The sequence below is a fragment of the Macaca fascicularis genome, chromosome 2, assembly GCF_037993035.2.
Source record: "Macaca fascicularis isolate 582-1 chromosome 2, T2T-MFA8v1.1".
NCBI lineage: Eukaryota > Metazoa > Chordata > Mammalia > Primates > Cercopithecidae > Macaca > Macaca fascicularis.
Window position 1 is genome coordinate 64,025,243 of NC_088376.1, and position 258,094 is coordinate 64,283,336.

General features: G+C 38.9%; 2 protein-coding genes and 1 long non-coding RNA gene across 23 annotated transcripts; 1 reads left to right on the forward strand and 2 right to left on the reverse strand.

Moving 5' to 3' along the window:
• Positions 1 to 3,685: 3,685 nt before the first annotated feature.
• On the reverse strand, positions 3,686 to 26,494 carry B3GALNT1 (beta-1,3-N-acetylgalactosaminyltransferase 1 (Globoside blood group)). 11 transcript variants are annotated; one of them, XM_005546267.4, is made up of 4 exons: positions 26,378 to 26,494; positions 25,504 to 25,588; positions 25,158 to 25,243; positions 3,686 to 6,590 (listed from the first exon to the last, which is right to left on the reverse strand). In XM_005546267.4, the coding sequence occupies exon 4, from the start codon at positions 6,554 to 6,556 to the stop codon at positions 5,561 to 5,563; it is 996 nt and encodes a 331-aa protein (XP_005546324.3). In that variant the 5' UTR covers positions 6,557 to 6,590; positions 25,158 to 25,243; positions 25,504 to 25,588; positions 26,378 to 26,494; the 3' UTR covers positions 3,686 to 5,560. The 11 variants fall into 11 exon arrangements, with proteins under 11 accessions (XP_005546324.3, XP_073887442.1, XP_073887440.1 ...); XM_074031341.1 differs by having other exon boundaries at positions 26,141 to 26,494; XM_074031339.1 differs by having other exon boundaries at positions 25,958 to 26,494.
• On the forward strand, positions 25,843 to 192,327 carry NMD3 (NMD3 ribosome export adaptor). 11 transcript variants are annotated; one of them, XM_015445265.4, is made up of 18 exons: positions 25,843 to 26,054; positions 85,004 to 85,155; positions 86,243 to 86,475; positions 163,139 to 163,194; positions 166,045 to 166,179; positions 168,333 to 168,429; positions 172,707 to 172,787; positions 174,052 to 174,180; positions 174,472 to 174,562; positions 177,417 to 177,495; positions 178,016 to 178,112; positions 180,294 to 180,411; positions 181,737 to 181,882; positions 185,554 to 185,666; positions 186,471 to 186,543; positions 188,670 to 188,776; positions 189,451 to 189,521; positions 189,980 to 192,327. In XM_015445265.4, the coding sequence occupies exons 4-18, from the start codon at positions 163,151 to 163,153 to the stop codon at positions 190,108 to 190,110; spliced, it is 1,512 nt and encodes a 503-aa protein (XP_015300751.1). In that variant the 5' UTR covers positions 25,843 to 26,054; positions 85,004 to 85,155; positions 86,243 to 86,475; positions 163,139 to 163,150; the 3' UTR covers positions 190,111 to 192,327. The 11 variants fall into 11 exon arrangements, 9 of the variants coding, with proteins under 9 accessions (XP_015300751.1, XP_015300752.1, XP_015300754.1 ...); XM_045386685.3 differs by lacking the exons at positions 25,843 to 26,054; positions 85,004 to 85,155; positions 86,243 to 86,475 and adding an exon at positions 162,137 to 162,237 and having other exon boundaries at positions 189,980 to 190,090; positions 191,958 to 192,327; XM_015445266.4 differs by lacking the exons at positions 85,004 to 85,155; positions 86,243 to 86,475.
• A 41,039-nt stretch (positions 192,328 to 233,366) lies between these two features.
• Positions 233,367 to 234,006, reverse strand: LOC135969502 (uncharacterized). The gene is made up of 2 exons (XR_010584764.2): positions 233,878 to 234,006; positions 233,367 to 233,517 (listed from the first exon to the last, which is right to left on the reverse strand). It is a non-coding gene; the product is annotated as an uncharacterized lncRNA (long non-coding RNA).
• Positions 234,007 to 258,094: the final 24,088 nt, after the last annotated feature.

A 258,094-nucleotide genomic window follows, 5' to 3' on the forward strand; every position in this document is an offset into this window, starting at 1 on the left:
TCCATCAGTGTGGGCTGCTCACTCAGGCTGGGCTCCATTCTCCACCAAGACGCATCCCAGAGCATAGAGCTCCCGCGTCACGGACAAGCTGCTTTCTGTCTGCCTCATAGGAAATTGGGTTTACCTCTTCACATCAGCCCCACTCATCACTGGCCCAGATCCTCAGGAAGGGGAAAACTGTTTCTTATGTTCCTACAGTTTGGATGTCCTCAGCTGTAACAGACCACGGCACCCACCATGGTGGTTAACTCACATATGCAAGGGCAAAAAGTCTGTGGTCACAGGGTTGGTTCAGTGGCCCAATGATGTCATGAAGAGCCAGGCTCTCCATCTCAGCCACTGCCCTGGCCTTTAGGCTGTTCTCATGGGATCCACATGGTTGCTTCAGATACCATCATTGCAGACATAACACCTGGCCAAAGAAAAGGACACTTTGTCTTTATTAGAAAGCCCAGAAGCCCACCAGCAGACATCGCCTAGAGTCCCACTGGCTGGGATTGGTTCAGATGTCAAAACATGAGGAGCAAGAAAGGCTGGTAAAGAGCGGTGGCAGCCTGAGCAACATAGTAAGCCCCATCTTTAGAGTTTTTGAAAAATTAGCCACGTGTGGTGGCACACGCCTGTAGTCCCACCTACTTGGGGGGTGCTGAGGTGGGAGGATCACTTGGACCCAGAAGCCTGAGGCTGTAGTAAGCTATGATCATGCCACTGTATTCCAGCCTGAGTGACAGAGCGAGACCCTGTCTTAAACAACACAAGTGACTGAGATGGGAGGCAGCCCCTCCCTGCATAGAAGCGGGACGGTGGGCATGCGAGGCTGAGGGCTCAGCGGCAAACACAGCATTTGGCTTGCACCCCAGCAGTCTTTGCTCGTGACATTTTGATGCCACTTTTTATCTTTACCTAAATTTGTTAATATATTTAAAACATCTGTTATAAAAATGATTTATCCTCATTGAGAATGAAATAATAAAAGGTACTTTTAAAGTAGGAAGAAATCTTTGAGAGGCATTTTCTGTTCAAATTTTGTTATATTTTCATCCTGTTTCTGTACAGTTTGTACATATGTTGCAATAGAGGGAAGAGTGGCATTTAGAATTGTCACTGCAGCTGCTGCAACCTTTTAAGAGAATGGCAAAATTTATTTTTAGAGAAGTTGACTTCCTTTTATCTGGGAAATGCCTTGATTTTTTTGGGGGGGGGTTGGGGGCTTGAAATATAAGTAGCATTCACTTCTGTCTTGCTTCCCACATGGTCTGAAAGGAGAAAGTGGAAACAAAGAGGGCTAAGTGGAAAGGAGTTTTGGAAATTACTCGTTGATAACCTCAAGCAGGGGTAAGGACCGGCATGTATGGAGGAGGGGCCAGATGTGAGGAAAGAAGGCTTGGCCCCGGGGCCACAGACAATGGGAAATTTCCCTGGTGAGAACTGTTTTAATTATCATCATTAGAAACCACCTTCAAAGTTGGTAGCATTAGGCAAAAATTTTTATGTCTTATGTTTCTGCAGGTTTACAGGGCCTAAATTGGGGTCTGTTGCAGAGTTCTCTAGCATTGTCTGAAGGCTCCGTCTCCCTTTCAGACACTGAGTGTGGCAGCTCACAGTACAATTGCACTGTTTTTCGTACCTCATTCTGCGGAAGAACACATTCCTGCATGCTGCAACACCACTTGCAGTTACTTCCTGCAAGAGAAATGTACTTCCCCACCTCAGTGACACTGGGCTTGGCAAGGGATTCGTCTCAGCCAGTGGATGTATTAATATATGCCACTGTGCTTCCACCAGCTTTTTAATTTCCTTCTGTAAGAACAGCATGTTCCAAACGGGCTGCCCCTCAGCCTGGATCCCGGAATGAAAGACACACGGAGCAGGGTTGCAGCCAACCACTGCCATGCAATGTGAGTGAAAACATTTGGTTGTCATCAAGTCTGAGATTTGGGTGTTACTGTAGCATTTGTGACCCTTAGCAAAGCTAACTAATGTGCTAAGTCACAAATTCAACACTTGCAGACAGGGAAAGCAAGTGAGGCAGAGGGTGTGTGAAACTATGGGGATGGCAGGGCTAAGGCAGATGGGGCTGAATCACCGCAAGGAAAAGCCCCAGTATTAAACGTTGTTATATGAGTTAAAATTTTTAAAGCTGCTGATTTGATTAAACACCAGGTCATGATTTTAATAACATAGCTAATATTTACTTCCTGAAAGCTTATTAAGAAATATAGTTAAAAACAAAAAAAATAATGACCCAATCTCTTAATGTTTTCCTAATCATTTAACTTTGTAGGTTCTTTTAGACACCAACCTTCAGTTCAGAAGAAACAATCTTCTGAAACTTGGCAATTATTCACATTTTACTTGTTTGGTGTTTTTTGTTTTTTGTTTTTGTCTTTTCTAAAAGTGAAAGGGAATTTTTTTGTGTGTTAAAAGTTCTCTCTAGAAATGTTTTGAGTTAGCTTCCCAAACATCGATGTACAGAAATGTGGCACTTAACAATGGAGATATGTTGTAGAGAAATACGTCAGGTGATTTTGTTGTTGTGCAAACATTACAGAGTGTACTTACACAAACCTAGATGGTATAGCCTACTCTATACCTAGGCTACATGGTAGAGCCTATTGCTTCTAGGCTGCCAACCTGTACAGCATGTTACTGTACTGAATACTTACTGTTGGAAACCGTCACACAATGGTATTGGTGTATCTAAAATAGAAAAAGCACAGTAAAAACACCAAACAGTATAAAAGATAAAAAATAGTACATCTGCGTAGGGAGGGCACTTACCACGAACAGAGCTTGCAGGAGTGGAACTTGCTCTGTTTGAGTCACTGAGTGAGTGGTGGGTGAATGTGAAGGCCTCGAACATTACTGTGCACTACTGTAGACTTTACAAACACGGCACACTTAAAGTAGGCCACACTAAATTCATTTAAAAATTTTCTTTCTTCAGTAATTAAACTTAAATCACTGTAACTTTACAAACTTTTAAACTCTCTTTTGTAATAACACTTAAATTTAAAACACAAATATCTTGTAAAACTGCACAAAAATATTCTTTATATCCTTAGTCTATAAACTTTTTCCTATTTTAAACTTTATTTTTTTACTTTTTAAACTTTGTTAAAAACTAAGACACGGCCGGGCGTGGTGGCTCAAGCCTGTAATCCCAGCACTTTGGGAGGCCGAGACGGGCGGATCACGAGGTCAGGAGATCGAGACCATCCTGGCTAACACAGTGAAACCCCGTCTCTACTAAAAATACAAAAACTTAGCCGGGCGAGGTGGCGGGCGCCTGTAGTCCCAGCTACTCGGGAGGCTGAGGCAGGAGAATGGCGTAAGCCCGGGAGGCGGCGCTTGCAGTGAGCTGAGATCCGGCCACTGCACTCCAGCCTGGGTGACAGAGCGAGACTCCGTCTCAAAAAAAAAAAAAAAAACTAAGACACAAGCACACACATTAGCCTAGGCCCACAGGGTCAGGATCATCAGTATCACTGTCTTCCATCACCACATCTTGTCTCACTGGAAGGTCTTCAGGGGAAATAGCATGAAAGGAGCTGTCATCTCCTATGATAACAATGCTTTCTTCTGGAATACCTCCTGAAGGACCTGCCCAAGGCTGTATCAGAGTTAACATTTTTTTTTTTAATAAGCAGGAAGAGAACACTCTAAAATAATGATGAAAAGTAAATACACAAACCGGTGTCATTTATTGTCATTATCAGTATTACGTACTGTACATAACTGAATGTGCTGTACTTTTATACAACTGGCAGTGAAGAGGTTTGTTTACACCAGCATCACCACAGACACGTGAGTAATGCACTAGGCTATGACATTACAACGGCTATAACATTATGAGGCAATAGATTTTCTGCTCCATTATAATTTTATGGGATCACTACTGTATATGTCATTATGCAGTACATGACTATAATCTTCTGCAAAACCAGTCAAATCTAACCATGCCACAAAAATAACTACCACCATCTGTCTTAAAGAAAGTGACTCCTATATGGATGGAGATTAACAAGGGCATAGATCGATTCCATAGAATATTTCATTTAACTGATTTTAATATAACTGGATTAGGTCTGAGCCTTGGGAAACAGAAATCGCCTTGTTATAGAGAACCACACATTACAGTTTTAACTGAAGTTGTCTTTCATACAGGACAATCATAAATATGAATATTACAAGAGCTGACTACATACTTTCAAGTTTATATTTCCTGACAAAGGATATGATCTTTTTCCATCCTATAATTCAGAAAAAAATAACCACTTGCCCTATATAAACTCTAAAAAGAAAACTGCATAATCCCAGGAATAGGGGACAAGGAGTACTCCTCTTTGACCTACTATTAGCAGGTCCAACAAAAGATATATCACCACATGAAGAAATGTCTTAATACAAAAGCACAAAATTTAAATCAGATTTGACTTTACACATTAGGGCTTTCATCTTGATGAGAAACTCGTAACAGCGGCAGCTTCTTTCCTATTTATTCACAAACTGATTGTTAAAAGGAAAAAAATAGGGCAGACTAATAATGCAACTTCGATCTTCAATCTTCTCTTTCCAACTCAAATGCTGGAATATGACACTCTTTTTATAATATTCTGCCCATGAGGTTCTCTCCCTTTTTTTCTGCCTTCAGAGTCCTTTCCAAAAGGAAATTACTGCCTGGCATTCTACATTATTCCTAATTTCCAGGTGGAAAAATGAGACAGATTAAGTGACTTCTAAAAATACTAGGGACTATATTTTTAAAAACAAGACAATAATTCAGATTTTCTTGCTTTAATTCTTCTCTATATTATCACAGTAAAATATTTAACAAAGTCCAAGAGATTACTGATACGCAATAATGACCTATGACTTTACATTAATGGAGTGATATATCAGTAATAAACTGATCAGTTGAGTAACTGGAAAATGTTTGAATGTAAAGAATGATTCACTATCCTGTTTATATTGTATTGAAATCGTCAAAACATTTAAAAACACAGAAAGTTTGGAGTAATATTAAATAATAATTAATAACTGTGAAATACTGCAACATCTTAAAGTACCTATTAAAATGACCAAAAACAGGTAAAATTTTGTTCACTAAAACTTCAGTGAAGTTTTTTGACACAGAACTACATATATTTTTAAATTGGTAATCCACATAAGATACACACAAAACCTTCAAGTGACTAGATTGTTCAATAAATAAAACTCCACACTGTTTTGTTTTTATAGCCTAGTAAGCTTATAATTCAGTAACGCCCTTTTAAGAAATTCTAGTCTATAGAATGACATGTCCAAATTGTTTGGTCCTATTAATTTCTTTAGCAAAAACCTCTAATTCCTTTATACTTAATTCCTCCAAATATCATCTTTGAAGGGCCTAATAAATCACAAGTGTAACCCTCCAGTCTCCAGTCTGTGGGTTCTTCATGAGTTTCAGTTCAGTGTAAGCCAGCACACTGACCTCCCCATGAATTTTCCACAGTACCTACTTTATTTAACACTTTGCACAAAGTATCCTGCCCTTCTAGGCTTTCTGTAGAATGTGAAGTTAATAATGGCATGTGGTGTTCCTTAGCATGACCTGCCAAAAAGTGATGATCTCCTTGGAAGAAAAGCCATGGGCTGCAATCACACGTCTGAGTTGACAGACATCCAAATGGATTCTATATAGAAAGAAAAGATTTGTGTCTTCTGGAATATGAATGTTCACTTTTAATAAATTCAAACAGATCCCGACATAAACATCTTCAAACTTGATGGGTTTTACGTGACCCATCATTTCATAGATCCTTGGCACCAAATCTCTGGACATTATATAACCCAACCCACTGCAGTATGGAGGGAACACCTTGAAAGGATACTCCTGGTATGAAATATGGGTTTTTTGGTAAAATCCTCTATAGGAATAATTATCAATTAGAGGATAACCTGTGAAAAACTTCTCTGAGTGGTTTACGTTTAAAAGATACTTCACTAAATTGCCAGTATTGATGAAAACATCAGTGTCTGTCTTCATGATGTACTTGGCATTGGGGCAAAACTCAGTTACCCACCTGAATGCCATAATGGTTTTCAAGGTCAGGTTATTATATGTGTCTAAAAAATCTTGTCGGATTATGTCACCATAAAGAAGGTGTTCATCCTCTAAGGACAATGCCAACATTTTGTCTTCCTTTTCAGCCTCTTGGCCTAATAAGAAAAATGTAAGAACCTCATATCCCCACCAAGACTTTTTTTCACCCCAAGTAACTCTAATGGCCTGCCTGGCTTTCACATCTGAAGGGTGGGAGGTCACCAGGATGACCAGAAATGGATTTTGATGAGAGCAGTTTGAATGCTCTCGAAGTGTGAAGTGAAAGTCTTGTCTGTAAATCGGCTCATACTCATAGAAGTACATCCAGTTCACGCGTTCTATCACATTGTAGTGGGGAAGGCTGAGGTACCACATCACCAGGAAACTCAGGAGTGACAGCAGCAGGAGGCTCCATTTGAGGGATCTCAGTGACATCCTACTCGGAAGGACAGTCCAGAGAGCCGGGGCCATCCACAGCAGCTCAGAAGCACGCGAGTTGAAAATTCTGGAAGAGTTATCGAAAATTGCGTTAATATTCCATACCCAAAACACATTTTCAAAAGACATCTGACTATCTACTCAAGGAGAAAGGGTAGAACAAAATCTCCAGAGTAAAACAAAAAGTCCTGACTTGAATCTACTTCATTTAACTATAAGCAAATAAATACCAGTAACCAAAACTCTATTTTAGCTTCTTACATCAAGACCAATGTTAGACATCCTTTGATTATTTTTGGAGTAGAGTTATCCTACTCTATCTAAATTAACAGGTTACTGTTAAATGTAATTCTATCCTAGGTGCAGATAGGATAGGGACAGAAAGAGATGGGTAATGGTGGGTTAAAAAATAAATCTACCATAAAAACAAATAAATAAAATGTATCTCCTAACTATAAAAAAAGGATTTAGTTCAAGGGGATATTACTAGCCACATGCCCAAATAAACGAAGGGTCTTTCTCAGCTGTGTGTTCTGATATGGATTCTGGCAAATTCGGATAAGAAAAACCCTATAGTGATCATTATTCTATTATTAGTGACTGCTGATGTGGGATAAGGTAGAGATTCTTCACCTGAAAGGCAAGTCCTCCAGACACAAATAGGATCATCTCTCTTGAGTTTTCAAACACTGACTACGAAACAGCTTTGACTTGCCCCAAACACCACCTATCCCTTCTTTTACCTCATTGGTTAAACTCAAATGCTAGTCTGGACAGCAACTGTTTAAATCAAAGGCCCGTCCTTAGTACTAAGTTTCCACATTTCCCATTCCAACCTCTTCAGAAATCACACACCCAATCAGAATCATGGGACGGAAACTCCTAGAACACTTGCTTTTACACAGAAGCTCTAGCTGAGACAAGAAGAGGCATAGAACATTCAGACTGTAAAGTGACAGCAAGGCCTCAGCTCTGTTCCTGATCTCAAGGCAGAGGGTGGTTTATAATCTGGGATTCCATAGAGCTTTCCTTGCACCATGGGCACAGACTTCAGTCTGCAGGCATTCATGTATGTGTGTTTACTGGACATCTTCTACTTCCAAAGACCAGGCACTAAGGAGACCAAAGGAAGTAGGAGACAGGAGAAAGAAGAAATCCCAAGACAACATGTAAACATGGCACCACAGTGCAGTACACACTGTTTACACCAAATGCTAAGGAATTTTAGCATAAGGGACAGATGAACAACATGAGGAAGGGTGGGCTGAGGAGGCTGCTGGCAGGTGCCCTTTTACCCACAATTATATGGGGGAGAGTTCTTGGAAAGTTGGAATTCACTATGGAGAATGGACATTAATGTCCTTATGGGAAGGCTGGTCTACCAAGGGTTCTACCTTGGGTCAACTTTAGGGTCTCTGGACATACAGCCCCTCTATCTCTTAATACATATGAAAATAACAGGATTTCAAGGCTCCTTGTTCTCTTCATCTGGTCATCTCTTACCTGCCCTGATAACGTCTCGCCACAATTATCTTTTCTGTATGTAATGCTTTCCATATTTTAACCCACACAACGGAATGTAATGTTTTAGCAAACTCTCTCCAGTTCGGTTCCATGTATATGTGTCTTGCTTCTCCACTTACATTCTATGACCTTGTTGGCAAAAACAATTTTTCTCTCAGGAGTCAAAGTGCAAGACAAAGTGAGGCCTACGGCAGGAGTGCAATGGACACTGAAGCTTGATATGCTATCTCCATTTGTTAAAGGATAAAATATAGATCTGTCCATCCACCTCCTATCCTCCCCTATCCCCTTTACTAGCCATACACTGACAATCCCAGAAAAAAACCTGAAGTGGAATAGTTTGAGAACAAGAATTATGAAATTAACACTGCCTTTATATGTTTTCTCCTCACCTGGCTGAGCATTTACATAACCCTTGAGGGCACCATTTACAACTCAGCCACTAACGACTTGTACATTTATTACAACAAGTATCTCATTCTAACAAATCAGCAGATTTTAACAGATTTTGGAAAAACAAAGGAAAGTGTTGTAAGGGGTGTCATTTATAAATTGCATATGGATGATGAAGGCCTTACTACTCTTCAACAATGGGAAGAACTTAAAATGGCAAACCTTATTATAAAAGTTACTTTTTACACATTCTATAAGCCATCGTTTCTAAATGTGAGAATGTTGACTACGGTTATTTTGTCTATCATTTATGGACCCATGAATAAAATAAAGCAGCAGCAAAGAGAGGTGAAACTATCTAGTCCAAAGCGAGGAACGGACTCTAAAGAACTGGCCGGAACAGACTAGGTCACCTACAACACACGTGGCTCCAAAGCCAGCTACTAAAGTCCACTCTCCAGCTCCATCCTTTACCAGCCAGGATGAATGGGTATGTATCTCTTGAAGTCTCAGTTTCCTGTCTCTATATTGAAGATATTAATATAGTGCAAATTAGTGATAATATATGCAAAGCTTCTGGCCTGTGTTAGGTATTCAACAAACAGAAGCTGTTATTATCAGCTGTGGTTCTACCCTTGGCATCATTTCCATCCTATTTGTGTTCTCTAAAATGATTCTTACTATCAAAATAGATTATCCTGAAAAGGAGGGAGGGGCAAAAATTTTTTTCATGTGGTTAAAAAATGTAATTAAAATACTAGGTAAAAATGACATGATGGCTACAAAAAGATGTTTCACAGGAAAATTAAAATATGCTAACATTCTTAGCATATTTTAAGGAACAAAGAGATATGGATAAACCTTCACATTTTGCTAAAAAGTTCATTTAAGAATGTACATTAATCTTTACATTGATCACTGAAAGAACAAATATAGAATACATATCTTCCAAATTGATTGAGAAATAGAAGAAAGTCAGTTATCTGTCTATTCAATGTAAGGTAGGAAAATGGGAAAGAAAAAGAAAAAATGCATGCAAACAGAAAATGCAAAAGATGATGGCAGGAATAAATCTAAATGTGCTGTTAATTAAGGAAACGTAAACTTATCTACTAAAAAAAGACTCTCAGGCTGGGCATGGTGGCTCATGCCTGTAATTCCAGCACTTTGGGAGGCCAAGGCAGGCGGATCACCTGATGTCAGGAGTTCAGGACCAACCTGGCCAACATGGCAAAACCCCATCTCTACTAAAAACACAAAAATTAGCCAGGCACAGTGGTGCACACTTGTAGTCCCAGCTACTTGGGAGGCCGAGGCAGGAGAACTGCTTAAACCTGAGAGGCAGAGGTTGCAGTGAGCTGAGATCCTGCCACTACACTCCAGCCTGGACAACAGAGCAGCAAGACTCTGTCTCAAAATAAATAAACAAACAAACATCATTAATAACGGGCAAAGGAGATGTTATTACTAATAGAAGAAACCATCCAAAAAGATAATTTAACAATCATGAAACTCTATAACCATAAAAACATATCATCAAAATACATAAAGCAAAACCTGAAGAGTATGGGTATAAATGGGAAAATTTATAATGGGAGATTTTTAATAAATCTAAGTAACTGATACATCAAGCAGATAAAAAAGGATACGAATGTTTCAAATAATATTAATCTTGATCAAATGAAACATTTAGTACCTTTCATCTAATAAAAAGAATAGAAACATTCATTCTTAAGACAACATAACACATTTAAAAAGAAAACTAGTAATATTAGGTAACATAAACCTTCTCAACAATTTTAAAAACAATAATATAGGCTACATTCTCTAACCACAGCACAATTATAAATCAATTGCAAAAAATATGGAAAACACTTAAAAAAGTTAAAAACCATAAAATTTCCTAAAAATTTGTTTAGAAGCCCGAGGCGGGTGGATCATGAGGTCAGGAGATCAAGACCATCCTGGCTAACACAGTGAAACCCCGTCTCTACTAAAAATAAAAAAAAAAAACAACAAAAACAGTTTAGAAGCTCAAAATCCTCATATACACAATTTGTTTCATCCATAAATTTAAAGAGAACACCATATCTGCACTGCACACGAGCAATGTAAAACGTTTCAATGCAGGAGCTACTATACCAATCTCTTACTTGAAAATTACTGGGGTGATGGAGGAAAGATAGCATTTTTTATTTCCTGCTTTAAAGAATCATCTATAGTTCAGGGGAAGCAAATAGCTCTAATTGAAGAGAAAAAGCTCTTTATAGAAAAATGCCACTTATAGGCTAGGTATCATGGCTCACACCTATAATCCTAATGCTTTGGGCGGCTAAGGTGGGAGGATCACTTGAGACTAGGAGTTCAAGATCAGCCTGAGCAACAATAGTGAGACCCTGTCTCTACAAAAAATAATAAAATTAGCCAGGCATGGTGGCATGAGCCTGTGGTCTGGCTACTTGGGAAGCTGAGGCAGAAGGATGGTTTGGGTGTGGGAGGTCCGGGTCGCAGTGATCTGTGATTGTGCCACCGCACTGTAGCCTGGGTGACAAAGTGTGATCCTGCTTCAAAAATAAATAATTTAAAAATGTTTTAAAGAAAAATGCCAATTAGAAATGTATAGCAATCACCCCTGCAGTTTCCTGGACCATAGTTTCAGTTATCCACAGTCAACTAGAGTCTGAAAATATTAAATGAAAAATTCCAGAAATAAACAATTCATAAGCTTTAAATTGCACACTGTTCCGAGTAACATGACAAAATCTCACACCATCCTTCTCTGTCCCAGGTGGAACATGAATCCTCCCTCTTCCCAGCCTATCCACACTATATATGCTACCCACCTGTTAGTCACATAGGAGCCCTCAGTTATCAGATTCACTGTCATGGTATCTCAGTACTTGCGTGCAAGTGACCCTTATTTTACCTAACAATGGCCCCAAGGCAGAAAAGTAGGGATGCTGACAATTCAGATAGGTCAAAGAGAAGCTCAAAGTGCTTCCTTTAAGTGAAAAGGTGACCTTGGCATTCCTTGGGTAGGGTGTGGTACTACAGTGGTTTCAGGCATGGTTGGGGGACAGGGTGTTGAACATAGCCCCCATGGATAAGCAGGGACTACTATAGATGGAATGACAGAATAAGAAAATTGTAATTTTGCAATCTTTCATGAAATTACTGATGATTATTCATCAGGGTTTTGATAATAAATAAAAGGTTGATGGAGAATTGGCTATCTGTATGACGCCAAAGTAACACCATGAAGATTACTTTTTAATTGCAAGAACTGAAAAAATATAAACTTTACATTAGAAGATCAGGGTGTCACCACTCTTAACCCAATAATTAATCTTAACATCATAAATGATGGAACAAACACATATTAGATATTTCCTAATGAGATACAATGTAATTTTTAACTGGAATCTAATCAAATTTTACAATAAATACAGAGGATAGAAAGAAAAGCTAAGGAACATCACAAGAAAGCAATCAAATCCATAAATGTATGTGCATAAGATAATAAATAAAAGTTGGTATGTCTTCCAATGGAATCCCATATGATAGCTAAATGAACTGGATTTGTACACAGTACATCAATTTAACTCTCAAAAATAAAACATTGAGTATAAACAAGTTATATAATGATACATGTATAAATTACCATTTATAAAAATTCTAAAACACAAGAAATGATTAGCCTTTAGAAGCAACTATGAATATGATTTTAATGGGACTACAGGAAATAATGATTTTAATGGGACTATAGGAAAACATACCACACCCATCAGCAGGAAGAATGAAAGGAACATGTGGTTAAAGGGGAAAAAAAACACTGGTCACAAATACTATACTATAATTAACAGCTGCTAATTCAGGGCGATGGAAATATAGGTGTTCTCTAATGTTTAGTTTTCTTTGTATTTTAAGTTTATGAAAACAAACAGGAAAAAAGCATAATAAAAATGCTTTGGATATCAGAGCCAATCCACCCTAAATCTTGACGGCAACAATGACTAGTTGTATGACCTTAGGCATGTTAGTTACCTTCTCAAAAGTTTCATTTTTCAGCTATGAATCAGGCATCACAAAACCAATTCAATTATTGTGAGGTTTAATGGAAAGAACTTGGGTTAACCAGTCAGCACAGAGCCTGGCCCAGGACCAAGAGCACTTAATGGTTTCTGAATATTCCCAACATAAAGCAATGCTAAATTTTTGAGGTTATAGATATCCTAAATTTCTGATTTGATCATTACACATTGTATGTATGTATCAAAATATCACATATACCTTATAAATATGTACAACCATCAATCGATAAACATATTTTTAAAATGATACTCAGCCATATACACAAAGGCTCAACTGAAATGGCCCCTGTGTTCACAGCATGTGTGTGTCACAGAAATCAAACTGGCCAGAGACCTCGGATTGGCTCATTTCCTGATAGTGAGAGCACACGGCAGCTGGCCTGCCTCCTTAGGACAGCTGAGTAGTGGGCTACAAGGACCCTGACACTGTTCTAACTCCCACGTCCCAAAGGAGGGACGGAAAGAAGAATCAACAATAGCGATGAATAGAAAACAATATGAAAAGGCCCAACAGGGAAGTATGCTATTGTTTTATTACTGACTTCTTAAATAATGCCACACATCACTGTCAAGAAAGAAATTACAACTTAAAAATAATTTCCATTTTCTAAAAGATAAACTTGACACTGTGGTTCACACCTATAATCCTAGCACTTTAGGAGGCTAAGGCGGGAGGATCGCTGGAGGCCAGGAGTTCAAGACCAACCTGGGGGAACACAGTGATACCCCATACCTACAAAAAATTTTTTAAGATAAATTTGTGCTTATATTAACTACACATGAATTTGCCAACTATACTATAAGCAATTTCCATTAAGCAAACAGTTCTTATCTATCCCACCAACTTAGTGCAATGCTGGGTGAACAGCAGGCCACCAGTAATTACTTGTTGATTTAGGGGTTGATCTGCAGCAGTTGAAAAAACATCTCACATACTAGAAAAGCTCAGAAAACCTCCAAAAATAAAAAGGTTATCAGCTTCCAGTGTATTAAGTGTACCAATGCTTCAACCATCAATGAAAGCACCACTCTCAGAGGGGGTAATCAGCACCTCCGTTATTAAATGCTGTAGCTTTACAGCAGCCAAAGATGGCCGTCTCCTTCCCAATGCCTCAACAATCACAGGCTGTATCTCTGTTTTATCTACAGGTGTTACAGACGCAAAAAGGCTCCGTGGGCCAAAACAACCAGAAATCATTCAAACAAACTATTATTATTATTATATATTTTTTGAGATGGAGTATTGCTCTGTCACCCAGGCTGGAGTGCAGTGGCGCAATCTTGGCTCACTGCAACCTCTGCCTCCTGGGTTCAAGCTATTCTCCTGCCTCAGCCTCCCAAGTAGCTGGGATTACAGGCACATGCTACCACGCCTGGCTAATTTTTGTATTTTCAGTACAGAGAGGGTTTCACCATATTGGTCAGACTGTTCTTGAACTCCTGACCTCATGATCAACCCACCCTGGCCTCCCAAAGTGCTGGGGTTACAGGCGTGAGTAACCACACCCAGCCTAAACTATTCTTTTTTTTTTTTTTAAGTGGAGGGCTTCTCAGAGTTTTTAGTATGTTAAGGTACATTCTCTGAGAAAAGGATATAATATGCAATGTTTCTCAAATTTCTGTGAACAACGAGCCAATTTTAATAGGTTTAATTTTCAGAGCCTCTGTCAAGACTTGTATTCCACACCTTTGGAAACCCCATCTTAGGAGGTCTCTGTATTTATTGATTTAAGAGGTCAGTTTCTGTGAATTATTAAAACCATAAAAATTGTAGTTGTAGTCTGGAGTAAATACAGATTGGTTCATTTACTTCAGACAACTTTTAGGAATTATTAAAGCTGAACATATATGTGCCCCACAATACAACAATCCCACTTGAGGCAGGACACTCACCATTAATGTGTATGTATGTCAAGGACATCAAGAAATATACAAGTGGGGGCTCAAGTCCTTCTAATGGCAGCCCCCCCTCAAAAAATGTACAAGAAAAGTCATTACAGCACACTAGTCATGATAGCCCCAACATGGAAACAACCCAAATATCCACCCACAATAGCAGGCAGAAATCCATATAACAGCACATTATCCAAAATGGACAAACTACCACACCACATCACAGCATGGACAATCTGCCAACCATAATGTTGTGTGAAAAAAGCCAAGCACATAAAGAATAGACACTATGATTCATTTACGCCAAGTTGAAAAGTAGGCAAACTAAGCTATGGTGTTAGAATTCAGGACACTGCAACCTCTGGGGAGACAGAGGAAATATAACTGGGATGGAATGAGGGGACTTTCTAGGTGGTAGCCATGTTTACTCTGACAATTCACCTTACAACTTTTTGCATGTCATACTTCATTACAAACATTTTTTAAAAGCCTAGCAGTCTGGTCAGTCATTCTGTGTATCACTGTGGGCACTCAGTGTTAACAAGTATTAACAATGGTACCAGGAGATGGCAACAGTAACTGCTTCCAGGCACCAGATCATGTAATCTTCATGAGAGTCCCATGAATTAAGGTGCTTTAAAAACCCCTATTATCCTCTTTTAATAGGTGAGAAAACTAAGACTTAGGGAGAATATGCTCAAAATCACAGGCTTGTAAGTGGTGGAGACAAACTCAAACAAGACTCCAGATCTCACGTTCTTGGCTGCTAGATCCCAGGGAGTGTGCTGCCTGCTCGCTATGCTTCCTATGCTAAGGAGCTCTTCTGACCAGAGCTGCTTTGAGTTTTAATTTCTTGCAACCATTGAACCTTGATATAAACAGTATAGCAGCATCACAGCCTTATCATTTTCACAAGGAAGACTCAAAATTCCTACCCTTAAAACCTAAAATACAAATTTTTAACAAGAATAGTAACTAATCGTTCATGCAGATACACACTTTTTTATTTTACTACAAAAACATACTGGAGGTCACTAGAAAATAAATGGGGGTATTGGTGTTCAAATGCAAAGACTCCAGGAAAACAGACAAACAGAGATACTACAACAGCACAACTATTTAAGCCAAAATAACCCGAAACTCTTTCCTGGAGTGCAAAAACGTTGGTTATTTCCTGCAAAAAGAAATCAAATGTAATCATTAAAAAATATATTTATTCTAATTGCAAATGTAATATTATGTTCATTACAGAAAATTTAGGGAATGCCAAAAAAGCAGAGACAATAAAAGCTTAAAAATAACAATATTAACATCAAAAAAAAAAAATTTAGAGATGTGTCTTGCTATGTTTCCCAGGCTGGAGAGCAGTGGCTATTCACAGGCACAATCATCCTCGAACTCCTGGCCTCAAGTGATCCACCCCAGTAGCTAGGACCACAGGCATGTGTCACAATGCCAGCAACAATGTTTCACATTTTTTATGAAGATCTGTTAAGTCTCTGGCTGCAAGGGTTTATATAAGCCTCTTTCTCATCTGCTACTACTACTCCCTCCCAATCCTATTTCAACCACATGGCTTCCATTATTTTTGATTTTTTAAATTTTTTCTTAATTAAAAACATATATAAATATATAGAGATGGGGTCTTGCTATGTTACCCAAGCTGGTCTCGAACTCCTGGACTCAAGCAATCCTCCCACCGCAGCCTCTTAAAGTGCTAGGATTATAGATGTGGGCCACCAAACCCGGCCTGGCTCCCATTCTTATCCCTGAATATGTCAACTATTTTGCTCCCTTGCGGAGCCTGCACTTACTCTGCCCCTCCAACCAAAAAGCTGGTTCTTGGAAAGGCTGGCTCCTCATGCCTCAGATCTCAGCACAGTGTCACTTAGGAGAGTCCGTCCCTGACCCCTTATCTCAAGTAGTTCTCCCAGCACTTATTTTCTATCACATCCCTCATTATTCCCTTCCGTAAAGTACATGAATGTGCTTTGGTTAAGGAATAGGCCAAGGCGAACATTCGGGTCAAAGTGACTTAGCAAGTTTAGGGCACAGGCGCATACTTAACTTGTTAGATAACCTGTCTGTGTAAGTTTATACTTGGCTTTGAGTCGCTATTGTTTGTAAAAGGTATAACTGCCCTGCTGATGCTGTGCACAGGGCTTGAGTTGGCTTGACATGGCTTGGGGGTGCACTAATGCCCAGAGAGAGTGATGCTACTGACCCCTGTAAGGGAGAGTGGGTCGCCTCGGGAAAGAGGACTTATGTCCAGAGGGAAAATATAGGCTGCTAACCCTGATGCCGGCATTGTAGGCCAGGGAGTGCAGCTGCAAGGGTGGGGGCAGCAGGAGCAGGCTCATAAGAGGAGCCACAAAGCTGAAGTAAACAGCCAAGATAAAGAAACTGTGAGAAAGAGTTAGTGTAAGTAAGCTGCTGATTAAAAAGCTGCTGAATAAAACTACATTTCACCTGCCTACAGCCCCCCGAGTGTTCATTCAGCTATTCGCCCATCCACCCACTCCCCTCGGACCTCAGCTGGGACTCAAACCTAACATCTTGTCGGACATCAGCTGGGACTTAAACCTAACACCTTCTCAGCATTTAACCCTATCTAGACTTTAAAAAATCTATTTCTATTTGTTTATTGTCTGTTCCCTTCAAAAGAATGTAAGATTGAAGAGGGGGAAAACCTGACCTATCTTATTCACTGCCATATTTCCAGTGTCTAACACATAGTAGGCGCTCTGTAATATTCGCATACTTTGTAAATGGTTTGGTAACGTACTTTTATCCACTTAGTAAATATTGCCAAGAATAAATTGAATCCAAAAGTAAACTGAATTTGTTAGATTATGCTTTTCTTTTTTTTTTTTTTTTTTTTTGAGGCGGAGTCTCGCTCTGTCGCCCAGGCTGGAGTGCAGTGGCGCGATCTCGGCTCACTGCAAGCTCCGCCTCCCGGGTTCACGCCATTCTCCTGCCTCAGCCTCCCGAGTAGCTGGGACTACAGGCGCCGCCACCACGCCCGGCTAATTTTTTTGTATTTTTAGTGGAGACGGGGTTTCATTGTGTTAGCCAGGATGGTCTCGATCTCCTGACCTCGTGATCCGCCCGCCTCGGCCTCCCAAAGTGCTGGGATTACAGGCTTGAGCCACCGCGCCCGGCCTAGATTATGCTTTTCAACAGCTCTCTTCTAATAACAAAACCTTATTGTAATAGGCTATGCTAACTCTGATCATGTGCATTTTAAAAGGTCCAAAAAAAACAAACGAATTTTAGCTACATTTTAGGTCCAAGCATGCTAGATTCAGGATCATCCATATGCTAACTATTATAGATAATTACCAAACTACTGTCAGTTTTGCAACATTCTAACTTTTCTTCTACATAAAATACTGCAAAGGGAGTGGAAATCTTAATTGCCTAAAAAAAGGTCCTGTGCATATTAATTCAAATCATCATTACATCAATAATGTATATTCCTTATTATATAACTCACGTTATCAATTCACATATTTGAGGGAAATTTCACCAGTACCCTTTCAAACTAAACACATTAACTCATAAAGCAATATAAAACTCTACCATTCAATTAGACTCATCAATTACACATCTATTTATTTTCACAACTCACTGCTGCTTTGTGTTTGAGGATCTCCCCTGATTATACAGAAATAAACACAGCCAGTGCCATCTGACCACTACTTTTTTCCTCTCTTCTTTAACCCAGTGGTTCTCACTTTGCACACATTACAATCTCCTGAAGAACTTGAAAAACACTGGAAGCAAAGCTGGATGCCAGACCAACTAAATGAGAGTTTCAGAGCATGGCAGGGCTCAGGTGGCAGTAATTTTAGTTTATGTGCTGCCAAAGCGAGCACCAGGTGGCAGTATTTTTAAAGCTCCCAGGTGATTTGAATGCGATGCCTAGACCCCTCCCCCAAAGTGTATGGGCACCACCTGGGAGTGTATTAGGAATGCAAAGCCCCAAGCCCCACCCCAGACCTAGTGAATCAGAAACATTTTTAACAGGTGCCTTGTGGACATACTGAAGTTTGAGAAGCAATGAAATTCACTTCAGCAAATTACTCAACCTTTTTAAGGTTCAGTTACCTTATCTGTAAAATGGGAGCAATAATACCTTCTCGTGGGGTTTACTGGGAGAGCTACATGAAATAAAACGTCCTAAACATCTAGGATGGGGCTGGCACACAGTAAGGGCTAAGTAGATGGTATTGCTGCTATTATTAGAGTCCACACTATATGCTTCCTCTACAAATATTATTTGTCTACATCTCCTTTACAAACCTTGCTCCTAACTCCCAAATGTGTCTTACATGGCATGACGTTCTCTATAATACAATTAAACATGCAAATAAATCTTAGTGGATCCACCTTCTCCTTCCAAATCAGTAATTCTCCTCCTAGAGTCCAAGGATTCTGTTTCCCCTAGATCTCCCGCTGCCTGATGTTCTGCTATCCCACAAATACGAGCCCCCAAGAACTACTGGTAGAGATCCACAAGGCCAAATGCGCACTTCTTGGTTCCTCCTCTGCACATGTGCTCCCCTCTCCCGGGATCTTTCTTTCTGCCCCATAGTCTTCCTACAAGTGAACATCATTTTTTTCTGGGCACCACTCACACTGTCAAAAGTCTCGCCATAGGCACTTGTAGGAACTGGAGGAGAGCTGCAAAATACAAGAACCTTTTCCAGCTGTAGTGCATGTGATATTCAAGTGGCGTCAGGCTACTTTATTTGAGGATTGTGCATATTTGATATGATTTACATTTTTCTCCATACTTTGGAGCATACAGCTGGACATATAATAGGAAATTTTATTTACTGAATGAATAGCAATTGGTATATTTGCTTAATTTGATAACACGTAAAAATGAAATATACTTTCCTCTGTCAGGGCAAACAAAGGCTTACATCAAAAAGAACCTGCTTTCTACTCTATCCAACTTCTTCATACTCCCCTCTCTCCAAAATTTTAGCAATAGTCCTTGCCTGGTCCTGGCACTGTAGTAAGCATGTTTTGTATTTCCATTTGTTTGATGATTACAGCAATCTTACGAAGTAGGAACCATTATTATAACATTTATCTTTTGGCTAACCAGCCTGAGATTTGGACACCTGTTCACTAGTCAGGGTGTCAGAGCCTGCAGAGCCAAGCACTGAAAACTCGGCTATCTTCACCACCCTAAGTGGAGTCTGTAGCCACTGCACTACAAAAGCTTCCTTCCTGCCTTGTTTTATCCTACTGGCCTGGTGTCTTCATACTTTCATAATGCAACACCTCTGTTCTTCCTCAGAGGTGAAGAGTTGTCAAAGTTAAACCACAAACTTTTGCGCAGGCATGGTGGCTCATGTCTGTAATCCCAGCACTTTGGGAGGTCAAGGCGGGCAGACTGCTTGAGGCCAGGAGTTCAAGACCAGCCTGGCAACATGGTGAAACCTCGTCTCTACTAAAAATACAACAATTAGCCAGGCAAACTGGTGCATGCCTGTAATGCCAGCTATTCGAGTGGCTAAACCAGAAACTTTCAAGAAAGGGAAGTCTAGTCCAATTCCCATGCAAATCATACTGAGCTCTTCCAAATCCTCACCCAGTTTTCAACAAGTCTTCCCCAACAAGTTCACTTTTTGTCAATGGAGAAATCCCTGAAGGGACTAATGGTAATCTGTATTCCAAATAACCCTGAATATGTTGCTGAGACTCTGTAAACATTAGTGAACACTTATGACACAAACACAATGACCATCAGGAGCTAGAAGAGATTCCCTGAAAATGCTCTGTTTGACTAACCTAAGCCCCATTTTCAATAGGGTTCTTCAAAACTCCTAGACAACACCTAAGAATCAAGCTTCTCTGTAAAGAGAGCTGGGCACTTAAAGTCCTTCTGAACAAAATTGGAAAATGTGAGTAATGACAGTGGTTAGATGGCTTAAAAATCGGCTGATCCATCATAGCCAGTGTATTTTTCATGCAGTCATTTGTTCAAGAAACATTTCTTGGCCTTGTGCTGGACTCTGGGAATAGTGTTACACAAAAGTGCCAGAGACCTGCCCTCCTGCTGATGTTCTAAGGTTGACTGGAGCATCTTTGTCAAACTGGGGGAAAAAAATCACAGGCCTATCTTTAGCCTTTTCTCATTTCATACTTCTAATTAAAGACAAAGGAATATGGGCTTATTCAATTTTGTAGGCAAGAAAAACACAGGAAAAAAATGACAAATTCATTAAAATATGTAATTACAATCCAAAAGGTTTTAACAGGTGAGAAAAAGCTAAAGACAGCAAGATGAAATTTGATGGGAACACATTTATTGTCCTATGTCAGAGTTCGAAAAACCAGCTGCACAAGAGCAGGATGGGGGGCCATTTTAACAGCAGCCTACACAGACCTTATGGTTTAGCTGAGTATGAGTCCAATACGATAAAAGGTGGTGATGTAAAGGAATAACTGGGCAGTTAGGAAACAAGGATTCTAGTTCTGGCAGGGAGGCAAGTCATTGAATTTGAGGAATTATTCCTCAACAGAATTTTAGGGCATTGGGCTAGGTTACTTATCAGGCTCCATCTGGCCCTACCAGCACAGAGATGATGTTCATTCTTGCACACCACTGTGTCCCCAGCACCTAGCATAGTGCCTGGCACATAGGAAGCACTCCCAAGTACTTGTGAATGAATGGCAGTGCTAACAGAAACCCTACAAGTGAATACTAGATTGTGTCCCCCTTCTCTAACACACACAGACACACACACACCCCCCAATACACTCCTAGGTTCAAGAAAGCATCTGGGCAAAAGGGGTCATAATTCCATAGCCCCATATGAGTTCCATTTCGAAAGGGTCACTGACAAGTTAGAAGAGGGTAACTCGTTCGGTGAAGGGTTTATCATCTGCATAAGGATTGCATGACATGTGGCTGAAGGTACTGGGATGTTCTGTTCTGGAGGCAAGAAAAACTTAGAAGGGCCATGGTAGAGATTTTCAAATTATTTTGAATAATATGTAAGTATCACTAGGCAAATGAGAAACCAAAAATAGTGTTATTCTAAGAAATGTCAAAGGTCCCTTCTAACTACAAGGTTCTACAACTTTGTTATTGACATTTAAAATGTAGTTCATAGAAAAGGTTTCATTTTGGCATATTTTAAATTGTTCATTTTTTTTAAAATTATTATACTTTGAGTTCTAGGGTACATGTGCATAACGTGCAGGTTTGTTACATATGTATACTTGTGCCATGTTGGTGTGCTGCAACCATCAACTCGTCAGCACCCATCAACTCGTCATTTACATCAGGTATAACTCCCAATGCAATCCCTCCCCCCTCCCCGCTCCCCATGATAGGCCCCGGTGTGTGATGTTCCCCTTCCTGAGTCCAAGTGATCTCATTGTTCAGTTCCCACCTACGAGTGAGAACATGTGGTGTTTGGTTTTGTGTTCTTGTGATAGTTTGCTAAGAATGATGGTTTCCAGCTGCATCCATGTCCCTACAAAGGACACAAACTCATCCTTTTTTATGGCTGCATAGTATTCCATGGTGTATATAATTGTTCAATTTTTAAGAATGAATTTGAAGTAGTTACTGAGTTTAAGAAAAAGCCCACCTCGAGCACCACTCTGTAGCTGTCACACAGTTTTAGGTAGACAGTGAGTATAAATACCTATACTCCATTACCATTTCTCAATTCTGCCCTTGAAACCCTGCTGGTTGCAGCACTACCACCCTCAGGTATCTTCTAAGATATATGGGAGAATGTCTTTCATTAAAGCCTCGTTAAAATGGAAGCCTGCTGCTTCCGTGTGCTGAGGTAGAAGACACCTGACTTTTTAAAGACACATGTAAGTAAGACATATTATATATACTGTTTGCAAACAAACTACTTTCTTGTAGGTAAAACAATCCCTGTATATGAGAATCTCTGATAGATTTCTGGGTTGTGGCATGCAGAATCTTTTACGGATTTCTGGGTTTGGGCTGAGAAAAATGAGGAGCAAACAAAAGCAGCAGGACTTCAGAAGGAAAATTTAGCTGCAATTTTCTTTTTGCTTCTGCCCTACTGCATATTCCAATAAAAACATAAAAAATCACTCTTAATAATTTGCAATACACATCAGGATTTTTAGCAGGGCTTTTTTTTTTTTTAAAAGGCATAGTGAACTTCTGGACACTAGAGTTTATAGTGCTTCTAACTACAATTTACAAAGCACATTTCATGACACTGTTAAATTTGTGTTAACATCAATCCCATTTTTCAGGGAACAGTGCAGCCCAGGTAGAGGAAGACATGGAATCCAAACTCAAGCCCTTCAGCTCCAAATGCCAAGTTCCTTCTGCCAGGGCACAGTGCCCTGGGAGAGACCACCCTCACACCTAATCTCACAGCCTCCTGAGATTCCTGGGTGGGAAGCAAAGAATGCAGCAGAAGCAGACACACCTTTACACTCGGGGTGAGTAGTTGGAGAGCACCACGTGATACAGCAGTCAGTGGGAAGAGCCAACAGGTCAACCCGGTCCAGGGAGCTAGGAAAACTGGAGCAAAGATCACACAAGTCAGGCAGAACAGCAGCAAGACTGCCCTGAAAGCTGGGCTTTCTGTGTCTGTTTTGTTACAAACAGCTTTATCCACCGGAGGAAGGGCATCAGGGAGCTGCTCTAGTTAACATTTCTTCCCATTACTACCCTAAATTGAGAATATTACAGATCTTTACCATTCTTGTTAGTTAAGCCATCAATTACCTTTGCCTTAGTCATCTGAGGGTATTTCATTCATTCACTCAGTGTTCTGGACCTGTGTTAGAGGTTGGTGTAGCAGCTGGGAAGCAGACAGACAAGCCCTGTTCTCAAGCTGCAGACACTCAATGCAGAGCACGGTGGAAGACTCACAACTACACATTTCATACCGAACATCATCAGTGAAGCCCACCTAGAGAACATGGGGGAGGCTTTCCAGCTCAAATGTTTCTAAATTAGTGACCAAAATCCACAGCAGGGAACTGAGCTTGCACTCTCAGAATGTGTTAGTGCCCAATAGAGGCATAAATTTACAGCCTGTATCAGTATAGAGAAAGGAACTATTTAATACTAAGAGATAAAACTTGATGGTAACTTTTTATCTTAGAAAGTGCGTAACTCCATTCTCAACAACAAAGTCTGTAACCAAAATAGTAGTCAAATGTAATTCCAGATATGAGATATAGTTTGAGCCCTCATGTCATGCTGCAGGAATAGGTGGCTGCAGACTTGTGAAATGCTTTAAGAGGAGGACTTTGTTATTCTAACATTTATGAGACTGTTCAAAACGCACAGCTTGAGAGTTTAGCAGAAATCCATGTTCTATCCCAGAAGTGGGCAAACTTTTTTCCCCCATAAAAGGCAGATAGTAAATATTTTCTTTGTGGGCCCTAGGGTCTGTCTCAGCTACTCCATTCTGCTTTTGCATAGAAAGTGGTAACTCCATTCTTGAAAACAAACTCTGGAAACAAAACAGCTAAATATAGTTCTAGGTAAGACACACAGAAAGAGAAGCCACAGACAATGGGATCCTAGTTACCTACCTGTATTCAGAGTCAAAATTACATGGGGTGGGAAACTGATAACCTACTCTAGCTTTTAGTTCCTTAATATCTCAGAGATTCAAGGAGTGCACGTTATCTCCCCAGCCAAATCTCCCAACCTTCAGGCACTTGGGGCTCTACCCTACAGATGTTCTGTAGCTTCATCTTCCTTCCCCATGCTGATGTGGCCCTACAAATTGCCGTATTTCTAGCTCATCCTCTCATCTTCCCCTAGCCTCTAATTCACAATATGCCAAAAGGCCTGGTAACAAAAGCAAATCAATATTTATAATATACAACTTTTTTATTAGTATAAAAGCATTGTCCATAGTCCCAAGAGAGATGTTTGCCTAACAGTTTGCTGTTAAATGAACTGTAACTTTTGAATGCATCTGTTGTGCAAGGTCATTAAGAGTATCCTGTTTGATCCCACATGCTTGACCCCATTCATGTGGCTATCTACCACACAGTGGGAGTTTACCCCACAGTGAGCAACAATGATCCATCCCTCTAAAAGGTTATTTGGTCTGGACACAATGTAGTTGTGAAAGGGACAAAGGCATTTCCGAAAAGGGAGTTCTACCTGCATCATCCAATGGTGGATGGAACAAAGCTGGAGGCTGGGCACAAAAAGAGACATCATCCATCCAAAGGCGAAAGAGAAAAAGTACTCAATGGAGCATTTTCTTAGGGATAAAGGGAGTTGAGTCAGAACTTGAAGTTAAATATAACCAACTGAATTAACTTTTTATAGTTATCGGGTTTTCCTGAAAAACCATGGTATTTTAGTACTTCAATATTTTAGAAAAAATATATATTACTAGAGCCAGGTGAGGTGGCACACACCTGAAGTCGTGGCTACTCTGCAGGCTAAGGTGGGAGGATTATTTGAGCCCAGGGGTTCTAGTCTAGCCTGGGCAACATAAAGAGGCCTTGTCTCTGTTTTTTAAGCAAGAAAAAAGACAGAAAATATGTATTATCCAAAATGGCTTAGTAGAGTTTCACTGTTGAAGTTCTTCAAATCCTCTGATGAAAGAATCATACTAGAATATACAACAAACTTCGTGGCTACATAAATGATCCTTAAACGTTGTAAAGGGCATTATTACGGACATTATTAACCAATTAGGATAATTTATAAGTTATAAGTAAGATGAACTCACCTGTGGAATTCCAGATGAAATTTAAGTTTTTTGTTGTTTTCTGTATTCCATAATTTAATTAAAACACTCAGATCTGCTGTGAATTACTGAACAGAAGAACAGAAAAAAAAAAAGGCCATTCATTTGAATGAACATTTTAGTCTATGAGGGCAAAAAATGTCAGTCTCTTATCTCTTAAAAAACAGTTCTCTTCTACAGACTGATACATGTTCGATAATTTGTGCTTTTATCAAGCATCGACACATACTAAGAGCACAAATTCAGCGCCCTCCTTTTGCTTAAGCCTCCTGGGAGAAGCTAAAAAACTTGTTCCCAGTCAAACACTGCAAACCCAAATTTTCCTTACCTCTGAAAACAGAAAAAAAAGACATGGTTTGGCAATTTCTTCCTTGACAGCTTTTCCGACAACACAGCCACCTTCTAAACGCAAACTGCAGAGGAAACAAAATCATGAAAGACCGGCAAATCTTCCTCCTAAATCCAGCAGTAAGAAGGTGAACGGATACTGAATTCAACGACTACCCGTGCTTGAGGATGGCATCATTCCTTCCTGCTTGGAAAAGTGACACTCCGTTGCACCCCTAGGAATCCTTTTAAAACGCCTTGTATGCTCCTTAACACCGCCTGTAGGAATCCTGTAGCCTTAGCCCCGTGGGATTTCCTTCTCTCCCCGCCCCTTCTCCTCATTCCCCATTGACTTTCACATTCCTTTCCAATCCCTCCGACAGCCCTGCGCCGGGGCCCTTCCCCATAGCTCCAAGAAAGCGTTCGCCGCAGGCCTGTTAGGAGCCCACCAATACCGTAACACCGTTCCCGTCCTCTTCCTCCGCACCGCTGCAAACGCCCCGGGTCACTACCCGGATCTGACGGTGGCTGGACCCGCACAGGCGACGCAAGGTAAGGTGGACAACCAGCGGCTGCGGCCGCGGCCTGGGCCCTCCGCGTAGCCCACTGCCCCACTGGGCCCCTTCTCCCGCGCTCACCGGACGCGGGGAGCTGCTGGTCGCCGAGGCCCGAGCCCGAGCGCCAAGGCCGGGCGACTCTACCTGGGCCACGCTCCGCTCCAAAGGAGTGGGCGGTGCCTCCGGCCTAGCTGCCGGGGTCTAGGCGTTTACAAGGATGGCGCGTTCCAGGAAAGGCAGGTCCAGTGGACACGCCCGCCACCCAGTCGCAGGTCTCAACCGCCTCGGAGACTCTGCAGGGCCGCCCTTCTTACTCACCTCCTGTGCTCGGCGCGCACCCAGCTCGGAAGCGGGAAGGTGGACTGCGCTCCCGCTCTGCGCACACACGCAGCCTCCCCGCAGCCGCACGCACGGCCGGGCGCGCGCAGACCACGCGCCGGGGCCGCGGCCGGAAGCCCCTGGCTGCACGCGCGGGCCCAGGTGGCCCCCAGCCCTGTGAGCTTGCATGGCGCGCCCTCTGGATCCTCGCGGTCATCTTGCATTCCGAGCACGGCCGTGTTATGTGTGCCTTTAGCTGATGCTGGCCAAGATTACACAACTTAGTGGCAGACATCAAGCTAGCATTTCTGTTTAAGATCCTTGGCCTGGAGGCGGCCCTGGAGGGATTTTCTTGTTAAACTTCATACATAACTAATTAGGAAAGCAGAAACCTTAGGAGGAGTTCTGTCTCAGAAGAAATGCCCGTACTTCTTCTGGAATCGATGGGAAATGGAGTTGGGGGTAAGAGAGACACGTCAGGTTTCAATGGCCTGTGTATGGATGGGAGTCCCAGGGAGTTGCTTTTGTACACCTAAGCATAGCTGACCTAAACTCTCAGATCCATCTCCTCAAACTCCTTTTACCAAGATGTGCAGTATTGATTGTACTGGTCCTTTCCTCAAAATCAGGTGGGTCTGAATCATGTATTTAACCACTACCACGCCCAGCCGTGAGCACCATCCCTGATTGTAACCCACACATTTGCATCAAGACTGTAAACGTGGCCCACCATTTCTTTTTGTTTATTCTTTGGCCTGACTGCTTCTTCCTTATAGCCTTTTTCTGCAAAATTACTTATGATAGTTTGAAGGTTCTCTGAAAATAATAAGGGTGAATATAGAGATCAAAATGGGTGTGCAACAAAAGTAAGTATAGATAGTAGCAGTGTAAGTCAAGGACTTAGTTGGCACTGCATAAATAATCAGATCTAAATTATAATAATCAGATCTAAATTATGGTTGAGATTGTTTTCCTGGTTCCAGCCTTGGCCGGTAGCTGTGTCCTTTGCAGAGGGTAAAGTGATTGCTGCCCTGCTGCACGCCTTTATCACAACCATTCTTCACCCCACCTGGGCTGACAGTTCACCTCACTAAGTCAAGGAGGTCCATTAATAACAAAACCAGACAGGTTTCACTGCAGATAGATTAATATACTGAAAAAATAGACCTCTTATTTGGAAGAATGCTTTAGGGCATTAATATTATATTTTACAAATTCTGTTTCTTAAAATTTTAGAAAAGTTGTATTTCAATACTGATTTTAAAAATGTTTTGAATGTCCTTTGAGTAACCAGCAGGTATATGTGCTCATAGCTGCCAAAACCTCCCTGGAATGCAAAGCAGAGCCATAGACAACAGATTGGGGTAAGAAATTCTCCTAAATGAAGTGAGACAAAAAGGTCCAAAACCTTACGAGATTATTTCCTTTGAAGCAGTCTCCTTTTTCTTTGTGTAGCATTTATCAGCTTGTGCTTGAGTCATCTATTGCTGCAGAGCAAACTCTTCCAAAATATAGTTGCTTGCAAAAATGTCAATTTAGTATTTCTCATAATTCTGAAGGTTGGTTATGTGGTTCCTCTCTGGTTTTGATTGGACTCATTCATACAGATACATTCAGCTGTAGCAGGGGTTGGCCAAATTTTCTGTAAAACAGGATCAGATAGTAAATATTTTAGAGTTTGTCTCTGTCACTATTCTTCTTATTTATTTCTTATTTATTTTTTATAAGCTATTAAAAACCCAAAGCTCAAAAGCAGGCTATGGCCTACAGGCTGTAGTTTGCCGCTTCCTGAACTGGAGAATCAGCTGAGCTGAAACTCCAAGGTGGCCTCACTCATGCGTCTGCTGTCGGCTCCATGTGGCCTCTCATCCTGCAGTAGGCTATGTTTTTGGTCTGTGGGCAACATCCAGAAAACAGCAGGCAGAAGCTGTAAAATTTCTTAAGGCCTAGCCTTGGGAGTCACACAAGGTCATATACGCCAAATTCTACAGATCAAAGCAAATTGCGAGGGCCTCTCCAAATCCAAGGGACGGGCAAATAGACTCTGCCTCTTGATGGAAGGAGCTGCAGATAACGTGGCCAGAACTAGCTAAACTAAGTGTCAGGAACTTTATTCTTGAAAGAAAGTCATCAAACTTCAAATATATGATATCTAATGGCAGCTATTGTTCTTCCTCACTTCTCTCCCCGAACTACCCAAACCTGTTTATAATTCTGTGAGCACTCACTTGCCTAAGGACTTGTTTACAGGTGTCTCTGCCATGAAATTATCAGCAACCTGAGGGAAGAGACAGGCCCTACCGCACTGCCTTGCTGTAATATATCTTCAATAGATATATATATGGAATTTAGTTGAATAGCCTTACAGAGGTTTAAAGTCAGGTTATTTGCTTACTTCACAAAAGCAAAATAAATGTAAGTATCCTGCACTATCTACAAATTCCAGAAGAAAAGCATGCATCAAAGAGTTACATTTCACACTCAGATACCATCTGATCAATCAGATGGAAAACTTCTTAGCAATTTTCCAAACACATAATCAAGAGTTAGGAAGCCATATGCCTAATGATAAGTTTGAACTAGCAATCACCTTTAAGAGTATATTACATTTTAACCTTAAATTTGTCTGCAGATGAAAATCGAAATGTAACAGTTCTTTTGTAATATGTGCCATATATGTTTCAAGGCAGATGTGATTCTGGACAGGGTTTCTAATATACAGGAAATGCTTCTACTAATTGTTCAGTTGAATTTTTCAATATGTGTTTTCTCCAAAGTCTTACTGTGACTGTCTTCTTCAACTTGATGGAAAGCTTTGACAATTTACTATGCTTAGAAGCAGCTGGGGTGTATTTCCAATTGATGATTTGTTGTATTTCTTACTTGACTATCCACATCTTTCATTCTCTTCTGCATTTTCCTTCAGCACTTCCTGTCTTAATGAATTTGATATATGACACTGCCTTTATGCAAATGCAGACAATATCTTCAGCCTCTCTTCTGCCTCCCTCCTTCAGATTACAAATACATGGAAGAGTCATGCTAGTAACACATATGTGACACTTAAACATTAATACAGTATATTCACATACACTATATCAGTTGATTATTAATACACCAATACCGTGGAGGTGGATACTGTCATTACTGTCATTTGGCAGGTAGGGAAACTGGCGAACAAATGTCTCAGAGATATTTCAAACTTAACATGTCTAGGCCAACCTCAGTACCTTCCCATAAAATCTGCTTATTCTCCTGGATTCCTGATTTGGATAAAGCAGCTCCATTTATCACTCATCCAAGTTCAGCTCTCACTTCGTCCTTCTCTCTATTCCACATGTCCAGTCAGTCACCAAGTCCCCGTGGAGTCTCTCTCTCTCTCTCTCTCCCTCTCCTCTCTGAGATGCCTGCAGCCAAGAAAGCCTCATTCTTTATCTAGGTTTGTATCAGAGCTTTCTGTCTGCTCCCCTGACTTCCAAGTTACCCTTCAGGTCCTTCATATTACCACTAGGCTGTCTTCCTCAAACCCAGATCTTGTCAGGCATTCCTATGTTAAATTGACCAGGGGCTTCCCACAAGGCACAATCCAAAGGGCTACAGAACCTTTTGTAATCTGCCTCGGCCTACCAGCTCTGGCCATGCATGCATTTTCATGCGCTGTCATTGTACCCACTGTTACCTCAGAGTACCGTTTTATTCTCTGAGTCCCTCCATCCAAGAACCACACCCATCTGACTTATCCAAGTCCCACAACCACTACAGCAATGCTTCTCAAACCTAAATGTGCATAGGAATCACTAGAGAATCTTATTAAAAGCAGATTCTGATTCATTAGGTCCTGGATAAGGCTGGAGACTCTGGCAATTTTTTTTTTTTATTTTTTATTGATTTATTTTTGTGAGACAGTGTCTCACTCTATCGCCCAGGCTGGAGTGCAGTGGTGCAATCACAGCTCACTGCAAACTCTGCCTCCCGGGTTCATGCCATTCTCCTGCGTCAGCCTCCCGAGTAGCTGGTACTACAGGCGCCCGCCACAACGCCCGGCTAATTTTTTTGTATTTTTAGTAGAGACGGGGTTTCACCGTGTTAGCCAGGATGGTCTTGATCTCCTGACCTCATGATCTGCCAGCTTCGGCCTCCCAAAGTACTGGGATTACAGGCGTGAGCCACTATGCCTGGCCCTACTCTGCCTATTAACAAACCAACTGTACAGGGCACGGTGACTCATGCTTGTAATCTCAGCATTTTGGGAGGCTGAGGTGGGCAGATAGCTTGAGCTCCTGAGTTTAAGACCAGCCTGGGCAACATAGAGAAACCCCACCTCTACTAAAAATACAAAATTAGCCTGGCATGGTAGCATGACCTGTAGTCCCAGCTATTCAGGAGGCTGAGCTGGGAAGATTGCTTGAGCTTGGGAGGTTGAGGATTCAGTGAGCTGTGATTGCACCACTGCACTCCAGCCTGGCTGACAGAGCACCACCTTGTCTCAAGACAAAAACAAAAACAGACAACCCACCAACTGGTGATAGGATACTGCTGGTTGTTAGACTGCAATTTGAGTAGCAAGAGTATAGAGCTGCACTGTTCAGTAGAACTTTCTCCAATGATAAAAATGCTCTTAGGTGTTTTCTGATATTGTAGACACTAATGACATGTAGCTATTGAATACTCGAAATGTAGCTAATGAGACTGAAGAACTGAGTTTTAAATTTTACTTAGTTTAAATTTCAGTAGGTACATGTGACTAAGTGGCCACCATGTTGAACAGTGCAAATGTATAGGAATCCCTTTTCATCCTCCAAAACTCATTCAGACTTCTGGTTTTCGATCCAGCATGTAAGACTTAAAATTCACCATTCCATCCTAATAACGAGTAAAAAGCTAAACAAACTTGAAAATACTTAACTCTTCATATATTTTTTGGAAAAGTGAGGTTATGGGGCAAATCGCATCTCCCGAACTGGAGAGACAGACAGGTAGATACAAAGAATTACAGAATTAAAAGAAAAGAAAAAAATTGACATTTTGAGCTGGACAAATAAAACTAAACAACAAAACAAACAGAAAACACAGAGAATTATAACTTACCAGAGCAGAAAACCATGAGCTGAGACCTCTACAGGAACCAGTGCTGGGGTAGGAAAACCTAAACTATTAAATGATGAATTGCTAGAAGTTCTGTGTGGGCAAATCTGAGAGTTAAAAACTTCAGGGGGACCTAGTCATGGTGGGTGGAACCCATATTTTTTGTGTGTTTTAACTCCTGGAGTTCTATCAGGTTCACATGGTGAATATCAGAGAAAAATCACCCAGTGCTTCCAGCATGGGGAGGGGAAAAGAAACCATTTTGAAATGTGCCAGAACATTCTGCTCTTCTTAACAATAGCTATCCTCAGAAGAAAGTAGCTGAGTGTAACCTAGCCTGCTGGGGTTTTATCAGAGCATAACTGACCTGGGGGAAGGGAAATACCCAACTCCATTCCCTCTAGACTTCCACATATGAGAAGGGAAATACCCAAATCCAGCCCACACTAGCTATCCTATCCTACCTAACATGTTGGGGGTGAGTATAGGGGTAAAGAACTGAGAAGCACTTGTGAAGTTCATGATCCAGAGGCACAGGCTCACTAAAAGACTGAGACCTAATCATAGGACTGCAGAAAGCTCCCCCACCTATACATACACCTTATCATCACATTACTAAAGGAACATCATGGCAGTTTCTTTAACCGAGTACATTATGTCCAGTTATCAAAAAAAAAAAAAATTTCAAGGTGCACTAAAAGGAAAAACACAGTTTGAAGCGATAGTGTACACATCAGAGCCAAATTCAAGATATGGTAGAGCTGTTGGTATTAGACCATGAATTTAAAATAACTATGATTAATTTACTAAGAGCTTTAACACATAAAGTAGATAGCATGAAAAGACCAATAGGTAATGTTAGCAGAGAAATAGATAATTTAATAAGGAACCAAAAAAGATGGTAGAGATCAAAAGCACCGTAGCAGAAATGAAGAATGCCTTTGATGGTCTTATTAGTAGATGGGACACAACTGAAGAAAAAAGTCTCTGAACATGAAACTATCTCAATAGAAACTACCCAAACTGAAAAACAGAAAAGACTGAAAAAAACCCACCCAGAACAGAATATACAAGAGCTGTGGCTCAACTACAAAAGGTGCAACATGTGTAATGGGAATAACCAAGAGAAGAAAAAGAGAAAGAAACAAAAGAAATATTTGAAACAATAAAGACAAAATTACCCCTAAATTAATGTCAGACAGCAAACCACAAGTCCAGAAAGCTGAGAGAACACCAAGCAGAATAAATGTAAAAAACACCCACACCTAAGCACAATGTATTCAAACTACAAAAAAATCAAAGATAGAGAAAAAAATTGGAAAGAAGTCAGTGAAATAAAACCCGCCTTATCTATAGAGGAGCAAAGATAAGAATTACACCTGGTTTTTCCTCAGAAACCATGCAAGCAAAAAAAGTAGAGTGAAATATTTAAAGTGTTGAGAGAAAAACCAAACAAGCTAGAATTCTACAACATGTAAAATTATCCTTCAAAAGGAAAAAAAAAAAAGTTGAGGGAGTTTGTTTCTAGTAGACTGCTTTGGAAGAAATGTTTAAAAAAATTTGTTTAGAGAGAAGGAAAATAATATCGTTCAGAAATTTGGATCTATGTAAAGAAAAGAATAGCAATGGAGAAGGAATAAATGAAGATAAAAATAAAAACATTCTGACATGGTTTGAATCTGTGTTCCCACCAAAATCTCATGTTGAAATGTTATCCCCAATGCTGGAGGCAGTTGGATCATGAGTGGTTTCTCATAGCTTAACATCTTTGCCCCCTTGGTGCTGTCATTGCAATAGTGAGCTCTCATGAAATCTGGTCATTTAATAGTGTGTGACACCTCACTCCCCAATGCTCCCACACCTGCCAACACTTCCTCCTGCTCTGGCCATGTGAAGAATTGGCTTCCCATTCACCTTCCACCATGATTGTAAGATTCCTGAGGCCTCCCCAGAAACTGAGCAGATACTGCCATGCTTCTTGTACAGCCTGTGGAACCGTGAGCCAATTAAACCTCTTTGCTTTATATATTGCCCAGTTTTAGGTATTTCTTTATGGTAGTGTGATAACCAACTAATATATATTCTTTTTTTAGTTCCTAATGGATCTGACAGATAACAGTTTGTTCAAGATAGTAATAATATATTTGATTATGTATGTGTATGGCTATATATAACTGAAATGAATGAAAGCAATGACACAAGGATAGGATGGAGAAATGAGTATTATTTTGTTATTATAATGTATTCACACTACCCATGAAGTGGTATAGTGTTATTTGAAAGATAACTTGAACTTGTTTTAAATGTATATTGCAAACTCTAGGACACCCACTAAAACAAGTTTAAAAAAAATATAACTCTTGGGCACGGTTGCTCACACCTATAATCCCAGCACTTTGGGAGGCTGAGGTGGTCAGATCACGAGGTCAGGAGTTTGAGACCACTCTGACCAACATGGTAATACCCTGTCTCTACTAAAAATATGAAAATTAGCCAGGCATGGTGGCACATGCCTGTAATCCCAGCTACTCGGGAGGCTGAGGCAGGAGAATCACTTGAACCCAGGAGGCGGAGGTTGCAGTGAGCTGAGTTAGTGCCACCACACTCCAGCCTGGGTGACAGAATGAGACTCCATCTCAAAAATAAATAAATAAAATAAATATAACTGATATGCTAAGAAAGGAAAGAAGATGGAGTCTTTTAAAATGCTCCATGAAAATCACAAAGGGCAGAAAATGTGGAGGACAAAAAATAGGAACAAAGAACAAGGGTGATGATATAGTTTGGATATTCATTTCCTTCAAATGTCATGTTGAAATTTGATTCCCAATGTTGGAGGTGGGGCGTTGTGGGAGGTATTTGGGTCATGGAGGCAGATCGCTTATAAATGGCTTGGTTCTATTCCTGTAGTAATAAGTGAATTCTCAGATCTCTAACTCATGTGAGAGCTGGTTGTTTAAGACAACATGACATCCCTCTCTCACTTGCTCCCTTTCTTGCCATATGATGCCAGCTCCACTTCCTCTTCCACCATGATTGGAAGTTTCCTGAAGCCCTAGTCAGAAGCAGATGTTGGCATGATGCTTCTTGTACAACCTGCAAACTTGTGAGCCAAATAAACCTCTTTTCTTTATAAATTACCCAGCCTCAGGTATTGTTTTAAAGTAATACCAATAGATTAAGAGGGGACAAGTAGAAAACAGTAACAAATATGAACTGGGAGCAGTGGCTCATACCTGTTATCCCAGCACTTTGGAAGGCTGGAGCCAGAGGATCACGTGAGGACAGGAGTTTGAGACCAGCCTGGCCAACATGGTAAAACCCCATCTCTACTAAAAATATAAAAGTTAGGTTTGGTGGTACACTTCTGTAATCCCAGCTACTCAGGTGAGGCAGGAGAATCACTTGAACCTGGAAGGCAAAGGCTGCAGTGAGCCGAGACCACGCTACTGTGCTCCAGCCTGGATAACAGAGCAAAACTCCATCTGAAAAAAGTGAAAAAGCAGTAACGAATATGGAAGATATTAATCCAACTATATCAGTAATCACTTTGAAAGCCCATGGTCTAAATGCACCAATTAAAAGACAGACATTGTCCAAGTGAATCAAAAGATAAGACCCAATTATTTTTTACAAAAAAAAAAAAATTTTAAATATAAATATATAGATTAAAAGTAGATGCATAGGGAAAGATATACCATGGTAACACTAATTTTACCAAAGGTAGGGTAGCTACAATAAGTTCAGACAGAGCAGACTAGAGCAAGAAAAGTCACCAAGGATAAACAATGACATTACATAATGATACAGGGATAAATTCTCCAACAAGACATAATTCTTTTTTTTTTTTTTTTTTTTTTTTTTTAAGGAATCTTACAATCATGGTGGAAGGCACTGTTGCCCAGACTGGAGTGCAGTGGCGCAGTCTCGGCTCACTGCAAGCTCCACCTCCTGGGTTCGTGCCATTCTCCTGCCTCAGCCTCCTGAGTAGCTGGGACTACAGATGCCCTCCACCACGCCTGCCTAATTTTCATATTTTTAGTAGAGGTGGGGTTTCACCATGTTAGCCAGGCTGGTCTCGAACTCCTGACCTCGTGATCCATCCACCTCAGCCTCCCAAAGTGCTGGGATTACAGGTGTGAGCCACAATGCCCGGCCAAGACATAACAATTCTTAATGTGAATACACTTAAAAACGGCATCAAAATACGGGAGACAAAAACTGATAGGATGACAAGAAGAAATAGATGAATCCACCATGATAGTTGGAGACTTCATCATTCTTTAACAGATGTGGACACATTCCACAGGCAGAAAGTCAGACTATAGCGGAATTCAACAACACCATCAGTCAACTGGATATAGTGGACATCTATAGACTGTCTCATCCAGTAACAGCAGAATACACATTTTTCTTAATCTCACATAGAACATTCTGCAAGATAGGTCACATTCTTGGCCATAAAACACACCATAACACATTTAAAAGAATAAAAAACATACAATGTCTGCCCTCAGACCACAGTGGAATTAAACTAGAAATCAATACCAGAAAGATAGCTGGAGAATCCCCAAATATTTGGAGATTAAAGAACATTCTTCGAAATAAAACATGGGTCGAAAAGTAACTCTCAAGATAAATTTTAAAATATTTTCAACTAAATGAAAACAAAAACACAAGTTATCAAACTTAATGGGATGCAACGAATGTGCTTAAAGGGAAATTTATAGCATTGAATGCATATATTAGTAAAGAAAAAAGATCCAAAAATTAATCATATAAGACTTCATCTTAGGAAACGAGAAAAAGAAGACCAAATTAAAATCAGAGAAAGATAAAAATTATAGCAAAAATTAATTGAAAATATGAAATCAGTAGAAAAAATGAAGCTAAAAGCTGGTTCTTTGAAAAGATCAGTAATATTGGTAATTATCTAGCCATGCTAACTGTATTAGGCCATTCTTGCATTACTACAAATAATTACCTGCGACTAGGTAATTTATAAAGAAAAGAAGTTTAATTGGCTCACGGTTCTGCAGGCTGTACAACGTCACTGGCATCTGCTTGGCTTCTGCCAAGGCCTTAGTGAGCTCTTAGTCATGGCAGAGGGGAAGGGATAGCTGGCACATCACAAGGCAAAAGCAGAAGCAAGAGAAGTGGAGGAGGTGCCACACACTTTTAAATAACCGGATATCATGAGAACTCACTCACTGTCTTGTGGACAGCTCCAAGCCATGAGGAATCCACCCTCATGACCCACACACCTCCAATCAGGCCCCACCTCCAACGCTGGGGATTACATCTCAACATGAAATTTGGATGAGGACAAATATTCAAACTATATCACTAAGAAAAAAGAGAGAGGAAACAAAATGCTAATATCAAAAATGAAAAAGGGGACACCAGAGAGCCCAGAGACGTCAAAAGGGTAATCAAGAAATATTCTGAACAATTCTGGGTCCACAAATTTGATAACCTAGATGAATTGGAAGAACACTTTGAAAGACAATATTTGCCAAAACTCAAACAAGGAGAGATAGACAATCTGAACCAGCCTATACCTATCAAAAACATTGAGTCAATAATTAATGACCTTGCAAAATAGAAAGCAGCAGGCTCAGATGTGTTCACTGGTGAATTCTACCAAAAAATAAAGGAAACTTGAGAAGATAGAAGCAAGAGCTTCTGGCTAGGTGACCACATGAGGGTTCCTGGAGAGGGGGAGCACCCAGGGAAGACATAGAAATGTCACTCACCCCTTACCCTATGCATCACTTCATCTGTATCCTTTGTAATAAACTTGCAAATTTAAAAAAGAAGATAAAAGCAGAATACTTCTTAACTTATTCTATGAGGCCAGCATTACTCTAATACCAAAACCAGACAAAGGCATTACAGGAAAAGAAGACTACAGACAGATATCTTACATAAACATAAATGCAAATATCCTCAACAAAATATTATCAAATCAAATCCAACAATGTTAAAAAGTATTATGCAGCACAAGTAAGTGAGATTTATTGTAAGTCTGGTTCAGCATTCAAAAAACGCAGTGGATATAATCTGTCACATCAAAAGACTAAAGAGGAAAAATCACATGATCATATCAGTAGATGCAGAAAAAGCGTTTCACAAAATCTAGCATCCGTTAACAGATAAAATAACAATAAAGACTCAGTAAACTGAAACAGTGAAACTTCCTCAACTTGATTTTTAATAACGTATTTATGAAATCCTGTGAAAATACCCATGAAATTCTTCACGGAAATAGAGAAAACAATTCTAAAATGTATGTGAAACATAACCTAGGATAGCCAAAACTATCCTAAGTAAAAAGAACAAAACTGGAGGAATCACATTACCTGATGTCAAATTATGCCACAGTAAAACAGTATGGTACTAGCATAAAAACAGACACATAGGCCAGTGGAATAAACCTGAGAACCCAGAAACAAATCCACACACCTACCATGAACTCATTTTTAACAAAGTTGCCAAGAACATACGTTGGGGAAAAGACAATGTCTTCAATAAATGGTACTGGGAAAACTGGATATCCATGTGCAGAAGAATGAAACTAGACCCCTATCTCTTGCTATATATTAAAATCAAATAAAAATGGATTAAAAACTTAAATATAAAACCTCAAACTATGAAACTACTACAAGAAAACATTGGGGAAACTCTCCAGGACATTGGTCTGGGCAAAAATTTCTTGAGCAATATTCCACAAGCACAAGCAACCAAAGCAAAAATGGACAAATGGGATCACATCAAGTTAAAAACCTTCTGCACAGCAAAGAATACAGTCAACAAAGTGAAGACACAGCCCACAGGATGGGAAAAAATATTTGCAAACTACTCGTTAGGCAAGGGATTAATAACTGGAATATATAAGGAGCTCACACAACTCTATAGGAAAATAATAATCCAGAAAAATATGGGCAGTAGATTTGAATAGACATTTTTCAAAAGAAGGCATACAAATGGAAAACAGGCATATGAAAAGGTACTCAACATGATTGATCATCAGAGAAATGCAAATCAAAACTACAATGAGATAATCTCACCCCAGTTAAAATAGCTTATATCCAAAAGACAGGCAATAACATATGCTGACGGGGATGTGGAGAAAAGGAAACCCCCATACACTGTTGTTAGAAATGTAAATTAGTACAACCACTATGGAGAACAGTTGGAGATTCCTTAAAAAAAAAAAAAAATTCAGTTACCATATGATCCAGTAATCTCACTGCTGGATATATACTCAAAAGAAAGGAAAGAGATATCTGCACTCCTATGTTTGTTGCAGCACCGTTTAAAATAGCTAAGATTTGGAAGCAACCTAAGTGTCCATCAACATATGAATGGATAAAGAAAATGTGGTACATATACACAATGGAGTACTATTCAGTCCATGAGGGCCGGGCACGGTGGCTCACGCCTGTAATCCCAGCACTTTGGGAGGCTGAGGCGGGCGGATCACGAGGTCCAGAGATTTGAGACCATCCTGCCTTACATGGTTAAACCCCATCTCTACTAAAAATACAAAATTAGCTGGGCCTGGTGCCATGTGCCTGTAGTCCCAGCTACTTGGGAGGCTGAGGCAAGAGAATCACTTGAACCTAGGAGGTGGAAGTTGCAGTGAGCCAAGATCCTGCCATTGCACTCCAACCTGGGTGACAGAGCAGGACTCTGTAAAAAAAAAATAAAATAAAATAAAATAAAAATAAAATGAGGTCCTTTCATTTTGTAACAATGTGAATGGAACTGGAGGTCATTATGTTAAGTGAAATAAGCCAGCCACAGAAAGACAAACGTTGGGTGTTCTCACTTGCGGTATTTAAAAATGAAAACAATTGAACACATGGACATAGAGGGTAGAAGGATGGTTACCAGAAGCTGGGAAGGGTAGTGAGGGTCTTGCAGATAGGTGGGGATAGTTAATGTGCACAAAAGAAAATAGAATAAATAAGACCTACTATTTGATAACACAATGCTGTGACTATCATCAATAATACCTTAATTGTATACTTTAGAATAACTTAGAGAATAATTGGATTGTTTGTAACTTGGAAGATAAATGCTTGAGGGAATGGAAACAAACAAACAAACAAACAAAAACCCTCCTTATTAAAATGCCAATAAAATTCTTCAACGAAATGGAAAAAACAATCCCTAAATTTATATGGAACGATGAAAGACCCTGAGTAGGGCAAAGCAACCCTGACCAAAATGGACAAAGCTGGAAGAATCACACTACCAACTTCAAAATATACTACAAAGCTATAGTAACCAAGTCAGCTTGGGACTGGCATAAAAATAGACACATAGACCAATGTAATAGAGTAGAGAATCCAGATATAAATCCATGGATGTACAGCTATTAATAACATTTTTGACAGTTACCAAGAACATACAATGGGGAAAGGGCAGTCTCTTCAATAAGTGGTGCTGGGAAAACTGGGTAACCATACGCAAAAGAATAAAACTAGACCCCTATCTCTCACCATATAAAAAACAAAATCAAAATATGTTAAAGAGTTTAAGACCTGAAACTATGAAGCTACCATAAGCAGACATTGAGGAAATGTTCCAAGACATTGGCCTCAGCAAGGATTTCTTGGGTAAGACTTCAAAATCACAGGCAACCAAAGCAAAAAACAGGTAAATGGGACATCAACCTAAAATGCTTCTGCACAACAAAGGAAACAACAGAGTGAGGAGACAACCCACAGAATGGGAGAAAATATTTGCAACTATTCATCTGACAAGGGATTACTAACTAAAATATATAAAGAGCTCAAACAACTTAATAGCAAAAAAAAAAAAAAAAAAAAGAAAAAAAAATCCATCTTAAAAATAAGCAGAGTGGGTGCAGTGGCTCACGCCTGTAAACCCAACACTTTGAGAGGCCAAGGAAGGAGAATTGCTTGAGAACAAGAGTTCAAGACCAGCCTGGGCAACAGAGATGGTCTCATGTCTCCCTACCCCCTGCAAAAATAGGCAAAATAGGATTCCCAGGCAATATAGCCAAATAGGAACAGCTCCAGTCTGCAGCTCACAGCAGCACCAACACAGAAGGTGGGTGATTTTTGCATTTCCAACCTAGGTACCCAGTTCATCTCACTGGGACTGGTTAGACAGTGGGTGCAGCCCACAGAGGGTGGGTAGAAGCAGAGTGGGATGTTGCCCCACCTAGGAGGTGCAAGGGGTTAGGGAACTGCCTCTCCTAGCCAGTGGAAGCCATGAGGGACTATACTGTGAGTGAGGATGCTATCTGGCCCAGATACTATGCTTTTCCCACAGTCTTTGCAACCCATAGACCAGGAGATTCCCTTGGGTGCCTACACTACCAGGGCCCCGGGATTCAAGCACAAAACAGGTGTCTATTTGGGCAGACACCGAGCTAACTGCAGTTTATTTTCCTACACCAGTGGCACCTGGAACTCCTGCAAGACAGAACTGTTTACTACCCTGCAAAGGGGGCTGAAGCCAGGGAGCCGAGTGGTCTTGCTCAGCAGATGCCACCCCCATGGAGCCCAACAAGCTAAGATTCACTGGCTTGAAATTCTCACTGCCATAACAGCAGTCTGGAGTTGACCTGGGACACTCGAGCTTGGTGTGGGGAGGGGCATCTGCCATTACTGAGGCTTGAGTAGGCAGTTTTCCCCTCACAGTGTAGACAGAGCAGCTGGGAGTTCAAACTGGGTGCGGAACCCACTGCAGTGTGGCAAAGCTACTGTAGCCAGACTGCCTCTCTAGACCTCCTCTCTGGGCAGAGCATCCCTGAAAGAAAGGCAGCAGCCCCAGTCAGGGGCTTATAGATAAAACTCCCATCTCCCTCGGACAGAGCACCTGGGGAAAGGGGCAGCTGTGGGCGCAGCTTTAGCAGACTTAAATGTTCCCGCCTGCCACTTCTGAAGAGAGCAGCAGATCTCCCAGCACAGTACTTAAGCTCTGCTAAGGGACAGACTGCCTCCACAAGTGGGTTCCTGACCCCATGCTTTCTGACTGGGAGACACCACCCAGCACAGGTTGATAGATACCTCATACAGGAGAGCTCCAGCTGGCATCTACAGGGTACCCCTCTGGTACAAAGCTTCCAGAGGAAGAAGCAGGCAGCAATCTTTCCTGTTCTGCAGTCTCTGCTGGTGAACAGCTTCAGGAGCGGACAAACTCCAACAGACCTGCAGAACAGGGGCCTGTTAGAAGGAAAACTAACAAACAGAAAACAATAGCATCAACATCAACAAAAAGGACGCCCATACAAGAACCCCATCTGAAGGTCACCAGCATCAAAGACCAAAGGTAAATAAATCCACGAAGATGAAGAAAAATCAGCGCATAAAGGCTGAAAATTCCAAAAACCAGAATGCCTCTTCTCCAAAAGATCACAACTCCTCACCAGCAAGAAACAAAACTGGATGGAGAATGCGTTTGATGAATTGACAGAAGTACACTTCAGAAAGTCGGTAACAACAAGCTCCTCCAAGCTAAAGGAGCATGTTCTAACCCAGTGCAAGGAAGCTAAGAACCTTGATAAAAGGTTACAGGAACTGCTAATTAGAATAACTAGTTTACAGAAGATCGTAAATGACCTGATGGAGCAGAAAAGCACAGCATGAGAAGCATACACAAATATCAGTAGTCGAATTGATCAAGTGGAAGAAAGGATATCAGAGATTGTTCAACTTAATGATGTAAAGCATGAAGACAAGATTATAGAAAAAAGTCTGAAAAGCAACAAACAAAGCCTCCAAGAAATATGGGACTATGTGAAAAGACCAAACCTACATTTGATTGTTGTATCTGAAAGTGATAGGGAGAATTGAACCAAGCTGGAGAACATACTTCAGGATATTATACAGGAGAACTTCCCCAACCTAGCAAGACAGGCCAACATTCAAATTTAGGAAATACAGAGAACACCACAAAGATACTTTTCAGCCCCAAGACACATAATTGTCAGGTTCACCAAGGTTGAAATGAAGGAAAAAATGTTAAGGGCAGCCAGAGAGAAAGGTCGGGTTACCCACAAAGGGAGCCTGTCAGACTAACAGCGGTTCTCTCTGCAGAAACCTTACAAGCCAGAAGAGAGTGGGGGCCAATATTCAACATACTTAAATAAAAGAATTTTCAATCCAGAATTTCATATCCAGCAAAACTAAGTTTCGTAAGTGAAGGAGAAATAAAGTCCTTCACAGATAAGCAAATGCTGATGGATTTTGTCATCACCAGGCCTACCTTACAAGAGCGCCTGAAGGAAGCACTAAATTTGGAAAGGAGAAATTGGTACCAGCCACTGCAAAAACATACCAAAATGTAAAGACCATTGACACTATGAAGAAACTGCATAACTAATGGGCAAAATAACCAGCTAGCATCAAAATGACAGGATCAAATTCACACATAACAATATTAACTTTAAATGTAAATGGGCTAAATGCGCCAATATAAAGACACCGACTGGCAAGTTGGATAAAGAGTCAAGACCCATCCATGTGCTGTATTCAGGAGACCCATCTCGTGCAAAGACACACATAGGCTCAAAACAAAGGGATGGAGGAATATTTACCAAGCAAATGCAGAGTAAAAAAAAAAAAAAAAAAAAAAAAAAAAAAGGAAGCAGGGGTTGCAATCTTAGTCTCTGATAAAACAGACTTTAAACCAACACAGATAGAAAAAGACAAGGACAATACATAATGGTAAAGAGATCAATGCAACAAGAAGAGCTAACTCTCCTAAATATATATACTACCAATAATACAGTGGCAACCAAATTCATAAAGCAAGTTCTTAGAGACCTACAAAGAGACTTAGACTCCCACATCATAGTGGGAGACTTTAACACCCCACTGTCAATATAAGATGGATCAATGAGACAGAAAATTAATGAGGATATTCAGAACTTGAACTCAGCTCTGGACCAAGTGGACCTAATAGACATTTACAGAGCTCTCCACCCCAAATCAACAGAATATACATTCTTCTCAGCACCACATAGCACTTATTCTAAAATTGACCACATAATTGGAAGTAAAACACTCCTCAGCAAATGCAAAAGAACAGAAATCCTAACAAAGAGTCTCAGACCACAGTGCAATCAAATTAGAACTCAGGATTAAGAAACTCAAAACCACACAATGACATGGAAACTGAACAACCTGCTTCTGAATGACTGCTGGGTAAATAACAAACGTAAGGCAGAAACAAATAAGTTATTTGAAACTCATGAGAACAAAGATGCAATATACCAGAATATCTGGGACACAGCTAAAGCAGTGCTTAGAGGGAAATTTATAGCAGTAAATGCCCAAATGAGAAAGCAGGAAAGATCTAAAGTCGACATCCTAACACCATAATTAAAAGAACTAAGAAGCAAGAGCAAACAAATTCAAAAGCTAGCAGAAAACAACAACTAAGATCAGAGCAGAACTGAAGGAGGTAGAGATATGAAAGACCCTTCAAATAACCCATGAATCTAGGAGCTGTTTCTTTGAAAAGATTAACAAAATAGATAGACTGCTAGCCAGACTAATAAGAAAATAAAGAGAAGGCCGGGCGAGGTGGCTCAAGCCTGTAATCCCAGCACTTTGGGAGGCCGAGACGGGCGGATCACGAGGTCAGGAGATCGAGACCATCCTGGCTAACACAGTGAAACCCCGTCTCTACTAAAAATACAAAAACTTAGCCGGGCGAGGTGGCAGGCGCCTGTAGTCCCAGCTACTCGGGAGGCTGAGGCAGGAGAATGGCGTGAACCCAGGAGGCGGAGCTTGCAGTGAGCTGAGATCCGGCCACTGCACTCCAGCCTGGGTGACAGAGCGAGACTCCGTCTCAAAAAAAAAAAAAAGATAAAGAGAAAAGAATCAAATACACACAATAAAAAATGATAAAGGCGATATCACTACTGATCCCACAGAAATACAAACTACCATCATAGAATACTATAAACACCTCTATGCAAATAAACTAGAAAATCTAGAAGAAATGGATAAATTCCTGGACACATACACACTCCCAGGACTAAACCAGGAAGAAACTGAATCCCTGAATAGACCAATTAATAAGTTCTGAAATTGAGGCAATAATTAATAGCCTACCAACTAAAAAAAAGGCCCAGGACCAGATGGATTCACAGCCAAATTCTACCAGAGGTACAAGGAGGAGCTGGTACCATTCCTTCTGAAACTATTCCAAACAATAGAAGAAGAGGGACTCCTCCCTAACTCATTTTATGAGCCAGCATCATCCAGATACCACAACCTGGCAGAGACACAACAAAAGAACAGGATTTCAGGTCAATATCCCTGCCAAACATCGATGTGAAAATTCTCACTAAAACACTGACAAACAGAATCCAGCAGCACATCAAAAAGTTTAACCATCACGATCAAGTCAGCTTCATCCCTGGGATGCTAGGCTGGTTCAACATATGCAAATCAATAAATACAATCCATCACATAAACAAAACCAATGACCAAAACCACATGATTATCTCAATAGATGCAGAAAAGGCCTTTGATAAAACTCAATACCCTTTCATACTAAAACCCTCAATAAACTAGGTATTGATGGAACATGTCTCAAAAAGAGCTATTTATGACAAACCCACAGCCAATATCATACTGAATGGGTAAAAGCTGGAAGCATTCCCTTTGAAAACTGGCACAAGACAAGGATGCCCTCTTTCACCACTCCTATTCAACATAGTATTGAAAGTTCTGGGCAGGGCAATAAGGCAAGAGAAAGAAATAAAGGATATTCAAATAGGAAGAGAGGAAGTCAAATTGTCTCTGTTTGCAGATGACATGATTGTCAACTCAAGCCATTGCTTCAGAGGGTGCAAGCCCCAAGCCTTGTTGGCTTCTATTTGGCTTGGGCCTGTGGGGGCGCAAAAGACAACAGTTGAGGTTTGGGAACCTCCACCTAGATGTCACAGGATGTATGGAAATTCCTGGATGTCCACACAGAAGTCTATTGCAGGGGTGGAGCCCTCATGGAGAACTTCTACTAGGGCAGTGCTGAGGGGAAATGTGGGATTGGAGCCTCCACACAGAGTCCCCACCAGGGCAGTGCATAGTGGACCTGTGAGAAGAGGTCCATTATCCTCCAGACCCAAGAATGGTAGATCCACCAACAGCTTGAATTATGAACTTGGAAAAGCTATAGGCACTCAAGGCTGGCCCATGAAAGCAGATGGCAGGACTGTACCCTGCAGAGCCAGAGGGGTGGAGCTGCCTAAGGCCTTGGGGGCCCAACTCTTGCATCAGCATGCCCTGTATATGACACATGAAATCAAAGGAAATCATTTCAGAGCTTTAAGATTTAATGACTGCCCTGCTGGGTTTTAGACTTGTATGGGGCTTGTAGCCCCTTTGTTTTGGCCAGTTTCTCCCATTTGGATTGGAAACATTTACTCAATGTCTGTACCACCATTATATCTTGGAAGTAACTAACTTGTTTTTGATTTTACAGGCTTATAGCCAGAACAAACTTGCCTTGTCTCAGATGAGACTTTGGATTTGGACTTTTGGGTTCATGTTGGAATGAGTTAAGACTTTGGGGAACTGTTGGAAAGGCATGATTGTTTCTGAAATGTAAAAAGGACATGAGATTTGGGAGGAGCCAGGGGCAAAATGATACGGTTTGGCTTTGTGTCCCCACCCAAATCTCATCCTGAATGGTAATCCCCATGTGTTGAGGGACAGACCTGGTGGGAGGTGATTGGATTATGGGGGTGGTTTCCCCTATGCTGTTCTCATGATAGTAAGTTCTCAAGAGATCTGATGGTTTAAAAGTGTGGCACTTCTCCTCTGTTCTCTCTTCTGCCACCGTGTAAGATGTGCCTTGCTTTCTTTCCCTTTGCCTTCTGCTGCAACTGTAACTTTCCTGAGGCTTCCCAAGCCATGTGTAACTGTGAGTCAATTAAACTTCTTTTCTTAGCAAATTACACACTCTCAGGTAGTTCTTTATAGCAGTGTGAAAACAGACTAATACATTCACTATGGGACATACATCCAGAAAAAAGGAAATATATTGAAGAGATATTTCAACTCCCTGTTTATTGCAGCATTATTCACAAAAGCCAAAATATGGAATCATCCTAAATGTCCATCAATGGATGAATGGAAAAAGAAAATGGTATATATACAATGAAGTGGAAAGAATGAAATTCTGTTACTTGCAGCAACATGGGTGAAACTCAAGGTCATTATGTTAAGTAAAATGAGCCAAGCTCAGAAAGAGAAATATTATGTGTTCTTACATACATGGGAGCTAAAAAAGTGGATTTCATGAAGATGGAGAGAAGATTGGTGATTACTAGAGACCAGGAAAGGTAGAAGGGAGGAAAATGAAGACAGGTTGATTAATGGGTACAGTTAGATAGAACAAATAAGACTTAGCACTCAGTAGATCAGAAGGGAATTATAGTTAATATTAATCTATGGTACATTTCAAAATAGCTAGAAGAGAATAATTTAGATGTTCTTAGCATAGAAGTAATGGATGTCTCAATAACCTTGATTTTTATACTTTATATGAGTGTATCAAATAATCACATTTACCATACAAATATGTACATCTGTTATTTATCAATGAAAACCAAATCCTATACTATGTTGAATAGGAGTGGTGATAGAGGGCATCCTTGTCTTGTGCCAGTTTTCAAAGGGAATGCTTCCAACTTTTGCCCATTCAGTATGATATTGGCTGTGGGATTCTCATAAATAGATTTTACTATTTTGAGATATGTTCCATCAACACCTAGTTTATTGAATGGTTAGCATAAAGGGGTATTTTATCAAAGACCTTTTCTGCATCTATTGAGATAATCGTGTGTTTTTTGTCATTGGTTCTGTTTATGTGATGGATTACATTTATTGATTTGCGTATGTTGAACCAGCCTTGCATCCCAGGGATGAAGCTGACTTGATCATGATGGGTAAGCATTTTAATATGCTGCTGAATTCAGTTTTCCAGTATTTTATTAAGGATTTTCACATAAATGTTAATCAGGAATATTGACCTTAAATTTTGTTCTTTTGTTGTGTGTCTGCCAGGTTTTGGTATCAGGGTAACTCATAAAATGAGTTAGGGAGGAGTCCTTCTTTTCCTATTGTTTGGAATAGTTTCAGAAGGAATGGTACCAGCTCCTCTTTGTACTTCCGGTGGAATTCGGCTGTGAATCTGTCTGGTCCTGGGCTTTTTTGATTGGTAGGCTATTAATTACTGCCTCTGAGGCGGGGATTAACCTTCGTCCTGGTTTAGTCTTGGAAGTGTGTATATGTCCAAGAATGTATCCATTTCTTCTTAGATTTTTCTAGTTTATTTTCAGAGAGGTGTTTATAGTATCCTCTAATGATAATTTATATTTCTGTGGGACTAGTGTTGATATCCCCTTTATCATTTTTTATTGTGTCTATTTCATTCTTCTCTCTTTTCTTTTCTATTAGTCTGACTAGCAGTCTATTTTGTTAATCTTTTGAAAAAACTAGCTCCTGGAAGTTCAGGCCAGGGTAATCAGACAAGAGAAAGAAATAAAGGGTATTCGAATAGGAAGAGAGGAAGTCAAATTATCCCTGTTTGCAGAGACATGATTGTATATTTAGAAAACCCCATCATCTCAGCCCCAAAACTCCTTAATCTGATAAGCAACTTCAGCAAAGTCTTAGGATACTTAATCAATGTGCATAAAGCACAAGCATTCCTATACACCAATAATAGAGAGCCAAATCATGAGTGAACTCCCATTCACAAGTGCTACAAAGAGAATCAAGTACCTAGGAATACAACTTACAAGGGATGTGAAGGACCTCTTCAAGGAGAACTATAAATCACTGCTCAACAAAATAAGAGAGAACATAAACAAATGGAAAAACGTTCCATGCTCATGGGTAGGAAGAATCAATATCATGAAAATGGCCATACTGCCCAAAGCAATTTATAGATTCAATGCTATTCCCATCAAGCTACCATTGACTTTCTTCACACAATTAGAAAAAACTACTTTAGATTTCATGCGGAACCAAAAAGGAGCCTGTATAGCCAAGACAACCCTAAGCAAAAAGAACAAAGCTGGAGGCATCATGCTAGCTGACTTCAACCTATACTACAAGGCTACAGTAACCAAAACTGCATGGTACTGGTACCAAAACGGATATATAGATTAATGGAACAGAACAGAGGCCTCAAAAAAAAAAAAAAAAAAAAACCATACATCTATAACCATCTGAGCTTTGACAAACCTAACGAAAAAAACGACGAGGAAAAGATTCCCTGTTTAGTAAATGGGGTTGGGAAAACTGACTAGCCAGATGCAGAAAACTGAAAGTGGACCCGTTCTTTAAGCCTTATAAAAAATTGCTCAAGATGGATTAAAGACTAAAACATAAGACCTAAAAGCATAAAAACCCTAGAAGAAAACCTAGGCAATACCATTCAGGACATAGGCATGGGCAAACACTTCATGACTAAAACACCAAAAGCAATGGCAACAAAAGCCAAAATTGAGAAATGGGGTATAATTCAACTAAAGAGCTTCTCCACAGCTAAAGAAACTATCATCAGAGTGAACAGGCAACCTACAGAATGGGAGAAAATTTTTGCAATCTATCCATCTGACAAAGGGCTAATATCCAGATTCTACAAGGAACTTAAAGAAATTTACAAGAAAAAACAACCCCATCAAAAAGTGAGCAAAGGATATGAACAGACAAAAGAAGACATTTATATGGCCAACAAACTTATGAAAAAAAGCTCATCATCACTGGTCATTAGAAAAATGCAAATCAAAACCACAATGAGACACTGTCTCAAGCCAGTTAGAATGGTGATCGTTAAAAAGTCAGGAAACAATAGATGCTGGAGAGGATGTGGAGAAATAGGAATGCTTTTACACTGTTGGTGGGAATGTAAATTAGTTCAATCATTGTGGAAGACAGTGTAGTGATTCCTCAAGGAACTAGAACTAGAAATACCATTTGACCCAGCAATCCCATTACTGGGTATATACTGAAAGGATTATAAATCATGCTATTATAAAAACACATTCTACTATAAAGACACATGCACATATATGTTTATTGCAGAACTCTTTACAATAGCAAAGACTTGGAACCAACCCAAATGTCCATCAGTGATAGACTGGATAAAGAAAAAGTGGCATATATACACCATGGAATACTATGCAGCCATAAAAATGAATGAGTTCATTTCCTTTACAGGGATGTGGATGAAGCTGGAAACCATCATTCTCAGCAAACTAACACAGGAATGGAAAACCAAACACTGCATGTTCTCACTCATAAGTGGGAGTTGAACAATGAGAACATATGGGCACAGGGAGGCAAACAGCACACACCAGGGCCTGTCAGGAGGTGGGAGGCAAGGAGAGGGATAGCATTAGGAGAAATACCTAATGTAGATGACAGGTTTATGGATGCTGCAAACCACCATGGCACATGTATACCTATGCAACAAACCTGCACATTCTGCACATGTATCTTAGAACTTAAAGTATAATTAAAAAAAAAAAAAAAACTAACAAAAAGCAACACAAAAACACAAATCCTAGGGCACAAAATTTTAGAATGATTATCCTAATGGCCCAGGTGCAGTGGCTCACACCTGTAATCCCAGCACTTTGGGAGGCCAAGGCAGGTAGATTACCTGAGGTCAGGAGTTCAAGACCAGCTGGCCAACATGGTGAAGCCCTGTCCCTACTAAAATTGTAAAAATTAGCTGGTTGTCATGGTGGATGCCTGTAATCCTAGCTACTTAGGAGACTGAGACAGGGGAATCAGTTAAACCTAGGAGTTGGAGTTTACAGTAAGCCAATATCACATCACTGCACTCCAGCCTGGGAAACTCTGTCTAAAAAAAAAAAAAATTGACTTGATGTTGGGAAACTAGAAGCTCTCCTGTAAGGTCAAGGAGCAAGACAAGGATGTGCCCTCTCACCACTGCTTTTTAACATACTGGAAGTGCCAGATAATACAATAAGACAAGAAAATAAAGGCATACAGGTTGAAAAGAAAGAACTAGGACTGACTTTATTCACAGATAACATGATTGTCTACATAGAAAACCCAGAAGAATTAGCAAAAAGAGGGAAAAACCCTCTAGGAACTAATAATTGATTACAAGAAGGTTGCAGGATTCAAAGTTAATACATGAAAGACAATTGTTTTTCTATATAACAGCAAAGAGCAGATGAAATTTAAAATTAAAAGACAATATTATTTACATTAGCACTCCCAAATGGGCACATTAGCAGGATCTATATAAGGAAGACCACAAAAATCTGATAAGAGAAATAAAAGGCTTAAATAGAGAAATAATCCATGTTTATGGATAGAAAACAATATTGTCAAGATGCCAGTTCTTCTCAAGTTTATAGATTCAATGCAGTGCCAGCCAAAATTACAGCAAGTGATTTTATGTATATTAACAAAATAATTCCAAAAGAGTGTCAAAAGACTTAGGGTAGTCAATACAATATTAAAGGGGTTATTATAAAGTTGAAGGACTGACACTACATGACTTCAAGATTTATTATAAGACTACAGTAATCAAATTGTGTGGGATTAGTGAAAGAATAGACAAATAGATTAGTGTAATGAAATAGAAAACCTAGAAATAGACCCACAAAAATACAATCAACTGACCTTTAACATAGTGCAAAGACAATACAAAAAAGAAAATCTTTTAAACAAATGGTGGTGCTGAAATGACTGGATATCCTCATGCAAATGAAAAAAATGAATCTAGACACAGACCTACTCAAAGTGGATCACAGATCTAAATGTAAAATGCTATAAATCTCCTAGAAGATAATGTAGATAAATATTTATATAAGTTTAGTTTGGTGATGACTCCTTAGAGGCAACACTAAAGGCACAAGACATGGGAGAAAGAACTGATAAGCTGGACTTCATGAAAATTTATTTTCTGTGAAAGACACTGTCTAGTGAATAAAAAGACAAGCCAAACACTGGGAGAAAACATTTGCAAAAGATATATCTAATAAAGATCTGTTATTCAAAATATACACAGAACCCTTAAAACTCAAAAATAAGAAAACAACCTGACTAAACACTGGGCCAAAGACCTTAATAATGCAAGTACTAGAAGGCATGAATGACTTTTTTTTATAATAGAGGAGAGGGAAAACTTTACAAGCTATCACTCAAAATTAAGAAGCTCCCAGCACTTTGGGAGGTCAGGGAGAGAGGATTGCTTGAGACCAGGAGTTCAAAACTAGCCAGGGCAACATAGCAAGACCCCTCTCTACAAGGTTTTTTAAAAAAATTATCTGGGCATGATGGCATGCGCCTATAGTCCTAGCTACTTGGGAGGCTGAAGTGAGAGGATTGCTTGAATGCAGGGGTTCAAGGCTGCAGTGAGCCATGGTCACACCACTGCACTCCAGCCTGGGCAACTGAGTGAGACTCTTTAAAAAAGAAAAAAGAATCCATAAAAAACACAAGTGATGTCTCTGTATATAAAATTTAAAACATTTTTATGAGGAAAAAACACAGTAAAGAATGACAACTTGGAAGAAATATTTATAACGTATATTATTAGATGACTACTATTTTTCCTAATATTTCATTATGAACATTTTGAAACATAAAAAGTTTTATAGGCAATACCCAAAATCCATCACGTAGATTCTCCCATTAATATTTTACTCTACTTAATTATATAGAATTTATCCATTTATGAATCCATTTTTTATGCATTTCAAAGTAAATTACACACATCAATGTACTTCCCTCTAAGTATTTCTGTATGTATATCATTAACCAGAGCTCAATATTTGTTTACAGGTTTTTCTTCTGTGTAAAATATAAATACAATGAAATGCAAAAATCTTAAGTGTGCATTACTGATTTTTGACAAATGCATACATCTATCAAACCCCTATCCAGAGGGACGATTTTTTTCAGTGGTTTATACAATATCCAAGTTTATTTCTTTTTCACATAAATTGGGTCATCCAGGTGTATTTGATGATGTTAGGGGCTTAAGGGCCTTTCTATTTTATTGTTCCTCCATTTTCAGCAACACAGCTAAAACCTTAAACCATCACCTCTGCATTCCAGCTACCAGGAAGAAAAAAAAGTGCAGAGAAGGACCTACATCCTCCTTTCTTTTTTTTTTTTTTTTTTTTGAGACGGAGTCTCACGCTGTTGCCCAGGCTGGAGTGCAGTGGCGCGATCTCGGCTCACTGCAAGCTCCGCCTCCTGGGTTCACGCCATTCTCCTGCCTCAGCCTCCTGAGTAGCTAGGACTACAGGCGCCCGCCACCGCGCCCGGCTAATTTTTTGTATTTTTAGTAGAGACGGGGTTTCACTGTGGTCTCGATCTCCTGACCTTGTGATCCGCCCGCCTCGGCCTCCCAAAGTGCTGGGATTACAGGCTTGAGCCACCGCGCCCGGCCTGCCTCCTCCTTTCAAGATCATTTCTAGAAGTTGCATGTGCTGCTCTGGTTATAATCCTAGAACATAATCATATAGTCAACCAATTTGCAAAGGAAGCTGGAAAATGTTGACTTTATTCTGGTCAGCCAAATTTCCAGCTAAAAATAGGTGATTCTATTAATAAGGAAGTGTGGGTGACTGGCTATATAGTCTCTATCATAAACATTTTTATTTAGTTTTTTTTCCCCTTCATGTTCCCTATATCCAAAGGGCTGATATTAATAAAATATAGAGAGCTCTAAAAATGTTGAGAAGAAAAAATACCAACAATACAATAGAAAAATGGGTAAAACAGCTACTTGGGAGGCTGAGGCAGGAGAATTGCTTGAACCTGGGAGGCTGAGGTTGTGGTGAGCCAAGATCACGCCACTGCACTCCAGCCTGGGAGACAGAGCAAGACTCCATCTCAAAAAATAATAATAATAATTAAAAAAATAAAGAAAAGTGGGTAAAAGATATGAATGGATAGTTCTGCAGAAAACGAAATGGACCCGAAACATATACAAAGATGTCAGACCACACACAGTGGCTCATGCCTGTAATCCCAGCTCTTTGGGAGGCTGAGCTGAGAGGATTACTTGAACCCAGGAGTCTGAGACCAGTCTGGGCAACATAGAGAGATCTCATTTCTACAAAGAAATTTAAAACTTAACTGGGTGTGGTGGTTCATGCCTGTAGTCTCAGCTAGTTGGGAGGCAGAGGTGGGAGGATCACTTGGGCCCAGAAGGTCAAGGCTACAGCGAGCTATGATTATACCACTGCATTCCAGCCTGGGCCACAAAGGGAGACCCTGTCAAAAAAAAAAAAAAAGAAGGAAGGAGGGAGGGAAGGAGGGAAGGAAGGAAAGAAAGGAGGAAGGAAGGAAGGAAGGAAGGAAGGAAGGAAGGAAGGAAGGAAGGGAGCCCAGCCTGCTCATAATAAAAAAATAATGCTTAATAGTGACCAACCCAAAGGGAGGTTAAGAAAAATACCATTTACAACAGCATCAAGTAGAATAAAATACTTTGCCTCCATGGAGGCGAAAGACTTGTGCACTAAAAATGGCAAAACATTACTGAAAAAAAATGAAAGCAACATAAATAAATGGAAAGATATCCCATGTTCATGAATTAAAGACTTAATATTGGTAGGATAAGTTAACTACTGATTAAATGCAATCCCTCGCAGAATCAAACTATAGTTTTTGCATAAATAGAAATATCCATTCTAAAATTTACATAGAATCTCAAGGGGCCCTGAAGAGAGCCAAAGCAATATTGAAAAAGAATAACGAATTTGGAGGTCTCACACTTATTACAATTCTAAAAGTAATCAAAACAGTGTGGTACTGTCATAAAGACAGACATATGGACCAACTAAACAGCATAGGGAGCCCAGTAATAATCCCTAGCATATATGGTCAAAAAATTTCCAAAAAAGTACCAAGATTATTTGAGGGGAGATTAGCTTTTCAACAAATTATACTGGGAAAACTGGATATCCACATGCAAAAGAATGAAGTTGGACACTTAACACCATATACAAAAATTAGGTCAAAATGGATCAAAGGCCTATATGTAACCACTAAAACTGTAAAACCCAGAAAAAAAAAAATTTGGGAGGAAACCATAATATTGGTTTGACAATGACTTCTTGGGTATGACCAAAGGTACAGGCAACAACAACAAAAAAAAAAATAGACAAACTGGACTTCATCAATATTAAAAATCTTTTCGGCATCAAAGGACACTATGAATGGAGTAAAAAGATAGCCCACAGAAAAGGAGAAGATATTTGCAAATCATATATCAGATAAGGAATTAATATCCAGAATATATACACAACTCCTAAAACTAACAACAGCAACAACACAACCCAATTTGAAAAGTAGACAAAGTCTCTGGTTGTCTAGTGTCTAGGAAACAAACAAATGGACAAAGGACTTTAATTGATATTTCGTCAAAAAAAGATATACAGATGGCCAAACAGGACATGAAAAGATATTCAACATCACAAATTCTTAGAGAAATGCAGATCAAAACCACAATAAAATATCACTTCAGATCCACTGAAATGGTTACGATAAAAATAAAAACTCTTGGTGTAAATGTGTACAAACTGAAAGCCTTGTGCAATGCTAGTGGGAAAGTAAAATTATGCAGCCACTAAGGAAAAGAGTATGGTGGTTCCTCAAAAAATTAAACAATTACCATATGATCCAGCAATTTTACTTCTGGGTATACACACAAAGTAATTGAAAGCAGGAATGTGAACAGATATTTGCTCATTAATGCTCATAACAGCATTATTCACAATAGCCAAAAGGTGGAAACAACTCAAATGTCCATCAACAGATAAATGGATAAATAAAATGTGATATTTACATACAATGAAATATTAGCCTTAAAAGAAATTACAGTCTAATATATGATACAATATGGATGAACCTTCAAGACGTAATGGCAAGTGACATAAACCAAACACAAAAGGATACATATTTTATGATTTCACTTATATGAGCTACCTAGAATACTCAAATACATGGAAACAGAGTAAAACAGTGGTTACCCAAAACTGAGGGGAGAAGAAATGTGAGTTATTGTTTAATGGGTTTGGAGTTTCAGTTTGGAATGATGAAAAAGTTCTGGATGTGGGCTATAGTGATGGTTACACAACAATGTGAATGTACTTCATGCTGCTGAACCGTACACTTAAAAGTGGTTAAAATGTTAGGTCTCAGGTATATTTTACCACACTAATGTTTTTAAAAATAAATTTTAAAAAGAAGGCCAGGTGTAGTGGCTTGTGCTTGTAATCCCAATACTTAGGGAGGCCAAGTCAGGAAAACAAGTTGAATCTAGAAATTTGAGACCAGCCTGGGCAACAAAGTGACACCCTATCTCTAAAAAAAAAAAAAAAAGAAAACAAAACAAAACAAATTAGCTGCGTGCAGTGGCTCGTACCTATAGTCCCCTGATGCAGTGACAACTCTTGCACCTGTAGTCCCAGCTACTCAGGAGGCTGAGGCCGGAGGATTTAATGAGCCCAGGAGTTTGCGGCTTCGGTAAGCTATGATTATGCCACTGCAGTGCAGCCTGGGTGACAAAACAAGACACCATCTGTAAAAAAAAAGTTTGTTTTCAGACTGGACTCAGTGGCTCATTCTTGTAATCCTAGTGCTTTGGAAGGCCAAGGCAGGAGGATTACTTGACGCCAGGAATTCAAGACCAGCCTGGGCAACATAATGAGACCTTCATCTCTACAGAAAAAGAGAGATAAATACTAATTAAAAGTGTATTGTGGCCGGGCACAGTGGCTCATGCCTGTAATCCTAGCATTTTGGGAGGCTGAGGCAGGTGGATCGCCTGAGGTTAGGAGTTCGAGACCAGACTGGCCAACATAGTGAAACCCTGTCTCTACTAAAAATATAAAAATTAGCTGAGCATGGTAGCAGACTTCTGTAATCCCAGCTACTCGGGAGACTGAGGCAGGAGAATTGCTTGAACCCGGGAGGCAGTGGTCACAGTGAGCCGAGATTACACCACTGCGTTCTAGCCTGGGTGACAAAGCGAGACTCTGTCTCAAAAAAAAAAAAAAAGTATATCGAGATGTTATTTTTCAGCCATCAGATTGGCAAGAATCCAAAAGCTTGGCAATGCAAGGCTGTGGGGAAACAGGCCTCTCTCTTTGCTGTGGGAAGGTAAAAATGTATACTCACTATGATGGAGAATTTGGCAATGTCAAGGAATATTAGGTGAGAATTTATCCTTTGATCCAACAATCCCATTTCTAAGATGTCTCCCAAAGATACACTTGCAAAAAAATATATAAAATTATAGGCACACAGTTATTTATGGTGACCTAATTTGCTATAGTAGAAAACCAGAAACAACCGGAATGTCCAGTTGTAGGGACTGGTTTAATAAACAGTGGTGCATTTAAACAATAGAGAATTATACTACTGTAAAAGCAAATGAGAAACACTTCTATATGCTAGTGTGGAACAATTGCCAGGATATATTATTATTAAGTGAAATAAAGCAAGATGCAGAACAATGTTTATGGTGTGCTACCTTTTGTGTGAAGGAAACAAATACATAAACAAATATATAAACATATTTGTTTATGTTTTTCAAAAAAGCAACAATGAAATGACATATTAACAAATGGACAAAAATGGTCTCTTCCACTTGGAGAGAGGGTGCAGGATGAGGAAGCAAGTACAGAAGGAAAAATTCTGTGGGTCCATCTTTTTATGTAGTTTTGGCTTTGGAACCATATAAACGAATCATGTAATTATACAGTGGGAAAGACCCCTGAAATTGAAAACAAAACAGAAACAAATGATTCTAACTATACATACTTTTGGCACCAAAACTGTGTAGAGAAAGTAATTATTTCATTTTGAATTTCAGTACACCTCTAGTAGGATATATTCTAAAGGAAAAAGAACCACAAAAAAACTTACACTGCATTCAGTTGTCTTATTATAGTACTAATAATAACATGCTACAGAAAAAGAAAAACAAATATTTGTTTTAATCTCATTAGGAACTGAGATTTTCACTATAAGAAAAAAGAGATCCAAGTATAAAATCAAAGAAGTTACATAAAAATTTTAAAGAATAATGACTGCAATGGATTAAAACATCAACTGTATGCAAATTTGTGAGCTCATTGTGATACTTTAAAAAATGCGTTGGTGTCCATGGGAGGTTGCTGGATCACTAAGTGACTACTCTACGTATTGATAAATAAAGTCGGAGAGGGATAAATAATTCTACCTTTTCTGTATAAATAAAGTAATTAATGAGAGAAAGTTTGATTTTTGTTTTATTTTATTTATTTATTTATTTTGGAGACAGGGTCTTGCTTTGTCTGCTCTGTCACCCAGGCTGGAGTAACTGGATCATGGCTCACTGCAGCCTTGAACTCCTGGGCTCAAGTGATCTTCCCACCTCAACCTTCATTTCCTGAATAGCTGGGACTTTAGGCTCGTGCCACAACCCCTACATTGACCAGCCTGGCCTCAAGTGATCCTCCCACCTTGGCCTCCTAAAGTGCTTGAATTTCAGGTGTGAGCCACTGTGCCAGCTCCATCCTCTTTTTTGTAGATGAATTACAGTTAATAAAAAAAAGAAGCAGTAATAAAATAGCCCACCACCATTTGCATATTAAAGTTACCCACCAACATTTTACCCATGTCATTAGAAGTTGCAAATGACAACTTCTAATGACATGGGTAAAATGTTGGTGGGTAACTTTAAAATGGAGGAAACTAGTTGACATCACCAGAACCCAGTGATCGACTTTGCAACAATAAAACTAGGCAACTAATAACTTGTATATCCTGGTGTGATAATTTGAGGTATACAACACCATCAGTGAAATCTTCTTGAATGAAAATCTGACCCTGCATCTAATCAAACTTGTAAATCTCACTTCCATTTTACAGGAAATATAGATGATAGAGGAACAACTAAAGCAGGGATAAGAGGAAAATCAATAGCCTTAAATAGTTTCAGAAGGAATGGTACCAGCTCCTCCTTGTATCTCTGGTAGAATTCAGCTGTGAATCCGTCTGATCCTGGACTTTTTTTGGTTGGCAGGCTATTAATTATTGCCTCAATTTCAGAGCCTGCTATTGGTCTATTCAGGGATTCAACTTCTTCCTGATTTAGTCTTGGGAGTGTATGTGTCCAGGAAATTATCCATTTCTTCTAGGTTTTCTAGTTTATTTGTGTAGAGGTGTTTATAGTATTCTCTGATGGTAGTTTGTATTTCTGTGGGGTCGATGGTCATATCCCCTTTATCATTTTTTATTGCATCTATTTGATTCTTCTCTCTTCTTTATTAGTCTTGCTAGCGGTCTATCAATTTTGTTGATCTTTTCAAAAAACCAACTCCTGGATTCAACCTAATAAAACTAGTTAAATAAACAATGGTGCATGCAAACTGTAAAGTATGTACTATGTAGCAAAAATCTTTATGAACTGATAAGGAATCTTTTCAAGCATTTTTTTTTTTTTTTTTTTTTTTGAGACAGAGTCTTGCTCTGTTCCCCAGACTGGAGTGTGGTGGCACCATCTTGGCTCACTGAAACCTTTGCCTCCGATGTTCAAGCAGTCCTCCCACCTCAACCTCCCAAGTAGCTGGGACTACAGGCATGTGCTGCTATGCCTGGCTAATTTTTGTATTTTGTGTGTGTGTAGAGACGGGGTTTCACCATATTGCCCAGGCTGGTCTCGAATTTCTGGGCTCAAGTGATCCTCCTACCTTAGCCTCCCAAAGTGCTGGGATTACAGGTGTGAGCCACCACACTCAGCCTCAAGGAAATTTTATTAAAAGAAATATGTAAAAGAGTATATATAACACGAACATTTTATAAGAAAAAGGAGAAAATACAAGTCCATGTATAGTTGCTTATTCTTAAAAAAGAAATATAGGAAGAATAAACCAGAAACAAATGAAAAAGCATAAAATGAAGGTGTGCAACTTCTCTGAATTTACCTCTTTAGTGTAGTTTTTTCTTTTGAATTACATAAACATTTTGCATATTAGATCAACAAAAATTAAAAGCAAAACCTAATGTAGAACACAAACAGCCACAATTTAAGCTAACTAAAGACACTCTCAAGTTGATACCATAACAATTCAGAAATAGAATTAATTCAAGTAACTTTTGAACACAGCACTCCCTTAACAGAATGTATTTTCAGTGCAAAAAGAATTGCAAAAAAATATTGAACTTTCCCTAGTAGGTTTTTAAAAAATTATTGTTGTTTTTAATTGATACATAATTGTACATATTTATGAAGTATAGTGTGGTATTTCAATACATGTATACAACGTGTAATGCTCAAATCAGGGTAATTAGCATATCTATCACTTCAAACATTTATCATTTCTTTGTGTTGGGAGCAATTCAAAATCTGCTCTTCTAGCTATTTGAAAATGTAAAATAAATTGTTGTTTATTATAGTAACTCTGTAGGGCTGTAGAACACTGGAACTTATTTCTCCTAACAAGCTATACTCTTGCATGCGTTAACCAACAGCTGGCTATCCCCTTGATCTCTCCCAAACCCTTTCCCAGCCTCTAGTAACCACTATTCTATTATCTACTTATTTTGTTTGTTTGTTTTGAGATGGAGTTTTGTTCTTGTTGCCCAGGCTAGAGTGCAATGGCATCACCTCAGCTCATTGCAGCCTCTGCCTTCTGGGTTCAAGTGATTCTCCTCCCTCAGCCTCCCGAGTAGCTGGGATTACAGGCGCCTGCCACCATACCTAGCTAATTTTTGTGTTTTTAGTAGAGATAGGGTTTCACCATGTTGACCAGACTGGTCTTGAACTCCTGACTTCATGTGATCCACCCACCTCGGCCTCCCAAAGTGCTGGGATAACAGGCATGAATCACCACCCCTGGCCACGGTATTTATCTTCCTATGCCTAGCTTACTTCACTTATCAGAATGTCCTTCAAGGTCATCCATATTGCCATGAATGACAGAATTTTATTATTGTAAATTGCTAACTAGTATTCCATAATGTATATATACCACATTTTCTTTTATCATTCATCTGTTGATGGACATGTAGGTTGATTCCATATCTTGGCTATTGTGAAAAATGCTTCAATAAACATGAGAACAGATGTCTGTTTGAAATACTGATTTCCTTTCCTTTGGCTCAATACCCAATAGCGGGATTGCTGGATCATAGGGTAGTTCTATTTGTAGTTTTTTGAGGAACCTCCATACTTTTCTCTATAATGGTTAAATTTGCCTTCCCACCAACAGTTTATAAAAGCTCCCATTTCTCTCCATCCCTGCCAGCATTTGTTATATTTTGCCTTTTTGATAGTAGTCATTTTAACTGGAGTGAGATGGTATCTCATTGTGGTTTTGATTTGTGTTTCTCTGATGTTTAGTGATTTTTTAATAATAATGTCAGTGAAGAAATTCTAAAGTTATTTTGAATGTATTATAGGTAGAGAAAATTGTGGGAAACCAGGGTTCTTTCCTCAATATGGGAGAAGGGAGTAAGAAAAAAAATATATAGCTCAGAGCAGTCTGAGTTATGTGAGGAATACAAAATTTATCAGGCCCAGAGAAACATAAGTATGGCATTTCAACCATGCTGGAGCCCCACTTCCCTCCTACATTCACACCTGGGGCAGTTCTTTAAAGGTATTTTGTTTCTAATTTGCTGTTTCACCCACCTATTATGTTCATATTCCTGGGAGGTGTGATGCAAGGAACAAAGATAGTTAATAGCTTATGTTATTTTAATGCAAATTTTTGGTTAAAAAAAATTAGAAACTGACTCTTCTTTTTTCCTTTAAAAACTCATTTGTTACTGCTGCTAATCGGAGTATATATCCAGGGCAACTTAAATCTATGCTCCTGAGTTGCAGTCCTCAAACTTGGCCCAGATAAACTCTCTACTTTGCCTCAGCTTCTTCTTGTAGGTTGACATTGGAATTAGAGGTATCAGTATTAACTCATGATTCTTTAAAGTTTTGGATTTCTAACTTTGTCTCCCAAAGCAGCATAGAAGCAATAACATTCCAATAGCTAATTTCAAGTCTGGGAAAGGGGAGGCTCACAGTAAGCTGGAAATATCTTATGCACCAAAGTAAGAAAGTGCGCAAAATTAATGGGAACATGTCAAAAGGACACGAGAGTTGACTTGAAGCTGTTCCCACTGGCTAAATTTGTGACAAGCTGAACATCAAAAAGAATAATAAAGGTAATGGATTGTATTATCTCAAAATAAGAAAAGAACCCATGAATCCATAGTGACACTCAAAATAAAGATGGAAGTGGAAGTGAACTTTCTTCTTTCAAAGACTGCAGCCTACAAAATATAGAAGAAATTATAGAATTAGAAAAATCGCCATTTTACATCCACCATTGGAATAATTCGGGCAAGAACACCTGTAGATGCTAAAACTATTGAATGAAAGGTTTTTGAGGATTATTGGGCAATATGATATTTACAGTATTGTATCTTACCCACAGATTACCTATTTTTATTTATTTATTTTTTGAGACAGAGTCTTACACTGTCACCCAGGCTGGAGTGCAGTGGCACAATCATGGCTCACCACAGCCTCAACCTCCCAGGGTCAGGTGATCTTTCCACCTCAGCCTCCTGAGTAGCTATGACTATAGATGCCTGCCATCATGCCTGGCTAATTTTTGTATTTTTTGTAGAGATGGGGTTTTGCCATATTACTCAGGCTTGTCTTGAACTCCTGGGCTCAAGCAATCCACCCTCCTGGACCTCCCAAAGTGCTGGGATTATAGGCGTGAGCCACCACACCTGGCCCATGGATTACTTATTAATTCCATGAACCCAATAGTATTATTTGAGGCAGGTCTCAATCAATGTAGAGATTTTGCCAAGGTTAAGGACATGACAAGTGACACAGCCTAAGGAGCTTCTGAGAACATGTGCCCAAGGTGGTTGGGTTATAGTTTGGCTTTACATATTTTAGGGAGACAGAAGTTAACAGGCAAAGACATAAATCAATACATGGAAGGTATATATTTGTTCAACCTGGAAAGGCAGGACATCTTGAAGCTGAGGGAGGAGTCTTCCAAGTCATAGGTGGATTCAAATATTTTGTCATTGGCAATTGGCTGAAAGAGTTAAGCTCTCCCTGTTGAGTTGAAGTCAGAATAAAGAAATGCTTGAGTTAGATAGGGGAGTTGTGGAAGCCAAGGTTCTTGTTATGAAGATGAAGCCTCTAGGCTTCAGAGAGAATACATTATAAACATCTCTTCTCTGGAGACCTTACTCTCCAGGAAAAACCTAGTAGCAAAGGAAGGAGATTCTCTACAGAATACATATTTCCTTTCTAATGATTTGTGATGTAGAAAAAAGAAAAATGCAAATTTCCCCTACCAGGACCTCTTTGCAGGGCCATACCACAATATGTAAAGAAATATATTTAGGGCCAGTTATGGTGACTCATACCTGTAATCCTTGCACTTTGGGAGGCTGAGGCAGGAAGATGGCTTGAGGCCAGGAGTTTGAGACCAACCTGAGCAACATAATGAGGCACCCATTTCTACAAAAAAATTTTTAAAATTAATTGAGCATGGTGGCATATGCCTGTCCACCTACTTAGGAGGCTGAGGTGGAAGGATCTCTTAAGCCCAGGACTTTGAGGGTTCAGTGTGCTATGATCATGCTACTGCATTTCAGCCTGGGTAACAAGAGCAAGATACTGTCTCAAAAAAATAAATAAATAAATGAAAAATAAAATAACAAAGGAAGAAAGAAATTAAAAAATATATTTAGGGCCCATTATCTGTCATGTGATGCTGTACCAGGGTCAGGCAGGTTGGAGTTCAGTATCTTATTGCTACAAAGAGTTTGTCTTGTTCGTCTTAGATCTCTATTTTTATGTTAATGCTGGTCAGTTGTACCTAAGCTCCAAGGGGAGCCATGTACTACCCCCCATTCCCATCATAGCCTGAAATGGTTTTTCAGCTTTCTCTTGGATCCCCTTGGCCAAGAGGGGATCCATTCAGTCAACTGTCAGGCTTAGAATTTTATTTTTGGTTTACACTTACAATATAGTACACACTCACATGCATGTGCATATGCACACATGTGCAAAATATGTTGAGATTGTATGCTGATCTTGATGAACATGTAATAGCCCAGAAATGGGAGAAACTCTTTTTAATGAGATTTTTCAACCATAAATCTTCATTGAAAGAAGAGACTTCTGTCTATCTTGGGTATATTTCTTTTGGGATACTCCTACCTCTAGACACCAAAAACAATTATTCCTGAGAAAAAGTGAAGTCACCAGAGTAGAGGTGCTTAGGTTGAGAAGCTAAGCCACGTGCTTTATTTTGTAATGTAAATCCATGTCTGGCAGCAGCAAAGCCAAATCCCTGCAGCTTTGTATCTTCCACAGGAGAAAGAATTATTTTCTACATTTGGATTTTTATTGCTTTGGGGTTGGTTTTTTATTGCCGGAGATGTGTATATGTTCTTTGTGTAGTAAATCATAGAGAATCAGGAGCAGAAGCCCTAAAGCTACTATAGAGATAGGCATGCCTGATCATACTATGGGGCTTTAAAAAAGTGACCTGGACTTAGCCCGGTTTAGCACAGCATGGATTGTGGTTATGCCCACTAAGATTGGATAACTCAGAATGTTGTTATTGATTTGGCTGTTGTTATTTGTAATTGTCCTGAGAGGTGGAGCTCAGGATAACCACAGCACTGAGGGTTAGGGTGGGGCATCTTTTAAAAGGAGACATCATTCCACAATCATCCACCTGAATGGTAGTTATAAATTACTGGTGTGCAAAAATTGAGGATGGAGGAAGAGCAGAAACCAGAGGGAAAGGAGACCCTTTTTCTTGTTTAGGTCCTTATTGAGAGTCTGCAAGAACCTTGAGGCATGAAGATATATGAGAGTCAAACAGGGGGGCAATCGAGATTGGTCTCAACTACAGAACTGGGAGTGGAGCATCTGAGCGCAGTCATTTTTTTGTTTGTTTGTTTGTTTTTTGTTTTTTTTGAGACAGAGTTTCGCTCTCATTGCCCAGGCTGGAGTGCAATGGTGCGATCTTGGTTCACTGCAACCTCCGCCTCCCATGTTCAAGTGATTCTTCTGCCTCAGCCTTCCTGAGTAGCTGGGATGACAGGCATGCGCTACCATGCCCAGCTAATTTTGTATTTTTAGTAGAGAGGGGGTTTCTCCATGTTGGTCAGGCTGGTCTCGAACTCCCAACCTCAGATGATCCGCCTGCCTCAGCCTCCCAAAGTGCTGGGGATTACAGGCGTGAGCCACCGTGCCTGGCCCTGAGCAAACTCATTTTTAACAGCAATTGGAAGTGACTCATTGTGCTGAGCTTCCTGCCAACCAGTTTCAGATATGCCTGGGAAATTAAGAAATGGACCTGCCCATGCTTGGGGGACAACGGTAAAGGGCAAAACACTGCCTCCCCTGAGGCCAAAGGGGAGAAAGCAGGTATGTCCCCAGTTATCAAAGATATAAAAATAGTTTCCAAAGGGTAGAGGTCATCAGGCATAAATTCTCTATAAGTCGATTCATTAACAAAGTATGTAGTCAGTCCTCACTTGTCTGTCTCCTTATAATTGGTTCACATTATTACTTATCAATAATTCTGAAATCCCAATGCTTTTGGAAACTTATTTTTTTCATAAGTTTGTAACTATCTCATTTGGTGGCAAAACTTGACTAGAACTTGCTTGAGATTTTTTATACTTTTTTAAAATTATACTTTAAGTTCTGGGGTACATGTGTACAATGTGCAGGTTTGTTACATAGGTATACATGTGCCATGTTGGTTTGCTGCACCCATCAACTCATCATTTACATTAGGTATCTCACCTAATGCTATCCCTCCCCCAGCCCACCACCCACTGACAGGCCCTGGTGAGTGATGTTCCCTTCCCTGTGTCCATGTGTTCTCATTGTTGAACTCCCACTTATGAGTAAGAACATGCAGTGTTTGGTTTTCTCTTCTTGTGTTACTTTGCTGAAAATAATGCTTTCCAGTTTCATCCATGTCCCTGCAAAGACATAAACTCATCCTTTTTTATGGCTGCATAGTATTCCATGTTGTGTATTTTTTTAATGCTCTTATGTCACTTGAATTCTGAATACTTATATATTTTGCTTCAGAAATATCAATGTGTTTATTAATAAGGTGCTGCCTCAGAGTTCTCTTAGCATGCTACATGGCATGGGCCCCAATAGATCTAAAAAGTTAAAAAAATCTGCAACTTCTGAATCCCAAAAGGGGTCCCAAGGGATTTGGACCTGTATTAACCTTTATCCTAGCTGGAGGCCTGCCTAAGGCTCCTTAAGCAAGCCAGGGTCTGTTTTCTTGGATCCTTGGATATAAATGACCCACCCTCGTGTTCTAAGATAGAGCTTGCAGACTGGTGTGTATTACTTGGTCACATACCTTGTCTGGTCCACACTGGTTTAAAAATATATGAATATGTTAAAAGTCAGGAGTTTACATATAAAAGCATGAATTTCTAATGTCTCTTGGAAAATTGGAAAAGCTAGCAATATTGAATCTACATTCTTGCAGAACATAAATTTGCTACAACTGAGCAGCAGCTGCTTTTTTAAGATGGGAACATGTCTATAAAATTGTCAGAGGCGTTTGAACCAGAGTGACTCCATTTTGAACAGGGACTCGGTAAAATGAGGCTGAGACCTGCTGGGCTGCATTTCCAGGTTAGGCGTTCTTAGTCACAGGATGTTTACTGTTAAGGGAACAGGTTAATAATGTTTGCTGAACAGACCCAGGGCTTAACAGATCAGGAAATAACAGGCCCAGGAAATGTCTTGATGTCCTGGTATCTTAAGAACAAAAGCATTTATAGTTCTAAGAATAAGTTTTGTGTTAAAGATAATAATACAGATTTTTACAGAAGACAGTAGTTACACAAAGATTAACAATTCTTTGTCACAAGCCCTTGTAGTAGAGCATATTTCTCCCAAGACTTTTTGCTTTATTATCTTATATATAAGCAGGCATTGTACCTAAGGTGGACGTGGTTCTTCCTTTCACTTTCAGGAATGCCCTCCTCTGTCTGTGGAGTGGCCACACTTTTATTCCTTTACATTCTTAATAAACTTTCTTTCACTTTACTCTGTGGACTCACCCTGAATTCTTTCTTGCAAGATCCAGGAACTCTCTCTTGGGGTCAGGATCAGGACCTTTTTCTGGTAACATCTTCCATGGTGAACTGCAAAGGGACCATACTGAAAAGATCCCCCACCCAAGGGAAATAGACTGCAGCACCAATTGGCCAACTTTGGGGAATTTGTGGGGTACATTTTATCTTGGGACAAAGTTGGGTTAAAGGTCCAACTTAGGAGGGTTAAAGCCCCTCATAAAACATAGAGGGTTAAAAGGCCCCTCTTGGTAAAGCACAAGGATGCTGGTCTGAACTTGGGTTAGAGGCCTAACTTAGGAAGGTTAGAGTCCCTCCTAAGACATGAGGGGTTAGAGGTCCTCCTTGGTGAGACCCCTCTTGGTTAAGAATGGATTGGCTCTATGGTATGTTAACTGCCATTCTCTTTGAATTAATCCACATTGTGTTCTTTGCCGCATGAATCAATTTCCTGGTTGCTGTTTGTCTTTACTCCCATTTTCAAGAAAGCTCACTTAACTGATCCTGGGACGTTTTAACTTTCTCTTCCCCCATGCCTCTACCCATTTTTGTATGTTTGCTTGTCTGACAGGATTGGGCATGTGCAGGATTACAGGACATGAGGAACATTTTTTACCTCCCCTAAAAGGGGAAACTTGAGAGCTGATGGAACTGCTGGAAAAGATCCCATCCATGACTCACCGGCGGCCACCTGAACTTCCAATTCAGTGTCGCTACAATGAGTGGGTCTTTTTCCGGCCTCTCTGAGCTCCTTGCTTCCCCCTCCTCACCGCAGGCAATGCTTTTCTCCCCTTTCCTCTGTCTCTTCTTCTTTCCTTTCCTTTTCCTATCTTCTGTCACTCAGGGCAACTGTCTGATCTTCTGTCTTGCTCAGAGACCACATGTTGAAACTCCTGGTCAGAGGTCATTCCACCTCACTTGAAGTGAATCAAAGCGGACAACAACAGGGGAAAATGGGTGCAAGTTTGAGCCTTATCAGTTTGATATTGGGCACTGAACAGGGTGGCTAACGTTTATGTGTTGTCACATGGATTTTGCTCTGGCTGAAATGGAAAATGTTAATTCTGTTCCCCCATGCAGCCTGTTGGCATCTTGCAAAATTGAGAGGCTTTTGCACATGATTCCATAAAAAAGATAATTTTTTTTGTAATACGGTTGGTCTTACAGCTATGACACAGGAAGTAGGGTCATCAAAGCCACTCAGAGAGAGAGAATCCAGAAACCTGGTATACTGGCAAAAGGGTAAGAATTTCTTACTAGTCAGACTTTTTCTTTTCTTTTCTTTCTTTCCTTTTTTTTTTTTTTTTTTTTTTTGAGACAGAGTCTCTCTGTGTCACCCAGGCTGGAGTGCAATGGTGCCATCTTGGCTCACTGCAACCTCCTCCTCCCAGGTTCAAGCAATTCCCTGCCTCAGCCTCCCGAGTAGCTGAGATTACAAGTGCCCACCACCACACTTGGCTAATTTTTGTATTTTTAGTACAGATGGGGGTTTCACCATCTTGGCCAGGATGGTCTTGAACTCCTGACTTTGTAATCCACCCTCCTCGGCCTCCCAAAGTGCTGGGATTACAAGCGTGAGTCACTGCACCTGGCAGTCAGGCTTCTGACCTCTCTCTCTCTGTGCAAACTGGTTGAATGATAAAAATCACTGTTTGCCTCTCCTGCAAGGTTTTGATTAATGGAAAAGAGAATTTGTGAGGCCAGTCTTAGGCTGTAGTAAATCTGGTCTACTTTATATTATGAATTTGTTTCTGTGTTGTTCTGTCATAAAAGGGGGTACCATAGTATAGAATGCAGGCCTAGAACCCGTATAAGCCCACCATTCAAACCAGCCTAGCAAACTGGTCCATTGCAAACTTGGCTGAAGGTCCCTGAAACAAAAACTAGATGAGGTTTTCCTCTTGTCTTGCTTTATGTCCTTCGGAGCTTGACCTTGTGATGATGTGGGAGTTACTTTCTCTTGGTTTCTGCCATTCAGAGAGTGGAAATTTGGGGGTTCATGTCATAGTCCTAAAAATTGTCTTGGGCAGTTACAAGTCTTTGCAAGCTTGAAATTGGATGCTTTAGACCCTTAAGAAGAACAGCAGATACCCTGATACTGTAGCTCAGCAGCTAAGGATTTTGTCTTTTCACAATGGTGGTCCAGGTTTAATTCCCACTATAGGGAATGAGTCCTTTCTGGTTTGATATTTGTGTTACCTGTGTCATTTATTGATTCTTTTCCCCATCATGAGCAATTTCTGACTTCCTATCTTGAATTTTCCTTTCTCTGAGCTACCTTTGGACATTCTGGATCTTATAAAAACTACTCACCACCTCTTAGAAAATCCCTCATAACCCATAATTAAGTCATAACCTTAGTTAAGACTTATTGGCTTCATCTGGGAACTTACCTTCAGTAAAGTTCAGAAGCCAGAAATATTGGCTGGCTGTCTTGGCTGGAGTCTGGTACTAAGATATTTAGTTAAAAGTCAGCTTAATTAAAAGCAGATATACAAGCTGCATGCATATTTAAATGGCTTTTATGTTTTTTTTTTTTTTTCTCGGATCTTGTTTTTCTGAAAAAAAGTTTTTTTCTTCTCAGTCAACTGAATTATTTTTCTCCACTTTGTCTTCTTTTCATTCTTGATGCCCACATGAGAGGACCTAAAATAATTCTTATAATTCCTTTTTTTTTTTTTTTTTTTTTGAGATGGAGTGCAGTGCTGTGATCTCAGCTTACTGCAACTCCATTTCCCACATTCAAGTGATTCTCCTGCCTCAGACTTCCAAGTAGCTGGGATTACAGGTGCATGCCACCATGCCCAGCTAATTTTTGTATTTTTAATAGAGACAGGGTTTTGCCATGTTGGCCAGGCTGGTCTTGAGCTCCTAACCTCAGGTGATCCTCCTGTCTCAGCCTCCCAAAGTGCTGGGATTACAGGCATGAGCCACCGCACCTGTCCTAAAATAATTATTAATACCCTGAGACTCTTTGGGTAAAACAGAAGAGTCTCTACAGACCGCATTTTGGGAAAAACCTCTGTTTTCCTCTTGGAATCCCAGACAATTGAAAGCATATAGGTCCCTCTCAAAATCTAAAGCTCTCCTCCGTTTTGCCTTGCATTACCTGACATTTTTTACTTTTGGGGGCATCAGAAATTACTTTGCATTATGAGAGAGTTTTTAGCCTTGGTGTGTAATACTTAGGTAGACAATCATATTAGTCTGTTTTCACACTGCTATAAAGAACTGTCCAAGACTGAGAATTTGTAAACAAAAGAGGTTTAATTGACTCACAGTTCCACATGGCTGGGGAGGCCACAGGAAACTTACAATCATGGCAGAAGGGGAAGCAGGCACGACTTACATTGTGGCAGATAAGAGCAAGATAAGGGGAAACTGCCATTTATAAAACCATCAGATCTCATGAGAATTAACTCACTATCATGAAAACAGCATGGGGGAAATCACCCCCATGATTCAATCATCTCCCACCAGGTCCCTCCCTTGACACCTGAGGATTACAATTTGGATTACAATTAAAGATGAGATTTGGGTGGGGACATAGAGCCAAACCATATCAGAAATACACTTTTAGTGACGACTAATGGCTGTGATGAGGCAATACTCAGATCCTTACACATGTGGGTCAGAGAAGCATACTTTTAGCCATCTGGAAAGAATGAAAACATCCTCTCCCCTACCCACAGAGGTAAAACTCCCATGGAGGATGGGCTGATTGGCTTTGGGTTGCCCACAAGTCTCAAGCCTTGGGGGAATGTCCTTGCAATGAAATGCATGGTAAAAGTATTGCACTGTCTTGTGCCATAGAGTTTCCCTCTTTTAAAGAATACAGGATCTGGTATACAAATGGGATGCTTAATTTTGGGGGATCAGTTTTGCTCTCCAGCTCTGCCTGTTTGTTAGGCCCTGGAAACTGCATGCTTGCCTGGCCCTATATTTCAAAGGGCTCCACCCTGATGCCAGTAATCCAATTAAGAAACTTTAAAACTGGCTAAAATGAAAAAACCTTACAACTACTGGATCTTCTTCTGTCTATGTATTTATATGTGTTATGTATGTGGGGTTTATATAAAACAGCTCTGATTAATTTGATTAAAAAGAATAAATGCTTAAATCAAATGTTTTTGTTAGAAAAATAGAAACTGTAACACTTTTTGGTTCATGTGACTGTAGTAATCTTTGGGAAATAAAGATGGTTTTAAAGATTATTGATAAAATAAAAATGTGAAAATTTAGACCTCTGGTCTAAATTAAGCAGGTCAGATACTGTGTTTACTAAACTATTTAAACTGCTTTTTTGACTTTTGATAGTTATTCGACTTACCTGCTTTGGAGTCATTTGGTTCTAGGTAAGGCCTGGAGACATGTGGAGTTAACGATGCCCCCTGGCTATACTGGAAATAGTTAGACCTTACCTGCACTTCTGTCTGGCATCCTGGACTCCACATCTGGTACATAATTAAAATCACATACTTACCAGGTTTTTCATCAAAAATAAAAGTTGCTAAGAGTTAACACTATAACACATGTAATTGAGAGTACTGGAGAAACAGTTTTACGTACAAGGTGTGTAAAGAAAGTAGAAAGTGTTTTTGGTTAAAAAAAAAAATTATAAGAAAGCATAAGAATGTGGGTTTTTTCCTGCTTAGTTTATAGGGTTAATGATTGTTTTGGGTTAGATAGAATAAAGCTGAAATTCTGAGCAAGTTCTAGAACGTTTGTGAAAGATTAATCTTATAAAAGAAATCCCTGGTTGGGCACAGTGGTTCACACCTGTAATCCCAACATTTTGGGAGGCTGAAGTGAGAATGATTGCTTGAGCCCTGGAGTTTGAAACCAGCCTGGTAACATAGCAAGACTCTCATCTCTATTAAAAAAAAAAAGAAAAAAAAGAAAAAAGGGAGAAGTAGAAGAAATTCTATGGTGAGCATATTGCCTAGAGTTTAAGGGATATTCAGTTTTTCTGTAAATTGAATATTGGAATAAAAGCACAGCAGGGTTTTCTTTGGAGCATTAATCTGCTCATTAACAAAAAAATTGTGAAGGATTATAAAAGGTTTGTGAGAATGTTACCTAATGGTCAAACTATTTAAGATTGAATAGATTTGCCTATAAGGTTTTATTAAGAATTGGGTTTGACATTAATGCAAAGGTGAAATTTGGCTTTCTCTCTTGAACAATATTTTCATGTAATGATGAGAGATAATAAAAGATTTGGGTTTGCCTTTTGAATAAACTTCAGGAAAATGAAGGGAGAGAAAAGAGACAACTTGTTTGGAAAGCTAAGGCTTCCTTCTATCAATGAGTAAAGGGTTTTGCCTTTAAAAAATCTTTGAGTTATTATTTTGTCTAAATAAATGACTTGAGATTCTATTTTTAATGTCAAGTGTTTTAAAACTTTGATATTTGACAAACATCCCAAAATCAAATTCTAAATATAGTCATTTTGTGACCTGATTAATCCTTTTAGATGTTAGGTCCTGAAAGTCCAAAAATGATATATTTTGCTTATTTGATATATTAAGGTCATACAGAAAGCACAGTCAAATATAAAATAATGTTTGTCTTTCTTTGGGCTGTATTTGTATAAATGTATTATTGGTATGTGTTCCAAAATTATGCAAAACTCCTATAATTCTAATATGATTTAGTGTACATTATCAGTAATAAAATTATAATTGTTATGCTGAATTATTGTGTGCCACAGAGGTAATCAAATTTTCTCATTGATTGTATCTGACTGTGGCTGCCCTAAGACTCCTTGTCATCCATAGACAATTGTCTTGTTTTAATCCTTTTCAAAAGGCAGTTTATAATCAGCTATAGGACTCTGATGAGTAGTCTTAAATGCAGGTCTCTGATACTATGAAAAATGTGCCATTAAAATATAGAGAAAAAAACCTTCCAAGACTCTCTTGGAAAATTAATGTGTTCATAAATATCAAGCAAAACAGGAATTAATTGCATAGACTGAACAAATAAAAGACAAAATTATGTTTTTATGACATTTTGTTTAAAACATTGCTGATTCTGTTTTGTTTTTCAGAGTCAAGAAAAATTTTCTTTTGATCGATTTATAGCTTTTGACAGTTGGGTAAAGTATAATCCAATTAGGAACATATTTCTTTCTCTCTACCCAATTCCTCCAAAATTTATGAGTATTCATTTGTAAACCAAAAAGTATCTGAGGCAAGTCTCAATCAACTTAGAAGTTCATTTTGCTGAGGTTAAGGACATGCCCATGATACAGCCTTAGGTGCTCAAGGTGGTCAGGCTACAACTTGGTTTTATACATTTTAGAGAATCATAAGACATCAATCAATACAAGTAAGATGCACATTGGTTTGCTCCAGAAAGGCAGGACAACTGCAAGCAGGAGTTTCCAGGTAATAGGCAGATTTAAATATTTCCTGATTGGTAGTTGGTTGAGTTACTATCTAAAGACCTGGAATCAATAGAAAGGAATGTCTGAGTTACAGTAAGAGGTTGTGGAGACAAAGGTTTTATCATGTAGATGAAACCTCCAGGTAGCATGCTTCAAAGAGAATAGATTGTAAATGTTTCCTGTTAGACTTAATGAGTCTGTTCTACAAGTCTTAAGGTCTATGTTGATGTTAATGATAATGAGGCATGTCTGACTCCCACTTCTTCATGGCCGGAACTAGTTTTTCAGGTTAACGTTGGAATGCCCTTGGCTAAGAGGAGGGGTCAATTCAGATGGTTGAGGGACTTATCATTTTATTTTTGGTTTACACTTAACTTATGGCAATATAGTTATTTGCATAAGTGCAATACAAATCTTTTTTTCTTGTATAAGAAGACACAATTAGAGACACTGGTTAGTTTACCGAGGCTTTGACTGGAAGGCCATGCTTTCAAATATAAACAGACTGCTATAAGGAATCAAAATTGACTTACAGGGCCAATGAAAGACCCTGGGGAAAACCTGGCCTCATATCTTGTCTATACAGTCCCTGTATAGGATTCCTGACCTGTGGTAAGTAAAGAATGTCACTTTCTTACTGGCCCAGGAGCCCCAAGTTATATTGCGACCTCAAGAAGAGAGAAATTGACCCAACTCATACAGGTATTTTCAAGCACAAACCCATGGCTGGGCCCAAGGTTTTAAAAGGTCTATATGGGATTTCGTATAAAACAAAGTTTCATCAAAGGCAGTTTAAAAAGGAGCCTATATGGCAAATAATTATTCTTGTTGCACTTTATGAAAGTAATCACATCAAGTATAATATGACTAAAGGTTGTTTTGCAAACAAACCAGTCCTACCATGATTTGTTTTTAATAAAAATGAGGACTGGAAAGAGAGAAATTATGTTTCAAAAACTGTGGTACACCTGTTGTTGAATTCTAGTTTTGTCCATTGTTTTTGTGTATTTTTCTGAACCATAGACTGACCCTGCTTATTCCTGTGATCTCTGCCAGCTGCATAGAAGAAACAAGAGGGATGGGTAATGGTAATCTGTATCATTATGCTAATTCTGAGCATATATTGAAATTGGCTAGCAACCCCATATCAGCTTGGTGCCCAATTCATGGAAAGCCTTCTTATTTAGTTTACTTGGGATACTTAGTTTGTTTACTGTTGTTGAGTATATTGCTGTTATACTCTTTAAGTAAGAATGCAAGATAAGCTTACTCAACATTTTCTATAATTGAACACTTATTAATCTTCCAGATATTACCTTTTGTCAGGACCCAGAATTATGAATGGCCCTCACTATACTGATGCTTCCTGACTGAGCTCCTTTCTACCCTAAATACAAGAGATCCTAAGAGTTAGGCAGGAATATCATCGCCCCTACGCAGCCCAAAGAAGCTGTAGAAAAATGAATCTTTGTCCTTCTGCAACCCTTAGGATTAAGTATCCCCTTGTAAAAGGGAGTGGAGAATATGTCAGTGGTGTTTAATCCAGAGCGACCCCTTCTTGAATAGGGGATGGGTAAAATAAGGTTGAGACCTGCTGGACTGCATTTGTATGAGGTTAGGCATTCTTAGTCAAAGGATATTTGTGGTTAAGGGAACAGGTTAATAATGTTTACTGAACAGACTCAGGACTTAACAGACCCAGGAAATGTCCTGATGTTACAATATCTTAAGAATAAAAGCATCCTTAGTTTAAGAATAAGTTTTGTTTTAAAATAATAATATATGTTCTAATGGAAGACAGTAGTTACACAAAGATTAACCATTCTTTGTCACAAGCCCTTGTAGTAGAGTATATCTCATTATTTTTTGCTTTGTTATCTTGTAAACAAGCATTGTACCTAAAGAGTGCATGTTCTTCCTCTTGCTTTCAGGAGTGCCCTGCTCTATCTATGGAGTGGCTATACTTTTATCCCTTTACTTTCTTAATAAACTTGCTTCTACTTTATTCTATGGACTCACCCTAAATTCTTTCTTGTGTGAGAGCCAAGAACTTTCTTTTGGGGTCCGGATCGGGACCCCTTTATTGTAACAAAATCAGTAGTACTTTTTTTATAGCTTTATTGAAGTATAATTGATATAAAATAAAAAACTGCATGTTTAGTATATACAATTTGGTGAGTTTAACATTTTCATATGCATATGGTTTTGGAGAGGGATGAAAATGGGTGGTGGGGCAAAGGTTTGTATTCTCCCAGCTCACTTTATTTATTTTTCTTACCCTCCTAGACACTGTAGATATTTCAGTTTGTAGTCTCTGCTATTGAGCAGTCTGGCTCTGTGAGCCATGCAGATAATGTCTCCAGAGAGCCATTAGCATGGGACTTTAGCCATACCTCCCCAGCCATGCCATGAGGGAATTGCTTAAAGTCATTTTGTTTCTGATTAGATGCCTCACTCATTATCTTCCTGTTCCTGAAATTTGTGACACAAAGAACAATGTATAGCCAATCAGTAGCTAATATTATTTTAATGTAAATTCTTAGTAAACAACTTAGGAACTGCCTCTTCTTTTTCTTTAAAACCTACATATAACTCTTACTACTCTGAGGGTATATTCAGGGCAAGTTGAATCTATGTTGCTAGTTGCAATCCTCAGGCTTGTCCAAAAAGAGTTCATTTTGGACAAGCTTGAGGATTGCAACTAGTAACTTATATTAATTTGGTCTCAGCTTATCTCTTAGGTTGACACTATACACCCAAGTCAAATCCATTTTCCTCAAAGTCCCTTGGCATCCTACTTGGGTTACCATCCTAGCTGTAGCTCTGACCCAGCAGTTCCCTCAAATTAACCTTGGCACTGGCACAGCGCTCAGGACCTTTTCTCTAAGGGGCTTGCTCCTCTGACTCACCCCTCCTCATCAATTCTTTTCTCCAGGGAAATCTTCCTGAGAACTGGCTGCATTATAGAACCAGACTGGGATCCACTCATCTGGTACAGTAAAACCAGATATCTACACCAAGTTTTTTGCACAGTAGAAAGAAAGGCATTTATTTGCAGGGTGCCAAGCAGGAGGACCAGGAAGCTAAATGCTCAAATCCTGACCTCCTTGATGACTTGCAAGGAAGAGTTTTTAAAGGTAGGAGTAAATCTCAGGGTATCAGATGCTACATGCAAAATCGTATATCAGTACATGAAGGTTTTAGTAAAGGTAGAACATCTTGGAGTTGGGGCCTGGAGGGTGACTTATAGGTCATAGGTAGATTCAAAGATTTTCTGATTTGCAATTGGTTAAGTATGCAAAGCTTCATTTAAAAATTTGGAGTCAGGGCCGGGCATGGTGGCTCACGCCTGTAATCCCAGCACTTTGGGAGGCGAGGCAGGCAGATCACGAAGTCAGAAGATCAAGACCATCCTGGCCAACATGGTGAAACCCCGTCTCTACTAAAATACATAAAAAAAATTTAGCTGCGCGTGGTGGTGCACACTTGTAGTCCCAGCTACTTGGGAGGCTGAGGCAGGGGAATCGCTTGAACCTGGGAGTCTGAGGTTGCAGTGAATGAGATCGTGCCACTGCACTACAGCCTGGCAACAGAGTGAGACTCCACCTCAAAAAAAAGAAAAATGGAATCAGTAGAAAAAAAGTGTTAACTTGCTGGGAGAGGGGAGCGACTTTCCCAAAGCCCCTTGAGAGGAAATTTAGAACAAAAAATTATGGTCAAAGTTCAGTCTTCAATTCTCACCTATCTGAAGTCTGCATGCCAGAGGATCCATTCAGTGGGGGTCCTCAATGGGTATCTGACTTTCTAGAAGACAACTCAGACACAAATGTTAAGATGTTATCCTTAGTTTCCATAAGGAAAGGGGAATCTCAGGAACTCTAGCTTTCTTGGCTATTGTTTTAAGCTACTATTACCTTCTTGTTTAATAAGTTCCGTATTTACTTCTGAGGCTAGCTCGGTGCTTGGAATTTCCCTTGAAGGAACTCAGAATTTTCCTTTATTTCCATGCTTGGAAGTCTGCAGGCTCCTAAAAGGGGGCCCCTGCTCCACCTCAGCTTCTTTTTGCAATAAGTCCCTTTCTTTTTATCTGCCCCGTAGCTTTTCAGCCTATGCCAGCTGGTGCTGTTCATTCTGTTGCTCCATGCCCCTGAATGATGTCTTCTTCTTTGCATTTCCAACATCTGCCTGGTCACCTGTAGTTTATTTTACTCAAGAACTGGTACTTGTTGGTCTTGGCTGGAGGCCCTTACTAGAAGAAAACATTCAACTACTTATTTGGTGCCTGAGGAATCTTTCTGACTATGTAACAATATAAAATACGTACTCTAGAGCCAGCCTCTCCTGGGTATTGGCATAGTAGGAGTGCCAGACTCTACACCTTGAGATCAAACTCTGGGGAGGCAAGTGCTCTGGGGAGCAACAGATGGAAATAGAAAAAATTTATTTCATTAATGCTTTCTACCTTCTCTGCCTGGCAGTCTATTCCTGTTCTTGGGGTTAGAGAGTGACATCCCATGGGACAGGCCTCATTTCTTGTGGCTAAAAGCAAGAACATGGGCCTGGATTAGAACTCTCATTGAATGGAGAATTAACCATGTACTGATGTGTGACCTCGAGCCATCATACTTTTCTTTGTCTCTATATCCTCATCTGAATAATGAGGCAATTCACCTGAAAAATGGAGTAATCATAGTGCCTGTACTAGTCTATTCTTGCACTGCTATAAAGACTAGGTAATTTGAAAGAAAAGAGGTTTAATCAGCCCACAATTCTGCAGCCTATACAGGCTTCTGCTTCTGGGAAGGCCTCAGGAAAGTTATAATCATGGCAGAGGGTGAAGGGGAGGCAGGCATAGTCTTCACACGGACAGAGCAGGGGGAAGAGAGATAAAATGTGGAGATGCTACACACTTTCAAACAACCAGAACTCGTGAGAACTCAATCATGAGAACAGCATGGGAGAAGTCCACCCCCTTGATTCAATCACTTCACACTAGGATCCTCCTCCAACACTGGGAATTACAATTTGACATCAGATTTGGGTGGGGACACACAGCCAAGCCATATCAGTACCCTTTTCATAAATATGTCAGGATTAAATTATAAAGCTCTTAGCACAGAGGCTAACACATATTAAGTATCAAAAAGTGTGAAAAATAGCACTTCTTTTTTCCCACGAGCCTCTAAGCCTATCACTGAAAAATTATATTCTATCTCAGGAGTCTGTGAAAAACAAAATATCATTCTAAAAAAATTGCTTGTGAAGAAGACTCTCCATTTAAAACTCTGGCCCTTTGCTATCCTGCTTTCCACTAACAACCTGAGTACATACTTCCAGCTATATCTAGCCAAAAATCAATTAGAACCAGTGCTAGAACTCCATTAAACCTACAAGATGCAATTCCAATTTAAAGGCTACTGCTTTGTTTTACTTCCACGTGTAAGGTACAGATTTATTATTATTATTATTATTATTATTATTTAAGTTCTAGGGTACATGTGCACAACGTGCAGGTTTGTTACATATCTATACTTGTGCCATGTTGGTGTGCTGCACCCATCAACCCGTAGCACCCATCAACTCATCATATACATCAGGTATAACTCCCAATGCCATCTCTCCCTTCTCCCCTCTCCCCATAATAGGCTGCAGTGTGTGATGTTCCCCTTCCAGAGTCCAAGTAATCTCATTGATCAATTCCCACCTATGAGTGAGAACATGCGGTGTTTGGTTTTCTGTTCTTGCGATAGTTTGCCGAGAATGATGGTTTCCAGCTGCATCCATGTCCCTACAAAGGACACGAACTCATCCATTTTTATGGCTGCATAGTATTCCATGGTGTATATGTGCCACATTTTCTTAATCCAGTCTGTCACTGATGGATATTTCGGTTGATTCCAAGTCTTTGCTATTGTGAATAGTGCCGCTGTAAACATACGTGTGCATGTGTCTTTATAGCAGCATGATTTATAATTCTTTGGGTGTATACCCAGTAATGGGATGGCTGGGTCATATGGTATTTCTAGTTCTAGATCCTTGAGGAATCGCCACACTGTTTTCCACAATGGTTGAACCAGTTTACAATCCCACCAACAGTGTAAAAGTGTTCCTATTTCTCCACAGCCTCTCCAGCATCTGTTGTTTCCTGACTTTTTAAAGAATGCCATTCTAACTGGTGTGAGATGGTATGTCATTGTGGTTTGGATTTGCATTTCTCTGATGGCCAGTGATGATGAGCATTTTTTCATGTATCTGTTGGCTGTATGAATGTCTTCTTTTGAGAAATGTCTGTTCATATCCTTTGCCCACTTTTTGATGGGGTTGTTTATTTTTTTCTCATAAATTTGTTTGAGTTCTTTGTAGATTCTGGATATTAGCCCTTTGTCAGATGAGTAGATTGCAAAAATTTTCTCCCATTCTGTAGGTTGCCTGTTCACTCTGATGGTAGTTTCTTTTGCTGTGCAGAAGCTCTTTAGCTTAATTAGATCCCATTCGTCAATTTTGGCTTTTGTTGCCGTTGCTTTTGGTGTTTTAGACATGAAGTCCTTGCCGATGCCTATGTCCTGAATGGTACTACCTAGGTTTTCTTCTAGGGTTTTTACGGTTTTAGGTCTAACATTTAAGTCTCTAATCCATCTTGAATTAATTTTCGTATAAGGAGTAAGGAAAGGATGCAGTTTCAGCTTTCTACTTATGGCTAGCCAATTTTCCCAGCACCATTTATTAAATAGGGAATCCTTTCCCCATTTCTTGTTTTTCTCAGGTTTGTCAAAGATTAGAAGGCTGTAGATGTGTGGTATTATTTCTGAGGGCTCTGTTCTTTTCCATTGGTCTATATGTCTGTCTTGGTAACAGTACCATGCTGTTTCGTTACTGTAGCCTTGTAGTATAGTTTGAAGTCAGGTAGCATGATGTCTCCAGCTTTGTTCTTTTGAGTTAGGATTGTCTTGGCAATGTGGGCCCTTTTTAAGTTCCATATGAACTTTAAAGCGGTTTTTTCCAATTCTGTGAAGAAACTCATTGGTAGCTTGATGGGAATGACATTGAATCTATAAATTACCTTGGGCAGTATGGCCATTTTCATCATATTGATTCTTCCTATCCATGAGCATGGTATGTTCTTCCATTTGTTTGTGTCCTCTTTGATTTCACTGAGCAGTGGTTTGTAGCTCTCCTTGAAGAGGTCCTTTACATCCCTTGTAAGTTGGATTCCTAGGTATTTTATTCTCTTTGAAGCAATTGTGAATGGAAGTTCATTCATGATTTGTCTCTGTGTTTGTCTGTTACTGGTGTATAACAATGCTTGTGATGTTTGCACATTAATTTTGTATCCTGAGAATTTGCTGAAATTGCTTATCAGCTTAAGGAGATTTTGGGCTGAGATTATGAGGTTTTCTAAATATACAATCATGTCATCTGCAAACAGGGACAATTTGTCCTCTTCTTTTCCTAACTGAATACCCTTGATTTCTTTCTCTTGCCTGATTGCCCTAGCCAGAACTTCCAACACTATGTTGAATAGGAGTGGTGAGAGAGGGCATCCCTGTCTTGTGCCAGTTTTTGAAGGGAATGCTTCCAGTTTTTGCCATTCAATATGATATTGGCTGTGGGTTTGTCATAAATAGCTCTTATTATTTTGAGATACGTTCCATCAGTACCAAATTTATTGAGAGTTTTTAGCATGAAGGGCTGTTGAATTTTGTCAAAAGCCTTTTCTGCATCTATTGAGATAATCATGTGGTTTTTGTCTTTGGTTCTGTTTATATACTGGCTTACGTTTATTGATTTGCATATGTTGAACCAGCCTTGCATCCCAGGGATGAAGCCCATTTGATCATGGTGGATAAGCTTTTTGATGTGCTGCTGGATTCGGTTTGCCAGCATTTTATTGAGGATTTTTGCATCGATGTTCATCAGGGATATTGGTTTAAAATTCTGGGTTTTTTTTTTGTTGTTGTTGTGTCTCTGCCAGGCTTTGGTATCAGGATGATGTTGGCCTCATAAAATGAGTTAGGGAGGATTCCCTCTTTTTCTGTTGATTGGAATAGTTTCAGAAGGAATGGTACCAGCTCCTCCTTGTACCTCTAGTAGAATTCAGCTGTGAATCCTTCTGGTCCTGGACTTTTTTTGGTTGGTAGGCTATTAATTATTGCCTTAATTTCAGAGCCTGCTATTGGTCTATTCAGGGATTCAACTTCTTCCTGGTCTAGTCTTGGGAGAGTAGAAGTGTCCAGGAAATTATCCATTTCTTCTAGATTTTCTAGCTTATTTGCATAGAGGTGTTTATAGTATTCTCTGATGGTAGTTTGTATTTCTGTGGGGTCGGTGGTGATATCCCCTTAATCATTTTTAATTGCGTCTATTTGATTCTTCTCTCTTTTCTTCTTTATTAGTCTTGCTAGTGGTCTATCAATTTTGTTGATCTTTTCAAAAAACCAACTCTTGGATTCATTGATTTTTTGGAGGGTTTTTGTGTCTCTCTCTCCTTCAGTTCTGCTCTGATCTTAGTTATTTCTTGCCTTCTGCTAGCTTTTGAATGTGTTTGCTCTTGCTTCTCTAATTCTTTTAATTGTGATGTTAGAGTGTCAATTTTAGCTCTTTCCTGCTTTCTCTTGTGGGCATTTAGTGCTATAAATTTCCCTCTACACACTGCTTTAAATGTGTCCCAGAGATTCTGGTATGTTGTATCTTTGTTCTCATTGGTTTCAAAGAACATCTTTATTTCTGCCTTCATTTCGTTATGTACCCAAAGTCATTGAGGAGTAGGTTGTTCAATTTCCATGTAGTTGAGTTGTAGTTGTTTGATTTTCTTAGTCCTGAGTTCTAGTTTAATTGCACTGTGGTCTGAGAGACAGTTTGTTATAATTTCTGTTCTTGTACATTTGCTGAGGAGTGCTTTACTTCCAACATATTCTGTTGATTTGGGGTGGAGAGTTCTGTAGATGTCTATTAGGTCCCCTTGGTGCAGAGTTGAGTTCAATTCCTGGATATCCTTGTTAACTTTCTGTCTCGTTGATCTGTCTAATGTTGACATGGGGTGTTGAAGTTTCCCATTATTGTATGGGAGTCTAACTCTCTTTGTAAGTCTCTAAGGACTTGCTTTATGAATCTGGGTGCTCCTGTATTGGGTGCATATATATTTAGGATGGTTAGCTTTTCCTGTTGAATTGATCCCGTTACCATTATGTAGTGGCCTTCTTTGTCTCCTTTGATCTTTGATGGTTTAAAGTCTGTTTTATCAGAGACTAGGATTGCAACCCCTGCTTTTTCTTGTTCTCCATTTGCTTGGTAGATCTTCCTCCACCCCTTTATTTTGAGCCTATGTGTGTCTCTGCATGTGAGATGGGTCTCCTGAATACAGCAAACAAATCCAATTTGCCAGTCTATGTCTCTGATTGGACCATTTAGTCCATTTACATGTGAGGTTAATATTGTTATGTGTGAACTTGATCCTGTCATTGTGATATTAGCTGGTTATTTTGCTCATTAGTTGATGCAGTTTCTTCCTAGCATCGATGGTCTTTACATTTTGGCATGTTTTTGCAGTGGCTGGTACTGGTTGTTCCTTTCCATGTTTAGTGCTTCCTTCAGGATCTCTTGTAGGGCAGGCCTGGTGGTGACAAAATCTCTAAGCATTTGCTTGTCTGTAAAGGATTTTATTTTTCCTTCACTGATGAAACTTAGTTTGGCTGAATATGAAATTCTGGGTTGAAAATTCTTTAAGAATGTTGAATATTGGCCCCCACTCTCTTCTGGCTTGTAGAGTTTCTGCCGAGAGATCTGCTGTTAGTCTGATGGGCTTCCATTTGTGGGTAACCCGACCTTTCTCTCTGGCTGCCCTTAACATCTTTCCTTTCATTTCAACTTTGGTGAATCTGACAATTATGTGTCTTGGAGTTGCTCTTCTTTGTGGCATTCTCTGTATTTGCTGAATTTGAATGTTGGCCTGCCTTACTAGGTTGGGGAAGTTCTCCTGGATGATATCCTGAAGAGTGTTTTCCACCTTGGTTCCATTTTCCCCATCACTTTCAGGCACACTAATGAGACGTAGATTTGGTCTTTTCACATAAACCCATATTTCTTGGAGGCTTTGTTCATTTCTTTTTCTTTTTCTTTCTCTAGACTTCTCGTCTCCCTTCATTTCGTTCATTTGATCTTCAGTCGTTGATACTCTTTCTTCCAGTTGATCAAGTCGGTTACTGAAGCTTGTGCATTTGTCACGTATTTCTCGTGTCATGGTTTTTATCTCTGTCAGTTCGTTTATGGCCTTCTCTGCATTGATTATTCTAGTTATCCATTCTTCCATTCTTTTTTCAAGATTTTTAGTTTCTTTTCGCTGGGTACGTAGTTCCTCCTTTAGCTCTGAGAAGTTTGATCAACTGAAGCCTTCTTCTCTCATCTCATCAAAGTCATTCTCCATCCAGCTTTGATCCATTGCTGGCGATGAGCTGCGTTCCTTTGCAGGGGGCATAGGTGGGCAGATCACTTGAGGTCAGGAGTTCAAGACCAGCCTGGCCAACATGGTGAAACCCCATCTCTACTGAAAATCCAAAAAAAAAAAAAAAATTAGCTGGGCATGGTGGTGCATGCCTATAACCCCAACTACTCGGGAGGCTGAGGCAGGAGAATCGCTTGAACCTGGGAGGCAGAGGTTGCAGTAAGCCAAGATCGTACCACTGCACTCCAGTCTGGGTGACAGAGTGAGACTCCATCTCAAATTAAAAAAAAAAAAGAAATTTAATACAACTTGGTTTCAGGGCTGGTTTATAGGGGGAATGTGTATCCTGAAAGACTTAGGGGCTCACAGGGAATTTTTTTGTGTGCAATTTGTGAGGAGGCCATCTGAGGAGGTATATGACCTTCTATTACTGTGGAAACCTGGTTTATGTGTAAGGCTGTGTCACAGGGTTGTGAAATTACAGCTATCTGTTTGGGGAAAAAAAGGAAAGTACTATTGTATGACTCAGTTCCCAAGCTTAACTTTCCCCTTAGCATAGTGAGTTTGAGGTCTTGAGGTATTATTTTCTTTCACAATAGCAAAGTCTCTTTGAAAGCTGAAGCCAGCTGGACTTCCTGGGTCGAGTGGGGACTTGGAGAACTTTTCTGTCTAGCTAGAGGATTGCAAACGCACCAATCAGCGTTCTGTGTCTAGCTAAAGGATTGTAAATGCACTAATCAGCACTTTGTAAAAATGCACCAATCGGCACTCTGTGTCTAGCTGAAGGATTGTAAATGCACCAATCAGCACTCTGTAAAATGGACCAATCAGCAGGACGTGGGCAGGGCCAAATAAGGGAATAAAAGCTGGCCACCCGAGTCAGCAGCAGCAACCCACTTGGGTCCCCTTCCATGCTGTGGAAGATTTGTTCATTCACTCTTCACAATAAATCTTGCTGCTGCTCACTCTTTGGGTCCGCACCACCTTTAAGAGCTGTAACACTCACCACGAAGGTCCGCAGCTTCATTCTTGAAGTCAGTGAGACCACCAACCCACCGGAAGGAAGAAACTCCGAACATATCTGAACATCTGAAGGAACAAACTCCGGACACACCATTTTTAAGAGCTGTAACACTCACCACAAAGGTCCGCGGCTTCATTCTTGAAGTCAGTGAGACCAAGAACCCACCAGAAGGAATGAATTCCAGTCTCACCTTTAATAACACTCCTTTCTGAATTTCCCTCACCCACACCTTTCCATGTTTCCCCCACTCACCTGGCCTTCCTTTCACACCCAAATTCACTGCCTCCCAGGGAAAACCACTACTGTCAGCTTGCTGTGTAGTTTTCCAGGTTCTGTTCCCCACAAGACACTAAGAGATGAATTTCTAAATGTGTGTAAATAAGTGTGGGTTGGACTCAATGATTCACTTTTAACCAATAGATTAGGGCAAAAGTAGTGGCAACTCGCTTTTAAAAATTACATTAGAAGAGACTCCGGATCTCTCTCTCTCTCCCCCCCCCCCACCCATCTCCCTTTGAACCTTTGTTCTAAGGGATGCAAGCTGCCATGTTGTGAACAGCTCTAAGGAGAATCCATGTGGCAAGCAATGGATATCTCTGGACAACAGCCAGTTTGAATCTCAGGCCTGAAAACAGCCACAAGAGAGATGGAAGCTGTCCATGCCCCTTGAGCCTTAAGAGGGTGGTAAGTACAGCCAACACCTTGATTATGGCCTCCTACTTTAAACCAGGGCCAGGCATAGTAGCTCACTCCTGTAATCCCAGCACTTTGGGAGGCCATGGCAAGAGGATCACTTGAGGTTGGAAGTTTGAGACCAGCCTGTGTAACAGAGCGACACTCTGTATCTATAAAAATTTAAAAAATTAGCTGAGCATGGTGGCACATGCCTGTAATCCTGTAAATTAATAGCAGATTAGTTGTTTGCCACATGCAAAGTCCAGTTAATGAGTTCTGGTACCAAAAAAAAAGGTGAACTTATTCTGAAGCTAGCTTGGAGAAGGGACACAAAGTATCCTGCCTTTGAATGTGCTGCTTCACCATTGAAACAGAAAGCGGATACTTTTAGGTAAGGAGGGATGTGAGTAAGGGCAAGGGGTCCCCCTGCTCACTTGGTGCCTTATCTCCTAGCCAAGGGGGCATGCTTTTGATATGTCCTCCTGGTGGATAGAAGTCCAGAGGCCATCTCTTAGAGGTGAGAGTTCCATAAATTAATTGTCAACTCTCAAGGAGAGATCTGTCTTGGAGGACATAGTTAGAAGAACTGGACCTGCGGGGAATGTCTGTTAAGGGGGAGGTGGAAGGTTATATTTGCATTTCTCAAAGGCTAAGTAGGAAATAGGCAACAGCGGGAAAGGGGAGAGGAGAAAAGAAGAGTGGATAATAAAAAGTAATAGTCATCCCCCTCCCCCCACTGTTTTTTTTTGTTTTTTGTTTTTTGTTTTTTGTTTTTTTAAGAAAAAATGGGGCCGGGCGCGGTGGCTCAAGCCTGTAATCCCAGCACTTTGGGAGGCCGAGGCGGGCGGATCACAAGGTCAGGAGATCGAGACCACAGTGAAACCCCGTCTCTACTAAAAATACAAAAAATTAGCCGGGCGCGGTGGCAGGCGCCTGTAGTCCCAGCTACTCAGGAGGCTGAGGCAGGAGAATGGCGTGAACCCAGGAGGCGGAGCTTGCAGTGAGCCGAGATCGCGCCACTGCACTCCAGCCTGGGCAACAGCGTGAGACTCCGTCTCAAAAAAAAAAAAAAAAAAAAAAAAAAAAAAAAAAAAAGAAAAAATGGGAGCACTGTTATAGTCCTAGCTACTTGGGAGGCTGAGGCAGGAAGACTGCTTGAGTCTATGATGTTGAGACTGCTGAGAGCTGTAATCATGCCACTGCACTCCAGACTGGGCAATAGAGTGAGATCCAGTATCAAAAAAAGAAAAGACAGGAAAAGAGACTCTAAGCTGTGCCTGATTCTTAGACCCAAGCTGGGAGACAATGAATGTATGTTTCCTTAAACTGGTAAGTTTTGACATAATTTGTTATGCATTTCTATGTTATTGTCAGTGAATCTGTACAGTTCTGAAGCAACCTCAATTCTTGCCTCCTCAGAAGACAAAATTTGATGAGGGCCATAAGAAAGAGTGAGAGACAGAGGCAAGTTTTAGAGCAGGAGTGAAAGTTTATTAAAAAACTTTAGAGCAGGAATGAAAGAAAATAAAATAGACTTGGAAGAGGGCCAAGTGAGTGACTTGAGAGATCAAGTGTGTGGTTTGACCTTTGATTTGGGGTCTTATACATTGGCATTCCACTTGTTCAGTGACCTGCCAGCATTTGGGAGGGACTGCATGCACAATGTGTATACTGGAGTGGTAAGCGTGCTCACTGGAGGCATTCTTACCTTACCAGTCCAATGCTCCTAGGTCATATGTTAGTTCAAATTCACCATTTTGTCTCTTATTGTGCATGCTTGAGCCCACTTGTACAAATCCAGAGATCTTATCAGGAAACTGCTGATGACCAGTTTTCAGGTTGGGAGAGTACCTCTTCCTGGTGCTGGCTGTGACCAATTTTTATTTTAGAGAGATAATTAACAATTGCCTGACCATCACTTGATGGTCACCTGATACTCCTGTTTGGGGGTGAGGGCCTCTCGTGCCCTGCTCATGTCTTCCTGACTACCTCCTGTAACATTTTCCCCCTCAAGGGTTCAAGACCCCAATTCTTTGGGTAAAATGGACAAAGATCAGTCTTCTGTAACTATTTCCTGCTGACAGAGGGGCAGTGGTGGTTGTTTCGTGGGTCTTGGCCTCTTGCTAGCTGACAGGGCAGGGTGGCACCATGTGTTGGTGAAAGCAGTATCCAGCCAGGTCCAAGGGAGACAAGGGCAGGATTTCACCTCTGTCATGTCTCACTGATGGTGTCCCCCTGTAGGAGGATAAGTCACAAATATTGACAGGACAGTATCCCTCACTGAGTATCATCTGGAGCTTGGTGGCTTGAAGGTGAGAGGAGATAGAAATATGCTACAAATTTTATTTATGGGAGTATATTTACTCATTGTTAAAAGCTGTAAATAGCTTAAGAAAAGTTTTCTTGATTCCGAAAAACAAAGGATCTGTAATGTTCTAAGCAAAAATCCTTAAAAGGATTGTTTTAGTTTTATACTAGTTCAGTCTGTGCAGTTATTCTGTTCTGCTTGATATTCATGAACATTTCATTCTCCATGAGAGTCTTGGAAGGTTTTTTCTCTATTCTAGTGTCACAATCTCCAGGGTTATCAGAAAACTGCATTTAACAGCATCTGTTAGAGGTCTATAGCTGATTATAAAACCACCTTTTAATGAGTATAAAAACAAGACAACAATTGTCTATGGATGACAAAAAGTCTAGGGCAGCCACAGTTAAAGACACAATGGCCAAAAAATTTTTTACCTTTGTGACACACAATAATTTAACATAATTACAATTATTACTGATAATGTATACTAAGTCATATCAGAGCTATAGGAATTTCACCCAATTTTAGAACACATACCAATTACACATTTATACAAATACTCAAAAAAGGCAAAGTTTGCCTTTGTATTAGTGTACTACTGATGTCAAGCCTAGTTCTTAATGAAACCTTATAGACAAATCTATTCAATCTTAATTAGTTTGACCATAAAGTAAGATTCTCAGAAACCTTTTATAATTTATTACATTTTTTAAAGAGCATATTAATTATTTAATAAAACTCTATTATGCTTCTATTCAATTGTTCAATGTATGGATAAACTAAATAATATCCCCTTAAATTTAGCCATTGTGTTTACATATAGAATTTCATTCGCAAGAATAATCTTTCACAAAACCTCCACAACTTGCTTAAACATTCAGCTTTATGCTATTTAACTTAAAACAATCCTTTAACGCTCTAGACAAAAATAACCCACATTCCCTTCTCTTCATAAACTCTTTTACCAAAAGTACCTTCTACTTTCCTTACACTCCTTGCATGTAAATCTGTCTTTTCAATAGTCTCAAATACATATTACCTGTTAATTCTTAAAACTTTTACATTTGGTGAAAAACCTGGTAAGTAAGTAATTCTAATTATGAACTAGTTGGGGAGCCTAGGACATCAGATAGAAGTGCAGCTAAGGTCTGAATCTTTTCAGCGTAGCTAGGGGGCATGGCTAACTCTGTGTATACCCAGCTTTAAAGTAAATAAGTTGTACAATTAGAAGTCATAGTAGCACTTTATGACCCTAAAGTATTTAATAGACCTAATACCCTTTAAAACTGTACATTTTTATAAATTCCCTTTCATGAATCTTTTCCTGACTTACACAAACCATCTATGACATGCTTGGACTTTCTGACCTGTTCTAAACATCCCTCTTTTTAAACAACCAGTCATTTTACTTTAGGAGAAGAATTTACTATACAAGATCCTTTCTTATATAAAATCTCTTTTCTTTTTTTTTTTTTTTTTTTTTGAGACGGAGTCTTGCTCTGTGCCCCAGGCTGGAGTGCAGTGGCGCGATCTCGGCTCACTGCAAGCTCCGCCCCCCCGGGTTCACGCCATTCTCCTGCCTCAGCCTCAGCTGAGTCCTAGTGCCTCAGCTGGGACTACAGGCGCCTGCCACCTCGCCCGGCTAATTTTCTTGTATTTTTAGTAGAGACGGGGTTTCACCGTGTTAGCCAGGATGGTCTCGATCTCCTGACCTCGTGATCCGCCCGTCTCGGCCTCCCAAAGTGCTAGGATTACAGGCTTGAGCCACCACGCCCGGCCATAAAATCTCTTTTCTTTATAATGTTCCTTGACAAAAATACCTCTTTACCTTTATAACCTTCAAGTTAAGACAAAAGTCATTTTTCTTCTGTTAGGAAGCTATGGTTTATACTGCACGTTGCTGTGTGAGTCCTGTAAAGGAGGAGAAGATAAGGGGTTTATCTACATACTGTAGAAGTTATGATCCCCTCGAGAAGAGAATGCTTGGTTAAATTTTTTTCTAAAGCTTGTCTGAATAAGTGTGGGTTATTTCTAAACTCCTGAGTTAAGACCATCAGGTTAAAGTTATTGCTTAAAGACTTAAGTAGCTTTCCCAGGAGAAACAGGTGTATTTGAGGAAAAGATGAATTTAGATTTTGGGTAAATATTAAGCAGGCACCCATCTCAGAAAGCATATTTTTGTCCAAAAGGGGTATGAGTTATTTATTTTGGAGGTAAAGGGTGCCATTTGCCCCCATTAACTGGCAGGATTTAGAGAGTTGCTTAGAGAAGGAGATTCACACAGAGTAGGTAGCTCTTGAACCCAAAAGGAAAATTTATAATTTTGTTTGCCCCCTCCAGAGTTGCCCTTGGCCCTTTCCTGTTGATGGCCATGTCCAGGTTGGATGCCAGCCAGAACAGAGAGACCCCTCAGCTCAAGCTCATCAGGTGTTGGGACTCTGTCCATGGGAGCCCTCAGCTGTCATGTTAGTCCCATTTCCAGCTTGTGGTAAAGGGGGCAAGCTGTGCAGGGCATTTTCCCATTTATCCCATTGGGGTAGTTTGCCTTCCACTGGCCTGGCTTCCTGCACCAATGGCTGTTACTTGAAGGAGTGTCCTTACAGCAGCCTGGAGGGAGCTGGAGAGCTTGTAAAGTAGCCAATAGTTGAGCCTTCCTCTTGTTCCTTCTTTTCCTTAGCCCTATTCTCCTTATTCTGCTCTCAGTTATAAAAATGGAGGAGGCTAATTTGAGGATTTTCTGCATAAGGGCACTGGGTTCTAAGACTGACTTTTATAATTTTCTCCCAGTTTATTTTTAGACCAAAGAGTATTACAACAAAAAAAAGTAGTTTTTTATTGTTGCTGTTTTAAGGTTTGGGAGAATCAAACTTTTCTTAGTTTTTTTTTGGAATGCATCAAAGAGGTGTGTCCTGTGGTATGGAGACACCATCACCCATCCATGAAGATAGAACAAAGGAGAAAAACAAGGAAAAGGAAAAAGAAGGTGTTTCTTCTTACTTTCCTGTTATCCTGATAAGGTATCCCCCATTCATCTTTAGGGTTTCAAAATAAACCTGTCTTACCATGTACACTTAACCTTGGTCTCATCTTGTCACAATTACCCACTTGAGAACTGAGGAGATACCAGAGTGAACCGTGGGCCTCCTGTTCATCTGTGGGGTTCCAGAATGAACTGGTTTTTCTGTATAGCTTCAATCCTGCCATCATCTCTGTTCTAACGGTAATCTGTTAGCCTGTGACCAACCTCCATCTCTGTCCTATGGGTCTCTTGCAGCTACAGCCTTGGGCTGGCCTATATCCTTGTCTCCATGACTTAGAGTGACTCTCACTCAGAGCATTCTATCAACAAAATGATTATCTCTTTTCTCAGATTTCCATTTCCCATGTTTTTTAAGTAGAGGAGAAGCTAATTTTTTTAGCTAACTGCCGCAAGGAGGCTGAACTTCCCTCCCTTCAAATATAACCTTCAGGGTCTTGATGCATGTTGATAAGGATGTGGAAGTGATTAGAGAAATGGAGCCTAGAGGAGGAAGTGAGAGGAATACCATGGAAAGCCTACATATGCTTGGAAATACAACAGCCCTTGGATTTAAGAGGGCAACATTTATTTGCCCTTTGACATAAAGGCATAACCTCTGGAGAACGTGGGGCTTGGAGTAAGAATTCACAAATAGCAAAGGAAGAATTATCCTATCTCTCAAAAAGGTGCTAACTCCAAAAAAGTAAGTAGGTGGGGTCCTTGGAGGACCACACAGTGAGGCCCTATGCAGGTGGACAAACTCAATTCAAAGCCACAGGAAAAACTGGGCCTGGGGCATAACAGGGATGAAAAGTGTATGGTAAGACATACAGAGCTGGGAGAGCTAGGATTCCAATTATTGTCTGTCCTGGCAATGTGCCAGCAGACAGGGGCAAGGAGCCCATTTCTTTACTGCTATGCAAATGCAGCAAGAGCTGTGGGTGCATGAAAAAAGCAGAGAAAAGGCAGACTTGCTTATGAGGTGGATGGTCTAGTGAGTGCACAAGGCCATTTCAGAATATACACAGAGAAAACAGGACAGTAGGTGGTGCAGTTTCTTGGGAAAGAGAAAATTTTACTTGAAAAAGCAGAAGAAACCCCAGATGTTGCATGATTTTAGCCTTTAGCCCTACCACTCTTGCAAGCCTCTTGTCGAGGAGGGGCACTAGTGTCTCGGGTCTATTTGGTACAGGCTCCAAGGTCCTTACCACCCCCATAAGCCACCCATCAGAGTGAATTGAGAGATTGATCAAGGGTAGCAGAGTCACTCTGGCTGGAAGGAATTGTTCTGGAGGTTGGTTAGTAAGCAGGAGAGTGAAAGGGAGAAGAGTATCACATATGGGGGTTGAGTGCCTCCAGTTGAAGAAGGCAAGGTGTTGAGCTGTCTTACCACTGGGGAATGGGAATGTATCTGAGTCATGCAGCACTAAAGTATGTTAGCAGTGGAAGATATTTGTGTCACATGATGCCAAAGTATGTTAGTGGCAATGAATCTGTATGAGTCTGCAGCAACCTCAATTCTTGCATCCTTAGGAGAAAGAATTCAACCAAGACACATAAGGCAGAGTGAGAGACTGAGGCAAGTTTTACATACATCTGGAGTGAAAGTTATCAAAAAGTTTTAGATTAGGAATGAAAGGAACTAAAGTACACTTGGAAGAGGGCCAAGTGGGCAACTTGAGAGATCAAGTGCAGGGTTTGACCTTTGACTTGGGGTTTTATACATCAGCATGCTTCTTGGGGGGTTACATCCCTTTTCCCCTGATTCTTCCCATGGCCTGAGCTGTCTGTAAGCACAGTGGTCTGCCAGCACTTGGGTGGGAACACATGCTCTGTGTTTACTGGAGTTGTATGCATGCTTACCTAGGCATTCTTTCCTTACCAGTCCGATGTTCTTCATACATATACCAGTTAAACTCCACCATTTTGTCACTTAGTGTGCATGCTTGAGCCCACCTGCCCACCTCCAGAGATCTTATTGGGAGGCTGCTGATCACCAATTTTCAGGTGTTTTTATTTATTGGGAGACTGCCTTTCCCTGGTGCTGGCTGTGACCAATGATTATTTTAGAGAGACAATTAACAACTGCCTGACCATCACCTGATGATTGCTTAACATTCCTGGTTCGGGGAGAGAGAGCTGTTTACTGGTAAGGGCCCTCTGAAGAGTCCTGAGGCAGCACAGGGTATCACATAGTGAGGGAACTAAGTATACCAATGTACTAGCTCAGGTCTCTCTTCCTGTTCTTATTAATCCACCAGTTCCCCTTCCCTTATATAATCCATTAATCCATCAATGGATGAAGCTATTCATGAGGGCTCTGCCCGAATCACTTCTGAAAGGCCCCACCTTACAATGCTGCCATATTAGAGATTATATTTCAATATGAGTTTTGGAGGCTACAAATATTCAAACCATAACGCTACATCAGGAAGATTCCTTGTCCCTGAGAATGGTAAAGAAAATGCCAACTTCCCTCATCAAAAATGAGAAAACACAATTTATTCTCTGGAGTGATTCTGCTATGATAGAAAGTCCATCTCAGGTATAACTGTATAGCTGCAATTTTTACCATGTAAATTCATGCATTTATTTATTTTAAGCTTTAAATTTGTTTAAAAATTGTAATGTATGATATTTACATATATAAATAATATGCATAGTCCCCTGAAGACTTTATTAAGAATATAATGGAAGAATTAAGATTTTGGCTGGGTACAGTGGCTCATGCCTGTAATCCCAGCACTTTGGAAGGCCAACATGGGATTATCACTTGAGGCCAGGAGTTCAAGACAAGCCTGAACAACATAGAAAAACCTTGTCTTCACAATTTCCTTTTTTAATTAGCTGGGCATGGTGGCACATGCTTATAGTTCCAGCTACTCAGAAGGCTGAGGTGGAAGGATTGCTTGAGTCCAGGAGTTAGAAGCTACAGTGAGTTATGATCACACCACTGCACTCCAGCCTGGTGACAGAATGAGACCCTGTTTCTAAAAAAAAAGAAAAGAAAAGAAAAAAGAAAATAAAAATAAAAATCTTCAAATTTTTTGATTTCCAAAGCCTAAGATAATTTATTGCTCTGTTCATCTTAAAAATGAAAAAGTAGTAGAACAATAAATTAGAAAATCTTAGTGACAACTGACAGTGAATTGATGGTGGGATCTGAAAGTTGTATTTCTCTAAAAATAAATATGTTGGGGATTCAAACATTCTCATTACTGCTGCCAGTTATGCTGTTACTGACCAAAGTTACTTCAAGTGGCTACTGTTTCTCAAGTGGAGCTAATAGTTACTTCAAATGGCTAATCTTTCTCAAGTGAAGCAAAGTATTTGCTTCCAAATTACATACTTCACCTGGTCTGTTTTGCTTACATTAAATTCAGTAGCTAACCTCTGTGTGTTCATTCACAAAATACTTCGAAAGTTTACATGACATATGACTATCACATCTTCAGTCTACCAGAGAGTCTAAATTTCCATCTGAAAAAGTAGCAAAATAGCTCTAAGCAAACATTTCTTCCTTAAAACTCAACATTCCATTTTATTTTGTTTTTGTTACATCTCACCTTCTAGACAGCAATTTTATGCCTCACAGTCTTGATTTCATCAAGAAATATTGTTGGAGATGGAGTGGAAAGTATTTCCTATTTGTTACTCATTCTTCTAGTCTTAAATTAGTTTTTCTTCTGACTTTTTATAGACAGATATCATGTGTACAATATATTAACGAAAATAGAAATCTGGATTTCAACCTCCTTTGTCTCTTTGGCTCCCTCTTTTCTAGGAACTGATCCTTGTCTCCACTTGTCCTCTTTCCTCTGTCTTACTCTACAATGGACTGAGTGTTTATGTCCCCCAACCCTTTAAATTCATATGTTGAAATCCTAACCCCTAATGTGATGGTATTAGGAGGTGGGCCCTTTAACAGGTAATAAGGTCGTGAGAGTTGAGTCCTCATAAGTGAGATTAGTGCCCTTATAAAAAAGGAACCCAGAGAGCCCTCTTACCCTCTTTCCACCATGAAGTAACCAGTCTACAAACTGGAAGAGGGCCCTCAGCAGAATCTGACCATGGTGGCACCCTGGTATCAAACTTCCAGCCTCCACAACTGTGAAAAATAAATTTTTGCTGTTTATAATCCACTCAATCTGTGGTGCTTTGTTATGGTAACCCAAACTAAGGTACTCCCTTATGCTTGACCTCATGACATGACTTTATCACAGTGGAAATACCCCTGATTTAACCAGTTTACCCTACTTCTTGGCCACAGTGATATACTCAGGGAATCTGAATCAAAGGTGGGACAACCGGCATCCCTCTGCAGGCATTTGGAATTTAGAGCAAGAAATTCTGGGCTTATTCTTTCTGGTTTTGAAACAGAGGAGATAGAAACTCAGAAGATACAGTAAATATTTTCCAGCTTGTGAAAAGTAGGCCAACCCAGAGAGGAGAAAAAAAGCCAGTTCAGAAAGAGAAGCAGAATTGAAAGCTGGGGCAGAAAGACTTCCTTGCCTAGCTGTACCCTGCTCTTGGACCATTTGAATCACCACTGCTTCCTTATGATACTTACCTTTTTTGTTTGTTTGCTTGTTTTAGCTAGTTAGAGATAGTTTCTATTACTCATAACACAATAAAAATGTTAACGAATATAATATTTTCAGCAATAAATTTTGGGGTGAATTTATCCTACTTTAATTGTTTTGTTAGGCATTTGTTATAATGGTCAAGAAAGGAATTTCCTCAGGGAATTTTTCTTCTGTTTTTCCACCCCAGATATAAATTTTAAGTACATGTCTCTTTATTTCTCACTAGAGTCAGTATTACATATCTTTTTGTAAATGAAATACGAGGGATTTGCAGCAAAATATGAAAAGCCTGGAATGATCTAGTATAGTATCTAAATAAAACTTCCTTTCAAGACAAAACTCCTCAAAGAGGACAAACTTGTGGGGATAGAATTCAAATTTAAGAGGGCACAGATCATAAAACCAAAGAACAAGAATACCTAGATTAAATGTGGGTGGAGGTAGGAAGGGACAGTCAGAATATTTCAGAATGTAAGCTGCCATAATCTTGATAGCTTTGAAAAACATCCAAAAAAGAGAGCTCTAAAATGGTAAGGTTTGAACAGAAAGTTATCTAAGTGTGGGTAGAAAGTTAAATGATAAAATATTATCCAAAACTACATCTCCTTTATAAAAAAGCTCAGGAAAACTTTGACATAAACATTGAGCTACAGAAAAGATAGAGATCAAATTCCATTAAAGTATAAGGAAAGAGAGAATACTATTCCTACAGATAATAAAACATGCCAAAAACATTCTCATACAGCAGATGAAAATTATAGTCTAATATTTCAAAACTAGCTAGGAGACACAAAAAATGATATAAGAAATGAAAGAACAAATCAGAATTTGAGGTGATAGAACTAAGAAGATAATTTTAAAAATTATTAAGAAACAGAACAAATAAAAGTATAACTAGAAAAAATAAAAGATAATATCTCAAGAGAAATACAAGTAAAAAGAAAAATTTTAAGGATTTAAAAGAAAAAAGAGAGAGATAAAAAGGATTAAAAAAAGACACACAAGGAAGATCCCACATACATATAAAAGGCATATCTAAGGAAAATTTTAGCAATAAAATACTGAAATCTATCATTTGAGAAGCCAAAATAAAATGAGAATTGAAACTAAACATTGAGAGGACACTCAGTTTATCTGATAAAATTGGCTTGGAATGATCATCACTGAGATGTAGTCTAGTGAAATTATTGTACTTTAAAGGAAATAAAAATTATTTAGAAAATCCAGAATAAAAATACCAAATCATTCATACAGGAAACAAAGTCATATTATCTTCAAACTTTTCTATCTCAAAATTTTACGCTTGAAGAAAATTGAGTAACAATGCAAAGAAGAAATATGAAGCAATGATTTTATATCTAAACAAGCTGTTATCAGCAGGCAAGAACTCAGGGAATATTACTCTTTATGAATCTACAGGAGAAGGGGATTCAGACAAAATACATGGGGAGGCATTGACAAAATGAGTCATGATGAGCATTGATTATAATTTCTAGCAAAACTAAGACACTAAATGAGAGATATAAGGAAGATAATGTGGTACATAATGGCGGAATGCTCTGACAGTGTGGATATGGTACAATTGTAAAAATGTGGTGTAAGAATGGGAAGAGCATATGCAGAAGAATTTTTAACTCTTTTCAGTAATTGTATTGATGGTAATGTTGATATTGCTATTGGCTCCTACTGACTAAAGATGGAGCAACTTGAGCATCACTAAATATAAAAGCAATGGGTCAAAGCATAGCAAATGTACTTAAACCCATGATTTCATCCTGATTAAAAAAAAAACCTAATTGTTCATTATGATGGTTAATTTTATGTGTGTTAACTTGACTGGGTAAGTTGATAGCTTTTCTTTCAAGGTGTGTCTTTGAGGAGAGTTTTGTAAGAGAGTAGTATTTGAATCAGTAGACTGAGTAAAACAGATCTGCCCTCACTAGTGTGGGCTAGCATTATCCAATTAGGCACAGGAAGAGTGAATTTGCTATCTATTCTTGAGCTGAGATATTTACCTTCTCTTGCCCTCAGACATTGGAGCTCCTGGCTCTGGGGTCTTTGGACTCCAGGATTTGCATCAGCATCTCCTGACCCCCAAGTCTTTGGACCTTTGGCCTTGGACTGAGAGTTATGCCATTGACTCCCCTGCTTCTTAGGTCTTCAGATGCAGACTGAATTACACCACTGGCTTTCCTTGTTCTCCAACTTGCAGGCAGCATACTGTGGGACTTCTTGGCCTCCATAATTGTGTGAGTCAATTCCCTTAATAAATCTTCCTTATCTATCTATACATATTCTTTTGGCTATTTTCCTAGAGAACCCTAATATAGTCATCACGGAAGAGGCCAGAAATCAACTTTTTATTTGAGAACTGGCAAATAAAAGAAAACAATCAAGCATTTATCCTGCCTTTCCTATGTAAACTGTGCCACCAAGATACCAAATAGTAGGTGAGGTGAAGTTTCTCTTGATGAAAGTAGTCCATCAAATTACTGAAAAAAAATTTGAATATCAACATCTTTTGCAATTCTAGTGAATTACTGGATCTAAACATTGAGAATCAATGGCTGATAGCATTACAAAAAGGCAGAAAAACCAGGCTGGGCATGGTGGCTCACAACTGTAATCCCAGCACTTTGGGAGGCAGAAGTGGGAGGAGAGAATGACTTGAGCCCAGGAGTTCGAGATCAGCCTAGGCAACTAAGCAAGACACTATCTCTTTAAAAAATTTTTTTTCCTAGAAAAACATAAACCCACCTATGAAGTAGTATTGGCAAAACTCATCATCATCATCATCATTATCATCCCTAAATGTGATTCAGCCTGGAGATCCAGGAGAGTGCTTTATGTTGTAGCATGCAATCCAAATTACTGAGCACTCTCTTTTGGTGTTTGAAAAAGCCAACTGCTTCTGTATCTCAGAGTGGAGCAATTTTAATTATTTGGTGACTGTGAAGCAGTAGCCTTATTGAAGAATGTGCCCCATCTCTTTTTTTTTTTAGTATATTCTCCTAAGAGTATTTAACTAGAAAATGGGAACAAACTCACCAGCAAAGATTAGATTAAGGGTGTTATCTTCTAAATGGTCTGAAGGTAACTCTAGGCAGGAGGGATATAGAATAGAGAGACCAGTATGTAAATGATAAGCATATATGTTAAAAATTGTGTCCTCTGGCCGGGCTCGGTGGCTCATGCCTTTAACCCTAGCACTTTGGGAGGATCACTAGAGGCCAGGAGTGCACAACCAGCCTGGTCAACATAGTGAGACCCCATCTCTATTTTTTAAAAAATGAAAAAGAATCTCTCTATACATAAAATTGTGTCCTCTACTCTTCAGCCCCCGAATGTTAACAAAAAATTACGTCTGGATTAAGTGAGCTCTGTGTTCAGAGGTGCTAGAGGATGCAGCACCTCCCCCAACTTCTAGGCATCTCCCCCTACCTGCCCTGCATGCTTCTGCCCTAGTGATTCATTCTGGAAACTCCATCCTCTCCAAAGCCATGGAAAGTGTGTCTTCCTCACGTTGTGTCCCTAAATCTTTTTTTTTTTTTTTTTTTTTTTAAAGAGACATTTCTTTAAAGTGTCTAGATAAAGACTTCGGTTATGGTTTTGACAGTAGACTAGAAGTTTTTGGACAGATACCATACCAAACATTCCTACATTCTGTAAAGCAGCAGTTCATGAACTTCAACCCTTAAAATAATCCCAGGCCCCAAATCTGCACCAGCAAGAAGTCAGTTGCTAGAGTTGTGTACCCTAAGGAAGGGCATTCTCCCAAATTATACCTCAAATGTAATATTGGAAGACAACAGACCCGGCAAATCCTTCTAGCCTGATTTATGAATTTTTAAAATTTGGATATTTGATCTATCTTAAATTTGTTTTGGCAAAAGGAATGAGGTAGTTTCAACTCCATCTATTGATTATTTTCTCCCTAATTTTTGAAATACAAGCTTTATAATAAAATCTCATATGATTTGGGTCTATTTTTGGACTTCATTCTGTTTCATTGATCTATTTATTAATATAAAACTACTACATTTTAAAAAATGGTACTATGAGGCCACTGTATTATTGCATGATATAGAAGGAACTACTGAAAACCTTTGTCTCTGGAATTTCAAAAATCAGGGAGCTTCAAGGAATAGGAGACCTTCCTTCTGGAATTCAGCCATTAAGGTGACTAAGCTTTACCAACTCACGTTCTGGGAGATGTTTATTCCAAGATTTCAAATTCCTTGGAATATGGTTGGCTCAGCTTAGGCCAGGTATCAATTTCAGAATCATTTATCTATTTTGTGGGGGGGAGGGACAAGTGAATATGATTTCCAGGTGCCCAACACTATATTTTAAAGAAACATAGTGTTGTGACCTGAATGGTGCTCCAAAAACTGTCTGCTTCACTATGCTCACCCACCCTTCTCATACACCTGAGCCTTCCCTCTCTCTGCATAGTGTACCTTTCCCATACACAATTGCAGCTACCCTTTCCAATAGGAGAGGGTGCAAACTCCTGCTTCTGTATTGATCTAGAAGCAATGTCGTAAGACTATACAGCTCTAAGCCAAAGATTTCCTACAGCATGCTTACTCTTCTAGTTCCGTCAAAATTTCTTTATATATTCTTCAATCCATGAACTAACTGGAAAATTTATTCATCATTAACATATCCTAAATAACAGTGGTTTTTCAAACTGGGATATGAGTGCATTTATGGATGCATAAAAATGTTCCAGGGGCTACTCTAGCCTGAGAACTTTTAAAGGAATCAATGTCCAGATCTCCAGCTTCAATATGGAGCCTTTCTTTCTTATAATTGATCTTCCTGCTATGGGTTTGAGTTAGAGGACTCTTGCCTTTCTCTGTGTTCCTATCTCCTCTTTCAAAACAGGCTTTCCAAGTATACCTCTCCCCCATCCTGGATCTTACTGTGGTGCTTGACCAAAGTGTAAAACCTCAAGAGAACCAAACAACAAGCTATCTTAGGTTATTGGTGTTGGGGAAGATTTCTTTAATCAAGGTACCACAAACAGATGGGAAAGCTTGGTGTCTTTCATTGTCTTATATGTATTTTAGTTGAGGGTAAAGTATAGTATTAAAAATAATCTATTCTGAATTCAGATGTATTAGGAACTGGAGCAGCAGAATAAATAACAACTTTCCTTCAACAATTTAGTCTCTTCCATTCCCTGACTCTTGTCAAAGAAGTATTTCTTCTGTGGGAAACTCTTGAATGCACAGCAAAGATTATTGTCAGAATATGGAGACTCTGGTACCTTATCTTACCTAGGTGACAAACCCGTAATAAAACTCTGGGCCTAGTCTAACTTGAATATTCAAGATTTGAAGAGACCAAGTTGGGAAATAACCATTTGCTAAGAAGAAGTCTTTCTCTAAATGTACACCACTCTTGGTTAGCTTGTTGGCTACTTCCACTCATTTGTGTCTTGGTATGTTTCTTTTGCACATTTTTCAAAATTTCAAGAAAAAGGAAGCAAAAAAGTTTCATGTTTACTTTTAAGCGATCCATGTTATATCATCAAAAGGAACATATATTGAGGGTGAGTTAGTGTTTTTTCTTGACCATTTATTTAGACTAGTAGTAGAACCCTTTTTTGAGGTCTTTTAACAAAAGTTTATTGCTTATTCCAAATCCATATTTATTTTGACTTGGACCTAAGTCTACTGCTGACTGTGACTCATTAACCACTTCTCTGCTTATTTATTTATCATAAAATGTACTAATTAGATATATATTAACTAACTGGGCTATGTTTTTAATTTTATAGCAGTAATGCACTTAGCAATCACTGAAACACTCTTTATTTATTTATTTATTTATTTATTTATTTATTTTTGAGACGGAGTCTCACTCTGTCGCCCAGGCTGGAGTGCAGTGGCTGGATCTCAGCTCACTGCAAGCTCCGCCTCCCGGGTTCACGCCATTCTCCTGCCTCAGCCTCCCGAGTAGCTGGGACTACAGGCGCCCGCCGCCTCGCCCGGCTAGTTTTTTGTATTTTTTAGTAGAGACGGGGTTTCACCGGGTTAGCCAGGATGGTCTCGATCTCCTGACCTCGTGATCCGCCCGTCTCGGCCTCCCAAAGTGCTGGGATTACAGGCTTGAGCCACCGCGCCCGGCCTGAAACACTCTTTAGATCTGCTTTACTGGGGCCCAACACCTTTTATTTTGTTGTTAATTTGCACAAAATAGAATGTTAATTTGTATAAAATTAAACTGTAGTCTTAGAAGCCATAGTTACGACAAATATTCCCCAAATGCAATCAGGATGTAATGACCCAGATTAAATGTTTTATTTGATTAAGATTAGCTCTTCTTTTGCAGATAATGACTTGGCTTTCTAATTCTGTCAAATGCATAATTACAATCTTGTTTTCAGCTATGAAATGAAATTGCATATAGATAAATAGAATGGATATATACCTATACAAATATATTTTTTCAGTATCCGTCTTCTTGTCCATCTGTTATCTTTTTAAGACACTGAATCTATCAAATATTGAAATTTAGTGTATTTCTGCAGTCAATAGTTTAAAAATTGTAATGTGAAATTTCCAATTTTATGGGGTTATTTTAAAATCATTTATGTACAATTTTAGCTTGAAATATAAGATACTTCTAAATAAAATAAGTGTAATTGGTAGTTATTTGATAAATATTGGTTAAGCTTTTTAGGTGTATCTTCCAGAAATTATCTATCTAATAATTGGGTTTAAGATTTCTTTGCAAGTCAGAAAAATATCGCAAGTAAAATATTTATTGCAAAAATATCTTACTTGCAATAAAATTGAAGGAGGACCTAATTGTGTTGTCAACGATCAGATCTTAAAAATATTTTTGGTGAAGGATTACCACTGTAGTTTTTCCGAACTCCGACCAACTTGGTCCCAGCTCCCAGGCCGCCTCCCAGCGGTGGCAACATGAAGCCAGGCCACTAGGGCGGCCCTGCTGGCGGCCAAAGGCTAACACGCTCCCCAAGGTCGCTGGCGGCGGCGCCTGCTCCAGGACTAGGCTCCAGACTGTCTTTTGGAGAGCCACCAAAAGTACTCACAGGCCATGTTAAAAGTTTTGAATGCCTGTTGATGTTGCCACAAAGTTAGAGCATTGGCTTGCCAGTTCTTCTGGCAAAGGCGGATAACCAGCCATCTTGGTAGAAGCAACACCCCGCCAGGGGTGCCCTTGAGTGGCTTTAGAGCACAGTTAAGCAGGACTGTTTACAGGCATTTGTTTGCTGCCTGTGCCATCTGGGTCCGAGAAGGTAGATGTGAAGAAGGCTCTATAAAGGAGTGATACCTGTGCAGAATCACCAGTGTGTAGTTCAGCAGGTGAACAGGGAAGAAAAACAATACAGAGAATGGATATACAAAGGACATGTGAAACAATGACTTGTTTGACGAACTCCCAGTAATTGAGCCTGGTAATACATGGAGAAGTGAGAAGATGAGACCAAGAAAGTGGACAAAGCGGGGCATAGTGGTGCACACCTGTAGTCCCAGCTACTCAGGAGGCTAATCTGAGCTAGGAGTTCGAGGTCACAGTGAGCTATGATTGCACCATTGCATTCCAGCCTGGGTAACAGACCAAGACTCAGTCTCAGGAAAAAAAAAAAAAAAAAAAAAAAAAGAATACATGCTTGATTCTTTCCGTTAATTTTCACGGTAATGAGATGATGCCCTAATAATCTCTAATGGCTAACCATTGAGGTGTTCTTTTTGCTTTAGTTCAAACAAATGAATTTTTATATATTTGGTGCATTTCAATCTTCACAAATTCCTTCTAATTATTTCCTTTGTACTTTTAAAAAATCACTTCTTCTTCAAGTTATTCTTTGAGTGTTTCCTGGTTTTCTGGCTTCATAAGCTATCACAGGCATTTTCTGCCGCAGACCTGGAATCTACTATTTCCCTAACGATCTCTACCACCTTTTGTAAGTGGGAAAAGGCAATAGAGACTACTATCTGGGCAGACCTCTTTAATTAGAGTGTAATTATTCAAGGTAACCATGGTCCCTGACACCCCTGCTGTGCTTTATAAAATAAATAAAGTACACCCCTGATGTGCTTTATTTATTTATGTTGCCTATTTGAGTCTTGCAGGCATTTCAGTTTGCAAACCCTGGGAAGAGGCCTGTGGTGTGATCCATAATAATTTAAGTTTTGTCCTGCCACAAATTGTAACTGAAACCACTAAATTTCTCTATGCCATGTTTTCCCCGTTTACAAATTTGGAACAATAGTAACTGTATCAAAAACAGTAAGAAACAGTAAGACTCAATTGTTTCATAGAACTGATGTTTATGGGTTTTTTTAATGAAAACTCGAAATCTTTAAGTCTTGGTATTTCTATCACTACTCCCACCACCACCCCAAATTCATAGTGACATAAATATTAATTTTGCTTAGTTTTTAAAGTTTTATAAAATGTTAAAGTATCACCTGAAATAAATGTAAAATTCAATAAATAAATTTGAGAACTAAACTTTAAATTTTCAATTCAAAAAATAAATTGAGAAATAGAGTAAATCTGTATGACGTTTCAGTAGGCTCAGAATGATCTCAAAGCTTATAAATATTCATTTCTTGACCAGAGAAAGACTACTTGTTGCTCATAAATATCAATTTTTCTTCTTTCTTTAATAATAAAACTCTCAAATCTTAGTTGGATACCTGGTCATGGGAATGAGATTTAGACTTTCCAGCTTCTATTGCAGCTATTAGAGCTGTGAACAAAGGTTTGTGGATAGGAAGTAAGAGGAAGTGATGAGTCATGCCAGGTCAATGTCTGGGTTGTGCTTCTAAACAGAAAGGAATTAGCTTTCACTCTCCCTTCTTCAGACTTCAGATTTCTGCCTGGCATGTTACTGTAGCAGTGAGTCTTTTCTACCACAAGCATGCAGGCAATATTCTAGGAATGACAGAGCAATAAGATAGAATGAACTTGGATCCCCAATACCATATCAACCCCAGACAGCTTATGATTAGGCTATTATGTGATAGCTAAACTTCTGTTTTACTTAGGCCACTATTTGTTTGGATCTTACTACAAAGCAAACAGATTCACTAACTAAAAAATATCCTTTATATTCCATTTAACTCATTATACAGGCCTGTGTGGGGGGAGAAAGGATCTTCATAACCAAACATATAAGAGAACTGTTTCTGTGGAAGCTCGTTGCACTTTTTCCTCAACTGGCTGAGTGTGACTTCAATTGTCTAAAAGAGTGCCAATAATTGCTTGCAGGGATGGCATATGTATGAGCTGAACAAGAAATTTTCCCTTACAAAGGCCAACCCTGCTGTTGTCAAGCACCTAATTTTTCAGCAGGGTAGCAAACCCTAGCACCAGGATGATACCACACTGCTAGGTATCTGTTGCCAGGCTGACTTTATTAGGCTCCTTTCCTCATGTAGGAAACCATAAGAAGAATAGGCAATTCTGCATTTGGATAGGCTTCCCCTACCCATCCTGCTTCTGCCTACACCAACATCTGTGTCCTTATTGAAAATCCTGTACAACATGCTTTCTTAGTCAATATGGCCTCCAAACAAGAACTTATTTAATGGCAAAAAATGTGAAGCAGTGGTATAACGTCCTGCCACTTTTGTTTTTTGAGACAGGGTGTTGCTTTATCACCCAGGCTGGAACACAGTGGCTAGATTATAGTTCACTGTAATCTCAAACTCCTGGGCTCCAGTGATCCTCCTGCCTCAGCCACCCAGGTAGCTGGGACTACAGAGACGTGACACCACGCCTGGCTAATTTTTAATTTTTTGTAGAGTTAGGGTCTCATTTTGTTGCCCAGGCTGGCCTTGACCTACTGGCCTCAATCAATCCTGCTGCCTCGGCCTCCTGAAATGCTGGGATTATAGGTATAAACCACCATACCCAGCTTGATCTGCCTTTAGTAACAGAGCAGTTGCCTGGAAAAAAGGAAAGGAAAATCATTAATGCCAAACTAAAGTTGTGCAAGCAGTTGTAGAAATGAGAATGAGGTCTCCACTCTATTTTCTTAGTTGGGCACCTGGCCATCAGAATAAGATTTATATTTTCCACCTTCCCTGACAGCCATCTCTGGCTATGAGCTACGTTTAGCAGATGGAGTAGAAGGAAGTGATGGATTCCACTCCTAGATTGTGTCTTTAAAGAGAAGTTACTTAGCCTCACCTTATCTTCTTTGGACGGCAGACTTCTGCCTGGTATGTACGCCGAGTGTCAGAAGATTGAGTAATTAATTTCCGCTTCACTTCATTCTTTTTAATAATTCAATGATATAAGCAAAAATCTTTATACTCTTTCCTCTTCCTTTTTCCCTGTTGTTGTTTATTGCAGTAGTCTTCAAACTTCTTTCCCCTGCAAAAAAACTTTTGAAAAATCCTATTGAGGGCAGTGGTGGCTGCGGATTCAGTTGCTCTTGGCGCATGGGGTGGGAGTGTCTTTTGGAGACTTTTGAGTAATCTGGTATTAATCAATGCCAGTATTTTGGTTCTTTATGAAAGATGTGAGGGGAATCTGTTGTCTCTTTTGGGACTAGGAGGAGAGAAGAAAAAAGTGTTTGGAAGCAAGATCTCATTATTTGATGCCTTTTTGGTTTCCTGCATAATTATTTCCTTTTTGTTCTATTAAAAGAAATTGCAAAACATTTTTAGACATGCTGTCTTGTTGCAGCAATGCTAAGTGAACAAAACATAGCTCCTGAAATCAAGTCTGAGTCTGTTTCAAGACATGTAAACCCAAACTCAGTTAAACAATAAAGGGAAGTTAATGGTTTCTTACCTGAAAAATCTAGAGGCAGGGCTAGCTTTAGGTGAGGCTTAACCTGACTGTTTGGCTATGTCACTAAAAGCTGACTCTGTGAGGGAGATCCCTGCCTTGGCTGAGCCGTGGAGAACATACCACAGTACCACCAGGCGCAGACTTTGGTGGCCCACAGTAGCAGCACGCCCCATTGTGCCTCACTGGGAGTTGGTTCAGGGAGCAGCAGTGGCTATCCACTTTCTGTTAGATCATGAGAATACAGAGGATGCCATGTGCTTCCCAGGACCTTGGCTTCACCTCCTGGCTATGACGTCATGGCGGCATCACATCTCACTGGTGGACCCACAGCCCATCTGGGAATAGCTGTGGAGCCCTGAAAAATACCATTTATGTGGGCCATTCAGGCAGAGACAGTTAAATTTTGAAAGGCAGTCTAATTAGTTGGGTTCAGACTATGTTTACAAGATTAAAATAAAATTTGGCTTTTTCTTCTTACCCATTGGGTTGGGAGCTTATTAATAAGATCAAATCAATCACAAAGAAATTTTAAAGCCTTATTTTCATTGCACACCTGACCATAAAATGAGTAAACTTGTGACTACACTGTTTAAGCTTATTTTACCGTTAATAAATAATATGTGTTCATTAAGGAGAATGTGCAAAGTTTAAAAATAAAAGAAAAATATCACTTGTTAATGACACCTAAACACAATTGCTGTATTTTTATATATTTCCTTCCAGTGTTTTTTCTGTGAGTACGTTTTCATTACATAATCAAAATCATTATAAATGTGGGATTTTATTTCTTTTTTATTTAATATTATATCAAAGCACTTTTTGATCTCTAGACATACAATGTAAACAAGTGTATATTATTCTTTTAATATTTCATTGCATAATGTCTCAGAATTTACTTAACTGATCTTTTGTGTTTTTGTTTTTGTTTTTGAGACACAGTCTCACTCTGTTGCTCAGGCAGTGAGCAACAGTGAGTACAGTGGCCCAGTCTCAGCTCACTGCAAACTCCTCCTCCCAGGTTCAAGTGATTCTCATGCCTCAGCCTCCAGAGGAGCTGAGACTACAAGCGTGTGCCACCACACCAGGCTAATTTTTTTTTTTTTTTTTTTTTTGGTAGAGTCAGGGTTTTACCATGTTGGCCAGGCTGGTCTCCAACGCATGACCTCAAGTGATCCACCTGCCTCGGCTTCCCAAAGTGGTAGAATTACAGGCATGAGCCACTGCACCCACTACTTAACTGATCTTTTAATACTGTATCATATTCATTAAAGAAGAGGAAAAAGTGAAAAATATGTTTATGGTGAAATACATACTGTATCTAAAAAGGACAGAATAATTTTGGTTATTTCTTATCCCATACAGATCCTTTCCCCAAATTATACCAAATTTATAATGAATCAAGTCGGAGTATTGGCCCAAAGCACCTAATGAACTCTGAAAGTGAAAAGTATTACATGCTTCAGCAACCCAGACCTTATCCATCTGACCAATTTTGACAAAGTCAGATCAAACAGGTAAGGGGAGAGGTAGCTAAATGAGTTAGCTAAATATCATTACCCAGCTCACACAACCATGGATGTTCCACTAATTCTTAAACCCAGCATCCTGGGAATCAGTGGACTGAAGTGTCTGTTCTGCTTTGGTTGTGTAAAACTGGCCAGGTCTGTACTATAACCTTTCAGACCAACAAACTCAGTAAGGGTTTGGAAAGACTGAAGAATGCTGGAACATTATCTGTTTATTTTTTATTTTTCATCTTACATACGATCTGCCCAGATTGCTTCCATAAGGGAATTCCATAAGGACATTACACACACACACACACACACACACACACACACACACACTCAGTTACAAAATGAATAACATTTCTTAATTTCTTACATAACATCAACTCTTTCAATCCGTACTAGCATCAAATTTCTTGGCTGACTAATTTTTCCCACCAGACATGAAACTAAGTGGAGAAAAGACTTAAAATTTTCTTTTTTTTTTTTTTTTTTGGTCTTAAATGACCTAGATTCTGCATCTCACTCTGCTCTGCATAACTACCCACACAAATGGGCATATAAAATATAAAATTGCAAGAGCAAAGAATAGGAATATATTATTTAATTTCTGGTCACATGTGTACATTTAAGTGTGCATATAAAAAGGTAATAATTATAAAGTACGACTTGTACAATATGTCCTGAAAATTTTTTTCTAGTAACACAGCCTATATGTTGTATACAAGCTAAATTAAAATATTTCTTGTTTCAGTACTGACTACTATAAAATTTATTTATTCCAGTTCAGGAAAGGATTTCAAAATGGAAATGTCCAAATAATGCCCAAATTTTCCTGTAGGTCAATTCTGATCCAGTATGCTGTGTCCAATTATAACTGGAGCTGTACTTTGGTCCTCTTAATAAAGTCAGCAAAGACAGAATTCTATACATCTTAATCAAATCTCCTGTGAATAATGGATTCAGTACATAGGACTGTGCTTCTAAATATTTTATATGTAGCTTTCCAGTAATAGTGTTCATTCTGTCAATCAATATCAAGTTAACCTCAAAATTACTGAAAATCTGGAATAAGATATAAAATATTGAATTATTCATTTTTAATAGCATAGGTAATAAATGTATGTTGCTCTGGAGAAACAACTCTTGATTTTTTTCATGTAAAATTTATGAGACATTTTGAAATAGGGGGAAAGTTCAGTCCTCTCTCCTCTGTACTGGACGATAAGCTCAGTGGGAACAACCAGCAGCCCTCACGCATGGGACATTGGTATGTTGTATTCTGGAGGCATGGTCCACCCATGTCTTGTATTGCAGAGGCGGCTCAGTCGCAATTCAACTTGAGGAAATTCTATTCAATGTAATGTTGTTTAACACTTCAATTTAATAAACATTTAATGAGCAAAGCACAATGCTAGGTATGTTAAGAAGGGATTCCTTAGTTGCAAGAAATGACAGTTCTAATGTTAGTTTGCTTATGTGAAGGGCAATGGTACAGAGAAGTCTCATAGAACCTATGGCAGGAAGACAAGCAGGCCTCATAGGAACTGGAGAGCTGTCAAACATTCTCTTCCTTCCTGTCCCCTGACCTACACAGCCTCTTCTTCTGCTTCTGTTATTCTCTTTGACTACATGGCATGTGATCTGCCCTATTTCTGCTTCATTCTGCTTTCTGTAAGCCTCCTCCTTTGCTCTTTTACCAATTCTGGCTCCTAGGTTTCAGTCTTATAGAAGGAACCTGTGTGTGTGTGTGTGTGTGTGCGCGCGTGCGCACGCATGCATGTATGTATATACACACACATATAATTTTTTACTTGCTGATGTTTTCTTGTGAAAAACATAATTTTAGCACAAGACAGATTGTGACAACAGGTACAAAAAAATAAGTGCTACTGGAGTATGGAGGAGAGATAGATTGAGGTAAGGGTCTAGGAAAACTTCCATGGTTGGAAGACACTCAAAATATCAGAAATACTTTGAATGGTGGCCTACAGATAAGGAGTGTGGAATGAAGTCCAACGTTTATGGTGACTAGGGATCATATGTGTTACAGAGATAGGTGTGACTTGAGAGGCAGCTTCTTCTACATTGGAAAATCATCAGAGGTTTTCGATGAAGTGAGTCACATAATCAAATCTGTGCTTCATGAAGATGCTTAGGGCATTGTAGTTGGATGAATTGGATGTGGTGAAGGGGCTGGAGCTCCTATCCCCCTTCAGAAGCAAGGCAGATCAGTGAATCTGCATAAGGGTATTAATGGTCTGAATTAGGAGAAAAGCCATGAAAACGAGTGGACACAAATAACCATTATATTTAACACAGATAGTGTAGCTTTGGTGTGGAATGTGTGAATAATAATCAGAGTTTAAAATGTTGGCAAAATGTTAAATACTTCTAGTAAACTGCAGCATCGTTTTTAAATAGTTAATTTTAAATAATTAATTTTTAAGTGGAAGAAGGAGGAAGATATGAAGATGGGGAAGTGTTAAGTTTGTTATTTTTAAAAAAATTTATTTGCCTTTAAGTTCCGGGATACATGTGGCAGAACATGCAGGTTTGTTACATAGGTGAGCATGTACTACAGTGGTTTGCTGCACCTGTCAACCTGTCACCTAGGTATTAAGCCCTGCATGCATTCTGATGCTCTCCCCTCACCCCCCCCAACAAGCCCTGATGTGTGTTGTTCCCTTCCCTGTGTCCATGTGATCTCATTGTTTAGCTCCCACTTATAAGTGAGAACATGCAGTGTTTGGTTTTCTGTTCCTGTGTTAGTTTGCTGAGGATGATGGCTTCCAGCTTCATTCATGTCCCTGCAAAGGATATGATCCCATTCCTTTTTATGCCTGCATAGTACTCCATGGTATGTATGTACCACATTTTCTTTATCCAGTCTATCATTGATAGGCATTTGGGTTGGTTCCATGTCTTTGCCTTTGTTATTGTGAATAGTGCTGCAATAAACATACATGTACATGTATCTTTATAATAGAATGATTTATATTCCTTTGGGTGTATACCCAGTAATGGGATTGCTGGGTCAAGTTAGTTATTTTTAGTTTTTTAAAAAATGCTTTCTGTCAGCTCTGGAGGGCTGCTAGCCCACAGGCCAATAGTTAGGATGGATTCCTCTGCTAGGTCCAAGCTGTGTGTGATGGGGTGACATGGCTGATCCCTCAGAGCAGGGTGTGGAACAGTGCACTTAGGGATAGAGTTGGTGTGCAAAAAGAGGTGCTGTGTGGGTCCAGTGTGAGAGAAACAAATCTGAAATCCAGCATTGAAATGCTATTAAAAGAAGAGGCCCCAAAGACTACTGTTTGGAAAATTCCATAAAACAGTAGGGTCCCAGTTCTCTAGAAGATGGTGAAGACAGAAATTGGACTCATGGGATGCTGGAAGGGGATTATGATATAGGGAAAGATAGGCCTATAAATCTGAAAAGTGTCTTGTACAAATCTCATCTCCTGGGATGATCTGGCCATGACTCTCAGCCCCATTCTCAGTCATGGAATATGTTCTTAGTGAGCACTTACCAATTGCAAAGCACTGTTAGAAACACCAAGGGGCCTACCATGCCACTGAAGGAGAAGGGGCTAACATATTTTGAGGATCTACTATATTCAAGGTACATTACCAGAGACCATGCAAATGTTCTTTGATTTAATTTTTTTTTTTTTTTTTAACATCGACAACTTTTTAAGCTTGGTCACAATTAGTAGGACTTTTTCTCTGTCCAAGCACAGTATTGGCCACTTCCTTACTTTGTGACTCTTGAATAAATGGTTTTTCCCCAGACACACAAAGGGGGCAACTATTTTCCGCTAGAGGTCAATAGTTGAGATGAGGGACTTGCTCTGTCTGCAAATCTGAAATCTCACCCAGCCGAGCTTCTGACTCATCTTTCATGTCCTCAGTGCCTCCTGATCTGTGAGCTCTTGGTTCTGGCCCATCCCCAGGCCAGTGAGCTCACTCTAAACTGTTGCTGCTGCTTCTCCTCAGATAGCTACGTCCTTCTAACCAGAGCCTACAATCTATCTGGGGAACTTTGGCTTCTAAAACTTACCCTTCCAATGCATGGGAAGCACTTTTCCTCACAAAAGACAATCATTTTGAAAAAACTAAAAACAAAAACAAAAACTCTGAAACACAGAATTTAAAAATGAAAAAAATTGTCTACTCTGGATAAATGTTCTTTACCATTAAGAGAGATTGTGTCTTAGATCTCCTAAGGTTAACACAAAAGATTATAAAAACTATTAAGGATTTGGAGTCATTATGTTCGTTAATGTTTTTTAAAATTACATTTTAATTTTAGCATTGAATGTTTTGCTGCTATGTAAGATAATAGGATCAATACTGGGAGGTAGGGTGACCAACAATCCCAGTTTGCCTAGGAGTGAGTTGTTCCCTGGGATTTGGGAATTTTAGTGCTAAAACCAGTACAGTTGGTCCCCCTAGTGGAAAACATATTGGTATAGTTGCTAAGACTGTAGATTCTAACACCTTTATTTAAGGCTTTGCTCTTCAGTGTACTACCTATTTGTCATAAGCAATGTACTACCTTTTTATTATAAGCAAATTACCCAATTTTATGTCTCCATTTTCTCTTCTGTAAAATGAGGATAAAATAGTAACTACCCCCAAAGAGTTGTTGTGAAATTAAATGAGTTACTATATGGGAATGCAATGTGGCAGATCCCCCACTAGGTTAGTTAAGGGTTTATGTCTGCTGCTTGAACCCTGAAGGCTAGGCAATGAGCCAAGGTCTTGGTGCTCAGCAGAAGGGCAGGTGTCCTTGAGAACCCAAACATCCTGGAGCATAGCTGGAAACATAATAGTGGACAAAGAGCCAGAAAATTAACTTAAAAGCAGTTTAGAGAATAGCAGTGGGGTGGATCTTGTAGTTGTCCTGCTGCTGCCCAGGAATGCCCTGTGTGTAAGTCCTGATTAACCCATCTGCTCACCAAGCCGGACTTGTCCGAGTCATTCTTTGGTCTCTCAACTACTTCCCAGTTTGGAGGAACATTAAAGTCCCAGGTTTTTCTTGTAACACTTACAACATTACCTACAATGTAATAAACACCAAATAAATGCCAGCTGTCATTGCTAGGTGCCACCCCTTTTCCCTGATTGTATTTGCTTATTTTTTTTTACTACCCCATTTTTTGATCCTTCATTTTATATTTACATAGATTCATTGTTTACTACTTGCCCTTCAACTATGTATTTTCCAATACTGAGTTTTCTAATCTTTTTAAGAAAATTTAAAGTTGCTACATAATATTTTGCATATTTATGGGGTAATAAAAATAATATGTGATATTTTGTTATATGTATAGAATGTGTAATGATCAAGTCAGGGTATTTATTTGACATGTCTATCACTTTGAGTATTTAGCATTTCTATGTGTTGGGAACAATTCAATCCTCTCTTCCAGCTACTTTGAAATACATAATATATTGTTAACTGTAGTCACTCTACTCTACTGTTGAACAATAGAACTTAAACTTTTTATCAGTGTGTTTGTGACCATTAACCTACTTCTCTTCATTCCCCTTCCCACCCACCCACTTTTCCCGGCCTCTAGCATCTATCATATGAGATCAACTTTTTTCATGAGATCCAAACTTTTTTTTATGAGATAAACTTTTTTTAGCTCCCATATATGAGAACATGCAATATTTGTCTTTCTGTGTCTGGCTTATTTCACTTATAATAATCTCCAGTTCCATCCATGTTGCTGCAAGTGAGTTTTAAAATCTTGATTCATTTCTTGGCTGGTAGAGTTTTATAATCAATTAAACGTTTCACAGAGAGCTCATAGGTGCTTCTATTAGTGTGCAGTAGCTGCTATTTTTAAAATACCATCAGGCGCAGTGGCTCACACCAGTAATCCCAGCACTTTGGGAAGCCATAGGTGGGCGGATCAACTGAGGTTAGGAGTTCAAGACCAGCCTGACCAACATGGTGAAACCCTGTCTGTACAAAAAATACAAAAATTGCCTGGGCTTGATGGCGAGTGCCTCTAATCCCAGCTATTCGGGAGGCTGAGGCGGGAGAGTCGCTTGAATGTGGGAAAATCGCAGGAGGCAGAGGTTGCAGTGAGCCCAGATCGTGCCATCACAGCGACAGTGCAAGACTCCATCTGAAAACAAAACAACAAAACAATACAAAAACAAAAAACAAAAAAAATTGGGTGGTTTAACAAAGTTACTTTTCTCACAGTTCTGGAAGCCAGAATTCAAGACCAGCATGCCATAGAGTTGGGTTTCTGGAGAGGGCTCTTTTTCTGGCTTGAAGATGGCCACCTTCTTGTTATGTCCTCATATGGCCTTTCCTCTATGTCTCTGTGGAGAGAACACGTTCTGGTGTCTCTTCCTCTTCTTGTAAGAACACTTATTCTATTGTATTAATCTCTCCTTTTGACCTCATTTAACCTTAATTACCTCCATAAAGGCCCTACCTCCAAATACAGTCACATTTCAGGTTAGGAGTTCAACCTACAAATTTTGGGGAGACATAATCCAATTAATAATATTGCAATATTTTATGAGTTCTCTGGTTTTTGAAAATGCCTGCTACTTGACTTTATGACTGAATAATATCTTGTGGGCATATAATATTCTTGGATCCCTCTTTTTTTCAGCATTTGATAGATGATAGTGCTCCATTCATTTCTGTCATTGATGTTTTTCATGTCAAAGTCTGACATCATCCTGACTTTTTCTCTTATAAATGACTTGTTTTGCCTGAATTCCTGAATTCTTTTTAATTTTTTTTTTTTTTTAGAATTTTTCTTTTTAGAGACAAGGTCTCACCTGGTTACTCAGGTGCAGTGGCATGACCATAGCTCACTGCAGCCTCAACCTCCTGGTCCCAAGTGATCCTCCTGCCTCAGCCTCCTGAGTAGCTAGGACTACAGGCTAGCAACACCACACCTGGCAATTTTTTTAAATTTTGAAGTTCAATAACTTAACCACATTTTATCTTGACCCATGTCTTTGTTTTCTTATATAGAATGTGTCCTATCAAACTACAGATTTGGGTTTTATATTTTAGTAACATTTTACTTTCTTTTATTTTAAAATACTTTTCCTGTTCTGTTTGTTGAATTTTACCTCAGGGACATCAATTATTCTTATGTTGGGTCACCTTTGGTCTTCATTTTATCGTGTTCTCTAAAATTGCTTTCATCTCTTTTGTTATGTTTTCTTTTCTTTTCTGCATCCAGCATTATATCTTTAAGTCTTTCTTTCTCTTCATCTCGCAGACAGTAGAAGTTGCCTACCTGATAATAATTTCTCTCTTCTTCCTTACTAATAGAACCCCATTTTTTTAGAGAGACAGGCTCTCTCTCTGTTATCCAGGCTGGGGTACAGTGGCACAATCATAGCTCGCTGTAGCTTCAAACCCCTAGTTAGTCTCAAGCAATCCTCCCACATCAGCCTCCCAAGTAGCTAGAACTACAAGGTGCACACCATCATAGCCAGCTAATTAAAAAATTTATTTTGTAGAGACAGGGTCTTGCTATGTTGCTTGGGCTGGTCTTGAACTCGTGGCCACAAGCAGTCCTACTGCTTCAACCTCCCAAAGTGGTGTGATCACAAGCATGGGCCACCATGCCCAGCCTCATTTTATTTTTATGGCAATGTATATCTTAAAAACTTGATTTCTTGGTCTCTCTTGCAGCTGAAGTTGGGCATATGACCCAACTCTGGACAATGAGATTAAGTCTAATATGTGAGATATTTAGGAAAGCTTTCTAAAAGAGATTCAACTCAGTTGGCAGGTGCCTTTTACATTTCTTCCTTCTCATTATGCCTTCTTGGAATATAGACACAAAGTGAAAGAAGGAGCAGCCCTCTTGGTATCATGAAGTGTTCATAAGGATAAAGACTGCACACTGAGATGTGAGATCAGAAAGCTAGGCCGGGCGCGGTGGCTCAAGCCTGTAATCCCAGTACTTTGGGAGGCCGAGGCGGGTGGATCACGAAGTCAGGAGATCGAGACCATCCTGGCTAACATGGTGAAACCCCGTCTCTACTAAAAATACAAAAAACTAGCCGGGCGTGGTGGCGGGCGCCTGTAGTCCCAGCTACTCGGAGGCTGAGGCAGGAGAATGGCGTAAACCCGGGAGGCGGAGCTTGCAGTGAGCCGAGATAGCGCCACTGCACTCCAGCCTGGGTGACACAGTGAGACTCCGTCTCAAAAAAAAAAAAAAAAAAAAAAAAGATCAGAAAGCTAACTGGATCTTTGATAGCTCCATTAAAGAATTGAGAAAAATAACTCACAATTTGTTTAAATAATTTAGTTTGGTTTCCTGTTACAATTGAAAATAATTCCTAGTAATACAGATTATTCACTTGATTTTTAGCAATTTAAAAGTATGATGTACTTTAGTAATTTTTTGTCATATTTGGGTTGGGGTCATGGTAATTCAGCTTTTGAGATTTGCTCCAATTTTGCTATATGTGCTACTGAAGGGAGCAGGATATTGTTTTTACTTTAATGGTGAAAAAAAAAGGGAGGAAGCCAGGTCACCAAGAGCAAGCAAATATTGTCATTCCGAGTGATAATTAAATGAGTCAATGGGGGGAACCACAGAAAGCAGAGGGAGGCTGGTAGTGGGCTGTACTCCTTAGAATTAACAAGAAATGGACATTATATTTTGTCTTTTTCTGCCAGGCTTTCAAATCTTTGATGGTGAGATGATTTTTAAAATTATTTTCTGTTTTCCACTGTTTTATAGGGAGTAATCCAGAGTTCAGAATCCAGAATTCAAAAAATGTGTTTGAAATTATGTTGATAATGTGCTTATTGAGATGGTAAATTTGATAATAAGGTAATTAAAGCAAGCAAGAATAAAATGGTGCAACTAAGAAAAAGGAACAATATTGGCTTGGGATTTAAAGTAAATCTATACCTTTTGTTACTACTAAATTAGAGATGCCTGATGACTCTGCCCAGCTGTTAATTAAGCAGTGAGGAGGCCAGTGATTAACTCCATCAGGTCCCCAAGATACTGTTTAGTTATTACTTCAATTTACTGTACTAAGCTCACTAATTGGCAATGCCTTAAAAACACTGAGAATATCTAGTTCATAATATGTTTAGTGTTCTATATGATTAGATAGAAAAAGCAATTCTAATTTAGTTCCTCATTCATTTTAATTTAGATTAGCAGATGTTCTATGTGTACTGCAGTAACTATTTTATTTGCATTATGGAAGAGCCTATAATAGCAATTTATCAATTTTTTGTTATACTGCGGTTTTAATTTCCCCCAAAATGCTACTATAAAAATAGGATACATTTTATTTTCTAATTCATGTAGAATATCCCAAGAGCAATATTTGGCTCATAAAATTCAAGCCATATTTTAAAATGAGTTTTGTTTGAAGAGGGGATGAGGGAAACTGAAAAAAAAGTAAAACAAGAGAAAGAAGGGAAGTAAACTGAACAATGAAGCTCTCAGCTTTCCGAAGATATAAATTCACTGTGAGAACAGTGATGGTGGATAGCGGAAGTAGTTCACATAGAAAAGATTCTTATTTTCTGTATAATGTTGCCATTTGAAACTGATCTAACATGTATCACATACCTTTCATGGATACGTATATAATGAGTAGGAATTTTCCACAAGGCACCATTTGGATAAACGGTAGGGAATTTAAATTTTGTAATCTCATAGGTTTCCTAAGTCTTACTTGCAGTTAATCAGACAACAAATGTTTGATATTTTAAGCTGCTAAGTCTAGGGGTTAGTTTTTTAATGCAGCAATAGATGACTAAAATACAGTATACATTATAGGATTTTTTGCTGATTAAATGAGAGCAAGTGATACATAAATGTTATCACTATTAATTTGACCTACCAGAACTTTGGTTAGAAAGTTACTTCTTTTATATAGATTATACTTATTCTGTTGTTGAATTCAATTTTTGATGTTTGATTTAGTTTCTCTAAACTTTCCCATCACTTTTAAGTTCAGGGTTACAGACATTTACATTTTTACCTCATGTTGGAAATGTGTGATTGGCAAAAATAGTCAATTCCTAGATGTTATAATAAAAATAAACTATGTTGAAAAAGTATACCACTACTTTCTACAGGCATGTGTATTTGGTGAATACAGAAAAGTTTTCAGCTGGTATGCTAAAGAGTTATTTTAGCAAAGCATACATATTATTTGTAAGGGTTTGATTAAAGAGAGGTTATTCTTATAATCTCCTATATTTTAGCCTGATTTTCAAGGAATATTGGGCCACACCAATAACAACTTTATCTTTACTTGTATAGTATTGGTGAATAAAGCTCACAAGATGGTGTTTTCATCATATAAGACCTGGATCTCAAACTCAATGCCTTTAGTGCTGAGCAGGTTAGGGAAAAGGAATGAAGTGAGCTGTGTGGGTGGGAGCACAAGTCCTGTAGAAGCTGCAGATACTCAACTCAACCCGACATTCTCATTCAGGAATTTGAGTCCTTGGTTGCAAGTCTCCAAATTTCCAAGACAAGATGAAAACCTGGGCTTTTGTTTGTGATCTTTAAAATTTATTTGAGGGAAAACTCCCCATATTTAAAAATATTGTTTCAGTTTTTAAAAAACATTTGCGGATCAAATAAAACACATGTATGAACTAGAGACATATCCTAAAAAGATGGGAGAGAAGATAAGTGTATGACCTGAAGTTATTTATTTCGTGGACAAATCCTGTAGCTATTGGAAGAAAGTTTTAGAAGCTTATGTTTTGTACATTTCCAGGTGTTGGATAATCAATACAGTTTCTATAAAGAGGCCAGCACTAACACTGCATCCATCAACAGACAAATGTAGTGTCAAAAATCTTCTCCTCAAGGGTTCTCATTCATACAGACAAAACCAGTTAAAATTTCTAAAAAAGACATTTCTCTGTGTCTGTAATCACTTTCCTGTGGATGTACAGTGGCCTACTTTATGACTTACTGTTTAACCAGCTGCAAAAACAATAAATGGAACCCCAGGTAGAAAGGACCATCTGCCAGTGGGCTTCACTGATTCATTATAATAAGGGTCAGCAAAGCTGGGGGTCTGTCCCATCACCTCAACTAGGGCCGCAATTGAAGGGTCTAAAATAAATGTGCTCTACTTCTAACCTTTACTCCTTTTGCTTTTACAATGTTTATTACTTTATTCAGCATGACTGCTCATGTGAAATGTGTCTTTTGTCTTTTAACCACAATCTCAGGAATATTATAAATACAGAATTACATAGCAGGAGATATCTTTTGAATGTTGGAAAATGAGAGAAAACAACATTTTTAGTCTCTTCCAGGTCAATTCACTTTCTGTTATTCTACCGTATATATTGTTCTTAAAGCTACTATTTTGGATTCCATTAATTTCTGGCTATTGAAAAGCCTGAAATAGGGTACCTTGTTTTTCTGATAAAGTCTGTCGGGTAAAATTTATTTCATCCTAAATTTTGACTTATAAAATATACTTTTGCAATTAAAATAGCAAAGAGGATGATTTCATTAATTGTATACGTTACTCATTGTATAAGATTTCTTTTAAAAACTTATTAAGTGACCATATTTTCTGAGACTGCTGTTGGTGATAAATGTTGAGCAAGACCCTAAATTAGTTAAGTTAATCAAAGTGGAAGACAATTGAACATTAACATTTGATTTTTACTGTATAATAAAAATTAATGTTTTTATCTCTTTTAGGTATATTAAAACAATGAATATGTTTCATTAGCCTATTAATAAAAATGAACACATTAATATTAGCCATTCTTCAAAGAAAATAATTGGGATATTTTATTTAAAAAAGCAATATTCAGTAATTTCTGTATAGATTTTGATCGTCTGCATATTATGTATTCAGTAAGGTTGAATACCTGAAAATGATGAGTCCATTGTTCATATTCCTTTTGTCTTACGAGAGTTATGAGGTAATTGTGAAGTAGCTTCTATTAATCCAATCCTTCTGCATATGTCAACTATAAACTCTGGGCAAAGGTGAACAACTACCTGAAAGAGCACTGGAGACTAGAAGCAAGAAAAATCTGGGTCTGCAACTGGAAGAAGAACATTTCACTGAAGAAGTTTCTCATTTTTAAAGCCTTGTGGCTTGAGGACAAGCCCCAGGAAGGGTAGCCAAGACCCCTGTGCACAGAAGCTCACACTTTTACTGACTTTAAGAACCAGAGAATGGGCCAGGCGTGGTGGCTCATGCCTGTAATCCTAGCACTTTGGGCAGCCAAGGCGGGCGGATCACCTGAGGTCAGGAGTTCAAGACCAGCCTGGCCAACATGGTGAAACCCCGTCTCTACTAAAAATACAAAAAAAAAAAAAAAGATAGCTGGACATAGTGGCATGTGTCTGTAATCCAAGTTACCCAGGAGGCTGAGGCAGGAGAATTGCTGGAACCTGGGAGGCAGAGGCTGCAGTGAGCCAAGATTGTGTCACTGTGCTCCAGCCTGGGTGACAGAGCAAGACTCCATCTCAAAAGAAAAAACAAAAAATCAAACAAAAAAACCAGAGGATGGAGTTGAGAGTGACTAAAACAGCTGGAAAGTAAAGATGGAAATTCTGGAAATGAGAGAGCTAGAGAAGGGGAGGTCCAAATCCTCTATATAAACTCTGCCCAAATTGCTGGATGAATCCTAAGCCTTACATATATAAGGAAAGGCTCTAAGCAGCCAAGGTAAGGCTAAAATCACTAAGTAATGATTTCAATTGTCCACCTGCTGCAGAGGAGACAAAATTTGAAGTTTACTTCCACCCAAGTAAACTGCCTGCTAAAACAACAAGAAAAATCAACACTTTTCAGAGAAATAGGACCAGAACTGGGTTATATGGCCATGTTCTAAGTGCAATTGAGCTAGGAAGGTGATAATTTGCCATTTTCAATCTCTGTAATGGGGAAGAGCCTCTGCCAGAAAGAAAGCAGAGAGTCAGAAAGCAGGTAGATTATCTAAAGAGTTTGCAACATTAGGCAAATTGATACAGTCTGGTTGGGGCAAGAGGTACTTGTCCATTGAGTTGGACTAGGAATCAAAATTTTAACTTGCAATCTGGTATTTATCCCTGCTGTATATTTTAATAAATTTTATTGTAAATATGTCAGACAAAAATTGATATTATAAGTCCCCATTACTTGCCTTTGTGAACCCTGAAAATCTGAGACAGGTCTCAGTTAATTTAGAAAATTTATTTGAGGACGCACACGCCCATGACACAGCCTCAGGAGGTCCTGATGACATGTGCCCAAGGGGGTCAGAACACAGTTTGGTTTTATACTTCTAGGGAGATATGAGAAATCAATGAACATATGCAAGATGAACATTGGTTTGGTCTAGAAAGGTAGGACAACTTCAAGCAAAGGTGGGAAGACTCAAAGTGGGGAGGAGGCTTCCAGGTAATAGGTAGATAAGAGACAAATGGTTGCATTCATTTGAGTTCCTAGTCTCTCCAAAGAAGGCAATTAGATATGCATTTATCTCAGTGAGCAGAGGGGTGATTTTGAATAGAATGGCAGGCAGGTTTTCCCGAAGCAGTTCCCAGCTTGACTTTTCCCTTTAGCTAAGTGATTTTGGGGGTCCAAGGTATTTTCCTTTCACAATTTCCCCATTTTATTTTTAAAAATCTCTTGGAGAAAGCATTTTAGAAGAAAATGAGCCTCTCTGGTCTCAGGTTTTGTCTGATCTCTTATGGCTAGGATGGTTTATTCCTAGATGCATAGGTCCCAAGTTACTAGAAAAGCTCATTTTTAGAAGGTTGTGAAGTCTCATGTCCTATGAAGAGAAAGTAGGGGGAGGAAGGGAGAAAAACAACAACAAACAAAAGAAGAATCCTGGAAAACTGATATAGGCAACATTACTCTGAAGTTCATACATCAGTAGGCAGGTATGAAAGTGCCTTATGTATGTATACAGTTGCTGTTATTTTTTTCTGAAGTTTAAGTTGTCTAGCTTTAGTTTGCAGGGCTTTACGAAAGCACAGCTTAGTTTCCAGTGACTCCAAATAGGAAAAATAGGGAAACAAGAAGAAAAAAAATTGAAAACATTATTTTGAAGACTTGTAGCCAAGAAAAGTTAGAATTCCATCCAAACTATAGAAAATAATAAAAATGGAAAAACATTAGGTAAGACTAGAATTTAACAACAGGTGTACTATAGTTTTTGAGACATAATTTTTCTCTCTCCAGTTTCCCATTTTTACTAAAGACAAATCATGATAGCACTGATTGGCTTTATTATACTTGGCCTGATTATTTGTATACAATGCAGGAAGAATAATATTTTTTAACATAGGCTTTTAAATGGACTTTGATGGAACTTTGTTCCATAGAAGAAATCTCAGTTAAGACTTTTTTAATGCTGCGCCCAGCCATGGATTTGTGCCATCAAAGACCTATGAGTTGGGCAAATTCCTCTCTTCTTGAGGTTCCAAGATAAACTTGGGCCTCTCAGAAAGTGACATTCTTTATTTACCACAGGTCAGGAACCCTGTAGACAAAGGTATGAGGCCAGTTTTTCAAGGGGCTTTTTTTGACTTCATAAGTCAAGTTTGATTCCTTAAAGGAAAGCACACCATTCCAGTCAAAGCCTTGGTAAAATAACCAGTTTCTACTATTGGGTCCCGTTACAAATGAAAACAGATTCTTATTGCACTTATGCTAATAACTGTATTGTCATAAATTAAAAATACTCACAAATAGTTTCCAAATTCTGTAGAAATTAGATAGAGAGAAACAAATATGATCCAAATGTTGTTCACAGGAGTATGAACATTCATTAAAAGCTGTAAATAGATTAAAATAAAAGTTTCCTTGGCTCTGAAAAACAAAACAAAGTATCAGCAACATTTTAAGTAAAAAGTTAAAAAGATTACTTCAGACTTCTGTTACTTTAGTCCATGCAGTGAATTCCTGTTCTACTTGACATTCATGAACATTTCAGCTCTCCATGAGTCCTGAAAGTTTTCCTTTATCCTGATGTCACAGTCTCCAAAGTTATCAGAAACCCGCATTAAAAAGCACCTGTTAGAGTTTTATAGCTGATTATAAAACCACCTTCTAAAGAGGATCAAAACAAGATTACAAAACTGTCTGTGGATGACAAAAAGTTTTAGGGCAGCCATAGTCAAAGGCACTTTGACAAGGAAATGTGTTACCCCTGTGGCACACAATGATGTAACATAACAATTATAATTATTACTGATAACACGTATTAAGTCATATCAGAATTATAGGAGTTTCCCATAATTTTGGAACACATACCAATAACATACAAATACAGCCCAAAGAAAACCAAACAGTATTTCATATTTGACAATGTTTCCTGTATAATTTTTATACCAAATAAGGCAAATATGTCATTTTTGGACTTTAGGGAACCTATTAGTAATATCTTAAAGGATTAATTAGGTCAGAAAAATACATAATTTATAATTTGATTTTGGAAGGTTGGTCAAATATCAAAGGTTTAAAACATGTGATATTACAAAATCAGATCACAGTTCATTGTAAAATAAGTCATTCATTTAAGCACAGTGATCTCAGCTATAGACTAGCTGAGATTCAAGGAATGAACCTGTTTTTGCTACAGAATACCTGAAGGGCTCAAGTATGAATGACACCATGGATTAAAGCATGGCACTGAAAGCAGAGGGATCTACTAGTATACAAAGAGATTAGACCCCTGTTTCCCCTCCTGTGCATTGGTGACTATCCCTAGGCAGGCAATTATGGGCTTATTTCTGGAGAGATTGAACCAGAGGAGTAGGTCTTAAACACAATCTAAGTGATAGAGAGTGAAGGTGAAATAAAGGGTTGCACACAGGGGGATTAATGAAACTCTAAATACTGGACTTTGGGACCCCCAGCTTCCTTTCTGTGTCCCTTCCAGAGCACCAGTAGTTTGGTATGTTCTTCCTAGGTAAAAAGTTAAAAAACAAAAAATAAAACAATGCTGAAAGGTTTTAGAGAAAATACCTCCATAGACTGACTTAAAAGGCTGATACATTACCAGATCATCCACCATTTGGCAAGTCCTGTCCACAGGCCAGAGCTTATAAAATTTTAGGGCCTTTAACATGAAAAGATCGCCAAAGATCAATATATTCTTCAGGAATCATTCAACATAGGAGAGATCAAAATAAACAGAAAATAGGAACCCAGAGGAAGCAAAGACAACTTTAAAAAAATACTATAATAAATATCCTCAGAGAATTAAAACATATAAGTATATTGTAGCCATTAAGTAAAAACAGGGTAACTATGGGAAAGAAAAAAAATTCTTGATCCAGCAATTCCATTTCTGGATATTTATCCAAAATATTTGAAATCAGTATGTGGAAGAGAAGTCTGCACTCCCATGCTTATTGCTGCACTTTTCACAGTAGTCAAAATATGAAATCAATTTAGGTGTCATCAATGGATGAATGGATTTTTAAAAATGTGATATATATATGTGTATATATATAAGTGTATATATATATGTGTGTGTGTATATATATATATATATATATGCCATGGAATACTATTCAGCCATAAAAAAAAATGAAATCTTGTCATTTGCAACAACACGAATAAACCTAGAGACACTATGTTAAGTGAAATAAGCCAAGCACAGGACAAATACTACATTATCTCATTCATATGAGGAATCTAAAAAAATTGATGTCATAGAAGTAGGGAGTAGAATACTGGTTGCCAGAGGCCAGAGAAAGTAGAGGGGCAGGGGAGATAGAGAGAAACGGTTGGTCAACAGGTACAAAGTAAGCTACAGTTAGATGGAACAAGTTCTGTTGTTCTATTGTACAGTAGGATGACTATAGTTAGTGATAATGTATATTTCAAAATAGCTAGAAGAGAGGATTTTTAATGTTTTCACCACAATGAAATGATAATGTTTGAGGTAAGAAATATGCTAATTACCCTGATTTGATCATTGCACAATGTATACATGCAATGAAACATTATAGTATACTCCTTAAGTACGTATGATTGTTGTGTCAATTAAAAACAAAATAAAACTAAAGAAGAAATTGCGAAGAGAGTAAATTCCAAATGTTCTCACCACAAAAATAAGTATTTGAGGTGATGGATATGATAATTACCTGGATTTTGTTATTCCACATTGTATTCATAAATCATAACATCCTGTACCCCATAAATATATACAATTATAATTTGTCAATTTACAATTAAAAGTAAAAATTAAAAAATAATTGATGTTTCTGTAAATAAACAAATTAGTTAACTCAAAACATTTAAAAAATTTTTTCTAGGCATTTAAATATGTTAAATGTTACTGAAATTAAAAATTTAAATAGAGTTGGAAGTTGGGGAAGTTTAGAAACTAAAACAAAAAGATAAAGAGATAAAAAACAGGAGAAACTATTAACAAAAAGAAGAGGAGATTAAGTCTAAGAGGCTCACTTTGTAACTAATAGAAGATTTAGAGAAGGCCACAGAGAGAACTCAGGGGAGGAAACTACCAAAAATTAATTCAAGAAAATCTCCCAGAATGGAAGAATATTAGTCTTCAGATTGAAAGTACCAACAGAGTCCACGCGAAAAGCTGAGAAAATGCCCACACCAAGTTACCTTGTTGTGAAATTTTGGAACGCCAGAGATAAATAAAATCTTTTTTTAAGTTTGTGGAGAAAAAGAGAATGAGAGAGTCATGGAAGTGGGTGAAGGGAGATGGAGAAAACAGGGCACATTGAAAAAAGAGGAAAAAAAGAAGAGGATCACAGTAACATCAGGCTTTTTAACATTATCATTGCAAGCTAGAAGAAATGAGAAAATGCCTTCAAAATTCTGGAAAGTAATATTCAATCCAAACCAACATGCAGTGAATGGCATGCCCTAGAGCTTTTTGGTATTGGTTCGCATTTTTAAAACACTTTGAATAAAAATGTCCCCCTAGAGTTTTGCAGGGCATAATCTTCACAACTATATGCAGCAACTCTACTCAACTCAGTCAAATTTGCAGTCACATTTGAAGACAGAATACAGACATAGAAGGACTCAAAATTTACTGATTCATTCTTTTCTCAGGAAGCATATGCTCTAGAAAAGTGAACGGATAAGCCAAAAAAAAAAAAAAAAAAAGGGAAAAACATGGAATATAAGAAATGGGTAATTCTGCCACCAAATATATGTGGGTTTCCTATAACAATTCTCTATTCAATTCTTCAATACCAATTAAGTGCCCCCAAATTTAATTCAATAATTTAATTAAATTCCGACACTAAGTCCTAGAGTTAGTATCAGAGCCCACAGGTTAAGGGCCCAGTCCCACAAGACTGCCACTCAGAAACAGCCAAATAGAAGAGGTGTACAGGGCTAGGTATAGGGGTAGTATAAAGCCTCCATGCCCTCTCCAGGTGCCCACTCTCCCGGCACATCAGTATGTTCACCAATCTGGAAACTCATGGCATCTTGTTGTTCAAGAGTTTTTATAAAGCTCAATCTGCACCCCACCCCCACACCCCAGAGGTCAGTGAGTGGGGCTGAAAATTCCAACCTTCTAATCACTTGGTCTTTCTGTTGATCAGTCCCATCCTGAGGCTATCTAGGGGTCCTACCCTTCGTCATCTGATTAGCGTAAATACAGGTGTGATCAAAAGGGTCTTTCATGCCTGTAATATCAGCTCTTTGGGAGGATTGATTGAGGCCAGGAGTTTGAGACCAACCTGGGCAACAGCAAAACCCTGTCTCCAGGAAAAAAAATTTTTTTAATTAGCTGACATGATGGCATGTGCTTGCAGTTTCATCTACTCAGGAGGCTGAGGTAGTAGGATGGCTTGAACCCAGCAGTTCAAGACTGTAGTGAGCTATGCACTCTCCAGCCTGGGCGACACAGTGAAATCCCATCTCTTTAAAACAATAAAATAAAAAAGCCGAGCATGGGGGCTCAGGCCTGTAATCCCAGCACTTTGGGAGGCCTAGGTGGGCGGATCGTGGATCATGAGATCAGGAGATCGAGACCATTGTGGCTAACATGGTGAAACCCCATCTCTACTAAAAATACAAAAAAATTAGCCAAGTGTCGTGGCAGGCGCCTGTAATCCCAGCTACTTGGGAGGCTGAGGCAGGAGAATCGCTTGAACCCTAGAGGCGGAGGTGCAGTGAACTGAGATCACGCCATTGCACTCCAGCCTGGGTGACAGAGTGAGACTCCATCTCAAAACAAACAATAATAAATAATAAAAATAAATAAAAATAAAAAAGTGGAAAGCTTGCTATGAATAATAAGAAAAGACATGCCCATTGATTTTTGTATCCTGAGACTTGGCTGAAACTGCTTATTGGCTTAAAAAATTTTTAGGCTGAGATGATGAGGTTTTCTAAATATAGAGTTATGTCCTCTGCAAACAGAGACAATTTGACTTCCTCTCTTCCTTTTCGAATATGCTTCATTTCTTTCTCTTGTCTGATTGTGCTGGCCAGAACTTCCAATACTATGTTGAATAGGAGTAGTGAGAGTGGTGAGCATCCTTTTCTCGTACTGGTTTTCAAAGAGAATGTTTCCAGCTATAAAGACATATGCACACATATGTTTATTGCAGCACTATTTACAATAGCAAAGGCATGGAACCAACCCAAATGTCCACCAATGATAGACTGGATAAAGAAAATGTAGTACATGTACACCATGGAATACTATTTGGCCATGAAAAGGAAAAACCAAACACCACATGTTCTCACTCATAAGTGGGAGTTGAACAATGAGAATACATGGACACAGGGAGGGGAACAACACATACCAGGGCCTGTTGGGGGGTGGGGGGCAAGGAGAAGGAACTTAGAGGACGGGTCAATAGGTGCAGCAAACCATCATGGCACACACATACCTATGTAACAAACCTGCATGTTCTGCACATGTATCCTGGAACTTAAAGTAAAAAAAAAAAAAAAAAGACATGCCTATCACTCAGGAAATTACAAGGGGTTTAGAAGTTCTGTGCCAGGAATGAGGGACAAAGACCAACTATTTATTTTTTATTATATTGCTGTAATCTAACACAGAACATGGTTTTAGAAAGACTGAGGATGATGACAAAGGGATCCCAGAGTGACAGTTATGCAGCAGGCTGGAAAGCAGCCAGCCCAGATCAGAATAAGGATATGTAGGCCTCTGGGATGAGAAGTGGGGTAAAGGGAGATGGAATTGGTAAATTATCTGCTTTGTAGGACTATTTAGAAAATAACAGCAGTAGGTATCTGACACATATGATGGAGCATTTAGAAAACATTAACAATAGATTCATAGAAAACAAAAAAAAAGGAAAACAAAAGAAACAATTATTCACTACAGGAGAAAAAAGGCTATTCAAAAAAAGAAACATAATCATAGAAACGTACTTGGCCCTGTAGTGAACAATATTTACACTATATAGTAACAACTGAATGTTGATTTAATTAAAAATTGTGCTATCATAACTATATTAAAGGAAGGGGTGAGAAAAAGTGTGCAGAAGGGAGATGTAAGAGAGTGATAATCTTATCCTCCACTGACAGATAATGGCTAATTAAAAATAGTATTTGGCAATACAACTTATTAGCAGCATGGCATATTATTTGATTTTTTTAAATGGTATCCACATCTTACACTGATTAAACTAATTTTTTTTATTTTTTTGAATTTTATTTTTATTTATTTTTTTCCCACTGTGAGAAATAAATTTTGATTTTAGAGACAGGGTCTGGCTGTATGGTCCAGGCTGGAGTGCAGTGGTGCAGTAACTGCTCACTCCAGCCTCCAAACTCCTGGGCTCGAGCAATCCTCCCACCTAGGACTAGGATTAGGACTACAGGTGTGAACTACCATGCCCAGCTAATTTAAATTTTTATTTTAGAGGTGGCCTCTCATTATGTTGCCCAGGTTGGTTTTGAACTCCTGGCCTCAAGTGATCCTCCTTCCTAGGCCTCCTAGAGCATTGGGATTACAGGTATGAGCCACTACACCTGGTCCCTAAAATAAAATTTTTTTACAAAAATAAAAAATAATCCAACAAAAGATGATGAAGCTCAGGTATAAGCCACTATTAAGTATGGATAGAAAGAAAGTTGAAATGTGCTGGAGACTTTCCAGGTAGAATGGGTACAAATTAATATTTCTAAATTATCAAATGATGTACATCATAAGATCATGAGCTCTGCAGATCTGCATAATTTGACTGGAATTTCTATTATCCCTGCTAATCTTTGGTCAATGGTTTTCCCATGTAAGAACAAAATGGAAACAATAATATATACCATCATCCAAGTAATGTATCTGCTTGGTATTTTCCAAACATTTCCAAATACCATGCAGACACATCTTTCCTCTATATATTGATTACTTAATAATGTCTTATTAAGACAGCCTTTTTTTTTTTTTTTTACTTCTTCTGCCTCCTTGAACTTACTAGAATTTTAAGTAGTTTTCATTCATAACAAGAACCTCAAAAAGATTTTTAACCTTATTTTCAAATGGATTATTGACAAAAACTTTTGACAAATGTGTCTAATTTCTATATCAAAGAGATAATCAGCAATGCTATGTTTCTCCTTGTTAATGTGTCAGAAATTTGTTTTTTTGTAATTAGTAGGCTTGGGGGAGATATTTATCTTATTTTTCTTCTCTTTCTTCACACTCTAGTTTTATTGATTTTTTTGAATTAATGTCAGTGAAAATATATTTTCACTAATTCAAACTGAGTTTAGAAAGAGTGTAACAAAAAATTCAGAAATTCACTGAAAATAACCTTAAAGCTCTGAAAGTAAAGTTAAACATATTTTGTAAAACTCATTTGTTATCTAAATGTTTCTTTTCAGATTCCAAAGATTTGTTTTTATTTTGGAATTTCCAAACATTGTACACAGAGAATATATGAATCATAAACCAAAAAAAATCACAATTTTTTACAAACAGGGAGTAAATAAGAAATAAAACATAGAAAAAGAAAATACATTGAAAGATGAACATAAAATTGTTAATCATGATTTTCTTAGTTTCTTGGTAGGAGGGACACTCAAACCTGAAATGTACCATCCATCCTTTCACTCACTCAAATGATAGTTATTATCACCATATTATTACCTTCTGTGAAACACCTGGACTACTCCAAAGATGTCACTGCCTAAAGAACAATGTCTTGGGAGACAGTGAAATCCCAGGCCCTTGAATTATCCAGGTAGAAACCAGAATATCACTTGCTAGGGTAATGTATGAGGGACTCAAGCATCTGACTGAAAATAGAAGTGGGCAACTTCTTGGGACTCTTCTAAATGTTGAGTGCTGCCTTCTGGAAAATACAACCAAAATAACCTGTTGATAAAACAAAATTGAGTTTATTGCTTTAAATGATAAAGGGTAATACTGCATTAAAAAGTCTTAAGCAGTGTTTCAGAGTGGGGAGGGCAAAGGCAAGATATTTTATGAGCTCTTTTTTAGGGTATTGTGGGCCTTTCACTGCAGGGTGTGGTGACTGAAGGAGAAAGTTGGGGACTTTTGGGGATAGGGTGAAGGCTTGATTATGTTTGGCAAGGTCAGGACATAATAATTTGCAATTGGTAGATACAGAGAGATTAGGGTTAATTATAACTTTTGGGGGGTAAAGAAGATAGTTTATTACATATATACAGTTCTTTCACATTTACTTCCAATTCATGCAGGTTATGGGCAGAACTGTTTCCCTTCACCCCCAAGTTCAGATATTGAAGCCCTAATTTCTAGTACCTCAGAATGTGACTGTATTTAGAGACAGAACCTTTAGAGAGGCTACTAAGTTAACATGAAGTCATCAGGGCAGGTCCCAATCCAATATGACTGATGTCCTTAGAAGAAGGAAAGAACATGTGAAGAACAGCAAGAAGGTGGTCATCTGAAAGTGACAGAAGAGTGGTGTTAGGAAAACTACATTTGCTGAAACCTTGATCTTGGACCTCTAGACTCCAGAATTCTGAAAAAAATACATTTTAGTTGCTTAAGACATCCAGTCTTTGATCTCATGTTATAGCAGCCCTAGCAAACTAGTACAGTGCAAGCTACATAATTAACTCTTCTCTTCAGTATTGCAATTGAAATCTAAGTCCAGAACTTTCTCACATTCTGAATATGAAGTTTGCCCTTGAAGATCATCATGGAGACATGGTGATGTCCAGAACATGGCTCCTGATCATGACATCTTTAACAACCTTCAGGCAGACAGTTGCAGACAGTTTTATTTTGAAGCTCATCAAGGGAATTCGGGATTTCGACTGTATTTCTTATTTATTTATTTATTTATTTATTTATTTTTTTTTTTTTTTGAGATGGTAAAAAACCTCTGTCACTCAGGCTGGCATGCAATGGTGTCTTCTTGGCTCACTGCAACCTCCGCCTTCTGGGTTCAAGCGATTCTCCTGCTTCAGCCTCCTAAGTAGCTGAGATTACAGGCTCCCACCACCAGGCTTGGATAATTTTTGTATTTTTAGTAAACACGGGGCTTCACCACATTGGTCAGGCTGTTCTCAAACTCCTGACCTCGTGATCCACCTGCCCCAGCCTCCCATACTGCTGGGATTACAGGCATGAGCCACTGCACCCGGCAACTATATTTCTTATTTGGTTAAACTTACAGATTTTGCTGTGTTACTGAACTGTATTCCATTTTGAAGGAAGATCAATAGTTTCTCCTAAAAGTCAGAAAAAGTCTTTGATAGACTGATGGTCAGCATCTGGTGATAGTCCTTCATGAAGTGTGAATGAGTCATACCTCTCCTGGCCTTGAAAGTTTTATGACCTATTGCAAAAAATCCAATAATTCCTTCAGCCGTTTGATAGCATTTTCTGGTATGTGACAGGCAGTTATTTTGTGCTAGTATTAGGGACAATAAGAAAGACAGCTTTATCCATATGTGGTCATCCATTTAGTGGCTAATATTTACCCTATGTAGTATATACTTGTTTTCTGCAGCTCTAGCTGTATTCTTTGGGTGCACAATTTTTGAAGATAATTTAAGAAAATTAGGATTGTCATTAGGTTAAAATTTAACCTTAAATGTGTTTATCAATGCCAACTTGCTACTCAGCTAGCTACTATTAATAACAACATATTTTTCACTCGTCTGGTCATTCAAAACCAAAAGCCTTTGCTAATTTATTCTGTAAAAGTGGTATTTCTTCATTTGATGGTAAATGTAAGATGCAATTCAATTTTTACTATGCTTGATCTTAGCCAAAAGGCCGAGCAATGATTGCATTTCAATTTTTAGATAAAATGTGAATAAAAATAGATATCTTAGGAAAAAGAAATTTTAAAACATCAGGAAAACATAATAAGCCCCAAGCTGAGTGTAGTCATTTGTTTTCTAACGAGGGTGTGGAGGGGAAGGATGTCATAATTCACATCAGCAATATGTCTCCACTTCTGTCTTCCTTCCCCTCAAAGACTGATGGGGAAAGAAGAAGGGAAAAAACTGAAATTTCAAAGCCCGTGCTCATTTTTCTCTGCAGATAGTCAGGACTCTGGAGCCAAAGCCTGTAATTGTACAAGGCCAGCATTTAAGCTTCTGGAGAGTGGAAATGTCTTTGATGCACCAGAGCCTGGTAGTGGATGGAAAACTTACTTGTTCTGCATCATAAAATAAGGAAAATTTAGTTTGTTGGGGGTCTAGGGGAGAAAAGTGTCCAAAGGGGAGAAGCACGGAGTGTGAAGTCGAAGGGAGTAAGAAACTATGGCAGGAGGCCAGAGCCTGCTGGGAGAGAGGTGCCCAGTGGGAAATTCCAGTCATTAGGGTGGCCAAAGGACTTTAATGACAAGGATATTTGAAGTTCAACTTTCAGTTGTTTGCCATGTGATGCTCCCATGTATCCTGGCCTTCATACACATCATCCCAAAAGTCAGAAAAACTGCTGCTGTGCCTGATGTTTGTAAAGGGTAAGAGGTCCATCACCTCCCCCTTCTCTTCTCAAAGGGTCTCCTGGAAATAGAATGGACCCAAGTTTTTATTGTAACTCTTTGAACATGGATAAATCTCCCCACTGGCTAGAGAACCCACATTTCTTGTTTTACTAAGCAGAGAGAAGTCTCCAAAGTCTAGGCCTCACCAGCCCTTGAAATGTCAACACACACCCCTGGACTTAACCTAAAAGCCTATCTTGAGATATAACTAGTTGTCTCCCAAGAAGGTAAGAGACATTTTATTATTTTTTCTTCTGCTTTACAGAATTAATTGTGTGAAATTTCATCATGAGAGCTTTGGGAGGCCGAGCATGATTTTTGAGGTCAGGAGTTCAAGAGTTGGGCAACATAGACCTCGTCTCTAAAAAAAATAAAAAAATAAAAAATAAAAATATTAGGCACGGTGGAGTGCACCTGTAGTCCTAGATACTCAGGTGGCTGAGGCAGGAGTATCACTTGAATCCAGGAGTTTGAGGTTACAATGAGCTATGATCATGCCACTGCACTCCTGCCTGGAAAATAGAGCAAGATCCTCTCTCTAAAAAAAAAAAAAAAAATCATCCTGACTTCATAGTGACTCACAGGCAGCCAGTACACATGTACTCTGTTGTGCTTATTCAGTGATAAATCTGTTTCCTTCTTCCTACATTAATGTGAAGAAGTCTTTCTTTGTTAGTAGGAATTTTATTTTCCCAAAACGTGCAAATTATTTATTTTATACTTTAGAAGGAAGTCAAGAAGGAGATTCGACCTATGTGAGAAAGTGCTCTGGAGAACAGAGACAGCATCAACAGGAGGACATCTTTACATGTAAATGGTTCATCAGAAGCAAAAATTTGGAGTCAGAGAAGACAAGGAGAAATGTAGTCATCTCCCCACCCCAACACACTTACAGCTTAACTTGGAATGGTTGGGGGCGTGCGAATCAACTGACAGGATAAAAGACAAGGTTTGTTCACAAGGATGGAAGCACACAGTAGGGAGCACCTTGGTGAACAGCTAGGAGTAACAGCCTTTATATCAGTTTACTTAAGAAAAAGTGGGGGTGTTTAGGGCTTCAGTGGGAAAGTATCGAAAGTTCTATCAGGTTTTTTTCATCCTGATACGAATGGACAGTCTCCTTCCTGGTTGGAAACTCCCCTAGAGGGAGATTTATGGTAGCTGAATTTGTACCTCCCCAAAGAGTCAGTCTTCTTCCAAACAGGAAGCCCTCATAGGAAGTTAAATGGAAGTTGTATTTTCGGGAGGCTCTGCTTTAGTGAGCTAAGAGAAGTTCAGGGAAGCTTTTTTTCTGCATCTACAGCAACTCAAAAGTTTTCCATTTAAAGTAATTTTTATACTAGTGAGTTTTAATCCCTTCATCTCTTCATAGATATAGTTAAATATACAAAGAAAGAATATACATATTTTTCTGAACCATTTTTTTCCTACGACATTTAACCTAAAACTTCAGTCCATTTTCTAAGAAGAAGGGTATATCACTTGTGTGCCCATAGTTCAGTTATCAACTTTAGTAGACTTAACATTAGTATAATACTTTTTCTTAATCTACCATCCATATTCCAATTTTGTCAGTTGACCCCATAATGTATTTTATAGCACTTTTTCCTGTGTCTAGCACAGGCTCCAGTCTAGGATTAGGTATTATATTTTGTTGCCATGTCTCTTTAGTCTCCTTTAATATGGAACATTTCCTTGTCTTTTTTTGTATTAAAAAATTTTTTTTTCTATATAGGATGAACGGATGGATGTATGAAAGGAAAATAGCCGGGCGTGGTGGCTCACGCCTGTAATCCCAGCACTTTGGGAGGCCAAGGCGGGCGAATCACAAGGTCAGGAGATCGAGACCACGGTGAAACCCCGTCTCTACTAAAAATACAAAAAATTAGCCGGGCGTAGTGGCGGGCGCCTGTAGTCCCAGCTACTCGGGAGGCCGAGGCAGGAGAATGGCATGAACCCGGGAGGCGGAGATTGCAGTGAGCCGAGATCGCGCCACTGCACTCCAGCCTGGGTGACAGAGCAAGACTCCGTCTCAAAAAAAAAAAAAAAAAAAAGAAAGGAAAATAAATCTTGGAGTCCCCAAATCACTAAGCTAAAGGGAAAAGTCAAGCTGGGAACTGCTTAGGGCCAACCTGCCTCCCATTCTATTCAAACTCACCCCTCTGCTCGCTGATACAGAGGCATATCTGATTGCCTCCTTTGGAAAGGCGAATCAGAAACTCAAAAGAATGCAACCATTTGTGCCGCACCTATCTGTAACGTGGAAACTTCCTCTCTGCTTCAAGTCTTCCTGGCGTTGCTTCAAGTTGTCCCACCTTTCCAGACCGAACCAGTGTACTTCTTACATATGTTGATTGATGTCTCATGTCTCCCTAAAATGTATAAAACTAAGCTGTGGCCAAGCACCTTGGGTACATGTGGTCAGGACTTCCTGAGGCTGTGTCACGGGCGTATCCTCAACCTTGGCAAAATAAACCTTCTAAATTAACTGAGATCTGTCCCAGATTTTCTGGGTTCATAGATTGACAGGTATTTTTTTTTTTTTTTTTTTTTTGAGACAGGGTCTGGCTTTGTCACCCGGGCCAGAGTGCAGTGGTGCAATCTCAGTTCACTGCAACCCCCGCCTCCTTGGCTCAAGCCATCCTCAGACCTCAGCCTCCTGAGTGGGACTACAGACATGTGCCACCACTCCCGGCTAATTTTTTTTGTATTTTTTGTAGAGATAGGGTTTCACCATGTTGCCCAGGCTGGTCTCCAACTCCTGCGCTCAAGCGATCCGCCTGCCTCCAGCTCTCAAAGTGCTGGGATTACAGGTGTGAGTCACTGTGCCCAGCCAGCATTTCATTGTCTTTTATGACATTGCCATTTTTGAAAAAACAGTCCCTTTTAAAAAAACTAGAATATTCCTTATTTTGAATTTGTCTGATACTTCCTCATGATTAGTTTCAGAGTATGCATTCTGGCCAGAATAGCACATTAGTGATGTTGTCCTCAGGGAGTCACACCCAGAAGAATACAATCTGTGTGTCATCTGCTCCTTATTTGTGATGTTAATTTTGATCTGCTGGTCAAGGTATTGTCTGAGTTGTTCAAATGATAGTAGTTTTTTTCTCTTATTCCTAATAAGCAATCTATGGGAAGATATTATAAGATCATCCAAATATCCTGCTCCTCATCAAAAATTTATCTCTAGATTTAGCATCTGTTGATAATTTTTGCCCAAATGAATCAATATTTACTGTGTTGGCAGAAAAAAATGAAGATTTTCCAGTTCAGTTACTCTTCACATTTACAATTCAGCACTTAGCATTCTTGCATAAGCAAGAGTTCTTCTTTCTTTACGTATTTATCTACGTGTTATTAGCATGGACTAATGAAATTACTAGGTTTTGTTTTTGTTTTTGTTTTCCCAATGGTTGGCTCTCAAATTGTCCCATATTTGATAAATGGGAGCCCCTTCAAGCTGGCTCCTGTGTTCTTGTGTCATGCCCTATCATTTTGAGCAGTTCCTTACTCCTTGACATAATAAGTTGCTTCAGACTCACCTTGTACCTTTTCTGGCCCACCTGTTTTGTCCAAGAGCCTTTGAAGAAAGGCTCTTTACTAGGGAATGGTGTCAGAATCCAACATCTGAGTTCTACGTCCTAATAACGTTTTAAGGATAGATTCTTAGGATTATAATTTTTTTTTTTTTTTTTTGGTCAGCGTATAGTTTTGGAGATTCTTTACATATATCACCAAACTGCTTCCTGGAAATGTACTGATTTATTCTCCTACCTGCAGCGCATAAGAATGCACTTCTCTCTGTACATTACCTTTTTCCTAACTTTTCAGGTAGAAAAGTGTATCGTAATTTTTGTTTCCTAGATGATGATGATGATGATGATGATGATGATGATTATGATGATTTGAGACACAGTCTCACTCTGTCGCCCAGGCTGGAGTGCAGTAGCTTAATCTCGGCTCACTGCAACTTCCACCTCCCAGGCTCAAGTGACTCCCCTAACTGAGGCTCCCAAGCTGGAAACATAGGTGCCACAATGCCTTGGCTAAGTTTTGTATTTTTTTGCAGAGACAAAATGTCACCATGTTGCCCAGGCCAGTCTTGAACTCCTGGACTCAACCATCTGCCTGCCTTGGCCTCCCGAATCTTTCCTAGATTACTAATAAGGTTTGTTCATTTATTACCTGTTTTCATTAAATTATCTGTTCAGGCCAGGCACACTGGCTCACACCTGTAATCCCAGCACTTTGGGAGGCCAAGGCGGGTGGATCACCTGAGGTCAGGAGTTTGAGACCAGCCCGGCCAACATGGTGAAACCCCGTCTCTAATAAAAATACAAAAATTAGCCAGGCATGGTAGCCCACACCTGTAATCCCAGCTACTCTGGAGGCTGAGACAGGAAAGTCACTTGAACCCAGGATGTGGAGGTTGCAGTGAGCTGAGATTACGCCACTGCAACTCCAGCCTGGGCACCACAGATCAAGACTCAGTCTCAAACAAACAAAAATAAATAAGTAAGTTTTCTGTTCATATCGTGCCTACTTTTATCAGAGCTTAGAGTTTTATATCTGTATGAAGGGTTCTTATATTTGGGACAATGATGTTTCTAGCTTATTTACATTTAAATTTTCTTTGTACTTTTACTTTACATTCAAGTATTTGATGTTTATATTGAGTCAAATCTATCCATCCTTTGTGATTTTTTTTTCCATTGCTGTAATGCTTAGGGTATATTTTTATAGAGCAATAATAAATATTTTAGTGTTAATTATCTTCTTGTTGCCCAAATTTAAAAAGACTTTTTTTTTGTGGAAAAGATGGAGAAGGAAGAGTGTTGATTCGTTCCAAAGAGAATTTCATAGTAACAGTATTACTACTGTAACTGTTAATGAAAAAGATGTGTGTGTGTGTGTGTGTGTGTTTCTTAAGAGCTCTGTTAGCATCAAGGCCATTCCTTGACTTTCTCCTTAAGGTCAGGTATAGTTAAAAGGTAAAATAATATTAAGCAAAACAGTGTTATTTTTACAAAAGACTAAATGGGGTAAAGATGCCCTCTAGTGGAAGGTTAGGTCCTCTCTACAATCAAACTGACAGCACAGAAAATCTAGTATCCCTCAATTTATAAAATATTCAATTGTTATGTGGGGCTTTTGCTTTTTTATGAATAATAGCATCAATAACAGAGTTAAGAAATTAATTTCCTCATAGTTCATATGTTCTTTTTGAAGGAATTTTGCTTACTTTGATTGCTTCCAAGATGCATTATCCTATAAACAGGAACAACCAAATTATCATGGTCACCAAATTCTATTTTCTCTGTTCAAAAAAGATATTAGTTATTCAATCTACTCTTTCTGGTAAGCTCACACAAGTAAATATTGACTTGTTCAATATATAATCTGAATGTGTTATCAGAATCTGCTTTAATGTTATGAAAAATTGCTTTAATATTACGAAAGAAAATATTTTACAAAGTCATCAAGATAACTAATGTCAAAATAATATCTAAAAAAGGATGAGAGAAATGCTTATTTTATGACTTTCAGAGTTAATGTTCTTGAAAAAGAGATTGCTCTGTAGCCTTAGAGGCTACCCCAGCATCTTGTTCATAGTGGAAATCAATAAACATTACTGGTAGGAGGGGAGACAAGTTATTTCCTAATCATCTGATGTAAAATCTCTTTTGGATAAATTATTAAGATGATTGGAGTGGCAAGATATCTATAAAATGCTACAGTTCACTGCTTCATTTATTAAAAATATCCTATAAGATTCACACATAGACAGCCCCTTGGTTATGACAAAAGTACAAATAGCACTAAAGTACAATAGTAAAAGCATGGCCTTTTCAATAAATTGTTCTGGGTCAATTGGATACCTATATGGACAAGAAAGGAATCTTAGCTTCTGCATCACACATATACAAAAATCAGCTCCAGGTGGATGGCAGATCTAACTGTGGAAGGTAAAACAGCAAAGCCTCTGGAAGAAAACGTGAACAGCTAGGGGATGGCAATTATTTCTCAAACAGGGCACAAAAAGCACTAACCATAAAGCAAAAGATTGCCGCATTGGACTAAATGAAAATTGAGAGCTGTTTTACATAGAAAACACTGTTAAGACAGTGAAAAGGCAACTCATTCACTGGGGGAAGATATTAGTGATACATATATTCAATTAAGGACTCTTACCATGAGTATGTAAAGAATTCCTACAAATCAGTAAGAATAAAACAGTAGAAAAATGGGCAAAAGGACTTCACAAAAGAAGACATTCTGGTGACCAATAAACTCATGAAAATGTGTTCAACTATGACTAAGAAAAGTAAATTCATATCACAATGTGACCACTACAAATAGAGGTGTGCTGGTAAATGTTTAACAATGGGGTTTTCCAGAGGGGATAGAAAGGTGTGTATGCATGTAGCACAAATTTACAAATAATAATAAAACATATAATATCCTTTATGGTAAATTCCATATAGCCAGTAGCCAGTTAATTCTTCTTCTTTTTTTGTTTTGTTTTGTTTTGAGACAAAGTCTTGCTCTGTCACATAGGCTGGAGTGCAGTGGCACCACCATAGCTCAATGCAGCCTCAACCTCCTGGGCTCAAGCAATCCTCCCACCTCAGCCTTCCCAGAAACTGGGACCACAGGTATGAAGTACCATGCCCAGCACGGGGGGTCTTACCATGTTGCCCAGGCTGATATTGAACTCCTGGACTCAAGTGATCTTCCTGCCTTGACCTCCCAAACTGTTGGGATTATAGGCATGAGCCACAGTACCCGGCCTGCCAGTTGATTCTTATACATGTTTTTGTTGATTTTTGCTGAACCCTTGTATCTGTATCTAAGGTTGCAATTCAACCATGCTTTTACAAATTTTTTATTTATGCTAGCCACAACATATCAGCTACAAACATGGCACTTGAAAGTTTAATCTGCATTATTAACATTTTCTATATCACTTTCTTAAGTCTGCATAAATCAACAAAATAATAAATTAAGCCTTGAAATTAGTAGCATTTCACAGTTTCCATGGTGTAAATACTCCATTGTGGCCATTGTCAAGTTAGCCACATGCCATTGCTGTAGGGATGCAGAACAGCACACCATGATACAGCATTTGCACCACACAGATACGGTTGATGTAAGTAACCTTAAGAGCATAGATAATAGACAAATGTAGCGTGAAGGCAATGAATTTCAAATACTTATTACTTTTGTAATATATAATATAAATAAGTTGTATTATGTATTATTTAACAAATATATTTTTGTGTATATCTATATTATATATAGTAATATATATAACATTTAAATTTATATAATTTAATTTTTAATAATGTGTTTAGCAACCAGCTCACAGAATTCCTGAAAATGTAAGCATTGGTTCCTGAGGGACAGTATGAGCCAACTCTCACACACCATTAAACCTACCAAAATGAAAAGATAGCCAATACTAAGTGAGGCCATATGACCTGACAATTCAATTCCTAGATATATGTCCAGCAGAAACATACAAATATATTCACCAAAAATGTGTACAAGAATGTTCATAGCAGCGCTATTTGTAATAGCCTTGAAATGCAAGCAATCCAGAAGTTCATCAATAATAGAATAGATAAATTATGATCTACTCAAAAACACGAATGAACAAACTATTGTCACATGTACCAATATGGATGAGTATCATAAACATAATGTTGAATGAAATAAGTCAGACCCAAAGATATACATGATGTATGTTTGTATTTATATAAAGTTCAAAATAGGCAAAAGTAATCTACAGTATGAAAGGATAGTGGCTCCTTTTGGAGTCAGAGTCCAAGGGGGCATCCAGTGTCCTGGTTATGTTAATATTCTTATTTTGGTAGTTATAGGTATTTCTAGTTTGTGAAAATTTATTAAACTGTAAAATTTAAGATCCATGCATTTTTCTGTGGTTGTTACATTTCAACAGTTCACTTTAAAACACTTAGAGCACCACTGGTTAAATTTTAAAAAATAAAACTCGGCCGGGCGCGGTGGCTCAAGCCTGTAATCCCAGCGCTTTGGGAGGCCGAGACGGGAGGATCACGAGGTCAGGAGATCGAGACCATCCTGGCTAACACGGTGAAACCCCGTCTCTACTAAAAAATACAAAAAAAAACTAGCTGGGCGAGGTGGCGGGCGCCTGTAGTCCCAGCTACTCGGGAGGCTGAGGCAGGAGAATGGTCTAAACCCGGGAGGCGGAGCTTGCAGTGAGCTGAGATGTGGCCACTGCACCCCAGCCTGGGCGACAGAGCAAGACTCTGTCTCAAAAAAAAAAATAAAATAAAAAAATAAAAAATAAAAATAAATAAAACTGACCTAAATGACAATTCCAAGCTTTAGTTAGCTAATTTAATTATATCTTAAGGAGTAGAAGAGTAGAAACCAGTAGGTTAAGTAACGGGGTACCATTATTTCACTGTGAGACCCAGTACAAAAAATTTTATGCCTTTCATGACTCAATCTTTTCTAACGCAAAACAGCAGTATTGGTGGGCTATACAAACCAGAAAATGGTTGAAAGAAAAATCTTACCAAATATCTTTATTAATCTTAAAATTTTCAGTACAGAATCAATGACAGATAAAAAGAAAATAAAAGAAAAAATGAATCCAAAAAATAGTTAAAACTTTCATGCATCTAAATTGCATCAGAAAGTAATGTATCTAATAAAATTCTACATTTTCCCCATATGAAAGTAATGATAAGAATGAAATAGCCTTTTAAAAAATTTTCAAAGACATAATGTCTTCATTTTTTTTTTCTTTCCGCCTGAAGCCACAGAGAGAAAACAGCTGCAAGCTAATAAAATGGTGAGGAAAGGAGTGCTTCTTAGTAAAAGTTATGGGTAAATGGTTAAATGAACGGTGGAAATGGAGTGAGGAACCCATCAACCATAAACTCAGTAGAAGGCAAAGAGTAGCTTTCTGCTGAGTAGGAGTTAATTTAACATTATATATTGCAGATAAAAATATTTTCCCGAGATTATTAATTCCCCTAGATCTAGACGTAGGTTTTCAAGTTAGTATCAATTTACTTCTGAAGGGTTTTTCCCTTCATACAGAGCACACCAAAATAATACATACAAAAGGACATTAGCCACTGTTACCACACAATGATCTCCTCTTCTAGAAGCTTTACTGCTACAGCACATTTCACATTTCATAAAGTTTATGCCTGTTTTGCCCTCGACGTTCCATCCTATGTGAGTTACTTAGCAGAACTTAGTTAAAGGATATGTGGAAATGTCTAAAAGAGTAATCATGTTAGATGGATGTGAAAGAAAGAAAGCCTTTCTTCAGGGTTAGCTTTACATTTTGGTTAAGGATGAGAACCATTGCTGGACATCAGCTTGGCAATAAATCTACCTATCTCCTTTGAAAGGAGTCTTTAATCAGCAATCAAAGGTCATAGAATGATGGTAGATATTTCACTCAGCACATATACCATTTTGACAAATATAAAAAATTGGTTCAAATTGACTGAACAGACAAAGACATTACTTGGGTAAATCAAACAAGGTTTACATATCTAAATGTGCAGCATGAAGTCAGATCAGTTAGGATATGTAGCAGAGAGATCATCTCTCAATCTTTATTAACAGACATAAGTGCTTACACTCGAGAATCCCTCCGATGGGCCACATCAGCAGATACACAATTTTTTTTTTTTTTTTTTTTTTTTTTTTATTATTATTTTTTTTGAGACGGAGTCTCACGCTATTGCCCAGGCTGGAGTGCAGTGGCGCGATCTCGGCTCACTGCAAGCTCCGCCTCCCGGGTTCCCGCCATTCTCCTGCCTCAGCCTCCTGAGTAGCTGGGACTACAGGCGCCCGCCACCGCGCCCGGCTAATTTTTTGTATTTTTAGTAGAGACGGGGTTTCACTGTGGTCTCGATCTCCTGACCTTGTGATCCGCCCGCCTCGGCCTCCCAAAGTGCTGGGATTACAGGCTTGAGCCACCGCGCCCGGCCCAGATACACAATTATGGATGCTAAGTTTGAGCAAGTGAAGCTCACATTAGACCTTTTGAAGGTCAACTGCCCCTTCAGACCTAGTCTTACATACATGATGCTAAAGCAGTCCTGGTACATGCTGGCAACAACTGCACCCTAGTCAGATGTATCTCATTCATTGCAGAGTATACATGATACACAATACACTTGCAGGAACAGGTAACAGAGTACTTGTATGCCTAAATAAACTTCTTAGTCTTTACTCTCAACCTCTTCAAGCTAAAGCAGCTTGGGCCAGATATCTTCAATACCATGCTGTGAAGTTAGAGCAAGCACCTATTCCCCAGATGGCCCTGGGAGTCATGGTAATGCACCCCTTGGACCAGCTCTAAGACCTAATCTGCAGGCCTAGATTTACTCATTTTGGCAACAAATATGTATGAGATTCATTAGTTAAAAGAAGAACAAAAAAAAAAGCCGTGCATTCCCAGTCATTGACTGTCCAATTACGTAGTCACTTAGCATAAAAAGACAATTCTATATCATTATTTTGTGTGCTGTTTTGTTGTGTTTGTTTTTACCTTCTAAATCTATGCATTGAGATATGAAGAGATTTATATCTAGCCATCTTTCATCACTTTAAGGCATCCTTTCTTCAGGTGAAATGCTTAGTTGCTTGGACATGTCCTTCCTTTCAACCCAATTTTGAATGATTGGATGCCAAGTTGTAGTGTCTCAGTGGAATCTCAACACTTTGGGCCTAACAATGGCTTAATTCATAATATCTGAACCTGCATAATAATGCTAGAAGTTACACATTTCTGCCTAAAGCTTAGCCTACCTTAACTACTCTTTCATGATGAAACTCTTCTGCATCCCGGGTCACTCCGCGGAGGCAGAGAGCTGATTTGGGTCAGGAGACAGGCTCAAACCCTGGCTTAACCACCTGCTAGCTTTGTAATCTCTGTTAAGTCCCACAGACTTTGAGCTTTGCTTCTTTCATCAGTAAAATAGGATTGAGTCTACCTCATAGATTTATAGGACAGTTGAGATAATGTTTGTAAACTTGTAAAGAACAGTGCCTGACACATAGTCTATGTTCAATAAATATCAATTGAGTCTAAATCTGACAGATGTAGTCTGTTGGAATTTAGCATATGTAAACATTTATTGTCTATAATCTTTACTGCCAATGGGTTTCATTTTAAAAATCTCTAAATTTCGGCAGTAAATTAATTGCTAAAATTTTAGAGGATGGGTTTGTTGTATCCTAAATAGAAATAAAAATTCTTGCAGCTAAAAGCATTTCCTTGTATGTGAAATTAAGGCTTGTGGCTACATGCCAAGCAATTCGCAAATAAGTATCTTATTCTGGGATGCCACTTACCCTCTTGGAAGCTTTCTGAGACAATTAATGAGCTTATCCAAAAATTTGTGGAATTCAAGTAAATTTTCACTGGGCTGTTTGATTGCTCACTCTGTTGGGTGGATTATAGTTTACTGGAGGGAGGCCATAGTTGACAGTGTGACAGTGCAGCTGATGTACCAAGAAACAGGGAAAGAAAATCACCCCAAATAGGTATTAAGATTTTAATTGGTTTCACAAGGCATTTGGCAGACTCTATTCAGGAGCTAATGATGAATTTTAAAGAAATACCAGACAAGTGCCATCATAACCATTTAGGGATTTCTATTTTACATTCATAAATATTAATTGGATACATTACCACTGTCTAAAAATGGTCTGATACATATTTACCACAACAGCTGGCTATTAGACTTCTTAACCTAGCGCTTCCTACTGTTAATTTTGGCAATGAATGTGCAAATTACTAAGATTGCTTGGGGATTCTAAACTTCAAAAAGCAACGGTGGGGGAGTAGGAGGACATTATTTGAAAATTAGCAAGAAAGGGAGAAGCCAGCAGGAATCAGTGACTTAACTCTCTCTTCATCTCTACTTACTGCCCATTATCCTTCATCTGCTCATATGATCTAGGCCCTGCTGACTAGATCTGCATGCCTTGAACTTCTGAGCTAATGATGCAAAGAAGCAAGGACAGGGGAGCCTTACAGTGGTCATATAGGGGCCTCAGTGGAGCAGGGGATGTTGTGCTAGCAGCAGTAGATGGTGCCCGTGGTTCAGGCTGTAGCATGTATCCTGCAAGAGTGATGTCTGCGTGGCCTTGACTGGATGACTTGCCTCTGCTGTGTGATTTTGGGTGCTATTCCTGGTTACATGCCCTGAGTCTTGTTGTCCAACCCTTCTTGGGATTGTGGGGGCTACCAAAAGTGTACTCATGAATTCCTTCTGCTAAATAAGCCAGAATCAGTTTCTCTTGCTTTAACTAAGAACATTATGTGATAGAATGATTAACTAAAGTTTTAAGAAGCGAAATATTAGGCTTAAAAATTTCCCATGGATTGGATTTGATGCATGGTGCACCAAATTTGAAACCTCCCTGATAAATTATAAATTCCTTCATGTATAAAGTGGGAGAGGAGAAAATATAAACAGAGCCCATACTAATTAGGTTTCTTCATTTTTTTCTCCTACTTATCAAAGTACTACATCATTTTATCTTTTAAAAATGGTAATTTTAACAGACGAATTTTAATAAAATAATTCTTTGACAGAGTGTTATAGGTTCAGGGAAAAGGTAGGGATCAAGGGTGGAGTGGCTAGTGCATAGGGCACATCTAGTTTGCCTTAGATCTTGACGCACCATAACAAGCTGGCTGGAAAATGCATATTTCATAGACCTAAGACAATAGCTTTCCTGGGGAGAAAGAGCAATGTCTTTCCTTCAGACACAAAGGAACCTTTTTCCTTGCCTTCTTTTAATACTAATACCAATCAGTAAGTTTCTACTTTGGACAAAACATTGTGCCAGAAGTCTGGAAAAAATTACAGAAATGTGAGTCACCTGACTGACCTTAAAGAAAATACATTTGTTCATTCATTCATTCATTTTTCAAATGTTTATTAGATTCCACTAGAGCCTACAGATTGAAAGACGTACAAGGTATGTCCTTGTCCTCTGGGGCTTATGGTTAATAGGTATTATTACAATTTACCTGACTAAAGACCTATGTGGCCTCATGATACACAGAAGCCTACAAGATATGTTTATTAGATTATTTATTTACTGTTAGTTAACATTTTAAGCATGTATAAACAATCACCATAACCTATTGGATTTTTTTTGTTAAAAAAATTAGTATTCACTTCTGTATCTTGAGTCCACAGATATAAGCAGTATATAATCAGAAAGTTATAAACAAACTCAGATTATATAGGCAAAGGTGTGTTCCTAAAAATGACACATATGCATACATTAATTAAAAGGATGCATCTAAAATTATGACCAAACTATTTTTAGAATGCGGAAATGTAAAATTATACCTTTAAAAATGAAGACATCATTTATATACTTCAAAAAAAATGTGATACAGCAGAGATGAATGATCTTTATAGGATTGTATTGGTTTAAGAGAACATGATTTCTAAGAAAAAAAAAATTATCATTGAAAATATATTACCTGTAAGAATGTGAAAGAAATCTAGTAAGAATTTAGGGGAAAATTTACGAAGTTGAAAGCCAATTACCTTAATATTTTTCTTATTCCTAAACAATAAGAACAACATTAAAGGAAAACTAGCTTGCATTTTAATTGTCTATCTGGCATGAAGGAGGTTCTGCAAAAATGTAATACAACTGGAAGGATTCAACTCCAAATTAAAAATCTTCTAGGCTCAGATTAAAATATGGACTCTTCCATATGAAAAATAATAAAGATGCAATTGGCTTATTGGATAGAATAAAAACTTTCTTTGAAGTTTGGAACAACTAAATTCCGTTTCTCTGAATATTTCTTTGTATTGTTTTCTCCCAGTGGTGCAAATTATATTAAATATAATAGCTTACAAAGTTATTGTCTATAAAACACTTGTGTCTTTTGTTATTCAGATACAAGGAAAACCACCTTGTGTTAATGATATATGTATTTTCACCAACATTTAACATGACAGATATCTCATCATTTTTCCACTAAAACCGGTATAGTATTTTTGTTCTATCAGTACCACATTTAAAAAATCTTGGCCAGATGCAGTGGCTCATGCCTGTAATCCCAGCGCTTTGGGAGGCTGAGGCAGGCAGATCACGAGGGCAGGAGTTTGAGACCAGCCTGGCCAATATGGTGAAACCCTGTCTCTACTAAAAATACAAAAATTAGCTGGACGTGATGGCGTGCACCTGTAGTCCCAGCTACTCAGGAGGCCGAACAGAAGAATCGCTTGAACCCGGGAGGTTTACTCAGTTGTAGTGAACTGAGATCGGGCCACTGTACTCCAGACTGGGCAACAGAGTGAGACTCCTTCTCAAAAAAAAAAAAAGTGTATATATATATATATATATATATATACACATACACACACACACACACACACACACACACACACAACATATATATATATAATAAAAATAATGATGTTAGAGACAAAGAACCATGATTTTATTTAGCAATTGAATATATTTTAAACCTCTTATGAAAGAGAAGGCCTATGAACAGAATGCAGAATTTCTTGAAGTTTAAATGTTGAAGAACTCCAAAAAGGAAATCCAAGCAACTAGTTTAGCAGCCTGGGAGGAGGTTAAAGACGCTTAACTATGTTAAAACCTGAGTCAGAATCTGGGCTTCCCTTTTTTTTTTATGTACCTTACCTTTACTAAGTAACAACTTCTCCAAGCTTTTTTCTTTTTTGAGATGGAGTCTCACTGTGTCACCCTGGCTGGAGTGCAGTGGAATGATCTCAGCTCACAGCAACCTCCACCTCCCAGGCTCAAGTGATCATCCCATCTCAGCTTTCCCACTGAGTAGCTGGGACTGCAGGTGTGCCCACCACACCTGGCTAATTTTTTGTATTTTTGGTAGAGACAGAGTTTCACCATGTTGCCACGGCTGGTCTCAAACTCCTGAGCTCAAGCCATCTGACCACCTAGGCCTCCCAAAATGCTGGAATTGCAGGCATGAGCCACCGTGCCCAGCCTTCTCTGAGCTTTAGTTATTTCACCTGTCAAGTGGGGACTAATACCCACTTCTAAGATTGTTGTGAAAATTTACTCATGTGTGTAAGGTGTCTGGCATGTAGTAAGTAACTCAACAAAACTTATTTCTTATCTCTTTTTTCACTTTTTGAGCTCTAGTTGGGAAGATACGCTATAAACCTATGAAGAGGTAACAAAAAATCCAAGAGTTAAGTCACAATTCACATGCACTGAGGTGGCTGGAGAAGATGATCTCTAAAGCCCCTTGCAGCTCTAAACATTGATTATTCTATGACAGCTGTGTGAGAAGCATCAGGGGGCAGTGGATGATGAATTGGCAATTGGAAGGTGTGGACAGTAAGCGCTCTTAGGTTGAAGAGGGGAGCCACTGCCTTGGGCTGGAATGGTTTAGGAAAACCATTAAAAAAAATTCTGAGCTGTCTGAACTACAACAAAAACTCAATTCAATTAGGAGAGTGACTGGCAAGAGTCTGATTATAATACAAATTCGGGCCAAGCTGAGGAGAATAAGAAACAAAATACTGGTGAGAAAGGAGAAAGGAAAAGGCAGTATCAGCAATTTGGTTTCTGAAACAGACAACATCTGTTAGAAATGTGTTTGCCAACATAATAGAAAACCTGGTCATCAGTGGCTTAAAGTCTTTTTTTTTTTTTTTCTCTTAACTAGAGAAAACCTAAAGGTAAACAATCCAGAGTTGGTGCTTCTGCATAGTGACACTATCAAGGCTCTTTCTTGCTCTTTCTAGCTAGGCACTTTCTGGGTCTCTGTCTCACCATTGTTAGAATGATGGCATTTGCGCTTATACTTTTGTTGCCTTATGCTCATTTGATGGCTGATATACATCTGGGTATCACGTTTGTACCCCATACTGAAAAGAGACAGAAGGGCAAAGGAGCAGAGAGTGTGGGCAGATGGCATACCCATGAATCTGAGCCTTTTTATTAAGAGAGTTAAAGCTTTCCTGGAAGGTTGCTCAGGAATTGCAAGACTTTCTCTTGAAATTTTCCTCTGACCAAAATTGTGTCTCATGGCTTCCCACAGTGGGAGAAAGGGGATGTGGATAGGGTTAATCAGCCAACCCACACTGGAGACAAAATTGCTGAGGCCTTGTAAAATACTGAGTACAAAAGATAAAACCAGCGAATTGTTTTCCTTAATCAGGAATTTTCAACTCATTAAAAAAATTAAACTTTTAAAAATTTTGAGATAATTTTAGATTCAAATGCAATTGTAGAAAATAATATGGAGCGATCCTTTTCCTCTGATAATAACATCTTACAAACTATAGTACAACGTAAGTACTGAGATATTGACGTGGACAGAGCTAAAATACAGAACATTTCCATCACCATAAAGATTCCTCATATTACCCATTGATAGATATAGCTCTCACACCCCCTGTCCCTTCTTAATTTCTGGCAACCACTAATCCATCCCCCTTTTCTATGAATTTGTCTATTCAATAACTTTATATAGGCCAGGCAGGGTGGCTCACCCCTGTAATCCCAACACTTTGGGAGGCCGAGGAGGGTGGATCTCTTGAGTTCAAGAGCTTGAGACCAGCCTGGACAACATGGCAAAACCCATATCTACAAAAAAATACAAAAATTAGCTGGGCATGGTGATGCATGCCTGCAGTTTCAGCTACTTGGGAGGCCTAGGAGGGAGAGTCACTTGAGTCAAGGAGGTGAGGTTGTAGTGAGCTGAGATTGCATCCCTGCACTCCAGTATGGGTGACAAAGTGAGGACTTGACTAAACAAACAAACAAACAAAAGAATTCATGGTAGGGATGTACTGCAGTTTGTTTAACCATTCATCCACTGAAAGATATCTGAGTTGTTTCCAAGTTGTTTCCAGCTTTTGACTATAATGAATAAAGCTGCTACCCTCTTCATGTACAGTTTTTTATGTGCAAGTTTTTATTTCCCTGGGATAAATACCTAGGGGAGCAATTGCTAGGTCATAAGGTAGTTGCATGTTTAATTTTATAAGAAACTGTTAAACTTTTTTCTAGAGTGACTCTACCATTTTACATCTTTGCCAGCAATGAATGAGTGATCCAGTTCTCTGCGTTCTTGCCATTTGGTGATATCAGTATTTTTTATTTTAGCCATTCCAATAAACAGGCAGTGATATTTTATTGTGTTTTTAATTTATATACCTCTCATGACTAATATTGTTGAACATCTTCAATTATGCTTGACTTCTGTATACATTCTTCAATGGAATGTCATCATATCTTTTGCTAATTTTCTAATTGGGCTGCTTGATTTTCTACTGTTAAATTTTGAGAGTTCTTTATATATACTCTATTAATAAATACTAGTTCTTTGTTGAATACAGTTTGCACATATTTCTGCTACTCTTTGGCTTGTCTTTTTATCTTTGTAACAGGGCCTTTAACAGAGCAAAAGTTTTTAATTTTGATGAACTCCAACTTGTCAGTTTTTCTTTTGTGGATCTTGTTTCTGAAGTCAAGGCTAAGAACTCTTTGCCTAGTCCTAGATGGTAAAACTGTTCTATTTTTTTTTCTAGTTTTACATTTTGCTTTAAATTCATGGTCTAAGAACTCTTTGCCTAGTCCTAGATGGTAAAACTGTTCTATTTTTTTTTCTAGTTTTACATTTTGCTTTAAATTCATGGTCCATTTTGAGTTAATTTTTATGTAAGATGTGAGACTTAGGTTGAAGTTTATTATTTTGCCTATGTATGTCCACTGGCTATAGCTGAAAAGGCTCTCTTTACTGACTTGCTTGGCACTTTTGTCAAAATCAGTTGGACATGTTTTTGGAGGGTCTCTTTCTGGGTTCCCTGTTCTCTTCCACTGATGTGTGTCTATCCTTTCACCAATTCCGCACAATCTTGATTACTATAGTCCCGTAGTAAGTCTTTAAAACTAAGTTGACTAATTTTTCTCACTTTTTTTTTTTCGAGACGGAGTCTTGCTCTGTCCCCCAGGCTAGAGTGCAGGGGCTGGATCTCAGTTCACTGCAAGCTCCGTTTCCTGGGTTCACACCATTCTCCTGCCTCGGTCTCCCAAGTAGCTGGGACTACAGGTGCCCGCCACCACGCCCGGCTAATTTTTTGTATTTTTAGTAGAGACGGGATTTCACTGTGTTAGCCAGGATGGTCTGGATCTCCTGATCTTGTGATCTACCCACCTCAGCCTCCCAAAGTGCTGGGATTATAGGCATGAGCTATTGCACCTGGCCCTTACTTTCTTCTTTTTTAAAAAAATGTTTTAGCTGTTGTAGTTCCTTTACTTTCCCATGTAAATTTTAGAATAATCTTCTCTACATTAAAAAAAATTGCTAGAATTTTGATAGGAATTGCATTAAAATGACATCAAATTTAGGAGAATTGACATCTATGATGGTTAATATTAGGTATGAACTTGATTGAATCAAAGGATGCCTAGATGGCTGGTGAAGTATTGCTTTTGGGTGTGTCTGTGAGGGTGTTGCCAGAGGAGACTGACAATTGAGTCAGTGGCCTGGGAGAGGGGAAGACCCACCTTCAGAGTGGGTGGGAACCATGTAATCTGCTGCCAGTGGCTGGAACAAAGACAGAAGAAGCGGGATGAGTAGCTCGCTTGCTGAGTCTGCTTGTGCTCTCTCTCTCCCGCTGTTCGGTGTTAGATGCTTTACTTCCTCTCCTCCTGCCCTTGGACATCAGACTCAACCTTTGGACTATGAGACTTGCACCAGCAAGTGCCTCATTACAACCCTCCAGCATGAACATCAACACAGACCTTAACTTTCATAAGAAACATGTACAATCTATTCTCTCTAAAGCCCGCTACTGGGACGCATCATCTCCCTGGTAAAACCTAGGTCTCCACAACCGCTTATTGTAATCCAGATATTCCATTCTATTGACAAAAACTTTTTCAACCAATTGCTAATCAGAATATGTTTAAATCTACCTATGACCTGGAACACCCAGCCACTGCCACCACCCTGCTCCCCACGACCTCTCTTCAAGTTGTCCCGCCTTACCAAATTGAACCAATGCAAATCTTACATTTGTTAATTGATGTATTATGTTTTTCTAAAATGTATAAAAGCAAACTGTTCCCCAGCCACCTTGGGGACATGTCATCAGGACCTCCTGAGGCTGGGTCATAGGTGCATCCTTAACCTTGGCAAAATAAACTTTCTAAATTGAGACTTGTCTCAGATATTTTTTGGTTTAAAACTTACTCATTGAGAATCCTAAATCTGAAAACCCCCAGTCTGAAATGCTTCAATGGCCATTTCCTTCGAGTTCATGCTGGTGCTCAAAAAATTTCAGATTTTGAAGCATATTGGATTTTGGATTTTTGGATTATGGATTAGAGATAGTCAACCTATATACAGTATTATTCTCCCCCATCACTAACATGTAAAGGTTAGAGGTTGTTCAGTGATTACATCTTTTAAAAATTATAATAAAATATTATAAATTCAGTTTCATATTTTGGAATTTGTAATAATGGAGAAATTGCACAAGTATTATTGTAATTTTATTTCATCTTTTCTATTGTATTTACGGGATTCTATGTTAAGATATTATTTGTACTTTTTAAACTTTTTGTTGAAGGAAATACACAGGCAGAAATAGGCACAGATTGTAATGTATAGCTGAATGAATCTGTTACAGTGGTAATTAGGCATGAGCTGGACAGGAGATGGCTTCCCTTACCCACCAGGAATGTCAGGCAACCATCAGGCTGTCTGGCAGTTGTCACATCACCTCTCTAAAAATAATAATTGGTTGCAGGCACCAGGGAGAGGCAATTTCCTGATGGATAAAAACATTTGAAATTGGTAATCAGCAACTTCCAATAGAATCTCACGAATTGGGTGAGTGGGCTTGAGTAAGTGCATTGAAAGGTAAAATGGCAGACTTTAACTGGTTATATAACCTTCCGGGGGCATTCCGCCAGAAAAGGGAAAAAAGCATCAGGTGGCCATGCATACAACTTCTTAAACACACTGCGCCTGCTCATCTCTCAAGTGCAAGGACAGCACCATGCATGTGGGCTGCCCACTCTAAGGGAAGAATCATGAAAAAAGGAACGCAAGACACCCAAAATATGCCAACATATAAAACCCCAAGTCAAAAGGCCAAACACCACATTGGACCTCCACAATACTTGCTTGGGTCTCTTCCAAGTGTACCTTCCTTTCTTTCCTGCTCTAAAGCTTTCAAATAAACTTCTACTCCTGCTCTGAAACTTGCTTCAGTCTCTTTTTCTGCCTTATGCCCCTCAGTCGAATTCTTTCTGCCGAGGAGGCAAGAATTGAAGTTGCTGCAGACTCGTATCTATTTGCCACCAGTAACTCAGGTATTCACCACCCCTAACAAATTTTACAAAGTGAACACTAAATTTTTATTTCATTTACTAAATGATTTCTTTATATTGTAAATTAAGGATGAAGCAGAATCGCAGGTGTAATGTTTCAAATTTGATACATTGGCTGTGTCAGATACAAACCATTTCTTATTGCCTCACTCAATTCCTACTAAGGATCTTCACCAGAGAATAACAGGGCCTACATTCATTATAGTATTTTGCAGTTTACTAAACACTTCTATGTACCTTATCTCAGTTAATTCTCATAACAATTTTCTGAGGTAGGGATTATTACATAATTTCAGAAAGGAGGAAAGGAGCCTTTAGAAAGGCCCAGAGTGGTAAAGCAAATCCTTAGGGTCACAGAGCCTATCAGTCACAAATCTCAGACTTGAAACAAGGACTTTAGAGTCCGTGTCTTCTACCGACTCTCCTAGGCACACTGCTTTCTACATGGCGTGTGCTGTGGCTGTGAGATACTGCCCAGATCCCCCTCAAGGAATGAAGTACTTATCCCACAATAGCAGGGAGTGCTGCTGGCAGAAAGCCCTCAGTTTCATCTACTTCTGGGACTGCCTTGGCTGTGTCCTTTTCCTGGGACAGTCACATCCAATGACTCATCGATGAGCAAAGTCCCCCCCGGGAAAACTCAGAATGGTCATTTCAACTTCAGAACTTCCCACAGGGCTAGCTGAGGCTTCCACTAGACTGCATGGCAGCATAGCTCCCCTCTGCCCAATGGTGCTTCCTCTCTTCCTTTCCACAGGTGTTGATTCTAAGATGATACCCTAATACATCTCCCTTGCACTAATCTCCAATATTATTTTGACACCCCCAAATGTGCTATTACATTTGACAGCGTGAAAAATATCACACTATGCATTTGAAAGTTCTGTGTAGAATTTCATTATTTCATTGATTAGCAGAATTTTTTTTTTTTTTTTTTTTGAGACTAGGTGTCTCTTTGTCACTCAGGCTGGAGTGCAGTAGTGCAATCTTGGCTCACTGTAGCCTTGACCTCCTAGGCTCAAGTGATCCTTCTGCCTCAGTGTCCTGAGTAGCTAGGACTACAGGTGCATACCACCATGCCCGGCTAATTTGATTGTTTTGTATTTATTTCTTATTTTTTAGAGGTGGAGGTCTCACTATGTTGTCCAGGCTAGCTGGGCCTCAGGTGATCATACCACCTTGGCCATCCAAAGTGTTGGGATTACAGGGATGAGCCATCATGTTCAGCCAGGAATTCCATTTTAATACCATGGTCAAACACATAGAAATGAAGTTTGTAAACATATACTAAGGCTTAGATTTGAATACAGATAGATATCCTCAGTGTAAGGACTATGGGAGTTGAAAATAATCTCGCCTATTATTTTCAGGTGAGATTTGGGGATTAAATAAAAAGTGCAAAGTGAGTTTCTCTCTGGTATTGTTTGCCAATATTATCCCACTCGGTCCATTCTTAGCAAGCTCATTCAGGCTCATGACAGAGGTAGCTGAAATTAAGAACTTAATTCTGACATCTGGAAATCTTAGCAGAGAGGGCTGGGAGATGAAGAGAAAAATATAGCTGCCCTCTACTGCAGGAGTATTTCATTTATCAAAAGGCTGTGGATAGGAATAGATGGCCTCAGCCTCAGAAGGGGAGGTAGGCTGCTATGGTGAGGGTCTGGGTTCAGAAACAAATTGTATTTCACGTCCCAGTTCTATCAATTATTTGCTATAGGACTTTCAACAAATTGGCTAATCTAATCCAGCCTCATCTGTAATATGTAAGGTCCATGAGGGCAGGGACCATGTCTGTGCTGTTTATTATCATATCAAGTGCTTAACAAGCCTGGCATTGCCAAATCAAATAATTGTTGAAGGAATGTGTTAAAAAATGAACAGCCTTTGACATTTAGAAGCTGGTCTGGTACTCACAGCTATGCCATGATATTTTCCTATTAGATATAAATAATTTCACAGAATACTAAACTCAGACAAGATTACTCTGAAACCATGATAAAATGAGGCAAAGTAAGGTCACTTCATAATTTTGTTTAAGCACAGACCAAAACAAGTTCACTACCACCCACAAAATACCAAACATTTTCTTTCTTCACCAAAATGAGTGACTGCTACTTCTTTGCTAATTGCAGCTTTATTCTACTGCTTCCCTTTGTGTAAATAAGATTTACTGAGACATCCAATCACAGAATTGCTCCTGCTTTCTGAAATGAGTGACTGCTACTTCTTTGCTAATTGCAGCTTTATTCTACTGCTTCCCTTTGTGTAAATAAGATTTACTGAGACATCCAATCACAGAATTGCTCCTGCTTTCTGATAGCATCCAATTCATAGAAAAACCCCTATTTTCTTAGGGCCTCCCCAAAAACACCCCCCTAAGGCCCCAATCCTATGATAGGTTTGTTCTAAACACCCTCTTACTGAGATATCCAAATGGTCTCCATGGTGTGTGTCTGAGATCACTTCAAAAGATAATAAATAGACACAAGCTGCTTAACTACAGCTGTGTTCCTAGTGGTGTTTGGTTGAGAGCATAGGCAATGTGAACAGAAACAATGGGGAGAAAAACACTGTCTCTTCAGAGTTGTCAGGGGTATTAAATGGATAATTAATTTGCCAACATATATTGAGGGTCTGTTTTGTGTCAGCTACTGTGCTAGGTGCAAGGAATACCAAGAACAAGACCCGAATTGCTCTACAGGGTTTTGAAACTGCAGGGCATGCAGAGTAGAAAATTTATGATCCAATTCAAAGCACTATTATAGAGGCATATACCTTCTATAAAGGTTTTATCACAGAACCATATATAGAGAAGGAGTATGTAACTCCTCTGGCCCTTAGGGACAGAGGGAATCAGAAGAGAGGATATATGCTGGACAGGATAATGGCTCTGCAAAGATATCCTATTCCCTGAAATCTGTGAATACATTACCTAACATGGCAAATAAACTTTATAGATGTGATTAAATTTCTTAAGATGGGGAGATTATTCTGGATTATCTGGTTGGGCCCAATGAAATCACAAGTGTCCTTGCAAGAGGGAGGCAAGGGGGTGAGAAAAGGAGACCTGACTGCAAAATGATGTGGGACCACAAGCCAAGGAATGTGGGCAGCATGCAGAAGTTGGAAAGGGCCATGGAATGGATTTTCTTTCACTCACGTCCGTGTGAAGGGACCACCAAACAGGCTTTGTGTGAGCAACAAGGCTGCACCTGGGTACAGGCGGGCTGAGTTCAAAAAGAGAGTCAGCAAAGGAAGATGGGGTGGGGCCATTTTATAGGATTTGGGTAGGTAAAGGAAAATTACAGTCAAAGGGGGTTATTCTCTGGCGGGCAGGGGCGGGGGTCACAAGGTGCTCAGTTGGGGAGCCTTTGAGCCAGGATGAGCCAGGAAAGGAATTTCACAAGGTAATGTCATCAGTTAAGGCAGGAACAGGCCATTTTCATTTGTTTTGTGATTCTTCAGTTACTTCAGGTCATCTGGATGTATATGTGCAGGTCACAGGGGATATGATGGCTTAGCTTGGGCTCATAGGCCTGACATTCCTGTCTTCTTATATTAATAAGAAAAATAAAACAAAATAGTGTCGAAGTGTTGGGGTGGCAAAAATTTTGGGGGGTGGTATGGAAAGATAATGGGCGATGTTTCTCAGGGCTGCTTCAAGCGGGAATAGGGGCAACGTGGGAACCTAGAGTTTGAGAGATTAAGCTGAAGGAAGATTTCGTGGAAAGGGGCGATATTGTGGGGTTGTTAAAAGGAGCATTTGTCATATAGAATGATTGTTGATGACCTGGATGCAGTTTTGTATGAATTGGGAAACTAAATGGAAGACACAAGGTCCAAATTAAGAGAAGGAGAAAAACAGGTATTAAATGACTAAGAATTGGGAGGATCCAGGACATCCAATTAGAGAGTGCTCAAGGGGGTTCTGCATAGCCCTGCCAGCAAAGATTATTTATTTACTTTAAGAGGGAGTTAAGAGTGGCAGTTTGGGAATAGCACCAGGAGATATCAGCTGTGATGGCTTGGAGAAACAGTGTAAACCGGCAGTGTAAACAAGAGCAGGGCATTTATGAGTAGTTGAGAAACGGTGAATAAGAGTATGACTAGACAGAAGATAGTAGGGATGACAAGTTTTTTGGGGTGCAGTCCAAGTTGGTCTGGTGTCTGGAATGAGACTGGGGCCTAATAAAAAGAAGCATCTATACAGGAGCTCAAATGGGCTGTACCCTGTAGCATTCTGAGGACAGACCCGAATTCTGAGAAGGGCAAGTGGTAAAAATATTGTCGAGTCCTTTTTAAGTTGGTGGCTGAGCTTGGTGAGGTGTGTTTTTAAAAGGCCATTAGTCCGTTCTACCTTTCCTGAAGATTGAGGATGGTAAGGGATATAAAGGTTTCACTGAATACCAAGAGCCTGAAAAACTGCTCGGGTGATTTGACTAATAAAGGTTGGTCGGTTATTGGAGTATATAGAGGTGGAAAGGCCAAACTGAGGAATTATGTCTGACAGAAGGGAAGAAATGACTGCAGTGGCCTTCTCAGACCCTGTGGGAAAGGCTTCTACCCATCCAGTGAAAGTGTCTACCCAGACCAAGAGGTATTTTAGTTTTTTGACTCAGGGCATGTGAGTAAAGTCAATTTGCCAGTCCTGGACAGGGGCAAATCCCCGAGCTTGATGTGTAGGAAAGGGAGGGGGCCTGAACAATCCCTGAGGGGTAGTAGAATAGCAGATAGAACACAGAAGTGATTTCCTTGAGGATAGATTTCCACAATGGAAAGGAAATGAGAGGTGTTAAGAGATGGGCCAGTGGCTTGTAACCTACATGAAGGAGGTTATGAAATGATGACAGAATAGAATGGGCCTGTGAGGCTGGAAGGAGGTATTTTCCTTGGTCTAAGAACCATTTGCCTTGTGTGGGAAGAGATTGATAGCTGGACGTTTCAGCGGGGGAGTAGGTGGGAGTGACCAATGTGAAAGAGAAAAACCAGCTGTAAGGGACCGAAGTTGGAACACTAGCTGCTTTTTTTTTTTTTTGCTACCTTATCAGCATAAGCATTGTCCTGAGTGATGGGATCCGATGCCTTTTGATGGCTGCTTGCAGTGAATGACTCCAGCTTCCTTTGGAAGTAAAGAAGCTTTGAGAAGAGTTTTCATTAAACAGGCATTAATGATGGAGGACCCTTGCATAGTAAGGACATTTCTTTCTGCCCATATAATAGCATGGTGGTGCAGGATATGGAAGGCATATTTAGAGTCAGTATAAATATTGACACGTAGTCCTTTTGCAAAAGCAAGGGCTCGAGTTAAGGCAATGAGTTCGGTTTGCTGAGAGGTAGTGGAGGGGTGGGCAGAAACTATATGCATCAGATGTGAGGAAGAAAATAGATTTTGGAAGTTATGAGAACGGTACAGAGTGAGTTGAGCGTAGTTTGTGATTTTGAGGGCCTCTAAAAGTATTAAAGCCGTGGCAGCCACCACACACAGACATGAGGGCTAGGCTAAAACAGTAAGGTCAAGTTGTTTGGACAAAAAGGCTACAGGACACAGTCCCAGTCCTTGTGTAAGAATTCCAACTGCACAGCCCTGCACTTCGGCTATGTGTAATGAAAAGGTTTGGGATGAGTCAGGGAGAACTAGTGTGGGAGGAGTCTCTAAATCTGTCTTCAAGGAATGGAAAGAGAAATGGGGAAAAGATTTAGGATCTATGGGGTCAGCTAGGTTTCCCTTTGTGAGTTTATATAATGGTTTTGTTAGGATGGCAAAACCAGGTATCCAAAGGCAAAAGTATCCAACCATGCCTAGGAAGGAAAGGAGTTGTTGTTTTGTAGAAGGTGTTGGGGTTTGAGATATCAGTTGGACATGATCGGCAGGGTGACCACGTGTTTTTTATAAAGAATTATGCTGAGGTAGGTAACAATGGAGAAGAAATTTGAGCTTTGGAAGGGGATACCTGATATCCTTTGGAGAATAAATGTTGAAGGAGCAGGAGGGTGTCTCGTTGGGAAGATTCAAAGGAGGGGCTACAAAGTAGAAGGTCATCCATATATTGAATAAGGTGAGAAGTGGAGGGGTGGAAAGAAAGTAAATCATGAAAAAGAGCTTGGCTGAAGTAAAGAGGGCTGTCCCTGAAGCCTTGCGGCAGCACAGCCCAGGTAAGTTGCTGGGATGATGGGTGTCAGGGTCAGTCCAGGTAAAAGCAAAGGGAGGCTGGGATGAGGGGCGCAGGGGAATAGTGAAAAAAGCATCTTTAAGATCAAGAACGGAATAGTGAGTTGTGGAGGAAGGTATTGAGGACAGGAGAGTATATGGGTTTGGCACTACAGGGTGGATAGGCAAAACAATTTGATAAGGCGGAGATCCTGAACCTGTAAGACTTGTCCGGTTTTTGGACAGGTAAAATGGGGGAATTGTAAGGAGAGTTTATAGGTCTTAGAAGCCCATGCTATAACAGGCGAGTGATAACAAGCTTTAATCCTTTTAAAGCGTGCTGTGGGATGGGATACTGGTGTTGAGCGGGGTAAGGGTGATTAGGTTTCAATGGGATGGTAATGGGCATGTGATTAGTTGCCAGGGAGGGAGTAGAGATGTCCCATACTTGTGGGTTAAGGTGGGGCTATACAAGAGGAAGATACAAAGGAGGTTTTGGGTTGGGAAGAAGGGCGGCAATGAGATGTGGCTATAGTCCGGGAATAGTCAGGGAAGCACATAATTTGGTTAAAATGTCTCTGCCTAATAAGGGAGCTGGGCAGGTGGGGAAAACTAAAAAAGAGTGCATAAAAGAATGTTGTCCAAGTTGGCACCAGAGTTGGGGAGTTTTAAGAGGTTTTGAAGCTTGGCTGTCAATACCCACAACAGTTATGGGGGTGAGGGAAACAGGCCCTTGAAAAGAAGGTAATGTGGAGTGGGTAGCCCCCATATCAATTAAACAGGGGATGGATTTACCCTCCACTGTAAGAATGACCTGAAGCTCGGCGTCCATGATGGTCCAGGGGGCTTCTGAGGCGAGTGGGCAGCGTCAGTCTTCAGCCGCCAAGCTGAGGAGATCTGGGAACGAGTCAGCCAAGGAATGCTGAATTTGGGCTCCAGGGACTTTAGGAGCAGCGGCGATGTGAGTCGGACAGTCTGACCTCCAGTGGGGGCCCATACAGACAGGGCACAACTTAGGAGGAATCCTGGGCTGCGGGCATTCCAAGGCCCAGTGGCCAGGCTTTTGGCATTTGAAGCAAGGTCCATGATGAGGTTTTGAAGGAGCCCCTGGGAGCTGTGGCTTGGAGGTTCTGAAGTTTTTGTATGCTGGAGACGTGGTTGTGGGTTGTCTTACGGCAGAAGCAAGTAGCTGTAACTCAGAGATGCATTGTCATTTGGCTGCTGCTTCTCTGTTATTGTACACCTTGAAGGCAAGGTTAATTAAGTCCTGTTGTGGGGTTTGAGGGCCGGAATCTAACTTTTGGAGTTTTTTCCTAACGTCAGGAGCAGATTGGGTGATAAAATGCATATTAAGAATAAGGCGGCCTTCTGGCCCCTCTGAGTCTGGGGTGGTAAAGCGTGTAAGGGTTGCTGCTAAGCGGCCATGAACTGGGCTGGGTTTTCATCTTTACCTTGGGTAGTTTCTTTAAGCTTGTCATAATTAACAGCTTTGTAAACTGCCTTTTTAAGCCCTTCAACTAGGCAGGAAATCATGTAATCTCGCCTAGCTATACCTGGGGAATCTGCCTGATAGTTCCATGGGGGATCGTCTCAGGGAACTGCTCTAATGCCTTCCTGGAGGTGTGGCTCGTGGAGCTGGCGGTTGTCAGCGTGAGATTGGGCTAGAGAAAAAACTCTTTGTCGTTCATCTGGGGAGAGGGTAGAAGTCAGGATGACATTTAAGTCACTCCAGGTTAAATTGTAAGACAGAGTTAGATATTGGAATTCCTGTATATATTTAGTGGGGTCTGATGAGAAAGAGCCTAAACGCTGACTGATCTGAGACAGGGCTGATAGAGAAAAAGGCACATGTACCCTGACTATGCCTTGGGCTCCAGCCACCTCTCTAAGAGGAAATTGTTGGGCAGGTGCGGGAGAGCTAGTCACGGAACTAAACTGTAAGCCTAAACTGTAAGCCGGACCGGATGTGAGGAGGGGAGGTGACAGAAGGATTATAGGGTGGAGGACTGGAGGCTGAGGACGAATTGAGACCTGACTCGGCCTGGCGAGGAGCAGCCTGGGGAAGAGGGGAAAGGTCACACGGGTCTGTAGAAAAGGAAGATTGAAAAGACTCAGCGACGCTTGGGGTTGGGACTGAGGGGACAGGCGGGAGGGAGAGAAGGAGGATTTGGGAGGAATCGCATTGGGAACAGAGACTAGGGAGGGAAGTGTGAAAAATGCCTGGATGTAAGGCACCTCAGACCATTTGCCCATTTTTCAGCAGCACTAGGAAACTAATTCAGGCTTAATCTTTACCGAGTCCTGGATAGAAGCAAAGGAAGACTATTTCCTGTGAGACCTGCCAGTTGGTTTGCATGGTTTGGGAGTACGTGTGGTTGGGAGGAAGACAGGATATGTGGAGATCAGATCCTGAAAGGTCTTCTTTCCACGCAAAGAAACTGGAAATAATGCTGAAGGTATGCAGAGGCCACTGAAGGATTAAAAGCAGGGGAGTGTGACAGAATCAGAATTGCATTTCAGAAGGATGGATTGGAGTCTACAAGTAGGGAGAGCAGATGAGAGGCTACTTAAGTATTCTGGGCAAGAAATGATGAGAGGCTTCCTCTGATCACCCTCTACAAAACGCCCTTGCTTATTCCTTGACATTTGGGATGAGGGGATTTAGAAAAAAAAATGGTTGTACTCTTCAAATATTTGAAAGGCTGTCATGAGACCGATTAGACATGGTCTGTGCTGCTCCAAGTTTGAGGGATAAATCAGTCATACGAAGATATTAAGTGTACTATCCGGAATCATATAATTAATAATTTATCTAAAAATCGCATAGACTTCTTCACAGATAATTATGCTTTACATTTCATTCTTTCAACAAATAATCATTTCAGCAGTTAGGGTGTGGCAGACATCAGGCCTGTATAGGATGGTGAACCAGACAAAAGCGCCGGCCTGGATGGAGTTTCTCTGCCTGAGGTACTGTTTACAGATAACTTTTATATAACATAATCGTTTAATCGAGAAGCAAGCTCACAGTCGGGATAGCTGAAAAGAGACTAATATACGGGCGAGGTTGGTTTGGAGTGAACTCCGGCCTGGGAAAATCGAGACGATAACTTAAAAGCAGTCGCTGAAGGCGAAGGAGCCCCCCGGACTGCTCTCCGCGCGCTTTCCCAGCCTCCCGGCAGCTCCCCTCACCCTTCCGCCCGTGGGTGCCGCCCCTTTCCCCGCCCCACCCGCCCCTTTCCACACGTCACTCAGGCCGCGGGATTTCGAGCATTTCTCTCGCGAGATCCTCTCTGTGGCGGAGACACACGGGTTGGCAGCTGACAGGACTGCCGGGTTCTGTTTTGTTGCGGGTTTTCAGCAAATCCGGTGCTGGTCCGGAGAGGCGAAGTAGGTTCCAGGGTCCGAGACCCGTGCTGTCGGCACGGGCCCCTGAGTAGCGGGCGGGGCGGGCTCCCTGGGCTCGGGTCGTGCTCAGTCCGCGTGAGCGCCGCGTGCCCAGAACCCGTATGCGGTCGCTCCCCGGGGTTGGGGGTCGGCGTGGGTGACCCGCGGGCGCGGGGACTTCATCCGGGTACTCCTGCGGCGTAGGTCTGAGGCGCGGCGGGCCGGTGCGGTCCGTGGGCTGGTGGAGAGCGGGAGGGCCCGGGCTTCCGCAGTCCCGAGCGGTCTGACCTCGCCCTAGGTCTTCCAGGGTTTGGAGGCCAGGTGAGATGGAGGTCAGCGGCAGAGCTGGGTGGACCGAGGGTCTTGCAGCTGGGAAACTCAGTAAATCCCGTGGTCTTCATCTTTTTTTTTTTTTTTTTTTTTTTTTTTGAGACGGAGTCTCGCTCTGTCGCCCAGGCTGGAGTGCAGTGGCACGATCTCGGCTCACTGCAAGCTCCGCCTCCCGGGTTCACGCCATTCTCCTGCCTCAGCCTCCGGAGTAGCTGGGACTACAGGCGCCCGCCACCACGCCCGGCTAATTTCTTTTTGTATTTTTAGTAGAGACGGGGTTTCACCGTCTTAGCCAGGATGGTCTCGATCTCCTGACCTCGTGATCCGCCCGCCTCTGCCTCCCAAAGTGCTGGGATTACAGGCTTGAGCCACCGCGCCCGGCCTGGTCTTCATCTTGAAGTTCTTTTTTCCGAACTTACCCAGTGGAGTTGGCTTTCCTTCTTTCCTGCTTTTTCGAAGTTCCGTGAATATGTTAATTATTCGGAGAGACAAGAGGAAGACGTAAAAAGAGGAGACCAGACAAAGTGATTTAAATCCCAACATTCTCATTTTATTTTATTTTTTTAAACTTAAGGCGTAGAGAACGATGGAATATATGACAGAATCCACCGACCGCAGCCCTGGACACATGTGAGTGCCACACTTCTTCCTTCCCCCTTGCATGTGAAAATCTTCAATGAGCCCTGGAAACTCACTATGGGGAACGCTTGAGGGTGGGTGGGAAGGAGCTTCTATTGTCATAAATGGGAAAAAATAAAAGTCTTATTTCTGTAGAAAATCGAATTAGTTTCTGGTTATAAAGCTTGTTCTAGTAAATACACGCTCTAAGAAGGTTAAAATATTTTTCATACATTCTTTTATATCGGCCCTGTCCAATATGTAGCCATTAGCTACGTGTGGCTATTTAAATTTACCTTTTACTTACATTTCCTTACTTTTTTTTTTCTGAGACGGAATCTCGCTCTGTTGTAGTAGTGTGATCTCGGCTCATTGCAACCTCCGCCTCCCGAGTTCAAGCAATTCCCTGCCTCAGCCTCCCGAGTAGCTGGGAATAACTTACTGTTTTTTATTGGAGATTATAGTGTCGTAATTTTTAAATTTTGAACATCTTAAAACTTAATTATCAATTTTTAATTTCTTGCATTTAAGTTCAAATTAACTTTTTTTTTTTTTTTTTTGCTGATAAATAGGTTTAATGATACAGTGCTCTTGAAAGAGATGACTACAGAGACTTTTAAACGATAATCTTGGAATCGTTCAGCACAGACCAATCAGCTAAATCTAAAATAAATTGGCATCTTACCACAACTACCCTGTAAACATTGCAGTGCTTCTGTCTAAAATGACCCTAATCTCACAGGAAAACAGTAACTGGAGAAACTAGCTTTGTGGCCAAAAGTAAATACCAAAGGAAAAATAGGAATTCAGTGATTAGCGAAAGCAGAAACTTTGGCCTCCTTCCCTGTGATGCTTTACTCTTCCCTTGTCCCTCAGTTAGCTCTGGGTTTGAATAAGCCATCTGAAAATGTCTTTGGAGCGCAGCATAGTGCTGATCTTCCTTGTTCTGTCAGTAGCTTTTAACAGACACTTGTCGAAGGGCTCAGAGCCCTTCACAGAACCCTTTGTTGGAATGGGTTGTTTGACCATTATACTTCTGTGCGGGACAACTAGCACTTCTGAAAGAGCCTGGTAAGCTCTGTCAGGAACTGCTTGCTTTCCAAGTGGTACCGCTGGCTCCACTGTTAACATAAGCCCCAAGCAGTTTAAGTTGGAAGTTTCCTAAATTAATTTAAATGGAATAAAATTAAATACTTGGTTGCTCATTTGTACTAGCCATGTTGCCACATGTGGCTCCTGGTGGCTACCATTGGACATGGAAAATTATAGAAATTTTATTTTGGACAATGTTATACATTAGGGGTTCTCAGACTTTTTGTGCCCCCAGTACATCTCGAATTATGATAGTTCGTCATTTATACTGAGTCTCTAGATGTTGATAGACTTCCCATCCTGTTAAAAAAAAAATTCTGCTTTGCGTAAATGTTTATATTTTAGGAGTCCTTATACTTTTTTTTTAAATTGCCTTTGGAGTATGTTGGTGTCTAATTCTGTTAGAAATGATTTAGATATTAGTTTCTACTGGTGTAATCCAGAGATATACTTGAAGAAATGTTCATTAGCGATAAGTAGACAGCTGTAATCTTTTAATGTAGTGACACCATACATTTCACCTGTATACCCTGAATAAATACATTTTTAAAGGCTTAGTATTTAGAGATGAGGTGGTTGAATTAAAAAGAGACAAACTGATCTTACATATTCTTGATATAGGATTTTCTTTTTGGTTTTTGCCATTGACACACTATTGCCTTGTTAATTGATTCTTACTTGGTTTTCCAATTTTCAATAAGGGATGATGAATAACAGTGCTTCTCAAATTTTTCCCAAGTTTGTTATTACACTTGCGGTTAGGAAGTTTATCTGTTTATTTGTAAAAGTTAATGTGAATGTTTGTGTCTGCATAGAAAATGTTTGGAAGGATATATACAAATTGTTAATAAATGTTACCTTTATGGATAGTGTTGGTTGTGGTAAAGAGCACGTTCACGTTTTTTAATTGTATTTAAGTATTTAAAATTAAAATTAGTGCAAGATTTGTATTCATCAATATACCGCCGTTTGTTTTAATGTGGCAATATAGTTTCATTTGCTTTTAATAGAAAAAGACTTGTTTAGACCCATACTGGCTATTTAAATGTAGATCTGAATTTTTAAAAAAAAAGGACATTGAGTTTCTCAGTTGTACTAGTCACTTTTCATGGCCCAGTTTGCCACATGTGGCTAGTGGCTACCTTGTTGTACAGACCAGAATAAAACATTTCTATCATGACATGAAGTTCTGTTGGACAGAACTGACTCTCTAGAAGCTTTAGGACATCGGCCTTGTATTGAGGATTTTTAGAATTATAGCCATTTTTGGTGTTTTTGCCCCTGTATTACAGGGTTATTCTTTATCTACTGCATCTTTGAAGATTGCTTTGTTTCTTTTTTTTAAGACATCGTCTTGGTCTGTCACCCAGGCTGGAGTGCAGTGGCGTGATGTGGCTCACTGCAACTTCTGCCTCCTGGGTTTAAACGATTCTCGTGCCTCAGCCTCACATGTAGCTGGGATTACCAGCATGTGCCGCCATGCCTGACTGATTTTTCTATTTTTAGTAGAGATGGGGTTTCACCATGTTGGCCAGGCTGGTCTCGGACTCATTATCTCAGGTGATCTGCCTGCCTCAGCCTCCCAAAGTGCTGGAATTACAGGCGGGAGCCACTGCGACTGGCCCAGGTTGCCTTGTTTCTGTCATTTTTTTAAAAAGAGCAAAGATACTATGGCCTAACTTGAAGGCTTTTATTTGTTTGGCATCTAAAAAAAAAATTTAGTGTATTTTAAAAATCTAATTTGAAAAATGTATCCTTTATTTATTGAAGCTTGTGCTGTGAGTGTGGTGTTCCGATAAGTCCAAATCCTGCCAATATTTGTGTGGCCTGTTTGCGAAGTAAAGTGGACATCAGCCAAGGTATTCCAAAACAAGTCTCGGTTTCATTCTGCAAACAATGTCAGAGGTACGGTGCAGTACAATTTTGCTCTTTTTAAAGTTGGAATTTACATTTAGAGAACCACTGAGATATGCTGAGATTACACGAAGGTATATGGAGTAAAGTGCATGCAGTTAAAGTTTAAATGTTCTGTTGGTTTCGCCAAAGATTTCAGAATTTGCAATTTTATAGTGTACTTTTCTAGTGTGTCCTTCTAATCTGGTAAAGATAGTGTAAAGGTATTTGACTCTGTCCTTCTGTTAAAGGATCTAATAGATTTGATATATACAATTAATAGGTGGGAGTTGATGTTTGTAAGGGTGAGAGCAGATTATTGAGGACATATTCTTGTTATTATGAGGTTTTTTTCTTTAGTTATTAGAAGCCATGTATGATAAAAAGCACCTTATGTTTGTAGTAATTTAGTAATATGTTTTAAAAACTCTTATAACGTTCACGTGTAATTAAAATAACTATTGTTGATGGAAAAGAAGCTCAGTAAATCATATCTGGAATGGTCTGAAATAAAGATTGTATTTGAAGGCAGAAGACTTCTGAAAGTTAATGTTTCATTCCTCTTGATTTTCTTTGTTGTGATAAATAACTTACATCTATTAGGCCATGGAGAAACATAAAACTGCTTAATGAGTATAAAAGTATATGCCTTTTGGGTTTATTCCAAAATGGGTTAAGACCCTAACTTTTTGAGTGTGTATCTCTAGAGGGGTGGTTCATGGACTCCTTTGAGAATTTGAAAACTGTATCTCTCCCCCCAAATATTTGCACATATATATATATGAACAAACACATGAAGCTTTGTGTACTTTTTTGGGGAGTTTACAATATACAAGCTTAGCACGTGTGAGGGTTAATCTGTTGTAACTATTTGCTATTATAAAGCCTGGTGGAGTTAGAAAAGTACTGATAAAGAACTAAACAGACTTAGTTTGTCTTGGCTTCCTCACAAACTAGCTGTTTGAAACTCTTGGCCGTTTATCATTTCTGGGCCTCAATTTCCTCATCAGAATGAAGGGTTTTATTAGGTGATATGTGAAGCCTTTTCTAACTCTAAAAGTATACTCATAGACCAGGCATGGTGGCTCACGCCTGTAATCCAAACACTTGAGGAGGCTGAGGTGGGTGGATCACTTGAGGTCAGGAGTTTGAGAGCAGACTGGCCAACATGGTGAAACCCTGTCTCTACTAAAATACAAAAATTATCCGGGCATGGTGGGGCATGCATGTAATTCTAGCTACTCAGGAGGCTGAGGTAGGAGTATCACTCGAACCCAAGAGGCAGAGGTTACAGTGAGCCGAGATTGTACACTGCACTCCAACCTGGCCGACGGAGTGAGACTCTGTCTCAAAAAAAAAAAAAAAAAAAAAAAGAAGAAGAAAGAAAAAAAACCCAATAAATAAGTAAATAATTATGTACTTATAAACAAAGGGGGACCTGTGTCATGTTTTTGATTGAACCTTGAAAAGTGAAAATCAAAACTCTCTGTTATTTAACAAGTATGGCAAAAAGGCATTCACATAATACGTTTGGAAGTATTTTATATTTAACAAGCATTTATTGAATACCTACTATAAGATGTGTCTGGCATTGTGCTAAGCCCTGGATAGGCGGGACTAAAAACCTTAAAGCACATGTGTGAGAGATTTAAGTTTTGTTTTAGTCAGGTTTTACCTAAGATTTTAAACATTGTTTTACAATTTGAAATTTGAAAAGGACTTGAAATGTAGATGAATAGACTGAACTATTGCGATTCATAGTGTTGTGAGGTACTAATGTACCTTTTTTTTGTGAAAAATAAGCAGTTCTCAGGCATTTTAGAAGTACATGATAAACAATTTTAATGCCATTTTGAGATAATTCTCACCTGTTTTTCAGAGCATAACTTCAAGAGACTCTGAACATTTTAGTAGTGATTTGGTGATTGAAATAATAAGATCACTTTAGTAGTGGCTTTCTCAGTCAGAATTTTACCTTTTTAGTTAAAGCTACTAGTCTAGTTGAAAGTTTTGGAACCATTAAAGTATTTTGAGTTATGTGCTTCATATCATCCTTGGGTTTTATTATGCCTGGTTAATAATTTGGGTTATATCTGTATATTCAGATGGAAATTTCTGTGTTTCCTGAGAGATGTTGGATTTCAGTATGTTATCTTCTCTTTTAGGTATTTTCAGCCACCAGGAACTTGGATACAGTGTGCTTTAGAATCCAGGGAACTTCTTGCTTTGTGCTTGAAAAAAATCAAAGCCCCTTTGAGTAAGGTAAGTTAAACAGCTAAAATCAGTATTTATAGGTATGTTTTCATTGATGGTCTCATTTTCAGAAAATTCTTGTGAGTAGGTTTTTCAAAAGTAACTTTTTTTTTTTTTTTTGAGATGGAGTCTCACACTGTCGCCTGGGCTGGAGTGCAATGGCGTGATCTCTGCTCACTGCAACCTCTGACTCCCGGGTTCACACGATTCTCCTGCCTCAGCCTCCTGAGTAGCTGGGATTACAGACGCACACCACCACACCTGGCTAATTTTTTGTATTTTTAGTAGAGACAAGATTTCCCTATGTTGACCAGACTGATCTCGAAATCCTGACCTCATGATCCGCCCTCCTTGGCCTCCTACAGTGCAGGGATTACAGGCATGAGCCAGCATTCCAGCCTTGAAGTAACTACTTTTTTTTTTTTTTTTTTTTTTTTTTGATACAGAGTCTCGCTCTGTCGCCCAGGCTGGAGTACAGTGGCCGGATCTCAGTTCACTGCAAGCTCCGCCTCCCAGGTTTACGCCATTCTCCTGCCTCAGCCTCCCGAGTAGCTGGGACTACAGGCGCCCGCCACCTCGCCCGGCTAGCTTTTTGTATTTTTTAGTAGAGACGGGGTTTCACCGTGTTAGCCAGGATGGTCTCGATCTCCTGACCTCATGATCCGCCCGTCTCAGCCTCCCAAAGTGCTGGGATTACAGGCTTGAGCCACCGCGCCCGGCCGAAAGTAACTACTAAATGTTAACTATTGTTACCAGTAGCACCCCACTACAAACAATTTTTAAAGTTATATATATTATTTTTATGAAAAGTAAAAATATCTTTTTGCTTTAAAAAGACTTACAGAATTTAATTTTTTTATTTGTTATTTATTGAGAACCTCATGTATAATTTGTAACGGAAATTTTTATGTAAAACCATCACTAAACATAATTGAGATTATAATATTAGAGCTATGTTATTTAGTTTCTTTTTATTGTCATTATTGCTCTGGAAAGAAAATACTTGTGCCTGTCACTGAAAGTCAGTGCATAAATGTATTCAACAAACAAACAGAGTTTGTTTAAAGTACAGTTTATTTCCTGATATAAAATTGAAAGTGATTGATACTTTGAGTTTTCTTTATTTTAAGCTTTATGACTCACTTCTACCATGTTTTTAAAATTGACGAGTTAATAGGTGCAGCACACCAACATGGCACATGTATACATATGTAACAAACCTAAATGTTGTGCACATGTACCCTAGAACTTAAAGTATAATAAAATAGAAAATAAATAAATAGCTACATAGATAAATGGAGAGAAATGCTTTCTTTGAAAAGCAATAATAAAATTGAAAATAGCATCAAAAAAAAATTGACTCAGATTGAAGACTTTTCTGATTCTCCTTTAAGCTCTAATAAAATTTCATGTAATAGTTTTTTGAAATTTTCTGCCTTTATTTTCCTACTAGGTCCCAGCCAACCCCACAAATTTCTGATGGTCACTTGTTGGCCCTCCTGGCATGAAACTTTGTCTTTTTCCCTTCATATTTTAAAAAACCTTTTTAGTTTTTTTTTTCTCGCTCCCCTGTGTTCTTGATGATTTTTACTTTATCTTCCAATCTTTCTAATGAATTGTTTTTTTTCCAGTAGTAATGTTTTTAAGTTCTAGAGTCTTTCATGTTCTTGATGCATTTTGTTTTAAGATTTTTTGAAGATTTTGATAATAGGACTTTTTTTGTTTGTTTCCTTCTGTTCCCTCATTTGTCTCTGTTTTTTTATGAAGTCAGTTTTTTTGTGTATCTTGGTTTTTTGCTTATACTTGGGGTTTTTGTCAAATGTCTAGTGAGTCTTAACAGTTCATTAATTAATTCATCAGATGTTTATTAAGTACTAGCTCTGTGCCAAACTGCTTTTGGTGCTGGGGTTATGTGAGTAAGTGAATAAGTGAGTAAGACAATCCCTGTCTTAGGAAGCTTGTATTCTAATTGCACACTAACACGCCAATGTGGAGCAACATGTTAGTATGCAATGATCAAAATAGGTAGATATATTACATGGTATATTAAAAGGTATAGTCTGTGGAGAAAGGAGCTAGGAAGAGGATAAGAACTGTGCATGGAAGAGTTGAAATTAAAGGTGTTTAGGGGAGGTCTCACTGATAAGGTGACATTTGAGTAAACATTAAAGATGGTAAGGAAGGAAGCTGCAGAAATCTGGAAGAAGAGTATTAGGGGTAAAGAAAACAAATGTAGAGACCAGAAGCAAGCACATACTTGTGTGAATAGAACGGAGTGGTGAGGGGAAAAGTAGTTGGGAATAGAGTCAGAAAAGTCATGGAAGGCCACAGTATGTCTGACCTTGTAGGCCCTTAATAGAGGCTGTTTCTTATTCTGAGTGTAAGCAGTATGGAGGGTGAAGGGCAGAGTAGTGAGATGACATGACTTACTAGTATTCCTCTGGCTACTCTTTTTAGAATGGATGTAAGGAGGTAAAGGTGTAAGTCATTGTAATAATCATGAGAAATGGTTTTGGATCAGCAATGGAGGTGGTCAGAAGTGGACAGATTTTGGATCTATTTTTAAGGTAGTAACATTTACTGATGTAGCTGGATGTGTTAAGGATGCCTTCCACTGTTCGTGACCTGAGCAGCCAAGTCACTGGGTAGGGGATATCAGAGTTCCATCTGTAACTGGTATTTAGATGTCTACTAGACACTTAAGTAGAAATATTGAGTAGGCAGATTGATAAATAAGCCAGTGAGTGGTCCAGTCTAGAGATAATGAATTTAGGATATAGATAGTATTTAAGGTCATGAATCGGATTAGATTACTTCAGGAGTTTACAGAGAGAAGGAAACAAACTGGAGGACTGAATCCTGGAATCATTCCTTTAATGGGTAATGAGGAAGAAATAACTAGGTAATGGAGGAATCAGCAAAGGAGATTGAAAGGAGCTACTAGGGAGGTAGGAGGAAAATTAGGTGAGTGTGATGTCCTGGGAGGAAAGGGAAGTGTTTTAAGAAAGGAGTGACTAGCTATGTGATTTGCAGTTCATGAGTCAAGTCATGAGTTCTGTAGATTTAATAATGTGGACGACCTTAATAACATGGACAATTTCTGTTTAGTGGTGGTGGTAAAGATGTCATTTAAGTAGAAATGAAAATGGGAGAAGGAAGATAGACAATTCTTTTGAGATTTGCTGTAAAGGAAAACAAAGAAACAGGGCAGTGGTTGAAGGGGAGGTTTGAGAAAGGACACATGTCTTTTTATTTTATTTTTTGGAGATAAGGTCTTGCTTTATTGTTCAGGCTAGAGTGCAGTGGCGCTGTCATAGCTCACTGCAGCCTCAAACTCCTGGGCTCAGGTGATCCTTCTGCTTCAGCCTCCCAAGTAGTTGGTACTACAAACATGCACCACATCTGGCTGATCTCTCTCTCTCTCTCTCTTTCTTTCTCTCTCTCTCCCCCCCCTTGTTGTCTAAGCAGATACTTGAGCATCATTCTAGAGTCTGTTCTCTCTTTCCCATATCCAGTTACCATTAAATCTTACAGATTTTTTTTCAACATCACATGAACTGTGCAGATAAACCTAACAGATTTTTATCTCCTAACTAGCCCTTGAATCTGCTTTTGTTATTTCCAGTACCTCTCAGTTCAGATCATCTACAATCTGCCCGAATGATTACCGCAGCCCCCATTCTTGTTCTCCCACCCACCCCTTCTCCCCAAACACCATTCTGGCCATTCTTGAGTTATATTCAGATCTTCACATATAGCAAACTGTTTTTGGGCTATGCAGATGCTGCACATTTAGTAATGAGTTATAGTTGTGGATTTAGTATTCAGTGCATTAAACTTCTCTGATGAATGTCAATTCTTAAAAAAAAGTCACAGAATATAGAAAGAATAATCCAAGTGGAAACTTTTGTTCATGAAGTTACTAATAGATAATGAAGTCACCAGGTCTTTGCTTTCTTCTGGAAAATATAATTTCCTTTTAAAGGACAGTGTGCTCTTTTTTTTTTTTTTTTTAAGGGAAAAGAACTTTTTTCCTATGCAAATACTTTAAATTTTGCTTAAATTATATCAGTTGCATTAATATAGTCATTGGGCTATCCTTTGATTTGCTGCTATTGTTACATAACTGATGATTAATCTTTTTTTGTGGTGATGGTATGTAGTGATGCTGATCACAGATTCCTTAAGCATCTTATGAAATCTGTTTATTGATGATTTGTTCTTTCGCCTTTTTTTTTCTCCTCAGGTGAGAACTTAAGTTTCTTTTTGTTTGTGTTTTATTAAAGGTACGGCTTGTAGATGCAGGCTTTGTTTGGACTGAGCCTCATTCTAAGAGACTTAAAGTTAAACTGACTATTCAGAAAGAGGTAAGCGGTACATAATTTTCTCAACGTGGTTAAAAGTACAGGTAGTGAAAATGAGGACCTAGTGATAAGTTATTTTATGGCTTGAACAGCTTAAAAGAAAAAGAGTACACTCAATTTTAGCTGTTCGTTTTCTTTTGAGCATCTGTACAAATAGATCACAAGTAAGAGTAGTCATTGCTTCTGATTAGCAGACTTACTGATCTTTTCCAGAGTTATATTTATTAGGAAAAGGACTGAAGTGAAAACATGGGCTAAGGTACTGATTCTCAAACTTGGCTAATCATTGTAATGACTCATCATAACTGAAGCAAAAATTCTCTGTATGTGAGGCCTGGGAATCTGTACGTAGGTTGAGTATCCCTTATCTGAAGTACTTGGGACAAAAAGTGTTTCAGATTTTGGATTTTTTGGATTTTGGAATTTTGCATTGTACTTACTGGTGGAGCATCCCTAATTCAAATACAGAATGTTTCGGTGAACATTTTCTTTGAATGTCAATTAGAAACTGAAGAAGTTTCAGATTTTGAAGCTGAAATTTCAGGTTTTGGGTTTTTGGATTTGGAATGTTCAATCTGTATTTAAAAAACTTCCCGTGTGATTTCTGATCAGCTATGTTTGGGAACCATTTAATTAGGGAATTTTTTTTTTTTTGATAAGTTTTCCTTATTTTTTTCTTCTAAGGATGATTTTTCTATATAAACATGTATAGGCTGGGCATGGCGGCTCACACCTGTGATCCCAGCACTTTGGGAGGCCAAGGTAGGCAGAGGAGTTCGAGACCCCGTCTCTACTAAAAATACAAAAGTCAGCCAGGCATGGTGGCGTGTGCTACTCAGGAGGCTGAGGTGGAGAATCACTTGAGCCCAGGAGGCAGAAGTTGCAGTGAACCAAGATCGTGCCAGGCTGGGCAACAGGCAGAGTGAGACCCTGTCTCAAAAAAGTGTGTGTGTGTGTGTGTGTGTGTGTGTGTGTGTATATATATGTATGAAAATATACACAGAATATTCTCACAACCACTTCAGCTAAAGAAAAATTTGAAATGCTGATCTAACAAATCATAGGAATTAAATCTATATACCGTTCTTAAAATAGTATAACTGGTTTTTATGACTTTAAATTTGAGGACATTTGATTGATTAATGGTAAAAAAATGCATTAATGGAAAAAGTTTTCAATTAAATATTAAAGGTTCTTCTTTTAAAGAAAATACTCATTATTAAGCAAAACCAAAAGAATGAAGGAGTGTGATTGTTTTCTTTATCAGGTGATGAATGGTGCTATCCTTCAACAAGTGTTTGTGGTGGATTATGTTGTTCAGTCTCAAATGTGTGGAGATTGCCATAGAGTAGAAGCTAAGGATTTCTGGAAGGCTGTGATTCAAGTGAGGCAAAAGGTAATGAGAGAAGATGATGAGTGAGTCCTACATCTTGTATTTCATCTTTGTCAATTATAAGATAGCTAGTAAAACCTCTTTCCCTTCTTTCTACATCCTGTGGGTACCAGAGATAGTCTGGTTCCCTGAGCATTCACCTTTGGAAATAGATCATTATTACATTTTAGATAATCTTTAAAGATTGTTATTGTTTGAAAAATCAGTGTGCTGTATCTGTAGATGGTATGTGTGTCCTATACCTATAAATGGCTTTTTGTGGGGCATTTATTAATCAAATAATTCATATTTTAGACTTTGCACAAAAAAACTTTCTACTATCTGGAACAGTTAATTCTGAAATATGGAATGCATCAGAATACACTTCGTATCAAAGAGATTCATGGTGAGTTAAAACTCAAAAGCATTTGAAATGATGTCGGATTTTTATTTCAACATACCTAAGTAATCTTATTTTTACTGATAATATCTGGATTAGTACTGTCCAAAAGAACTTTGTTAGAAAAAAAAGAAAAAAAAAAACTTAGTTCTTTATCTGCATTGTCCAGTATGGTATAGTCACTAGCCATGTGTGCCTGTTGAGTACTTGAAATGTGGCTAGAGCAACTGAGAAACTGAATTTTTAATTTTCTCCTAATGTCAAACATAGTTATCTTTTTGTGTTTCATATCTAATAATATTTCTTGAGGTTTCTCTTTAATATATATACATACATACTTCTGTCCAATCTTGCTCTCAGTTATGTGAGTGACATTGGAAAGAGTTAGAAAGCTTGCCTTCTTTCTACCTAGCGTTTAATTAACCTCTTGAAGTTTTTTAAGAACTTGCCCATTAAGCCATCCTATTTGATATCTCTTAGGGGATGTCTTTTCAGTTTCTTTTATGATATTCACCTCTCGAGTATTCTACCCTTTGAGTCAATTTTAATACCCTTTTCCAAGAAAAAACATTTCATCTAGCTTTTTAGATTCTTGGTATAAAATTGAACAAATGTAATAAATCTCATCTGTAACTGTAGTTATGTCCTCTTTATTGTTCCTAATGTTTATCTTTTCTCTTTTTCTACTCAGCTCACCTTAGACTTGCAACTTTTATCTATTATGCTTTTTCAAAACACTATTTTTAGTTTTATTTTAAACAATCTTTTTCTCAATTTTGGTTTTTAACACTAATCCCTTCAACTCTCTTTAGTTCTGTTTTGTTTTAATTAATTGAAAGCTTAGTTTATTTTTAATTTCTAATAAATATATTTAAGGTCATAAATTTTCTTCTGAGCACCATAATGGGTCTGTAGCTGGTACTTATAGCTACCTTTTTCCACTGCCCATTGTGTATTTTATTTGACCTCAGCTGTTTCATGCTTTTGGGTACATACTTAGGTGTGGAATTACCAAGTCATATGGTAAATTTATGTTTAATATAAAGAAACTGCCAAACTGCTTCAGAGTGGCTGTACCATTTTACATTCCTGCCAGCAATATTTCTCCATATCCTCCTCAACACTTGTTACTATATTTTTGTTTATAGCCATTCTAGAGGGTGGTATGAAGTGGTATCTCATTGTGGTTTTAATTTCCATTTTGCTAATGACTAATGATGTTGAGCATATTCTGGATACAAGTCTCTTACTGCATATATGGTATGCACATATTTTCTCCTAGTGTGTAGGAGAAAATTCACACCGGATATTCTTAATGGTGTCCTTTGAATTGCAAAAGTTTTAAATTTTGATGAAGTCCAGTTTATCAAGTTTTTTCTTTTAATTGTGATTTTGGGGTTATGCTTAAAAACTGTCTAATCAAAGTCACAAAGATTTTCCCCTATAGTTTAGGTCTTATATATTTAGGTCTTATTTGAGTTAATTTTTGTGCAGGGTGTGAGATAAGTGTCTAAACTCATATTTTTCTGTGTGGATATTCTTCGTCCCAGTGAAAACTCTGTCCTTTCCTCAGTGAATGCCTTGAGTCTTCTGTCAAAGATCTAGTGACTGTAAATGTAATGGTTTATTTCTAGAATCTCAAGTCTACTCCCATTGATCTATATATCCATCCTTATATTAGTACCATGCTGTCTTGAATACTTACTAAAGTTAGTGAGTTTTGATATTAAATGTGTAATGTTCATTTTCTTCAAAATTGTTTTGGCTATTCTGGGTACTTTTAGTATTGGCTGTTTTGATAATTGTATTTAGTTGAGTTATTTGCAAGAATATGTTTAATATTTCTCAGCTAGGTAGGTTTGCCTTTGGCTATTCCTTTCTCGATGATTCTTAGTGCTACTGCTTTGTGATGAGATAATGTTGTCTTTAGTAATTTCTACTGTTTAGGATTTATTGAAATTGTTTTTCTGTTTAAAATCTTAATACATGTTTTTTAAATGAATGTTTTATGAATGTTTGAAAAAATATGTATTCTTTCTTAGAACTGTGTTCTATAATCTCAGTTAACTAGACCTTGATAGTTGGTTATTCAAGTTCTGTGAATTGTTACTATTTTTTGTCAATTTTATCATTTTGGTTTTGAGAGAATCCTATTCTAGTCCTTCACAATGATTGTATGTGTTAATATGTGTTAATTTTTTTCTTTTCTTTTTCTAATAGTTTTTGTTTTCTGTATCTCGGATAATTTCCTGTTATCTTCTTGGTAGATTAATCCATTTATTACATAAAATAACTTTCTTTTTTTTTGAGACGAAGTCTTGCTCTGTCACCCAGGCTGGAGTGCAGTGGTGCAGTCTGGACTCACGGCAACCTCCGCCAGTTGGGTTCAAGCAATTCTCCTGCCTCGGCCTCCCGAGTAGCTGGGATTACAGGCACGTGCCACCGCATCTGGCTAATTTTTTATATTTCTAGTAGAGACGGAGTTTCACCAGGATGGTTTTGATCTCCTGACCTCATGATCCGCCTGGCTCAGCCTCCCAAAGTGCTGGGATTACAGGCATGAGCCATGGCACCCGGCTGTTCATAAACTTTCTTTGTTGTTTTTCTGTCCCCCTTGGCCTTGAGTTTTATTTTTTCTAGAATTAAAATTATGAGTTTTATTTTCATTTGCTGATTTATTTTGTCTGTCTTTTTGCCAAAGAAGTCTTAAGTGATATCTCTAATCTGTTGTGACTACAATAGAGTTTTCTAATAATTTGATTTTGTTTAAAACAGATATAATGTATAATATAGTCATGTTAGTAGAGGAGAATTCTATTTTGCATAATTATTTTCATATGGCTTTTTTTTTTTTTTTAAGATGGTCTGGATTTTTATTATTCCTCAAAACAACATGCTCAGAAGATGGTCGAATTTCTTCAGTGTACAGTTCCCTGTAGGTATGTTCGGGACCTGATTGTGACTAAGTCTAAGGACCCGGGAATGGATGTGGATCACCTATATTCTTCAGGCTCAGACAACTTCTCTTTAAAATTGTAGTAGAGATGATACTTACACAATCAGGAAGCATATATTGGGTTAACCACACACTCATAGAGGAGGTAGGACTTGTGCTCCAAAGATCAGGAAATTTTCATAGCTGGAGTTTATATTGAAAGGTACTGTTAGTGTGAACAGACTTGCAGTGGGCATTAGTGTGACTTTCAATAATGCTATATAGAAAGTAGATTGGTCTGAGCCAACAGCGTGTTCTAGAGGTTTGGTAGAAAAGGTAGGGCTTAGTCAGAATGGTGAAGGTTTTGAAATGCAAGTGGAGGACACTAGGTTTTACCAGAGGAGGTGTCAGGAAGCCATTTTAGACTTTGGACAATGATGGTTTGATTTAATGAAAATTGATATTCCTGAGTCTATACAAGTTAATGACCTTTGTCTTTATATTACTAACTTTTTTCTTAATAGATACAAAGCATCACAAAGACTGATCTCTCAAGATATCCATAGTAACACATACAATTACAAAAGCACTTTTTCTGTGGAAATTGTTCCAGTATGCAAGGTATTTTTTTTTTTTCATTTAATCCATATCTGTAAAAGAGTACAAGTAATTAATTGGTGTATATGTAATTTGTAGCTCCTGGTTTTCGTCTAGGGTTGGTTAAAAATTTAGAATAAGTTCCTTAAGTGATTTCTAACATATTCAGCCTAGTTAAAAGATAAATGTTTTTAAAAAAATCATGCTTATAATTATGAATTGACATGCCTTTTATTTTGGTGTATTAAAATGAAAAGACCTGGTTACAGTTGATAAAAGTCCATATTGTTTAAAATTTGTGATCCTGTGAGCCTATGTGATAGCTCAGTGAAATTGAATAAAAGAAATGACATTAAAATCATTATTAGTGAGCCACTTTGTGGAACATATACAAACTAAATTTTGGCAAGAAATTAAAGAATATTGGGATAATGTGAAAATGAGATCATAAAATCATTTTTATGATTTTAAAACATAAGCTGAATAAAACATTTAAAATGTAGATTATTTCATTTTATTGTACTAAAACTCTGCTTCAAAAAATATACGAATTACAATTCAATAAATAGTTGTTGAGCATCTATTATATAGAAGGCTGTGTACTGAGGATTGTATAACTATAGGTCTTTGCCATGTAAGAATTTATATGTCAGTATTAAACCACTAATAATAACTGCCATTATTTATTATGACCATTCTGCATTAAGTTAATGTAGATACTTTAGTGTCTTTCACCTCATTCTCATCTCATAATAACTGAGGTAAACCATATCATTTTGGAGACGAGGAAATTGAAGTTTGAAGAGGTTAGACAATTTGCCCAAAGTTACATGATCACAAAATGATGAAGCTAGGATTTGCACCCAGGTCTGTGTCTCTAAAGCTTTAAAGCTGCTATTGCTGTTTTATAGTATGTACTAGGTATGAAATGATAGCTTAAAATAGGGTCAGCAAACTTTCTTTGTAAAGAGCCAGATGGTAAATTTTTTTAACTTTTAGGCCGTATAATCTCTTTCGCAGCTACTCAGCTTTGCTATTGTTGTATAAAAGTAGCATGGGTAATATGTAAAGGAATGTCAGGGCTGTGTTCCGGTAAAACTTTATTTACAAAAACAGATGTTGGGTCAGATTTGTCCTGAGGGTGGCATTTTGCCAACCTCTGGTTTAAAACAGTGAATGTTTCCCTGATACAAAGCTTGAGCAATATGAATTTAGGTGTGAGGGCATATTTAGGCCTTGTGTAACTGAGTTTTACACATGTAAAAATTAACATATGTCTTACACTATGTAAAAAAGTATATTTGTTTATCTTTGGAAACTCATGTATTAAAAAACAAGGACTGGACTAATAGCTGTTATGATTGTGAATAGATACACCTTAAAATATAACTCAGATCTTTTTTGTATTTTAATTCAGTTTAAAAACATATGTTGCTGCTTCATGTCTCCCAATATAAATGAATACGTGACTTTTTTGGGCTTAAATCTTTGATTGTATATTGGCACATGTAGCCATGTAAGAGAAATATGTTCCTTTGAAGTTTATTTTTAATGGAGATTGAAAGAAGTCACAGGTGGATTTATAGAATCACTCTCCTCCTGATGTTTATAGTACTCTGTTTAGAATGTACGCTGTATTAACATGTAGAGTGATGAGGCATTTACACTGCAGTAAAATGGAAATAATAATAGCTTGGCGAATAGGCCCTGGATTTCTTTCTTTCTTTTTTTTTTTTTTTGACACAGTTTTGTTGTCACCTAGGCTAGAGTGCAGTGGCACCACCTCAGCTCACTGAAGCCTCGCCCTCCTGGGCCCAGGCTGTCATTCCACCTCAGCCTCCCAAGTAGCTAGGCCCACAGGCATGCACCACCATGTTTGACTAATTAAAATATATATATATGTGAAAACAGGGTGTCCATATTGTCCAGGTTGGACTTGAACTCCTGGCCTCAAGGGATTCTCCCATCTTGTCTTCCCAGATTGCTGGAATTATAGGAGTGAGCCACCGTGCTCAGCCAGGATTTTTTTTAAAGCATTTTTATTAAGACAAAATGCCTATCATAATTAAGGTCTGATTCTTTAGTGTCTTTGTTGATTGGTAAATTGAAAATAACGTTTTGGTTGATCAAGTGCAATTGGATTGGGTGTTTATTGAACTGTTATTTAGGATATGCCTCATTCTAAATGTTAGTTCTTATGCCTAGGATAATGTTGTCTGTCTGTCTCCAAAACTGGCACAAAGCCTAGGAAATATGAACCAGATTTGTGTGTGTATTCGAGTAACCAGTGCCATTCACCTCATTGATCCAAACACCCTACAAGGTAAATTCTGGAAATGATTTGCCTTGACAATTTTGTTCTGTATGATGAACAGTAATAATTCGTGTTGTTAATTTTTCAGGCATTCTTGCTAATATTGTTTTGAAACGTTAGTTAAAATTTGTGCTATTGTTTAGTACAAAACACTGTGGAAATACAAGACTTTGATTAGTTACTCTTGTATTTTTTATTTAAAGAAACAATTCTGTTAACTTTTACATATTTACTGGTTTATTCCATTGATTTTTACTGAAATTGACTTTTTTTGTTTTTTGAGATGGAGTCTAGCTCTATCGCCCAGGCTAGTGTGTAGTGGCGCAATCTTGGCTCACTGCAACCTCTGCCTCCCAGTTTCAAGCGATTCTCCTGCTGCAGCTTCCCAAGTAGCTGGGATTACAGGCGTCCACCACCACGCCCAGCTAATTATTGTATTTTTGGTAGACACTGTGTTGGCCAGGCTGGTCTCGAATCCTGACCTTGTAATCTCCCCGCCTTGGCCTCCCAAGGTGCTGGGATTACAAGTGTGAGCCACCACCTCCAGCCTGAAATTGATTTACTTACCTCATTTAATTTTTGGGACTATTAAGTCCATTGCCAAAATTTGGTGTCTAGCAGTTATTTTAAATTTTGGAACATTTGGCTTTTTGTGGCCCATTGGAACATTTAATTTGAATATGAATTTTAGCTGATTTTGTTATTACTGTAGATCATTTTTTAACATTCTCTATAGAGTAAATTATTTTTTAAGACCACATTTTAGTAGGTATCTTAGTATTTGGATGTATCTTCTACTTGATCTTTTTCATGTATTTTCTGTAATATAAGTTTCCTTTATGCAAAAAGTGAGTTTATTTTGATATTTTTCTGGAAAGTCATTCATTATCTTTATCAGTTAGGATTCCTAAGTTAAAGATCTGTTTGCAATACTGAGATGGACATTCTTTACCTCTCTGGTAGAACTAGGCTTTATTTCCCGTAAACTAAGCAGCTAAGATGACAGATATGTTTCTAAAATAAAGTGCCAGCACATGAAACAACTATACCACTGATTGGATCTGATCTTATTTAAAAGGCACTTAGCCCTGTGGCATTCTGGTTATAGTAACTATTTAAGATATGTTTGACATCTGATATATTTTTCTTGTGCTTTGAGAAGTTTGTGGTTGGTTTATAGGAGTAATTGATGACCCTAAGGAGTGAGTTGACACTAGTTCTGTTGACCTGCCACTTCCCAGTTGGCATCTACCAGTTTCTTCTTAGTTAATACATTTGATGACTCTGAAATATATAGTTTTTCTTATGTTTTTGTGTTCTATCCTTATTTTTAGTTGCAGATATTGATGGGAGCACTTTCTGGAGTCACCCTTTTAATAGTTTATGTCATCCCAAACAGCTAGAGGAGTTTATTGTGATGGAATGCAGCACAGTCCGAGATATAAAACGTGCTGCAGGTGCTGGAATGATATCAAAAAAAGTAAGCTACATCCTACCTGCCAGTGAATTTTTTTTTCCTCAGTTATTATTGTTTCAGTCCCTCTTTAAAATAAAAATTTGTTGGTGATTCCACAGTATGGAATCCAAACTTAGCACCACATTAGGACAAAAGTTTTCTTTTTTTTTTTTTTTTTTGTCTTTTTAATGTGTGGCCTTTGTGGAAATTATTAGACTTAGAATGTTAATTTATTCTCTTTTGTGTAGGAAAATCTTTTAAATGTTTACTCCATTATATAAAAAAGAGGCTTTTCTTTGCTTTATTTTTATAGAGGAGGACCTTTATTTTTGTAGTGGTTATCTTGACTTTTAAAAAGTCATCACCAAATACTAAATACTTAAGTGTGCATCTCTCACACACAGGAATATTTTTCTACATAATGAAAATATTGTTACCATACCTATAAAACATGTAGTCTACACAGTATTCTGCTCTTATCCAAGGGGATACTATCATTCCAAGACCCCCAGTGGGTTTTTGAAACCACAATAGTACCAAACTCTATGTATATTGTTTTTTTCCTATACAAACATACCTATGATAAAGTTTAATGTATAAATTAGGCACAGTAAGAGATCAACGATAATAATAAAATAGACCAATTATAACAATATACTGTAATAAAAGTTGTGTGAATGTAGTCTCTTTCTCAAAGTTGTCTAATTCTACTCTACCAACCTATTTTTGGATAGCGATTAACTGTGGGCAGATGAAACCTTTGAAAGGTAAACTGTGGATAAGGGGGGATTATTATATTCAGATTTCCTCATTTGTCCCGAAAGTGTCTTTTATGCCTTGTTCAAACAGGTATTCAATTGGAGATCACATATTAAATGGGAATATTATACCTTTTTAGTCTTTTTTTTTTTTTTTTTGAGACAGAGTCTCGCTCTGCTGCCCAGGCTAGAGTTTAGTGGCCGGATCTCAGCTCCGCCTTCTTTTTTCTTTTATTGGTTATGATACCAACTTCCTTAGACAACTAGTGCATTTATCTTGTAGAATACTCCACCTTCTAAATCTATCTTGTTTCCTCATGATGCCATTTAACTTGCTTCTTAATTCCTTGTGTTTCCTCTAAACTGGAAAGTTGATCTAAAGGTTTGGTTAAGTTTAGGTTAAATTTTTCTTGCCAGAACAGTTCAGAGGTGATGCATGTAAAAGAGATAAGTAATGTCTGGCTGTTTCACTTGTTAACATAGCGATAGATTCCTCCATTGTATGTTAGGATTTTTTTTCCTTTTGACCAGCAAGCAATCTGTGGCTTAATACTATAATAATATGCAAGTATTGAGTTCCTGTTATCTCTTTTTTTTTTTTTTTTCTGGCTTTAGCATCTGTTGATAATTCTTGCCCGTAAATTAATTATTTTATTTAGGGTTACAGAATCGTGCATTTTCTATTTGTATTCTACATTTATTAGCTGTCATTCTTAAAAAAGAGCTTTTCATTATTAACTAGGGGCTATGTAGCATTCCTGAAATGCTCATTTGCATGCATTCTTTTAATTAATTATGATCTTGCCATGTTGTTTGGGCTGGAGTGCAGTGTGGCTTCATAACTCGATGTAGCTTCAAACTTCTGGGCTCAAGTGATCCTCCTGCCTCAGCCTTGTAAGTAGCTGAGACCACAAGTATGTGCCACCATGCCCAGGTAATAAAAAATTAGCTAATTTTTTTATTTCTTTGTAGAGATGGGGTCTCCATGTTACTCAGGCTGGTCTCAAACTCCTGAGCTCAAGCAATCCTCCTTCCTTGGCCTCCCAAAGTGTTGGGATTACAGGCATGAGCCACCTCCTCTGGCCTATGCATAAATTATTAATTCTTTTAGTAAATATTTTTAGAGTAAAGAGTTGATCTAGGAGTCATTTCCAGTGGTGAAAATTAGCTTACACATACAGGTGGTGTCTCTGTGACTATCATTATGATCTCATGAAGTATAAGTATTATATATTTACTGTATTTTCTTTTGTTTTCTTCTTCTCCCCTCCTCTCCCTTCGTCTTTTCTTTTCCTTTTTTTTTTTTTTTAAAGACACAAGGTCTCACTCTTTCTCTCAGAGCTGGAGTTCAATGGTATGATCATAGGTCATTGGGACCTTGAGCTTGTGTGCTCCAGTGATCCTACCACCTCACACCTCAGCATGCTGTCATACCTGTCTAATTTCTATTTTTTAATTTTTTTGTAGAGTCAGTCTCACTGTTTTTTCAGGCTAGTTTCAAACAATCCTCCTGCCTCCCTTATAGGCATGAACATGAGTGCCTGGACTTTCTTTTTTTAAAAATCCTCATATTGCCCCAAATTTTTTCAATGGGAGCCCCCTCAGAATGGTTCCTATTGTTGTTTTGACATAACTTTCCTAGTCTTTGAAAGCATCCTTGATTTCTGGCACAACACAGCATTCAGGTGTTCCAAAATCACATGTATGGTTTCTAACCCATATCTGAAATCAAATGTTTCTTCAAAGATGAAAGTCTGGCTTCTTTTAGTGTGAAATAGTATCTAGAGACTCCCAGGATAAGTGTGTGTGTGTGTGCGCGCGCGCGCTAATAATGCTTCTTGAGACAAAAATAACTTGTGATAATTTGGGAAAAATCAATGGAAATGGAAGACAGATGACTTTCTACATTTTATTTAAAAATTAAGGTAATATACTTAAGGGCAAACTTTTCATTTATAATAAATGTAGAGTACCACTTCCCCTCAGGCAGACAGAAAACCAGATGTTATATTTTCTTGGTTTTTAAAAGACAGCTAGAAGAGGTTAATAAATTTCTTACAAGTAGAAGTCTAATATTTAGAAAGTAAATCCTGTTAAATAAAATTTAGTTTCCCTATTGACTTTTCTTTTGCAGTTCTTAAGTTTGAGACTTGTCTTTTATTTCAGTTTCTCTTTCCACTCTATTTCTTTTTTTTTTTTTTATTTCTTTTTCTTTGACCAACTGCAATAAGAAATACTGATTCTTTTCATAACTTTAGTTTGAGATTCCTTAATTTTATTTATAACTGTTAGTATTTTGCTCTTGATCTCACTTTAGTTGGTCTGTCTTTGTTGTTAAAGATGTTGGCATGTTGGAAAGGTAATTAATAGTTTTCTAGTTTAAAAATCGGAATGTTGTTTCTGCAATATATATATACATATATATGAATGATTGTACTCTACACTAGTAGATACTTTAAAAACTAATTCGATAAAGATTTGGCTTCTCTAGTGGTTTACTACTAGGATTTCTAGGCTGTCTTGTCTGAACCCTTGTGTCAAGAAAGAGTTTGCTTGGAATACTTTCTTGCTTTAAGATTCTCCTACCTTTTCACTTATTTTGTTCACTCTGCCTATATTGGCCCATCTTCCTGTGAAAACATTTCTTTTCAAAATTCTACATATATATTTTTTTAGGGAAATTGTTAATCATGAAAGTCTTGAATAAAATCTTAGAAAAAGTCAATGATTTATTTTTATGAATTGCTTGTGAGTCTCTGTACTCATGATTCAGTAATTTGTTAATTTTGACAGTGTTTCACGTATCAGAAAAATAAAAAAAAAATTCTGTCTTTAAAAATTAGAAAACCAAAAATCAATATTGTATTTAACTTTTCTCTGAGATGCTTTTAGAGTTACGTTTAGATTATTGAAGAGTACATTTTCTTTCCTCTTAAGCATGCCCTCGGGGAAGTCTGGGTACAGAAGACATCTGAAATGAATACAGATAAACAGTATTTTTGTCGTACTCATTTGGGACATCTTCTAAATCCCGGAGACCTGGTGTTAGGGTTTGTATTATTTCATATTTTAAACTGCCAAGTGGGATTGCAAATTTCCTTTGGGAACCAGCAAAACTACCTAAAATACTAACATTGCTTACTCTAAAAAGATCGAAGGGTTCTTAGGAACCTTATAACTCATTTTATTGTTGATAACTAAATTAAACTGCGGGTTGGACAGAAGCCCATAGTTACTCCATTTTGGTTATAATCTTAAAGAGTAATTTGTTCTAATATTTTGTTAATTGAACTTTGAAGTTATGTGGTTATATCCATATTTAGAGCTGCTTTTGCAGATTGGGTTGTTTTTTATTGTGCATTTGCTACTGATCAGGTAACTCACTTTTAAGATATGGCAACTATTTATACAAAGGCTTGTGTAAAGGTATACATCAGTTCTTTCTGAATCAGAGCTTATCAGTGAGTGTCTGATTAAATCCTCAAATATTACTTTTGCTTTTAGGATTTCAGTTTCTTTTACTAGAGAATGAAGTTTTTTTCTGTTTTGTTTAAAATAAACTAGAAGGAAGCATCTAATTGAGTTCTAAAGTTGGACTGATATGTAAGTCTGTTTTGCTTTTACAGATGTATGGCAAGGTGGACAATAATTGATTATAAATGAAACTTGGAGTTCCTTATTATCTTTACCAGCATCTACAGAAGCATGTTCATTGTGTAATAAATGACAGAACTTTTAAAGTGGGAAGCGTATTAAATGTTTGATTTTTAGGAAGTTTTAGGTGATATCCATAAAATAAAAAGTTACACACAAAGGATAAATGGTCACTAAGTTTTTCATTGTTTACATTTCAGGTTTGATTTGGCCAATTGTAACTTAAATGATGAGCATGTCAACAAAATGAACTCAGATAGAGTTCCAGATGTGGTAAGGCTTTAGATTTTTTCCCTTTTTTCCTGTGTTAAAGAGGATGAATGTAACTCTTAGGGGTACGAGGTAGGTAGGAGTTCATTCACACTTTTGAAAATAACAAATCAATTTAGAGATTTCTGAAACTGCAGATAAGGTATAATAGCAAAAGTCTTTTTTTTTTTTTTTCTTAAACGGGAGGCTGGGTGTGGTGGCTCAAGGCTGTAATCCCAGCACTTTGGGAGGCCTAGGCAGGTGGATCACCTGAGGTCGGGAGTTCGAAACCAGCCTGACCAACATGGAGAAACCCTGCCTCTATTAAAAATACAAAAAAATTAGCTGGGCATGGTGGTGCATGCTGGTAATCCCAGCTACTTGGGAGGCTAAGGCAGGAGAATCACCTGAACCTGGGAGGCAGAGGCGGAGGTTGCAGTAAGCTGAGATTGTGCCATTGCACTCCAGCCTGGGCAACAAGAACAGAACTCTGTCTCAAAAAAAAGAAAGAAAGAAACGGGAGTCTTGCTTTATTGCCCAGGCTTGCATGCAGTCATGATCGTCACTCACTGCAGCTCAAACTTCTGAGCTCAAGTAATCCTCCCACCTCAGCCTCCTGAGTAGCTGAGACTACAGGCACATGCCACCACTCCCAGCTAATGTTTAAAAAATATTTTGTAGAGACGGGATCTTGTGTTGCTCAGGCTGGTCTGGAACTCCTGGCTTCAAGTGATCCTCTGACCTCAGCCTCTCAAGTAGGTGGAATTACAGGTGTCACCTATCATGCCTGGTTTCATTTTAAATAATTTTTCTTGGTGGGGTAAATCCAAGATTTATTGTGATTTTTTGTTCCTCTTCTAATCACATTTGCATTCTCTCTCAAAATACCTGATATTATCTGTAGAGCAAAAATAAATTTAGCCGGGTGCGGTGGCTCACGCCTGTAATCCTAGCACTCTGGGAGGCTGAGGTGGGCAGATTGCTTGAGCTCAGGAGTTGGAGACCAGCCTGGACAACACAGTAAAACCCCATCTTTTAAAATATAAAAAATTAGCTGGGCATGGTAGCATGCACCTGTAGTCCCAGCTACTTAGGAGGCTGAGACAGAAGAACTGCTTGAACTTGGGAGGTAGAGGTTGCAGTGAGCCAAGATCATGCCACTGCACTCCAGCCTGGGCGACAGAGCGAGACTCCATCTCCAAAAGATAAATAAATAAATTTGCAGCTAAAAATGGTGACATTTAGCATTTATTCAGGTTCATTTTTATTAGGCTCACTTCGTTTCACATATATTGTTCAGTTAAGAAGGCATTTAGAGTTAAGGCTGTTATTCAAAGCTGAATAAAATGTCAGTGAAAAATAATCTTCACAGTATCAAGTCTTCGAAAAAGACTATTAATTCTGAAAAATCTGTTCTAACATGATGAGGTTAAGGATCATGAGAAACAGTGAATGAAATTAGTGTGAAAGACCCTGTCTTCTATACTTGCTTAATCTTTTAGAATAAACATTGATATCTTTAGCAGTGAGCAAAAAAAAAAAAAAAGCCATGACAAATCAAGGACTCCGACCACCTGCCCAGTTGTGCTTTTATTAGTTGATAAATTAGGAATAACAGCATGGTTGGAGTGTAAGTCTAAATAGGTATTTCTAACAAGGTCATAAGAGGAGACCATGGCAATCTTACAAGATTTTGTGTTTTGTAAAATTATTTTCATTCTATAAGCATTCTAAGATACGTTGTGAAAGTTATATAATTCTGTAAATGCTTATTGGTGAGAATAAGAGAAAGAAAAAGTATCTACTTGTGATATTCAGAATGATTTATATGAATGGTAGCTGAAAGCTGAAGTTTGAGTTAAAAGAAAACTGCAGTTTTTGTTATTAAGAAAAATAGTATTCAATCACTGAAAAACTTTAGTAAATTTTAACAATTATACAAATAATGCTTGAATCCATTCTCATAAAAAGTTAAAATACATGGAGAAAAATTTTAAAATTTTTCTATTGACACTGCCTCAACATCCCTTCCCCTTTCTCGTGAGGTGTAACCACTGTCATTAGTTTGGTCATTTTTTAGCTTTACTGAATTTTGTGGCCTCACTGTATAGTTCCCATTCTTTATAACTTTACAAGTATTTATCTTGCAGGTATTAATCAAGAAGAGCTATGACCGGACCAAACGTCAGCGTCGTAGAAACTGGAAATTGAAAGAGCTTGCAAGAGAGAGAGAAAACATGGATACAGATGATGAAAGGTCTCGCTTTTCTTTAAATCTCTTATGTTGTCTCAAAGGAAATCTTTATGATAAATACTTTTTATGTTGTAAAGAAATAGGCATCACATAATTGATCCTTGCACTCTATTATAATCTTGGATTCTTATCAAGGTATTAATGGAATCAGTATAAGATGATGTAAAGACATTTAACACAGATTTAGTAATTATCTCCTGGTTTATGACCTAATAATTGTAGTGTTAATGTAAACAATTCATTTGAAAAGTTAAAATATAGTCGTACTTTGCTTAACAGTGGGCATACCTTCTGAGAAATGCATCATTAGGTGATTTTGTTGTGTGAACATCATAGAGTATGTGGCACATGACTTTATAACAAATAATTACATTATGAATATCACAAATAGCAGATGAGTACTTCTAGCTTGAGATAAAGGAAACAGCTCATTGATGCCAAGTGTGTTATTTCTCAAATAATTTAAGCAGAAATGAAGACAATGTTCTAAAACAGTGTATTGAATGATTCAAAAAGTGGCTTTACTGATGAAGATGCCAATGTCTAAAAAAAATGAGTTTATATAAAATTGTATCATGAAATGTGAGTGGGAAACAGCAGTATGTCTACATAGTCCTTAAAATGAAGAAAATATAACTATATTTTTGCTGATGAAATATTTAAATGTTTATTTAAAGGCAATACCAAGATTTTCTTGAAGATCTTGAAGAAGATGAGGCAATTAGAAAAAATGTCAACATTTACAGAGGTTGGTGTTCTAGGAGTGTTTAAGTCATTTGTTCTGTATATAAGTATAGTTCCTAGTGTGAATATTTTGGTATCTTAAGCTTTGATTCTCATAAATGTCTTTAATTGTTTTTCAACTACTCTAGTCAGACTTCTACAGAAAAAAACTTGCAAAACAATAAATAAAACTTTATAAAATACTGTTTTGTATATTACAGTTAATATTATTTGCATTCTAGCCTGATCGCTTAAGTTGCTCACTCCTATAGTGGTGGAAGTATATTCATACAGTTATTCAGTTCATTTGTTCAGTGATTATAATTTGAATGACTGCTGTAAGAGACAAGAGCTTCTGATACAATATAGTTACATAATAATGGTAAAGGTAGATATTTGTATATTTTCAAATATACTTATTTAATACTTTGTATACATATAAATACTTTGTATTTATTTTATTCTCTTTGTATTTTTTTTTAGATTCAACCATCCCTGTGGAAAGTGACACAGATGATGAAGGAGCACCTCGAATTAGTCTGGCTGAGATGCTCGAAGACCTTCACATTTCCCAAGATGCCACTGGTGAAGAAGGTGCATCAATGATGACATAATGAGATGTTGTAGACTGTTTCCACATACATGGGCTTAAGAAGTTGGACAAAATTACCTTAAGTGTCTACTCTCTATGCCTCCAGATTTCAAGAGGAGAAATTTAGTTTTAAACCTGAATAAACATGATTGTTTTGAGTGCTCACTCAAACCACTGAAAAAGATGCATGGCTTTGAAGTTTTAGATAATAAAAGATTATGGAGAATGTAATTATTATTGATATTTAGGCTATTTTACATGTGGAATTTTATCACTGTGCTTTTTTTATATGAGGCACTGTAGTATTTTCACATAGTATAGTACTCTGGATGTAAAAGCTCAAAAATTGTGATTCCTTGAACATTCACTAAATTTTCAAGCAAAAACACATTTTTACATTATTTTTACATTGATTACTTTAGTAAAAGACCATATGAAGAAGCATTTTTAATATTAACTTGGTACATACTTTGATCCACTTTACATCATTTTTATGTTCTTAAGATAGGAAAATTAGGGTTCAGTTTATCACTGGACATTCAGGAGGCAAGTCAATCTTTTTTATTTCCTTACGAAGTTAACTCTTCAAAAGCTGTTAGAGAGTTACCTTAATTTTTATTGCAGTAGGAAGAAATACATTTAAAATGTCTGTAGGTTTATAGCAAATAGAGACTCATTATTTAAAGGTTAAATAACAATTTGTTCTTTTGTTATTTTAGCCAGTTTAGGGTAGTAGCTGCTTTTCTCATATAAATATATTCCTACCACATCAAAAATGCTGCTTTTAAAATTTTTGTTTATAAATTGAGAAGGAATTTTCTCTCTATAAATTTCTGTCATTGAACACATCACCATCAAAAAGAATATTAGAATCCAGCATGAAGATAATGACTAATAAAAATGAGGTACATACTTTATAAAACCATTATTAATCAGATTTGAATGAGGAATGCTTTCCACATCCTTGAAAGACAAACTGGCTTAGGTTTTAAAGTATTCTGAGGATGAATTATTAAGATCCTATTTCTATAAGTAAGATCAGACTTACTAAGTATGCCACAACTAAGAGCTAATTCATTTATTCTGTGTGTGCCATTAAATAAAGAGATTGAGCAAGTGCCACTATGTGAAACATTTTTCTTTTTTTTAATACTGGACTTTCCAGTTTTGAAATTATGAATAAAGGCCTAAATTTTCTATAGTGGCTTCTTTTCTGTCTGCATATTTTGTTAAAATTGTGGATCTAAAAGCCATATGCTGTCTTTGGTGGTGGCATAGTAGGAAAGGCTTGTCCTAGTTCTTGAAAGGTAAGATTGACCAAAGCAAGTTCTTATTGGTGGTCTGTGTTTACATCTTCCATGTCAAGATATTTTAAAGCATGAAAATAAAGCCATCCTTGCCCTTTTTCATGTGTTTGAGATGGTTGCATCGTTGTCATATTTACATGAGAAAGCATGCAATTTTCCAGAGTAGAATTGTTAATGTTATTTGAGTACTTTTATAATCTTCCCACTGAAAAATATAGTTTCCCACTAACCTTATTGAGTCTTACTTAGTCTTACTCATTTTGATGCTCTACTAAGTATTGAAATTTTTCGGTTGAAAGACTATGACAGGCAAACGAATGTAGCTAAGAGAAAAACTCATCCAAGAGCTTGCACAAAGCTAAATAACCTTGATAAATCTACTATACTGTAGTAAGGTTCCCATACTCAAGAGGCTTGTGGGTCACCCAGTATTCTTAATCATGTTCCACAGTTGTTATGGCTTGGGAAGGCTGGTATTAATCAAATGCACAAGAACATGATTTATAACCAATTTATAAATACAACTAATTTACAAGTCAGTATGGTCATTATTTTTTTGTAGCCAAATCTGCACTTGAAGCTGCTGATTTAGAGTCAAAAGTCACTGAGGGGCCAGGTGCGGTGGCTCATGCCTGTGATCCCAGCACTTTGGGAGGCTGAGGAGGGCGAATCACTTGAGGCCAGGAGTTCAAGACCAGCCTTTCCAACGTAGTGAAACCTATCTCTACTAAAAATGCAAAAATTAGCCGGGCGTGGTGGTGCACACATGTAGTCCCAGCTACTCGGGACACTGAGGCAGGAGAATCGCTTGAACCCAGGAGGCGGAGGTTGCAGTGAGTTGAGATCTCGCCACTGCACTCTAGCCTGGGCGACAGAGTGAGACTCTGTCCCCCAACTCCCCCAGTAAAAAAAGTCACTGATGAGCAAGAAAAGATCAGGGGTAGAGTTGCTTGTGTAACTGAGATGTTTAACAGCATCAAGCTAATTATTTGCCTTAGTAGAACCCAGAAGCTCTGGGCTGTGTGCCAGGAAATGCCTCCCTGGTCAGTACTTAGTACCAGAGTTTCCCCTAGATCCTTTAATTTTAGTAAATGTGCTCACATTGAGTCAGCCCTTACATAACTGGGTATGTTATTTCCAGCCTAAGGAATGTTTATTTTTAAAAATATTTTTATCCATAATTTCAGACTTACAAAAAGGTTGCAAGCATTCCCGGATACCGTTTATCCAGATTTGCCAAATGTAAACAATCTACCTCATTTGCTTGCTTTCCCCTTCTCACTAATTATTTTTTCCTCAACCATTTAAGAGTAAAATGCAGACATGATGCTGCTTTATCCTCTAAATATTTCCCCCGTCCAAAAAACAAGGAATTCTCGAATCACAGTGCAGTGATCACTATCAGAAAATTAACATTGACACAAAACTGTTATCTAACTGATAGGCCATATTGAGATGTTGTCAGTAATCTCAATAAAGTCCTTCATAAAAATAGTAAATCTAAGATTCCATGTTGTATTAGGTTCTCATATCTCTTCAGTCTTTAATCTGGACCAGTTCTGAGTGTAATGTTTTATGTAATTGACATTTTTGAAGAGGCCAAGCCAGTTGTTTTGTAGAGTGACCTCAATTTGGGTTTGTCTGATGTTTTCTTATGATTAATTTTAGGTTATGTCCTTTTGGCAGGACTATGCCAGGAGTGATGCCAAATTCTCAATGCATAGTATCAGGAAGCGTGTGCTGTTGATTGGTTCAGAAGTTCCCAAACTTGGTTATTTGTTGGTTTTCTGTTGTAAGGAAGAGCTATCTCTTTTTTCATATATTTGCTTATTCAGTTGTTTTTCATGTCATTGTGGACTCTTGAATTTTTACTTTAATACAATGGGATCTTGCCCTTTGCAATAGTTATTTTTACTTGATTTTTTAAAAATGTATTTTCAGTGTACAGTGAAATTTCTCTTTGATGTACAGATCATGGCTTTTAACACATAGATCATGTAATTACTACAGTTCAATTATAGAATAGTTCTATCACATCCACCTCCAAAAAATTTCTTGGTTTTTTTTGTTGTTATTGTTGTTGTTTTCAAATCCTCACATCCTTAACCCCTGGCAATTTCTGATCTGTTTTCTAACTTCATAGTTTGCTTTTTCCAAAACATATAAATGAAATCATACAGTATGTAGCCTTTTAAGTCTGATTTCTTTCACTCAGTATGGTGCACTTGAGATTCATCTAAGGTGTTGTGTAAATCAAAGTCCGTTCCTTTTTGTTTCTGAGTAATATTGCATTATCAATATCACAGTTTATTCATTCCTATGTTGAGGTATGTTTGAGTTTCTAGTATTTGCTGATTAGTAGTAAAGCTGCTATGAACGTTTCTATACAGGTTTTTATTTTACTTGGGTAAATAATCAGGAGTGGAATTGTTGCATCCTATATTTAACTTTGCAAAAACCTGTCAAACTGTTTTCAAAAGTGGCTTGTGCCATTGTGCTTTCCCACCAGCAGTGTGTGAGAGTTTCACTTACTCTGCATCCTTGTCATCTTTTGATATTGTCAGTTTAATAGGTGGATGGTGGTGTCTTTTTGTGATTTTTAATTTGTGTTTCCCTAATGGCTAATAATACTGAACATCTTTTCATGTGCTTGTTATGTATAGCTTTTCGTCAGTAAAATGGCTGTTCAAATCTTTCATCTATTTTTAAGAACTGAGTTGTGTTATAGTTGGGGTTGCTATAACAGAATACCATAGACTAGGTAGCTGAATAAGAAAGCAAACCTTTTCACAGTTCTGGAGGCTAGGAAGTCTGAGATCAGGGTGCTAGCTAGCATGGTCAGATTCTGGTGAGAGCCCTCTTCCTGGTTTGCACATACGTGGCTTCTTGCCATCCTCTCACATGCAGAGTGAGAACTCTCTAGTATTTCTTATCTCTTCATAAGAGACATCCAGTCCATAGCAGTTTGGTGGTTTTCTTGTTTTTTATTTTGATGTTCATATTGTTCCAGAATTGGCCAGTGGGTACCCCTTCAAGCTGGGGCTTACGTCCTTTTGACAGGTGCTTCTCTGTATTTGATCTTGTTCATATGCTGATATAACTTTTTGGGCAGGATTTGAATTTTTCTTGTTCAGGCCCCACATTACTCTTAGCTTATTTTGCATCATGAGGAACGAATGTACTTAAAAATAGGGCAGTTTGAATTGAGTCATCTGTGATTTAAGGAATCATGAAATGGCTTCATAAAAAAACACCGATGTCAGTGTTACGCATTCTCAGCTTATCAGTTCTGTCACATGTTGAAATAACTTGATCAGTGGGGTAGTGAGCCTTGATGACAGCAAGAAATCAGTCTAGGTATCTTTCTGTACTTCAAAATAATGTGATAAGAAAATTGAACTTCAGTTGATTGACTTGGTACATTTTGAAAACTGCGTTATTGTCTAGGGAAAAGATATGATTCAGGGTGACAAAGCAAGATCTATAGTAATTAAAGGTTATTTGGAATAGGTTGGGCAGCCACTACGTTTCTGTAGCAATGTTGCTTGTATTGTTTTATGTGATGGCAATTTTATTTTGTTTTTGTTGGAGTCAGCACTGCAGTGGTGCCTGTCAGACATTTTCCTTCTGACACAGTTTCACATAAATATGGTCTTTATCACCTGCTTCACAGCATTGTTGTTGTGAAGTACTCTAAGTTAAAGTATGTACTAGAACTAGTTTATTAAGTGCTAGACAATTCTTGGGAGCTGTATGATGAAAATGTTTTGGAATCAGCTTACCTGTCACTTATTAGCTACATGACTTAAACTTTCTGAACACCTGTTTCTTCAGTTTGTTAAAAGGGATTGCTAAAATTCTTAGCATAGTCAGTGTGCAACAAATTGTAATTCAATAGTTTCTGCTTCTAAAATTTTTAAACAGTTTCAGTGTTTAGTATTTAAACAAGTTGAGAAATGACTTGTTACTTGTTGCATTTTGTATGCATACACTTTCAGAGCAGCATAGAGTCATAGAGTTTGTTCTGGAAAATTCATGTGGTATAGAGAACCATAAAGACAAATGTAGAAATTACACATAATCCTACCACAGGGATTCACTGTTAACATTTTGATATTTTTCTTTTTTTAATAGGCATTATTTTCTATTTAGTTTTACATTTAACAGAAAAATTAAGAAAACCCTACAGGGAATCCCCATATACTCCATACCCAGTTTTCCCTAGTAACATTTTATATCAGTATGATATAAAACATTATTATATGCTCGTTATAATTAATGAGCCAATATTGATACATTATTACTAACTAAAGTCCATATATTTAGAATTCCTTAGTTATTATCTAATTTTCTTTTCCAGGACCCCATCCAGGGTGTCACATTACGTTTAGTTGTCATGTTTCCTTATGCTCCTTTTTGTAGTGGCAGTTTCTCAGATTTCCTTTGTTTTTGATGATCTTAACCGTTTTGAGGAATACTGCTCAGATATTTTATAGGATGTTCTGCTATTGGAATTTGATGTTTTTCTCATGATAAGACTGGGGTTATAGGTTATTGGGAGAAAAACTGCAAAGGCAAAGTGCCATTTTCATGACATAATTTCAGTGGTATTTACTATCAACATGATTTCTCACTGTTAATGTTCACCTTGATCACCTGACTGAGGTAGAGTTTGTCAGGTTTCTCCACTGTAAAGTTACTCTTTTTTTCCCCCTTTCCTTACTGTACACTTTGGAAGGAAGTCACTGTGCACAGCCCAGAGGCGTGAGTTATACTGCCCCTCCTTAAGCATGGGATATCTATGTAAATTATTTGGAATTCTCCTGGATGGGAGATTTGTCTCTTTGTAATTTACTAATTATTTCAGTCATGTTTAGCCATATGGAGTCATGAATATTTATTTTATACTTGGTGTTATAATCTGATACTATTTTAATTATTTTGTTCGAATTGTTCTAGCTTTGGCCATTGGGAGCTCTTTCAGTTGTCTCCTTTGGGTGTATGGTCCTTTGACATACCCCCATCATTGTGTTATGATGTGTGTGTGTTTGAGCATTTCCTTACATTCTGGTACTATAAGGTGTTACAGACTCATCTTGTGTATTTATTGCCCTAGAATTGGTCATTGTTTTTAAGGAACTCTGGTTTTATTTATTGGAGAATGGTTATGGAAACCAACATCTAGGTGCTAGGTATGCTTGCTGCTACTGAGAGATTGTTTCATTTAGTTCCTCTCAGCTGACAGAGTAAAAAAAATGCTGTTTTACTAACCTATGTATTTATATATATTTATAAATATTTCTATATGTATCAAATATATCTCCATTAAAGTACACATGAAGTCATACTGATGTCTCCAATTATAATTAATTACTACATGGGTCAGTCTAGCTACCTGTCCTTGTTTATCTGTGAACTCTCATTCCAACAGTGTAAAACCTGATTTCCACCATCTGCCATCCATTTATACTGATGTCTCCAATTATAATTAATTACTGCATGGGTCAGTCTAGCTACTTGACCTTGTTTATCTGTGAACTGCCATTCCAACAGTGATTTCCACCATCTGCCATCCATTTACTTATTAAATTCCAGTATACAAGTATAGTAGTACGAGAATTATTAACCTACATCCTGTAAAAAATAACTTTATTAACTACAGCAAATGTTTTATGTGCAGTTCCCTTTCGCCCTTAGTCTTACAGACTCTTCTCATTTCCAGAGTTATTTCGGTCAGCACCTTCTCCCCATTCCCTTTAGTGCCGTTGTTTCATATACTTGTAAAAGAGTTAGTCTTATCATAGTCTACATTTCTTCCTGGGATCACCTGACCTCCTACATGATTTTTTTTAATTTACTTTTTGTGTTGTAGATTTCTACAGTTTTGACAGATGGGTAATGCCTTGTATCTGCATTACAGTATTAGATAGAATTTTACTGCCCTAAAAATCATCTGTGTTTCTCCTATTCATCCTAAACCCTAAACTCTTAGCAACCACTAATCATTTTTCTGTCTCTGTAGTTTTGCCTTTTTCAGAATGTTGTATAATTGAAATCATATAACATGTAGCTTTCCGTACTGGCTTCTTTAACTTAGTAATCCATTTTTAATGTTGTATGTATTTTGTGGCTTCTTAGCTCATTTCTTTTTATTTGCTGAATTATATTTTATAGTATGGATGTACCATAGTTTGCTTACCCATTTATCTATTGAAAGACATCTTGAGTACTTCCAGCTGTTGGTGATTATGAATAAAGTTGCTATAAACATTCATGGTCAGGGTTTTCTGTGAACTTAGGTTTTAAAATCAATTGGATAAACACCTAGAATCATGATTGCTGGATCTTATAGTAAGATTGTTTAGCTTTGGAAGACACCACCAAACTGTCTTCCAAAGTGGCTGGATCCTTTTGCATTACCACCTTCAGTGAATGAGAGTTCCTGTTGCTCTGCATCCTTGTCAGCATTTGGTAGTGTCAGTTGTTTTTAGATTTTAGCCATTCAAATAGGTGTGCAGTAGTATCTCATTGCTGTTTTCATTTGCAGTTCCCCAATGACAAATTATGATAAATATCTTTTCATATGCTTATTTGCCACCTGTATATCTTGGTGATGTGTGGGTTCAGATTTTTGCCCATTTTTAAATTGGGTTGTTTTCTTGTTGTTTTAAGATGTGTATTTTGGATAATAGTCCTTTGTTAATATGTATTTTACAACTGTTTTCTCCCAGTCTGTGGCTTGCCTTTAATATATATATATATATATATGGGCTGAGTGCAGTGGCTCTTGCCTGTAATCCTAGCACTTCGAGAGGGGGGTGGATCACCTGAGGTCAGGAGTTTGAGACCAGTCTGGCCAACATAGCAAAACCCCATCTCTACTAAAAGTACAAAAATTAGCCAGGTGTGGTGGAGGGCGCCTGTAATCCCAGGTACTTGGGAGGCTGAGGCAGGAGAATTGCTTGAACCTGGCGGGCGGAGGTTGCAGTGAGCTGAGATTGCACCACTTCACTCCAGCCTGGGCAGAAGAGTGAGACTCTGTCAAAAAAAATAATAAAAAATAATATAATAAAAATATATATGAAAGTAATTTATGTGAATTATTTATATGTAATATAACTTACAGATGATTAGTGGTGAGATCATACTGTATATATAGTTTTTGTGCCTTCTTTATTGTTATAAAATAATAAGCCCTTTCAAAGCCATTGACAATTCTTTGTAAATATATTTAATAAAACAATATCACACTAGTAGATCACAGAATATCCCCAATTCATCACTCTTCCCTGTATCTAAGTCTTTTATCCTGTAACTTATAGTAGGATCAAATAAATATTTAAGGCTTTGGACGTTATATGGTCTCTATCACAACTACTCAGCTCTCCTGTTGTGGCATGAAAGGGCCATAGACAATGTGTAAATGAGAGTGGCTGTGTCCTAATAAAGTGTTATTTTAAAAAACAGACAACAGACCTGCTGACCCTGATGTCACTTTGTTTTTGTTTTTAATTTTTAATTCTTATCTGTATGTATATAATTGATATATATATTTATGGAGTATATGAGATATTTTGATATGGACATACAATGTATAAAAATCAAATGGGAGTAAGTGGGTTATCCATCACATCAAGCATTTATCCTTTGTGTTACAAACAATCCAATTATGCTCTTGATTTTTTTTCTTGTTTCACTTAAAGTATCTTGGTTGTTTTAAAATGTACAATTAAATTATTGACTATACCACCCTGTTGTGCTATCAAATACTACTACTTATTTTTTTTTTTTAACCCATTAAAACCATCCCCTCTTCCCCATTACCCTTCCCAACCTTTGGTAACCATCATTCTCTCTCTCAGTTCAATTGTTTTAGTTTTTAGCTCCCACAAATAAGTGAGAACATGTGAAGTTTGTCTTTCTGTGCCTAGGTTATTTCACTTAACATAGTGATCTCCAGCTTCCTCCATGTTGTTGCAAATGAAGGATCTCATCCTTTTTTATGGCTGAATAGTACTCCATTGTGTGTAAGTGCCACATTTTCTTTATCCATTCATCTGTTAATGGACACTTAGGTTGTTTCTAAATCTTGGCTATTGTAAATAGTGCTGCAGTAAACATGAGAATGCAGATATCCCTTTGATATACTGATTTCCTTTCTTTTGGATATATACCTAGCGGTGGGATTATGGGATCAAATGGTAGCTCTGTTTTTAATTTTTTGAGGAACCATAGTGGTTGTACTAATTTACATTCCCAACAACAGTGTATGAGGGTTCCCTTTTCTCCACATCCTTGCCAGCATTTGTTATTGCCTGTCTTTTGGGAAAAAAAAGCTATTTTAACTGGAGTGAGGTAATATCTGATTGTAGTTTTGATTTGCATTTCTCTGATAATCAGTGATGTGGGGTACCTTTTAACCTGCTTGCCATTTGTATATGAAATGTATATTGAGAAACGTCTGTTCAAATGTTTTGCCCATATTTTGATTGGATTATTAGATTTTTTCCTATAGAGTTGTTTGAGCTCCTTATGTATTCCGGTTATTAATTCCAGATGGATAGTTTGCAAATATGTTCTCCCATTCTGTGAGTTTTGTCTTCACTTTGTTGGTTGTTTTCTCTGCTGTGCAGAAGCTTTTTAATTTAATGTTATCTTATTTGTCCATTTTTGTTTTGGTTCCCTGTACTTGTGGGGTATTACTCAAGAAATCTTTGCTCAGGCCAATGTCTTGGAGAGATTCTCCCATGTTTTCTCTTATTAGTTTCATAGTTTGAGGTCTTAGATTTAAGTCTTCATTTTTTTTTTTTTTTTTTTTTTTGTATGTAGTAGGAGATGGGTCTAATTTCATTCTTCTGCATGTTGATAATCCAGTTTTCCCAGCACCATTTATTGAAGAGACTGTCCTTTCCCCAGTGTATGTGCTTGGCACCTTTGTTAAAAATGAGCTCATGGCAGATGTATGGATTTGTTTCTGGGCTCTCTTCTGTTTTATTGGTCTGTGTCTGTTTTTATGCCAGTACCATGCTGTTTTAGTTACTCTAGCTCTGTAGTATAATTTGAAGTCAGGTAATGTGATTCCTCCAATTTTCTTCTTTTTGCTTCAGATAGCTTTGGCTATTCTGGATCTTTTGTGGTTTAATGTAAATTTCAGGATTTTTTTTTCCATTTCTGTGAAGAATGTCATTGATACTTTGATAGGGATTGCATTGAATCTGTGAATTGCTTTGGGTAGTATAGATATTTTAACAATATTGTTTCTTTTAATTAATGAACATGGGATATCTTTCTATTTTTTTGTGTCCTCTTCAATTTACAAACTACATCAACTTTTTATAGTTTTAATTGTAGAGATCTTTCACTTTGTTTAATTCCTAGGTATTTAATTTTATTTGTAGCTATTGTAAATGAAATTACTTTATTGATTTCCTTTTCAGATTGTTTATTGTTGGCTTCTAGAAATGCTACTGATTTTTGTATGTTGATTTTGTGTCTTACAACTTTAGTGAATTTGTTTGTTAGTTCTAATAGATTTTTGGTGGTCTTTAGGTTTTTCCAATTAAAATATATCATTGGCAAACAAGGATAATTTGACTTCTTTCTTTCCGGTTTGGATGCCCTTTATTTCTTTCTCTTGCCTGATTGCTCCAGCTAGGACTTCCAGTACTATGATGAATAACAGTAGTGAGAGTGAGCATCCTTATTGTGTTTCAGATCCTAGAGGAAAAGCTTTCAGTTTTTTCCCATTTGGCATGATACTAGTGGTGAGTCTATCATATATGGCTTTTATTATGTTGAGGTGTGTTCTTTCTATACTCAATTTTTTTAGGGTTTTTATCCTGAACAGATGTTGAGTTTTATTAAATGCTTGTTTTAGCATCAATTGAAATAATCATTTGTTTTTGTCCTTCATTCTGTTAACATGGTGTATCACGTTGATTGATTTGCATATGTTGAACTATTTTTGCAGCCCTGGGATAAATTTCACTTGGTCACGGTGAATGATCTTTTTAATATGTTGTTGAATTTTGTTTGCTAGTATTTTGTTGAGGATTTTTACATCAATACTTATCAGTGATACTGGCCTATAGTTTTGTGTGTGTGTGTGTGTGTGTGTGTGTGTGTGTGTGTGTGTGTGTCTGGGTTTGGCATCAGAGTAATAATGGCCTCATAGGGTCAGTTTGGAAGTATTCCCTCCTGCTTTATTTTTTAGTTGAGTGGAATTGTTATTAGTTCTTCCTTAAATGTTTGCTAGAATTCAGCAGTGAAGCCATCAGGTTCCAGGCTTTTATTGCTGGAAGATTTTTTGGCTTTGATCCTGTTATTTTTTAATTTGTCTGTTCAGATTTTGGATTTCTTCATGGTTCAATCTTGCTAGGTTGTGTGTGTCTAGGAATGTATTCATTTCTTCTAGGTTTTCCCATTTATTGGCACATACTTGCTCATTGTAGTCTCTAATGATCCTTCTAGTTTATACAGTATTAGTCATAATGTCTCCTTTTTCACCTCTGATTTTATTTATTTGGGTCTTTTTTTTTTTTTTTTTCTTAATCTGGTTAAAATTTTGTTTATCTTTTCAGAAAAACCAACCTTTTGTTGATCTTTTGTATTTTATTTCAATTTCATTTATTTCTGCTCTGATCTTTATTATTTCTTCTACTAATTTTTGGTTTGGTTTGGTCTTGCTTTTCTAGTTCTTTAAAGTGCATTGTTAGATTGTTTTTACTGATGTCACTTTGTAGTGCCCTTTTACTTTTGTTCTGACCTTTGGAGATTAGAATGAGGAGCAAGTTCTGAGCCTGAGCCTCAGAGAGATTGCATGTTTCCTCTCGGGCCTCTGCCATTGCTGTGAGAACATGTCTAGTTAAATCTGTTGGAGGAAGCGAGGGAGAACAAACACAGGTTGCCGTAGCTGAAGCCAGCTAACCCTCAGACATGTGAGCAAGCACAGCTAAACTCAGCAGAGCTGCTAGCAAACCCCAACTCACCCCAGACACAGGAGCAATAAACTTGTATGCCCCTGATGATTTGTGGTTGATACAGAGCATTGTAACATTAGACAATTGATGCTCTGACATACCAATACTGAATTAACAATTTTTGTAGCTGGGCATTGCTAGGTTTTTCCTTTTTCTTTTTTCCTGTAAAAATTGGTTTCATTTCTCATTATTTTCTCAGAATATATATGTAAGATTGAATTTACTGTGTCAAAGAGCATATAAGAATCTCAGTACACAGAAGAATCCTTTTCAGAAAGGTTGTACCTACCATGTAATGCAGTTTATGAGACTGTCTCTTTTACAGTCTTACTGTTCTTGATGTTTGGCATGTTTTCTCTTTTAATGTTTTCTAGGCTCATTTCTGGTGAAGCCCAGTCTATAGTGATCTATTAGATGAACTTCTGTAGCAGTTATAATCTGTCCTTCATGGTTAGGTTTATAAACCTCCTGAGTTATCATTGCCATTTTTATATGTATGTATGTCTTTCTCTCCAACTAGGCTATATATTTCCTTAGGGCAGCACAAATATAGCACAATGCATAGGTCCTCAAGTATGTAGTTAGTAGTACAATCTGATTTGAGCTACATTTTGAAAAATGAGTGCTCTTTTTGGTTGGGTATTGCTTTGCTTTAAATAACTCTCTGAGAGTCCATTCATGAAGCAGGAAGTCAAGCAGATTTTTAAGGCTTTGGAGATGTGGTAAATAGAACTTGTAGAGAGAGTTGTCCGTATTGATCAAGACTTTATTTTGTTTATAGAAGCCAAATCTGCATATAATCCTATATATTGTTAAATTTTTGAGTAGTGCTGTGTCTGGAGTTGGTTCCTTCTGATGGGTTCATGGTCTCGCTGACTTCAAGAATGGAGCGGTGGACCTTTGTGGTGAGTGTTACAACTCTCAAGGATGGCACAGACCCAAAGAGTGAGCAAGATTTATTGTGTAGAGCAAAAGAACATACCTTCCACCGTGTGGAAGGGGGGCTGAGTGGGTTCCCACTGCTGGCTGAGGTGGCCAGCTTTTATTCCCTTATTTGTCCCTTCCCATGTCCTGTTTCTGTCCTATCAGAATGCCCTTTTCTCAGTCCCTCCTTGCAATTGGTTACTTTTTGAATCTTGCTGATTGGTCCATTTTACAGAGTGCTGATTGGTCCATTTTACAGAACGTTGAGTGGTGCATTTTACAAACCTCTTGCTGGCTATAGAGCACTGATTGGTGCGTTTTACAATCCTAGCTACAGAGCGCTGATTGGTGCATTTTACAATCCTCTTGTAAGAAAAGTTCTCCAAGTCTCCACTGGACCCAGGAAGTCTAACTGGCTTCACCTCTCAGTGCTGGTCAACCACAGAAGTCTGATATTGTAGTATTAGCACAGACTATTCAGTTTTAATGCACAGTAAATTATTTTCTTTCTCCAGAGAACTTTATTGTGTATAATGTCACATATGTTATTTATAAATAATCATGTGAACAACCACAAATGACCTATACAGAGAAGAAAAACTATTGGGGAATATTCAAGAACTAGAAAATATGTCTGGTAGTTTTCCTGTGTTTATGGATTTGGACCAGAATAATGCTAATGGGCTGACTACTCAACAAAGGACAAGATAAATCAGTGTACATCTGGATTCAAGAATGTTCTATACTAAGAGGGCTGTAGAAGTCTCCATGGAATGGTACTAGATTCCTGGGATGGTGATACTGAATAGTCTGGAATGTGGCTTTCTTTGTCTCAAAGAGAGTCTTTAAAAAAATCTGTGTTCTGATGGTAGAGTTCCAATTTTGGCATTTTGCCTTCTGTGATAATAGATGGACTTTGACGCTAGGCAAATTTGTGATGGAGCAAAAGTTCGTTTGGGGGTTGTTTCATTTACCCCTTACTCTTTGCCCTCCCTAGTCATGTTTGTCTTCTTTTCTTTGTTTATAAGAAATGGACTGATACTCATAGTCAGGAATAAATAAATAGTTATGGATTAAAATAATATTCTTGAGAGTATTTTCATCTTTGTCAGGGAACAAACATGGTTATTTGTACTTGAGTTCTTGTCCTACCATCATCACTGGAAAAACATCTCTGGGTAGTCACTGTCTCCCCAAAGTGGACTCAGGATGGAACTTTTGAAGCAGTGTTACCTACCCCAAACAACTCAAACCCGTAAGTATAAGAATAAATGATTATTATTTTAAGCCACTGAGTTTTGGGGGTGGTTTCTTATGCAGCATTATAGGTAATAGCTAACTGATCCTCTCTACATCTTTAAAATTCATTTCACTGTGCAACTTCTGACGGGTAATTGTTGTTCTGATTGTAGAAGTAGGACAACCCTCTTTCCCCAAACACCTACTAAGGTTAAAGTTCAGATGATAGTAGATGTACCCCTATCGATTCTTTTAAAGTAGCTTGACTTTTTCTGCTACTATTGTCTTGAGTGGGTTAGTTAATCCCCATACATTCTTTCTACACATTACAGGTTTTACTGGTTTTAATAGTACTCTGGAAGGTGGCTTGAGGTGGAGGAGTGACATGGTTTGGCTCTGTGTCCCCACCCAAATCTCATGTTGAATTGTAATTCCTGATGTTGGGGAAGGAACATGGAGGGAGGTGATTGGATCATGGGGGAATGATTTCCCTATGCTGTTCTTGTGATAGTAAGTGAGTTCTCATGAGATCTGATGGTTTTATAAGTGTTTGGCACTTCCCCCACCCCACTTCTGCCACCAAGTAAAGAAGGTGCTTGCTTTCCCTTTGCCTTTTGCCATGATTGTAAATTTCCTGAGGTCTTCCAGTCATGCTTCCTGTTAAGCCTGTGGAACTGTGAGTCAATTAAACTTCTTTTCTTCATAAATTACCCAGTCTCAGATAGTTCTTTATAGCAGTGTGAAAACCGACTAATATACAAGGAGGGATTGGGGAGGCTAAGAAGACATAACTCCAAGTGTTCTTAGTTTTACTTCAGGCTGGGCCGCCTCTTATTTTAGATATTGGCTTGTGGCAGTGTCAGTTTCCTAGTTTTGATCCTGTACTATGTTATGTGAGATGTTACCACTGGGGGAGGCTGGGTGAAGAGTACAGTTGACCCTTAAACAACACACATTTGAACTGTGAGGGTTCACTTGTAGGTGGATTTTTTCAATAAATATATTGGAAAATATTTTGAAGATTTGCAAAAATTTGAAAAAACAGACAAAACATGTAGCCTAGAAATATCAAAAAGTTAAGAAAAAGTTAGACATGGCATGAATGCATAAATGTATGCTAGTCTATTTTGTCATTTACTACCATAAAGTGTACACAAATATAGAAAGTTAACATTTATCAAAACTTAGGCACACAAACACTTCTTATACATGGCGCCATTCACCATCGAGAAATGTAAACAGATGTAAAAATGATTTATTCAATCTTCATAAAATTAACTGGAATAACACTGTACTATTGTAATAATTTTGTAGCCACTTCCTGCTGCTATTGTAGTGAGCTCATGTTGGAAGTATCCACTTAAAATTCCATGAGACCCTAATCATCTCGGCATGAGATCACAGTAAAAAGTGATCTCTCTTGGTTCCTGCATATTTTTTATTGTGTTCAGTGCAGTACTGTAAACTTTAAATAACACCATGTGACCCCTGTGAAATGCCACTAGTAATGCTGGAAGTGCTCCCAAGAAGCAGAGAAAAATCATGACAAGAAAAAGTTGAGTTGCTTAATATGTACTGTAGATTGAGGTTTGCAGCTCTGTCCACTATTTCAGACAGATGGTTCACCTTGTAAATAGATGATGTAAACTTACAGTATTGATAAATACAACACAGTACCATAAATGTATTTTCTCCTCTTGATTTTCTTAATAACATTTTCTTTTCTCTAGCTTACTTTATTGTAAGAATACAGTATATTTTATATATATATATATATATAAAACATACAAAATACGTGTTAATTGACTATGTTATTGTGAAGACTTCTAGTCCACAGTAGGCTGTTAGTAGTTAAATTTTGGGGGATGATACATGGATTTTCAATGGTGTGGGTGGCAGGCATCCCTAACCCCCATGCTGTTCAAGGATCAATTGTACATTCAGTTTTTTTTCTGTGCATCTATAATTATTTCAGAATAAAGTTAAAAGTTAAAAGTATCGCCATATTATATAATGCTAATATCAGAGGATTATGTATTAGCTAATATGTATATCTTTTAAAATATGCATTATATATTTTTCCTCTTACATTAGCTAGTATTACAATCCTGTGTTTATATAATGTATACAAGGTGAATAATATATATACTACCTAATATAAGCTAATGTTAGAGGAAAGGATATAATTCTTCCTTTGTTATATGATTTATTTAAAGAAACTTGAGTGAATATTGGCAGTTAATTGAGCAATCTATCCATCATTGATCTCTGAGGTGTTCTTTAGAGAAAAATTAATGTGACAGAAAGAGTGTGTGTATGTTTATTCAGTTCCATCTAATCTAATTTAGAAGAGTTCCATGAAGGGACACTTTTTTTTTTTTTTTTTTTTTTTAGTTGTTACTGCTAATGTTAGCAAAAGGGAAGAAGATGATATTAGATAAAGGAAAAGAGAAAAGCAGATCCTCTTTTATGTGAGGTTATTGTTAGGAAGGTGGCACATAACAGAGGACTAGCAATTTTCAATTTTGGCAATCCAGAATGACTTCTGTCTTAGAAAATGAAAAACAATTTATTTTCATTAGGAGTGTTTAGCACTGTGAATGTTCACAGAAACATGCTTGCTTGCTGTCAGGTATGTGGGAATTAGCTGAAGCCCATAAAATTTGGATGGAGACTTAGCAACTTGAGAAATAAAATATTCTGACAGTTTCTAGCTTTGGACTTTAACCTATTTCAGTGATAGTAACATCAATGTCCTATACTTTTCCCCGTGGTTCTGTGGTTTTACAATGTACAGTGTAAGCAAGAATAAGAGAAATTCCTTTTTTTTTTTTTTTTTTTGAGACAGAGTCTCACTCTGTTGCCCAGGCTGGAGTGCAGTGGCAGTGGCCTGATCTCAGCTCACTGCAAGCTCCGCCTCTGGGCTTCACACCATTCTCCTGCCTCAGCCTCCCGAGTAGTTGGGACTACAGGCGCCCACCACCACGCCCGGCTAATTTTTTGTATTTTTTAGTAGAGACGGGGTTTCACCCTGTTAGCCAGGATGGTCTCGATCTCCTGACCTCGTGATCCACCCGTCTCGGCCTCCCAAAGTGCTGGGATTACAGGCTTGAGCCACCGCGCCTGGCCAGAAATTCTTTTTTAAAGGATAATTTTAAAGGTTGTGATATGGCTTGTCTTAGTACTTCTTTTGGTATTTCAAAATACCTTATGATAAGAGACAATCTAACATGAGAGATAGTGAAACCACCTTTGCAAAATTATAACTGAGGAAATTATGATAATGAAAGAAATCAGACATAAGTGACTCCATCTTGCTTTCAGTCTTTAAGCTGTCCTTGTTCATTCCTGGACATAGGCCGAACTAACCTTGGGAAGGAATTCAGTTCATGGTTTGACTCTGAAACAAAACTGATAAAAATTTTGTTTCCCAAAAAGACCCCTTTCTCACCTTAGGACCAGTCTGCCTTTGCAGGACTAACAAATTAGCTACAGGATTAGAAATTACAGTTCAGGGGTCATGCAACCTCTGGCTCCGAGAGTCTGAAACTCCCCAAATTGCTCCTGGGGAGAGCGTCACTACTATAAAACCTAAGGTCAGTGCTTGAGATATTTTTCAGACCCTGTACTTAATGGATCAGCTGATACCATCCAGACTGGTAATCTGGCTCAACCAGTTCTGCCATCCCACCCAGTAACAGAAGACAGCAAGAAAAACTCACTTCGACCCCCTATGATTCCATCTGCAACCTGGCCAATCAGCACTCCCCACTTCCCAAGACCCTACCCGCCAAATTATCTTTAAAAACTCTGATCCCATATGGGGAGACTGATTTGAGTAATAATAAAACTCTGGTCTCCTGCCCAGCTGCTCTGTGTGAATTACTCCTTCTCCACTGCAATTCCCCTGTCAGGATAAATTGGCTGTCTAGGCGGCGGTTGAGGTGAACCCATTGGGCAGTTAGAATAGGTCTGATAATATCTTCACGTATTCTGGCACGCCCCACTGACTAAACTTTGGAAAGTTTAGCAGCAGATCTATGGTATGACATATGGAAACTTACTTAATTTTACCCCAGCATATAAATGAATTTATCAAGAAGGAAGGGAGACTGGTTATGTCACTTTATTTTATAACTATTTTGTCCTCATTTTCCTTTTTCTAAGGAATGAATATTTACTTGAAAGGCCCACAGACATTATTTTGCTATCTTTACCATGCATTTCTTTCTTTTAATATGGTACCATGTGGAAGTGTAGTATTGCTCTACTCATACGCTTGTGAAAGAAAGCATAGCGAATATGACTAAGTGCATGGGCCCGGGAACCAGATGCCCTGGGTTTAAATCCCAGGTCTTACTGTGACCCTCAGGCAAGTACCTTCTTTTAACTCAATTTCCTCATCTGTAAAACACGAATTTCATTGTCTAAAATTGTGGGGTCCAATTATTCTGAGGTTAATAGTAAAGCAGTATTTTTCAGGTGCTCTGACCTAAAAGGGCTGGAAGTGCAAAAGAAAGACAAATGAGACTGGAGCAGTAACATGGAAGATGAAGGGGTGATATCCAGAGACCAGAAGTTGGAGATGCCCCTGGGCTGGCTGCTGCACCATTGGAGGCATGTTTAGAGTCAAGCTTGGATCTGCTGAAGAAGTCTCACTTAGCCAAAGGGTGCTCCTCTGCCCTAGCTGATCATCTGGATTCACTTCATTCACATAGCAGCAAGAGTATCTGCCACCAACTACCACACATTTGGAGTCAAGAGCCTTTCTCTCTCTTTTTTCAGCCTTCTCAGTTCCTTTCTGTGCCTAACAAGAGAGGCAAGAGATCCTGGAAATGTAGTTTGATACCTCCCAGCCCTAGATGTTCACATTATAGGAGGGTAGGTGGACTAGAAAACAACAGGTAAATAACCTGTACAAAGACTTCATATATGTGCATTTATCTTTTATAATCAGTAACTGGCTGTCTCTAGCAAGGAGAACTCAGGGGCTGGAACATAGCCATGGAGGGATACATTATTTTTACTCCTGGTTTTGGGGCTTTGTTTTTAAGGCCTTTAGATCCATAAAATTGCATTGATTATGCTCATTCTCTTCTCCCATTGTCACTCATGCCATGGATGTCTACTTCTCACACTTCTATGTAGATACATTGAAATCTGTCTCTATCTATCTATCTATGTATCTATGTATCTATCTATCTATCTATCTATCTATCTATCTATCTATCTATCTATATGAAATAAAATCTTCATACTGTTCTTTATGGTTTAAATTTAAAGAAATACTCTTTTGGTATCCATTTTTCCATTGTTGGGCATCTAAGTTGCCTGCAATTATCTTGCACAGTGCTGTGATAAAGAGCCTTATCTCAGCCGGGCGCGGTGGCTCATGCCTGTAATCCCAGCACTTTGGGAGGCCAAAGCGGGTGGATCACGAGGTCAAGAGATCGTGACCATCCTGGCTAACACACTGAAACCCCGTCTCTACTAAAAATACAAAAAATTAGCCGGGTGTGGTGGCGGGCGCCTGGAGTCCCAGCTACTCGGGGAGGCTGAGGCAGGAGAATGGTGTGAACCTGGGAGGCGGAGCTTTCAGTGAGCAGAGATTGTGTCACTGCACTCCAGCCTGGGTGACAGAGTGAGACTCCGTCTCAGAAAAAATGGAAAAAAAGAAGCCTCATCTTTTCTTTTCTGTTCTTTTGAGGCTTTGTTGAGAGTTTCTGGGATACATACCCAGTGTGGTAGGCAGCCTCTAAAATGGCTCCCAATGATTTCTGCCCCCTGATATTCATGCTTTTGTTTAATGTCCTTCCTTTTAATATGCACTAGGTCTGGTGATTTTTTTCTAACAAAGAGAATATGTCAAATGTAATGTGATGTCACTTCTAAAATTGGTTTACAGAGAGACTGTGACTTCTGTCTTGCTCGCCATTTCTCATTCTCTCTTTTTGGAGCTCTTGCTCTGGCGGAAGTGAGCTGCCATGTTATAAACTGCCCTTAGGAAGAGGTCCATGTGGCAAGGAACTGATGTCCCTGGCCAACAGCCAGTGAGGCCCTAAGAGCTGCAACAATCTGAGTGAGCTTGGAAATGAATCTTCTGAGCCTACCAACAACCACACTGATCCTTAAAATGGCTATAGCTCCAGGTCCTTGATTGCAGTCTTTCAAAAGACTGTGATTCAGGGCATTCAGGAAAGTCATGTTTGAATTTTTGACCCACAGAAACTTTGAGATAATAAGTATTGTTTTATTCTTTATTTTTAAGCCACCAAATCATGGAGTAATTTGTTACACAGGAATAGAAAATGAATACATCGAGGAATGTGACTCTTGGGTTGTAGGATGCATATGTAGGGGGAAAATAACTCCCATACGTTTGTAATCAGAAAAGATCCCTGTTACAAAAGACAGATTAACAAGAGAAAAACAAGTTTATCAACGTGTATTTTCATATGTACAAAGGAGATACCAATGAGTAGTTCTCAAAGAAGTAGCTTTGAATTCTAGCTTTTATTTTATTTTCAACAAAGAAGAGGTAGCTTTGAATTCTAGCTTTTATTTTATTTTCAACAAAAAAGAGTAAATTTTTAGAGAAGTGACAGCACAAAGGAAAAGGACTTGGAGTCTCTACAAGCAGCAACTTGTGGGGAAGGCAAACGAATGGCAGATAAAGGTTAGTAAAGCTTGTGAAAATAAATTTCCTCTGGTATCATTTCAAGGCTAATGGGAGTCTAAAGCCATATTCAGTGGTTAACCTTTGTTATCTGTGGTAAAGAAGGGGTGGCAGGATACCTTTTTTCTTATAAATCTATGTCTTGCTTTCAGGCAGATAGAGGGAGGGCAGAGAGCTCTCCTGCATCTGCTCCTTCTTTTTTTTCTTTTTTTTCTGGAGCCAGAGTCTCGCTCTGTCACCCAGGCTGGAGTGCAGTGGCGCCATCTCGGCTCACTGCAACCTCTGCTTCCTGGGTTCAAGTGATTCTCGTGCCTAAGCCTCCCAAATAGCTGGGATTACAGGCGCCCGCCATCATACCCGGCTACTTGTTGTGTATTTAGTAGAGATGGGGTTTTACCATGTTGGCCAGGCTGGTCTCAAAGTCCTGACCTCAAGTGATCCACCTGCCTCGGCCTCCCAAAGTGCTGGAATTACAGGCTTGAGCCACTGTGCCTGGCCCATCTGCTGCTTCTTAATAGTCTTTAGCTCAACAATCTTTTATTTTTATTCTGGTCTGCCACAAATAGCTAACTATAAGGACTGTCAAATTTCTTTCCTACCAGCAGTACATGAAGGTTCCTGTTTCCTCATAGTTTCACTAACAATTGATAATATCAGTCTTTTTACCCCTAATTTTTGATAGGTATAAAGTGATACTCTTATATTTATTTCATTACATGCTGAGTATCCTTTCATATTACTCACTGGTTATTTAGGATTTCCATCCGGGTCAGTATTTTTTCATATTTTTTTATTTTCCTTTCATATTGATGTGAAGAAATTTCTTATATAATAGACTTTGTTGGTTTTAGATATGGAAAATATATCGTTTGTTGAGTTTGTGTACGATGCCCTTTGCTAAACAAATATTTAACTTTGATGTAGTTATAGCTGTAAGTTTCTTTTGTTTTCTTTTTTTGAGGCAGGTTCTCATTGTCACCTAGGCTGGAATATAGTGGCACCATCACAGGTCACTGTAGCCTTGACCTCCTGGGCTCCAGCGATCCTCCTGCCTGAGCCTTTTGAATAGCTGGGACTACAGGTGTGCGCCACCATGCCTGGCTAATTTTATTTTTATTTTTTGTGTCGACGGGATCCCACCATGTTGCCCAGGCTAGTCTTGAACTCCTGGGCTCAAGCCATCCTCCTGCCTCAGCCTCCCAAAGTGGGATTACAGGCATGAGCCACCGTGCCTGGCCCATAAATTCTTTTTCTTTAAGGTTTGTACTTCTCTGAGTCTTGTTTAGGAAGGACCACTGATGCCATAATTTAGATTTTTTAAATAAGTAAAGACCTTTGCTTTAAAAACTGTTGAATGAAGTGCCTTTAAAAATATGAACAAGGGCCGGGCGGGGTGGCTCAAGCCTGTAATCCCAGCACTTTGGGAGGTCTAGGTGGGCGGATCATGAAGTCAGGAGATTGAGACCATCCTGGCCAACATGGCGAAACCTCGTCTCTACTAAAAATACAAAAAATTAGATGGGCGTGGTGGCACACGCCTGTAATCCCAGCTACTTGGGAGGCTGAGGCAGGAGAATTGCTTGAACCCAGGAGGTGGAGGTTGCAGTGAGCTGAGATCCTGCCACTGCACTCCAGCCTGGGCAACAGAGTGAGACTCCATCTCAGAGAAAAAAATATATATATATGATCAAACAATGATGATCTCTTATTGCTCATTTTATCGGAATTTTCTTTGCATTACCTCTGTAAAGTACTTATTTTACAAATAATGTGGTAACTGTTAACCTATTCAAAAATCTGGATAAAGATGAGATGTGGTCTTTTAGTAAGTGACTCGAGTCAGGTTGACTGGGGAATCTAGTAAGGGTGAATTGATATATTGGTCCCCAAGTTTCAGAAACTGTAAAATAAAGTATGTTGCAAAATAATAAAAATGTGTTTTCCTATTTTTTCCCCCCCCAGTGAGGGGGAAAAGCTTCCAATTCTTTTAAACAATAATTTTAGATTTAATTAAAATGGCCACCAGGTGGCACCAATGCCTGATAAGTACTTCTGAAAATCAGAAGCATTATTCTCATACTTAACATCTGTTAAAATTGACAGTATAATTAAGGATATAATTCTGGTCCCATCCTAATTAGTCTTCAGTAAACTCTTTTTAGGCTCCAAGTTGGATGAAGTGTCTTGTCTCACCCATTACTCTGTAATTGTTTACTTGAGTCTGTTCCTACTCGAGGTAGAGATCAGGACATTTTCAGTCTCACTAGGTCCCGAATAATGTGGCTTTTATTTATTTTTCTGGTAAACATTGGGTTATGAGTTAAAGCTAGGTTTGGGAGAAGTAAAATCTAAAATGTAGACTTTCCAATTTAAATAGATCTTTCAATACTTATAAAATCTACAGGCTTGGGAAAATAGTGAAAATAAACATTTCATTGTTTGAATTTTATATTTTGAATTGATAATGAAAAATATAGTCAACATTCTCTCCCTCATTCACTGGGCTGATCCACAAGTCCCCCTTCCTTTTGGGAAATGGGCTTAGAGACACTTATGACTCTTGAAAAATGAGTTTTAGGAAGGAATATGTCTAAGGACTACAGGCTGATTTCAAAGCAACAATCTGGACTCCAAGTACGAAACTAAAAAAATCATTTATTCTAAATGGCACTAATGAGACTCACGCTGTGTCTGTGATGTCTGAGTATACTAGAAAGTCTCTATGAGCTCCTTCCCTTTTATCTTTTTAGAGATGACATCTTTTCTGTATGGTTCGTGCATTGAGAGACTCAGACAAGTATCAGCCTTTCCATCCATGGAACACGTGTCTCCAGAACTTTCTAGCTGTTCCCTTGTGACCAATACTCAGAATGCCTTTACTATTGAATACACTTTTAAAAATGGTCAATACCAACATTTCCCGAAGTGTGATTAGTGAAGTGATAGTCCTTCAAGAAATTACCTGTACTTGGGGGAAAAAAAGTATCCTATCCTTGTTTCTGCCTTTGCAGCTTGTATTATCCTATTAGAGACTCAGAAGCCCTCCAGCAGTGGTTCTCAATGGAGTGGTACCACCCCCTAGGGGACGTTTTATAAATTTGTGGGAGTGTTTTTGTTGTCACAATGATTGGCCAGAAGCCATGGATACATGCTAGGTAACATTCAGTGCATCCAACAATGCTGTAGAAGCAAGAATTGTCCTCCAACCCTTGGGACTTTCACTTGTGCTGACAATCATGTAGCTAAAAATCTGTATCTAATTAAGCCTACTACTAATTTTGTTTAACATATCAATACAAGGTTATTAGGATTTTGTAGTAGACACTTGAATGTCTTAGGAATACAATGACAATATAAATCAAGGAAAGACTGTATCAAAAATAATTTTTTAAAAAGACATGCTCTTGAGGCCTGCAGGGGAAAATGGTGAACAGGAGGCAGGACTAACTTGTAGCTCCCATTTGGATGGACAGAACAGCATGTGGAGACCACATCGTGAACTTTTGCTCCAAGGAGCATACCAGGAAAACAAAAAATTCACAGACCCTTTGAGATAAGTGGCTTGCCACTGCAAACTCCAAGAAACAGCCGAAAAACTGTGAGTGCCCAAAGTGTGAGAGGGTGAAAGTCTGCCTCTGAACACACATCCTCACCGGGGAGCTTGAAAATCTGGATGACGGGAGACGGATTTAACTTTATCTAGAGCTGAAACGAATTTAGAGAGTGGAGAGAAATATGAAAGTAGAAGAGGCAGCAGGAAAGGCCTGTAGGCACTTCTGGCCTCCAAGGAAGCCCAGGGAACCCATTTCTGACTTTATTTCACAGGGGTCTTTGGGGAGGACTGCCAGTGGAATTGCGGAAAGACCACAGGAAGAAGGAAACTTCCAGCTGAACTTTGTAGTAATTTCAACGAAGTGTGAATTTTCCAGGGCAGAAACCAGGATTGGGGGCAAACGGGAAATGCAGATACAGGCACAGAAGCCACAGCGGGAAGGGCGAATCCTGAAAGACTTGCTTGCTTTCTCAGAGGAGAGGCTTGTAGCCTGGGGCCAGTTCCAAGCCCTGCTCACCACCTGCCTGGATATAAATTCAGTGTTGTTGGGGGTGCACAGTGGGAGTGAGACTGGCCTTTCTGGCTACCTGGGAGCTGGGTGAAGCCTGTCACAGCTGGCTTTCCCTCACTGACCTAGAGACTTGTATGATGCAGCAGAGACAGCCATAATTCCTTTGGTATGAGAAACACACCCATATCTCCCACAGCAGGTGCAGCAAGCCCCACCCAAGGAGAGTCTGAGCTCAGACACACCTAACCTTGCCCCCACCTGATGGTCTTTCTCAACCTGCCCTGGTAGCTGAAGACAAAAGACATAATCTCATGGGAGCTCTACGGCCCTGCCCACCACCTGAGAAACCCGAATACTTATCCACGCGACCCTAGGGCAAGCTTGTGTCCTCCCTATACTACCACAACTGATGCTGTCTTGAAAGTGCCACCTCCTGGCTGGAGGCCAACCAACACAGCAACTCATAAAATAACAACCCTGTGCCCCAGAAGGAAAAAACAACGGCTAACTCCACTGCCCGTAACATCTTGGCTAACCAGAGGTCCTAAGTCTGTCCATGTGACAACATGGACAGCACAACTAGCATTCGTGAAAAGTTGCACACTAAACAAAACTACAACCAAGGTCCCACACAGAGTCTACCTTATTCCCCTGCTACCTCCATCAGAGCAGGTGCTGGTATCCACTGCTGAGAGACCTGAAGACAGACGACATCACAGGACTCTTTGCAGATACTCTCCAGTACCAGCCTGGAGCCTGGTAGCTCTGCTGGGTGGCTAGACCCAGAAGAGAAATAACAATCACTGCAGTCCAGCTCTCAGGAACTCCCATCCTTAGGGAAAGGGGGAGAGCACCACATCAAGGGAGCACTCCATGGGACAAAAGGATCTGAAGAGCAGCCCTTGAGCCCCAGATATTTCTCTGATATAGTTTACCCAAATGAGAAGGAACTAACAAAACAATTCTGGTAATATGACAAACAAGGTTCTTTAGTACCCCCAAAAAATCACACTATCTCACCAACAATGGATCCAAACCTAGAAGAAATCTTTCAGTTGCCAGAAAAATAATTCAGAAAGTCAATTAGTAAGCTACTCAAGGAGGTACCAGAGAAAGGTATGAATTTAAGGAAATTTTAAAAATTTTACAGGATATGGATGGGAAAATCTCCAGAGAAATAGATACCACAAATCAAAAACAATCACAACTTCTGGAAATGAAAGACACACATAGAGAAATGCAAAATACACTGGAAAGTCCAACAATAGAATAGAACAAGTTGAAGAAAGAACTTCAGAGCTTGACACAAGGATTTTGAATTAACCCAATCTGACAAAGACAAAGAAAAAAGAATTTTTAAAAGTGAACAAAGCCTCCAAGAAGTTTGGGATTCTGTTAAATGACCAAGCCTAAGAATAATCGGTGTTCCTGAGGAAGAAGAGAAATCTAAAAGTTTGGAAAACATATTTGAGGGAATAATTGAGGAGAATTTCCCTGACCTTGCTAGAGATCTGTGGGAGTTAAGGCAGGCTGGTGGGAAAAATTTTAAGGATAGTTATAAGAAATAGACACAAACCTTCTTGGAAGGCTGGGGGATTTGCATAACTTCAGTAATAGATCTGGCTGAAGGCAGCCTAATCCTCTTATCTTAAGTAAATAGCTTAAAGTAGGTACAAAGGAATGTAAGAGAGTTTACCTAAATCACTTGTTTACTCATGTGGTCCTAAAACTAACTTTTGATCATTTGCAGGCAGGAGGCTGTCTCCGGGGGAGGGCAACCAGGTTAGTTACCCTCTAGTGGTGTTGACTCAAAGCCTTTGACATTTAATGCATGCTGAATAAATTCCAGCAGGGCCAGTTAGTCAGGGCCTCGGCTGCTACAACTCTTTTGGTCAGTGGCTTCAGCCCCTAAGCCCGCTCTTTCACTGAATATCAGTGTCTGAGTACGTTATTCATCTGTTGTGCAGCTGGGATGTGTGGGATGGACCCTGGCAGAGATCTGGACATCCAAATACAAGAACCCCAAAGAACACCTGGGAAGTTCATCACAAAAAGATCATCACCTAGGCACATAGTGATCAGATTATCTAAAGTCAAAATGAAGGAAATAAAAACAAAATGAAGGAAAGAGTCATAAGAGCTGTCAGGCAAAAGCATTGGGTAACCTACAAAGGAAAACCTATCAGATTAACAGCAGATTTCTCAGCAGGAACCCTCCCCCTCCAAGCTAGAAGGGATTGTTGTCCTATCTTTAGCCTCCTTAAACAAGACAATTATCAGCCAAAATTTTATATCCAGCAAAACTAAGCCTCATAAATGAAGGAAAGATACAGTCCTTTTCAGGCAAAAACAAATGCTGAGAGAATTTGCCACTACCAAGCCAGCACTACAAAACTGCTAAAAGGAGCTCTAAATCTCTACATCTTGAAACAAATCCTCAAAATACACCAAAATAGAACATTCTGAGAGGATAATTTTCACATGACCTATAAAACAATAACAATTTTTAAAAAAAGGTATTCAGGCAACAGCTAGCATAGTGAATAGAATAGTACCTCACATCTCAAGACTAATGCTGGATGGAAATGGCCTAAATGCTCCACTTTTTTTTTTTTTTTTTTTTTTTTTGTGACAGAGTTTCGCTCTTGTTGCCCAGGCTGGAGTGCAATGGCACAGTCTCAGCTCACCGCAACTTCCACCTCCTGGGTTCAAGCGATTCTCCTGCCTCAGCCTCCTAAGTAGCTGGGATTACAGGCATGAGCCACCACGCTTGGCTAATTTCATATTTTTAGTAGAGATGGGGTTTCTCCATGTTGGTCAGGCTGGTCTTGATCTCCCAACCTCAGGTGATCCACCCACCTTGGCCTCCCAAAGTGCTGGGATTACAGGCATCAGCCACCACACCCGACCAAATTCTCCACTTAAAAGGTACAGAATGGCAGAATGGATAAGAATTCACTAACTAAGTATCTGCTATCTGCAAGATACTCAACACATAAGGACTCCCATAAACTTAAGGTAAAGAGGTGGGAATAGACATTCCATGCCAATGAACACCAACAGTGAACAGGAGTAGCTATTCTTATATCAGACAAAACATATTTTAAAGTGACAATAGCTAAAAAAGACAAAGAGGGACATTATATAATGATAAGAGGTCTAGTCCAACGGGAAATATGACAATCCTAAATATACATGCACCTAACACTGAAGCTCCCAAATTTATAAAACAATTACTACTAGACCTAAGAAATGAGACTGATGGCAACACAATAATAGTGGGGGACTTTAATACTCTACTGGCAGTACTAGACAGGTAATCAATACAGAAAGTCCACAAAGAAACAATAGACTTAAACTATACCCTAGAACAAATGGACTCAACAGATATTTACAGAACATTCCACCCAACAACTGCAGAATATACATTCTGTTTATAAGCACATGGAACATGCTCCAAGATAGACCATATGATAGGCCGCAAAACAAGTCTCAAAAAATTTAAGAAAATTGAAATTATATGAAGTACTCTCTCAGACCACAGTGGAATAAAATTGAAAATCAACTCTGAAAGGAACCTGCAAAACCAGGCAAATACATGGGAATTAAATAATTTGCTCCTGAATGATCATTGGGTCAACAATGAAATCAAGATGGAAATTAAAACGTTCTTTGAATTAAATGATAATAGTGATGCAACCTATTAAAACCTCTGGTATACAGCAAAAGCAGTGATAAGAGGAAAATTCATAGCATTAAATGCCTACATCAAAGAGTCTGAAAGAGCACAAATATTGGGGGAACCCCCACCTCTGATATTCAACGTGGGATCTTTTCTATTTCCCCAAATGTCGGCTGGTCTGAGAAATAAAGGAAAAGAGTACAAAAGAGAGAAATTTTAAAGCTGGGTGTCCAGTGGAGACATGGTTTTTGGCAGGTTCCGTGATGCTCCTTGAGCTGTAAAACCAGCAAGTTTTTATTAGCAATTTTCAAGGGGAGGGAGTGCATGAATAGGGTGTGGGTCACAGAGATCATATACTTTAAGGGCAACAAAAGATCACAAGGCAGGAGGTCAGGGCGAGATCACAAGGTCAGGGCGAAACTAGAATCACTAATGAACTTCCATGTCCAGCTGTGCATGCATTGTCATTGATAAACAAGGTTCAAGAGCGGAGAACCAGTCTGAATATAATTGGCCAGGCTGGAATTTCCTAATCCTAGCAAGCCTGGGGCACCGTAGGAGACATGGAGTAGACATGGAGTTTCACTATGTTGACCAGGCTGGTCTCGAATTGACCTTGTGATCCACCTGCCTTGGCCTCCCAAAGTGCTGGGATTACAGGTGGGAACTACCGTGCCTGGCTGACAACAAAATTTTTAGCAAAAATTTGCTTAAAATTTTTTAGTAAAAAATTTTTTTGCAGCAAAATTGAAATGGCAATTTTAAAAAAGTCAACAAGAAAAAAAGTCCAGGATTATCACATTCATAGCTGAATTCTATCAGACAGTCAAAGAAGAAATAGTACCAATCTTGTTGGCACTATTCCAAAAGATAAAGAGGGAATCTTCCCCAAATCATTCTAGGAAGCCAGTATCACCCTAATACCAAAACGATGAAAGGACATAACCAAAAAAGAAAACTACAGACCAATATCCCTGATGAACATAGATGCAAAAAATCTCGACAAAATACTAGCTAGCCAAATGCAACAGCATAAAGATAATCTACCATGACCAAGTGGGTTTCATACAAGGCATGCAGGGATGGTTTAACATATGCAAGCCAATGAATGTGATACACCACATAAACAGAATTAAAAACAAAAATTACATGATCATCTCAATAGATGCAGAAAAAGCATTTGACAAAATCCAGCATCGCTTTTTGGTTAAAAACCTCAGCAAAATTGGCATAGAAAGGACACACCTTAAAGGAATAAAAGCCATCTGTGACAAACCCACAGCCAACATTATATTGAATGGGGAAGAGTTGAGAGCATTCCTTGAGAACTAGAACAAGACAAGGATGCTCACATTCACCACTTCTATTTAACATAGTACTGGAAGTCCTAGCCAGAGAAATCAGATAAAAGGAAGAAATAAAGGGCATCCAAATCAGTAAAGAGGAAATCAAACTGTCGCTGTTCATGGATGATATGATTGTATACCTAGAAAACCCTGAAGACTCATCCAAAAAACTTCTAGAACGGATAGATGAATTCAGTAAAGTTTCAGGATACAAAATCAATGTACATAAATCAGTAGCACTGCTATACGCTAATAGTGACCAAGCTGAGAATCAAATCAAGAACTCAACCCCTTTTGCAATAGCTGCAAAACAAACAAACAAACAAACAAAAACCTAGGCATATACCTAACCAAGGAAGTGAAAGATCTCTACAAGGTAAGCTACAAAACACTGCTGAAAGAAATCGTAGATGACACTAACAAATGGAAACACATCCCATGCTCATGAATGGGTAGAATCAATATTATGAAAATAACAATACTGCCAGAAGCAATTTACAAATTCAATGCGATTTCCATAAAAATACCATCATCATTCTTCACAAAACTAGAAAACACAATCTTAAAGTTCATATGGACCAAAAAAGACCCTGCATAGCCAAAGGAAGACAAAACAAAAAGAACAAATCTGGAGGCATCACATTACCCAACTTCAAACTATACTCACAAGGCTATAGTCACCAAAACAGCATGGGTACTGGCATAGAAATAGGCACATAGACCAATTAAACAGACTAGGGAATCCAAAAATAAAGCCAAATACTTATGGGCAATTGATCTTCAACAAAGCAAACAAAAACATAAAGTGGGGGAAGGACACCCTGTATTAGTCAGGGTTCTCAAGAGGGACAGAAATAATAGGATATATGTATATATGAAAGGGAGTTTATTAAGGAGAATTGACTCACATCATCACAAGGTGAAGTCCCACTATAGGCTGTCTGCAAGTTGAGAAGCTAGGAAGCCACTCTGAGTCCCCAAACCTCAAAAGTAAGGAAGCTGACAGTGCAGCCTTCAGTCTGCGGCTGAAGGCCAAAGAGCCCCTGGCAAACCACTGGTGTAAGTCCAAAAGTCCAAAAGCTGAAGAACTTGGAGTCTGATGTACAAGGGCAGGAAGCATACTGCAAGGGAGAAAGGTGAAAATTGAAGACTCAGCAAGTCTGTTCATTCCACCTTCTTCTGCCTGCTTTGTCTTGCTGCACAGGCAGCCAGGGGGATAGTGCCCATCCAGATTACAGGTGAGTCTGCCTCTCCCAGTCCACTGACTCAAACGTTAATCTCCTCTAGCAACACCCTCACGGACACACCCAGAAACAACTTTGCATCCTTCAATCCAATCAAGCTGACACTTAGTATTAACCAACACAACACCTTATTCAACAAACAGTGTTGGGATAATAAAAAATAACCAACACAACACCCTATTCAACGAATAGTGTTGGGATAATAGTTTTATTCCTCTACAAGCTACATGTAGAGGAATGAAATTGGATCCTCACATCTCACCTTATACAAAAATCAACTCAAGATGCATCAAAGACTCAAATCTAAGACCTGAAACCATAAAAATTCTAGAAGATAATGTTAGAAAAACCCTTCTAGACATTGGCTCAGGCAAAGACTTAATGACCAAGAACCCAAAAGCAAATGCAATAAAAACAAAGATAAATTGATGTGACTTAATTAAACCGAAAACCTTCTGCATAGCAAAATAAGTAATCAGCATAGTAAACAGACAATCCACAGAGTGAGGGGAAAATCTTTGCAAACTATGCATCTGACAAAGGACTAATATCCAGCATCTACAAGGAACTCAAACAAATCAGCAAGAAAAAAAGCAAAGAATCCCATCAAAAAGTGGGCTAAGGACATGAATAGACAATTCTCAAAAGAAGATATACAATGGCCAACAAACATGTACAAAATGCTCAACATTACTAACTATCAGGGAAATGCAAACCAAAACCACAATGAGATACCACCTCACTCCTGCAAGAATGACCATAATTAAAAAATTAAGAAAATAATAGATGTCGACATGGATGTGGTGAAAGGGGAACAGTTTTACACTGCTGGCAGCAACATAAACTAGTACAACCACAGTGGAAAACAGTATGGAGATTCCTTAAGGAACTAAAAGTAGGCTGGGTGTGGTGGCTCACGCTGTAATCTTAGCACTTTGGAAGGCTGAGACAAGCAGATCACTTGAGGTTATGAGTTCGAGACCAGCCTGGCCAACATGGTGAAACCCCATCTCTACCAAAAATACAAAAATTAGCTGGGCATAGTGGTGTGTGACTATAATCCCAGCTACTCAGGAGGCTGACACAGGAGAATCACTTGAACCCAGGAGTGGAGGTTGCAGTGAACCAAGATCACACTACTGTACTCCAGTCTGGGTGACACAGCAAGACTCTACCAAAAAAAAAAAAAAAAAAACAAAAAAAAACCAGAACTAAAAGTAGATCGGCAACCCCACTACTGGGTATCTACCCAGAGGAAAAGAAACAATTATATGAAAAAGACACTTAAACATACATGTTTATAGTAGCACAATTCACAACTGCAAAAATATGGAATCAGCTCAAATGCCCATCAATCAAGTGGATAAAGAAAACGTGGTATATATATACCATGGAATACTACTCAACCAAAAAAAAAGTCATTTGCATTCCCGATCGAATTGGACACCATTATTCTAAGTGAAGTAACTCAGGAATAACAAACATCGTATGTTCTCACTTATAAGTGGGAGCTAATCTATGAGGACACAAAGGCGTAAGAATGATACAGTGGACCTTGGGGACTCAGGGGAAAGGGGGGGGCGAGAGGAAAGACTACACATTGGGTACAGTGTACACTAGTTGGGTGATGGGTGCACCAAAATCTCAGAAACCACCACTAAAGAACTTATCCATGTAATCAAACACCACCTGTTCCCCCAAAACTATTGAAATATTAATAATAATAATAAAAGACATGGTTATGTTATGGTGTCTAGGCTGAATTGCAATGGTTATTCACAGGTGTAATAGTAGTGCACTGTGGCCTCAAACTCCTGACCTCAAGTGATCCTCCTGCCTCAGCCTCCCAAGTAGCTGTGTGTATTTTGTTTTGTTTGGAGCTTTGCAAAAATTGTTTCTTATTTCAGAAAGGCATATCGTGAACAGACACCACCGGTTGTATTTGAGTAGCTGTTATAGCACAACTGTGTAGCCTGTGTTTGTAAGCTGTCACATTCACAGTTATTCCACATGTAGATGCAAGCATATGACTACTTGTTTTTTGGTTTATACATGAACAAGCATTTGCATATTAAAATACACATTATGTTGTTGTCAGCCTTTCTGGAAATTATGTTTGTGTAGGACATATCTATGAATTTTGTTTCAGGATGGTAAAGGAGGTGGTGTTACATTTCTGTACTGCTGGTGCATTGAGAGACCCAAGCAAGTATCAGGCTTTCCATCCGTGGAACACATGTCTCCACGACCTTCTAGCTGTTCACTTGTGATGGAAACTCTGTATGCCTTCACTATTGAATACACTTTAATAATGATCAATACCAACATTTCCCAAAGTGTGAAATGTTTACAAAAAATGTATGTTGGGTTTGTTAGGGCTAGAAATTGTTATTCTAAGTAAAGAAACTGGAGAATTTTCCTAACCCAGCTAAATTTATTCAACAACAGAACAGTTTTATTTGATGCCTGCTGCTAAGTTTAACTTATTTGCTAGGTTTTCCATTTGTCCCTCTGATTTTAGTGTAAACTTATTACTCATCCAAAATGTGGACCAATGCTTCTTTTCAAGCTTGTCCTAACTAATTAACAGAAACCAGAGTCAAGGCAAAGCTACAAGTGGAACAGTGGTGGAGAAGGGTGGAACATGTCACGGCTTGAGGTAGTGATGAGCATGTGGGTGAAGTGAGGAGAGTGAGACCATAGGGGAAATACTGCGGCCAAGTGGGTGTGTGTCTATGGAGGGCATGCATGTGTAGGGTTGGGCACTGGGCACTCCCCATATAACCACGAACAGATTAAAAACTCTGGTATTTTTCCTGATTCCTTAAAATAAGGGAATATATGGAATTTTGAATAAGTCTCAGTTGTGATGAATTGCTCCTCAGTTGTGATGAATTGTTTCTACAATTAAACAAATTGGGATTTGGAATATTTAAAAGCCTGTTATACAATGTACAAAATTCAGTAGCACATCTAAACTTCTTTTTTTTTGAGTCAGGGCCTCACTCTGTCACCCAAGCTGGAATGCAGTGGTGCGATCTCAGTTCACGGCGACCTTTGCCTCCCAGGCTCATGTGATGCTCCCAACTCAGCCTCCCAAGTAGCTGGGACTACAGGCATGCATCACCAAGCCCAGCTAATTTCTGTATCTTTTGGTAGAGATGGGGATTTTGCCACGTTGCCTAGGCTGGTCTGTAACTCCTGAGCTCAAGTGCTCTGCCTGTGTCAGCCTCCCAAGGTTCTTGGAGTATAGGCATGAGCCACTGTGCCCTGCCAAAAATCAGTAGCACTTCTATATACCAACAACATCTAAGCTGAGAACCAAATCAAGAATGCAGTCTCATTCACAATAGCCACAAAAAGAATGAAATACCCAGGAATACAGTTAACCAGGGAGTAAAATATCTCTACAACGAGAAATTACAAAATTTCTTGCTGAAAGAAATCAGAGATGACACAGACAAATGGAAAAATGTTTCATGCTCATGGATAGGAAGAATCAATATTGTTAAAATGGACATATTGCCCAAAGCGATTTACAGATTCAATGCGATTCCGGTCAAACTACCAATGACATTCTTTACAGAATTAGAAAAAGTTTTTTCTAATTTAAAATTCATATAGAAGCAAAAAAGAGACCAAATAGCCAAAGAAATTCTAAACAAAGAGAACAAAGCTGGAAGGATCACATTATCCAACTTCAAACTATGTAACAAGTCTACAGTGAACAAAACGGCATGGTACTGTACAAAAATAGGCACATAGACCAATGGAACCAAATAGAATGCCCAGAAATAAAGCTGCGCACCTGCAACCATCTGATCTTTGACAAAGTCAACAAAAACAAGCAACAGGGAAAGGACTCCCTATTTAATAAATCATGCTGGGATAGCTTGCTCGCCATATGCAGAAGATTGAAACTGGATCCCTACCTTTCACCATATACAAGAATTAACTCAAGATGGATTAAAGACGTATATGTAAAACCTAAAACTATAAAAACTCTTGAAGAAAACCTAGTAAATACCATTCCAGACATAGGACCTGGCAAAGATTTAATGATAAAGGTGCCAAAAGCAATTGCAACAAAAACAAAAATTGGTAAATGGCACCTAGTTATACTAAAGGGCTTCTGCACAGCAAAAGAAACAATCAACAGAGTAAACAGATAATTCACAGAATGGGGGAAAGTATTTGCAAACTATGAATCTGACAAAGGTCTCATTCAGGATCTAAAAGGAACTTAAACAAATTAACAAGCAAAAAGCAAGCAACTCCATTAAACAGTGGGCAAAGGGCATGAACACTTTTCAAAAGAAGACATAACAAATGGCCAACAAGTATATGAAAAAATGTTTAACATCACTAATCACTAGAGAAATGCAAATCAAAACCACAATGAGATAGATTTCATTTTCCACCAGTCAGAATGACTATTATTAAAAGGTCAAAAAATAACAGATGCTGATAAGGTTGTAGGAAAAAGGGAACACTTATACACAACTGGTGGGAATGTAAATTAGATGAGCCCCCATGCAAAGCAGATTGGTGATTTCTCAAAGAACTTAAAACGGAACTACCATTCAACCTAGCAATCCCATTATTGGGTATATACCCAAAGGAATATAAATCATTCTACCATAAAGACACATGCATACATATGTTCATTGCAGCACTATTCACAATGACAAAGACATGAAATCAACCCAGATGCCCATCAACAGTAGCCTGGATAAAGAAAATGTGGTACATATACATATGGAATACTATGCAGCCATAAAAATGAATAAGATCATGTCCTTTACAGCAACATGGTTGGAGCTGGAGACCATTATTCTAAGAAAACTAACACAGGAACTGAAAACCAAATGCTGTGTGTTCTCACCTATAAGTGGGAGCTAAACATTAAGTATATATGGACACAAAGAAGGGAACAATAGGCACTGGGACCTACTTGAGGGTGGACAGTGGGAAGCAGGTGAAGATCAAAAAACTACCTTGGATACCATGCTTATTACTAGGTGATGAAATAATCTGTACAGCAAACTCCTGCAACACACAATTTACCTATATTACAAACCTGCACATACACTCCTGAAACTAAGTGTTTTTCTTAAAATTAATATAAAGATAGTTTGCTTTACATTCCTCTTACTACACGCAACAGGGAACATGCATCATAAAGAAAAGAAATAGGCTGGGTGCGGTGGCTCATGCGTGTAATTCTGGCACTTTGGGAGGCTGAGGTGGGCAGATCGTTTGAGCCCGGGAGTTCAAGATCAGCCCGGGAAACATGGTGAAACCCAGTCTCAACCAAAAAAAAAAAAAAAAAAAAAATTAGCCAGGCGCTGTTGCTTGCACCTGTAATCCCAGCTGCTTTGGAGGCTGAGGCAGGAGAATTGCTTGCACTTGGAAGGTGGAAGCTGCAGTGAGCCTAGATCGCTCCACTGCTCTCCAGCCTGGGTGACAGAGCAAGACTTTGTCTAAAAAAAACAAAAACAAAACAAAACAAAAACCGTTAAGTGCTTTAAATGCTAAATAGTCAGCTATAGCATTTTGTTACCGAAGAAAGTCAAATGGAAGCACCTGACAGATGAAATCTGGAGATGGCTAAATAAAAGCAGTGATCATAGAGATTTTCCCAGTGATTATGCTCGACCAGGATTAGAAAACCTCAGGATTGGGAATCAGGCTTTCTCGGGCTTGCCTTCTGCTTTGCTGTGAAACCTGGAAATGTAGTTAGCCTCTCTGTCTTACCTGTTTTCCTGTCTACCTCAATAGGGATTATGAATATTATATACAATGACAAATGGTAAAGTATCTTGAAAATGGAAACTTCTGGCCGGGCGCGGTGGCTCAAGCCTGTAATCCCAGCACTTTGGGAGGCCGAGGCGGGCGGATCACAAGGTCAGGAGATCGAGACCGCAGTGAAACCCCGTCTCTACTAAAAATACAAAAAATTAGCCGGGCGCGGTGGCGGGCGCCTGTAGTCCTAGCTACTCAGGAGGCTGAGGCAGGAGAATGGCGTGAACCCAGGAGGCGGAGCTTGCAGTGAGCCGAGATCGCGCCACTGCACTCCAGCCTGGGCAATAGCGTGAGACTCCGTCTCAAAAAAAAAAAAAAAAAAAGAAAATGGAAACTTCTGTGCTATTTAAGATGTTGTAGTTACTAATTAATTCTGGCTTATGATGCAGTTTAAATGAAGTTCTTTTTTTTTTTTTTTTTGCAAATGGATTATTTCCTCTGTTATGATAATATTCTATCAATAATATTTATTTAATCAAAACATCATTATTTGTCCACAGACAAATAATGTCTGTGGGGTCTAAGCAACTGGGGTCTAGGCAACCTGATTCACAACATGGGGTACTTCCCCAGGGTCTTCAGGTCAACTGAATTTAGTGCTGCCTGGAACCTCACTTCCTCTTTAATTTTGCATAGCTAGACTCCTGCCTAGCAGTGTTGCTATTATCTCTTTGAAATAGTGGAGAGACATGACTGATGGCTCTAATGTATTCTCATAGCTTCCTTACTGGTCATGGACTTTTTCTTCCCATTTGGGACTTTTTCATCCCAGCCTATATCCTAGAGATTAAATAGATGGCTGCAGGTAAGAAGGTGTTCCCTAGTTAATGTCTACAACCATTTGTGTAGAATAGCCTGGATCTCCAGGGAAGCTCTCTTCTCTGGTGGCCTCCGGAGCTGGCAAAGTTACCACGGAGATCCTTGCCTGGAATGACCATGAGAGCCAGCCACACCAAAGGCTCAGGTGGTTCCAGGTTTTTTGTTTGTTTGTTTTTTGAGAACGGAACCTCGCTCTGTTGCCCAGACTGGAGTGCAGTGGTGGTATCTCAGCTCACTGCAACCTCCAGCTCTCAAGTTGAAGCGATTCTTGTGCCTCAGCCTCCTGAGTAGCTGGAACTACAGGCACGTGCCACCACACTCGGCTACTTTGGGTATTTTTAGTAGAGATGGGGTTTTGCCATGTTGCCCAGGCTCGTCTGGAACTCCTGGCCTCAAGTAATTTGCACAAAGTACTGGGATTACATGTGAGAACAACCACACCCAGCTGGTTCCAGGCCCTTTCTAAGGCACCAGACATTTCCATCTGCATTCTGACTCACATAGTCAGACTTAAATCCCCAGGGTCCACCAAGAATAGCCCAGAACTCCTTGAGGGAGCCCTAGAACTGACCAGTGTTCTGAGGCATCTTCCAGGCTGCTCCCCATCTATGTCCGTGGGGTTCTTCTTGGGCATCTCCAGTGTGTTGTGGAGCATCTGTGATAGAGGACTGTTGTCAGCAATCAGCTCTGTTTGCCAGAGGGGCACCAGCAGCTCTTTTCTGAGGAGGAGGCTGTCCCTCAAGGAGTCTTAATTGTGAGGCCAATTTCATTCTCATCATTATACTTTCCTTTGAAATGCTGCTTCCTATTTCAAGGCCCAGCTCAAATGTCACTTTTTCCCCTGTAGTCTCCCAATTTGAACAGAATAATTGACTCCATAAGGTGCTGTCTGTGTGCCATAGCATTTTTTTTTTTTAAGACAGTGTTTCACTCTTGTTGCCCAGGCTGGAGTGCAAGTGCCATAGCATTTTATCTACATCGATAGTGAAACTAGCATTTTATCTACATCAGTAGTGAAACTTAACACACAAGCATCTAAAATGTGTCTGCCTATGTGAATAACACATATTTATTGACTTAATTCCCTCAAAAAAACAGTATGATGGAGATCAAAGACAGACACTCTAATTATTTCCACAAATTTATTGAGAACCTACTAACGGGTTAGACACTGGCATGTCCTGAAGATGCAATTGTGAATAAGACACACGTAATTCTTGCCTTCAGGGAGCTTTCAGTCTTTTTCACTTTCATGTCTTGGTTCCTCAATTCACTTATGCTTTCCCTGATAAATCAAATGCTGCTTCAGGTGATGGTGAGCCAAATCAGACTATTCGTTCTTGCTTACCCGAGAGGTGAATGAACACCCAGGGGAAAGGGCTGCTGGTGGTGGGAGAAGCAGCAGGTAGCATGGCAGAATTATGTCCTCCTTCTGATTGCACTCGTGATTATTGTAGCATGTCCAGTTTTTTCAGTTCTCTCCAACAGGAACCACAGATGATCTCAGTGGTGGCCTTGTGCATCTGGCTAATCACAGGTTGGGTCTTGTGAGTGTAGGCTTGATCTCCTGGAGTAGGTACCCAGAATGGATAGAGCCAGGGGGCAACAGGAGGCCAAACCAAAAAAGCCAAGTCCATTTCAGATCCAGTGGGATGAATAGTGAGGGGCAAATTTCTAAGTTTAGAGGCAATATTGGACAAGGATGAAGCTTGGAGTTGTAGGAGAAGCTGGAGATTAAGAATTAGGTAGTTAGTGAATCCAAGAGTTTAGTGGTAAAAAGAACAAGACCTGGGATGTCCAGAGCTCTCTGTTCTTCAATTGCTGGGCTTACTTAAAGAGACAGGGCTATGGTCAGGCATGGTGGCTTGTGCCTGTAATCCCAGCACTTTGGAAGGCTGAGGCAGGAGAATTGCTTGTGCTCAGGACTTCAAGCCCAGCCTGGGCAGCATAGCAAGACCTGGCCTCCACAAATAATTAAAAAATTAGCTGGGGACATGATGGCATGCACCTGTAGTTCCAGCTACTCAGAAGGCTGAGGCAGGAGGATTCCTTGAGCACTAGAGGTCAAGGCAGCTTTGGGCTAATATTGTGCCACTGCTCTTCAGCCTGGGTGACAGAGCAAAACTGTGTCTAAGAGAAAAAAAATACAAGGCTAGGTCAGACAATGGTGTATAGTTCTGTGGGTGCAAACAAAGAGTCATAAAATGTTGTCCCTGCCCCTTAAGGAACCTATAGTCTAGCTGTGAAAGAATAATCACATTTTTAAAAAAAGAATGGAGTAAGATGAGATTACATTTAATCAAAGACTAGAGTACCAGAGTACCGGTTTTTCTAGAAGAGGGTTGGGTCAGTGTGAGCTAAAGGCTTGGGAAGGCCTTGTGGGCCTCAGGGCGCAAGCAGGGTTCAGAGATCCTGGCTCATTCACAGCCAGCATTCCGTGTCATATAGTCACCTCCCATGCCAGAAACCACAGTGAAGTCTGTGCCCAGGCTACAATTAATGTGAACAAAGCTAAGGACAACAGTGGAATACTCAGAAGAATACCATCTTGGCCTTAGTCAATTCAACTTTTTCTTTCTGAATACCGAATGAAGAAATCTCATTTATCATGAAAATATTCCCAGCCGTCATAGTTGAGTACGGGAAAGTCAAGAGCTCCCCAGACCCTATTGTGTGGCAAGGAGTGGTGCACAAAAGTGGTTGCCTCAGATGCAAGGCTGGCATTTTGCCACATTTGGATGGTACAGGTAGATAGGCCTTTGGGTCTGGGCAAGTTTCCCAGCTCCACCTGGGGTCTGACTCACGCTGTCTGCCTGCATTGTCCTTTCTGTGGAATGTTTTCTGTTCTGCTAGATTACCTTTCACTGGTTGAAAAGACAACCTCTCATCACTGAGATTGAAATGTTTAAAAAGACGTCATCTCACCACTGAGACTGCAGGCATGCACCTGTTGGTACTAGATGGAGCCCTGTGTCTCCTGGTGTCTCTCCTCAGAGCACACACCTCCCCAGGTTCTGCACATTCCATTCTTGCACTTGTGTTAGGAGGCATGGAATTTTGAGTTTCTTGAGGCATGAAGGAAGATGTGCTCATCAATAACTGTCTTTCTTGCCTTTACTTTGCCAACAGAAGAGAGCTGAATAATAAAACTTGTGATTTATTTGGACCAACTGCATTAGGAATTAACAGTGGCGATTTAATTCCAGTAATGCTTTACCTCTTCTTCTGCATTTTGTCTGTTTCTTCAAACTGTGCCCCTTCTATAAGTGACTGATAATCACTAATTCTAAACTTGCTTAAAGAGTATAAAAGGGGCTGGGTGCAGTGGTTCATGCCTGTAATCCCAGCACTTTGGGAGGCTGAGGCGGGTGAATCGAGACCAGCCTAACCAACATAGTGAAACTCCATCTCTATAAAAAATACAAAATTAGCCGGGTGAGGTGGCACATGCCTGTAATCCCAGCTACTTGGGAGGCTGAGACAGGAGAATCGCTTGAATCCGGGAGGCAGAGGTTGCAGTACTGGAGATCGCGCCATTGCACTCCAGCCCAGGCTGGAGCAATGGAGCCTGGGCAACAAGAGTAAAACTCTATCTCAAAAAAAAAAAAAGTATAAAAGGGTACAGTCACCTAAAATCTCAATAGAATTATATTTGTCACCACATAATTTTTTAAGACTTTCAAAATATTTCCTGAATATTTCCTGAATACCAGACGACTGAAAAGTCCAGCCAACTTGCTGGCTTATCTTTTGACTGACTGTCTTACCTTTACAAGTGTTTTGAGGGGATCTTGCAATTGTAAAGTGATGAGTTTGTTGTTCAATTAATTAATTCACTTAATGCATTTATTGAGTATCTACTTTGTCATGCTCTGTTCTAGCTGTTGGGAATAGAGCAATGAATAATACGGAAACTTGCGCTCATTAAGGGGAGACAGATAAAGAGAAAACAAAGGGCAGAAAGTAACTGGTGATTTGAGCATGAGAAAGACTGTGGAGAAAAATCAGGGAAGGGGATGTAGGCTGCTTGTATGGGAAAGCAAGTAGGAAAAACTTTTCAGTTTTAAATATTGTTGTATGGAAAAGCATTGCTGAGAAAATGACATTAGAGCTGTCAGCCTAAATAACAGAGAGGCTCTCTAAGAAAAAACGGTATTTATTTGGAAACAGAGCATTGCAATGGGAATATAACTGCCATGGTAAACTATTGTGCATTGAGGGAGATAAAGGCAGACATGAGTTTTTTTTTAAAGGAAAAATGAGCAGGGTTACATAATTTTTTGTTTGTTTGTTTTTTTGAGACAGAGTCTCACTCTTTTGCCCAGGCTGGAGTGCAACGGTGCAATCTACAAGGTGGTTATAACTACCTTATATCCTGTTAGAAATGGGGAGTGATGGGTGAATACAAACACAATTTAAAAGAAACTGCAGTGTACTAAGTAGCTTGGACCTGGGAAGAAAGTAGCCTTGGCTTTTGAAAAAGCCACCCTCTGGCCGGGCGCGGTGGCTCAAGCCTGTAATCCCAGCACTTTGGGAGGCCGAGACGGGCGGATCACGAGGTCAGGAGATCCAGACCATCCTGGCTAACACAGTGAAATCCCGTCTCTACTAAAAATACAAAAAACTTAGCCGGGCGAGGTGGCAGGCGCCTGTAGTCCCAGCTACTCGGGAGGCTGAGGCAGGAGAATGGCGTAAACCCGGGAGGCGGAGCTTGCGGTGAGCTGAGATCCGGCCACTGCACTCCAGCCTGGGTGACAGAGCGAGACTCCGTTTCAAAAAAAAAAAAAAAAAAAAAAAAAAAAGGAAAAGCCACCCTCCAGCTTGGCCTTGCAAGATGAGGGTTCCCATTTCTCCACTCTCCCTGCTGCAGCCTTTCTCCCCTTGCTTGTATTCAGGGTTCCCTCTGGAGCTGGCAGAAGAGGAAAGAAGCAGGATCCTCTGAATCCTCAGCCCTGACTACTGCAGCCCATGTGGCCACAATAGCACGGCGATTAGGAGCATGCACTGAGATCAGACAAACAGTTCATACCCTGACCACCATCTACCTGGGGTCTGAGTTCTCAGCTCCATCTGTAAAATGAAGATAAAAAATAATAGCTACCTATTAAGAAGGAGGAGAATTAAGGAGGATAATGTTCACAGATAAAATGCATAGCACAGAGCTGATACATACAGACACTATGAAAATCTTGGCTGTTATTGTTATTTTTATTATTTGACATTCTTTAATTTAAAAAGATACACTGGACTTGATTAAGATCTGGCTCTTCATTGTCTCCAGTCAAATGTCCTGTGGGGACTCTGTGTGGTACTGACCCTTCATATCTTGGTTGGATATGGCTTACTGCAAATAAAACAAAACCAATATGAATAGTGAATAAATCCAACAACCACAGCCAGCTTTCCACTTCCTAAAAACCTCAGTAATGCTAAGGATGGGGCCACATAGAGATGCATGGAAGACAGGACAGTGAGGAGGGAGCTGCATCAGGAACTACCCTACTTTATAAGTTGATCCCCCTCCTCCCAATACCTTTGAGCACCTCTTCAGGTTCTGTTAGTAGAAAATGATGTAGCTAAGAGGATTGAAAAGTCCAATTACATATATTTTACTTAACTGTGTTAGAATAAAAGAAAGGCTTTTTCAAATAGCCCACATGTTTGATAATTTTTTTTCACCATAAAAACATGTTGAACCACTGACCTTTGTGCAGAGAGAGGGTACAGTGGAGGGAGTGTACGGCGACGGACTCCCAGGTGCAGGCTGTATAAACTTTGGTCAGGTCTGAAGCTTCCACATCTGTACAGTGGGGAGAACATTTTCCTCACAAGGCTGTTGAGAGGATTGAGGCACATGGTGTGTCAGAGGGGTCCTAGCCAGAATAGGTTTTTAATGATGTTAGTGTGATTTTTTTCTTGAAGCCCTTTCTTCAATTTTTTCACTTTTTTGACACATCATTGGAACTGCTTAATTATTCAGGATTTTTATATCTAGTTTATGGATTATAGAAGCTCTTTGCTAATAGGTTTATCTCCTGCTGACTTTTAAAACTGCAATATAACTGCATATCAGCATGTCAATTATGAGAAACAGCACACAATTCAACATTGATACTGCTGAATGCCTTGGTAAAATGGTTTTTATAAAAAGGAGTTCGAAAGTATAGTTAAAATAAAACAATGTTTTTAATGTTTATTTGACCTATGAACATAGTTTGCAAGTTGGTAGTTTTTCTTATTTTTAACGTTATTTTTTTTTTCTGATTATACCGTTATCACAAAAATGTGAAGATCAGAATAAAATCACCCATAATCTTATTGCCCAGAAATAACCACTCATAACTTAATTTTTTCCCTTTGATATGCATAGCTCTTTATATAATTTTTTCCACTTAAAAATATGTCTTAAGTATTTTCCCAAATTGCTAACATTTAAATTGCTTTCATAATGGATGTACTGTGATCTACATAATTATTTTCCTAATTTAGACAATAAAGTTTGCCTAAGCTTCTTTGCAAGAAATGCTTTTGAATGTGAGCTTTTGTCTGCATTTCTAACTAATACCTGAGTTTGAATTCCTGGGAGGAAAATTATTGGGACAGTCTTATTTATTTATTGTGGTGTAACAAACTACCTTAAAACTTAGTGACTGAAAACAACAGTAATAATTTATTTGCTCACAATTTTGCAATCTGGGAAGGGCTCTTTGGGGACAATTTGTTTCTGTTCCACATAATGTTAGCTGAAGTGATGACTTCACTGGGGCTGGAGACCCACTTCCAAGGTTGCTCACTGATAGAGCTGACAAACTGGTGCCGGCTGGTGGCTGGAGGCATCGAGTGCCCTCCAGATAGGCTTCTCTACTGGGTTCCAGGAGGGAGGAAGTGGAAGCTACTAGTTCTCTTAAAGGCTAGGCACAGAACTGGCAGAGTCCCTTCCACCATGCTCCATTGCTCAAAGTGGTCACAGGCCAAATTCCAGAGTGTGGTTAAAATAGGCCACACCTCTTTCTGGGGGATGTGTCAAAGGATTTGTGGCCATAATGAATTTCCCACAGAGAGCATATTGTTGAAGGGTCTTTATGCATATTAGTAAATCATTTTCCACAAAGGTTGTCTATTGTTACACTCACCCACATTAAATATTAAAAATTATAAAAATCTCTACTTATTCAATAGGTGAAATGTGGATTTCATTGTTTTACGTTGAATTTACTTAGTGCACTTACACAGACTTGATAAAAATTTGTATTTCTTCCTTTGGATAAGAAAGAAACAAATTTCATTTTTGGAGCCAATTTGTTTAAGTGTTAAACAATCTTATAGAATTACAGGAGTTGTTTACATGTGTTATTGACACTAAGAATGTGTCATAGTTGTTATAAATATTCCTTTCAGTTTTCTTAATTAAAAACAAAAAACCTTTTCCTCTTAATTGAGGAAAAATTAGACAAAACAATTTCCTATTAAATTCACATGATCTTATGAGTCTGGCTGCCATGCATTGATCTCAAAATAATGATACATGTTTTACATTTTAATAGAATATTTTGAGGCAATTTCAGTTTTATTCATCTAACGTGTCAACAGAAACCCAGAAATTATGTGATTTATTCATTACCTTTATTTTGGAGGAACGGAATCCAGAAAGTTTGGGTAAGTTTATCAGAATAAAAACGGAGAAACAAAACTGTGTTATCATCCCTTAATTTGCTCTTTGTACCTTAGCTGCCCGGTGGGAAAGCCTCTAAACCCTCCTGAGCCTCGTGTTTTTAAACTGTAAAATAGGGTAATATCAGGGACAATTCACAGTGTCCTTAGAGAAGATATTTATGAGGGGCCTAGCATGTAATGGTATGTAGTGGGCACCATCATTACTCACCTAAATTCTCCGTTGTGAACCTAGGAAAGGCCTTATTTCCAGAATATCAGAGAAAGTGCTACAGATGACTTTCCAGGCGGGGACTTGGGTTGTGTGAGTGCTGTTATCCAGCCCACTTCAGTTGGTGTCCATTACTTGGCGGTAATCAGCACCACATGGTGTGTTGCACAGGGACACAAACTCGATGCCTTGTCCTAATGGCACATCACTAATGTCAGGCCACAGCTGGAGCAATTGTCTCTGGGATTGTATGATATACTCCTTGAGAATGACTCTCAAGGACCTTCTCAGAAGAATATGATGTCCAATCTTAATATTCTGAGAATTCCATGCTAGTATTGTGATGGATAATACCTTATACCACTTGTGTGCCACTTGATAGTTTTCACAGTACTTTATGTGTTTTGGTCTTCTTTGATCTTCACAGCCATCCTGAGAGGCCAACTATTCAGATATTACTTCCCTTTTTTACCCACAAGGAAGTCAAGGCTTGAATGGGTAATGACTTGCCTAAAGTTACAAACTGAGGAAGTGCCAAGCTCAACACCAGATGGTTCCCATAGGCCCCATCCAGAGCGTTTCTATTTGATTGTATGCTGCCTAACTCCCCACCAAGGACAAAGTAACAGATGGCCCTGAAATGAGGAGGTCTACAGGATGGATTGTTTTTCTCTTTTGCATTAAAATGGGTTTGCAGACTGTAGTAGTCAGTGTGGATTCTGGAGTCATCTGGAGTCATTCTCTGCATTTGGATGCTGGCTCCATCAGTTAGCTGTGTACCCTTTCTTGCAAAGGAACTCAGATAAAACAAATGTAACTTTCTGAAGTTTCAAGACCAGAAGGGTCAATTTCTATGTTTATTCAAAAGAAACTTAACCACTCTATGCCTCAGATTCTCCATCTGTAAAACGAGAATAACACTAGTAGCTAACTCATAGGACAGTTGAGGGATTACATCAGAACCTCCATGCAAAACAAAAGCACAAGGCCCAGCACCAAAGCTAAAGCCTTGGTTCTTTCTTGGTATGTTCTGTGAAACCTTCAAATGTCTGTGCTACTGGCCTTTCACTGTGCTTTGTACTTCAGGCACTGGCTTCAGGACACCTCTGTTGTGAGAGAACTGTCCTCCATGAGATGAGAACAGTCCTTTCCATGAGATAGGCAGTCATTGACAAGTGTCCTCCAACATATTATCCCAGTTTATCATATTGGCACTGAAAGAACACTCAGGTAAGTATTAATTGACTTGAGATTAAAAAAAGAATTCGGCCATTAACCACTCTTAACATTTTGTTGTATTCACTGCCCATTTTATGTAACCATTTCAAATTAGAATCATATTGTATAAAGACTTTTTGTAATTTGTTTTCTTTACTTCGTGTTTATATTATCTTTGCATCTTCTTAGTAATAAAAAAAACTTGCTTTCGTGGTTGCATTGGATTCCATATGTGGAAGTACTGTTATTTATTACCAATTTGATATATGGGACAGTTAGTTTTATTTTCCTGTTATAAGTAATGCTATAGTAAACATCCTTCTACACAAATCTTTGAAATGTTCTCTCATTATATCCTTAGAATAAATTTCTAGAAGTGGAATAACTAATTCAAAGAGTATATACCATTTGAGAAATATTGCTGAACTGCCTCCTAGAAAGTTTTAATTATTTTCTACTCCCACCAACAGTATATGTGAGTATCAGGGATCAATTCATTCCAGCCCTTCCATATTCTCTCATAACCAACTGTTCTTCCCACCCTTCATTCTAAATATAGTCCTATATGAAGCTGCTACTTTAGATCAGCCCTTGGTTTCAGCTACATTATTTCATCTAGTGCCTCCTAAACATCCTCTGTGGGCACCCTGTCTAGGCCTTCGCCTTTTTTATTTCTTTTCCTGGAAATGTCTTCTTTTTCTTATCTCTGCATCATATATCCTTAATTCAAGTCCCAATTCATATGTAAACTTTCCTGATTGTCTGATTTAGTAAATTATCTCACCCCTGAAATCTCTCAACCCTACATTGTACTCTGTCTTCATCAGTCATTTGACACTCATCACATGCTCCCTTATCTGTGAATTGACTTTGCATGCATTCCTATATTGGTTTCCAAAGGACTTGTATAGTACAGAATTACACTTAAAAATCCCTTGTATTGGTCAGGTCCAGTGGCTCACACCTGTAATCCTGGCACTTTGGGAGGCCACCTGAGGTCGGGAGTTTGAGACCAGCCTGACCAACATGGAGAAACCTCATCTCTACTAAAAATATAAAATTAACCAGGTGTGGTGGTGCATGCCTATAATCCCGGCTATTCAGGAGGCAGAGGCAGGAGAATCGCTTGAACCTGGTGGGTGGAGGTTGGGGTGAACCGAGATCACGCCATTGCACTCCAGCCTGGGCAAGAAGAGTGAAACTCTGACTAAAAAAAAAAAAAAAACCCTTGTATTGTTACTGAGATCACGCCATTGCACTCCAGCCTGGGCAAGAAGAGTGAAACTCTGACTAAAAAAAAAAAAAAAAACCCTTGTATTGTTACTGAAATGCCAGGGGTTTGCTCTAGGTCCTACTGCTCACTGCACAGAAAGCCAGTCACTGAGACCATGAGTATTGCCAGGGAAGATGGCTTAATCAGGTTCTGCAGCCGAGGTGATGGGAGATCAATCTCAAATCCATCTCCCTGACCAGCTAAAATCAGGGGTTTATATAGCATGGAAGAAATGTAACTACATGCAGGAAAACATGAACTCAGGAGGCATAAGGAAGAGGAGTTGGTCAAGAGGCATCTGGTGGTCAGTTAGGCAATCACAATGAGTGAAGGGACTGGCTTCTCATTGTCTGGATGTGTTGATCTGGTAACTGTCAGTTCCTTGATACCATCTGGGAGGCCTTATGGTTGGTTTCTTGTGAAAGGAACTCAGATAAGACAAATGTAACTTTCTGAAGTTTTAAGACCAGAGAGTCAATTTTTATGTTTATTCAAAAGAAACCATAAACATCAGTTCTGTGGGGGCAATTGGGATGGTTTCAATATCACTCATAACATACATAAACATGGCTTTGCATATAATTACACTGTAATATATATGCATGTATAATGTGTATAATAGAACTCCAATGAGGGATCATAATGAAAACTTAAATTGCCTTTTGGTTAACTGCCCTACCAGATCAGACCCTTTCCATTGTTCCAGTCACCAACAAAAATCAGGTATCCTTGTTAGACCTGTCCCAGACATCTAGGAGGCTTAGATATTCAGTCTTCTTGAACTTAAACCTCCAATGTATTATGCTTATCTAAATAAGAAATGATAGGGACCCTTTCTCACATAGCACTTAGGGAATAGTAGGATTCAATTTTAAATCATAAAATTGTAATAAGAATAATCTGGTCAATGTCTACAATCAGGAATCAAAGTCAATTTGACAAAGTATGTACGTACACAAACAATGAAACTAAATATCAATCTTAAAAAATATTTAACCTGAAAGATGTAGGAAATCTTAATACTGTTAGTGATCAAAAATGATAGTTCTTTCAAGAAATGCTGAGATTGGGCCAGGTGCGGTAGCTCACGCCTGTAATCCCAGCACTTTGGGAGGCTTAGGCGGGTGAATCACCTGAGGTCAGGAGTTCAACACTAGCCTGGCCAACATGGTGAAACTTTGTCTCTACTAAAAATACAAAAAATTAGCTGGGCATGGTGGTGTGCGCCAGTAATCCCAGCTACTTGGGAGGCTGAGGCAAGAGAATCACTTGAACCCGGGAGGCGGAGGTTGCAGTGAGCTGAGATCACATGACTGCACTCCAGCCAGGGCAACAACAGTGAAACTCTGTCTCAAAAAAAAAAAAAAAAAAAAAAAAAGGAAAAAGAAATGCTGAGATTAAACAAATGCTTGGTAAGTCACATTATATAAATAAGTAGGTACATAATGCAAACATACCACAAGAAGCTAAAAATTCTATAATTCCATTAATTCCATGTTGCATTTAGATATAAAAATTGTTCTTCATCATTGGTTTTAAATGATCTAGTTAATATTACTGTCAATCTTAGAAGATAAGACATATGAAAAGGTAGTTATGTGACATTTTTAATCTGTTACAGTTTATATAGCACAGTTTATAGAGTCCATCATCCCACTGGAGTATCATGACCATGCTTTCAGATAGGCATTAATTGTACAAATAAATAATTGGAAATTCGAACTTGGTTAAAGCCATACAACCAGTAAGTGGGGTCCCCAAGTCTCACACCTGGGTTTGTTTGGCTCTCAGTGTAGTGTGCACTCTGCTGTAACCTGTGCTTCTACTGCATGTTAAGAGCAAGTTTCAGGTTCAGAAGCCTTGCCCTGCATCAGGGTCTTTACACTGGTAGTTCAGTGTAACTACCTGTTACACTGCCTGGACTGTTCAGCATGCAGATGTGTACATACTTGTCTCACTCCCTTACGTCCTTAGTTCTCTGCTCAAATGGTGCTTTATTTGTGAGTTCTCTCTTAACTAGTTACAATACTAATAATCCCCACCTCTCCACACATACCTAATAATTTCTTCACTTTTTTTCTTGTTTTATTTTTTCTCAAAGCACTTATCACCATATGACATATTATATATTTACTTGCTAACAATAGCATATAGGATCTATAAGGACAGGAATTTTTATTCTGTGCCCTACTGTATCTCAGCCCTAGAGCAGTGTGGGAACCTAGCAGGCATTCAGTAAATATCTGTAGGATATAAACAAATTAAAAAAATAAATCCATGTACTTTCAAGTTTGAATTTGTAGCAGAACATTGGTATTGGTATTGTAGTTAGGTATGAATTCACAAATAAAGCAGCAATTGAGCAGAGAGCTAAGGAGGCTGAGGGAGTGAGACAAGACGTAGATGTCTGCGTGATGAACAGTCCAGGCAGAGAGAACTGGAAGTATAGAGATCCTGAGCCGGGATGAGGCTTCTGGGGCAGTGTAGTCTGAACTGCTTGATTTCTAGCTCTGAGTTCTTCATCCATCCATTTATTCATTCACCATGCTTTGCTTTTCTTCATACCCCTTATCACCACCCAAAACTTGGTTTTATATATATATATATATATATATATAAAATGTATGAATACATTATATATATATAATATTTGTCTTTCTCCTTATTTGTCTTTCTCCTTATTTCATTATTTCTCCTTATTTCATTCTAATATAAGCTCCAAGAGGGCAGGGGCTTTGCCTCGTAAAATGTCACATCTTTACATTGAGAACAGTGTCTGGCATAAAATAGGAGTCCAATACATATCTTTTATTAAATAAATAATTAATTAATATATTAATTTAAAAACATTAGTTGAGCACCTACTATATGCCTGGCATAAGCTTTGTCTTTAGACTCACGAGAGAGAAAAACAAGTCAACAGAAAATTACAGCCCAGCTGTGAAGGGTCAGGAGAACTTTAAAGGCAGGATTATCCTGAGCTAAGCTTGAAGAATGACAGCACTTGCAAAGGGGCTGGGCCAAGCAAGGACAGGCAAAGTCTTGGAAGTGGAAACAATTTGATGTGTTGTCAGGCTGGGACTCAGGGTTAGAGTAGAAGTGTCCAGAGGAAGCCGGAAAGCCAAGGGGTTCATATGACATGCAGGCCCATTGGACTTTATTCTGAGCTCAGTGGAGAAATCTAAGCAGGGATTCAACATGAGCAGCTTTTCTTTATTATCCCACTGTCAGCATTTGAGAGAAAGGACAAGGCAGCAAAAACTAATCTTCATATCAGATCCACAAAGCCAGCAAATCGTAAGTTTGACACAACAAACGAACTCTTCAGTTGGTTAGGCACAGGTATGAGATAGGACTTTACTTCCCAATTAACCTTTAGCCTGGCTGGCGAAGAAACCCACTCCTAGGCCCAGCCTTCCATAAATGGAGACTGAAATGTTCTATGATCAGGTGGAGACAGCCTAACCCCTGTACAAGCTCTTGGTGACAGTTTGTGGGTGTCTTTGAAATGCTTGACAGAGACTTTCTCTCTAATGTAATAAATGAAATGAAGTGAAGCTGTGAAATTGAAATATCTTGAAAAGGTAGTAATCCATACTCTAGATAATTCTAGACTAACAAAAAGATAAAACTCCTCCTTTCTTTACTTAAATTATGCATACAATTTAAAATAATACATGCAAATATTACATTTAAAACTTAGAACATTTTCTTTTTCCTTGGGAAGGAGTCTCACTCCGTTGCCAGGCTGGGATGCAGTGGCTCAATCTCGGCTCACTGCAACCTCCGCCTCCTGGGTTCAAGCAATTCTCCTGTCTCAGCCTCCAGAGTAGCTGGGACTACAGACGCCCACCACCATGCTCAGCTAATTTTTGTATTTTTAGTAGAGACAGGGTTTCACCATATTGGCCAGGATGATCTTGATCTCTTGACTTCGTGATCTGCCCATCTTGGCCTCCCAAAGTGCTGGGACTACAGGCATAAGCCACTGCGCCCGGCCAGAAGATTTTTTTTTAATCAATAAGGCAGGTAAGCAGAAAATAAAAGTGGTAATATAAATTGACTTTCACCAAATGTCTAGTTTCTTGAGACCTTATGCCAATTTGTGTCAGCAAAGTCAACCTCTACCTGAGTAGAGTAGAGAGAGAAATATTAGGGGGCCTGTGAATGTATGTTATGGCAGGGAGATATGTGCCTATGGGGGAAAACTCCAGCAGAGTGAGAGAAAAGTCCTGGTGAAGAGTACATATCCATTTATTCAGCTCATCTTTGGTTGGATGTTGGCCCTATGTGTGAAAAGCACAGTGTTAACTATATCCCTTCCAAGATAAAGGGTGTGTAGTTGAATGGTTGCGTGTATTTGTACATGCAACTATTTTTTTTACATTCAACTATTTTTTTTTGATTGAGTTTAACTCATATAACATAAAATTAACTATTTTAAAGTGAATAATTCAGTGGCATTTAGAGCATTCACAATGTTGTAGAACTGCCATCTCTATTTCCAAACACTTTTATTGCCCCAGAGGAAATCCTGTATCTGTTAAGCGGTTGCTCCCTATTCCTGCTTCTTACCTGGCCCTGGTAGTCATCAATCATCATTCTATCTTTATGAATTTACCTGCTCTGGATATTGGTTTGCCTCTGTGTCTCCACCCAAATATCACCTTGAATTGTAATAATCCTCACATGTGAAGGGCAGGACCTAGTGGAGATAATTGAATCATGGGGCAATTTCCCCCATGATGTTCTTGTGATAGTGAGTGAATTCTCACAAGATCTGATGGCTTTATAAGGGGCTTCCCCCTTCAATCGGTACTCATTCTCTCTCCTGCTGCCCTGTGAAGAGGTGCCTTCTGCTACGATTGTAAGTTTCCTGTGGCCTCCCCAGTCTTGCAAAACGGAGTCAATTAAACCCCCTTTCTTTATTCCACTGAACGGAATAATTCAGTGGCATTTAGTACATTCACAATGTTATACAACTGCCATCTCTATTTCTAAACACATTAACTGCCCAAAGGAAATCCTATATTTGTTAAGCAGTTGCTCTCTATTCCTTCTTCTCTCCCAGCCCTGGTAACCACCAACCATCATTTCATCTATATGACTTTACCTATTCTGGATATTTCAGACAAATAGAATTACATAATATGTCACCTTTTGTGTCTGGCTTCTTTCCCTTAACATAATGATTTTGAGGTTCATTTACCTTGTAGCATGTATTAGTATTTCATTCCTTTTTATGGTTGAAAATATTGCATTGTATGGGTATACCACAATTTGTTTTTGCATTCGCCTGTTGATGGGCATACATGCTGTTTCTACTTTTTGGCTATTGTGAATAGTGCTGCTATGAACATATGTGTACATACACTTATTTGAGTACCTGTTTTCAATTCTTGCCAGTGTCTACTGCCCAACTAATTTTTTTTGACAAAGAAGTGAAGCAATTCAATGGAAAAAGTATAGTCTTTTCAACTAATGGTGCTAGAGCAATTGGGCATCTATAGGCAAAAAACAAAAACAAACAAAAACAAAACAAAACAAAACAAAAACATGGCTTAACCATTACACCTCATATTAAGATTAATCCAAAAGGGATCATGAATTTAAACATAAAATGTAAAACTATACAAAATCCTAAAAGAGAACATGGGGAAAAATCTTCTAGACCTAGGGCTAGGTGAACAGTTCTTAGATATGACACCAAACACACCATCCATAAAAGGCAAAGTTAGTATATGGGTCTGTAAAAATTTAAAATGTTTGTGCAGCAAAATAATCTGTTAAGAGTAAGAAAAGACAGGTTATATAGAAAACATTTACAAACCATAAATTTGGCAAAGATCTTATATCTAGACTGTACAAAGAACTTTCAAACTCAACAGTAAAAAACTAAACAGTCCAACTGGAAAATGCACCAAAGACTAGAACAGCTATTTCACCCAAGAGGAGATACAGATGACAAATAAGTTCATAAAAAGATGTTCAACATTATTAGCTGTTAGGAGAAGGCAAATTAAAACCACAACAAGATATCACTGTTCACCTGTTAGATGAGGCAAAATAGTGATTCTACCAAATACTGGAGAGAATGCAGAGAAACTAGATTTCTCATACATTGTTAAGAATGTCTAATGACACAGCTACTATGGAAAGATATTTGGCATTTTCTTGTAAATCAAAACTTGTACTTACCATAATGACCCAGCAATTGCACTCTTGAGCATTTATCCCAGAAAAATAAAAACTTAGGTTCACACAAACATCTGTAAACAAAAGTTTCTAGCAGCTTTGCGATAGTCCCAAACTGCAAACAGCCAAACTCTAGTACATCTATACAGTAGAATATTACTCAGCAATAAAAAGAAATGAACTATTGATACATGCAACAATCTGGATGAATCTCAAGGGCATTATGTTGAGTGAAAAAAGCCAATTGCAGAAGGTTACTTACATAATGTATAATTCCATTTCTATAAAATTTTCAAAATGACAAAACTACAGTGACAGGCATGGGGAGTGGGTGTGAAGATAAAGGGAGAATATGGGGGGTTTCTTTGTGGTGACGGAACAGTTCTGAGTCCTGATTGTGGTGGCTACATAAATGTATACATGGGATAAAATTGCACAGAACTACACACACACACACACACACACACACACACACACAAAAATGAGTGAGCACATGTAAAAACTGGTGAAGTTAAACAAGGTCTATGGTCTGGTTAACAGAATTACACCAAAGTCAATTTCATGTTTTGATATTGTATATCGGCTGTCACCACTAGGGGGATGCTGGGGAAAGAGTGCAATGACTATTTTGCAATTTCCTGAGAATCTATAACTATTTCAAAATAGAGTTAAAAAGAAACTAAGTGGTGCTTGGGGATGATGGCTCACACTTGTAATCCAAGCATTTGGGGAGGCTGAGGTACGAGCATTGCTTGAGGCCATGAGTTCGAAACTAGCCTGGGCAATATAGTGAGGCCCATTTTTAAAAACAAAAAACAAACAAGCAAACAAACAAAAAAACAAAGCCAGGTGTGATGGGGGCACACCTGTAGTCCTAGCTACTTGAGAGACTGAGGCAGTAGGATTGCTTGAGCCTGGGTTTTTGGGTTTTTTTTTCTTTTTTTTTGAGATAGAGTCTTGCTCTGTTGCCCAGGCTAGAGTGTAGTGGTGGGATCTTGGCTCACTGCAACCTCTGCCTCCTGGGTTTAAGTGACTCTAATGCCTCAGTCTCCTGAGTACCTGAGATTACAGGTGCATGCCACCATACCTGGCTTTTTTTTTTTTTTTTTTTTGTACTTTTAGTAGAGATGGGGTTTCACCATATTGACCAGGCTGGTCTTGAACTCCTGATCTCAAGTGATTCACCCACCTTGGCCTCCCAAAGTGTGAGCCACCACGCCCAGTTGAGCCCAGGGGTTTGAACCTGTAGTGAGCCATGATTGCACCATTAAACTCCAGTCTAGGTGATGGAATGAGTCGCCATCTCAAAACAAACAAAACAAACTGGAAATTAAGTGGTGAGTTAAAAATGCTCATGAGGCTGGGCGTGGTGACTCACATCTGTAATCCCAGCACTTTAGGAGGCAGAGGCAGGCGGATCATTTTAGGTCAGGAGTTGGAGACCAGCCTGACCAACATGGTGAAACCCTGTCTCTACTAAAAATACAATAAATAAATAAATAAAAATTAACCGGGCATGGTAGCACATGCCTGTAGTCCCAGCTACTTGGGAGACTGAGGCAGGAGAATTGCTTGAACCAGGGAGGCTGAGGTTGTGGTGAGCCGAGACTGCGGCACTGCACTCCAGCCTGGGTGACAGAGCAAGACTTCATAACAACAACAACAACAACAACAACAACAAATGCTCATGAAAGTACTAGGATATAGCTGTATTTTATTAATATTTTGAATAAAGGCAACAATGATTTTGAACATAAAAACAGAAGTGTGATACTAGGTTTTGCTGAGCTTTCTCGGTAAGAGGAAATCCTTGTCTTTTGAGTGCCTGGGGGAGTAGGGAAGATAGTTTGGTAAACAGCACATTGTCTACTGGGAGGTAAGCAGATATAAGCAACCACCTATGATCCCTGAATCAAATGAATTGAGTAATTCCAAGCAAAGTGTGGCAGGAATTTAAAGGAAGGAGATTTTATAGTGGCCTGAATGGCTGGGGAAATATTTCCTGGAGGAGGTGACTTTTAAAGTGACCCTGGGAAAATGGATTTGATTCTGAAGATGAGAAAGAGAACAGGGAAAGCTTCCATGGATGTCTTATATATTTTATTTTTGGTTAACATTTTCTTAATCAAACTCCTACTTTATCTCAAAGCTTATTCTTTTATGCTTTTAGCCTCAGAAGCTGGATGTGTCTAGGCATCCAGCTTCAGAGGAGGTATGCAGGCACACCTTGTTTTATTGCACTTCACAGACATTGTGTTTTTTACAAATTGAAGTTTTATGAGAAACCTCCATTGAGCAAGTCTATTGGTGCCCTTTTCCCAACAGTATGTGCTCACTTTGTGTCTCTGTGTCAAATTTTAGTAATTCTCAATATATTTCAAACTTTAAAATTATATCTGTTATGCTGATCTGTGATCAGTGATCTTAGATACTCCTATTATAATGGTTTTGGGGCATCACGAACTGTGACCATATAAGACAGTGAACATAATTGATAAATGTTATGTGTGCTCTGACTGCTTCATTGACTGGCCCTTCTCCCATCTCTCTTCCTTTCCTCAGGCTTCCCTATTTTCTGAGACAAAACAATAATGAAATTATGGCTGTTAGTAGCCTTACAATGGCTGCTAAGTGTTCAAGTAAAAGGGAGAGTCCCATCTCTCACTTTAAATCAAAAGCTGGAAATGATTACACTGATTGAGAAAGGCATGTTGAAAGCCAAGACAGGCCGAAAGCTGTCTTGAGCCAAACAGTTAGCTGACTTGTAAATACAAAGGAAAAATTCTTGGAAATCAGAAGTGCTACTCTAGGCCTCTTGAGCCAAACAGTTAGCTGACTTGTAAATGCAAAGGAAAAATTCTTGGAAATCAGAAGTGCTACTCCAATGAACACAAATGATAAGAAAGTAAAATAGCCTGATTGTTGATATGGAGAAAGTTTCAGTGGTTTGGATAGAAGATCAAACTGGCCACAATATTTCCTTAAGCCAAAACCTAATTCAGAGCAAGGCTCAAACTCTTCAATTCTATGAAGGCTGAGAGAGGTGAGGAAGTTCCATAAGGAAGGTTTGAAGCTAACAGAGGTTGGTTCAGGAGGTTTAAGGAAAGATGCCATCTTCATAACATAAAAGTACAAGGTGAAGCAGCAAGTGCTGAGGTAGAAGCTGCAGCAAATTACTCGGAAGATCTAGCTAAGATCACCGATGAAGGTGGTTACACTGAACAACAGATTTTCAATGTAGACAAAATAGCCTTCCACTGGAAAAAGATGCTATCTGGGACTTTTATAACTAGACAAAAGAAGTAAATGACTGGTTTCAAAGCTTCAAAAGACAGGCTGACCCTTGTTAGGGGCTAATGCAGCTGGTGACTTTAGGTTGAAGCCAATGCTCATTTACCATTCTGAAAGACCTAGACCATTAAGAATCATGCTAAGTCTACTCTGCCTGTATTCTATAAATAGAACAACAAAGCCTGGATGACAGCACATCTGTTTACAGTGTGATTTACTACGTATTTTAAGTCCATTGTTGAGACCTACTGCTCAGAAAAGAAGATTCCTTTCAAAAGATTATTGCTCATTGGACAATACACCTGGTCATCTAAGATCTCTGATGAAGATATACAAGGAGATGAATGTCATTTTCATGCCTGCTAATATATTTATTCTTCAGTCCATGGATCAAGGACTAATTCAACTTTCAAGTCTTATTATTTAAGAAATATATTTTGTAAGACTATAGCTACCATAGATAATGATTCATCTGGTGGATCTGGGCAAAGTACATTAAAAAGCTTCTGGAAAGGATTCACCATTCTAGATACCATTAACAACATTTGTGATTCATGGGAGGAAGTGAAAACATCTTAAGAGGAATGTGAAAGGCGTTCATTCCAACCCTCATAGATGACTTTGCAGAGTTCAAGATTTCAGCAAAGGAAGTAACTGCTGATATGGTGGAACTAGCAAGAGAGTCAGAATTAGAAGTGTAGCCTGAACGTGTGATTGAATGGCTGTAATCTCATGATCAAATTTTAGCGGATGAAGAGTTGCTTCTTACAGATGGGCAAAGAAGATGCTTTTTTGAGATGAGATCTACTACTGGTGAAGACGCTGTGAGCATTGTTGAAATGACAACAAAGAATTTGGAATATCACATAAACTTGGTTGATAAAGCAGTAGAGGGGCTTGAGAGGATTGACTCCAATTTTGAAAGGAGCTCTATGTGAGTAAAATGCTATAAACAGCATCATATGCTACAGTGAAATCTTTCATGAAAAGAAAAGCCAATCAATGTGGCAAGCTTCATTGTTGTCTTATTTTATGAAATTTCCACAGCCACACCAACCTTTAGAAACCATCACCCAGATTAGTCAGCAGTCATCACCATTGAGGCAAGACCCTTCCCCAGCAAGAAGATTGCTACTCAGTGGAGGCTCAGATGATCATTAACATGTTTTCAGCAATAAAGTATCTTTTAATAAAGTATGTACATTGTTGTTTTAGACATGGTGCTATTGCACATTTAATAGACTATAATATAATGTAAACATAGCTTTTTATGTGCTCTGGAAAACCAAAATTTATGTGACTAATTTTATGACAATATTCACCTTATTGCTGTGGTCCGGAACCAGACTTGCAATATCTTTGAAGTATGCCTGTATGATAAAAATGGACCATGGGGACTGGCACAAAATGTGCGTATTTTGAAGCTTAAAGAGAGAGTTTAGACTTAGTTTGTAGCTCTTCCAAGGGAACTTCTCTTTGGAATGGGAGAGTTTGACTTTAAGTTTTGAGTCCTACTGCCATTTGCTGGGAGGCAGTAAGGTGAAGTCATATTGCTGGAAACTCTGCCAAAATAAGATTATTTCTTCCACTATAGTTTTTTGTCAGGAAGAACTTGAAAAATGAATTGAAACTGAAAATCAAGTACAACTGACAATAAAGAATATTGCCCTGGTAGGAACACAACAAACCATTTGCAGTTCATGGAGTCTCAATTCTGTACTTTCTTGCATTTAATTATTGAATTCTAGTCCAGAGAAGCCAAATTCAAAGAAAGCTAAATGCCAGATATGAATAGACCCTTGATCACAAGCAATTTATTCCGACATTTGTTGTAATATGGACTTACATTTTACTTGGTCCTCTTTACTTAATTGGCAAACATTAACTATCACATATTATTAATTAATAAAGTTATATGATCTTTGCAGAAGCTAATTAGAAATAGCCATTTAAACTGTCTGTGGAGAAAAGATGCCCTCACTGAACCAACTACTTGAGTGCCCTTTCAATTACATCAAGAATCCCAGCCATTTAGGCTAAAAAGAGCTCTGGAGATTCCCTTATTCAATAGCCTCATTTCACAGGTGAGGAAAACAAGACCAGAAGAAGATGCACCTCTTTCAGGGAATAAGTAGTTTTCAAGCTGTTCATTCATTCATTTGTTTGTTGCTTGTTCAATCTGAGCACTATGAGCCAGATATGTATTCTGAGTGCTGGGGATATCGGAACCTGCTCCCAGGGGGCTTACATAGTGTGCATGTGGAAGAGGAATTAGAAAATAAAGACTACACTTTTGGATTAACTAGTAATTTTGCCACAGTGGTAAGTGCACTAAAGAAAAGAAGAACAAAGAACAGAATTCTGATTGGTAGGAAGTGGGTGTTCAGGGATAACTTTTTCAAGGAGATGACATTTAGGCTGAGGCCTGAATGATGAAAAGTCCTCATCATCTTTGTTATGATAATGGGGGAGATTGCCACAGGTCGAGAAGAGCCAAGCCCTGAGGTAGGAGGATGACTAGTCAATTCAGAGTAGAACACAGCCCAGTGTTAGGTGAGGGCTTGGCATGGCAGAGTCTTGTGGGCTGAGTGAAGACCCTCAGTCTATGAAAGGTCTACAGAGGAGCTGAGGGATACAATTTATATTTTTAAAGTGTTTTGTTGAATGTGATGTGGAATGATGTGGACAAGGTGGCTAGTTATGGGGCCACCACAGCCAGCCCATATGAGAAAGATATGGTCTAGAGTAGGGTTTGTGGCAGGGCTGAGCAAGAGAAGTGAATGTGTTTAGGATATATTTTAAAGACAGAATTGGCAGGACTGTGGTTGGATTGGATGTGGGGGTGAAGATAAATGAGAGAGTGATTAGAAGGACTGAAGCTTTTAGTTTAAGCACATAGGTAGGATCATTTCCTGAAATAGGAAAGTCTTGAGAGGTGCAGGTTGGAGAGGGTACAGTGAAGGATCAAGGGTAATGAAGAAATAAATAGGTACTGTACAGAGATTGGAAAAAAGAAGAGTAGGCTTATTTTGATAGGGCAGTCGATGAAGGCCTCACTCAGGACTTGACATTTAAGGTGAGAACTGAAAGGTGTGAAAAGCCAGAGAAGAACATTTCAGATAGAGGGAACCGCAGGTGCAGAGGCTCAAGGGAGGAAGTGGCTTCAAAACTCAGAGGGAACCCAAGGGAGAGAGGTAATCAAAGGAGTGGTTTCCGTGTTTCATATTATAACTTAGATGTGATGGAAGAAATTTGCCTTTTTTCTCTTTTTAGCTGACCTGATTTTTCTCATAGGAGTTGAGATTGAAAGAAGGTACCAGGACTTTAAACTTGCCAATGAATCCACCTCTTTCAGTTGACTCCATCACCTTTACACCCGTGGCTTCCTTTATCTGGAATATTTGGATGAACTGAAAATCTGTCTCTTAGATGTATTCAATCTAAGAGTTTGTCCCTGGATATTTGTACTAAAATATACTAAAATCAAAAGTCAAAACATCATATTAGTTAATGTAAAATTGTTCTGATATGTGAAGTAAAAGGGATTTGAAAGCATTATTTTCAAATTGACTGTGGCACATACGTTTGGCCAAACATGAGTCCAACATTTCTCAACCAACTCAAGTCATTGTCTTGCACTTTGCTTTACATTTGTTCCAATAGGATTAGATGCTTTAGGTGTGGATGCCAAGAAGTGACAAAAAACAGAAGCCGGGATCATTGTGGTTAACCCAAGCATGTTGGAAACCAGAGAGGGACTGAATGCTGTCATACACAGACCCATGAACCCAATAACGGGTTGCAGTGTATTTTGAAATAAACTTCTACCCATTGGGAGAGGTGAAATGAAACAAAAAATTTATCAAAAATAAGACTACTAAAAAGATTAAATTTGAATTTGACCTAGAAGAATTTATCATAATTGAAGAATTTGACCTGTAGGGACAAATTGTTCAATTGAAGAAAGAATTAAAGAATTTGATCCACAGGAACATATCAGTCAATTAATCTGAATGTTCTTTCCTGGCTCTTCACACATTTTAGATCGCACCCTAAATATCAACTCCTGAGTGAGGCCTTCATTTAGGGCTGTAACAAAATGGCTTTTTTTTTTTTTTTTGAGACAAGGTCTCGCTCTGTCGCCCAGGCTGAGAATGCAGTGGTGCAATCGTGACTGACTGTAACGTGCACCTCCTGGGCTCAAGCGATCCTCCTTCCTCAGTTTGCTAAGTAGTTGGGACTACAGGCACATGCTGCCATGCCCAGCTAATTAAACTTTCTTTCTTCTTTTTTTTTGGTAGAGATGATGTCTTCCTATGTTGCGCAGGCTATTTTCAAACTCTTGGGCTCAAGCGTTCCTCATGCCTTGGCCTTCCAAAGTGCTGGGATTGCAGACGTGAGCTACCACATCTGGCAGGATTTTTGTTTTCCCCTGATCTCCATATCTATTTATTTTTTCTTTTCGTTTTGAGACACGGTCTCACTCTGTTGTTGCCCAGGCTGGAATGCAGTGGAGCTATCATGGCTCACTGCAGCCTCAACCTTCTGGGCCCAGGTGATCCTCCTTCCTCACCCTCTAATGTAGCTGGGACCAAAGGCATGGGCCACCACATCTGGCTAAGTTTTTACATTTTTTGCAGAGATAGGGCCTCACTTTATTGCTCAGACTGGTCTTAAACTCCTGGCCTCAAGCATTCCTCCTGCCTCAGCCTACCAAAGTGCTGGGATTATAGATGTGAGCCACCATGCCAGGCCTCTTTCGTCTAATAAATAAATCCTTACCCCAACTGTACTCTCCCTAACCTGTTCCTCTCTAGACTTCCCATCCCTTCTCATCCTAAGAAATGGTCCTACCTAGTTGCTCAAGTTCTCTCCTTGGTCGTCTCTTCCTTAGAGAACTTTCGGACTTTATCTCTTCACCTGCTCCTCTCCTAGATGGATTGGGAGGCTCATGTGACCTCAAGATGGCAGAGAAGAGAGGCCAAGTTGTTCTATTGCACTCCAACCCCACCTGTCTGCTTGGCGATGCTGTTTGTCTGTCTAGTCAGGTGGTGGAGTTTGGGGGTGCTTTGCTGCCCTGCCTTTGGAGAACTTAGTCAGTCGGCCTGGACTTCGTTTCTGTAGACTCACTCTCTCCTCAGTTTCCTTGGTGCTGCGGTTCTTTCTTTCTAAGGTCTGAGGGGCCCTGGGACCTCCAGCTTAAGATTCTTCAGGGTCACCTCACTAATGATGTGTGGCATCTTTGCCAGCAGAAATATCAGCTTATTTTCACCACCATCATGAGGCAGGCGGGAACCTCTAGGTCTCTTCTGTGACACCCAATAGCCAAAAAACACTCTGGGTAAGCAAGCCTTTTTACTATCTACCCTTACTGTGTTGCCTATTTTCACTTTGCTGTGGCCATTCATTGTTGTCTCTCTATGTGGTGACATCTTTCCAGAGTGAATCTGAAAGTGGCAACAGCACCTCTACTCTTGGCTTTCCTCTTGACCCTTGTCCCACTTGATAACAGCTTCTTTGAGCTTATGAGTTAGGGAGGTTTGGTAGTGATCCACAACATACACATCTGACAATTTGCTTTCTCTAAATCTCCTTCTCTTTCTAGCAAGCTCCCTGAGCTGGAAGGGGTAGATTCTCCTCTTTCTCCTTATGATGGTTTTAAAACAAGTCTGAACATTTTTTGAAACCAAAAAAGGTGCAGTCCATGTCAATTCCTTTGACCCTGGGTGGGCCTTTGTGACTTTCTTGATGAAAGGAATATGGCAGAAGTGATGCTGCATGCTATGCTTTGAGTTCGTCCCCACTGAAACTTATGTTGAAATTCGGTCCTCAACGTGGTGGCATTGGGAAGTGGGGCCCAGTGGGAGGTGTTTGGGTCATGGGGGAAGATCCCTTATGAATGCCTTGGTGTTACCTCAAGTAGTGAGTTCTTGCTGTGGTGATATTAGATTAGTTGCTGTGAGAGTGGGTTGTTATACAGTCAGGATGTTTCTAGATTTTGCCTTTTCACTCATACTCACTTCCCCTTTGACCTTCCGTCATGTTTTGACCTAGCTCAAAAGTCCTCACCAGAAACTGAACAGATGCTGAGATCATAATTCTTGAACTTCCTAGCCTACAGAACACAATGAGCCAAATAAACCCTTTTTCTTTATAAATTATCTAACTTCTGATATTTTGTCACAGCAACACAAAACAGACTAAGATACTGTGTGATGTCAGGTTGAACTAGGAAAGGCCCTGCCATTTCTACCAGTTTCTCTTAGGACTTGCTCTCAGAACTTTCAGCTCCCATGTAAGGAATCCAGCCATCCTGAGACCTCCATTTGGGGAGACCATGTGGAGAAAGGATGAGACCTGAAGGGTGTGTGCTATTAGCTGTTTAATTGCATCCAGCTCAGGAGCCGATGTGAGCTAAGAATCCTTAAAGATGATGCCAGCTCAGCCACTGTCTGATGGCAACCACAAGAGATACTCTGAGTGAGAACCACCTGGCTAAGCCATTCAATGCCCAGATTCATGAGCAAAATAAATGCCTGCCCTTGTTTTAAGTCATTCATTTGGGATGGTTTGCTAATAGGTGACTGAAGCATCCACTCTCACTACAGCTCACATTCTTACCATCCTGCTTCATTTCTTAAGTTGTCACTACGCTATGACTCATCATCAAACCTCCAAGTAGGGTGACCAGTCACCTGATTTGGATGGGACTGAGGGAGTTCTCAAAATTTGAGACTTTCATTGATAAAACTGAGAAAATCCTGGGCAAATCAAGATGAGATGGCCACCCCAACTTCAAGATTTGCTTTTTTTTTTGAAATAAAAATATAGCTGAAATAGTTTAGAGATTTCAGAATTATTACTTCACTATAAATTTTTTAAAGAGGTAGTGTTGGGCATAGAGGCTGACCCTTTTTTCTGAGTGCTATCTGCCCTCCTAAAGGAATAGATGCTATGTCAATGAGTGGGCTAGCAGAGTCAAAGATAATTATAGGATGTGAAAATGTACTTGAAAGTATTTCAAAAATATATCATAACACAGAGATAGGGAAACGATCCAGACAGGGTCACTGACTTGCCAAGGACAAACCATGACAAGGTCATGATTTGGAGTGCAGATATTTGAACTTCAGTCTGGGTTACTTACCTCCAAATTTTATCAGTTCTCATTCTTACCAGTATTCACCATGTAGGTAGGGTATAATATCCAACCCTAGAGAATACTTAGACTGAGGGAGAGATGCCTTTGCTGTAAGACAGTTCACCATCTACCCATCTAGTTAGCACAGGATAGACTGAAATCCAATCTCAACCAAGACTGAGTAAACTAAGAACAAGAATATACATCTTACTTAAAACAAAACCCCAAACCAACTTCAGGTCTATTTTTGAAATGGAAGATTTGACAATTTCATTATAAATGTTAGTGCAAAATTGTAGGCTCTGGTACTGCTGTCTCAGAAGAAGCCCAGTTAACTGTGGGTCCAGATTTTAGGGCTCTTCAAGGAAGTGAAGGATAGGGAGGCTTCCAACAAGCAGCAGGGCTGGTATAACTGGATACAGGGAAAGGAGCCTTCCTGGGTGTGGTTTTTTGGCAAAGAAACCCAGACTGCCTCAGCAAATGATTAAGAGGCTGGTAACTAGCTGGGGGAGTGGGAGGAGAAGGGTGGAAAGGAGGGTGGGGAAGGAGAACATTACCTTGAGGTCTGATGTGGCAGGAAAGTCTTCTACTATCTGCTTGCCCCACCTCTGTTCAGAAAATGTGTGTGGTGTGTTTGGGTGTGGGTTCTGGGTGTACCTAACAAATAGAGTAGAGCTTTTTTCAAAGAAGGCAAATTGCTTACTACTATTACTCCAATGCCATGGCTACCCAATAACCAAGCCCATTTTTTTCCAAGAAGGCCAGGAGGAAACTGTCTGACCAGCACAGCTAATATGATGGTGGGGCCATGAGTCAGACACTGATTAGATTCAGCTGATATGTGAACAGCTGTGAGTTGCATTCATATTATGATTAAAGAAAAATTTCTATAATTTGACACAACCTTAAGACTCATTCATGCAAAGCTGAAAGTTAAAAAAAAAACAATGAGTGAAAACTCTTGGGGTGGGATAACATTTCAAACTGTTAAACACTTGCTTTTATTCTGTATTTCCTCCTTTCCTTTCCTTCCACTCAAATAGGTAGTTAAGTCTGTTGTTTGCTTCCATGGAGGAATATAGTTGGGGCAAAAAGGAGAAATAGTCTACATGTCTTTCTGGCATTGGAAGAATAGGTGAGGCCAACATATTGGCCAGAAACCTACAAGGGAAAAGATTCCTCTGAGTTCAGAGCTGGAAGATTTCCCAGGGCTGGAAGGAGGGAACACAGAAGAACAGAGAGCTCTGAAGTTCTGGGGCAGAGAAGAAACATGCCCTTGTGAAAGTTGTCAGACTCAAAATGGAATCACTAATGTTAAAACAGCAATAGCAACAATAACAACCCTGACAAATAGAGCTGGGAAAAGGCTATGAGGAGAAGGTATTCAATCTTGTATGCCTGATAACAAAACTATCACAAAACTCTGCAAAAACCTCGAAAAAGGTCATTGCAACTTTACACACACAAAAATATTTTTGCAAGGACATCTGCCCAGCAACTGCCTTTTAACCTTGGGTTGGTATCACCTTTTTGTTTGTTTGTTTGTGTTTTAGAGATGGGATCTCACTATATTGCTCAGGCTGGTCTCGAAATCCTGCGCTTAAGCTACTCTCCTGCCTCAGCCTCCTGAGTAGCTGGGACTGCAGGTGTGCACCACTGAGCCCAACTAATCCTTTGTTATTGACCTTTGTAGACAAGGATAATTTGTTTTCAAAATGATTATGTAATCCTCCTAATTTTTTCCTTTAAAAATCTTTATCTTCCTTTACCTCCCTGAATATACACATAGTTTACTATGGCAGATGTATTCCCATTGCAAATCTCTATTCTCAAATAAACATCATTTTTTCTAAGAGAGCCTCTCTTAATTTGTTATTTAGGTTGACGCTCTGAATCTTTCAACATTCATTCATTCATTCAACTTTTTTTACACCAGGCACTGTTTCAAGAGCAGTGAACAAATAGATAAAATCAGAACAATGCCCTCATGAAGCTTACATTTTAGTGAATATCAAAATGTATGAGATTCTTATGCCAGACTTATTCTAAATGCTTGGTATGTTTTCTTCTCACAACAACCCCTTGAGTTAGATACTATATTCCCAGCTTAGAAATGAAGAAAGTGAGACAGAGAAAGAATATATAATTTGCTGATCTCACAGCTAGTAAGTAGCAGGGCTGGAATTAGGACCCAGATAAACCGGCTTCATTTCTTTTAACTGCTATGGTGCTCTTGCTAAACTTTTAGGCAGGGTTTTGGGAGGTTGGCAAGACACTAGAGTTGCGAAGGCTGCTTGGAGCAGTTTTACAGAGACTTTCATGCCCCAGATAGGTCAGGGTAGGAGTGGAAAGACCCTGAAATTCCAGGGTCCTCCATTGTGGATGATAAATGTCTCAGAGGCAGTCTACCCCTGAATGTCTTCCACTGCCTGAGTCTGAGACAGCAGCTTGACCAGAGGGGAAGAGCTCTGAGGTCTGAGGTGTTTCCTCCCTGCTTAGCAGGATGTACACTCAAAATAGAAATTAGACTGTGTTAAAAGAATAGAGATAACAAAATAGAAAGAATTGTTAAAATAAGATGAAATGGTGGGGCACAGTGACACATGCCTGTAGTTCCAGCTACTAAGGAGACAGAGGCAGGAGGAACACTTGAGCCCAGAATTTTGAGTCCAGCCAGGGCAACACAGTGTGAGACCCATGTCTCTTAAAGAAAAAAAAAAAAAGATAAAACAGAATAATTTCTTTTTTGGATTGTGAGTTTGCTGACTAAGATCCTCTGGGAAGCATGGGATTAGAGAGCTATGTGTGGATGGCGGGTGGTCCTAATCTCAATCTCACATTTCTCCCTCTAGGATTAGAGCACTGTTAAAGGAGGATCTAGGATTTCAATGCTGCTAAAGATGAAAGCTTAATCAAATAAG

Coding starts and splice junctions, on each gene's coding strand:
- B3GALNT1 (XM_065540134.1), bottom strand. CDS start 6,556: ATGGCCCCGGCTCTCTGGACTGTCCTTCCGAGTAGGATGTCACTGAGA.
- NMD3 (XM_045386685.3), top strand. CDS start 163,151: ATGGAATATATGACAGAATCCACCGACCGCAGCCCTGGACACAT. Junction 163,195..166,044: donor GACCGCAGCCCTGGACACAT/GTGAGTGCCACA, acceptor TATTTATTGAAG/CTTGTGCTGTGAGTGTGGTG. Junction 190,091..191,957: donor AGATGCCACTGGTGAAGAAG/GTGCATCAATGA, acceptor ATTTTTTTGTAG/CCAAATCTGCACTTGAAGCT.